The sequence below is a fragment of the Chanodichthys erythropterus genome, chromosome 15 (assembly GCF_024489055.1).
Source record: "Chanodichthys erythropterus isolate Z2021 chromosome 15, ASM2448905v1, whole genome shotgun sequence".
Taxonomy (NCBI): domain Eukaryota; kingdom Metazoa; phylum Chordata; class Actinopteri; order Cypriniformes; family Xenocyprididae; genus Chanodichthys; species Chanodichthys erythropterus.
In genome coordinates this window covers 8,147,501-8,381,266 of record NC_090235.1, presented here as the reverse complement: position 1 = coordinate 8,381,266, position 233,766 = coordinate 8,147,501, and the positions used below count along the sequence as shown (strand labels likewise).

General features: G+C 36.9%; 10 protein-coding genes across 22 annotated transcripts in view; 7 read left to right on the top strand and 3 right to left on the bottom strand.

The window, feature by feature from the left end:
* The first annotated feature begins 13,530 nt into the window (after positions 1 to 13,530).
* On the top strand, positions 13,531 to 29,920 carry LOC137037653 (CMP-N-acetylneuraminate-beta-galactosamide-alpha-2,3-sialyltransferase 1-like). 3 transcript variants are annotated; one of them, XR_010897305.1, is made up of 8 exons: positions 13,531 to 13,620; positions 15,604 to 15,914; positions 23,221 to 23,414; positions 24,857 to 25,036; positions 26,680 to 26,725; positions 26,897 to 27,016; positions 28,379 to 29,169; positions 29,252 to 29,920. XR_010897305.1 is itself a non-coding variant. In XM_067411837.1 (7 exons), the coding sequence occupies exons 2-7, from the start codon at positions 15,645 to 15,647 to the stop codon at positions 28,544 to 28,546; spliced, it is 978 nt and encodes a 325-aa protein (XP_067267938.1). In that variant the 5' UTR covers positions 13,531 to 13,620; positions 15,604 to 15,644; the 3' UTR covers positions 28,547 to 29,920. The 3 variants fall into 3 exon arrangements, 2 of the variants coding, with proteins under 2 accessions (XP_067267938.1, XP_067267939.1); XM_067411837.1 differs by having other exon boundaries at positions 28,379 to 29,920; XM_067411838.1 differs by having other exon boundaries at positions 13,537 to 13,624; positions 28,379 to 29,920.
* A 5,711-nt stretch (positions 29,921 to 35,631) lies between these two features.
* LOC137037725 (CMP-N-acetylneuraminate-beta-galactosamide-alpha-2,3-sialyltransferase 1-like) lies at positions 35,632 to 45,832 on the top strand. Its single transcript, XM_067411948.1, has 7 exons — positions 35,632 to 35,708; positions 40,191 to 40,501; positions 40,791 to 40,984; positions 42,095 to 42,274; positions 43,656 to 43,701; positions 43,873 to 43,992; positions 44,681 to 45,832. Exons 2-7 carry the CDS (start codon positions 40,232 to 40,234, stop codon positions 44,846 to 44,848), a joined length of 978 nt encoding a protein of 325 aa, XP_067268049.1. The 5' UTR covers positions 35,632 to 35,708; positions 40,191 to 40,231; the 3' UTR covers positions 44,849 to 45,832.
* A 19,625-nt stretch (positions 45,833 to 65,457) lies between these two features.
* fbxl20 (F-box and leucine-rich repeat protein 20) lies at positions 65,458 to 85,299 on the bottom strand. The gene is made up of 15 exons (XM_067411510.1): positions 85,077 to 85,299; positions 77,013 to 77,074; positions 76,731 to 76,785; positions 75,672 to 75,746; positions 75,449 to 75,543; positions 74,742 to 74,810; positions 74,571 to 74,666; positions 74,361 to 74,487; positions 73,150 to 73,224; positions 72,915 to 73,045; positions 72,094 to 72,154; positions 71,953 to 71,997; positions 69,224 to 69,280; positions 68,709 to 68,921; positions 65,458 to 66,544 (listed from the first exon to the last, which is right to left on the bottom strand). The coding sequence occupies exons 1-15, from the start codon at positions 85,116 to 85,118 to the stop codon at positions 66,437 to 66,439; spliced, it is 1,311 nt and encodes a 436-aa protein (XP_067267611.1). The 5' UTR covers positions 85,119 to 85,299; the 3' UTR covers positions 65,458 to 66,436.
* Positions 85,300 to 87,526: 2,227 nt separating this feature from the next.
* cdk12 (cyclin dependent kinase 12) lies at positions 87,527 to 125,841 on the top strand. Of its 3 annotated transcripts, XR_010897284.1 has the most exons (15): positions 87,528 to 89,383; positions 95,561 to 96,229; positions 106,040 to 106,240; positions 107,189 to 107,328; positions 107,579 to 107,749; positions 107,982 to 108,171; positions 109,534 to 109,590; positions 111,127 to 111,228; positions 111,327 to 111,404; positions 111,495 to 111,611; positions 112,283 to 112,414; positions 112,647 to 112,867; positions 115,272 to 115,694; positions 124,796 to 125,292; positions 125,382 to 125,840. XR_010897284.1 is itself a non-coding variant. In XM_067411508.1 (14 exons), exons 1-14 carry the CDS (start codon positions 88,338 to 88,340, stop codon positions 125,062 to 125,064), a joined length of 3,816 nt encoding a protein of 1,271 aa, XP_067267609.1. In that variant the 5' UTR covers positions 87,528 to 88,337; the 3' UTR covers positions 125,065 to 125,840. The 3 variants fall into 3 exon arrangements, 2 of the variants coding, with proteins under 2 accessions (XP_067267610.1, XP_067267609.1); XM_067411508.1 differs by having other exon boundaries at positions 124,796 to 125,840; XM_067411509.1 differs by lacking the exon at positions 115,272 to 115,694 and having other exon boundaries at positions 87,527 to 89,383; positions 124,796 to 125,841.
* Positions 125,842 to 129,489: 3,648 nt separating this feature from the next.
* ppp1r1b (protein phosphatase 1, regulatory (inhibitor) subunit 1B) lies at positions 129,490 to 155,147 on the top strand. 3 transcript variants are annotated; one of them, XM_067411513.1, is made up of 7 exons: positions 129,490 to 129,524; positions 130,028 to 130,149; positions 135,132 to 135,543; positions 151,703 to 151,786; positions 152,507 to 152,582; positions 153,491 to 153,529; positions 154,961 to 155,147. In XM_067411513.1, the coding sequence occupies exons 3-7, from the start codon at positions 135,430 to 135,432 to the stop codon at positions 155,110 to 155,112; spliced, it is 465 nt and encodes a 154-aa protein (XP_067267614.1). In that variant the 5' UTR covers positions 129,490 to 129,524; positions 130,028 to 130,149; positions 135,132 to 135,429; the 3' UTR covers positions 155,113 to 155,147. The 3 variants fall into 3 exon arrangements, with proteins under 3 accessions (XP_067267614.1, XP_067267613.1, XP_067267615.1); XM_067411512.1 differs by having other exon boundaries at positions 129,493 to 129,524; positions 153,491 to 153,610; XM_067411514.1 differs by lacking the exon at positions 153,491 to 153,529 and having other exon boundaries at positions 129,494 to 129,524.
* Positions 155,148 to 158,291: 3,144 nt separating this feature from the next.
* Positions 158,292 to 166,917, top strand: stard3 (StAR related lipid transfer domain containing 3). 2 transcript variants are annotated; one of them, XM_067411171.1, is made up of 15 exons: positions 158,292 to 158,855; positions 159,952 to 160,199; positions 160,620 to 160,697; positions 161,044 to 161,121; positions 161,441 to 161,494; positions 161,682 to 161,799; positions 162,552 to 162,653; positions 162,730 to 162,785; positions 164,157 to 164,249; positions 164,330 to 164,392; positions 164,477 to 164,572; positions 164,781 to 164,860; positions 165,099 to 165,203; positions 165,285 to 165,378; positions 165,857 to 166,917. In XM_067411171.1, the coding sequence occupies exons 1-15, from the start codon at positions 158,663 to 158,665 to the stop codon at positions 165,962 to 165,964; spliced, it is 1,566 nt and encodes a 521-aa protein (XP_067267272.1). In that variant the 5' UTR covers positions 158,292 to 158,662; the 3' UTR covers positions 165,965 to 166,917. The 2 variants fall into 2 exon arrangements, with proteins under 2 accessions (XP_067267272.1, XP_067267273.1); XM_067411172.1 differs by lacking the exon at positions 158,292 to 158,855 and adding an exon at positions 158,864 to 158,978.
* A 4,491-nt stretch (positions 166,918 to 171,408) lies between these two features.
* On the top strand, positions 171,409 to 175,885 carry mreg (melanoregulin). The gene is made up of 5 exons (XM_067361702.1): positions 171,409 to 171,500; positions 172,043 to 172,205; positions 174,102 to 174,192; positions 174,282 to 174,445; positions 175,685 to 175,885. Exons 1-5 carry the CDS (start codon positions 171,409 to 171,411, stop codon positions 175,883 to 175,885), a joined length of 711 nt encoding a protein of 236 aa, XP_067217803.1.
* Positions 175,886 to 180,683: 4,798 nt separating this feature from the next.
* chd4a (chromodomain helicase DNA binding protein 4a) lies at positions 180,684 to 206,690 on the bottom strand. 2 transcript variants are annotated; one of them, XM_067411128.1, is made up of 41 exons: positions 206,462 to 206,690; positions 205,944 to 206,069; positions 203,824 to 203,945; positions 202,371 to 202,598; positions 202,164 to 202,282; positions 199,494 to 199,750; positions 198,120 to 198,244; positions 197,746 to 197,881; positions 196,958 to 197,127; positions 196,603 to 196,836; positions 196,251 to 196,454; positions 195,725 to 195,936; positions 195,508 to 195,639; positions 193,547 to 193,646; positions 193,244 to 193,435; positions 192,852 to 193,052; positions 192,621 to 192,758; positions 192,394 to 192,515; positions 190,811 to 190,984; positions 190,584 to 190,725; positions 190,335 to 190,466; positions 189,277 to 189,394; positions 189,031 to 189,155; positions 188,790 to 188,882; positions 188,533 to 188,671; positions 188,271 to 188,440; positions 187,072 to 187,258; positions 186,841 to 186,927; positions 186,653 to 186,744; positions 186,438 to 186,571; positions 185,267 to 185,411; positions 184,961 to 185,123; positions 184,437 to 184,534; positions 184,081 to 184,318; positions 183,922 to 183,984; positions 183,682 to 183,837; positions 182,783 to 182,891; positions 182,541 to 182,673; positions 182,053 to 182,248; positions 181,791 to 181,954; positions 180,684 to 180,906 (listed from the first exon to the last, which is right to left on the bottom strand). In XM_067411128.1, exons 2-41 carry the CDS (start codon positions 205,996 to 205,998, stop codon positions 180,895 to 180,897), a joined length of 5,817 nt encoding a protein of 1,938 aa, XP_067267229.1. In that variant the 5' UTR covers positions 205,999 to 206,069; positions 206,462 to 206,690; the 3' UTR covers positions 180,684 to 180,894. The 2 variants fall into 2 exon arrangements, with proteins under 2 accessions (XP_067267229.1, XP_067267230.1); XM_067411129.1 differs by having other exon boundaries at positions 187,081 to 187,258.
* Positions 206,691 to 217,329: 10,639 nt separating this feature from the next.
* Positions 217,330 to 230,841, top strand: eno2 (enolase 2). Of its 2 annotated transcripts, XM_067361619.1 has the most exons (12): positions 217,330 to 217,402; positions 220,332 to 220,417; positions 220,732 to 220,827; positions 222,686 to 222,744; positions 223,591 to 223,660; positions 224,645 to 224,778; positions 224,908 to 225,130; positions 225,238 to 225,435; positions 226,423 to 226,624; positions 226,705 to 226,813; positions 226,936 to 226,994; positions 229,232 to 230,841. In XM_067361619.1, exons 2-12 carry the CDS (start codon positions 220,333 to 220,335, stop codon positions 229,299 to 229,301), a joined length of 1,305 nt encoding a protein of 434 aa, XP_067217720.1. In that variant the 5' UTR covers positions 217,330 to 217,402; position 220,332; the 3' UTR covers positions 229,302 to 230,841. The 2 variants fall into 2 exon arrangements, with proteins under 2 accessions (XP_067217720.1, XP_067217719.1); XM_067361618.1 differs by lacking the exon at positions 229,232 to 230,841 and having other exon boundaries at positions 226,936 to 227,123.
* A 577-nt stretch (positions 230,842 to 231,418) lies between these two features.
* tpi1a (triosephosphate isomerase 1a) overlaps positions 231,419 to 233,766 on the bottom strand; it is a 7,531-nt gene continuing 5,183 nt past the window's right edge. The window contains exons 7-9 of one of the 4 annotated variants that reach the window (XR_010891772.1): positions 232,803 to 233,001; positions 231,784 to 232,022; positions 231,420 to 231,688 (exon numbers count right to left, since the gene is read on the bottom strand). Coding sequence is in view for 1 of the 4 variants with exons in the window: in XM_067361624.1 (XP_067217725.1) it covers positions 232,883 to 233,001 (119 nt within the window). In the remaining 3 variants the exon portion in view is untranslated. Of the gene's footprint in view, positions 232,023 to 232,512; positions 233,002 to 233,766 lie in introns of those variants that run through there. The other 3 variants (XR_010891773.1, XR_010891771.1, XM_067361624.1) reach the window with 3 other exon arrangements.

Here is a 233,766-nt window from a genome sequence, read left to right as displayed (position 1 = left end):
CTCCCCTCAAAGCTCCGACAGTCCTCAGACAACCTGTCAATCAACTTCGAATCATGACGACACGCCCCGTTTTTATAGCATCAAATTGCTAGCTAAAATCTAAATCATCAAAAAAACGAACAATTGAATATATATCAGTGTGATAACAACTACCTTAAATGACCAAAACCATCTTTCAGAAAGTTTTATTTGAAGCAGAATTTATTTTTAAGTTTTCACTGAAGTCTCATTCGACTGCATTGAGAGGGCGGTGTTTATGACCTGTACTGCATCCAGCCTCCAGGGGGCGATCAAAGAGCCCGTGGCTTCACTTTTCAGAACGTATGAGACACACCCGGGGGCTTCAAAATGACCTTGAATGGGGTCCTAATTAAAGTTGTCTGTGGAATTGCCCGATTTAATATCAGGATTATGGTGTCACACCGGAGGACATATTTTTCAGAATATGTATCAAAATTTATCAACATCCTTGCTTTTAGAAATATATTTATGAAAAAAGACTGCCATTTACTAAAAAAGACACTTGTAAAATTATACTTGAGATATTTATCAACATTTTTATGCTTTTCTTTTTAATTTATAAAAGTTGTAATTTATTGAACCATGCTTGAGACAGTCACTCCATAGGACTATTTTGAGATTTGGCTCAAAAAATGTTTTTTAAAATCTAATAATAAAGCAGTTTTTATAACAGGTCCATGTAAGACAAAGAAATGTTTAAGCATTTACTACATTTTAAATGATGACAATAGTATATTAGTTATATTCATTTTTGTCTTGTGTGATAGTGAAAAGATGATGATATATATAAAAAAATGATGACGTCATTAACTGCACAGGAGTCCTATTCTTTGATTCAGACGGCTCTCTACAAAGAGTCAGTTGGCACAATGTTCTGTTGTTTGAGCAATCTTGAGCTCAGACTGACGTCATCATCATGACAAAGTTTATCTGATAGCATCTATGGAAACATACTGTTGTGACACACAGTCAGAGGCGAATGTCCCAGGTTTCAGCAATCTTACATGTCATTGCACCTGTCAGCTTTTATTTATTTTATTTCCAGGTAGGATCTGTAAAATAATTCAAGACATTTGTGCATGAGCACAATTTTGTGAGGGGAAAAATCGTCTGTCACAAATTCCTCTGTGTGTTTTGTGTTCAAGGACTTTTATGTTGTATTTCTAGTTCCTATTTCTAGTTCTGTGCTGTGTTCGAAATCGCCCCCTGTACCCTCATTCACTATTCCCTACATTAGTCCTCTTGAAGGACTCTTACATCAGTTGTACACTCGTTATTGCGGTGCATTGTGGGATTGAATGAGTTCACCCGGTAACATCCACTATGGTTTCGGACACCACTACAAAAGGCCGTTTAGTAGTGCCCTATGGCGCAATTTCGGGCACAGCCCTGGTTTCCATTGCTGCCTTGTTTTGTTACACTCGTTAATTTTTTATAGTTATCATTGTTATTTACCATGAAAATTCTTTACCCACATACCTGTTCTTTGTTGGCCTCGTTACCCTGTGTATAAATACCCCTGTGTTTCAGGGGTTGTTTTCAACTATTTATCTTAGTTTTGTGTGTTTTATTAATAATGCTTGCGTTTAGATCCACGCTTTTCCTCTTCTCTGTATCCACAGTGACATCTGCAAGAAAGAATATTATTTATTTCCATTAAACTCCCCCTGAAATCAAAATGTAAGTTTTTTTTAGCTTTTAGTATGAATATGTTAGCCTTAAGGTTATGAATAAGCTGGTGTGAACAAAAAGCAATGACAAAATTCGCATTTAGGAGATATGTGCATTCAAAACTTACAGTCTCTCACTTCCGCTAAAATGGATCATGGATTTTCATGACATCACACTTCAGTTTCTCATCACATCTTCAGTCCAATCAATTGCTGTCTAGAATCTGAAGTCCCGCCTCCTCTTCTCTTAGGCTCTGAAGCTGCGGCTAACATCGGTCATTTGCTCACACATTTACTAGTTTCTACATGGTGAATGGCACATAGTGCACTATATAGAGAAAAAGGGGCCCGGACTGTTCGATCAATCACCCTGTCTTCCTGTTTCAGTTGAAATACACCTAATAATGCTGCGTGTTCCAACGCTCTTCAGTGGGCCTTTAAACGGGACATTTCATGTGCTTACCAGTATTCAATACTTACTTCATTGAACATTATTTTTGATAGGCTTTGAGAGTTGAGAGTTTTAAAAGTTAATATTAGTGCATGAAATTATGCATCTACACATACAAATGATCTGCTGCCTCTCTACAAACGGCTCTTTGTAAGGGGTTACAAAACCGGTTTTGTCTCTACAGTTCTCCCGTATTACCTGTACCTGTGTACATGGTTGATGCTGATTAATGCACGTGATATTTACATGGTTATTTCAGTTTGATATGAGACTCTTCATAAAGTTTAAACAGATTTGATTGAGAAAATAGATAATGATACTTAATGAAATGGCATGTGTTAATTAGGCAAAGGCCGTTAGATTATTAAATCAACTTCAAAACTGGTGAAGATGTTTTAGTGGTGAATAGCATATAACAAACCAGAATTAAAAAAACTGGACTAGTATGGAAATTCAAACTTCAATGGAAAACTGTGTTCATAAAACAACCTAAAGCAAAGTTTTGTGTATTTCATCTGTTGATGATTAATTTGATTTCACTAAAGAATGCTCTCTGAAACTGTGACTCAGTTTAATCATTCCATGTCATCAGATAAACTTCTAGATAAATCATCAGATAAATCTGCCACTTAATCTGCACTGTGAAAACATGCACTCCACCAAAACATGAGAAACATCTGTTTATATCAATATACTACATTAGGGTAGGTTTTTTTTTTTTTTTTTTTTTTTTTTTTTTTTTTTTGCAACTGAATGCAAATTAAAGTCATTTGTTCTCTTCCACTGGGCAACATAAAACCAAACTATTCAACCACAAGATTAAGTGCAAGATTCCACTCAAAGTTAAACTGAAACATGAGACCCTGGATTCTCTTCCTTGTTTCACAATGTTTTACAATGTTCACACAAGTGACATGACTTTTGAAAAGAGTGATATAATTTAATCAGAGCCTGTTCTTATGACAAAAGCTAGTTTTTAGTTTGTTTCAGGTAATCAGCAACGTTTTATTAGGAGTGACAGACATTTGCACTGATTTACAAAGAAAAAAAACTACAATAAACTCATGTTTCCATTTGGTATTTTACTGGAAATCCCAGGTTTAAAAAAAAAAAGAAAGAAAAAAAAAGTTCCATAATGTACTTAAAGTGCTCCATTTTCACCATAATTTTGTACTTAATATACAAAATAATCTTAAGAACATCTATTTTGAGACACCATGAATATGAACTAAAATGGGCTTTTAACATATCATCTCTGTATTTAAAAAAAAAACCAGTTATAGTACACTTGAACCATCTTTTATACACTTAAATATACTCATCAGAAAATACACTTATGAATTATTTAAAATATAATAATAATAATAATAATTATAAATATATACAAAATTAATTTATAATGGATTGCCCTCATATTGTTATACATTTGTAACAAAGTAGGACTCAAGCAGAGATCCATGTGCAAGCTTTTATTAAAGTAGAGTGGTCGTACAGGCAGGGTCAAAACAGGAACAGTGAGGAACAGGCAGAGTCGTAGTCAGGGTACAGGCAAGGATCGAGGCAGGCAGCAATGGGTCGTAAAACAGGAATCCGGCAGGAACAGTAACAAACGGGTAAACAGGGATATAACGCTCGGAAATGTCACACTGGGTAAACAAGACTTCACGGTGAGGTGGTGTGTGTATGAGTCCTTTATAGTCCAGGTAATGTGTGGCAGCTGGGTGTGGTGATTAGTGTGGAGTGATTGTGAAGTGAATGCAGGTGATGAGCAATGGAGGATCATGGGAAATGTAGTCCGGAGTGAACAGGAACGGGCAATGATCGTGACAACATTAAAGAATTAATTTCAAATGTATTGTAACTATGTAAAAGGATTAGTTCAATTTCAAATGGAAATTAGCCCAAGCTTTACTCACCCTCAAGCCATCATAGGTGTATATGACTTTCTTATTTCTAATGAACACAATCAGAGAAATATTAATAAATATCCTGACGCAGCTGAGCTTTATAATTTCATTATGAATTACCAATTGAGTAGGAGCTGAAGAAAGTGTCTCCATCCACATCCATCTATCATAAACGGCTCCGGGGGGTTAAAAAAGACCTGAAGCGAAACAATACATTTCTGTAAAATAAAAATATATATATATACATATTTAACAAGTTATGAAGTAAAATATTACCTTCTGCCAGACCAGAGCGTCAATTACACTTTATCTGTAAGCTGAATAGGGAAGGCATAGGACGTAGTGTAAGCTTTCTGAACTGCAAGAGTTTTACACTTTCTTAGTAAGTAGAATACAGAAAGTCTGGTGTAAGCTAGATATTTTACTTCATAACTTGTTAAATATGGATATATTTTTTACACAAACGCATCAGCTGACACTGATCAGCTCATCAGCAGCAACACACACTCACAGAGAGACACCAGAGTAAACCAGTGAACCCGCCAACTTAGTGACAGTATATATAAAAATCCACTAAAATGTTATGTAAAGTGTTCATAGCACACTTTTAAGTAATGCAGTTATAAAACACTTCTGTATATTTGGTTTTATCTGACTACACTTAAAATCCATTTAATTATAAGTGCTAATTAGTGCATTTATATTGTACTTATAACTAGTATATTATTATATTTTTATAAAATCAATATTTAAACTAAGGGTTGCTATATAAAAGTCTAGTTAGGCTGAACTAATTGTTAAAGCATTCAAAGCACACTTTTAAGAAATAAACTAATAAAACTGCATATCTTTGTGGTAGTATACAGTACTTTATTTTCGATTCACAAAAAAATCTATTTAACTATTAGTGGTTTTAGTATACTCCTTTAAATGCACTGAAGTAGAAATAGACTTTTAATTAGTGTATTTATAGTGTATAACTTTTACAATTTTATTTAGCACAAAAAATAAGAATGTTCTACAAATGAACTTGCTTGTATTTAAGTTTTTTTTTGTGCATTCAAGTATACTTTTTTTCACCTGGGTATCTCAGTAACTAAAAGGTTTTCAGTCAAAAGCACAAGTGGATTGTATCTTGGAGTAGTTTTGTATGTTGTTAAAAAAAATAATAATGATTTTTACCCCCAAAGTAAAACTTTTGCAAAATCTGTTTGGAAAACAAGTGAACACAATAGAACCACACTAATATTGTGTTAAGAGAAGAGTAAAGTATTGAAGATTACAAGAAATATTTCATTAATGTGAAGTATTTTTAACACAATTTAATAAATATTTGTTGGTCAAAACCATGCAGGTTCCCATGGTGACATTTAGAATATATTTGACATGAGAAGAGCCTCCAGGCTAACATATGAGCTCATGCAACTTGTACAGTCAGTGTGATTTTGCCAAGTAAGACATGTTCCTGGGTCAACAGATTTTGTTGATCCTGGAACAACATTCTTGTCTGAAAATTGAGTCCTATTTCTACTCATAAACCTAACTCTACTCTCTCTTTCCTTAAATTAGAGGGAAATGATAAGTGAATAACACTGATGTAGAAGCACCTAACCCTAGTTGTAAGCCTAAACTTGACATAAACTAAACTTGTCTCTCAAACCTGAGAGGCTGACTGAAAAGTTGATCCAAGAATAACAAAGATGTTATTCTAGGAATAATCACGTGAAATCACGTTCACCCAGCATCTGATAGTGTCAACAGATGCTCTAAATCATAGGTGTCAAACTCAGTTCCTGGAGGGCCACAGCCCTGCTGAGTTTAGCCAGAGATTGTATATTATAGGGAGATAAGAGGGTCTGTATCTCTTACCATTGGAGAAACCATAACGGCTAATGGCACCTCTCAGCCTATCGTGTAATGGCAGTGACATCAGTGCCCGCCGTTCAAAACTCCTTCCCTGCTACCCCTTTTCCACCAAGGCAGTTCGAAGCCAGAGCCTAGTTTCAAATCAGTTCTTTGTCTTTCGACACACAAAGCACCAGCTCCGAACCAGAAAAAGTGGTTCGTAAGTACAACCAAAACATTGCTGGGCTAGAAGTAAGAACCGTTTGCGTCAGGGGCTGGGGGCGGGGTTACCGTGACCAACAAGAAACTTATGACCGCCATTTTTGAAATAGCAGCTAATCGAGCTAATAGCAGCTCGATCGTAATCTCCGTTTATATACAAATTACGGTGAGCCGTGTTTGGATGCCAATGTAGGTTCGCAAAGCCATGAGCATCAACAGTAGTGAAACATCCGCAATTGTTGATAGAAGGCTTGTTCGAGATGCATCAGAGCAGTGCGAACCGATTCGTCCGCGGGCCCGCAGGAGCGTTTGTAGAGCATATAACTCCTTGTACTTTTGGATCGTTCTCGCGGAGCTTTGATGTCATGCGCCGATCGCTTTGCGAGAAGCCGATGCATCTCAAACGAGCCTGGTGTATTTGTGTTTGGCGCTAGCTTTGCTGTGAAGTATGAGACGTATACAGTGATGCAAGACCTGGCTCTGTAGTGGCTCTCTAGACTTGGGTAAAGTTGGTTTTATATTCGCACATTCGGACACCCGTATTCAATAGCCTTGTTAATCACACTACATTGGACATTCAGTGGACATTCACAAGTAAATATGCCATTAAAACAATACTTGCCTATTTTGATCGACTGTGAAAAATGTTGTAAGTTGACAATCGTTGGTTGTCAATATCATATCGCTGCTTAAAATTCGCAAACATTAATTTATTGCACATTTACTGGAAAGTCTGAATTCCTGAAAGTCCTGTGGAAAGGCAAACTGGTTCTTAGAAGGCTCGTCAGTTGAACCAACTCCGAACTGGCACTAGCACTAGCTCTGAACTAGCACCTGGTTCGTGCTGGTGGAAAGGAGGCCGGTACCGCCAGAGCCGGAACGTTAGCATTAGCCGTTATGCCTTTTTGACTAAAGGTTGCAGGCTTGCCTTCCAGTGGCTTTGGTTTAGCTTCAACCCTAATTAAACGCACCTGATTCAGCTAATCAAGTCCTTCAGGCCTATTAGAAAACCCCTGTAATGTGTGTTTGGAGCAGGGTTGGAACTAAACTCTGCAGGACTGTGGCCCTCAGGGATTGAGTTTTACCCCCTCTCCACCACTTGGGTAAAGTTGGTTTTATATTCGCAGATTCTGACATCAGTATTCAATAGCCTTGTTAATTACACTACATTGGACATTCAGTGGACATTCACAAGTAAATATGCCATTAAAACAATACTTGCTTATTTTGATCGACTGTGAAAAATGTTGTAAGTTGACAATCATTGGTGGTCAATACAATGCCGAAATGGTCCGCGCTGCTCTGATGCATCTCGAACAAGCCTTCTATCAACAATCGTGGATGTTTCACTACTGTTGATGCTCATGGCTTTGCGAACCTACATCAGCATCCAAACACGGCTCGCTGTAATTTGTATATAGACGGAGATTACAATCGAGCTGCTATTTCAAAAATGGCGGTCACAAGTTTCTTGTTGGTCAACGTAACATAGCCCAGCAATGTTTTGGTGCTACTTACGAACCACTTTTCTTGGTTCTGGTGCTTTGTTTGACGAAAGACAAAGAACTGATTTGAAACTAGGCTCTGGCTCCGAACCAGCACTCAGGCTGCCTTGGTGGAAAAGGGGTGTTTGTCACCCGTGCTCTAGATTGTGATCTGGGACAATGTAAATGGTTCAACAGAAACAAACCCCTAACCCTACCCCATGATGATCAAGACCTTTCTCCACTTTTTGTCATGCCCATTACTCCAACCTGCAGATACCCACACTTGCAGACTTTAGGCTTTCTGTGTTTTCACTGTTAACTAAAGATTGTCTTATTACTTGGAGATGTGAAGGTCTGTGGCTCATACCATTGGTGAAAGCGGCTAACTTTGATCACGTGAGGCACCTCAGCTCAGCCTATCATATATTGGCAGTGACGTCAGTGGCCAGCATTCAGTTTTATGACAGTCAGTTACAGTTTATGTAACACACAGTTTCTTTTGTATTTTAGAGTGTTGACACCAGACGCAACTTTTGTCATGTCGCATCGCGCCGTGCTGCAATAGCTAAAAGCTGTTTACACTGAACGCGACAAACCGACCATTGCAAAGCACTTGGACTGCGTCAGAAATAGAACGAGGAATCCGTTTACTGTCGGGAATTTGTTGTGTCGCGTTGCGCCGCATCCAGACAATAAAGGGGGTCGCACACCGGCGGCGAAATTCGGCGCCTGTCCGCGGCGCCCAGCAACGACTCAGGAAGTTGTTTAAAATCCTGCCGCGCCACAGAGCGCCATGTACATTGTTTTACATTAAATGTAATATCAATCAAACTGTAGTTGGGCTGTTTTGATTAAGTAATAATAACTCTAATTAAAGCTGCAAGCAGCGATGAAAGGGCCCTCGCACCCGGACTCACGGCCACCCGTTGGCCTCAGGAAAACAGCTAACAGTGGGCAACATGCATGTAAGCGAGTAAATACAGGAGAATTATGGCAAAATCATGTAAAAGTGCCACACTTCCTGCTGCCAACAGGTGGTGCTATAGCTAACTGAATATTGTCATATAGATGTCTTTAGGCCAGGACTTTTATCACTCATGTGAAGTTTGGGGCAGATCAGACATAGTACAACAGCTTCCTCTTTCATGGCGAAACATCATACTTTGTCAGTCCGCCATGGACACGCCCTTCAACGAAAATTCATGATCTTTGATATTTAACATTTCAAAGGCCTTAAGATTAGACTGGCTATATATGATGTGCTTCTGGTTTAATCTCTCTGAGGAGTTAATCACAGTGTAAAACATGTCATTTCCTGTTGCCCCCAGGTGGCGCTATTGTAACGCGCGCGTCACGGCGCAAGTGCAACCCTCCCTCTAAACAGTAAATAACGGAAATGAGCGGAAAAGGAATACACCAGTTCTAAATTTGGACCAGCGACCAGAAGATCAGACTCGCTCAAGAGACGGTGTTAGCAACAAGGGTAGAAAGAAATGATGACAACACTGGCTGCATCAAAAACAGGTAAGATGTATTAAAGGATATGTCAATAATGCAATAAAAAAAGGGGAAAATCAATAAATAATAATAATAATGTCAGAGATTCAATACATCAAAACCAATAAACAGACAAAAAAACAAAACAAAACAAAACAAATGGATATAGTGACCAAAAAGGGTAAATGAATGAAAAGAAGAAAATAATTAAATGTATTCTTCTTATAACCCTTATATATTTAAATTGTCTATTTTTCTATTTATTTATTTTTCTATTTTATTAATTGTTTGTCTATATCTTTTTTTTTTTTTTGACCTATTTAGATTCAATCTAATAAAATTAATTGACTCTTATCCTGCTAATATGGAATATATATAATAATATAGAATATATATTTCAACTATTTATCAAATTTGTTTCTAATTGGCCTATTTAATATAGATAACTTTGAATACAATTCTTCCAAATGACACTTGGAAATACCTTTTTCCCTCTTGTTCTTCAGAAATACAACAACAACAAAAATAAAATAAAATAAAACCAAATAAATTGACAGTGGAATTTGAGAGTAGAAAATCAGAAGAAAAAAAAAAAAAAAGAGAGAAAAATTACAATAGATAACCCTTGATGCTCACAATAAGAGTCCCAGTGTGGATTAGGGTTTCACCAAACTTTAACCCAGTTCAGTGCTGCATACACGAGATCCGTCTTCCGCAATTTAGTTCTGAGCAACACAGTTCAGTCAGGAAAACCGAAGGAAAAGCGTGTGCACAATCCTACCACTTTCTTGATTCACGTAGCTCGATCCTTATATGGGCATGGCTCGCCAGTTCCTGCTCGCAGGCTCTTTCTAGTGCAATGCAGGGACAGTTCAAGTTCAAAGTCTTCTTCGACGATCGTCCGATTCCAGAAAATATGCTGCACCCGACTCAAGAGATGATGGAAAGCAGAAGATAGGCAAAAGACAGACAGAGATGGGAAAGGAAAAAAAAAACAAAAAACAAAAAAAACCCAACCAAGAGAATTCGAATTTTCTAGTTATGAAGTTTTCAGACAGGCAAAACTCCAACCTCTGGAAGTTTCTCTCTCCTTTAACAGTTTACACCAGCATCAACAGTGATAAACGATTGACGATGTTCAATTCACGTTTCTTCTCTCAAAATCTGTTATTTTTCTTAACAAAAGTGCTGATTTATGTGTTCTAATTCTGTTTTTCGTCTTCTTTTTCAGGACTGTGTCGTAACTGCTGTTTCTCTCTCTCGCATTTGCGCGTTCTCGCTTCGTCCTCTCTCTCGCACAGCTCCGATCATAGGGCGGGGCTAACTCTTCGCTCTCCTAATTGGACCAATCTCAAATTTGTTTTATTTGAATATTTTTCAAATTAGTTTATTTCTTTTTGAATTTATGCATTTTCCTATTTTCTATTTCACAAATGTTATTAAAATAAATTACTGATTTACATATTCATGAGTGTTATAGTTTTTATTCCCTTTTCTGTTTTTCATTAAAAAGGCTCTTAGTAACCTGGGTTACACCATGACTGTAACTGAATATTGTCATATAGATGTCTTCAGGTCAGGACTCTAACAAAACATGTGAAGTTTGGGGCAGATCAGACATTGTATGCCCGAGTTACAACAACTTCCTGTTTCATGGCGAAACATCGAACTTTGCCAGGCCGCCACGGACACGCCCTTCAGTGAAAACTCTAGATCTTCGCAATTTAACGTCTCAAAGGCCTTTAGATTACACTGAACAAATATGATGTTGATCTGATTAAAGCTCTAGGAGGAGTTCGTTAAAGTACAACATCTGGAAATGGCAAAAACTGACAAAATTTTGTAGAGAAAATTCAAAATATCTCACTTCCTGTTGGGTTTACAAACTTTGCACCCAGGGGCTTTTTTGTAGGTATTGGGCTGTTACATCTGTCTACTGAATTTCATAGCTGTACGTGAAACGTACAAAAGGGCGCTTAATTGAAATTTTGTAGGTGGCGCTATCGAGCCATTTTGCCACACCTAATTCTGAAACCCATATCAGATGTAAATTTTCACCACTTCTGATGCGTGTGCAAAGTTTCATGAGTTTTTGAGAACGTTTAGGCCCTCAAAAATGCGATTCATTTTGGAGAAGAAGAATAATTGGCTGAGCAATTACAATAGGGTCCTCACACCATCAGTGCTCGGGCCCTAAAAATACAGGTAAATTAAAAAATTAAAGTTCATTGAAAGTATGTTTTTTTATGTATATTAAAAGTTTGTTTTTCAGCAAAAGCAGATAACTCTACATTTCATGTTTCAGAGTTAAACAAAACCCAAGCAATAGGTTGTTTGCAATCACGTGGTTCTGGTGACGCGCGAAATATCAGTGGAGGGCAAGCAGTGAAAATTAGAATGGAAGAGATAAGAAAAGTCCTTTATGTTCTGGTTTAGAAAGGTATAAACAGAAAATCACAACATATGTTGAAAGTGATCTTTATGTTATGAAGATGAGCAACTTTTCCACTGAATTGAAAGACTTTACTGCCATTGAGGAGGCAGATAGAGGATGTAAAGCTGCCATCAAGCTGTGTTCAGTTCTAGTCTGGGTTTGTTTATATCGCGCTGCCTTTCTGCTAGTGAAGTTAGGGCAGTATTTTGAGTTTCTGTCGCGATTGTGAAAAATGTCGCCATTGTAAGTCATTTATGCTGAATGGAGAATTGCAACAGGAGCTCACATCATCGTTCAGGGAAAAAAACTGGACGGTGTAATACAATTGTTGCCTTTTATACGTGTAAAAACACATTAAAATGTCACTGATTTAACCCACTCCCTATCACTTAATAAAATAATCACATAGTCGAGTGTTTTTTAAAGTGTTGTCTTTGTTGTTGAATCGACTTCTGTCAACTTTTTAAACATTTATTTATTTGGACATTTTCTACCATATGATGGCTGAAGCAGCAGCGCGTGACATTGTTCTCATGGTAACCAGATCAACATTGTGAACGGAATACTACAAAACTGAAGTGAAAACACCAACCATTCAATGGGATAAAATAGCTCTTCCCTGCAAAAGATACCATGAAGAATGTGGATATTTAACCAAGTCAAAAACAAATAAGGTAACTTAAGCCGGTATCCATATTCATTTCAGTATGCAGACGCAAAACGCTATTAAAGGCGATCAACTTTTAAAGTTAAAAAACTATATAAGTTATTAAAAACGGTATAAGTTATGTAAACGATATAAACACCTTCTGGGTTCCAGATTTTATCGATTTGAGCAACCATAAACGACGCAAAACATACGAAATTTGATTTTTTTGACCTATATAGAAAACTGATCACTACCTGCCCTCCAGACTCATTCGCGCTACTGCTGTGACGTCATGTGCAAACAACCTATTGCTTTGTTATTGCATTTAAAACAAAAATACTGACCTGAATAGCGCTGATTCGCTAAAACGGACTTATCGGTTTCTGTACAGAAACAACAAGGGCGCTTGTCGGCTTCTGCTGTAAAATGTGAACTTGCGATGGCTGACAGTGGACAATAACGGCTTTTCTGACAAAATGGATTTAGGGTACAGAACGTGCTATATATGGAGAATAATGCACAGCACTTAGTTCATTTTTTTTTTTTTTTTTTTTATGGCGTTTATCGGCAAATTAACTCTTCATTTAATTAAAAATGTAATCTAATTTCTTCCCAACATCCATTTTCAAATGAAGTCATTGGGTGACAGAGTTGTTGTCAGCTCCTGTGGTGTGTAACCCCCTGTTGCGGATCATTTACATAGTGTCACGTAGTGTAAATACCACAACAACTTCAAGACTCCACAGCAAGTCGTGTAGTCTGAACAGGACTGTGATCTACTGACATTTAAATTCCTGTAGTGTAAACTTAGCATTAGTCTTTGGAAGAAAAAAAAAAATTCATAGCTTTTTCTTCAAAATGTTGCTTTTTTTATTAAACTTACCCAGATTCAAGTGTTGATATAAAAAAGAATGCATGAATAAAGAACGAAACATTGTTTAAAAAAATAAATAAAAGTAGAGGATCTGTTCTTTCCTTTGATGTATTATAAAATATTCTTTTGATAGTGATCAAAAATGCTCATAGAACAAATTCCTGTTTTTTTCCTCATTGATGCTTTTAAAAATAGGCCTATCTGATCTGATGAAGCTGCTCTGATCTGGCACCCAGTTTCTGTCTTGGCAGTCTCCTGGCCGTCACTGCAACAATAACTCATTTCTGAGAAGGAAGTTTCCTCTATATTTTCACAAAATTGAGTCATGTCATGTGCCGTAATCAAAACCCATGAGAGCAGTGGGTGGATTAACTGGTGTTACCGGGGGGATGGAGTCACTCACAAGCTCCACCCATCCAGTGACAGCTAAATAAAACATAGTTTCCATTAGGTGTACTTCACACACCCCATCAGCAGAGTCTTACCATGCGCATGACTATCTAATAAACCAAGATTTGACAAAGCACCACGTTGAGGAATCTGTGGAATACATTACCAAAAAAGTAGGTAAGGCAGTTTTATTCTGGCGAAAAGTTTGAGTCAATTCTGCATGAGTGAGTTTCAAAGATAATGAGGATTATGTGGCGGACTTTTGTGAATATGTCATGTGGGCTTTGATGATGCTGCTCTCAAAGGTGACTTTTTAAGTTACCTGATGCCTGAGAGCAATTTTCCTGGGACTTTATCTATGTACATTGATTATGCACTTTTGCAGACCCGTTCATCTTTTACTGTGGGTTTTGCGGACAAGGTCTTTGTCTAGTATTGTCCCTGTAACCACTGTAAGACTGATGCCTAGAAACTAGAAAGTAATAAAAGTTTTATGAGTTTAGAGGTGCTCTGCATGGTGGGTTGGTTCCCTTTCATGGGGTCTTTCACGCAAATGGCTTTCTGCCCCCAAAAATGTGTAAACTAATCAGTCTAGATTTTGAACTAATGTTTCCATTTGAAAGAAGTTTCTGTCTTGGCATTTAAAGTATTTCAAGAAATGTAGTAAAAGGCTCAGGGCTCGATTCTGTAGTCAGATCAGCCCATATTCACTGTAAAAAATGAAAAGTTGAGAAAACATAATATTTTAAGAAAACTTCATACAACATTTTTGTTGTATGAACTGAATACAACAAGTTGAGAAAACACAAAAATCTGCTGAAGTTTGTTGCCTTAAACTTTAAAGTTTTCTCAACTTTTCATTTTTTACAGTGTTGCTGAGTGTCTAGGATTTTTCTAATGTCAGGTATGCTTCTTTTACTCTATTTCTGAGCATTTGATGTTTTGTATTGATCATCTTTGAATTGATTATGTAATTGGCATAATACATTTACCTGACTAATAAATTGACCAAGACTGACGAGTTTGTGATCGTGGGCCCGCATAATTAATGAACGGCCGGTGCGAGGACCCTGTGTGACTCTGAGAACCGAATGAACGAGTACAGTAAGAGTAAAGAGTTAAATAGAACATTCAAATGTCTAGAATAAATATAAATATAAATGGTCAATAATCAATTGGCATTCTAACCTAAATTCGAGGTCATAATAAAATTGAGTCAGATAAGAGTTTCATTAGAATTAAATTACTTTGCCACACTGAAAAGATCGAACGTGCAAGAAATCTTCCCAATCCTATGGGAAAACCGCAGTTGGGTTCTTCAAGCTCTCTTCTAGTACTCAATCTTTTGATATATACTTAGTACTATACTTAAAGTGCAAAAATATATAAATAGTAAACTATTACCCAGTTTCACAGACAAGGCTTAAACCTAGTCCCAGACTAAAATGCATGTTTGAGCTGTTTTAACTGAAAGCAAATTTTAAAAAATGTCAGTGCCATTGTTTTGTCTCAAGGTGCACAGCAGTAATGTTTTTTCTAAGACATCTTTACAGAAGCTTCTTAAATATCCTAATTTAACTAAGGCCTAATCCTGGCTTAATCTAAGCCCTGTCTGTGAAACCAGGCCTATAAATATGATGTTAAATTCACTTAAAACGTACAAGTATACTTGCAGTATCTACTAGACTAGTTTACTGATAGTATACTTCAAAGTGTACTTTCATAAACTAAAAAATGTGTTACAAAACTATCAGTAGTAAATTATCATTATACCTATAAGCTCACTTGTAGTATAGTTGCAGTTACAACGAAAAATTTCGTTGTAAACTAGTTGTGTACTCAAAGTTTACTTCTGTTAAAGTACAATTTAGTCCCAAGTAGTATTGAGATTTGTATGCTACTAGTATATTGATATTATTATATCATATGATATTAAATTAAGTATACTTAATAAAATGTACTTGAAATAGGCTTATATCTATTTATTATTTTCCTTTTTGGGTGAACTAACCCTTTAAGAAAAGTGCTGCTGAGGTGAATTTTCGTGCCATCTAGTTGTTTAAAGGAGAAGTCAAACGCGCCTTTTACGCAGTAGTATCCAGCTTGTATGCGTCTCTTTTATTACTCAATATAACCCGCTCTCTTTCCCTCTGTAGGTCTATTTCTGTTTGAAGTGACAAAACCTCAAACATCACTGATGGCTGTGCGACTGAAACATCTCCGCTACATGACCGCGCTCCTGAGCTCCTCGACCATCCTCTCATTCCTGTATTTTCAAAACTCAGCATTGGTTTTGATGGACAGTTCTCACGGTTTTGTCTCAGAGCGAGCTCCGTGCATATGCGGGAACTGTGTGACAGACCAAGGAAATAGTAGCTGGTTCAGTGAACGCTACAAACCCACCGTTCCATTTCTGCTCAACAGTAACAACAGTGTTTTACATGCAAACGTCTCCAGGTGGTGGGAGGTAAGAGCGTTTGCTTCAACATAATATGCAACATTTTCTTAGTAGTATTACCCCAAGTGTTTGACACCAACATATAGAATCACTGCTAGAGCAAACGTGCTCATGAAACAAGCATATCGTTAGCCTCATAGCATATTGCCTAAGTCATTTTTTGGCCAAATTGTGATATCTGCCTTTGAAATATGATCTGGGCAATTATGCTATGAGGCTAACGATATGTGTAATGGACCCTTCGCTAAGCCACGCCAGAAAACCGCCACAGGCCAATCGTGGTTTAGCAACCGTTACTAGGCGCGGGAGGTCTGTCAAGCTTTCGAGCGAGGGAACATGCCGAAGCGTTGTGCTTATGAATTGCGTTAACCTGATACCAGGTATCCTAAAATTTCCCTTCCCGACACCTAAAACCCAAGTGGAGGAATGCCGGTGTTCTGAAAATGTGTGCTACCCTGTCAGATTTTGCTACCTCCCATTGAAACAGTAGATAACGTTAGCAAAATCTGTCAAAATCCGAAAACTGCAAACGTTACCAATCAGATTGTGCTTCCAGCGTGATATTAACGTGGTCTATGGCTTTATTTACATCTACACTTACCCCAACCCTGAACTTATCCTTATAATAGTGCATATACAGTAATTTTGTGTTATTTATCATGACAACAATGATGTAATATTGATGTATGCATATGGTGCGTTCAAGTCTTCCTGGGAAGTTCGTATTTACGAGGTGGGAAATCGTGTGTACGACGGTAGGTGCGTTCAAGTCACTTTCGTCGGAGTATGATGGCGGTGTGCCTTCTCTAAATTAATTACACAAAATTACAACACTTCTGCTTCTAGAAAATGTAGAGCAAATAATGTACATTAGTTGTATGTTGCTTTTTTATGTTTTTTAATTAATTTATGAAGCTGTTGTAAACTTTATTGTTGCATATTACATTTTTATACTGTGATGCTATTGTATTTTTTTGCTGGGAATCAGCTTACTTTGTTGTAAATAGAAAAGCAATTCACTGCTAAATACCTGTAATATTGTGGTATTTCGCCATGTTTCTGACTGACACGCCCCCAACTCGTACAGATCGGAGCTTAAAGAAAATTACGAGCTTCCCACTGGTATTTACGACATTGTGGTGGCATTCATGTCAGTTCTGCTCGTAAATACGATCTTTCCGACATGACTTGAACGCACCAATATGCAGTAAGCCCGGGTAGGACAATCTGACGGGTAGGTTAGCTAGCTAGCTAACTCAGCACATCATTGCTCGGAAATAATGACGGTTCTTTGTTCATAATGCATATATTTGAACGTGAAATAAAATGATTAAAGGCAAGACAGAGTTACGTTAGCCTGGCGTGCTAAAAATATAAGCGGGAGAATGTTATCATTGCAAAATGGTCAGGCTAACGTCTTGTTTATTCCACAAGTCTTAAGCTGTTTGATTTATATTTTCACTAATTTCACTTAACCTGCTGTGGATGAACAAAGCTTTTCCTCAGTAAATTGACTGCGGTCAAGCCAGCCGCCACCCAGAAATGAGCGGTCAATCTAGCCGCCCCTATATTTCGCGGTCCGCGCATACACTTGGTATTACGGTAAGACTGTCTGTGAACCGATCTGAACGTGATTTCACATTTATTCAGTCAGTCAGTCAGTCAATAAAAATAACTATAAAAAAATATTTCACAGCTCAATTTCACCTGAAAATGATAGTGAACCTCAAAGCCTGACATTGTATGCTGCTGAATTCCAAAATTAAAGCCCTCCAACACTCATACGCTGTTTTGTCCATACATTGTGAAACTGAATACATTTCACAGACCTATTTTACCTCGTGTGGAGAGGACACCTTATCACAGTGTTAACGGCACAGTTTCAGCAGGATATTCTGATGTTGGATTCCAAAATAAGAGCCCCTCAAAACTCATGTTTCTGCTGTTTTGCTCATATTTTCAGAAATTCATAAAAAATAAAATCCTAGTTTCCACAGACCAATTGCACCTCAGCTGGAGAGGACACCTTGTCACAGTGTCACCTGCACCGTTTCAAGACATTCTGATGTTGCATTCCAAAATAAGAGCCCCTCAAAACTCATGTTTCTGCTGTTTTGCTCATATTTTCAGAAATTCATAAAAAATAAAATCCTAGTTTCCACAGACCAATTTCACCTCAGCTGAAGAGGACACATTCTCATAGTGTCAACTGCACCGTTTCAAGACATTCTGATGTTGCATTCCAAAATAAGAGCCCCTCAAAACTCATGTTTCTGCTGTTTTGCTCAAATTTTCATATTTTCAGAAATTCATAAAAAATAAAATCCTAGTTTCCACAGACCAATTTCACCTCAGCTGGAGAGGACACCTTGTCACAGTGTCACCTGCACCGTTTCAAGACACTCTGATGTTGCATTCCAAAATAAGAGCCCCTCAAAACTCATGTTTCTGCTGTAAAAAATAAAATCCTAGTTTCCACAGACCAATTTCACCTCAGCTGGAGAGGACACCTTGTCACAGTGTCACCTGCACCGTTTCAAGACATTCTGATGTTGCATTCCAAAATAAGAGCCCCCCCCAAATCTCATGTTTCTGCTGTTTTGCTCAAATTTTCAGAAATTCATAAAAATAAAATCCTAGTTTCCACAGACTAATTTCACCTCAGCTGGAGAGGACACCTTGTCACAGTGTCAACTGCACCATTTCAGGACATTCTGATGTTGCATTCCAAAATAAGAGCCCCTCAAAACTCATGTTTCTGCTGTTTTGCTCATATTTTCAGAAATTCATAAAAAATAAAATCCTAGTTTCCACAGACTAATTTCACCTCAGCTGGAGAGGACACATTCTCACAGGGTCAACTGCACCGTTTCAAGACATTCTGATGTTGCATTCCAAAATAAGAGCCCCCCAAAACTCATGTTTCTGCTGTTTTGCTCATATTTTCAGAAATTCATAAAAATTAAAATTCTAGTTTCCACAGACCAATTTCACCTCAGGTGGAGAGGACACATTCTCACAGTGTCAACTGCACCGTTTCAGGACATTCTGGTGTTGAATTCCAAAATAAGAGCCCCTCAAAACTCATGTTTCTGCTGTTTTGCTCATATTTTCAGAAATTCATAAAAATAAAATCCTAGTTTCCACAGACTAATTTCACCTCAGCTGGAGAGGACACATTCTCACAGTGTCAACTACACCGTTTCAGGACATTCTGATGTTGTATTCCAAAATAAGAGCCCCCCAAATCTCAAGTTTCGGCTGTTTTGTCTATACATTCAGAAAATCATAAAAATAAAAGTTCTAGTTTCCACAAATCAATTGCACCTCAGCTGGAGAGTACACCTTCTCACAGTTTCAGCTACACTGTTTCAGGACATTCTGATGTTGTATTCCAAAATAGGAGCCCCCCAAAATCTCATATATACACTTTGTCTATACATTCAGAAAATCATTTAAAAGAAAAGTCCTAGTTTCCACAGAACAATTTAATGTCAGATGGGGTGTACACCTTATCACAGTGTCAAATACACCGTTACAGTACATTCTGACGTTGTATTCCAAACTGTGTATGAAGTTTGGGGGGCTCTAATTTTGGAATACAACATCAGAATGCCCTGAAACAGTGTAGTTGACACTATGAGAAGGTGTACTGTCTATCTGAGGTGAAATTAGTCTGTGGAAACTAAGACTTTTCTTTTTATGATTTTCTGAATGTATAGACAAAATAGCACATAGATATGAAGTTTGGGGGGCTTTTATTTTAGAATACAACATCAGAATGTCCTAAAACGGTGTAGTTGACACTATGAGCAGGTGTACTGTGCATCTGAGGTGAATTTGGTTTGTGGAAACTAGAACTTTTATTTTTATGATTTTCTAAATGTATAGTCAAAACAGCTGACATGAGTTTTGGGGGGGCTCTTATTTTGGAATACAACATCAGAATGTCCTGAAACAGTGTAGTTGACACTATGAGAAGGTGTACTGTCTATCTGAGGTGAAATTAGTCTGTGGAAACTAAGACTTTTATTTTTATGATTTTCTGAATGTATAGACAAATCAGCGCATGGATATGAAGTTTGGGGGGGCTCTTATTTTAGAATACAACATCAGAATGTCTTGAAACTGTGTAGTTGACACCGTGACAAGGTGTACTGTCCATCTGAGGTGAAATTGGTTTGTGGAAACTAGGATTTTTATTTGTATGATTTTCTGAATGTATAGACAAAACATGGCATATATATGAAGTTTGGGGGGGCTCTTATTTTGGAATATAACATCAAAATGTCCTGAAACTGTGTAGTTGACACCGTGACAAGGTGTACTATCCACCTGAGGTGAATTTGGTTTGTGGAAACTAGGACTTCTATTTTTATGATTTTCTGAACGTGTAGTCAAAACAGCGCATAGATATGAAGTTTGGGGGGCTCTTATTTTGGAATGCAACATCAGAATGTCTTGAAACGGTGCAGTTGACACTGTGAGAAGGTGTCCTCTCCAGCTGAGTTGAAATTGGTCCGTGGAAACTAGGATTTTATTTTTTATGAATTTCTGAAAATATGAGCAAAACTGCAGAAACATGAGTTTTGGGGGGCTCTTATTTTGGAATGCAACATCAGAATGTCTTGAAACGGTGCAGTTGACACTGTGAGAAGGTGTCCTCTCCAGCTGAGTTGAAATAGGTCTGTGGAAACTAGGATTTTATTTTTTATGAATTTCTGAAAATATGAGCAAAACTGCAGAAACATGAGATTTGGAGGGCTCTTATTTTGGAATGCCACATCAGAATGTCATGAAACGGTGCAGTTGACACTGTGAGAATGTGTCCTCTCCAGCTGAGGTGAAATTAGTCTGTGGAAACTAGGATTTTATTTTTTATGAATTTCTGAAAATATGAGCAAAACAGCAGAAACATGAGTTTTGGGGGGCTCTTATTTTGGAATGCCACATCAGAATGTCCTGAAACGGTGCAGTTGACACTGTGAGAAAATGTCCTCTCCACCTGAGTTGAAATTAGTCTGTGGAAACTAGGATTTTATTTTTTATGAATTTCTGAAAATATGAAAATATGAGCAAAACTGCAGAAACATGAGTTTTGGGGGGCTCTTATTTTGGAATGCAACATCAGAATGTCCTGAAACGGTGCAGTTGACACTGTGAGAATGTGTCCTCTCCAGCTGAGGTGAAATTAGTCTGTGGAAACTAGGATTTTATTTTTTATGAATTTCTGAAAATATCAGCAAAACTGCAGAAACGTGAGTTTTGGGGGGCTCTTATTTTGGAATGCAACATCAGAATGTCCTGAAACGGTGCAGTTGACACTGTGACAAGGTGTCCTCTCCAGCTGAGGTGAAATTAGTCTGTGGAAACTAGGATTTTATTTTTTATGAATTTCTGAAAATATGAGCAAAACAGCAGAAACGTGAGTTTTGAGGGGCTCTTATTTTGGAATGCAACATCAGAATGTCCTGAAACGATGCAGTTGACACTGTGAGAATGTGTCCTCTCCAGCTGAGGTGAAATTAGTCTGTGGAAACTAGGATTTTATTTTTTATGAATTTCTGAAAATATGAGCAAAACAGCAGAAACGTGAGTTTTGGGGGGCTCTTATTTTGGAATGCAACATCAGAATGTCCTGAAACGGTGCAGTTGACACTGTGAGAATGTGTCCTCTCCAGCTGAGGTGAAATTAGTCTGTGGAAACTAGGATTTTATTTTTTATGAATTTCTGAAAATATCAGCAAAACTGCAGAAACATGAGTTTTGGGGGGGCTCTTATTTTGGAATGGCACATCAGAATGTCCTGAAACGGTGCAGTTGACACTGTGAGAATGTGTCCTCTCCAGCTGAGGTGAAATTAGTCTGTGGAAACTAGGATTTTATTTTTTATGAATTTCTGAAAATATGAGCAAAACAGCAGAAACATGAGTTTTGGGGGGCTCTTATTTTGGAATGCAACATCAGAATGTCTTGAAACGGTGCAGTTGACACTGTGAGAATGTGTCCTCTCCACCTGAGGTGAAATTGGTCCGTGGAAACTAGGATTTTATTTTTTATGAATTTCTGAAAATATGAGCAAAACAGCAGAAACATGAGTTTTGAGGGGCTCTTATTTTGGAATGCAACATCAGAATGTCTTGAAACGGTGCAGTTGACACTGTGACAAGGTGTCCTCTCCAGCTGAGGTGAAATTAGTCTGTGGAAACTAGGATTTTATTTTTTATGAATTTCTGAAAATATGAGCAAAACAGCAGAAACATGAGTTTTGGGGGGCTCTTATTTTGGAATGCAACATCAGAATGTCTTGAAACGGTGCAGTTGACACTGTGAGAATGTGTCCTCTTCAGCTGAGGTGAAATTGGTCTGTGGAAACTAGGATTTTATTTTTTATGAATTTCTGAAAATATGAACAAAACAGCACAAACATGAGTTTTTTTTTTGGGGGGGGGGGGGGGGGTGCTCTTATTTTGGAATCCAACATCAGAATATCCTGCTGAAACTGTGCCGTTAACACTGTGATAAGGTGTCCTCTCCACACGAGGTAAAATAGGTCTGTGAAATGTATTCAGTTTCACAATGTATGGACAAAACAGCGTATGAGTGTTGGAGGGCTTTAATTTTGGAATTCAGCAGCATACAATGTCAGGCTTTGAGGTTCACTATCATTTTCAGGTGAAATTGAGCTGTGAAATATTTATTGACTGACTGACTGACTGAATAAATGAATGAATGTGAAATCACGTTCAGATCGGTTCACAGACAGTCTTACCGTAATACCAAGTGTATGCGCGGACCGCGAAATATAGGGGCGGCTAGATTGACCGCTCATTTCTGGGTGGCGGCTGGCTTGACCGCAGTGTAAATTGTGTGTTTCGCATTTGAATGGTCAGCATATGAGGCGGCTGCTGCTCGCGCTGGGAGCTTTAGCTTCAATTTTGATCAAAATTATTTTCTAATCGGTTGCATATTTTGTCATGGATATATCCATTGAATGCATACTGCAGTCCCTTTTGTCTTGCTCTCTCAGATATTTCACCTGTTCGCCAAAAATGACTAATTATCTCCTTGAAAATGTCTGACACCGCTGCATACTGCATGACTTGCCAGACGCGAAAGCTTGACAGGCGTAGCAACAGTAACTAAGGAGGGCGGGGCTCAGCGAAGGGTCCATTGGACCAAGCCCCGATCTATATTCTTCATTCATAAAGCCTCTTAAACATAAGGCATGGAAACCTCGTAAAATACAGACTCTTTTACAAGTGTGAATAAAGTTCATTCACAAGGTCCTAACTAATAAAATAATGTCATACAGGAGCTTCAAGATGTACCAAATGTCAGCAACTACACAGCTGTGGTGGACCAGCTGTTTTCTCTCTTCCCCGATGAAGAACACTACTCAGATGCTGGTCCAGATCGCTGCAGAACCTGTGCTGTGGTGGGAAACTCTGGGAACCTCCTGGGATCCCACTATGGGCCTCTCATAGATTTCAATGACTTTGTCATAAGGTAGTACATTAGATTGTCAGACTGAAGTTTCTTTATTGGCATTGATGGTTCCATAAAGAACCTTTACCAACCATGGAACCTTTCCATAACACAAAAGGCTCATTATAATAGGAAAAGGTTTATTATTAAATTGTTTTTTTGTTTTTTTCTTTAAAAAAAAACCCTGATAATTGAAAGTTTCTTAAAACATTTCTTTTATTATTGTGAAGGACAGTTTAATTATCTAAATAACCCTTTTCAACTAAGAACCTTTAGTCCAATGAAAATGTTCTATGGATGTTAACAGCTACCCTTAAAGGTTTAGCTCACCCAAAAATGAAAATTCTGTCATTTTTGTCCTTTTTGTACTCGCCTTGATGTCATTCCAAACCCGTAAGACTTTTGTTCATCTTCAGAACGTAAATGAAGATCTTTTTGAAGGAATCTGAGAGTTTTCTGTCCCTCCATAGACAGCCTACTGAAGTTCATAAAGAGGTTGTAAAAGGAATCTATGTGAAGTCCAAATTTTCAGCAAAGACTCGATCTCTTTATACAATGATTTAATTTAGGCTTCTATTTACACATAAACATTGATCAACAAACATAAACAGAAGCTCAACCGAACCTGATTGATGTGCGAGAACAAACCTCTTGCGGAAGCTCAAACGTGCTGCGTAACGCACAAGAATGAACCTCATTGGTTCTTGCATCCGTCAAGCAAACATGCTTGAGCTTCCATTTACCACAACTTTATATGTGAATATAAGCCTAAATTCAATCTGTTCATCATATAAAGCAACCGCGCCAAAAATGTATGCATATGCAGTAAGCCCGGGTAGGACAATCTGACGGGTAGGTTAGCTAGCTAGCTAACTCAGCACATCATTCAGAAAATTTGGAATAAACGTCAAAATTTGGAATAAGCGTCTCTTCAGAAAATTTGGAATAAACCACTCAATTTATTTACGATCTCTTTAGGAACTTTTTGGAACATCAAAGTTTCAATCATGTAGCTATGGAGGGACAGAAAGCTCTCAGATCGAAAAGATCTTCATTTGTGTTCTGAAGATGAACAAAAGTCTTACGGGTTTGAAAAGACATAAGGGTGAGTAATTAAAGGTGCTAAAGAGGATGTTTTGTTTTATACATTTTTGCAGTATTACTTGAAACTGTCTTTACTAACTGATAAAAGACTATTTATTAGGTGCACTGAAAGGAATAATATTAATATACATCATCTGTGCACGAGGTAGGGCCTTAAAAACATCAGCCAATCGTTTACACGATCATCGCGTAAACTATTGGCACTCAGAATCGATAGAACAGATGTGCATTTAATGACAGAGGCTGTAGCCATATGTCTGAGATCAGATTAGATCAGGTGATTCCAGAGATGAATAAGATGTTATTTAAAGGCTTTTCATTAGAATATCACCTCAATCTCCTGTGTGTTTTTCTCTCAGAATAAATAGAGGCCCGACAGAAGATTATGAGAAGGATGTGGGGTCCAAGACCACTCACCGGATTATGTATCCTGAGAGCGCCATGGACTTGGACAAGTCCACCCATCTGGTGCTTTTTCCCTTTAAGATTCTGGACATGCAGTGGCTTTTCAGTGCTTTCACCACTAAGAACATCACACAGTAAGAATTAAACCATAGACTGTCTTATGTTTAAGAGATACCAGGGTCCGTAACGGCCAGCTTGAATCACATGGGCCTTGATAACCAATAACATTACAGCTTTGACGTCATTGAATTTCTTTCAGATCTGTGCAACAGTCACAGATTTTGTACCATTGAAGGGCACTTCAGGAAGGCACGTACGCTCATAGCCAAAGAATGGCTTCGAAATGAACAAATCTAACCTACAAGCAGAGTTGAAGGTCAGCTGAATTTTACTACTTGTACTACTTTTACCATATCTTTCTATGGCAGAAATAGTAGGAGTAGTATTCTAGTATGCTCTTCCGAATTCAGCAAACCTTTTGGTCACGTCCGTATTTGGTCAAAAAGAACCAAATGAGCCGATTCTGTCAAAATTTTCCACGGTTATCCTCGGCTCATTCGGTTCTTTTTGATTTGTTCATTTTGAATCTGGTTCTTTGGCTCAATAACACATCTGGACATGCTTATTGGCTCATTCGGTGTGTCTTGACATGTAGACCACACTAAACTGACCTATATTTGTATTTATTGAAGGGTGAGAGATGGCAAAATGTCAGTATAGTACCACTCCTTTCCTGATTTTGGTCTGCTCTAATTTTAGAGACATGGGGTCTCATTCATGAAACATTCGTAAATATACGAGTAAATATGTGAGTGATTTACGCGTAAAGAGACCTTCCCGAAAACTCTTCTCCTGATTCACAAATACTTCGTAAACGTCAGAAGAGATAGTGAAATGTGTGTGTGTGTTAATGAATTCCAATCAGTCGTAAATGGGACGCGCGTGCACGCTCATTCTCAATTACCATAAATCCCGCCCATTAAATCCGACTGACAACTACATGGGCATCATATTATGACACCAAACGAAGGATTTTGGACATTTTTTAGGAAACAATTTCCATAACAAATAAGGGGCCATTAGTTTGTCCAACCGTATTGAAATCTATCCATTATTTGATTAAAGTGCTCCGTTTGCAGATACTATTCATCTTATACCTCATCTTAAAAAAAAAAAAAAACCTTCTTATTCCTATCCTTTCACTTCCCCTAATCCCTCTCTATTGTAGCTTAGGATAATCTGAGCACTGCCTATAACTTGTATTATGAGCACTTCTTGTCTATTTGCCTCGTCATGACGACTCGCTTGTTGTATTGAGCAGGTGTAGATTTATTTCGTACCAACTAACATTTGGAAAATACGAACATTTTAATGAATCCGAAAATTTACGCCAGAACCACTTTACACACGATTTACACAAAAATTCGTTCTGCTCGTGTTTCATGAATGAGACCCATTGCCTTTGCTCAGGACACTTTGAAATACCCCCCCCAAATGAAACTTATTTTAAGTTTTAAGAATCTTTTAGAGTTATCATGTTATATTGAACTATCTGACCTTTGTATAAGCTAACAGTACAATCAAATACAAACAATTCAGCAATAGTTCCTTTAATTAAAGCAATGTTTTCTTTACCTAAAAAGCAATACTTAAATACTTTTTGTACAGTAATTTCAGTCCTTAGCATTTATTAAAACTAACAACACTGATATTTCAGTTTTAAATGATTTTTTAAAATCTGAATTGAATTCTGACCTAAATGTATTTGTTTACTCAGAACATACACAGAAGTTCCATCAACAATCAAAGCAAATAAGGACAAGGTGAATAACACAGACCTTCTCATGAAATCAACCGATCAATCAAATGACAAATGTTTGATTTATATGGATTTTATTAGCATTACCTGAATGAAATCTATCGCAGATTCAAAACATCATATCATAAATGCATATTTCATAAGTGTCCTGTTTTATTTCTGTCATTGTTTTTAGGTGATGATCCTCCACCCTGAATTCATGAGATACGTGTATGATAACTGGGCAGAAGGTCATGGCAGATATCCATCTACTGGATTCTTAACGCTGATATTCGCTCTTCACATCTGTGATGAGGTAAAACTGCCATTCTGTCTCAAGCGGTGTGTGGTGCGGCACCAGCGTGGCATTACTGTTGCTTTTGAGGGAGTGTCAGTTTATACGGATTATATAGTTTATAAGGATTTAAAGGTATCAGAATAGATCACTAAGATTATAGCAAATATTTGATTGTGGGTGTTGTCATGAAAGAGTGTCCAGTGCAGGCTATTCATACCAAAGCTTTCCAAATACTTCCAAATACTAAAAGTATACCACATACTTTCAGGGAAGTGTTAGCATTAAAACATGAAGCACTGAACCATAGTATAGAGGGTATGCACGCAACGTCACCGTCAACCGTTATGACGGCAGTCACGCCCACTGAGTGGCAAAAGACTGTGTGGCAGCATTGGTTTTCAGCATGAATGCCGCAAAAAACACACAAAACACATCCAAAATGGGAAAGAGCTTTGCGACTGTCTGTACAAATAGCTTTGACACAAAATCTAAGGTATATTTTTACAGACTGCTGAAAGCTACACTAACTTATTAATTAAATATTTACCATCATTTTCTGCATAACTGGGTGTTTTTAAATAAACACTGACAAAAACTATACAAGTTTGTAGGGCTGGACGATATGACGAAATATATAACATTGATATAAGTGATCACTCCAATTTAGACCTACTTATATTGTAGTTAGCAGATAAAGCAGATTTGCTTTATTTGTTTTCCCGGCTTCGAAATCAGGCACATATAAATGTAAGGAAACACGATTCCTGGCTGCATGTCAATATCCATGGATAAGGTTTCTTTGACATGTCATAAGGAACACTTTCGAGCCCAACCTTTAGTATAATTGTTTCTTTTACTCATTTTCGCAGTTTCCCCTATTAAATCCAGTCATGCAGCAGGTTCTTTTGCCACTCAGTCCAGCTGAGGGAGCGCATTCCGGCGGGAAAGTGACGTATATGTATACCCTCTATAGTGGTTAGCATTGTATGTGCACCGATGGGTAATCTGTATCTGCCTGAAAGTAAAACGGTGATATAAAGTTTTAAAATAAATTCACATTTTTATAATTTTGAGATTTAAAATTGCATTTTGCGATTTAAAAAGAAAAGTATAAGTAATAGAGTTGCTATTATGTGAACATTGTCACACTGTAAGATATTTAAAATTACATTTACTTTTTAAAGTAAACAATAAAACTAACTTCCATATTATTGCGCAATAAAAATAGAAAAAAGGACAATAAATTTAATACTAAAATTAGAAAAAAAAGAGGGACTTTAATTTTTACATTTTATTGACTTAAAATATTTTTTTATTAATAAGCTTTTCTTTACAATGAAAGAGAAACTATTAACGCACTGATAACTGTTTCTCTTACAGGTGAATGTTTTTGGGTTTGGAGCTACGAGTGATGGAAACTGGCATCATTATTTTGATGAAACTTTGACTCCATTTGAAAATGATTCTCATGCTGGAGACTTTGAAAATAAAACAATCATTCGGCTCCAACAGGAAAACAAGATTTTGTTGTACAGGGGTTGGACATGAAGCAGGTTCTTGGAGAAACTCTACCGTTGTACTGCACAATATTGCATTGCAATAGCGATTATTGAATTTTGCCGATTTGTGCGGCAGAGACTTTAAGGTCATATTCATCTCGAGAGGTGCGAGAGATCAACTTTTCTGAAGCTGAGCTCCACTATCAGCATCAACTGAAACTGTGGTATTAGCGGATTCATTTTCCGTTCCCGCATCATATTGGGTGCCTTTACTACGTACTAACATTTAAATTAATTATCGTGTACATACATGTTTTTTCATTGTAGATATATTTAAAAAAATATATAATGCATTAATTATATTTATTTTTTATTTGTGTGTGTGTGTGTGTGTGTGTGTGTGTGTGTGTGTGTGTGTGTGTGTGTGTGTGTGTGTGTGTGTGTGTGTAAGTACATAGTAGTTAAACACAATAAATGTAAAGTGATATTCTTTTGTTGTGCCAGTCAGGATGTTGAACACCACAGACTTTTCTGGGAAACTGATTCACAAATGTGTTGTTTTTTTTCCTGAATATTAACCTGGAGTAGCAGGGCTCCAGACTAACATTCGAGGGCAGTAGCCCTGGTACCACTAAGTTCTACAGATGGAGGCACCAGCACCTGATATATATGGTATATTATCATCATACTGAACTGACTGACACCTTGAGTGATTATAAAAGGAGTGTTCTTTACTAGGGGTGACCCTGAATAGTCGACGATTCGAATCTTCGATAGGAGGAGCCTGATTCGACTTCCATGATCCGTGACCGGCAGATGAGCATCTTTACGGCAGGGATTAAATCTTCAACAATGCCTGGGATAAAGTGTACAATTGGATGCACTGTGTAATGGTAAAAGATGATCAAAAAAAAAAAAAAAAGTATGATCCAAGTTGTGCCAACAGCTCATGTCCTAGAACTCAACAATGACAAACACTGCGGCGCGCTTGTGCCGGCCAACGAGCTGACTCTTAATGTTTAGCTAAAAAGACTGCCACTCCAGTTTAGCGTTTATTGTCTCTGCAGTTAAAAAGACAAGTTGACAATTCTAGCTATACTTTCGTTATTTTAATAAGTTCTTTAATTCTAATGTATTTATTGATCACTCTGGGTTACCTAATTTAACTATTTGTGGCTTGTGTTTTGAATGCTGCACTTCAGGCATTTTGCAGTTTGACTTGATCATATTTCATTTTTTTAAATAGGCTATTTTCATTTATTAGAACTGTATATTCTGTTCTAATTCAATTCTGTAAATTAATGTTTGATAATAAAATATATAATTTTTTAATTAATTTTTTTTTTTTTTTTTTTTTGGTGCATTAATGTTCTGCTGTTAAAGCTTGCTCGCACAAACAATTTAGCCGATGTAATTTGATTTGCCGACATATGAAATGTATCTATCTGCAGTGTGGCCTTTCTGCAGTTATTAATATATATATATATTAAAGTTTATTTATCCAAAATGTTTTTAATCATTTTCTTCTATATCCTCGAGAGTGTTCTGTACATCGTGGCTGTGAATGTTTATCCACATTGCTTTCATTTGTTTAAAAAAGATAAAATCATTGGCAGTTTGGTCGGTTTATTAGAAAGATGTGCTGTGTGTGTGAAAGAAAATAAAAGTTGTCTTAAGCCGCGGGTAGACTATAGCCAGGTTTTACTTCATTTTCCGTGTCCCGCTCCATCTCGTGCACAATTCAGCGCTCGAACCTTGCGCCGTGCGCTGAACTTTCCTTTCAAAAGTACAAAGTTATTACGCTGGAGGTCACACTCACAGCCATAAAACCCAGCTGTACCTGACATTGACAGATGGAAATCTCCTGCCCTAACCTCAGACTGCCTACCATGGTAAGAATGAAATTCACCAGAGCTGTGGACAGTTGTGCCTGCATCATGGTGGAATCCCAAACTACCGAGAAATGTAGTTCTCTGACTTTCAATGGGCTTTCAATGACTTTAGGCATCTTTACACGGACGATTTATGGCTGTTCTGAAGCGGCCGCAGCAGATCACCAGACAGACCGTCGTGTGTGGGTGAAATATCGTCCTCAAGGAGATGATTTTTGGAATATAATATAACAGTACACAATCAAAGTGACGCCGATTGTGTTAAGCATTTACCTTATCTGAGAGAAATGTAGCAGCGCGTTGACCCGACAGTCTCTTAATAGGACTCTGCCGGGTCTGTACCTGCTCAGAATTCAGTGTAAAGACGCAATGCCGTGTTAAAGAAGACCTAAAATACGCCGGGTCTGACCCACCTCAGCCCCTAGTATCAAAGGCGAGTCTGATTCTGCTCTGGTTCAGTGTAAATGAACGCGAAATATAGCCGCTCTAAACTACGTCATTGTCAGTACAACCAAAAGCATTCCAGTCAGCTCAGGCGGCGCGATATTCAAGAAGCAGGAAACGAAACATATTACTTAGGGCAAATAATTAAAAATAATGTCTTCCAACAAGGGGCATTAAAGTAATAGAGTCCTGTACTCACATCGTGAAGCAAACCACCAAAATAACAGCAGAGAATCGTCGTGTGTCATCAATTGGCTTTCGCCGTTTGTAGCTTCCTATTAAGAGACTGTCGGGTCAACGCGCTGCTACATTTCTCTCAGATAAGGTAAATGCTTAACACAATCGGCGTCACTTTGATTGTGTACTGTTATATTATATTCCAAAAATCATCTCCTTGAGGACGATATTTCACCCACACACGACGGTCTGTCTGGTGATCTGCTGCCTGATACACGCAAATGCTAGCATGATTTGTTGTTTCTGTCTCTTCTCTTTTAATCCTGTTGTGAACCGGTGTAATAATGAATAATTTTGTTGCATCCTTCAATTTTATTTTATGACAAACATCAAAGCGTGAGATATAGCACGCAGTTTACTAACTTGTTACTTTAAATTTTCTTATTTTTTTTATTTCGAGTTATATTTAATTGTTTATTATTTAATTATTTTTAAATTAATTTTGTTAAAACTCTTAGTTTTGATATACTTATGTTCAAAGCATTGTTTCCCGCGATTTTAATTCCTGTGTAAATGCGTTTATGCCGCTTCAGAACAGCATTAAACGTTCTGTGTAAATGCGCATTTTTGTGGTATTATGCCGCTTCAGAGTTGGTTTCTGTGCCGCTTTTTCTGTGTAAAGATGCCTTTTGAGATCTCCTTATGAAGATCTTACAAATCCAAAGCGGGACCCTCGGAGTGAGAGAAAGGGCGGGGCCTGTCTCAAGCTCATCTAACTGCTCCAGCTACAAACCCCATGACCTAAGTCAGCCCGCCGCCTAAAGCCGAGTTCAGACTGCACGATTTTCAAAGCAGTGGGGTCACAGATTTTTTTGATCCTGGAACAACATTCTCGTCTGAAAATTTAGTCCTATTTTTATACCCTTAAACCTAGCCCTACCCATAATTTTTTTTCCTAAAATCAGTGGCGGTTCTAGACCATTTCAACTGGGGGGGCCAAGCTGGGGCCAGTTGTACTGTTAGAGGGGCCAGTTATATTTAAACCTTATTGTTGTCATATCATTTTCTTCACTGCACTGCAGGCATTAACATTAAAATCAGAGGGAAATAATAGGTGAATAACACTGATGTAGAAGCACCTAACCCTGGTTGTAAGCCTAAACTTGAAATTAAACTAAAATTATCTCTCAAATCTGAGAGGTTGACTGGAAAGTTGATTCAAGATAAACAAAGTTGTTTAAGAAGAACAAGTTGTACTAGGTGAAATCACGTTCATCCAACATCTGATAGTATCAACAGATGCTTTAAATCACAGGTGTCAAACTCAGATCTCAAACTCAAACCTAAATAAACGCACCTGATTCAGCTAATCAAGTCCATCAGGCCTATTAGAAAACTACGGGTATGTGTGTTTGGAGCAGGGTTGGAACTAAACTCTGCAGGGCTGCGGCCCTCCAGGAACTGAGTTTGACACCCCTGCTCTAGATGGTGATCTGGGACCATTTAAATGGTTCAACAGAAAGAAACCCCGTAACCCAGTATTTCTCAAACTTTTTCTGCCATTCCCCACTTTGGAGGTGGGGAAGGGTTCCGAGCCCCACCTGTCCCCAATCGCCCCAACAAAATGATAATAAACTAGGCTTTAAGTTTAACTGTTGAAATATATGAACATATTAACATAACACCAAATAACAGCATTAAAAACGTTCAAATAGAGAAAATAAAAGTGCAATTAGATTATCACTTTGCATTATAATTTATTATATATAAATTATAAATTAATAATCTAGCTGAGTTTTTTTACACGACTGTTATTTTAGAACATTTCCCCTTACTGTTTCCATGGCGACACGTCATGCTTTTATTTAGTTTATCCTTTTTTTATTCAAAATATTCACAAACTTGCCTACCCTGTCATCAACTATCTGATATTCCGATTCTCAAATATGTATAAGTGAGTGTGTTACAGCATCCGTGTCCAAAGTTGTCCTGACACACGCTCAACACCCGACGGCCAAGTAGCACGTCTGTTCTGCGCCTGTGTAAGAAGAAATAGGCTTGTTCGAGATGCATCGGCGCTGCGCAGACCGATCGGCGTATGACATCAAAGTACCATAAGAGCGATTCAAAAGCACAGGGAGATGAATACTCTCCAATCACTCTCGCGGTACTTTGATGTCTTACGCCGAACGATCTGCGCAGCGCCGATGCATCTTGAACAAGCCTAATGTCTTTCCGTACCAGCAGGTGGCAGTAGCTGAACAGCCAATAAGAATGATCAGATGACCTGACTGACCAACGAGCTCTAACGCCGATTCAGTTGAATCGGCTGAAAAAAGCTGACGAGGACCAACTTCAGCCAACGGTGCAGAACACAATGAGAAAAGTCAGTCGGCCGACAAACAAAAACTGCCCGACTTGGTGTGTTCCGGGATTTAAGATTTTATTGGTCATGTCAATCACAGTACTAACTGCCTACATAAAACACTGATCCCTAGACCTATATGTCACTGTAATCTTAACCAATTAAATTAACTGCAGGGTGGGATTTCTGGTAAAGTGGTTTGAGGAAAAAAAAAAAATCAAGCTTCCATTTAATTAACTTTGAGCATTGAAAAGACTTAACCCTAATTCTTTATCATTTACTTCTTATATTTGTCTTTTTATGAGAGACCTCACTGAAGCCCACCTAAAACCTACCCTTACACCTGAAACATAGAATAACACAAGATGCGTCACTCCTTTTGTTTTGAATGGGAGAAAGTGCAACGCGCAATATGGCGGAATAAGTCCCGCCTCCTAAATAAGAGCCAATCGCAGATTGGTAAAGTCATTGTGTCACTGCAGCGGCTGTTATAAGCTCCGGATCCTATAGAAACAGATGCGCTTCTGCAAAATTAAACAAAAGAGACGTGCGCTTAAGATCGCACATGCACATTGGCTTGATCCAGCCTGAAAAAAATACAGTTTTTGTTGTTGTTGTTGTTGTTGTTGTTGTTGTCATGATTCAAGCATTTAGAAACAAAATTTATGAGACAGTTGTTAGATTTCATTGGTGATTTCAAATATGAAATTTAATCGAAAGCTTGGTGAGCAGCTTTGGAGAATTTTGTTTCCCCATTCAAAGAGAGAGGAGCTGCGGCGTTTCAAAGATGGCCACAGAGTGAAATAACTTGTCTTAAAGAGACCTACCCTTATTCCTAAAAACAATTCAATCAGAAACCTACATGCAACAAATCGGGTTTCCAGGGGCGACACAGGGATGAGAAGTCACAAGGTGATGTATTGGGCATGGGCATGGCTTCTGGACACTTGGATTTGGGTGGGGTTGGATGTCAACTGCAGGATGCAGCAAGCTCTACATGGTATTTTGGCTAAAGGTCTGGGCTTGCCAAAAGGTGAATTGCTACAACAGAAACTAACCCCTAACCCTACCTCACACCCTGACAGACAGTTTTCACGACCAATGATAAAGACCTTTATCCACTCTCCTACCTTTCAGTACGCCCATTAATCCAATCTGTAGATATCCACTGCAGGCTTGGTTATACGGTAGGGGGAGCTATTACGCATCTTCTGAAAAACACAGCGAAAAAGGAGCAGAAACAAGCAATAAAAGCATTGATTATGCATGTTAGTCTTTAGAAAAAAAAACACGATTTTCTCAGCTTTTTGTTCAAAATGTTGCTTTTTTTATTAAACTTATCCAATTCAAGTGTTGATATTAAACAGAATGCATGAATCTAGAACAAAACGTTGTAAAAAAAAAAAAAAAAGTAAAAGCAGAGGCTCTGTTCTTTCCTTTGATATATTGCATGTTCAGATATTCATACAACAAAATATTCAGTAACACTTTACAATTTACAAGGTTTATTAGTTAAAATTAGTTAATTACATTAGTTAACATGAACTAATAATGAACTGCACTTCTACAGCATTTATTAATATTTGTTAATGTTAATTTTAACATTTACTTATACATTATTAAAATCTTATTATCATTAGTTAATGCACTGTGAACTAACATGAACAAACAACAAAACAACTTTAGTTTCATGAACTAATGTTAACAAAGATTAGTAAATACAGTAACAAATGTATTGCTCATGGTTAGTTCATGTTAGTTAATACATTAACTAATGTTTAACTAATGAACCTTATTGTAAAATGTTACCAAAATCTTTTGATAATTTACAAAAATGCTGGTGGTGGCTGGCCTTTTAACTTGTGCATTCATAGTACAAATTCCTGTTTTTTTTTACCATTGATGCCTTTAAAAATAGGCCTATCTGATCTGATGACGCTGCTCTGATCTGGCAGTCTGACTGGCCATCAATGCAACAGTAACTAATTTCTGACAAGGAAGTTTCTTCTATATTTCTTCTATATTCTATATTTCTTCTTTCTTCTATATTTATCTATTACTTCTATATTTCTTCTATATAAAAAATGAGCCATGTTATATGCCGTAATCAAAACCCATGAGAGCAGTGGGTGGATTAACTGGTGTTACCGGGGGGATGGAGTCACTCACAAGCTCCACCCATCCAGCAACACCTAAATAAAACACAGTTTCCATTAGGTGTACTTCACACACCCCATCAGCAGAGTCTTACCATGCGCATGACTATCTAATAAACCAAGATTTGACAAAGCACCACGTTGAGGAATCTGTGGAATACATTACCAAAAAAGTAGGTAAGTCAGTTTTATTCTGGCGAAAAGTTTATCAGTAAATTATGCATGAGTGAGTTTCAATGATAATGAAGATTATGTGGCGGACTTTTGTGAATATGTCATGTGGGCTTTGATGATGTTGCTCTCAAAGGTATCGTTCAAAATGGACTTAATGACTTTTTAAGTTATCTGATGTCTGATCTACTAAACTAGTTTACTGATAGTATACTTCAAAGTGTACTTTCATAAACTAAAAAATGCTACAATTATTTAACTATCAGTAGTATATTATGAGTATACCTATAAGCTCACTTGTAGTATAGTTGCAGTTGCAACGAAAAACATAGTTGTAAACTAGTTGTCAAGGTTTACCACTGTTTCACTTAAAGTATACTTTACAATTTAGTCCCAAGTAGTATTGTGTTAGTACACTTACAAGTATGCTACTAGTACATTGATATTATTATATCATGTGATATTTAATTAAGTATATTTATTAAAATGAACTTGAAATACGCCTATATTTATTTTTTTTGTAAGGGAATTGCGAGATATAACTTCACAATTCAGAGAAAAAATATTCCAAATTGTGGGATAAAAAGTCACAGTATTTATTTTTTTATTCTGTTATTTAATTTATTGCTGCGATTTATTTGTAGAATCTGAAGAATACATCACATCCTTCTTGGATTTAGCAATACGGTATGAGAGGCAGTGAATATTTACAATATTATATTTGCTATTAGGGCTGGGCAATATGGCAAAGAAATAAAATCTCATTTTTTTATTTTTTTTATTTAACTAGTCAACTTAAAAACATAACTACAATATGAATTCAGGTGTACCAATCACTTCCATTGCTAAAGGTGTATAAAATCAAGCACCTAGGCATGTAGACTGCTTCTGCAAACATTTGTGAAAGAATGGGTCGCTCTCAGGAGCTCAGTGAATTCAAGCGTGGTACAATGATAGGTTGCCACCTGTACAATAAGTCCATTCGTGAAATTTCCTCACTACTAAATATTCCACGGTGAACTGTTAGTGGTATCATAACAAAGTGGAAGCAATTGGGAACAACAGCAACTCAGCCACAAAGCGGTAGACCACGTAAAATCACAGAGCGGGGTCAGTGCATGCTGAGGAAGTCAGACAGTGTGCAGAAGTCACCAACTTTCTGTAGAGTCAATAGCTACAGACCTCCAAACTTTGCGTGGCCTTCAGATTAGCTCAAGAACAGTGCGTAGAGAGCTTCATGGAATTGGTTTCCATGGCCGAGCAGCTGCATCCAAGCCTTTCATCACCAAGTGCAATGCAAAGCGTTGGATGCAGTGGTGTAAAGCATGCCACCACTGGACTCTAGAGCAGTGGAGACGTGCTCTCTGGAGTGACGAATCACGCTTCTCTGTCTGGCCATCTAATGGACGAGTCTGTGTTTGGTGGTTGCCAGGAGAACGGTACTTGCCTGACTGCATTGTGCCAAGTGTAAAGTTTGGTGGAGGGAGGATTATGGTGTGGGGTTTGTCAGGGGTTGGTCTTGGCCCCTTAGTTCCAGTGAAAGGAACTTTTAATGCTTCAGCATACCAAGACATTTTGGACAATTTCATGCTCCCAACTATGTGGGAACAGTTTGGGAATGGCCCCTTCCTGTTCCAACATGACTGCGTACCATTGCACAATGCAAGGTCCATAAAGACATGGATGAGTGAGTTTGGTGTGGAGGAAGTTGACTGGCCTGCACAGAGTCCTGACCTCAACCCAATAGAACACCTTTGGGATGAATAAGAGCAGAGACTGCGAGCCAGTCCTTCACATCCAACATCAGTGCCTGACCTCACAAATGCGCTTCTAGAAGAATGGTCAAAAATTCCCATAATCACACTCTTAAACCTTGTGGAAAGCTTTCCCAGAAGAGTTGAGGCTGTTATAGCTGCAAAGGGTGGGCCAACTCAATATTAAGGATTAAGAATGGGATGTCATTAAAGTTCATGTGCATGTAAAGGCAGGCATCCCAAAACTTTTGGCAATATAGTGTATCCTATATACTCAGAAATAATATAAAATAAGAAAAATGCTAAATATTTTGTAGCCAAAAATAGCAATAAATATCACCAGTAATAGGCTTTTATTAACAGCAAATGGTTTGTAAAAACAGAAAAGAACAGCACGTTTCAGCTTGTCACCATCATGCAAACATGAAATATCAAACATACAGTAGTAGTTCTTTACAGGTTTTTGCATTCCATTGCTCTATTTTTTCTATTGTTTTGGCGGATGTGTTTGGCTGTTGCACTCATGTCTTGCGTCTTTTGCCACGTCTAAACCCATAAAACGGCATTCTGAAAATGTGGCGGTCAAGTTAAATAAAAGTTAAACTCACATTTAATAACTTAGTTTGTTTTTTCCTATTCCACTGGCCGCGTCTCGTTTTTTCATCACAATAACGCATTTCTGAGTGAAAAGGCTAGCGATGTGTTCTACATTCATAGAGCGTCACACAAGAGCGGTTAATCAGGCGCACCATCATGTGGTCGGATAATTTTCTTCTCTCAATGTGTAATTGTAACGTTTGCTAACATTTTTATTCAAAATCACAATTTCTCAATTTAAAAATCTGAAAATTGTCTTTGTCTCAAAAAATACAGTCAGTAATTTAATTGATTCTCACTTGCTACATAAACCTGCAAAACATTAAATATTATCAAATTAGCACAGAATCAACTTTGCGTTGCTGTCTGCATTCGCATCAAGGATCAGCCAAATTTCAAACGTGGTTGTTAAAGGATTAGTTCACTTTCAAATTAAAATTTCCTGATAATTTACTCACCCCCATGTCAATCAAGATGTTTATATCTTTCTTTCTTCAGTCGAAAAGAAATTAAGTTTATTGATGAAAACATTCCAGGATGATTCAGTGCAGCTTCAAAGGGCTCTACGCGATCGCAGACGAGGAATAAGGGTCTTATCTAGCGAAACGATGGGTAATTTTCTTAAAGCTGCAGTCCGCCATTTTTCCTCTTTGTCGCCATCTCTGTAACCTGCAATTGCAGTCATATGCGGAATAGTTATCGTTACGTGGGTTGTGCATTGGCACAGCTCTTCAGCGCGGATTAATCTAATGTTTGTACTTCAGAATCACAGATTCTACGTCTTGAAAGTATGACCATTATAAGAATTTTCACTGGAAAATATCATCTGAACAAGTAAGTAACATATCTGCCACTTTTGTTCTGACCAACTGAGGAAAAAAACATTACAATAAATCACGCTGCCAATAGTGATTATATCTAACGATCATGTCAAACCATGCAAAATATTATTACTGTTATACTTTGTTCTCAAATTGTTAATGTTAACAACATCAGCATTGCGTGACTGTGTATTTAGTGTATATTAGCGTTACCTGTAGATTTCAATTTCTGTATCCACTCCACAGTCCAAAGTCTTTTGCTTTTTGACTACGGCTGAATCTCCAGTTGTCACTGATGATTGTCATTTGGATCTTTCTGGATTACAATCCGCCATCAAAATGATAAGTTTAATTATTCCAGCTGCTGTGAGAACAGACTATAAATGTGCCGCTACCAGCTGCGTCCTCACATGATAAAACCTCCTAGCCTGGGCGGGACTCCTACCTTTCTGTTTACGGACGTGATGTAATGATTCAAAGACGAACTGCTGCATGCTCGAAATTCCCTGAATTCCCGAACTGCTGAATTAGCTCTCTTCTTCTTCTTCTCTATTAGAATTCCGGCAGTGTAGATGCTGCTAAGTGTATTACTGCCCTCCACAGGTCAAAGTTTGAACTAAAATGTCATATACAATATGCTAGTGCAAGTATTTAACAGTTACTTCAAACTTTGACCGGTGAAGGTCAGTACACTTAGCATAGACATAAACATAAACATCTTGGATGACATGGGGGTGAGTAAATTATCAGGAAATTTTAATTTGAAAGTGAACTAATCCTTTAAGAAGTGTTGCTGAGGTGAATTTGTGCCATCTAGTGGTTTAAAGAAGAATAAAGTCAAGGGCGCCTGTTACACATAGAATATTGTATTACACCGTCCAGGTTTTTTTCGCTGAACGATGATGTGAGCTCCTGTTACAATTCTTGATTCAGCATAAATGACCTACAATGGTGACATTTTTCACAATCACAACAGAAAATCAAAAATACTGCCCTAACTTCACTAGCAGAAGGCAGCACGATATAAACAAACCGGACTAGAACTGAATGCGGTGTGACGGCAGCTTCATATTCTCTTTATCTACCTCCTCGTCAAGTCTATCAAATCAGTAAGGTTCACGTCCAAAATTTGTTGTGATTTTCTGTTTATACCTTTCTAAACCAGCACATTACGGACTTTTCTCCATCTCTTCCATTCTAATTTTCACTGCTTGCCCTCCACATTGCCCTCCACGTGATTGCAAACAACCTATAGTATCCAGCTTGTATGCGTCTCTTTTATTACTCAATATAGCCTACTCTCTTTCCCTCTGTAGGTCTATTTCTGTTTGAAGTGACAAAACCTCAAACATCACTGATGGCTGTGCGACTGAAACATCTCCGCTACATGACCGCGCTCCTGGGCTCCTCGACCATCCTCTCATTCCTGTATTTTCAAAACTCAGCATTGGTTTTGATGGACAGTTCTCACTGTTTTTTCTCAGAGCAAGCTCCGTGCGCATGCGGGAACTGTGTGACAGACCAAGGAAATAGTAGCTGGTTCAGTGAACGCTACAAACCCACCGTTCCATTTCTGCTCAACAGTAACAACAGTGTTTTACATGCAAACGTCTCCAGGTGGTGGAAGGTAAGAACATTTGCTTCAACATAATATGCAACATTTTCTTAGTAGTATTACCCCCAGTGTTTGACACCAACATATAGAATCACTGCTAGAGGAAACAAGCACATGAAACAAGCATATGTGTAATTGGACCGGAGACACAGACCTTGTGACAACAAGCCCCAATCTATATTCTTCATTCATAAAGCATCTTAAACATAAGGCATGCAAACCTCTTAAAACAGTACACTCATTTACAAGTGTGAATAATATAGTTCATTCTGGTTCTGTCTAATCAAATAATGTCATACAGGAGCTTCAAGATGTACCAAATGTCAGCAACTACACAGCTGTGGTGGACCAGCTGTTTTCTCTCTTCCCCGATGAAGAACACTACTCAGATGCTGGTCCAGATCGCTGCAGAACCTGTGCTGTGGTGGGAAACTCTGGGAACCTCCTGGGATCCCACTATGGGCCTCTCATAGATTTCAATGACTTTGTCATAAGGTAGTACATTAGATTGTCAGACTGAAGTTTCTTTATTGGCATTGATGGTTCCATAAAGAACCTTTAACATCCTTATTGTAGAAAAAGGGTTTTCAGATTATCAAAATGTTCTTCAGAAAAAAAAAAAAATGTTTAAGAACTGATAAATTAAAGGTTTTTTTTTTACTTTATTTTTTTATTATTATTGTGAAGGACATTTTAATAATCTAAACAACCCTTTTCAACTATAAAAAACCTTTAGTCCAATGAAAATGTTCTATGGATGTTAAGGTTCTTACCATAGATGGCAATTAAAAACCTTAAAGGGTTAGTTCACCCAACAATGAAAATTCTGTCATTAATTACTCACGCTCTATATTAAGTCCAAATTTTCGGCAGTCACTATCACTTTATACAGTGATCAGATTTAATTTACGTTTTTATTCACATTTAAACATTGATCAACAAACATAAACAGAAGCTCAACCAAACCTGATTGATGTGCGAGAACAAACCTCTTGCGGAAGCTCAAACGTGCTGCGTAACGCACAAGAATGAACCTCATTGGTTCTTGCATCCGTCAAGCAAACATGCTTGAGCTTCCATTTACCACAACTTTATATGTGAATATAAGCCTAAATTCAATCTGTTCATCATATAAAGGGACCGCGTCTCTTCAGAAAATTTGGAATAAACCACTCAATTTATTTGGATTAGTTTTACGATCTCTTTATGAACTTTTCTGAGTGTCAAAGTTTCAATCATGTAGCTATGGAGGGACAGAAAGCTCTCAGATCAAAAAGATTTTGTGTTCTGAAGATGAACAAAAGTCTTACGGGTGTGGAATGACATGAAGATGAGTAATTAATGACATAATTTTCATTTTTGGGTGAACTAACCCTTTATTTTTTAAGAGTGTACAAAAACCCCTTTTGAAACCTTTATTGCCAAGAGTGAATAATGACGCTTTCAACCACCAGAATCGATAGAACAGATGTGCATTTAATGACAGAGGCTGTAGTCATATGTCTGAGATCAGATTAGTTCAGGTGATTCCAGAGACGAATAAGGTGTTATTTAAAGGCTTTTCATTACAATATCACCTCAATCTCCTGTGTGTTTTTCTCTCAGAATAAATAAAGGCCCGACAGAAGATTATGAGAAGGATGTAGGATCTAAAACCACTCACCGGATTATGTATCCTGAGAGCGCCATGGACTTGGACAACTCCACCCATCTGGTGCTTTTTCCCTTTAAGATTCTGGACTTGCAGTGGCTTTTCAGTGCTTTCACCACTAAGAACATCACACAGTAAGAATTAAACTAGAGACTTTCTGGTTTAATTAAACTAGAGACTTAAACATAGACTTTCTTATGTTTAAGAGATACCAGGGTCCGTAACGGCCAGCTTGAATCACATGGGCCTTGATAACCAATAACATTACAGCTTTGACGTCATTGAATTTCTTTCAGATCTGTGCAACAGTCACAGATTTTGCACCTTTGAAGGGCACTTGGGGAAGGGCACTTTATTTTTTTTAAGTTAGTAGAACTTAATTTTTTTGTGACAAGTGGGGCGGGGCCGAGAGCCATGGAAGTGGAGCAATGCTAGTGTGGTGCACAGGTGTCTCTCATTAACAATCACATCACTGGCATTCCTTCGCTCCCACAGTTCTCAGCCTCGCCCTACTCAAGTACATATAGTTAATTTACATAATCATCACATTCAAATCTTGGTTAAATGTTAGTTAGCAAAAAACACATGCTATTATAATTATCAAAGAGACTGTCAATATATACTTGCATGTACATAATCAAACAACATACAGTATATGTGGTCTTAAAAGTTTTGCAGCCCATCCTCAACCTAACCACACGGTCTACTCTTCACCAGAATGGTAACCCTACAAAACTAACATAACAGAACCCCCTGTCAATCCCAACATAACACAACATTAAACACTAACTTATGTCTCCCTATGTTAATCTTATGCAAAATCACACAAAATAACACTTTATTTCAACATTTAGACAGTCTGATGCAAAGCATGCTGGGAATTAGAAATCTGCTGCAACTAAAACAGTTTAGTTTACTTGAAATATGTCAGTGCTGTGAACTCAAAAGTAATTTGGTCAACGTCCGTATTTGGTCAAAAAGAACCAAATGAGCCGATTCTGTCAAAATGTTCCATGGTTATCCTCGGCTCATTCGGTTCTTTTTGATTTGTTCATTTTGAATCTGGTTCTTTGGCTCAATAACACATCTGGACATGCTTATTGGCTCATTCGGTGTGTCTTGACATGTAGACCACACTAAACTGACCTATATTTGTATTTATTGAAGGGTGAGAGATGGCAAAATGTCAGTATAGTACCACTCCTTTCCTGATTTTGGTCTGCTCTAATTTTAATGTCATAAGACATTGCCTTTGCTCAGTACACTTTGAAATTTTAGTCGTCATGTTGTATTGAACTATCTGACCTTTTTATAAGCTAACAATCAAATACAAACAATTCAGCAATAGATCCTTTAATTAAAACAATGTTTTCTTTACCTAAAAAGCAATACTTAAATACATTTTGTACAGTAATTTCAGTCCTTAGCATTTATTAAAACTAACAACACTGATATTTCAGTTTTAAATGATTTTTTAAAATCTGAATTCTGACCTAAATGTATTTGTTTACTCAGAACATACACAGAAGTTCCATCAACAATCAAAGCAAATAAGGACAAGGTGAATAACACAGACCTTCTCATGAAATCAACCGATCAATCAAATGACAAATGTTTGATTTATATGGATTTTATTAGCATTACCTGAATGAAATCTATTGCAGATTCAAAACATCATATCATAAATGCATGTTTCATAAGTTTCCTGTTTTGTTTCTGTCATTGTTTTTAGGTGATGATCCTCCACCCTGAATTCATGAGATACGTGTATGATAACTGGGCAGAAGGTCATGGCAGATATCCATCTACTGGATTTTTAACGCTGATATTCGCTCTTCACATCTGTGATGAGGTAAAACTGCCATTCTGTCTCAAGCGGTGTGTGGTGCGGCACCAGCGTGGCATTGCTGTTGCTTTTGAGGGAGTGTCAGTTTATGCAAGGATCTAAAAGAATCAGGTTAGATCACCAGGATTATAGCAAATATTTGGTTGTGGATATTCTCATGAAAAGAGTCTGGTGCAGGCTATTCATACCAAAGCAATGAGCCATTCAGGGAAGTGTTAGCATTAAAACATGAAGCACTGAACCATAGTATAGTGGTTAGCATTGTATGTGCACCGATGGGTAATCTGTATCTGCCTGAAAGTAAAACAGTGATATAAAGTTTTAAAATAAATTCACATTTTTATAATTTTGAGATTTAAAATTGCATTTTGCGATTTAAAAAGAAAAGTATAAGTAATAGAGTTGCTATTATGTGAACATTGTCACATTGTAAGATATTTAAAAATACAATTACTTTTTAAAGTAAACAATAAAACTGACTTCCATTTTATTGGTATAAAAATAGAAAAAAATCAATAAAAAAATCTATTCAATAAAACAGAAAAAAAGGACAATGAATTTAATACTAAAATTAGAAAAAAAAGAGGGAGTTTTATTTTTACATTTTATTGACTTAAAATATATTTTTATGAATAAGCTTTTCTTTACAATGAAAGAAAAACTATTAACGCACTGATAACTGTTTCTCTTACAGGTGAATGTTTTTGGGTTTGGAGCTACGAGTGATGGAAACTGGCATCATTATTTTGATGAAACTTTGACTCCATTTGAAAATGATTCTCATGCTGGAGACTTTGAAAATAAAACAATCATTCGGCTCCAACAGGAAAACAAGATTTTGTTGTACAGGGGTTGGACATGAAGCAGGTTCTTGGAGAAACTCTACCGTTGTACTGCACAATATTGCATTGCAATAGCGATTATTGAATTTTGCCGATTTGTGCGGCAGAGACTTTAAGGTCATATTCATCTCGAGAGGTGCGAGAGATCAACTTTTCTGAAGCTGAGCTCCACTATCAGCATCAACTGAAACTGTGGTATTAGCGGATTCATTTTCCGTTCCCGCTTTGGGTGCCTTTACTATGTACTAACATTTAAATTAATAATGGTGTACATACATGTTTTTTCATTGTAGCTATATTTAAAAAAAAATAATGCATTAATTATTTATTTATTATTTGTGTGTGTGTGTGTTTGTGTCTGTAAGTACATAGTAGTTAAAGACACTAAATATAAAGTGTGACCCATTTTCTTTTGTTGTGCCAGTCAGGATGTTCGAACACCACAGATTTTCTGGGAAACTGACTCACAAATGTGTTGTGGGTTTTTTTTCTGAATATTAACCTGGAGTAGCAGGGCTCCAGACTAACATTTGAGGGCAGTAGCCCTGGTACCACTAAGTTCTACAGATGGAGGCACCAGCACCTGATATATATGGTATATTATCATACTGAACTGACTGACACCTTGAGTGATTATAAAAGGAGTATTCTTTACTTACTTTTGTGTAATTCACTTGCAATTTTAAATAAAAATATTTGTTTTTCTTGAGATGATGTGCTTTTCCTACTTCAATCTGGTTATGGCAAGCTGAAATAGCGGCCACATACCTTAAGGGTAGCGGGCATTGGTCCAGCTGAAAGGCAATCTTGTAGAACGTCAGCTGGGTTAAGATGGTGTTGCTCTCACCTCAATGAGAAAATATGGCAAGTAAGAGCATACAGCTTTCTAGTAGAAGGAGTCCTAGCATTGAGAATGGTATCGACAACATCAGAATCTATGAGATGGTACACCTCAGGGTCCAGACCCACAGTTTCCAAATCTCCGGTCAGGAGTGAAAGACTGTCGCAATATCCCAAGGAGAGCTTTCCAGGAGAGAAACCAGGTCCACAAACCACACTCGGGCCAGCCAGAATGGGGTCACTAATATTAGCCACAACCCCTCCTGATGGACCCTTGCCAGGACTCCCGGGAGCAGAGTAATAGGGGGAAAGGTGTACAGATGCAGTCTCTGTTACGTCTGTACCATGGCATCCAGCTTCAGATGAGCTGGAGGATTGAGAGAAAAACAAAGCTGACAAGCTTCTTTCATATGGACTCCGCTATTTGAGCGTAGAGTCACCAATCCCTGGGCCTCAGCCCCTGCCTCAACAGGATGCCTGCTCCAGTAATAAGATGTCCCAGGATGTAAATTGCCCTCAGGGACAGCATCTTGCCATCTGCCCAGAGCGAGATTTGCTACACCAGCCTGAACAGGGAGCATAAACTCAACCCACATGTTGGTGATTTACATAGGCAACTACCGATGGAAACATGAAAGGGCACGAAGCACTTGGTGCATGACCCTTACCATAACATGGGCTTTAGTAAGGGAAACCCTTTGATTTTGAGCCACCACTGGAAGGGCCTCATGTGCAAAAAGTCCAAAGTTATTACACTGGAGGTCACAGCCATAAGACCCAGCTGTACCTGACATTGACAGATGGAAATCTCCTGCCCTAACCTCAGACTGCCTACCATGGTAAGAATGAAATTCACCAGAGCCATGGACAGTTGTGCCTGCATCATGGTGTAAACCCAAACTACCCCGAGAAATGTAGTTCTCTGACTTTCCATGGGCTTTCCATGACTTTGAGATCTCCTTATGAAGATCTTCCAAATCCAAAGCGGGACCCTCGGAGTCTGTAGACAAAGAGAGAGAAAGGGCGGGGCCTGTCTCAAGCTCATCTTACAGTTCCAACTACAAACCCCATCAACTAAGTCAGCCCGCCGCCTAAGTGGATGCAGGACCCCAACCACGGGGTGCAGAAATTAAATTCCCTTTGTCATTAAAGAGGGCGAGGTGAAAGAGGAGCCTCCTCACATTGAGGGCAGTCAGCTCCCTCGAGATCTGATCGAGCGTGCTCTGCTCTGAGAGAAAGAACACAAAGCTCCTGTCCACCCTCCCCAGGAATAGATCAGGGGCACGGCGAAACACATCTCCTAAACTTCTTTGACATTTTTTAATCATTCCTGCTCTTATTCCTCGTGTTATGTTGCAGGTCAATTTGACCCGTTGACTGAATTTTGAGTTGACTGAAATGCCAGTTAACCTATGTTTTTCTTCTTGACATTTTTTCCCCACTTATTTCAATGCTGAAAAATATTTTGTCAGCCAAAGATGGTAAAAATTAGCTATCTTTTCTTTTTTCAAGCTATCTGAAATACTAACCTATGTTGTTTTTCTTGAAATTTTGTGACTTTTTCTCATTTAGGGTCATGAACATGCATGCAAAGTTTCAACATGCTGATGTATTGTGAAATGTTATACGATCTTAGTGTTTGTTGGTCAATTTGACCCATATAGGCAGCTATTCAAAAACTGACAGACCCAAAATACAAAACACTTCTGTGTTGTATGTCAGAGCTCATCAACTCTAGTTCTGAAGTGCCAGTGTCTTGCTGAGTTTAACAACTTTGTATTTTCAGTTTGTGAAAATATAAAGTTGTTTTACCTGTTAAATGTCTCTCCCACTTTTTGAGTATAGACATGAAAATAACTTTTTTCCAACTTAAATTGTTAAAAATCTTGAACACTTCAGAGCACAGACTTAAGTTTGGTCACCAAATATGATACCTAGAGTCTGAAAGCTGTTTGTCAAGATTACTTTAGGTTTAGACTTAGATATCATAATTATTATAAATGTGTAATCGCAAATGTTCCACGAGATGGGGAAGGGGTAGTCTTAGTGGTTAAAAAGATTTTTTTAAATCATAAATTCAGAAATTGATTCTTTGTAATGTGTGAAAAGTATTGATATTAAAAGTTAATTATTTGTACCTGCTTGTATGCTTTTTTTCATAGTGTGATTTTGTATTGAATCTAATTAGGGTCAGTTTGACCCGGACCATATTGAGTGTACCCAGAAATCAAACAGTGCACAAGGGTTACATGCAGAGAGAGACAGAAGCGGCTTCTGAAGACAAGAAGCTGGTGATGCTCTGGCGCAAGTGTTGTTACTTATAGTTGATCACGCATGATGTTATGCCGCCTTCCAGGCAACCCCTAACCTGTGTTTTTCCAACCTTCTACCCGTGAAAGTGCACTGGAACAGCAGTCAAAGCCGTGACTTCCCACCCGTGAACTCGTACTAGATCAATGTACCCCCAGTTACGAGTTCTGACGTCACATAGCCCGTGAAACAACAATGGAAGCCCCTACGGATGCCGTGTTTATGCAAGTGCACGGTAAAATAAAAGGTATAACAGCTTATCTTGCCTTATGAGCCGTTTTTCTCCTCTGTTTCCCTCAAATAAGCAAGGAGTAAGCACCTTTGGCGACAGAAATAATTAATGAGCATAAGCCCCGTACAGTCCGCCATGTTGGTTTGTTTACACTTTTACGCAGTTTGGCGTGACTTTCCTGGAATGGTACAAAGTCGTGAGTCATGATTTGAAATCGTGACTTAGGGGCTCAAAAACCAGCCTGGAACGCAGCATTAAATCCCCTTACTTCGCCCTTGGCCAATGGCTTGGCGTTTACTACATGTGACTCAGACAAAAGCTCAGCGTCGATGTTCCATTGAAAGGGAACTGATTAAATGCATTGCCTCAAATTAAGGCCACATTCACACAGCAGCAGAATACGTAAGTAATCAAATATCCTGTATTTGATTCCTTAATACGGTTGCGTTAACAAGCAGTACGGTTATTTACGGGCATGACAACCGCATTCTCGGAATATTCGCGGTGTGTGAACGGAACCGGACTGGACATCTATATTGTCTGTCACGTCTACAGTGCAAGAGTGCCGGTGTTTTGTGTGTGGTTTCGCTTTTGGTAACTTACTGTGACAGATATTTGAGCTGTGCATCATCTTAGGTGTTAGATCTAGTCAACGGAGCGGCTCATGTCAGTTTTGTGTTTCTTTTCAAATGCCATGTATGCGCAAGATGTCGCAAAGGACGTGACAAGCGCGTGCATCGGTTAAAGACTCCGGCTAGCGCATGTTTACATGCTCTGTTGGTTAATGAAGTTTTGATGGATGAACTCACGGTTCAGTTAGTCTCTTGTCATGTGAAAAGTGATAATACTTTTCAGTTTTATGGACGTCGCCATCTTTAATATTTCGTTGATTACTGTCGTCATGGTTACTAGTAAGAGAATACGGGCTTGACACTCGCTGCACATTCATACAGACAGTGTTCCAAACGCTACTGAAAGTTGCTGTGTGAACGAGACATTTCGAGACTCACACCTGTAAGTAAATGCGGTTGTCAGACCCAAAAAATTACTGTGTGAACGTGGCCTATGTCATCTCTGATGAGACTAAGTTTAGGTCTGAAACATATTAAAGTTATGTGATTGTTAAGTGAGAGAATAATTATTGGTTATGTTTACTAGGCTATTAAAACAATTTAGACAAACTGCCCTTATCATAATGACTCATATCATGTGTTACTGCCATATAACAAATAAATGTTGTGATGAAATCTGTATTTTTAGGAATGAATCAGTCGAGACTATGAAGGACGTCAATGTAAACTGCGTGGGTAGTTAGACATTTGAACAGGATGCCCCGTTTCTTCTCATTTCTGCGGCCTACTTTAACAGTTTATGGACCGAAAAAATCCATTCCTGTTGAATAGAAGGCGGGCTTGAATAAACGTAATCTGGCTGGAGGGAGATCTGCCATTTTTGGTACCTCAGGGTTTCTTCTCCACTTCTGGCAGTCCACACAAGCACTCTGACACCGTTTGATGGCCTCTCTGCCTCGAAGAATCCAATATTTCCAATTATTCAGGATCTAGAAAAGGGCTATGGTGTAGGCGACCTCCCACTCTGATTAGTTGAGTCTCGCTGTCCAGTTCAGGGGCCAGTGTCTTTAGCCGACTGTTTCTGGGAAGTGATTTACCCGCCTTCAACTGCTCCAGTTCCAAAGGGAAGCACTCCTCCTGAGCATACTGTAGAACACTGATTTCAGCTGTTTTGTAGTCATCAACTGTCAGACTATTACCTGCCGCCCCATGACAGACCCTGGACTCCAGTAGCTCTTCGAAAGTCTTATACTGGCTGATGTCAGGGAATGACAAACTGACTGTGAAGCAGGTAAGGAGGCAGGGAACTGTTTTTCGAAGCTCATCTTCATCTGCAGCCACAGGATGTGGGATTTCCGGCCACAAATTTGGAGGATCTTTGAGGAAGTATGGCCCTTGGTACCAATGGCTGTCTGGTCCCAGCCTACATAGGATTTTCCCCCGGGTTATATCGTCTGCTGGGTTTTGAGTTGATGGAACATAGCGCCATGTGTGCTGGTCTGTAATGTCCTGGATCTCAGCAACTCTGGTTCCGACAAACACTTTAAATCGGCAAGAGTCTGAATGCAGCCAAGTGAGGACTGCAGGGTGAGTTGATGTATGGGAAGGTTCAGTTCTGTTCTGACTACTTTAGCAAGCTGTGCCCCAGTCAATGCAGCAGAGAGTTCAAGACGAGGGATCGATTGCTGTTTTTTGGGTGCCACTCGCGATCTGGCTGTGAGGAAGGCCACCTCTACCTCTCCACTTTGACCTTCTGTGCGGAGGTAAGCGACTGAGCCATAAGCACGCTCAGAGGCATCACAGAAGATGTGCACCTCACGCTGGCTCATATCTGTGTCTCTGATTGGACTGGTGTAACACCTTGGAAAGACAATGTGTTGTAGGGCAGGCAGCTCCTACACCCACTCTGTCCAGGTCTGTAAAAGATCTGCAGGTAAGTGCGGGTCATCCCAATCTCTTTTCTTATCCCAAAGGCGCTGCACTATCAGCTTGGCCCTGTTAGTGAAGGGAATGAGATAGCCCAGTGGGTCATACTGGCTTGCCACAGTTTTGTAAATGCTGCGCATGGTAGTCTCAGTGTTTTGTATGGGACCGTGTCCGTTTGGTGATTCCAGAGGAGCCCCAGGGTAGATTCTTGGGTGTTGCTTTGCCCTTGTGAAATCCAAAGTTCAGTGCCATCTGATCTGGCCTCAGGAGGTAAATGGCTTATGGTGGAGAGCTGGTTGCTGGACCACTGCCTCAGGTCGAAACCTCCTTCTGCCAATAAGCTCCGGAGTTTGTCAACAAGACTCTTGGCTGCTTCCACTGTGGTGAAGCTCTGCAGACAGTTATCTACGTAAAAAGAATTCAGGACACAATGGCGGACGTCTTCCCCAAGTTGGCTATGGTCCAGGACATGTTTTTGCAATGCAAAGATTGCACAGCAAGGGCTGCATGTGGTGCCGAAGGGGAGAACCTGCCATTCATAAACATTGGGCGGATCCTGTGTCTTTAGATCCCTCCAGAGGAAACGCAGAACCGCCTGTCTTCGGGAAGCAATCTGATCTGGTGGAACATCCCCCGGACATCACTGCTGACAGCAACAGAATGCTCTCTGAACCTGAGTAGCACTGCAAGAAGAGATGGGCCTAACACTGGACCAGGGAGCAAGAGCTCATTCAAGTTTTGACCCTGATATTGAAACGAGCAATTAAACACAACCCTGTTCTTCCCGTTGTGTTGGACCAGATGATGGGGAATGTACCAGGAGTTAGTTGGGCATGTTTCAGCATTTAGTTCCACCTTGACTGCATAACCTGCCCGTTCTAGTTTCTGGATCTCTGCAGTGTAAGCAGCTGCTTGCTCTGGATCTTTGATCAACCTTCTCTCTATGGCTCGCAGATGAGGGAGAACAGCATTTTGGGGGGCCTTGAGGTCTGGCATGTTCTTAACGCGCAAAAGTGGGGTTGCATATCCACCTCTACTCTCACTGTCTTGTTCTCCAGAATTTTCACTGCTTCCTGGTCTTGTCTGGATCTTGTGCTCATCTTTTCACTTTGCCAGGGAAGCACGTCCATCTGCCAAAGTCTCTCAACTTGTCTAAGTAGATCAGTTTCTGGTGCTACTGAGGTGAAAAGACACTGTTGTTCAGTGATCTCATGTTGCAGGTGTTGCACAGGGCCCTACAAAGTCCAGCCAAGACGAGTCTTGATGGCTGCTGGTCCCCCTGGGGGGCCTAGGCGGATTGGCTCCACTGCCAGAATGAGATGGGGGTAGTCTGATGCGATGAGCAGGACAGGGCGAACTGCCCCTAAATGGCTCAAAGGAAGCCCTCTGAGGTGGTGGTATTTCTCCCTCAAAGTCTTAACTAAGTGTGTGTGTGTTCAGAAAGACTTAGCTGCTGGGCTGTGAATGCACCCTTTATGTGATACAGTTTGCTGGGCTGAGACAGGGGGGAGATGTGAAATGACACTGCTGCACCCGTCAGCATTTGTAATTCCTGCCTAAATGTGCGAAGTGGAAGATCTTCTGGTTGACCTTTTAGTCCCAGCTGTTGGGCAGCATTGTGCAGAAGGATGGTCCTCTCCGATCCATCATCCAGGATGGCATAAGCTTTCATCTTATGTGCCCCGTTTCGGAGAATGACCTTGACGATTTTCAGAAGAACCTTTCGGCTGGCAGGAGGCTTACGAATGAGAAGTATCTCGTTCATCGTGTAGCGGAGGCAGGCATGAGCTGAAGTACCTTCATTTGGGGTAATCTTTGGGATGTCTGCACTCTTGAGATTGATATCATGAAGGACCAGAAGGTGACGGCTATTACACTGTTTGCAGCGCATTCTCAGATTGCACTCTGAAACTTGATGATTCTTCCCACAGCGGCAACATCTGTTGCATTCTTTGATCCAGTTTCGTTTCTGGTCAACGGTGAGCTTCTTGAAGTTGTTGCAATTGTTGAGGGAGTGTTTGTGGTGGTCACAGTAAGGGCAGTAAGGGGTTAAAGCAGGTTTGCTGGCCGTAGGTGTCATCTTTGTAGGTGGAGGTGCTTTCTCTGTGCCAAGCAGAATGGTGGCACTTCTAGTCGATGGCTTAGAGTCTCTGTTTACCTCTCGTATTTGTGCTGGATATCCACGACGACTGGCTCCTACAAACCTTGAGGTGTCCTCCTGCACTTGAATTTCATACTCTAGCCACTCTGACAAATCAAGAAGGGTAGGGATTGGCACTTGGTGAGGATGTGCAAAACGCCTGAAACTTGACCTGAGGTCGTGCAGCAGCTTCCCTTGGATCCGGGAGACATGGGAGCCACACTGCAGCTCATATGTGCCATTTCTTCCTAGTTGCTCTAGCATGCCAACGAGTGAACAAACCTTGAGGGCGAAGAGTCGGAAAGCTTTAATGTCCCCACTGGCTATGTTTGGACCTTCCATGAGCTCTGCTATGCGTTGCAACGCAAGCTGATGAGGCTGTCCGTATTGCTGATCCAGTGCTGCAATAGTCTTTGTGAAAGGTTGTTGTGAATGACTGTATGAATCAGCAATGAGCAGGGCCTCCTCTAGTTTGAGGTGATCAGTGAGTATTTGAAATTTGAATCTCTCTGTGGCTGTAGCTGGCAGAAAGTTCTCCAGAGCTATCTTGAGTCGTGAGAATTCCCTAGGGTTTGGATTTAAGAAGTCTAGAATTGTGGGAGTCGGACCTCTGTACATTTGCTCTAGCTCAGGAGGAACTGGGCTGGATGCGTGAGAGCGTCAGGCGGATTCAAATGGTGGAGGGCCTGTGGTTTCTGGTTCGCATAATGCATAACGACTCTGTCTGTAAGGCGTCTCAGTTCTAGAGTAATAGGTTCTTTCCTCCCTTGACTGTTCGGAGTGTGACGCTTGGTAGGGGGAGTGCGGCTTTGTTCTGGGGACAGCTACTGGAGCTATGACAGCCTCAGAACTGTGCTCAAGCTGATCGACCTGAATCGTGGGGCTGACACTGGTACAAAGCTCTTATCACTGTGTCGTGTTTTCAGAAAACTCCTGACAGTTCTTCCTCCTGACACGCACGACCGGCTCATCCTCTTCATGCTGTGACATCTTTCCGTAGTAAATTTGAGGCTCCTGCTCGAAGGAACATATAAAACTGAGTGGCTACTGGTAGCTTTTCTTGGTTTATGTGAATTTGCCGGTTGATAACAAATCCACTACGGAACATCCGGTAAGAGACTTTCTGACAGATGTTCATGTATGCGGGAATAACCCATTTATTGTCACCACATTTATTGGCTGGTTTGCATGTATGTGTGTGTGGTTTTCTACAAGATAAAGATATAAGGAAAATATATAAGTACAAATAACAATAACAAATAACAGTGGTCACAATAAATATAATAACAGTACAATTTCTGCACAAAGAATACACTAAATACAGTAATTAAACAATCAAATAAGAAAACAAATGTGCCATTATATTGAAAGTTGCGCTACTAGAAATGACTAATATTGAGCAGTTGAAATTCGACACCTCAGCGCCAGGACAAAGATGGAGCCGCTCTGTTTAAATTATTACTGCGCACCAAAAGAGTGCTCTAACTCTCAGAATTGAGCGATATATATTAATATATATATAAAATAAACCATATAATGATCAAATGGCACATAGAATTTGTCTTATAAACATAATAGTGATATATGTGAGGAAACTAGTATGCAAATATACATATGAACATCTTTACACGCTAGTTCGTCTTTGTCACTCACATTCATAAACACTCGGGGCAGTTCAACATGCACAAACAATGTAGAAACAAAATATAAACAGACTGTTACTCACTTTACAGGTACGCACACAACTTTATCAAAGATATAAATTGCTACAGTACAGCTAGCATCTGTATCTGCTTTCCCGATCGGTATGACTCAGCTCAGTGGGCGGGACCGCTGATCTGCACGTCCTGTGCACAGCGCTGATTGGCTTGCTGAATGGATGCTGCGTGTGAGTCAACTAGTGTATTACAAGGGGAACTAAGGCACATAAATATAACCTGAGTGTGACCTTTTTTTACAATTTCCCTCACCTAAAAATAAAGATTACAGTAGGAATGTCATGTAGTTTTTGAAAAGAATAATAAGCCATCAGTGTTTTGGCTGAGAAGCCAAATGGTATTTCGTCACAAAAGTAATGTGATTCTTTTCACTAGAACAAATGCCAATAACGGCTAGTTTCTTGCCTCCAGCACAACTATTTCACAAGCTTAATAAGTTTGTGAAATAGTTGTGCTGGAGGCAAGAAACTTGCTGTTATTGGCATTTGCTCTAGTGAAGATAATCACATTACTTTTGTTTCGAAATGCTACTAGAGCAACATTTCTTTCTTTACCTGCTTGTCTCATTTAGGATCAGAAAAGTATTTGACCATTGTGTACATTAAGCTGTAATATGATGTGTGTGCTTTTGTTATTGGGTCTAAAATTTTCAAAAAGAATACGTAAACGATTGTTTTATTAGGTGAACAATGTTCTGTTCAAGGTTACTCGGTTACGGGTAAACCACATTTACAGCCAAGGAAATGCAATGACATGCAAAACATGTAAAGTGCAAATCAATGTTGTTGTTGTTTTTTCACGAAATGTTGATAAAAAAAGAATGTATAAAGCTAGAATAAAACTGTTTTTTGTTTGTTTGTTTAAAAGCAGTGGCTCTGTTCTTTCTTTTGATTTATTCTACGGGGTTGCTGAATGCTCAAATCTGATTGGTTGACGAACGTTCATGGCTTAAGTAGTTCTAGCAGGTCTTGACCGCATTACAGTTCCATATCACTTCGCCAAATTATTTCAGATATTTCAATAGGTCCTTACAGCCTACAACCACAAAAGAAACATAACCCACAATGACACCGATCAAGCAAATAAATATAGTAACGATAGGATAAAAACGACAAATTATTATCATGGTTTTTGTCACAAAATATTTTTTATTGTGTCCTGAAAACACATACTCTCCCTTGCTCTCTCTCCCTCTCTCTCTTTCAAACGTACACACGTACTGTATAGTGTGGACACACACTTGCACAGAAATGTGTTTTCCGTGCTGCTCTGACGAATTAGTAAAATAGTTTAGCAACTTAAAAGCTATGACATTTCTCACCAGTGAGGTAATAACTGTATGGTTCTTGAGCTAAATAAACTTATAGTTTTGCTATTAGTAGAGACACTGCTGCTGTGAGAGACACACAAACTAGGTTGATTCACATTATTCTCTCTCTTTCAAATGCGTTAATATCTGTATTAGTTTGCTATCGAGGCTCAAGCCTTCTTTGAAATGACGTTTTTGAATTGGCAACGAAGGCTTACACAAGAGTGTTTTAAGGACAAAAACCCGACAAATGTCTTAAATTACAACATCTGAATAATGTCTCGAGGTGTGGTAACTGTAGTATGAGCAGAACAATTGACTCTGGGCTGTTGAATTATTAGAAAATAATGCATATTACCACCTTAGGTGTGCATTATTTTCTAATAATTCAACAGTCCGTCGTCAGTTATGCCTTACATATTGCGTAGATATTCATACAACAAAATATTTTGGGGGCTATGAAATGTTTGTGAAAATTATCAAAATGCTGGTGGTGGCTGGCAATTTAAAACAAACAAACAAAAAATGCTGGACAAACAAAATATAGCTAACGTTTAGAAATTTCCCTGACAGCAACATAGTGTCGGCACAGATCCGCCCACATCTGTTCCGCATGTAATCCACATGAACCAGATGTGGGCCTGATCTGGTCCACACTATGTTGCTGTCTGGGTTGTTCTCACCAGGGGGCATTAATTTAGAAAAATTCAAAATACAGTAAAAGCAGTAATAGCCTATATTGTGAAATATTACAATTTCAAGTAACTGTCTATTTCAGTGTATTTTAAAATATCTTTTTTTTTGTCCTGTGATGCAAAGCTGAATTTTCAGCATCATTACACCAGTCTTCAGTATCACATGATCCTTCAGAAATCATTCTAATATGCTGATTTGCTGCTCGAGAAATATTTACCATCATATAGGGATACAATGATGCCCAGATCAGAAAAAGTACTCTATTTTCATGCTCTAATTCTGTAATTAATATACTAAAAATTCTTCTTTAATACATCTTAAAGGTACAATTTGTGATATTTTTTTCCGCTAGAGTTCGCTAGAAGCCTATTCAAAACAAAGGCGTAGTTTGATGACGTAAAGTTTTAGAGTGGAAACTTGGGACATGTGGTCTCCATATCAACGGACGGTGCAAAAGAATAGGGATTGGAGTCTGGAAGAACTCATGTTCGTGGATGCGATTATCAACGTTACCGTAGTATGAAGTAGCGCAGGACCGAGTGTTGCGGGAGCTGAACGAGGAGCTGGAGCCTGGGATTGGAGTCTGGAAGAACTCATGTTCGTGGATGCGATTATCAACGTTACCGTAGTATGAAGTAGCGCAGGACCGAGTGTTGCGGGAGCTGAACGAGGAGCTGGAGCGATTGATCAACACACGCCTCACGAGCAGCGGGACTTTTATTATGACACAGTCGCCGGCGCCGCTTCCGCTTTTCCGGTCATGAGTTTACAGGAGCTGTCCTTGTCGACAGAACCAGCGGCAGATGGTAAACAGTAATTATGTTCCATAAATAATTAAAACAATCCACCATAAAACGTGCAAGAAGTAAATATTGAACTGCTTGAAGCAAGCTAGTGGTTTGCTGGACGCTAGACACTACTTCCGCATTTGTCCACGGCACTGTTGTCATGTGGTTTCTACGTCAGTAAAGGCGGTAACAAAGGTAACTGACGTCATTGACAGGCGACTGCACTGCCCCGTGTCACTGTTTAGAATGGGAATTTTCTCATGATTTACAAGTAGTTGAAAACATTAGAGATATTGTTAGTAATCAGCTGAACAAAATATATAACACTAGCCTAGTGGTTTTTGGATATTTTACTGCAAAAATTTTACAAACTGTACCTTTAAGAACATCTAAGTGTACTCAACTGTACTCAACACTTTAGTAAAGTGAACACATATCCACACATATTAACTACGACTTTACCCTTAATAAACTCCTAATTACTGCTTATTAATAGTTAGTAAGGTAGTTGTTAAGTTTAAGTATAGGGAGGATTCCTATGACACTGAGTTTGTTCCTAACAAAATGGATAGTAGGTTTAGAAGTTGGACAACTAAAGGCTTGACTGCCTATTGGACATTTATGAATAAAGGGAAACTTCAGAGCTTTCATATGCTTAAAGGAAATCATGGGCTAGAGAACCAAGACTTTTATAGGTATCTCCAGTTGCGGCACTATGCAGAGCATGCTATAGGAGATATATCAAGGAAAGTAAAACATAGGTTATTAAAAGTTTTTCTTCTAGCTTATCAATTAGATGTCTGTAAAAATGTGATCTCAAAGTTGTATAGTGGGCTACAAGAAGCTAAGATGGTAGACACATTATACATAAAGGAGAGATGGGAGCAGGAAGGCAACCTGAGCCTTTCAGTGGAGGAGTGGGAAAGAGTATGCGTGTCACAATGGAAAACTACATATTCTCTGTTCTGGAGAGAGTTTGCGTGGAAGGGTGTTGCTAGGTTTTTTTTCCACTCCTGCTCAGATCAAGCATCAATCGTATAGATCCAATTGTTGGCGAAAGTGTGGGGTAGACAAGGCAAACCATTTCCACATTTTCTGGGGCTGTACTTCTATTAAACAATATTGGTATGAGATACACAAATGTCTAGAAATTACTCTTAAGATTCACATTCCATTTAGTTTTGAAGTGATGTACCTGGGATTGATTTCCAGTGATTTTCCAAACAAATACCTGTTCAGAATCCTAACTATAGCAAGTAAGAAAGCAATTACAAGAAAGTGGCTGCAACCAACTTTGCCTACTCTAGATGACTGGGTGGACATAGTACATGATATTTTTACCATGGAGAAGCTAACCTATGCTTTAAGACTTAAGTCCCAGTTATTTTCAGTACTATGGAAAGATTGGATTGAGTATATATCCCCTATATGATCAGATTTTGTTTTATAGCAGAATAACTTAAAAAAGTTTTTCTTTTTCTTTCTCAGTGGCTATGGTTTTTGAAACAGATTAACCAATTCATTTATAAAAAATAGATAAACATTTAAGTATACAAGCTTTATATGGGAATTGTTCTTTGGCTATGGAATGTCATTGTTTGTTTCTATATCCATCAGCTTCAGCTGTGTCTTTGGTTTCCTCTGTTAAATCCCTGTTTGTATTGTTAACAAAGACTGTTTGTTTTTGGAAAAAAATAAAATATAAATAAGTTTAGGGAGGATTATGTAGAATAAGGTCATGTCGAATAAGGCATTAATATGTGCTGAATAATACAAATAAACAGCCAATATTCTAGTAATATGCAAGCTAATAAGCAATAGTTAAAAGACCCTAATAAAGTGTTAACAAATGGGCTTTAACAAACTATCTGTTTTAAAAAATATATTTAGTACACTATGTGTTCAAGTGTACTACAAGTGGTAACTAAATTTTTTTAATACAGAGATAGTATGTTAAAAGCACATTTTAGTTCATATTCATGGTGTCTCAAAATAGCACAGTTAAGTACACTTAGATGTTCTTAAGATTATAGAGCACTTTAAGTAGATTATGGAAGTGTACTTTTTCTACCTCATTTCAATACATTACATTTCCTTCTTTTTCTCTTATTGCATGTCATAACACACACACACACACACGTCATTTTACCCATGATCTCAGTTTCATATTACCAGCACAAGAGCTGACGCACGTCAGTTCTCTCACCTATTCAGCTATGAATCAGGTCAAACTAGTTCATTGTATTAAGTGTATCTTATAAACTCCCGTGGCACCACAACATTGCTATGAGTCAGCACATTTTTAATCAGTTGAAAAGATTTGGCCTCCAAGTCTCTTTCAATAACTGTTTTTACTGCCCTCATCTGGAGAAGAAAGACAGTCATCACTAGAGTAACCATTAAGATTTCCATCCATCCACCACCCTCCTGTTATTTGTTTGGAGGATGTTTACTATAGTAATTCATTTTCATAGTGGAATAATACATTAATTAGTAAGTATTAGATATATTTGCAGTATCAATTACCAACTCTGTAGATCAAATTCAAAAAAATTTTATTGTCTCTGAACCTCCACGTCACTGACAACAGCTCACTGGTTAAATGTTTTGAGGGACAAACATAAGTACAAACAGTAACAAAAAAGATCACACAGCTCTTAATAATATATAGTTATATATTTATTCATAATGCCATATCCATTTATATTGGTTAATTGTAAAAAAAAAAAAAAAAAAAAAAAAAAAAAAAATGAAGTACTGTCTTTGTGACTGTTTTTAATCCCCAAAGACCAAAATCGAATGTCCATGTCAGAATGAATGTCACTCATTTTACGGTCTCAAACCGTGACCCCCAGATTGTAAATGTGTCTGTGTATCCCAAGACCAGAGCCCAAAAACTCCACAGGATATACACTCTCATCAATAACAAGGTTGATTGAGAGGGTGTGTGTGTGTGTGTCTGTGCATGTGTTTATGAGAGAATGACAGACAGAAAGACAGAGAAACAGACAGAAATCCAATAAAACGGGAACAGGGGGCAGAATGTTTTTGAACATAACATGAAACCTGCATGTGACTTAACGGCAGTACTATATAGGGTATTGTTGACTATAAATAAATGACGTCAACGCTTCGTGGTCTTTCTAGTATTATAACATATTTTGTAGTTTATCAACTCGATGTCTGCAATACTACTAATTAAAAATGACAATACTTGTATTATGGAGTTAGATACAAGCACATCAGTTATAATGTGTCATAGTGCGGTTCATGATTCATGTGAACTCCAACCTCAATAAAAGACAAATGTAAAGAAGGGGCACAAACATTAAACACAGAGACAGAATATTCCTTGTCAACATGTCTGTTTATGCGAGAAAATCTATAATCAGAAAAAGTGACTAAAAATTTATCGTCCACATAATGCCGACAAGTTTCAGAAAAGAAGAATAAAACAACTTGACACAGTGCGAAACTCTGTAATAAGATCCTGTTTTAGTATTGTACTGAACAATTGCGTTGACCCGCAAGCTTACCTAACGGCATTCCTGAAAACAAAACACAACAACACTTCATGTGAAAGGAATATGTATGAAAGAACAGGTCAAATTTCAGCCCAAAACCAAGAGAACAAATAAATTTGTGTTTGTTTTTTACAAGAAAAGAAAGCCATTCTAGTACCATTTAGATATTTTGTATTGTGACATTTTCATATTAATGAACCAGTTAATTAAAAAAAATATACATTTTAAAAGAAAGTGTAAAGTATTTATTGAATACTTTACTTGATTTGATGTCCAACAGTGGGCAGACATATATATATATATACATATACACACACACACACACACACACACACACACACACACACACATACAGTTGCAAGAAAAAGTATGTGAACCACTTCAAATCAATGTTATTTTTTTATTTAGTACTGTCCTGAGAAAGATATTTTCCATAAAAGATGTTCACATATAATCCAGAAAACAAAAAAAAAAAAAAGAGCTGAATTTATTAAAATAACCCCATTCATAAGTATGTGAACCATTGATTCTCAATACTGTGTGTGGTTTTCTGATGATCCACGACTGTTTTTATGTTTTGTGATGGTTGTTCATGAGTCTCTTGTTTGTTCTGAGCAGTTAAACTGAGCTCTGTTCTTCAGAAAAATCCTCCAGCTCCTGCAGATTCATCAGTTTTCCATAATCTTTTGCATATTTGAACCCTTTCCAGCAGTGACTGTAGGATTTTGAGATCCGTCTTTTCACACTGAGGACAACTGAGTATTAAGGACAACACACAGTATTAAGAATCAGGGGTTCACATACTTATGAATGGGGTTATTTTTCAGCTAAATTCAGCTATTTTTTTGTCTTGTGGATTTTACGTAAACATCTTTTATGTAAAATATCTTACTCAGGAGAGTACTAAATAAAAAATAACATGCATTTTGTATTATCTCCTTTATTTTGTTAAAATTATTCACATTTTCACAGATTCTGCAAGTGGTTCACATACTTTTTCTTGCAACTGTATATGTGTGTGTGTGTGTGTGTGTGTGTGTGTGTGTGTGTGTGTGTGTGTGTGTGTGTGTGTGTGTGTGTGTGTGTGTGTGAGCAATAAGGTAAGAGAGGCTGTGCTGTATCGTAAATAAGTGCCTACAACCCAGTTCACGATACAGCACTAGCCTCCAGTACCTTATTGCTTTTATATAACAGTTACCACACAATACAAATATTAAAGCCTAAAATATCTATCAATGCAACTTTCATGAAGTAAACTTTCACTAAAAGCCTTCCTTCTGCCGGAAAAAATAGTCCCCAACCATGAACAGCAACAGAAGTTACATTATTACACCATTAGATGGCAGCGAAGACTGTCTTTATGAGTATGTCAGTCAGTAGCAAAGACTTTTATATTAAAAAGACTGAATTGTTGTGAACACGGACCAAGACGCAACTGACAAATGCATTTGAGTAGCGCTGTCAGTCACGGGAAAACCCCTTAAATGTTAAAAGGACAAGATAATACATCGGACATTTAAACAGATTTTTTATTATGAACATAGGCCTGACCTGAAGGATAATGTTTCAATGAACAATATCAACTGAGACCAAAGTTTACGTTGCTGAGGGTGGTTGCTAAGGGTGTTGTGTAGTGATACACAAAACCGTTGGGTGAAGAGGTCATAGCCGTGTTTTATCGTGAATAAAACACAGTTACTGACCAATCAGAATCAAGGACAAGTAATAACCTTTATATATATAAAACGTGTGTGTATCTTCCTTAATTATATGGAAATAAAGAAATGATGTCACAAGGCAAAAATCTTAATTGTCTTAAAATAAGCTTCATTTCTTTATAAAAACATATCTCATATAGTCAATTTAACACTGACATAATACTTTTCACAGACTTCTAAATGCTTCACCTAGAATCACTGGATTTCTCCTAATTTCTCCAGGATGGCTGAGATGTAGTTTCATGTAAATACTTTCAGTTGTAGCTCTACAAGTTCTAGCATGCCTGAAGAAAGCACAGGGGAATCTGTTCAGGAGCTGTATATAACAAACAACTGCTGCGGTCAATTAGTATCTGTCTCTAGAAAGATTGTTGTATAATGTGAGTCACATGTCAACATTGTTGTTTTGCTCTGAGAGTATCTTGTTGGCCAGTGATTGTCTGTTGAGAATGCTCTCAAATGATCAGACATACTGTGAACTACACTGAAAATAGTTATGATAACTTACATATGCATAAAATGCAAAGAATCCCAAGTATTACAAAAGAGATCACAGAATGGTTAGTGACTCCTTAAAACCCAAAACTCACAATGGTCTCATACACGGCGGAATATGATCGTGTCAGGGTCCAAAAACACTGGGCTGGACAAACATATCTCTGATTGCAAACGGAGTATTCGTTTTAAAGTCAAAAGTGAGAACAAAAACTGGAAAATTAAACAGATTAAAAAGAAAAGAATCAAAACAGGCCTGCAACAAACCTGACAGAACTGATGACAGCTATGAGTCTCATACTATCACAAAGAAAACCTACTTCAAAAGAGCTATGTTAATCCCAGCCGCGTTCCTCTCTGTCTAAAGTGTAAAAGTGTGAGTACTTGAGTACTTTCTAAAGCAACTTAATAGAAATTAAATTAAAAGTGGCTTATTGTGATTGCAATTTTCATCAAGTAACATTATCTAAAGTTTTTATGCCACAAAAATGGCATAAATAGGCCACCTCATTGCCTCCAGCTCATCCATATTCTTTCATAAAGCCCTATCAAAATATTCTACATATATAGCAACTCATTTCAATAAGGTCATTATCTAATGCTTACCTACAAAAATTTGCAAAAAGAAAAACAAACACTAACATTTTCACAAGTGGCCTCACGTGACTCAAAACAGAGGCTAAACTGACCACAATCATGATGAAAACAAGTACAAACAAACAAAACATTCTAAAACAAACACTTTTGATTGTTTTCGTAAACGGAAATCAGTATGTTTGTGTACTTTATAAGCCAGCGGATGATTGTTTGTAAAGTACATGTTGATGGTTGATTCACTTGCTCGCTTTGTGTTCAAGATGCAGAACAATCAGTGGAGACGTGAAAACAAACACAGCTAAAACACATCAGGCCTCATTCATGAAACGCATCAACTACTTAACCACTGTGTCGATTGCTTGCTTGTAAAGCATTCCTTTGAAAGTTAATCTTGGTGTTTCTTCAGCTGTGAGGACTTTTATGTCTCAGTGGTAGGTTTAAAACGGTCATGCCTTCACTATCGATTTTATTTTTCAAATGTCTTATGTATATATTCTGTTTTTCCTTGGTCCAAGACCCAGACTTTCAATCTTCAAACTGTGAAAATACATCATAAAAATATAGTTGCATTTTGAAAAATATGATCCAAACAAACCACTTCAATATTTCACATTTATCTGAGCGTCAGTGATGATGCTTGAGAGAACATAGGATAATATATGATAAAATGTTAGTAAGTGTATATATATATTTGATATTTTTGGTATATTTTTACTAGTGATTGCAGGACACTATAGTTCATTTATGTAAGTGAGGATAGCAAAATAAAGTAAACTGTGACATATTATACCCAAAAATTCTTCATACAGTGGACTACAAGTAAAATTGATAAAAATTTGGAACTAAAAATTATTCAGACACTTTGACCTGAACATGTTTTGCTTAAGTGTTATCTGACATAATTAAGATTAATTTTTCATATCTTTTATATTTTTGATCTTGTCATATTTTATAATTTTTTTTTAAACTATAGTGAATAAACTGTATTAATGAATGAAATATTCAAGGTGTCTGAATAAATTTTGGTTTGACTAATATATATATATATATAAATATATAAACAGCCCTCAAAAAGTTTGGAAACACCCCTGGCAAAGTGTGGTTTTGGATTATATCAGTATAAATCCTTATTTTTTGGTGCAAATACATTAAAGTAACTTGACATTATCATTGAAGACCAGCAATAATAATTTTCATTTTCATTACATAATAATGGCAATATATACATGTCAAAGTCAGATACGCCCCTTTGCCAGCTGTGATGCCTGGTTACTGGTTTAAACTTGGCCCAGGTTAGTATAAGATCTTTGGGTCAGCACACCTTAATAACTTCAACAATGATTGCCAATTAAGTTTAGAATACAATCAACCAATTACAACCCAGTTTAGGTCAGATAGCTGCTAATGGTGGATATTTTCATGAATCGAAAATTTACGTTTTTTCTATGTATAAACTGTTTATGTAATAAAATATGTTTTCGTAGTTTGTGTTGTCCCTTATCAGTGCAAAATTATCACAAATTAAAAAGGATTCATGCCAATATTGTCCAAAACCCCACTTTTCTAGGCGTTTCCAAACTTTTGGAGGGCAGTGTGTATATATATATATATATATATATATATATATATATATATATATATATATATATATATATATATATATATATATATATATATATATATATATATATATATATATATATATATATATATATATATATATATATATATATAATATATATATATATATTATATATATTAGCATTTTATCAGTTTAAAAATATAAATTATATGCGTGTATAATTATATATACACACAATATATCTGTGTGTGTTTACACATTGTTTGAACTGTAATTTTTCTGAATGATTTTTCTCAAAGTATGCATTTGGTATTATTCATTTTATTTAATTTTTTGTTTAACTTTATTTAAATAAATTAACAAGAAAGTGAAAAGTGCATTTATTTTCTTAAGAACCACAGGCCAAGATGAAGTAATAGATTTATGAGAGCTTGTTTCATGAATGAAGCCCACTGCCGTTCTCTCCATCATCACGAATGACAGATTTTCACACGCACACACTTCGGCGCAGCATGCGAGACACTCGCTCGTCAGCTGAACACAGTTTCCCACTTGCCTAAATCTGCCCCTGTATCTTAACTGTAACTCAGATGCCTTCTGCTGAATAGATCTCCAGGTAAAGACAGATAAAAAAAGCAAGACTTGGAAGATAATCATGCTTTAAAAATATTCAGTCTCAGAGCAACACAAACAGAGAGAAAGAGAGAGTCCATTTGTATGTATATGTGAGAGATGTGTTTGAATGCGTGTCATGAGGGGCTCACAGGTTGAAGACCACCATTACTGTGTGTTTAGGGGCAAGAAAGATGAGCTGGTTACCTTGTGATCGTCTCCTGTTTCTACCATGATCTCGAATCAAATCGAGGTGGTCCATCCAATAACAAGTGGCCAAATGTTTTTCATAAAGGCCCCATTGTTCTCTTCTCCAAATAGTTTGCAATGAACAAAGTAGCACATTCCCCCAATTCGTCCACTTTAATTACCCTATAAGAGTCTTGTATAAAGCCACTGAATGGACTGTAGTGTTGATTAAAGCTCATGACTGGGTGTGGAGTACTGCATGTCTCTCAGTCACTCCCGTCTGCTCTGACCGGGGACCCACCAGCACGTGCTCTAGGTGGATCAGGGGGTGAGAGGTCAAGATGCACAGTCCGCTTTACATCATAGAAGGATACAGCAGCGACAGAACCTCTGGCGGCTCCCGCCCACCGATGGAGGCGGAGTCACGGGTGCAAAGTAGGCGTGAACTTTAATGTTGGGCAAGTGAGTCTAAAGAGGGAGATGGAAAAAAGGAACAATGTTAGGGGAAAAAGAAGCTCACTGGCATATGATAAAGCTTCTGCCCTATCATACTGATTACTCAAAAAAAAAAAATATTGTAAATAAACATGTACACAACCTAAAGTTTAAAGGGTTAATTCACCCAAAAATTAAGATTCTGTCATTAATTATAATAATTCCTTACATTTATATAGCGCTTTTCTAGGCACTCAAAGCGCTTTACATATTGAAGTGGGAATCTCCTCAACCACCACCAATTACTCACAGTCATGTCGTTCCACACCCGTAAGACCTTCGTTCATCTTCGGAACACAAATTAAGATATTTTTGATGAAAACCGAGAGCTTTCTGACCTCCGATAGACTGTTAGTTATTACCACTTTCAAGGTAAAGACACTGTTAAAATAGTCCATGTGACAATGTTATGAAGCGACAAGAAGAGAATATTTTTTTGTGCGCAAAAACAAACAAAAATAATAAAAGTGCGTTAAAAAAGTATTCTGTTTGCTTCATAAAATTAAGGTTGAACCACTATAGTCACATGAACTATTTTAATGATGTCTTTACTACTTTTCTGGGCCTTGAAAGTGATAATGTTGCAGTCTATTGGAGGCCAGAAAGCTCTTTGATTTCATCAAATATATCTTAATTTGTGTTCTGAAGATGAACGAAGGTCTTATGGGTGTGGAACGACATGAGGGTGAGTAAGTAATTTTCATTTCTGGGTGAACTAACTCTTAAACCGATACATATCAGCATACATCAATCCATTTTGAGATGATCAGCACAGGCTGATGTGTTGTGTGAGCGCCCTCTTGTGTTCATTCTAAAGACTTGTCAATAATGTTATTCTGTTGTCTATTATTTTTCATTGATTTTAATACAATAACTGTATATTGTATAAAACACAACTGTATAAAATAAATTATCATTTTAAGTCATAAAATGTGTCCTATTGTTTAATCCTACAATTTACAATAACCCAAAAACGAATGTTATTTCTTTTAAATATCCATTTTCTATATCTATTGTACATATCTCCAATGTTTAGGGATGTTAATAATTTTTTGGAAAGAAATTAAAACTTTTATTCAGCAAGGCTGCATTAAATTGATGAAAAGTGACACTAATGGCATTTATAATTTAAAATAATTGCTTTTTTTTTTAAACTTTCTATTCAAAGAATCTACATTCAAATATTCCAAATATTAAAATCCAAAATATTAAGAAGCACAATTGTTTTTAACATTTATAATAATAATAATAATATATATATATATTTTTTACAATTACATTAATGAATTTGGCAGATCGTTTAAATTCTTTCAGAAAGATTTTTCTTTTTTAAAGAAGAAATAAATACTTTTATTCAGTAAAGACGCATTCAATTGATCAAATGTGACAGTAAAGACATTTATAACAAAAAACAAAATTTCAAATAACTGCTGTTCTTTTGATCATAATATTCAAAGAATCCCGTAAAATCATGGTTTCCACAAAAACATTAAGCAGCAAAAGTTTTGACTGATAATAAGAAATGTGACACTGAAGACTGGAGAAATGATGCTAAAAAATGCAGCTTTAATCACAGGAATAAATTACATTTTAAAATATATTCAACTAGAAAACTATTATTTTAAATTGGAATAATATTTCACAATATAACAATTTTTACTGTGTTTTTCATCTAATAAATGCAGCCTCGGTGAGCAGAAGAGTCTTTCAAAACCACAGAACCTAATAACTTCAGATTTCATGATGCATCACATAATCAACGAAAAATCAAATCAGAGCAACTATTTACACTTATAATATCTATTTAAATTCAATTCATAAATGTCTGTGGACCATCCTAAATCTATCTATCCATCCATCCATCCATCCATCCATCCATCCATCCATCCATCCATCCATCCATCCATCCATCCATCCATCCATCCATCCATCCATCCATCCATCCATCTATCTATCTATCTATCTATCTATCTATCTATCTATCTATCTATCTATCTATCTATCTATCTATCTATCTATCTATCTATCTATCTATCTATATATACACACACCAAAAATGTTTTATTTTAAGTATCTAATTAACTCTAAGTATCTATTTAACTATGTTTTGCCTCTCTGTGCATAAAAAAGGTCTTACCCTCAAGCGCTTGATGCCGGCGCGGGTGATTTGTTGACAGTCATACAGCTCGATGCGGTCCAGGCTGTGACAAGTTTTCAGATGCTCTAATGAAGCGTCTGTAATGAGCGGGCAGTTGTCGAGCTCGATCACCTCCAGTCGGTCATGAGCACAGGGTCCGCTGCCCAACTGCCTGATGCCGTCATCAGTGATCAGCTCACAGTGGGACAAACTCTGAAACATGAATGAGAACAAGATGCTTTTCTGATAGAAATACATAAGCCAATAACACCCAAGAAAAGTTGCAGAAATTATTAGTATTAATTACATATACTTATTAGTTGTTCAAATTAATTGCAATTAATCACATATATAAAAATTAGCTGAGAAAAGCCTTCAAATGAAAATAAGACATTGGGACATTATTGTGGCAGATTTTTTTATTATTAATCACACCAGATTTACACATTAAATTGACCTCTAAAATACAAAATAAGTTTTTTTAATTGTACGTTTTGTTTTTTTTAAACCCTTACCAGAACCTGGAGTCGAGGGCAGTGTATAGATAGCTGGATGAGCGTTCCATCTGTAATCTATAGAGAAAGAGGTAACATTATAACAGGGCTTTTATATACATTTATAAATTTAGAAAAGCAACGAACATTGTGTGAAAACTAAATGGAGATTATCATACTATCATAAGATTTGTGAGTAATTTACAACATGAGAGAAATTTTGAAATTAAAAAATTAAAAGGTACCCTAAAACTTTTTTTTAAAAAAAGATGTAATATAAGTCTAAGGTGTCCTCTGAATGTGTCTGTGAAGTTTCAGATCAAAATACCCCATAGATTTTTTTTTATTCATTTTTTTAACTGCCTATTTTGGGGCATCATTATAAATGAGCCGATTCAGGGCTACTGGCCCTTTAATTCTCGTGCTCCACGCCCACGGAGCTCACGCCTGCCTTGAACAGTGCATAAACAAAGTTTACACAGTTAATATAACCTTCAAATGGATCTTTACAAAGTGTTCATCATGTATACTGCATGCATGCGTTGGATCATGTGAGTATTGTATACTGTTTTATTGTTTACATTTGATTCTGAATGAATTTGAGGCTGTGCTCCGTGGCTAACGGCTAATGCTACACTGTTGGAGAGATTTATAAAGAATGAAGTTGTGTTTATGCATTATACAGACTTCAAGTGTTTAAAAATGAAAATAGCGACGGCTCTTCTCTCCGTGAATACAGTAATAAACGATGGTAACTTTAACCACATTTAACAGTACATTAGCAACATGCTAACGAAACATTTAGTAACACAATTTACAAATATCACTAAAAATATCATGATATCATGGATCATGTCAGTTATTATTGCTCCATCTGCCATTTTTCGCTGTTGTTATTGCTTGCTTACCTAGTCTGTTGATTCACCTGTGCAGATCCAGACGTTACTGGCTGCCCTTGTCTAATGCCTTTCATAATGTTGGGAACATGGGCTGGCATATGCAAATATTGGGGCGTACATATTAATGATCCTGACTGTTACATAACAGTCGGTGTTATGTTGAGATTCGCCTGTTCTTCGGAGGTCTTTTAAACAAATGAGATTTATATAAGAAGGAGGAAACAATGGGGTTTGAAACTCACTGTATGTCATTTCCATGTACTGAAATCTTTTTATTTGACTATGCCGAGATAAATTAAATTTTTAATTCGAGGGCACCTTTAAAGGGTTAGTTCACCCAAAAATGAAAATTCTGTCATTAATTACTCACCCTCATGTTGTTCCAAACCCGCAAGACCTTCGTTCATCTTCAGTACACAAATTAAGATATTTTTGATGAAATCCGAGAGCTCTCTGACTCCATACACGGCAATATAAATCAACACTTTCAAGGCCCAGAAAGGCAGTAAAGACATTGTTAAAAAGTCGATGAGAATACTTTTTGTGCTCAAAAAACAAACAAAAATAGCAAATTTATTCAACAATTTCTTCTCTTCCCTGCCATTCTCCTACACTGTTGATGTAGCAAACACAGTGCAATGCTTCCAGGTTCTTCATCAGAACGCCAGCTCAGTATTGGCTGATGCTGTTCACATGAGCAGCATGACACATGCGTGTGATACTGACGCAGGAGCCAGCGTTTTTTCCAATAATGAGCCGGAATATTTTAATGATGTCTTTACTACCTTTCTGGGCCTTGAAAGTGTAATTAAACTGTTGTCTATGGAGGGGTCAGAGAGCTCTTGGATCAAAATGATCTTAATGTGTGTTCCGAAGATGAACGAAGGTTTCATTTTTGGGTGAACTAACCCTTTAATTGTATTGAAAGAAGAGCTAGAAGCAGCCACTGTTGAGCAGCAAACAGGTATTCGAAGCTGTGGGTGTTTCTGGAATCTCAAGAACCTCTCCAAGCAGGCTGGAAATTGTGCTACAACTACAGTGTTTGAGGACAGGTCAATGGTGACGTTGCCCAAGGGCAAAAAGACAATAAAACCATAGGCTTGCATTATGCAAATGTGTTACTAAAGAAGTAAAAAGTATAATGTGGCACTTTAATGGCTAATTTCCACCAAGCGGTATGGTTCAGTTCAGTTCAGTTCAGTTCAATACAGTACAGTACAGTACAGTACGATTCAGGATAGTCAACCCTGATCCGGCTTGTGTTTCCACCGCCAACAGTACCCTTACATTATAGGCCTGGTGTATGCTAAAAAGTAGCGATTGACAGTAAACAACAATGGAGGACATACAGCAGCTTTGTTTGAGCAAAGGCTGAAGGCTGCAAGGAAAAACAGCTGAAAAGTACACATTGTGTTGTTATTCCCCTTCCCCAGTATTGTGTTGTTATTCCCCTTGTAGCACGCAATGTGATGATTCTCTGTCAACCAATCAACATTCTGCAGTGAGTGTAGCTCCACCCTTTTGGTAGCGGTACTATTGTGCTAGGTACCTCAACAGAAGGCTCCCAAAAAGTGGTACAGTTCAGTATTTGGTACCATTCACAACTTCTGACAATGGAAATAGAAATAATTGTGTACTGTACAGTACTGAACCATACCACTCGGTGGAAACTAGCCATAAGAGTCTCCAGAATTATCATCAGCAAAAGTGATGGACAACAAAAAAATGTATTTATTATTATATATTTTATGAAATGTAATGTTCTTAATGTAGTATGTAACAATATTTTAACATTTTGTAGTGTTGTATTTTCATGCGTTACTCCCTTAATGCCAACCCATTCTGACTTACCTGTACACATTCTTCTAAATCCATCTTTTCTAGTTCATGACAATTCTGTAAAATAGGAAATGATGCATTTGATTTGTGTTGTTAGAAACTCTGGAGGTTCAGCACAGATGGAGGTTTGTGTTTGTCGGATTGTTTACTCACCCGTGCAAGTGAGGTGAAGCCTACATCTGTAAGCTGAGAGCAGCGAGCCACCTCTAATATTCTACAGAAACAAAAAGATCAATGGTTCCAAGTTTAACCCTCTGGTGCCGTTTGCATGTCGGTCAAATTTGTTTGTTTGTTTTTTCAATGAAATTATCGTACTGTATTTTAGTTTGATAATGTTTTTTTATTTAATTCTTTGTATTTTTAGGGGATTTTTATGGTTTTAAATTATGTTTATGCAGTAGTTATAATCCATTTATTCACTTTTTGAGCATAGATCTTAAATGTATAGATGTATAGATTGCTTTGGAACACAGACTTAAGTTTGGTCTCTTTTTAAAGATTACACTTGGCAGATTATTGCTGAAAAAAAGTTTAAAAAAGTGAGAAAAAAAAAGTTATAAAATTGTAATGAATCTAAACAAGCTGTGTTCCAAATTTGAGGTTGACATCTCAAAAAATTAGCTTTCGGTAAGATTTTGTTTGGGCGCAGTACCAAACATTTCCACAAGATGAGATTCGTCTCCCATTCTTTTCCAATGTGGTCATTTTTGACTACGAACAATACAAGTGTGACTATTTTTTTCAGGACCATTTAACTTTTTCGAATCATGTTCATGACTTGTGTGTGTTCACACAGCCAAAACCGTTACTGAATTTCGTTCCATTCAGATGAAGTAAAAAATTCTAAAAAACAAAACGTAAAGTTTTTTTGGTCAAAAATGACCCAACAGCACCAGAGGTTAAAAGAGGATAAACATTGGGTAACGTCTAATTGCATGCAAATGCATTAGCGGATATGAGTGCGTGTTATGTACCTGAGACGGGGGCAGTTTTGGCCCAAGGCATTGAGAATAGCATCTGTGATGTTTGCACAGCCAGACACACACAAAGACTGCAGCCGATGGCACCCGCGACAGATGGTTATAAGACCTTCATCTGTGATCTGCTGCTCGATTCACACACAGAGACATACCTAGATGAGGAACCCATCCGCTTGGACATATTCGCACCCATCCGATGTATGAGAGAATGTAAATGTGTGTGTCTTACTGAACATGTCTGCAAATTGAGTGTGACCAGCTCTGGACAATGTGCTCCAATATGCTTAAGTGCTTCATCTTCCAACTATAAAGAGAGAAAACATAAAAGAGAGACCGATAATGTGTTACTAAATGATTGGTTGGATTTAAAGAGACAGTACACCAAAAAATTGAACTTCTGTCATCATTTACTCACCATCATGTTGTTTCAAACCCATAGAATACAAAATGAGGAGATTCAGTGACATCAAATCAATGACAATGAAGAATCAATGACAACAATTACCATAAAAGTATATATATTTTTACATATACATATATTTTTTCTTTTTGTCTCTTGTTTTTTTTACCTTATCAAGTTATTATTGCATGAAAAAGCAGGTTTCAATGTAGATAACCATGGTTAATCTAGATGTTAAAACATGAACCATATTTTCAGGTTATTTGATGGATCATTTTTTAGTTTTTGGGCCGCTTGCATCAACCAATGCCCTGAGATTGGGTCGGGACTATAGTATTTAGTAATATTTTTAAGCTTTTGTTTTTATAATTTGACTTTCATTTTAATTTTAGTCATTTTGTTATGTGCTTTTCATTTTTATTAGTTTTTTTTATTATTAAATATGTCTACATTGCTTTATTTAAAGGGGATCTATAATGCCCCTTTTCACAAGATGTAATATAAGTCTCTGGTGTCCCCAGAATGTGTGTGTGAAGTTTCAGCTCAAAATACCCCACAAATCATTTATTGTAGCTTGTAAAATTTTTGCCCATATTTGAATGTGAGCAAAAACACGCCATTTTTGTGTGTGTCCCTTTAAATGCAAATGAGCTGCTGCTTCCAGCCGCTTTTCAAAAGAGGGTGGAGCTTTAACAGATCGTGCTTCTGTTGCTCAACAACAACAAAGCTGGAGAATCTCACGCAGCCAAAACTAATTCTTAGTTCATGTTTACTAAAGTAGTTAACTAACAAAACCTAACATTGTAAAGTGTTACCACAAAGGTGAATAAATAAAAAATAAATTTCTCATCATTAAGTCATGTTAAGTCAGCTAATGCATTAACTAATGTTAATAAAAGAGACCTTATTGTAAAGTCTCACCGTTATACTTTATTTTAGCTTTATATCAATTCAAAAAGCTATAAGTGGGTTTAAATAATGTAGCAAAAGGGGAAGAACAGGGAAAAGGGCTGTAAGATTAAGTTAAAGTTCAGAATCACCTGTGTGCAGCCCTTGAGGAACAGGCCTTTGAGTCCCGGACAACATCTCACAAGCGCTTGTATGCCGTCTTTGGTCACCTGATCACACCACGAGATGTTCAACTGCTCTAGCAAAGGACAGCCCTCGCTAAAATGACACAGAGAGAAGTCATTTAGCCCTAGAGAAGCATTTTGCATAATCAGCAAGTATGTGCATCTGTGGCCTCTGACCTCAGAGCTTTGAGGGACAGGTTCGTGATTGAGGTGCAGGAGGCGAGATCCAAGTGCTTCAGTTTGGGACAAAATTTACTCAAGCTGTTACAGGTACTGCAAAAAGAAAGACAGAAGTTCAACAGAGATCAAAAACATTTCTCTCTCTCTCACACACACACCTTCACCCACCTGTCAGTGATCTTGGTGCAGCCATTAAGGCTGAGCAGCTCAATATTTCTGCAGTTCTGGGCAAATGTTCTACAAGAGACAAACACATTTTAAAACATGATTAAACTTTAAACAATTCTTGAATTTTCCAAGTCACAATAATGTCTTTAGTCTAAATGTAATGCCCTTCAGAATGGAAAGCATTACTAAACTCATGTATGAATATTAAAGAGGCAATCTACTTTCTTGACAGGACTCAAAGTCAGCATAAAATGGCCTGAAAGTTGCAACAGCCTTTTCTTCCTTATTGCGATGTATTTCTGAGTGAAATGGCTTTTCAAACAAGACAACATGTAGGGTGGGACTTGATTTTGCCCATGGGGTATTGATTGCAATCTCATGTGAGTGACAGGTTGTCCCGCCCTCACGCCAGTAAAAACGTCATCAGAGAAGAGATGTTGGTGCAAGAGGGAGAGGAAGTTATTTTGAATAAAGATTACAAGGGTACATGAATTTAAAAAAAATAATGATGTAGACGGAAAAATCATTTAAAATAAATACTACAATACTCCATCAAAAATAAGAATTCATTCATTTCACGGTGACTTTAGGCTAATTCACCTAAAGAGCAAAATGACAAAGTATTTTGGGTGTTCAAGATTTAATAGTTTCATCTTTTTGCAATGAAAATGTGCTCATAAAGCATTCATCTGCTCCCTCATTCTTACCTGAGTGCACTATCTCCGACTCCGAGACATCCTCTAAGACTCAGCTTCCTTAGGAAGCCTCCACACCGCTTTGAGATGTTCTCCACCACACGACCCTGTTCATGAAGAGATTTGTAAGATGTATTAGCTACCTTCATATTTGAAATTCTGTGTATTTTAATAGTTAAAGCAAAATGTTGACTTCAACTGTCTTGTTTGGAAAAGAAAAAGTCTCAAAAATGACCTCAATGTCTCTCTGGAAGTCAAAGAGGTCAATGCGCTGCCAGTTACTGCCATCCAGGGCTAACAGGTTCCATGACTAAGAAAATGAGAGCAAGTGAGAAACAGAAAGTCAATAATCCCCTATTGATAGATATATACTAAAAAAATATTATTAATATGTAAGATATAAAAATATTATTATACAAGAACTTCTTCCTGCGGAGCCCCATAAATGACATATGGGCAAAAATCTACAGTAGTGGCCAAAAGTGGTCTCTGGAGGAGATATTTGTTATTGTTGAATTTGACACAACAAGTTTGATTAAACCATCAAAAGAATGAGGAAAATATTTGACATTTTTATAATATTTTAAATATGATGGAAGAACAAAAAACTAAACTTGGATAAGTTATTTATCTGACAAAAATATTTTTCAAATATGAAAACTACAGCTACAGGTTTTTATTATACTATGCAAAAAAAAAAAATTATTTATATTTTGTTGGTTTCTTGTTTTGCATGTCTTCATAATTTCTTTGTATCACAGCCTGGACAAAAATTAATATGCAATTTGGCATTTTTCAGACCTGCCAACCTTGGAAAATGTTTTCAATTACCAGTGTGACGGGACGAGACAAAGTTTTTTATAATTTTTTACATTTCAGAGAATACAATGCACAAAGCACACACACCCATCTTCGTTAATCTAATTTTGACTGTTAACGTTTTTTTTTTATTTGACCATTCAAAATTTCACTACACCTGTTCAAAAGCATTTTTTTAATTCATGATTAATATTGCATTGCATAATGTGTTCTTATACAAACTGACAACCAAAAGTGAATCGCAATCATATATTTAATATGGACTAACATGATGGTAGTAGTTGCTTGTAATGCTCCACACTTGACATGGGGGAAAAAAAATAAAAAATTTATATATGTGGAGCATTACAAGCAACATATAATCCACAATCCACAAAATATTGTTTCTGGAGGGCTCTTAAAAGCATGAAATAAACTTAATGTGGCACAAAACACCAGTCTACTCTATGAAGTCCCTTGACTAAATTACACTTACTCGTGAGACTTGTGCGCAGCGGCAAAGTGTGACTACATCCAGAAATGAAAAGATTCTGTGGAGAAAAAAAAAGACAAAATCAAAACCATTATCAAACATCATTAACAAATAGTTGTGATAGAGCGTGTTATTAAAGTCAGTCATTATTTCTATGCTATAAAAACAGCAAGGATAAGGAAAGATGAAGAAGACAGATGATTAATACTATTAACAAGAAGAGATTATTAAAATAAGGAAATGAAGCAGGAAGAAAGAGAAGTGCTGAATGGGTTTCACACCAACCGTAACAGCAGTTCCTTCGGCAGCTTCTTGTTGATAACAGCCTCATCGTTATTGGAGAACATCTGAGGAGAGAGAAAGACATTCATTTATAAAACTGTGTGTCTTGAGAGTTCAAAGGTCAATAGCGTTTACAGTGTCTTAAAGCAAATCACGCACTTTAAACAATAAAAAAAGACGACAACACTTCAGTTCGAACCGCAGAATGACAGGACAAACGGTGGCTGATTTCTGTCTGTGTGTTTTGTTGAAAAGTGTATTTTGTATTCTTATACGAGAGAATACAGAGGCTTTGGTTTTATAACAAAGTTCTTTAAAGGGGTGGTCTGAAATATCCAGTTTCATTCTAAAATTTGTAACTTCTTCCTGAGTCTTTCCATCATTGTCGACTCCGGTTTGAACAATGTAAGGATGAACACCGTTACTGACAATCCTCATTTTGGCTGCGTGAGATTCTCCAGCTTTGTTGTTGTTGAGCAACCGAAGCGCGAGCTGTTAAAGCTCCGCCCTCTTTTGGAAAGGGAGCCGAGAGCAGCTATGGAAGTCAATGGCTACCGTCAACAGGCGAAAGAAACTTTTTCTTTTTTGGGTGAACTATCCATTTAAGCCTATTCTCACACTAAAATGCATGTTTGAGCTGTTTACACTGAAAGAAACTTGCACTGACACATCTTAAAATATATCAGATGCACACAAGTACTCCTTTTAAAAGCTACTTAAATGTTCTAATTGAACTAAGGCCTAATCCTGGCTTTATCTAATCTCTGTTTGTGAAACCAGGCCAACAATTCATAACTTCATAAATTCATAATTTTAGTACATCACTTAAACTTGAACTTATTTCAGTTAATTGCCAAAGCAACACTGGAAATTTTATTTGAGGTTTTCAATTACTGAAAATAATTTTTAATAGTTTTAGTGTGAGATGCCCAAAAATTTATCACACTCTAGCCTCAAAATGGACTATATTTGGAAGTGCCAGTTGGAAACGGGTATTACAGTGGCTAGCAGGATTATTCTGAGACACTGGAAGATAGTGAAAGCCCCAGAACTGAAAGACTGGGCTAGTGCAATGATAGAAATTGCTTCTTATGAATCTATGCTAGAGTAAATGGTGTCAAAGAGGATGGGTTGTCTCCTTGGGAAGAGTTCTAGACATATATTACAGTAACGAATAAATTGACACTGTCTTGTATTGTTCTTTCTGTTCCAACTGTGCCTATAGAAATCTGTAACATTGTATTATTATTATTATTATTATTATTATGATGTTGTACTGTAGTTACCCTTTCACCTTCCAAAAACAAAAAAAAGGGACTATATTTGACCATATATTTCCCATTGAAGCTGCCTTATAAGGTTAGTCAAGGTTTCTTGCTCTCTCTCTGACCTTTAGAATTGTAACAATCTCTTGCAAAGTTTGTTTGCGCTTCCTCAATCCCACACAGTGTGTTTTCACACATTCTGTTTTCTAGCTAATGGTAATGCTAACAGCAGGAGGAATGTCTAAGACTAGTCCCTGTTTATCTAGACATAATATTTTCACTGCACTCTAAGAAAAGTTTGTAAAAATAGGATCCGTGTTAACAGGAATTTTCCATATTGATTTTTCACAGGGGTTTTTCCCATATTTTACGGATTGCATTGTGTTGTGTTGTAGGGTTAAAGGAAACGTTCGTAAACTTGACAGATAATGGCAGAAAATTATCCAGAAATTAGGCAATTCACAGCACTTGTCTTCCTTCATCCTGTCACTTAATCTGCATAGTGCAGAATGTATTATAACTAGATTCATCTGAAAAAAGAAATTTAATCCCAAGTTCTGTTTTTTTGCAGCTGAAATATAGCCCTATATGCTTGACTTTGTGCCAAACATACTACATGAAATTAACACCAGAGGTCTTATCCTGGTTTCATCACACCACAAAACCTTTTTTCCCAGTGGTAACAAGAGATACAGATTGTCTTGCTGAATAATTCAGACCGGACCGGATGTTCAAGAGAAGTAACGACCTCACATCCAAAAATAGTGGAGCGCACATAAACTGTTCTGTGTGCATTGGACGGTCCGTTGTAAAAACACAGAAACACATTTTCCTTTTGTAACCCTGTCTTGATCTGAAGAAGAATCCCAACAGTCTGGGATCAAATTGATTCACTAATCAACAAAGAAAATTGCCAAGAAAACCAGTGTCCAATCCCATAAGAATCACCTCAGTTAATCACAGGTGATGGCAAATATTGAATTCAAAGTTTTAGTTCACCCAAAGTCATTATTTACTTGGCCTTTTTCCTTTAAAAGAATGTTTCAAATGTTTTTCAATACAATGAAAAATGAGTACGATTGCAGATATGACCAATAAACAAAATAAAAGTATACAGTATGACTTGTGCATCATATTTCAACTCTTCTGAAGCCATATGATAACTTTGTGTCAGGGAAAGGACATCATTTCACTTGTTATTCTCTGAAAACACTGTGTCAATGGTTCAGAATAAATAGTGCATAAGAAACCATTCACATCAAGGGTTATAATGATAACTGTAAAGTTTTAATAAGCATCCTAATTCTATGAAGATAGGAAAGTCTTCACTACAGATAACAACACAGATGAACAATATCATAGGAATCACAATTTTTCCAGCTGAAGGTTGATAAAAACATTCATAGCCAATCAGAGTCCATCTGACATTAAAGAGATCAAGCGTTTAAAATGACAGACGACAACAACTGCATGTGCATATAATAAACTGTTTATTATAAGCATATTAGTGTGGAAACCAATATAGTTATATTTACAGTTATCATTCTTGGTGTGAACATGCTTGAAGTCTTTTTCTGAGCTTCACAACCCCAAAGCCTGTTTACTTTCATTATGAAAGCGGAAACACACATTCTTCTAAACATCTCCTATTGTGTTTGCACCACTGAATAAAAAATAAAAGAGGTAATTGTGACTTTTTTCATGCAATTGTGAGTTTACATCTCGAAATTAAAACTCTCAACTGCGAGTTTCAGAAAGTCAGAATTGCGTGATATAAAGTTGCAATTGTGAGTTATAAAGTCTTTTTTTCCTCTGAATTGGACTTTATAACTCCCAATATAACTCCAGTTTATATCTCACAATTCTGAGAAAAGAAGTCAGAATGGCAAGATATAAACTCACAATTGCAAGAGAAAAGTCAGAATTGTGAGTTATAAACTCGCAATTGCGAGAAGTCAAAATTGCAAGATATAAACTTGTTATTGTGAGAAAAAAAGTCAGAATTGCAAGTCATAAATTCACAATTGCAAGAAAAAAAAGTCAGAATTGTGAGTAATAAACTTGCAATTGCTAAAGAAAGTCAAAATTGCAAGAGAGAAAAGTCAGAATTGCGAGACAAACTTGCAACTACAGGAGAAAAAGTCTGAATTTTGACTTATAAACTCAAAATTGCGAGAGAAAAAATCAGAATTTTGATTTATAAACTCTAAATTGTGAGAGGAAAAGTCAGAATTGCAAGAGAAAAGTCAGAATTGTGAGGTATAAACTTGTAATTGTGAGAAAATAAGTCAGAATTGCAAGTTATAAACTCACAATTACAAGAAAAAAAGGCAGAATTGTGAGATATAAACTCGAAATTGAGAGAAAAAGTCAGAATTGCAAGAGAAAAGTCAGAATTGTGAGGTATAAACTTGCAATTCTGATTGGTTTTCTCACAATTACAAGTTATAAACTCACAATTACAAGAAAAAAAGTCAGAAATGCAAGTTATAAACTCACAATTGCAAGAAAAAAAGTCAGAATTGTGAGTAATAAACTTGCAATTGCTAAAGAAAGTCAAAATTGCAAGAGAGAAAAGTCAGAATTGCGAGACAAACTTGCAACTACAGGAGAAAAAGTCAGAATTTTGACTTATAAACTCAAAGTTGTGAGAGAAAAAGTCAGAATTTCAAGAGAAAAGTCAGAATTGTGAGGTATAAACTTGTAATTGTGAGAAAACAAGTCAGAATTGCAAGTTATAAACTCACAATTACAAGAAAAAAAGTCAGAAATGCGAGTTATAAACTCACAATTGCAAGAAAAAAAGTCAGAATTGTGAGTAATAAACTTGCAATTGCGAAAGAAAGTCAAAATTGCAAGAGAAAAAGTCAGAATTACAGGAGAAAAAAATCAGAATTGCAAGAGAAAAGTCAGAATTTTGAGTTATAAACTTGCAATTGCGAAAGAAAGTCAAAATTGCGAGAGAAAAGTCAGAATTGCAAGACAAACTTGCAACTACAGGAGAAAAAGTCAGAATTTTGAGTTATAAACTCAAAATTTCGAGAGAAAAAGTCAGAATTTTGAGTTATAAACTCGAAATTGTGAGAAAAAAAAGTCAGAATTGCAAAAGAAAAGTCAGAATTGTGAGGTATAAACTTGTAATTGTGAGAAAACAAGTCAGAATTGCAAGTTATAAACTCACAATTACAAGAAAAAAAGTCAGAATTGGGAGTTATAAACTCGCAATTGCGAAAGAAAAAGTCAAAATTGTGAGAGAAAAAGTCAGAATTGTAAGAGAAAAGTCAGAATTGCGAGATAAATTTCAGAACTGTGAAGTATAAATTCGCAAATACAAGAGAAAAGTCAGAATTTTGAGTTATAAACTCAAACATGCAAGAGAAAAAGTCAAAATTGCAAGATATAAACTTGCAATTGTGAGAAAAAAGTCAGAATTACGAGATATAAACCAAAGTCCATATTTGCAACGCCTCCGGGCAGCTATTTCGGGCATCCAAGACCAAGTCCTTTCTTTTTAATTGGGGGAATCTCAAAAACGGCTTGGAGAATTCACAATTAAATAGCATATTTCAAATCAACAACAAAATCAGACATGACCTCAGCTAAGAAAAACAAACAAACAATATGCGAGATAGCTTACAGCTATTCATTATTATGAGCTGTCCCATTTGTGTTTCCTTTTCACCTATCCATTCTCTATGGGGCGACTTTCCATTTGATTGTTTGTTTAAGAATGAGCCATGTGGTGCCTGACTGCAGACTGTAACAAACCAGGAATGACTGATCACTTGTTTCCAGAAACACTCTATATCACCAGATGACTTTTCTCATGACCAGTTCCCTTTCATATCTAAATGTCTCCTGTAATTGTTTTTACATGGGTGAATCTCACAAAGACGTGTACAGGTCATACTTCAATACCACTAATAAAATAAAATAAAATAAAATAAAATAAAATAAAATAATAAAATAAAATAAAATAAAATAAAATAAAATAAAATAAAATAAAATAAAATAAAATAATAAAATAAAATAAAATAATGATTTAGTTTATTACTGAGAATTAGGGATGTGCAACAATTAATTGTGATAAAGCGTTTGCAAAATAACAGTCTGCATTTACGTAATATATGTGTGTTCTGTGTATAATAATTATGTATATATAAATATTTTATATATAAATTTAACATTTTTCTTAAATATATAAATGTATGTGTCTGTATTTATATATTGATAATTATTATACACAGAATACACACATATATTACGTAAACACAGACTTTTATTTTGCAAACGATAAATCGTGATTACTCGTTGCACATCCCTACTGAGAATATTTTTCTCATTAGAATAATAAGCATTGAGAATACATGAACTACAAACAAATTTAAGGTCTAAAACATATGTAAATGTATAGAGAGCATATATTTCATCCCAATATCAAAAAAGAGAAAAGAAAAAAAAAGTTTACTATTTCTCTCTCCATATATATATTTATATATATATATATATATATATATATATATAATACATTTTATTTATATAGCACTTTTAAAGCTAAAACAAAAAGTTCACAGGAAAAAGCATTCAATGACTATAACATAATCAGTTATTAATATTTAATTGGTTCTCTCTTGTTTCTTGCTTTACTAATATTTGAGTAAAGAGTGAAGGTGTCAATTTTCCTAGTCCGGACAATCATTTTTGCCTTTTGACATTTGATTGATTGATTGATTGATTGATTGATTGATATACTTTTATTCAAAGCGTAGTAAGATCCTTCCTTCTTTTGTTGTATTGTTGAGTTGGTAAAGCAGCAACTCTTTATTTTGTTTCCAGGTCTAGTGACCTGTGACCTGCAGGCTTTCTGAATATCAATATGACTTTGCACTCATTTCAATATACAGTAAACCGCTACTGACTACAGTTACTACATTTTCATGACAAAATAGTGACTTTCAGGTTTACACGTAATGCAACACAGTTTCCTGCTCTCTGATTACTGACTATACATTCTGTTGACACACAAACAAACCCATTTCCATGGTAACATTTAGGTCAGTGCTGACTGAGTAGCCAAGATACAACTGAAGAAAAAGCAGGAAATCTACAACATACAATCTACAAATTTTCAGTGTGGCACAATAATGAAATTGTAGCATGGCTGTGCTCTTTTTGCCACTGCAATAGCCAAATGCAACTAATTATGTAAGGCAACATGGCAAAACCATACACACAAACAAAATAAGTCCACCAGCTGATGCTATATCCCAGTTTTCTGACAATATCGATACAATCAAGCAGCCAAGCATATTATGAGCTGTCAGTTATTTGTAAAGATAACTCTCATGCTGCTGTCTCCAAAACAATGTCCAGATAATCACTCCGATCCTAAAAAAAGAAACAGGCCTAAGCTGGCAACAATGCATTGCTTCTTAAATACTGATTACATCCATGCCTTTGCAATAGAAATACTGAGATTAGGCCTCGTACCTTTACATAGTTATCACAGTTTCCACTTAAATGGTTATTGTAGTAAAGTCATAATGAAGTATTATGGGTCTTTCAAAACATTATAAGAACCTTTTCAGAATGCATGTCATTTTATGGCATTTGCAGCTAGAATACTAAGTAATGTATGCATCACAAAGGAATACTTAATGTTTATTGATCGTTTTGCTATAGAAGACGATAGCAAATTTTAGAGATACTTGTTTACAAAAATAAAAATTAAAATGACATACAAAAAGGACATTATAGGTGATTTGGATGTAATGTCACACCCTAGATGGTTAATATGGTTTCGAAAGCTGTTCACTGTTTATAGATAGTTAAGTAACAGTGGTAATGTGGTAGAAACTGGATACCATCATAAAGTTTGGTTTGGATAGTCTTTTTATCAGAGGGTAGAGCAAAATAACAAATTAATCTTTAGTAACTGGCCTACAATGTTTCACTCTGAATGCATGTGCATTGCAACTACAGACAAAAACAAACTAACAAACACATCAATGCCATGTGTCTCAACATCACGGCTATTTTTCAAACCTAGTGAGCTCCCTATCTAGACAGCATCACAGGCGCCCGAAACTGCAACACGCTCCTATGAAACCACGAAAATGCAGTCTAGCTAGTCAACTCACTAAGTTTTGAGACACACCCGATGTAAACATAGTTATAACTTGTTTAAACAAGGCTGATATTCCGTCTTCAAGGGGAACAACAAACTAAATGTTGTCGTAAACCGGCCCAACTGTTTTCTGTGGTGATGCATTTAGGTGCGATGTGTTTTAACGCGTAAAGGCCCGTGTATATATCCAGCTTTTGTTTTGGCCGGCTGTTTTTCCCCCACTTCAGCCTGTGGGCCTAGCACCATTATCCGTCTCCTATAATCTCAGCTAACCAGTTTAATTTATAAAAAACCATCGAAGCGTACATCGCAACCTACTGTTGCTTCGCGTAAATAAACGAGAAATATTAAAGCACCTTTTGTGGCACACTAAGCTTTGAACAATGGTTGTGTTTATACTACAATCCGACACAAAGTAGACTTCACAAGAAATAATATATAGCGACTTGAAAGGGATATAATGATGGATTTGACGCTGCCTTTGGTCAACATACATTAATGAATGTGTTTTACAGACTGACAAGTGATTAGAAGAGCTGAACTTATATGATTGCGGAAGCTCGGCCTCTTCTGCAACAACACTTATAATCCTCCATTATTTAAGCCGTTTAGGAGTAAAAACGTAAGATTATTTACATCGACATGTCAATCTGGAAATAAACAGTGGCTACTCGCCTCAAAGCGACTCCGAGAGACGCCGTTCACCTCCTTACCCATCCCGAACACTATAAAGTCGGTAAACCGGAGAGGAAAAGCGCGTCCGGTTATTAAAAGGACGTAGATGTGTCGGTGCCGCTGGTTTCCGTCGAGCTCATGCCGTGTTTTCACTTAATTTCATCGCGTTTGTATATGGCGAAGATGCAGAAGAGCCCCAGTGGTTGAAGTATGAACAAATGAAGCTTATCTCCTGTTGTGTTGCGGATCACCCCCTCCCCTTTACCATGACTAGATCTCAGACTGTTTCCCTGTCTGTAAACTACAATTAACTCAGTGTTGTTCATAAATATTGCTGTCCATAAGAATCTGTCAGACTGAATTCATATTTAATAGCCTACTTTAAAGCTATGTGTGTAGCCTAATGATATGGTAGGCTAACTGTAGTAAAAGTAACAAGTGGACAGTGTTCATGGTCTTTAAGGTCGAATATAACTATTTTATGATATAGTATTACCAGTTTTATAGTTGTCATGTTACCAAACTGGTAAAATATTATATATATATATATATACACAAAAACAAAACAAATGAGCTACATTTCTGATTAATTGAATGTATTATTTGTAGTTCTACAGAGAAAGTTAGTTGTTTGTCATTCTGAGGAAATTAAAACATTTAGTGTTTGCAAACTACTTGGGAAAAGTGCAATAGTTTGTTGTAATGTAGTATGGAAAGTGTACAGACTGTAAATCATTTGTTTTCATGTATTGTTATGCTCGTTTCCGGGTTTGGTGCGTCAGCTCTTCTTTCAGCGGTCTTAGCCAATAGAAACTCAAAGATGGTCTTCGTCATTTGACGTAATCGTGGTGGTAACACGAGGCAGCGTTTTCCCAAACATTGAAACAGCACATATCAGCTTAAGGTAAATAGATACATATATAATATATATATATGTATTTATATTCATAATTATCTTTCCCTACTCTTAAAAGGTTAGTTATTTTGCAGAACTGAAAACAACTAAATTGTAAAATGAACAGTTACTGCACTTCTGTTCTAGGAATAAACAATCATAAAGTGCTTTCATACCATAATTTACAAAATTATCAATATACAACATTATTAATATAGAATAAATATCAAAATTCTTTGACTATTAGATGTTCACAGTTTAAGATTTAAACCTCTTCAAGTAACAAACAAGCATTATTGTTAAACACAGTAAGTCCAAGCAGCTTACACTGAAAGAGAAACACACACACACACTTTGGGTTTTATGTTGTTTTATGGGGACTTTCCATAGACATAATGATTTTTTATGTTGTAGGCCTACAAGTATTTTCTTTCCCCCACCTCTAAACCTAAATTCACCCATCACAGAAAGCTTTCTGCATTCTTACTTTTTCACAAAAAAACAAAACATAATTATGATAAGCTGTTTTTTTCTCATGGAGACCACAAGGTCAACGATTTTCCTGCCATGTTTGAACACACACATGCATAATAGGCAATGTATATGAAATATGTATGATCTGTGTCAAATCAGATTCTGCTTTATAAATGTTACAGCCTTTATAACTTGTAATCAATAAATACATTTCTCAACCCAGGTTGGAGACGTGGACGCGAACTCTGACGTCATCTACGCGCGACATCAACATTTTAAAAATACAGAGCTTTTTGGAAAATATACGGATATCTGCAGAAAATTAATTCAACTACAAAACCGCAACTGCAAACTCGGCACACATTCGCCGTTGACGAATGCTTACGAAGGTGAAATTATACTGCACTTAATTTATTTGTTACACAAGGCTAATATAACCATAGTCGTTGCAAAATTACATTTATTAAACAACAGATTATGTAAATAATGTAGTTATTTATATTGTTGTGGTATTATGAAAATGTAATATACTGTTGTTATCATTTAAATGACAAAATAAAATCTGTATACGTGGCGAATATTGGCATAAACATTAAAAGGCTTCCTGCTTATAGCCTATGGTTGGTTCGGAAATTATTTAACAGGTTTGTTTGTAAATTATGCTTAACATGCTTGTTTACGAAGGGAGAGTCTGTAACTTTACACCACGCACTACAATAAAATAATAGCGTCGGTAATTAATGTTTTGTTATTTTTGTCTTAAATATTATTAAATACAATTATTATTACACAATAAACTGAAAACAAGTATATATAATATACATTTAAATCAAAAGGTGAGGAAAATCCGCTCAAACAAGCGCGATTGAAGGCGGGATTCAGTTGTCTCTTTTCATTGGCTGTCGCCTAGTTACCAAGAAGATTGACAACGGTCTCGTTCTACATAAACAGGTTAAACTGACAATTTTATAAGTTTCTTCTTCATTTTTACTTTTTACTAACGAAATAAACCATTTATGTGAATGTGCGTCAAGGACGACTTTACAAAATACATTTTATTCCAAATTATGAAGCGGTCAATGGTATTTCCTTTTCCGTGGGATGGGCTTAACCCGCGCATGCGCAGAAGATGCTGAGCATAATTTTGGCTGTAATGGATGAAGTGAATTCTCTCTGAATTCAGGGCCGTGGAGGGTTTTATATCCACGAACATCGCCCAATTTCTAGGTCTGGTTACTTTCCAGAACCGCTTAAGTGAACTGGAATCAATTTTAACACATAAATATGTGATCATTTGCGATGAATATGAAACTACAGAGAGTTTACACTGAACATTAAAGCGAATATGTGAACAAGAAGCAAGCGGGTCAAGTTTTATTTTCAGTTATGTGGGACAATATCCCTTCACAGCGAGCTTTACTGCTTCAAAGCTCAGAAAACGTGTGCAAGGAGAGCTAAACATCTGTTTAGGCTTTGATATCGAACAAGGATAAACAATCTAAAACAAGGACATCCTGTATTTTTCTTCTTTCTTTTTGTCTTTTCGAGGGACGCTAGCTTAGCTAAAGCTAGCCGAGAGGCGCGAGCGCAATGCGCTGCTTGAGGCGACCAGTGATGCCATCGTGAAAGACATATCGTTTAAAAAAAATCTTTTTTGTTGTTCTTGTTGGATTTATACTCTTGGATTGGATATATTTCGACGCGATTCAAAGACGCCACGGGACCGGGGATGAGTTGTGGATAACATATGCGCATTAAATCGCGTGCGCATCTTTGTTTTGCTCCGACTCTTTCCTCTGGCAAGATTTCACACTTTTACCCAATACTGAGCAATTTCTGCTGTTCATGTGCTGTCTTGACCACATAGGTCCGCGTCTCCGGAGGACAGAGGTATGCCTGGATCAGACCGCCTGCATGGGACCAAGAGGAAGGCTGAATCGCTGTATCATAATCAGTTGCAGGCGGCCACCGGGGACGGTCAGCCTTTGCACGCAGGCTCCGGTCGACTTCCCACCAAGACGACGAGCTCGTCCACTTCTTCCAAGCACAAGCGAAACAAGTCCAAACACGAGGCCGAAACCGGCTCCGTGCGCGCTGCCGCCGCGCCTCCAGCAGTGGGCGCCATCAAGCCTCTGGTGGAGTACGACGACATCAGCTCCGACTCGGACACGTTCCTGGACTCCCCCGCCACCGGGAAACCGGCGGAGAGCGGAGACGCCGACCGCCTAGAGCTGTCGGACTACGGTGAGGCGGGGGTTGCGAAAGAGAACAGGGCTCATAAACACAAGCGCTCCCGGAAGAAGTCCAAAGACCCGAATCGGGCCAGGGAGTCTTCGGAGAGGGCAGAGAGCGGAAAGAAAAGCAGTAAGGACCGGGAGAGAACGAGCAAAGACAGCCGAAAGAAGGCCAAGGAGAAGTCCAGCTCAGCCGCGTGCCTTGCTTCTACATCCAGACGCTCAGGTGAGTCCAGCAGTAAAAAGTCCGGCGACTCTCTCTCATCCACCGCGGTGCAGTCCACGGTCAGCCTAGGGAGCAGCGCCTCCTCCGCATCCTCCTCCGTCAGCAAGGAAAGTGGCCGTTCATCAAAGTCTCGCAAAGACAAGCGGAGGAGCGAGGAGTATGAGGAGGACCGCAGCCATCGGAAAGCCGCCAAGAGCCACAAGTCGAGCCCTAAAGGAAAGGGCCAGTCCAGGAGGAGTGGAGCGGACAGTCCTTCCACTGCGGAACACGACAACAGCTATTCCTCCAGGCGCAGGGCCGCAAGCCCGAGTCCGTACAGGGAGCCGCCCAGGCGGAGTAGACAGAGGTCTGAGAGCCCCTATGGAAGAAGGAGGTCTTCAAGCGCTGAGAAGGATGGAAGTCCGTATGTAAGCAGAAAACACTCACCTGGAAGTCCCTACGGCAACCGACGCTCATCCAGCACCAGTCCAGTGTCCAGGTGAGTGACCACACACACAGATCTGACATGATGTGCACCATGTACACAGTGACTCCAGACGTTTGTTAGTGCATTGGAAATGTCAAACTGAGGTTTATTTTAAAGAAAGGATGCACCTGACTAGATTTGATGCATGTGCTAAAATGACTTGAGAGAAGGTCTAGCAAATGTAACCTCAGTGTCCAAGAAAGAAAATTATTCACACCATACTATTTAAGGTTGACAGGTAAGTTACTTGAAATTCATTAGTCTGTTACTTTGTGTTGAAATATTCACATTTTACTTAAAGGGATAGTTCATCCAAAAAATACAAATTCTGCCCTGATTTAATCACCCTCAAGTAAAGTTCTAAACCTTATGAGTTTCTTCTGTTGGACACAAAAGAAGTTATTTTGAAGAATGTGTGTAAACCAAACAATTGCTGATCCCCTTTGACTTCCATAGTATAAAAAAAATGTTAAATAGGACTAGAAAATGTTTGGTTGCAGACATTCTTCAAAATGTCGTCTTTTTGTGTTTAACTGAAGAAAGAAACTCGTACAGATTTAGGGTGAGTAAATGAGGACAGAATTTGTATTTTTGGGTCAACTAGCCCTTTAAAGCTTATTGAGGTATGATTATCTGTGTTCGAGGGAAGTCATGGTTAGTACTCTTGATCAGGGTTTATTATACAAATTCTCTTTATAAGCACCCTACAAATTTATATGCTTTATTTAAATGACTTGTTTTTGTCATAATTTAACATTTAAATATTTAAAGATAAATGTATTTTACTTATGTAAAAATGTCTGCACCTGATTATCAGAATACTAATCATTCATAGATTATATCTTAAAGGGTTAGTTCATCCAAAAATGAAAATAATGTCATTTATTACTCATCCTCATGTCGTTTCACACCCGTTAGACCTTCGTTAATCTTCAGAACACAAATTAAGATATTTTAGTTGAAATCCGATGGCTCCGTGAGGCTTCCATAGGAAGCAATGACATTTCCTCTCTCAAGATCCATAAACGTACTAAAAACATATTTAAATCGGTTCATGTGAGTTCAGTGGTTCAATATTAATATTATAAAGCGACGAGAATATTTTTGGAGCGCCAAAAAAAACTAAATAACGACTTATTTAGTGATGGCCGATTTCAAAACACTGCTTCAGGAAGCTTCGGACCACAAATGAATCAGTGTATCGAATCATGATTCAGATCGCGTGTCAAACCACCAACGGCTGAAATCACGTGACTTTGGCGCTCCGAACAGCAGATTCGATACACTGATTCATTTGTGGTCCGAAGCTTCCTGAAGCAGTGTTTTGAAATCGGCATCACTAAATTAGTCGTTATTTTGTTTTTTGGTGCACCAAAAATATTCTCGTCGTTTTATAATATTAATATTGAACCACTGTACTCACATGAACCGATTTAAATATGTTTTTAGTAAGTACCTTTATGGATCTTGAGAGAGAAAGTGTCATATCTCCCTATGAAGGCCTCACAGAGCCATTGGATTTCAACTAAAATATCTTAATTTGTGTTCTGAAGATGAACTAAGGTCTTACGGGCGTGGAACGGCATGAGGGTAAGTAATAAATGACAGAATTTTCATGGGTGAACTAACCCTTTAAACTGCAGTAATAAAGGGTTTCAGTCAAACCAAAAAATATTCAGATTTTATGTATTTTTACTAGTGGGAGCAGAATAAAGCAAAATAAATGGTGACATATTATACCCAAAAATTCTTCATACAGTGGACTACCAGTAAAATTGATGATAAATTTGGAACCAGTAATTATTCAGACACTTTGACCTGACCATGTTTTGCTTAAGCGTTATCTAAGATAAATTTTTTTCTGACACCGTTTAACTCTTGAGTTCTTGTCATATTTTACTACCATTTTTTTTAAATAATAGTGAATAATCTGTATTAATGAATGAAATGTACAAGGTGTCTGAATACATTTTGGTTTGACTGTAGTTCACCCAAAAATGAAATTTGTCATTAATTACTCAGCCTCATTTTATTCCAAACCCATAAGAGCTTTGTTTATCTTCAGAACATAAATTAAGATATTTTTGATGAAATCTGAATGGGTTTTTAATCACTCATAGAAACCAACGAAATTACCACTTTCAAGGTCCAGAGAAGTAGTAAAGACATTGTTAAAATAGTCCATGTGACTGCAGTGGTTCAGCCTTAATGTTATGAAGTGACGAGAATACTTTTTGTGTGTTAAAACAAAAACGACGACTTTATTCAACAATTTCTTCTGCACCCTGTTGGTCTCCTACGCAGTTGACGTAGTGAACGCAGTGCAGTGCTTCCGTGTTCTAAACACCGGCTCAGTATTGGCCGTGCAGCATGACGCACACGTGTAATTCTGACACGAGCCGGCCAATACTGAGCCGGCGTTCTGACGTAGTTCACGGAAGCTCCACAATGTGTCTTCAACATAAACGGTGTAGGAGAGTGACAGGGTAGAGAGGAAAGTGTTGAATAAAGTCGTTATTTTTGTTTTGTTTTTGCGCTCAAAAAGTTTTCTCGTCGCTTCGTAACATTAAGGTTGAACCACTGTAGTCACATTGACTATTTAAACAATGTCTTTACTACTTTTCTGGACCTTGAATATGGTACTACTTATGTTGCTTTCTATGGGGGATAAAAAAAAAAAAACTCAGATTTCATCAAAAATATCTTAATTTGTGTTCCGAAGATGTGGGTGTGGAATGACATGAGTAATTGACAGAAATTTCATTTTTGGGTGAACTAACCCTTTGTTATCAGCACATTTCACATAATAATTGTGAATTTATAGCAGCAGGTCATGTTATTACTTTGATATCAGTTGTAAGTAGAGTTTTTTTTTTTTTTTAATTTATAGTATGAAATTCAGCCCTAATGGTTTTTATTTAAAAACATGTCTTCACATGAAAACTCCAGTGCATCGTACAGTCAACTTAACAGTGTTTAAAGTTGCATAGTGGAGTATGAAAAATGCTGTAGCCCACCATTGAGATCTCGCTCTGTCTACATGCCATAATTCCTGTATTACAGGTCTATATTTAGCTTCCCCTTGCAGGCTTTAATTTACTGATTACCACTATCTGTGAAGCACAGAACTGCACCTACTGTTTGTCAGGTCAGGTTCTGTGTATTGTGGAAAATATGGGGTTTTCAATTTAAAGTGTAAATAAGAGAAAAGGGGTTTTTGATGTACATTTGATTGCCCACATATGAACAGCTAAAGCTTGTGTAGATACTCAAACATTGCTTGGTTCTTATTGGTTTTTCTGTTACAGAATTAAAATGTTCACAGCTCGTCTTATGAGTTAGGGTTAAGTTACTGTAATTATGAAGGTTTTATTATGGCAACTTATTGCCAGCAGTTAAAGTGGTGAGCTTAAAAAGCATATTTTTCAAAAGGGCAACATTTGTAGCACCACATCAATAGCATCACAAGAAACACCAAAAGTGACAGCATATTTCATTAACTAAAAGCTGTTATTATGTGTGGACTGTTTCTTTGTTCAAAAAGGGTGCTGTTTACTGGGGATGTGCAAAACGCCTTTGTCTGAATGGCTAGTCAATCAATATAAAAGTCAGCATGAAATGAAAATTTACCCTGTTTATTTTCTAAATGTGTGTTATAGATTATATTTTGAACAATTCATCTGTGCATGTTCCATTAAAAAAATCCAATCATCAAACCCATGCATAGAACCAAGTCCCCCAAGTTCTCTCTCGATAATCCATTACTAGGGATGCACGAAATTAAAATTCTGGGTTGATACTGAAAACTCAGGATGCATTTGGCTGAAACCAAAATAAATAATTTATAATTAATGAATCAAACATATTTAATAATAAACACTCAAATAACTAAAACTGAGTTCTACAAACATTTAAATTGCACAGTTTTTATATCAATTTTAATAACAGAATTGTTTCTACTACAGTTTGTTGGTGAAATATAAACAATATAAACAAACTGAAATAACTTGTTTTCATGACATATTTATTCAAACATTTTAAATAATGAAGACCTCACGAACAGGTTAAAGGGTTAGTTCACCCAAAAATGAAAAAAAAAAAGTCATTTCTATACTCCAAGCATACGAGTTATAACAAGAGGAAAGTGTACTTGCATTGCTGTCGATATTTGAAATTTGCTTGAAGTTACGGGATGTGTAATTGTGCAGTGCTGTCGTTGATTCGTTGTATAATTGACGTGTGATTGAATCCAATGTAGGGCTGTCGCGGTTAAGGAATTTCCCTTGCGGTATTTTTGAGTGGCTCAATAGCGCAATATGTGGTATTACCGCCATATATATATATATATATATATATATATATATATATATATGAGAGAGAGAGAGAGAGAGAGAGAGAGAGAGATCATATTCAATAACGAAACTAAAAAGAGCATTGAAGTAAAGAGAATGTCAAAATAAGGGTCTACAAAACAGAACATAAACCTGACAATAAGATGGTAGAGCTGTTGTATGTATAATAGTTAGTTCCGATCATCGAATCTGACTAAACAAGACTTTCTGCTGATATTTCACGAGTATAAGCAGAACTAACGTTACTCATCTCTGCGCGTTCTAGACGGGCTGTCGGTCAGTGCAGTTACATTGTTATGACACAAGGTGGCTGCAAGGGACTGTTTTTGAGTCTTTAAACCGTTCATTCAACTGCACGTTCAAAAACGCAGATTCATTCCAAGAGAGATGAAATGAAACAAGCTGTTGAAATCATTTTAACGTTAAGCGCCACTTTATAAGGCTCAGCTGACCAGTAATGCTTCGATGCTAAGGCAGAGATTTCGCTGTCCTTGGACACGACAACTTTTTTTCACGAATATATCTCGGCCTGAAGGACAGACGCAGGTAATCGCACGCGCTCAGTCGATCTCTCTCACATTCACTGTCTGTTTAGGCTTGTTTAGTGCAAATCTACGGAGCCTCTGTACAAATCACCATGGTACACATTATGCTATCATTATTACCTTATTTAATATTTAGTACACGTGTATGAAGTGTAAAACGAGAAGGACATAGCCTTTCAAAAAATAGAAAACATGCAAATATCGCTGTTGCTGCGGTTTTTGCAGTGTTCTGCGGTTGGCTCGTAAAAAGCGCGGTATTACGAAATTGCGGTTATCGCGACAGCCCTAATCCAATGCGCAGATTCAAACAAATATAAGGACATACCATGGCATTCCAAACAAATCAAATAAAGTGCGTTGCTTTAGTAACTTTCCACCGTTGAAAAACTGTATCGGCTTGGCGTCTTTGATTGCGTCTATCTACCATCAGCATAGACCACGATGCAATCAACAGGTGTCACTAACATTCACTTCCGCTGGCTGTAATTAAAGGGCCATACTCCTAATTTTGCTCCTACAATATCTTCTCTTCTGTGTCATTCTCTTACACTTTTTACATCCAGCACTTCCAGGTTTTATGTCCGAATGGCGGCTCAGTATTGGCAGACACTGTTCACGTGAGCAGCACGATGCAGGCATGTAATGCTGACACAGGAGCCGGCCAATAATGACTCAGCGTTCTGACGTAGAACCTGGAAGTGCTGGATGTAAAAAGTGTAGGAGAATGACACAGAAGAGAAGATATTATTGAAAAAAAGTAGTTATTTTTGTTCTGTTTTTGTGCACAATTTTAACAATGTCTTTAGTACCTTTCTGGACCTTCAAAGTGGTGGTTAAATTGCTGTCTGTTGAGGAGAGATATACCCCTCAGGTTCCATCAAAAATCTTAATTTGTGTTCTGAAGATGAACGAATGTCTTACGGGTGTGGAACGACATGACATTATTGACTGAATTTTCATTTATGGGTGAGCTACCCCTTTAATAAAACGTCTGTTTGTGTAACTGATTTTGGCCTGAAACCGACCCATTTCACTGGAAATTTTTGGTAGTGAAAATTTCAGTGCATCCCTATCCATTACACTTGGATGTACATCAAAATATGGAAGGAGATCCATTGCTGCTTCCATTTTAATCCTGTGCAATTAGACTGTTTGAGGGTCATGATTAAAAGATGAATTTTGAGATTTTGCATTCTGACTGTGCAATATTTCCTTTTTGGACAAAGGTTGCATTTATTGTCTGTCCTGATGAAGTCTGATTTTAATACATTTCTCTTGTTTCCCCTCCCCAGGCCTTCTCTGCGTTCCCGGAGCCGTTCTCCTCACTACTCCTCCTCACGCCGCTCCTCTTCCCATTCTCGCACTAAGAAACATTCTTTATATTCCGGAGGAGCTAGCGGAGGCTCCTCCCACAGCAATCACCCAGGCAGCCGCTCCCCTTCGTCTTCACGTTTGCCGATCACGTCCAGCCTTGGAGCCGAGTTGACGCGAAGAAAGAAAGAGCGTCAGGCGGCTGCCGCCAAGAACTCTCCCTCCCTCCGCCTGAACACGTCCAATGTGGCAAATGCACCGGTGAAAAACACTGAGCCGCCACTAGAGACGGCCCCACCCACTGAGCCTCAAAGACCGCCTTCCCCACCTCCGAACATTGTTACGGCGGAGGAGCCTGCTGTGGTTCCTCCACCACCTCTCCCGTTATCCAGTCCTCCTCCGCTCCCTCTCTCATCTCCTCCGCCTCTCCCGGCGAACTCTCCCCCTCCTCTTCCTCTCTCGTCCCCTCCGCCTCTTCCTCTAAACAGCCCTCCACCAGCTCCTCCACCTTCAGCACCTGTGACACCTGTTTCTTCTCGCTCGAAAAGCCCCACACAGAAATCTACCCAAAGTCCTGCACACCTGATGAAGACATCCACACTTCCACCTCTTCCCCTGCCGCCGGTTCTTCTGGGAGACTGCAGGGACAGGTGAGTTCTGCAAATGCTGGCATATATAATTGGCCAACGCATTGCAAGTGTACACTGGGTTTTTCCTGGGTCAGAATTGGTTTTCAGTGGTGGCATACGAGGACGGTCATCGACGCACAGTACAAAGTATGTACTTATGTACTCTCTCATAATAAATTTGTAAATTCTGAGCAAAAAAAAGTTACGTAGTTAACTTATCCTATTTATTCATGAAATAAAATTAATCAGTCAGGATTATTAAACAAAGTGCTTATAAATTTACAACGTGTAACATACCATAGAAAAGGTGGCAGGTCTATTATTTTGCATTTACACTCCAAGACTTAATGCACAGGTCATTTGACATATTATATTTTGTTCCATCCATTGCTATGGTTATTAGTGTCAATCGGATTCAGTTGCGCATTTAAATACAGTTAAAACTCCCATTATAATCGAAGTCGTTTACGCTGTGCAGTGTACTTTGTTGGTTATAATGAAAGGATTTGCGAGCATGCAGAACTCACAACGTTTTAGGTGGTGTTGAGTGAATTCTGACTAACTCAATCACATCTGAGTGGCCATTGCGTTCAATCGTTCAACAGATATAATGCTGCAAAAACACCTTGTAAATAAATCTATACAGGGTCGCCTGCAAGTCGAAGTATCAGAATGGTAATGTGTTTTCTGCATCACTCTCTACATTGTCAGAAACATAACGGTAATTGATATTAGCAGTTGGCTTGACTATGTTGTCAAACAGCAAATAATGTGTTGCTAATGTTACACAAACCATGTTCCCGTTCACCATCTCAGTCAGACAGCTGCCTTCTAACAATTACCATTAGAAACGCTTTGAACATCATAGAAAGTCAGTGGAGAAAAGCCCCACTCCGCACGTTGACGGGTTTGGTTACATGTTTGTTGAAGATGGGCAGTACACCAGTTTTAAAGGGAAAATACTCAGCAGTGATGTTGACTGAGGAATTTGCACATGGTTTGTCTTAGGGTTGTAGCGGTATACCTGTTTGACATTGCACACGACATGAACATATTATCATATAGTGCACATTTGCTTAACTACACTATTGGGCTAAAAAACAGACAGGGAATCTCACTTGCGCATACACTTCTTTCCACTCGACTGCTACGCTCATTGGGTCTCATTCATGGAACATTCGTAAATATATGAGTAAATATGTGAGTGATTTGCGCGTAAAGAGACCTTCCCGAAAACTCTTCTCCTGATTCACAAATACTTCGTAAATGAAAGAAATGATAGTGAAATGTGTGTGGTAATGAATTCCAATCAGTCGTAAATGGGACGCGCGTGCACGCTCATTCTCAATTACCATTAAATCCGACTGACAACTATATATGGGCATCATATTATTAGGGCTGCAACTAACGATTATTTCAATAATCGGTTAATCTGTCGATTATTTTTACGATTAATCGATGAATCGGAGGGAAAAAACATTAATTTCCAACCTTTTATTCAAAAACAGAAATGACAGTGCAAATTCACAGTGCAAAAAAATCCTCAGAGCGTGCAAAAACAGGTTGCTCTTTTAACATCCCTGAGCTGTTAAAGTAGGCTAATAAAAAACAAATGGACTAACACAAAAAACATACACATGTATGCTTTACATCTGCCAAATATGTAGGGCTTTTTTTATATATATAAATTGCACAAAAAGATGTATAATTTTGTTTAGCTTAAGATGACCAAGTGCTATAAAAAAACTTTAAAATGAAATTTAAAAAGTACAACAAACAAATATATTTGTCAACAATAACCGATATGGGACAAAGCACAGAATAAATAAATGACAACAGATCAGTGTTAATTTTGACAGCAAATTTTGATTTAGTTTTAGTCATAGTCTTTTGGATTTTCACATTCGCAATCGAAATGTATGCCACTGATAAGCATTGTAAATGCAGTATCACAGTACACATACCAATTAAACGCGCAGGTCTCCTCTCGTGCGTCCTCCTCACTGGACGAGGCAATATCACTTTTGTTTCGCCTTCAGATATCTATTTTATAGATGCCATCAATGCTTTTATCTTTCTAGATGTAATTACCAAAATCAAAGCAGTCCATAAACCTTAAATCCTCACGAAAACTTCGGTCAAGCCAGCTCGCGCGTCAACCTGAGAGATCAGCCTCCTTACCTTGTCAAGTGGTCAAATTCTCGGTTTCTGAATGGACAGTTTGGCTTGATTGACATTCGGGCATGATTTTATATACCATCGACCTGTCCTAAAACGTTAGCACGCTTTGATCGATTGTTTGGAGATCGCGTGTTTCTCTGTTCGAAGCGCATTTCCTGTTCTTTACATTCGCGACAAAACAGTTGATTATTTATGAACGAAAGCGTGAAAAAAAATGGTCTCATTTGAAAGAAAATATCTAAAGCTAAAAGATGATATAGTGTGACTGATTGAAGCAGCCCGTATCAAAAGTGCGGGGGTCGATTTCTGTCTTTTCAAAACTGCGGGGGTCCTGACAACGGCACGCCTGTTCAGAACAACGTCACGGGTCTCTCCGATGGTCTTTCCTCTACCTCCTCTCCGCTCTGCTATTTATTTATTTATTTTTGCTCCGCTCTGCTATTTATTTATTTATTTTTGCTCCGCTCTGCTTCTCGCTCAACCACGCGTTTTTATACTCAAACATCTCCGCTTCTCATTGACAGGCGTAATAGTCGCGCGACACAACGAATCGATAATGAAATTCGTTGCCAACTCTTTTAATAATCGAATTTTATCGATTTTATCGATTCGTTGTTGCCGCCCTACATATTTTGACACCAAACAAAGTATTTTGGACATTTTATAGGAAACAATTTCCATAACAATTAAGGGCCCATTAGTTTGCCCAACCGTATTGAAATCAATTCATTATTTGATTAAAGTGCTATTACTGGCTCTCACAATAAAAGTAAAAAGAAAAAACGTATGTAATTACTATATATAATATTTTTTTCAAAATGCTGTGTAAATATGTACCTTATTAAGGTGAATTAAAATGTAACCTTATTAATGAGCAAAACGTTCGGATGTTGAACGCACTATTTATGCTAGGGCTGTGTATCACCAACAATGTCACGATACGATACGCATCACGATACTAAAGCCACAATACCATACGTATCACGATATGGTTCAATTTAGAATTTAAATTTCTTTTGAGCAGAGTTTAGTAACAGTAATATGTGTCTATTGAATAACCAGTGTTATAACAGTCATGATAACTGAAAAAAACTTTTGTTTTTGTCATTAAAAAAAACAATGATTTAAATTAAATATAAAAAAGTCACAAAAAAGCTTCTTTTAAAAGCTTGCTTTTAAAGTCACTCCCTCAGTAACGTAACTGAATTGACAATTATAGTGACACTGAAGCATATCAACAAAGCTCAATGACTAATTTCACTTGCAACAGTAAGTTGACTTGTAAGAAAACTAAGTTAGTTAATTATATCGGCTATAATATTATAATAATGTCTATACTGCCTGTTTTGTTTTTTTGTTTTTTCATCTGTAAAAATGATTTTTTTTGGATATCAACTAAAAATATGTTCAAGAACAACATACGTTTTTATTAACGTGGTCTACAAAATATGCGCTACATGAGTTTACAAAACACACTTAACAATAAGGTTAATTAAACATCAGATAACATGAACCAACCATGAGCAATACATTTGTTACTGTATTAGTATAATTTACACATACTAATTAAATGCACAGGTCTCCTCTCGTGCGTCCTCCCCACTGGACGAGGCCAATATCACTTTCGTTTCGCTTTCAGATATCTTTATTATATATGTCATCGCTGCTTTTATCTTTCTAGATGTAATTACCGAAATCAAAACAGTCCATAAACTATATCCTCACGAAAACGTCAGTCAATTCTGAATGGACGGTTTGGCTTGATTGATAAACGCTAACGTTCATGATTTATATAACATCGACCTGTCCTAAAACGTTAGCACGCTTTGATCGATGATTTGGAGATTGCGTGTTTCTCCGTTCGAGAGCATCACATGACGTCACGTGATTGGCTAGATATAAAAGCAAGACAGACACGATACGGCAGCTGCTGTATCGATACGCGCATCGTCAGGAGTTCATGACGATGTATCGTTGTATCGATATTCTGAGCACAGCGCTAATTTACGCGTGGCTGGGAGCAGGTGTAGATTTCTTTCGTACCAACTAACATTTGGAAAATAAGAACATTTTAATGAATCCGAAAATTTACGCCAGAGCACTTTAGACACGATTTACACAAAATTTCATTCTGCTCGTGTTTCATGAATGAGACCCATGGTGTTTTCAGCGTCTACCGTCTCACTATATGTGGACATGAACAAATGAACATCTCCAGAGCTGCTTTGAGAGAAAGCTTAATGAGCATTTTCTTTTTTTTTTCTTTTTTTTTTTTTTTTTTTTTAGAACTAGTCAAATACGCAAACTCAAAGGTCTTCACTACAAACCATCAAAATAAAAGTTTGGTTTAACTTTAAAAATTATGACAAATATATTACTTTTGTATTATAAAATGTACTTCTCAATATTATAGCAAGAACAATAGAAGTAATAGTACAATTTATTTAAACGTTAAAGTAATATCATATTTTTGTCCATGTTTTAATTTAGTAAACTTTTGCTGTTCAGCTCTTTGCCAGAAAGTAAGGATAAAAGGTCTTAAATTTTAATTTGATTACATTTTAAAACATTTATTAAATTAATAGTGCATTCATTTGATTACCACATTTTTTGCAATAAGCAAACTGAATTCGACATGTTTGAGAGTGGCAGCTTTCTGTGCGCGTGTCTCGTGTGTGTGTGTACGCTCTTTATACATGGCTTATTGTGCTTAAAGGGTTAGTTCACCCTAAAATTCTGTCATTAATTACTCACCCTCATGTTGTTCCAAACCCATAAGACCTTCGTTCATCTTCGGAACACAAATTAAGATCTTTTTGATGACAGAATGCTGTCAGATTTCTTTTCATTGACTGTCTTTGCAACTGACACTTTGACACTTTTTCTGAAGAGAATCGATCGCTTATGATGAATGGATTTAATTCTTTTAATTTAACCTCTTCCGGAAACTCAAACATGCTGCGTAACCAATGTGTGTTAGGGAAAACATTTGAGTTTCTGGAAGAGGTTTGTTCTTGTATTCAGTTTCGGCTGAGCTTCTGCTTATGTTCACTGATCAATGTTTACATGCGAGTAAAAGCCTAAATTAAATCTATTCATCACAACAAGTGATTAATTCTCTTCAGAAAATGTGGACTAAACCCCTCAATTCATATGGATTAGTTTTCCGATCTCTTTCTGAACTTTTTGAAGCATTAAAGTGTCAGTTGTAAAGGCAGCTTCGTATCAAAATATATCGTCACACCACTCAGACCTTATTTAGTCTGCTCACCTGCCTCTTATTAGAAAACCTAAACTAAATAAAAATGAGAAATTTTATCTTTGCAACTAACTGAAATAAGGTTACATTGAAGCATTAAAATGAACTGTAAATAAATAAATAATAATAATAAAAAACCACTAATTGAAATAAAAATAAATTAAACTTAATACTAATATTTTAAAAAATCGTGACTAATAAAATTCAAAATGAATGATGCAGAAAATCTACCTTGATCAACCTTGATCTAAACAAGGCCTTAGGCCTTGTTTAGATCACACATGAGGTGCTGTTTTGGCCTGTTCCTCAGGTATTATGTCACTCAGAATATTAATAGTACTGTCATCAGACTTGATTTTTTTCTATACATTTTAGGCTACTTAAAGTGTGTTTGTGCTACCTTTTAAAATGAATGACATTTGCTTTGATATTTTAACTAATGCAACAACATTTATTCATTTACACACTCCCAAAATAAGTATTTGGACACTTTAGCTATAGTAATCTTGTTTGTCGTCTCAATTTGTACATGTATGCTCTCATTCACATGATCAAAGCATATATGCTTGGCCATTTACATCTTTATCCCAGATGCATGTGGGCATGTTTGGGCTATAGAGTGTGTAAGCTGAGAATAAACTGTTACTTCCTGGCGGTGTCTGTTTACACTAAATGCAAATAGCTTTGCTAACAAAGGCTGTTGTCGGTAACTACACCCACCATTGCACAGACAATTCACTGTTAGCTTATTACTTCTATTTACATGTTGTGAATACCCTGTAGCAGAATTTGCCCTTAGTGCACAAGGTGCTAGTCATTGCTATTTATATCTACAAACTGCAAACTATGCAAACTGTATCTACCATTATTATTATTATTATTATAGGAAGGACAAATGGATTTGCAACAGTTGCTTTGTCATGTCTAAATATATTGGAATTGTTTTTGTTTTTCCCCTTAGAAGTGAATGGTAACTATTAGGGTGGGCGATATGACCAAAATCTTATAACATGATATTAGTAGGGCCGGATGATTAATTGAAAAGTAATCGAATCCGAAATTCAGAACCTCTAACCGACATAATTTTCCCATGTTGGTTATGTTTTATTTTTTTTAATCATGTTAATACTTCCCCCTTAAAAACTTACTACCACGTGTGTAGCCACATGACTCCGCCCCATCCAGTCAGTGGCATAAAAGCAACACGGAGGTTTCAACACATAGTGATGGCATGCGAGCGGTGAGCCATGCATCTTCAAAAACTGTCAGTTGTATTTGGTTTAAGGTTTACAAGTTTGGGTATTAAAGCAATTTTAGACGATTGGATGTATACTATTTCGAGCTACCATGCTCGTGTAGCTACATTGTGGCACGAACACTCATACAAACAGTAGCTGCGCAAAACGTGAAGATAAAGAGAGGACGCACACACAGAGAGGAATGCAAAAACAAGTTGTCAGAGCTGTCCTGTGATTTATCACTAAAGTAGCTTAGAAACTCAACTTATTATAGCATATATTTTGCTACTTTTGAAGGAACTATTTACAACCCACAGCTTCACAATTAATAGAGAGACAGTATGACTAATTCACACACGCAATCACTCATACTGGTACTGTACTAATTTATCTTTATCTGATTTACAACAAGCAGAAATCTGTGTAAAAAAAAAAAATAAATAACTGCTGATAGTGAGCTATGTCATGTCAGATCAGATTTTCAGTTGGAAAAAATATCCCACCTTTAATAGTCAAGCATATTTACAGTACAAACCTTGTCAGTAAAGTGAGGGCCAAAAAATAAAAACAAAATAATCGTTCATTAATCGTAATTGAGGTAAAATGTTCAATTAATCAAGGTTTTGATTTTAGACCATAATTGTCCAGCCCTACGATATAGTTATTTTTGCTTTAAATAAATTTTTATAGCATAATTTTTATTACCATTGAAATTTCATAATTCTTGTCACCAATTTCAGTATCACAAACTAATACTAGCCTACTTAGAAAAACTCAAGCATACTGAAGACAAGTAAACAGTCAGTGATAAAATAAGAATAGACCTACCTGAAAAACTTCAAGCACTAGAAATAAGAAATACTAGCCTTAATTGCATATCTTCACTGTGTAAATTAAATATACATTTATTCTAATTAAAGTGAGACTAAAGTGATTCAGTCGAGCATTAAGAGATTTTCTCTCTTTTGTTGTGTGATTAACATTGACCCAGATGACAGCAGGTATATTAGGGTGCTGTCACTTTAAGACCGAACGCACAGATTCAATATACTATTGCACATGCGTTGTCTTTCTCAACTTTTTCATTCACTTAAGACTGTGTTTACAAGGATACTAGCAAAGAATGGCAATTTGTTTTAACTATGTCTATTTACTGCGGGGTGTAACCGTACATGTATTCATCCCGAACTAAATGGTATGGACGCTCACGGTTCGGTGCATTCAGTCATACGACAAATAGTCAGGCACAGAAGGGGCTGTGCACGGTAATGCAATGCAGTTTGCTATACATTTATACATCTATACATTTATATCTAAGCTCTCAACCAGTGTTTCAACTGCGGAAAGATGTCAATAAAACAGCTTGAGAATAATATCTGATGTAGCATTACATTTACCTCAGGCAAGTCATTTAGTGTCCACAGCATATTAGTTCACTAGAGAAAGGAACTCTTAAGAGGGGAGCATTTCGTATATGCACAATATTAGCCTATTCATTATATATATTTAACCTGTTACTAATGTCTTGATTTAATGTGTTTAAATAAATTTTCATGAAAGCAAGTTCAACTAGAGTAGAAAATTCACGCAAGTTATAGTTAATGCAAAACCTGCCTTGCAAATGTGCAACTTACATGTTTTTTTGCTTTTTTGTGTTGATTATTATATCTTAAAATAATTAGCAACTGAATGTAATAGTTTGGACTTTTATTAATTTTAAACTTTAATATTATAGTAATGTGTAAATAAGGGCTTCCGACATAGTTTACAGCATTAGCTGAGATAGATTTTTTTATCCTTAAATTTGAATTTATTTATACACAGAAGCACATTTGTTACAAAAAAAAGTTTAATTTAAAAAAAAATAAAATAATAATTTTATGTATAGTTTTCCCCCCAAAATCTAACTTTTTGCCACACCTGCCAATGGCCAGTGACTTAAGAAAATTTTCCGGCCAAAAGCTCTGACACAAAAACAGGCAGTTATGACACCAAAATTTTAGATGCTAATGAATATTGACAATCCTCAATCTAAAACTATGAGCTTAACTAATATCAGTTTAATAGCCTACATTAAATACAAGTAAACAGTCAGTAATAAAATAAGAACAATCATATTACAAGCAATAGCACCAATAAATACAATACAACAAAGATACAAATAAAGTAAACAGTGCTCTTCAGGCAGGTCTAATAGTTATCAGGTATCAAAATTGAATAAAGTAGGCTAATCAAATAAATAACACTGCATTGTCTTCATATCTTTTTTAAAGGTCAAGAGCAGTGAGTGATTTTTTTTTTCTTTGTCCTTTAATGTTTGATTAACATTAAAAATGCAGACAGTAGCAGGATTATTAGGATGCTGTCACTTTAAAATCATGCGTTTTGTGTTTGCGTTCAATTAAGACATAACCGACCGTGTACGGGCGTTTTTAATTTTGAGTGAATTGGTCCATTAGAGCGCAGGAAGGCATGAAAGAGAACTCAACTTTGCGCGCTGTCCAAGACGCGGCTTTTAGGGCGTGCGCTTCGGATGTTTAAACTTCCCACACACCGTGTGAGTAATGAATTCCCTTTTGCATGTTCCAGCTCTTGAATATTTATTTTTTATAAAGGCTGAAACTTTAGTGGTGATGCGGCACTGACCTGTCAACTACAGATCGTCGTTCATGTTGTAACAAAATAGAATTCAAAAAATTGTTACCAGCCAACTGGCAAGTGATGCAGTTTCATATACTCACCAGCAACGATTTTTAATCACATTTGTCTCTTGGAAAGTGTTAATTGTAGGCCCTGACCAAACCTGTACCGAACCGTAACTGAGGTATATACTGAACCGTCAAGTTTGTGTACCGTTACACCCCTAGTATTCACTTACAATATGAGCAGCAGCTTCAGACAGTGCTCTGAAACCATCTCTCTGACAGCGCCCGCAAATATCAAAATTTGTTCTCTTTTGCTGCTTGCACTTGGTTTTAAACCACAATGCTTAAAAACACATGTAAATAAGCTTTTGTGACCACACAGTACAGCAATGTCACGTGAGCATAACCGCGATAGAGGTGATAGTCCAAAATCTCAAATCTGTATACCCCCCAAAATGTGATTGTTTAGCATTTTAAGTTTTTTTTTTTTTCTTTTTTTTTCTTTCAGTCCAAAGAAGAGCAGTCTTTCCCATAGGTCATCACGAAAGGACAGGGAGAAGGAGAAAGAAAAGGAAAAAGAAGTCAGGACACGCCTTCTCAGTGAGTTGCCCCTCCCACCTGTACTTTCTGGAGGAGACCCCTCTCCTCCGCAGTCCCCTGCTCGAGTTTCCCCACCGCTTCTGCAGCCAACCTTCAAGAAGAGACCAAAGTAAGTGTCCCTATATTCATCATTCTTTCAGGGCATTTCTCAGGACGATTAGGTGAAATTCATATTCAGCTACTCTCTTCAAAAGTTTGGGTCTGTAAGATTTTGTTTTTGAAAGAACTCTTATGCTCACCAAAGCAGCATTTATTTGATCACAAAGGAATATTACTACAATTTAAAATGCCTGTTTTCTATTAGAATATTTTTTAAAATGTAACTTATTCCTGTGATCAAAGCTGTATTTTCAGCATCATTACTCCATTCTTCAGTGTCCATGATCCTTCAGAAATCATTCTAATATGCTGATTTGCTGCTCAAGAAACATTTCAGATTATCATCAATGTGGAAAACCATTGTGCTGGTTCATATTTTTAGTGTTACAGTTAAATAGACCTACTGTAGCCTATCTGAAAATTTTAAAGCACTGTTTGTTTAATTTGTATCTTTCTTATAATATTTTATTTTTATATTGATTTGTAATTTGCACCTTTGCTTATTTTAAAGATAAGAGAAAATTATTTGAAATACATTTTAAGATAAAATAAACATAAATAACTATATAGTGAAATAACATTACATTATAAATCATTAAATTACTTGTATTGTAAAATAAGATTTTGGTCTTATCACCCACCCTTATCCCAACCTTTTTTATATATATATATATATATATATATATATATAACACATTTAATTTATTTATGTTCAGTTACTGTTACTGTTATTGTAGTTTCGATTCAGTATTGGTACTGAGATATTTTAGTCCGTTATTGTGTTGAAGTCATAATTTAGGTATCATGACGACACTAAATGGTAATGTGGTTGTAAAGAACCATAAAAGTTATTACTGTAGTTATAGATGCTTGAATTCTTCATTAGGTTTTGTTAAATAGCAGAAGGAGAGAAAGTAATAAGGGAAGGTTTTCTCAAGTGTATGTCAAATGTGTGCAGGATTTGCTGTCCGAGATATGGAGAGAGGAAGCAGACTCAAACTGACTGGGGAAAGCGCTGTGTGGATAAGTTTGACATCATCGGCATCATTGGAGAAGGAACCTACGGTCAGGTGTACAAAGCAAAAGACAAAGACACAGGTGTGGTGTTTATCTGCAGGCAGCTTAATAGCTGTCTTCACTGTAAATTCAGAATTATTTACTGTTAATTATTGAAGCTCTGCTTTTCTTGGCCCTCACAATTACACAAGTACATCTGCCATGGCAAAAACACAACTCTGTGGGGCCTCTTTTAAATGGCAATGCCTAAATCAACTCTCACTTCCTGTCACGGTGTTTGAAAAAAGAAAAGACATGCTGACAGCCTGCTGTTATGTTTTGGTCTTTAAAGGAGAGCTGGTGGCATTGAAGAAGGTGCGATTAGATAATGAAAAGGAGGGTTTCCCCATCACTGCCATCAGAGAGATCAAGATCCTGAGACAGCTGAACCATCGCAGCGTCGTCAACATGAAAGAGATCGTCACTGATAAACAAGATGCACTTGACTTCAAAAAGGACAAAGGTCTGTTTATATGCATTTGCATGTTTGCATGCAGGCTTTCAGTTTTAGTAGTGAACATGGGACGTGTTTCATAATAAGCCATTTTTCTCATATTACAATTTGTGGCACAAAGAGTTTTATTCGATATATGGGCGATAGGAAACATCTGTTCAGACTTCCCTGAAACATCTTCATTTTCTGCCTGCATATCATTTTCTAAGCCTTTAAACCTGTATTTATTTTTGTGCATTAGGTGCGTTTTACCTGGTGTTTGAGTACATGGACCATGACCTGATGGGGCTGCTGGAATCAGGACTGGTGTCTTTCTCCCATGAGCATGTGCAGAGTTTCATGCGTCAGCTGATGGAGGGATTAGATTACTGTCACAAGAAGAACTTTCTACACCGAGACATCAAGTGTTCCAATATCCTGCTAAACAACAGGTACTAGCCTGTGTTTTTAAACATGGCATGAAGACGGTCTGTGTTGTAGTGATTTAGATGTTTTTTGTTCAGTTACACTACTGTTTAAAAGTTTGGGGTCAGTAAAATTTTCTTTTTTGAAAGAAATTAATACTTTTATTTAGTAAGAATGCATTAAATTGATCAAAAGTGACAGGAACAACATTTTTTTTTTATATCACAAAAGATTTATATTTCAAATAAATGCTGTTCTTTTGAATAATCTTGAAAAAATGGTTTCCACAAAAACATTTAGCAGCACAGCTGTTTTCAACACAAACAATAGTTTTTTGAGCAGCAGATCAGCATATTAGAATGATTTTTGAAGGATCATGTGACACTGAAGACTGGAGTAATGATGCTGAAAATTCAGCTTATCACAGGAATAAATTATATTTTAAAATATATTCAAATAGAAATAAAATTTCACAATATTACTGTTTTTGGTGTATTTTTGATCAAATAAATGCAACCTTGGTGAGCATGAGACTTTTTAAAAACAGAACAAAATCTTACCGAACCCAAAAGTTTGAACAGTAACATGCATATGATTTTTGCATAAAATTTGCATTCTTACTTAACCTTGCACTCTCTGAAATAAACTAAAGTACTGAATCTCCTTCAATTAACTCTATCGTGTTTTTTTTGTTTGTTTGTTTTTTTTTGCAATAAATCAGTAATGTTATGTACTGGCATTGAAGCAATACTTGCAAATACCTGCATCTTGCATTAAAATTATAAAATGTGCACGATTAATCAATCATGAAAAGATCGCAATCTCGATTCAAGTACCCACGCGATCCTACTTTATTAATGACAAATCTCCCGCGTCTATTAAACCTTTGACAAAATCATACCGGAACGTTCAAATCTGTTCACGCTGCTAGAGCCAGAGAGAGCCGTTCTGAATCTCACATTAGTTATTTCTGTTAGAGATATTCACATTATCACAGAAGTACTGAAATAAAAGTTTTAAGTTAGTATTTAAACACCCATGTCTACCATAGCGATCAAAATAGAGCAAACTACCTTAAGAAACGAACCTGGCACGTCAAATAACGGATGTATCGATTACATCTAATTCCACTAGGTGGCAACAACTGACTGTTTAAAAAATGTATTTGTTATCGAATCGTTCATTCAAAAGATTTGTTCAAAAACACTGATTCATCCAGCAGTGAAACAAGTATTTATTAATGATAAAAATATTTGTTATTATGATATTATAATATTCGTAATTTTCTGTTTACAAAATAAAAAAGTTTTTTAAAGTTATTTGTTTTAGGGCTTTTGGAAATTACAATCCATTCATCTTACACTTTTTTTTTGGTTTGTTTTTTACAGTGGTCAGATCAAACTTGCAGATTTTGGTTTGGCTCGTCTCTATAACTCTGAGGAAAGGTAAGTACATGTTAGGGTTTTCATTTCTCAGTCTTACAGCAGGTTGTGCTAAACATCTTTTAAAGGATTAGTTCACCCAAAAATGAAAATTGTCATTTATTATTCACCCTCATGTCGTTCCACATCCATAAGACCTTCATTCATCTTCAGAACACAAATTAAGATCTTTTTGATGAAGTCTGAGAGGTTTCTGTCTCTCCTTAGAGATCAAACGCAACTACAACTCCAAGGTCCAGAAAGGTAGGAAAAAGACATCATTAAAGTACTCCATGTGACTCCAGTGGCTTAAACTCAATATTATGAAGAGACATCACTGCTTTGTTTGCTCAAAAAAACATAATTTACCACTTTATTTACAAAAATAACGATCTGCAACATGCATTCATGATGCATGCGTGTTGTATTCAGACTCAACAACACACATGCGCAAGAGCTTCGAGAGCTTCACATGCGTGTTGTGTTCAGACTTGCACGTCAACTAAGGGTGCTTTCACACTTGGTTCGATTGCCTGGACCGAACCAGAGTTCGATTGCTCCCCCTGCCCCCTGCCCCCACTGGACTGTGTTCACATTATATTATTTGGGTCCGACCCGCGGTTCGTTTGCGTCATCAAACCAGCAGCTGTTTACTACGTTGCTTAGTAACGACGGCGCAGGAGAAGGCGGCAAAATGAATAACGTTGCTCTCCTCACTTTTATATTTTTGTTTTTGAACCGTTGGTTTTGTTCATAACGACACTTGCCTCTATCTGCCGCGACTGTAAAGGTGAGCAGAAATAAGAAAGGCTACACTACAGCTCTCTGCTTGCAGCACGTCAGTCACGCTCATCAGGAAAGTGAGTGAAACACACACACAAACAAACATTTACGGCATTAATAGCAGTTCACTTCCGCAATTTGGTACGTTTGCATTCATATCAGAAGCGAACCGTACCAGAGTTCACTTGAACCGCACCCCAGACCACCCTTTTTAAGTGGACTTGGGTACGGTTCGCGGGTGCGCACCCGAGTTCAGAAGACCGTGTTCACATCATCCAAACGTACCGAACTCTGACGTCAATCGAACCCGGGTGCGCACCAAAGTTGCTAATGTGAAAGCACCCTAAATGAGTGTTCGTGAAAGCATCACGACGCATGCATTTTGTTCACGGAGAACTGGTATTGTTGCGTGAACATGATTTGGATAATATTATTTTGTAAATAAAGTGGTAATTTGAGTTTTTTGCACAAAGCAGTCACGTCACTTCATAAAATTGAGGTTAAACCACTGGAATCACATGGAGTACTTTAATGATGTCTTTTTTCTACCTTTCTGGACCTTGGAGTGGTCGTTGCTTTGGATCTCTATGGAGAGACCTTTCAGACTTCATCAAAAAGATCTTAATTTGTGTTCTGGAGATGAACGAAGGTCTTACGGATGTGGAACGACACGAGGGTGAGTAAGTAATGACAGAATTTTTGTGTAAACTAACCCTTTAATTTAATTTCATACTGAAAATCTCTGGTGAATAATTCTAACTTCATGGTCATTCCTAGTCGGCCATACACTAATAAGGTGATCACTCTGTGGTACCGCCCACCTGAGCTGCTACTGGGGGAGGAGAGATACTCTCCTGCTATTGATGTCTGGAGTTGCGGGTAAGATGTTCTGTCTGTTTCCTGTCTCACTACATTTACACACCAACTGCTATTAGTGTAATAATGTTGTTTTGGTTTGTCTTTGTCATTGTGTAAAGGTGTATTTTGGGAGAACTCTTCACTAAGAAACCAATTTTCCAGGCTAACCAAGAGCTTCTGCAGCTTGAGCTGATCAGGTATGCTGCTCACGATTTCTGAATGTACGTGTAGTGTAGCTTGAATGCTGAAATGCTGTTACACTCCACTGGTGTCTTTGTTTTGGTCAGTCGTTTGTGTGGTAGTCCTTGTCCTGCTGCTTGGCCAGACGTAATTAAGCTGCCGTACTTCAATACCATGAGACCCAAGAAACAGTACAGACGACGCTTACGAGAGGAATTCGCCTTGTAAGTTCGACATGATTCCTAAAACATTTCCATTATTCAGTTTTTTTTATGTTTTTGAAAGAAGTCTCTTATGCTCTCCAAAGCTGCATTTATTTGATTGAAAAAATACAGTAAAATTGTGAAATATGATTAGCAATTAAAAAAATATATATATTTTAAATATAATTTATTTCTGTGATCAAAGCTGAATTTTCAGCATCATTACTCCAGTCTTCATTGTCACATGATCCTTCAGAAATAATTCTAATATGCCGATTTGCTGTTCAAGAAACATTTCTTATCAATGTTGAAAACAGTTGTGCTGCCTAGTAATTTATATTTAATGAAAAATATTTAGGATTTTTAGTGAAAGCATTCATTTTACAAAAAAGACTTTTGATCAATTGAATGAGTCTTTTAGGAATAAAAGTTTTAATTTCTTTAAAAAATTTAAAAAGGACCCGAAACTTTTGAACTGAAGTATTTGTGTATATATGTATAAATCATTTTGATTGTTCCTGATTTTTTTTTATTTTTTTTTTAATGCCATTGTTATGCTCCTGAGTATTAAAAATGTATACCTCTAAGTCTCTTTAGATAAAAACATCTGCCAAATGCATGTGTATTTTTTTATTTTTTAAGTAGCAAGTTTTACACAGTACTTCATTTATAATTCAAATGTCTGTTTACAGTCTGCCCACCTCTGCTCTTGAACTGCTGGACCACATGTTAACGCTGGACCCCTCAAGACGCTGCACGGCTGAACAGGCCCTGGCCAGCCAGTTTCTGTGTGATGTGGAGCCCAACAAGATGCCACCACCAGAGTCAGTGCACACATAAACACACATCTTATGTGATTTAAATCTTATTATGTTAATGACACTACATTTGTGGAATGAGTAGTAAGGTCACACAGAGCTTTTTGTTTATTGCTACTGCAATTAAGTGTTCTTAGGCCGTTTAATATAATGAGTTTTAAATCTGTGTAATAATGACCAGCAGTTTGTACTTAGACATTTGTAACAGTGTTTTGTAATTCTGTGGCCTTTCTTTTAGTTTGCCTCATTGGCAAGACTGTCATGAGCTTTGGAGCAAGAAGCGGCGGAGGCAGAGGCAAAGCGGAGTGTCTGAGGATTTACCCGTTGCCAAAGTTCCCCGAAAGGAACCCGCAGTAGCTTCAGGAGGGGAGAACAGCCGCCCGCCACCGAGCCCACCCCCACCACCACCCTCATCTGCCCATCCTGCGCCGGCAAACATCACAGCCAGTGAGCTGGAAGGTGGGCCATGAGCTGACAGGAACTTTTGGGTTCTCTTCACCTCAAAATTACAGGCAGGTAGTTAGAGGAGCTAAACTACTCAGGTAGGTAGATATCTAGGAGTGAGCCAGAGTGACGTGGTTTAAAATTAAATCAGACATGGTCATACAACAAAATCAGGAGTTTTCTAAGGTGAATACAGCTTAATAGAGGAGCTTGACCTCATCTGCATGTTTCAGTAGTTTTTAATCTTGGTCCTGGGGATTCACTGCTCTGCACATTTTGTATGTCTCTTATCTGACACAATCAGTTGAGTTCATGGAGCTCTCTCCTAATGATCTGAATCAGATGTGTTAAATAAAGAGCGGGGGGTTCCTGGGACCAGGATGGAAGACCACTGGTGTATTTATTGTATAAACTGGCAGGATGAATAATGAAGCACTAATAAATGTAACTTTTCAGCTTACGGATTCAGAAACCCTACTTAGCAATTCTAAATCAGTACAAGTTTCTTTTCATTCATATTATCCCCATAACAACAAGTCCAACCATCAGTATTTATCATTTAAAGTCGGCATGAAATCAAAATCAGCCCTGTTTACTGAACAATTCATCCGTGCAAGTTGATTTGCAAAAATAATATTTGTAATCTTTGGTCAAAATATGAAAATGTTCTTCCTGTCTTGAATGGCCTTCCTTCTCTGATGACGTCAGTTTGATGGCTTGAGCAGAACATCCCCTCATGCCAGTCTGCTGCCAGCTTTGACAGTGAGCTGAATGGAATGCCTACTTTTCTAGATCTAATCAATTACTAGCGGGAAAAACAAGTCACGCCCTCTATTTTTCTCATTCAATGTTCCGTTAAATACGTCACAATACTGAAGTCGGTCGCAACTTTCAGTTCGCGGTGACTTTAAATTATTTTTCATTTGAGGGCTGCTGAATATTAATACAATTTTCTTTAGTTCTTCTATACTGTTGGACACTAAACACATTCTACACATTTTTTTATTTTTTTATTTTATTTTAAAGGGTTAGTTTACCCAAACATGGAAAATTGTCATTAATTGCTCACCCTCATCTGTAAGATATTTTTAATGAAATCTGAGTGATTTCTCTTTCTTCATGGACAGCTACGCAGCTACCACTTCAAAAGTTCATAAAGAGATTGAAAAACGAATCCATATGAATTGAGTGGTTTAGTCCAAATTTTCCTGAAGAGACTCGATCACTTTATTTAGGCTTTTATTAACATAAATATTCATCAATTCACACATGTGGTAAACAGAAGTGAGAACCAATGAGGTTCATTCTTGTGTTACACAGCACGTTTAAGCTTCTGCAAGAGGTTTGTTCTGTGTGTCAAGCAGGTTTGGTTGAGCTTCTTTTTATGTTCACTGATCAAGGTTTATATGTGAATAAAAGCATAAATTCAATCTGTTCATCATATAAAGTGATCGAGTCTCTTCAGAAAATTTGGACTAAACCACTCAATTCATATGGATTAGTTTTACGATCTCGTACTTTTTGAAGCATCAAAGTATTAGGTGCTTAGACATTTAGATTTAATTTAAAATGTCTTAATTTGTGTTCAGAAGAAGAACGAAAGCATTACTTTTTTGTTTGTGAACTATCCCTTTATTATATTTTTTATAATGTTGACTTATGTCAATTAAGATTTCTAGAACCAGAGCAGTAATGAACCATTTTACACCCTTTTACTAACCCTTTTTGTTAATTACCATTACAATTATGCAAATAAGCTCAGTAATAATTTGGCTCCCAGGCAATCCCTCGCTTCTGAAAGATGATTTTTGCTTGTAGGTCGCGGTTTTATTGTTGAAGTCAGTATTGTAACTTCTTTTTTTTTTTTTTTTTTTTTATAAAATCCTTTTTGCAAAGCCTGCAGTAGATGGACCCTTTTCACAGACTGTGATGACTCATCTCCACAGTTATTAACCTGGTAAATTTTGCAAAGTTTTTCATAATTGCATTTATTTTTTTATTTTATTTTTTTTTTCTCAAATTTAACATTAAACTTTGTGTTTTATTACCTTGACTGATTACTGAGAACTGGTTAGCACTGCTGCATGAATATTTACAAATCACAAGCCTTTCCTTTGCCATTGTGGCAAATGGGAACACAAAAAAATGTTTTTTTTTTTTTTTATAGTTTATCCTTAACAACTATAGAAGTTAACCCAACTATGATGACTTCTGAGAACCCGGAAGTGTGAAAAGGGTCCATAGTGATAGGTTCGATATCCTTTTCTGGTGTTTTTGGAATAATACTCTCTCTCCAGCTTCCTCATTGCTTCAGAACTGTGCAGGCCAAGTTGCTGAATACTGCGATATGTAAATGGAAAGGCGAAGAACATCCTGTTTTCCATAAATGGCAATCAAATGTAACCGTTTCTATGCACAGGTTTGGGAGCCGCAGCGGAGCAGTTGAACCAGACTGAGCTGGCGGTGCTGCTGAACCTGCTCCAGGGCCAAACAGACAATCTAACCATCCCGCAGATGGCGGAGTATCTCCGCAGCACCTCCTCTGAAGCCTCGACGTCAGTGCTCTCCAGCACGCCCGCCGCCCCCTCCACCCCTGAACCAGACGCCGCGCAGCAGCTCGAACTGCTCAGCCAGCTCTCCACCCTAATCCAGTCCTCTAGTGTCCCGCAGCCATCAGAAGTCCCGCAGGAAGACCAGACTGGCCTGCTCGCGCTCCTGTTGGAGCAGTTGATAAAGGCTCCGGCGCCAGGGGCGGAGCGGGCAGACGAAAGCAACGGAGTCCGGTCGGATGAGGGCGCGTCACGAAGCGGCTCCGCTTCTGTCATGGGCAGCGATCGCGAGGGCAAGTGTTAGTTAAGTCTATGGGGGCGGGGCCTGAGTAGTCGAATGCTGTGATTGGCCACAGCTAAAACGACGTGGCGTGGAATGTCTCAATAGCGTGCTGGTTATGTGGGACCCACCCGCATCAAAGAAACGATACGCTTTCCTTTCAGAGATGTCTCTTTTTTTTTTGTTGTTGTTGTTTTCTTCCTAAAATCTTACAAAGGGGGGAAACATTTAATTAGTTGGAAGACTGCAAGCTAACGAATAGAGAAATAAATTGTCATGTTTTTTTTTTTTTTGAAAATCCAGATGTTTATTTTCTGTTTTCGTGAACTTTCACTGAGTTTTTACAGTCTTGCAGTATTTAGTTTTATTTTCATAGAACCAAAATCTCCAGAGCACCGTCTGCGTGTCATTCATTCACACTGCGTCGGTGCCCAGCAGACATTTTGTGTGTGAAAATATGCTCACAGACAGAATGTGGGAGCTCTTCATCTATTGGCACACACCGCAAGTCCCTGAGAGATGGTTACAGTGTTTGCGTTAAATTCTGTCACTCTTTTAAATCCAGATTAAACAGTCCTGAAATAAAGAGCCATTTTGGACACATCTCTACTTATGTGTCTCTGTTCTAGTACACTCAGAAAACATCACTTAACTGGAGTAAGTTTAGAAAGTTTTTCGACCGCTGACTTGCACGCATCATTATGCCTCTCATACTGAATTGGTTTAGCACAGCTGGGTGAATCTTAAAATCCTGTCAAGAATGTGCCTGTCATATTTTACCCTAAAATTGAACATTTATATTTTGCATAAAGAAAATACTTTAATTAGGACCGTGAAGTGTTTTTTTGTTTCTTTGTTTTTGCATTGTGACATTATTTTCATGACAAGAGCATATCCCCTTCATTTTAATTACTGTAAGAGAAAAAAAACATTCTCATTACTGTAATACGAATATATAATAAAAAGATAATAAAACATTTAATTAGTAATAAAAAGATAAATAATAAAAACAATCTACAATAAAATTATATAATAAAATTAAATTCTATTTTATAATTTATAATATAAAAATATAATAAGTATAGAAATTATATAATTATTTTTTATATTTTACAAAAAAATAAAATATAAAAAATACTTTATGTTGATATATATATATATATATATTAGACTTCAGATGCAAAAGCCTCCAAGTGCCATCTGAAATTTTCTTATAAAATGAGCATTTTTATCAAGCTTGTATGTTTATGTTCAGTTATTTCACTTTAATGGCAATGAAAATGACCTATTAATTGACATCAAAGTGAAATTACTAAACCTAAACATACAATCTTGATAAAAATGCTTATTTTAGAAGACAATTTCAGATGGTACTTAGAGGCTTTTGCATCTGAAGTCTTCATATATGTATAATTGACTGCAGTATTTTAAAACATCTAGATGCTTTATGGTAATGAGAGGTGGAAAATGTGCTTAATTGAAATTTATATTAAATTCAATTTATTTGAATTTATTATGATGTCATCACATTCAATAAATCTTCATGCAAAATATAATGATTTTCTTTGTTGATTTTTGGGGTAAAATATGAAGCGAACAAATTCTTGCCACATTTTATGAGATGAATCCATTTAATGAAATGTAGCTTTTGCCAGTGTAATCCGGCTTAATAAAGTTTAATTAAGATCGTCTGACCTTGACCTGCCAAATGAAACCCTCCAGCTCATTTTTGTTCCAGCTCACACGCTTTTGTCTTCACTTTCAGTTCCTCATTGGTCGTTTTCTTTTCTCTCTGCCCTCTTCCTCTATCACATGGTCTTTGGGTTTTAATCTGTGAATACACACGAATACACACTGTAATAAAAGCCTTATTGTGAGATGAGTGTCAAATAAATTATAGCTATACTGCATATTTTGTCCTCACCCTTATCAATCCTGTTTTCTTTTATGGAGAAAGAGCATTGTTTTGGGAGTTTATTTATTTTTTATTTTTATCATCAGCTCAGACCTCTTCAGGAAACTGGTACATTGTAGCAATTGTGTATGATTGTGAACTTGATGCTCACTGGTGCAGAGGGAACACACATGCATAACATAACTAAAATCTAGACAAACTACAGCTACAATATAAAATGCGCAATCTGTTTTAATAAATTACATTTAAGCATTCTCACCGTGTAAAAGGGCATTTAACGTAAGCTAATTCACTTCCACAAACCCTAAATATCTTCTCACATATCCGTCTAGAGAGCCTGTCCTGCATCTATAGATTTAAACTCTCCTATCGTGATTTTTATAGACTCTTTCTCCTCTCGCCTCGACCGAACATATTGATTTCAGGTGGCTGGGATTTGGTTAATTCAGTGTCGTATTGGAGCACAGAAGTCTCAAGGACTGGGCATAAACAATTGCCTTATGGTTTAGTTTATGAATAAAGTTTGATTGGATTAACTACAGTCAGATTTACAGTGAACTATACTGCAGTTGCATGTTTTTGTGTGTGTGTGTGTTTGTGTTTGTGTAAGTTTGGATGACACTATCAAATTGTTTTTAATCGTAATATTAATTTAATATTTTTGTCATAGCCTTATAAAAAAAATCACAATTATATAGTGATAGCCCCTTTCTTTTAGATTAACAATTTGGATGTTTAAAAACTAAAAAGCTTCACCGCCATCTACAGTCAGTCAGCTCTAAATACTCAAGTCAAAGAAAACTAAATTATATATAATTACACTCCTAAATGGTAAAAGCAAAGTCTAAAATTAGAGCTGATTATTAGAATTAAAACTATAAGAGACATTTGTTAGAACAGAATCCTATTTAACATTTAAAATATATATAGATTATAAGACTATGAATACAATATTCAACAATGGTTTTGTAACCTAAATAATAATGAATTTTGAAAATTCATGAATAAAATGCGCAGATGTCCCATAAACAAATCCACAAGGAGAAACAACAGAAAAATACAGTTCTTCTAATGAAGTTCCTCCAATTCTTTACATCATCATCATCATCATTAGAGATGTTTAAATATGATTATTCAACAAAATTACCCAAAATTTGCAGTGTATTTTCTAAAATTTGTTTTTAAAAAACATCTTCAGTGGCTGCAACCAGTTCCTGTAGGTCACTAAGTTCATTTAAAAGCAGTGTGGAGGAGGTTTAGCCCAGACCTCCTGCAGAACTGCCTCAATGCTGAGTAACCTGTCGAGCATCAGGCATGGATTCATTTTAGTCCAACTGCTTCAAAGCATTTTAGGCATACAGACGTGGGTGTTTGCTCATCGTATTAGTGCATGTCTTTACTGTGATTCAGCTGGAGGTCATTGAAAGAGGACTAATTTCTGATGCAGATCAAAACTTGACTTTACTCTAGGAATGATAAATCATGAATGCCTTACTGACTAATAGAATCAAATTAGATCCATTTATTAACTGATTTATAAACATAAATTGAGACGGACATCACTCCCCCTGTATGCATGTATTAGGTTTGGCTTTGCAATAAATAAAAAGCAACTGAAGAATTAGAATTTTCGTCCGGTGAAGAGTCGTGTTGTATAAATCTTGAAATTCTGCATTCATCTTTGAATAGCAATCCAGCTAAAATGGTAGTAATTATATCATGAATTTATTGATCAGTATAGTGATTTGTGTCTGACTCTTTTGTCTTTTCTTGTCAGAAACTTGCAGCATTAGCAAAATCTAAACTAGCCATCAATACCAAACTATCTGAGAGCATCATTTGACCATTATTACAGCTAAATTACTATGCTAATTTTACTATTAATATTACCATTACTAATTATATACCTTTTTAAAATAGTATTTTTAATTAAATAAAAATTTTTATATTTGTATACTGTACAAATTTGACCATGAGGATTTGAAGTATTTTAAAAAATACTTTCAAATGCTGCACATATTTAAGAATAAAATAAAATGTGCTAAGAGGAAGCTGTTATTTGCTTAATTTTAATACTGCTCCAGAATTTGAATATAGATAAATGTCAAAATCATTTTTAAGTATAGCCATGGCCAAAAGTATTGTCAGTGACATAAATTTTGTCCGGCGATGTTTGCTGCTTCAATATCTTTAGAATATATTTTTCACATTTCAATGGTATGCTGGAAAGCAAGTATTTTATAAGTTATAAATTGGCAAAAACATTGCATATATGCGAAGTGTCAGTATTTACTGTGTTGACCCTTCCTCATAACCTCTGCAATTTGCTCAGGCATGCTGGATATTAGTTTCTGGGCCAAATCCTGACTGATCATTAGTGATCGGAGTTGATCACCATTTGTGGACTTCCGCTTGTCCTCTGGCCTTTTGAGCACTGACCACAGGTTCTTAATGGGATTGAGATCTGGGGAGTTGCCTGGCCACAGATCCAAATTTTCAATATAATGGTCTCTGAGCCACTTCATTATCTCTCTTGCCTTGTGACATGGTGATCCATCATGCTGGAAAATGCATACAGATCATCACCAAATTGCTCCTGGGCTGTTTCTTCTGTTTTGATACCATTATTTATTCATGGCAGTGTTTTTTTTTGACAGAATTGTAAGAGAGCCCACACAAGGATGGTCCCAGGATGCTTCACTGATGGGATGACACAGGACTCATGGTAGCGTTCACCTTTTCTTCTCCAGAAAATCAATTTTCCAGATGTCCCAAACAGTCGAAAGCGGGCTTCATCAGAGAAAATAATTTTCATCAGTATTCAGCTGTCCAATCCTTGTACTTCATGCAGAATTTCAGTCTGTCCTTGTTTTTCTTGGAGAGAAGTGGTTTCTTTGCTTCCCTTCTTGACACCAGGCCACTGTCCAAAAGTCTTCAGATCCATCACACCCACCTGCTGCCGATATTGAGCAGCTCTGCTCTTGTGTATGATTCTGTAGCTGACTCCTCGTGAGGAGACGGTTCTGGCGCTTGCTGGACACTCTTGGAAACGCTCCTGAAGCCTCCTTCTCTGCAGTTGAACCTCTCTCCTTGAAGTTCTTGATGATCCAGTAAATGATTCTTCAGCTTCAATATTCTTTGCAGCAATTTCCTTGCATGTGAGGACATTTTGATGAAAAGCGATGCACATCTTTCTTTGGCAGCAACGTTGCTAACACTAGAACACAATCATAGGAAGTGCTTCTTCCCTCCTTTTATAGCAATCAGTCTGCTTTTATAATCCAATCAAAATAATAGTGACGTCACCTGACTAGTACTTATTCGCACTTTCCCATGTGCTGATGATGTGATTAGTGAAATGATGTTAATGGGCCATTTTGTGCCAGGGCCAAAAAACAGTGAAATTTGTGTTGTTGCGATTTAAAATTCATTTTTAGGCCAATGACGTTTTTTGCAATTATTTAAAATTAGGGCTGTCAAAATTAATTGAGTTCTCTTTCACGCTTTAACGGACAAAAACACAAAATTGTGAAAATGCCCATTTCCCCCCCCAAGTATCCTCACAAGCACAGTCTTAAATGAGTTAGTCTTAAATGAACATAAAGAGTAATGAAATGGGATGCGTGTCAGGTCCGTGTCATGTGTGTCGGGTCTTAAAGTGACGGCAGCCTAATAAACCTGCTGCTGTCTCTGTCATTAATGTTAATCAAAGAACAAAAGAAAAAGAGAAAATCAAATCTCTCACTGCTCTTGACTGAATAACTCTTTGTAGCTTGAGTAAAAATTAATCTATATTTCATTTATAATTTATTCAATTTCTGTATAACCTAATCAAATATTTTAAACATTGTCTTCATAGTGTTTCTACATTAATTTGGAGAGTGAATGTGAAATTATTACAATATAAAAATATATTAAAGACTAAAAAATATATTAAACTTTACTGTTGGGTGTGATTAGTTGCAATTAATTACAGAAAAAATGTATGATTAATTAGTTATTATTTTTAATCAATTGACAGCACTTTTTATTGCACTATACTGTCTAGGAACGATATGGATCAACACCACAACAACTGAAGCAGCAAACTTTGTGAAACAAAATTAGTCTTTGTCAATACTTTTGGCCATGGCAGTACATTTTATTCCTTTTAAAAATGAATAGTTTAATAGTAGTAATCTTTAATTATCACTTAATCAAATTGCATGATTTGGTTTACTCAATATTTTAGTGTAATAAACAATCGAGTTTAACTTAAAGGATTAGTTGACTTTCAAATTAAAATTGACTCACCCCCATGTCATACAAGATATTCATGCCTGATGTCTGTCTGTCTTCAGTCGAAAAGAAATGAATGTTTTTGATGAAAACATTCCAGGATTATTCTCCATATAGTGGACTTCAATGGAGCCCAAACGGTTGAAGGTCAAAATTATAGTTTCAGTGCAGCTTCAAAGTGTTCTAAATGATCCCAGATGAGAAATAAGGGTCTTAAGCCGCGCACACACTTAACGATTGTAAAAGGCTGATTATGAATGTAAATTGATACTTATGACTGATCGCGCTCAAACGCGTCCAGTCAGAGCCAGTTGCGTTCAGTCTGCGATTACAGTCGGTGTTCAAACTCCATGTGTGAGTATATAAATCGGCTCCAGTAGAAGAAAACAATCGGTATGTGTGTTCAGTTCAGTCTTAGAATGTTTCAGCTAATCGTTAGGTGTGTCCCTGGTTTTATCTAGAGAAACCATCACTCATTTAAAAAATAAATAAATAAAAATTCTATGTATTGTTTTAACCATAAATTCTCATGTTGAACTAGCTCTCTTTTTCTTCTCTATTAGAATTCCAGCAGTGTAGACACTGTGTATTTCTGCCCTCCACAGGTCAAAGTTTGAACTAAATTGTCATATACAATATGCTAGTGCAAGTATATAACAATTAGTTCAAACTTTGACCTGTGGAGGGCAGTAATACACTTAGCAGTGTCTACACTGCTGGAATTCTAATAGAGAAGAAGAAGAAAAAGAGAGCTAGTTCAAGATGAGAATTTCTGGTTAAAATGTATATAATTTTTAAATTCTTTTTAGAAAATGAGTTTCTCTAGATAAGACCCTTATTCCTCATCTGGGATTGTGTAGGACGCTTTGAAGCTGCACTGAAACTGTAATTTTGACCTTCAACCGTTTGGGCTCCATTGAAGTCCACTATATGGAGAAAAATCCTGGAATGTTTTCATCAAAAACCATAGTTTCTTTTTGACTGAAGAAAGAAGGACATGGACATCTTGGATGACATGGGGGTGAGTAAGTTACCAGGAAATTTTAATTTGAAACTGAACTAATCCTTTAAAGCTGCAGTCTGTAACTTTTTTGCTTAAAAATGATCCAAAATCAATTTTTGAGCAAGTACATAACCAGCCAGTGTTCAAAACTGCCTCCTTACCTTAGCCCGATTCACAACGGTAAGCTTGTAATAATGTTTTCTAATTGGAGTGGTACTGGTAGATTTCTCTGGGAAATTTGAGCATGTCGCCATTCGTCTTCACGTCAATCAGTCCCTCCAGAAAAACGTGATTATGCGATCGCCTGATTTCATGCATAATCAGCCAAAGTCCGCATGTTTATGCATTTCAGCAAGCAAAATATATGCGGGGCTAGCATGATTTCATAATCCCTGCATTTTCGTTGCAAAAAAGTCACATATATCTTAGCAGAAAGTTGAAAAATGTTTACTTCACACTAGTAAAACGCCATTATTTCCCCCTATTGCCATGGGAACCTTGTGAAGTGACGTAATTACGCGACGTGAACATCATCTGTAAACCATGAAACCATGATGAAGCACACAAATCATTCTCATTTGCCAATAAAAATAAGCGCAAAAGACCACGCGAAGCAGTTTCTCAGTGTGTTACATGACAGTGAGGGCAAAATATTTTGCACTACGTGCAACTGCGTGTTGCCGCTGGAAAACCACTTTCAATTTGCCACCGCCAAGGATGGTTAAAGCAGCAGCGGAAGCAGGCAGGAAGAAGTACACATTTTAAAAAAATATTTTATTCACTTTTATAGAAGTTGTTGGATATTAATAATAATAGGTTTATTTTATATAGCGCCTTTCTACAAACTCGTATTCCTTTTGTAAAGCTACAGAACTTGTTTGACTCAATGTTTTGTAAGTTTGATAATTATGTCAATTAATTTGATATTATGTCATATGTTAATTAAGGTCTGAAATAACACAGAATGAGAACTTAAATATTCTGTGATTTAGTATGCTTGCTTATCATAGGACATAATAGGAAATGACTCTTTACATTAAAGAGTAGCCTAGTGAGAACAGGGTGTTGGGGGAATCACCTTTTATTTTTTTCTGTTTTTCATCAAACTGCAGTTTTTGTAAGTTTTTTTGTAAGCATAAAATTGCAAAAATATCCCGCATATTCCATCGCTTTTTTTAAGAAAACGTGCCGCAAAATCAAGGATTTTAGCCCGCAACAATCGCAAAAAAATGCGCATTTTTCTGGAGGGACTGGTCAATAGATCACGTCTGTTTACATAAAGAATGAGTCCCAGCTATGGGCTATATGTGAGGATGCTACAGGTGGCGGATCATTTACAGCCTTTTCTCACTGCAGCTGGAATAATTAAACATCATTTTGATGGCAGATTTTATGGTATGACAAATGGGCAATTAGAGATTAGACTGTACAGAAATTGAAATCTACAGGTAACTCTAATACACACTAAATACACATAGTCACGCAATGCTGATGTTAACATTAACAATTTGAGAACAAAGTATAACAATAATAATAATTTGCATGGTTTGATGTGATTTAATCACCATTGGCAGCGCGATTTATTGTAATGCTTTTTTTTTTCTCAGTTGGTCAGAACAAAAGTGACTGGTGAAAATTTTTTATTTTGGTCATACTTCCGAAACAAGCAATCAACTGCAATTGCAGGTTTCAAACAGAGATGGCGACAAAGAGGCAAAACTTACGGACTGCAGCTTTAAAAATGGCTTACCTCAAATTTCAGTCATGTTAACTTATTAGTGTTTACAGTGTAGTAATATTATTTATGTATTGCTTAATAGAAGTAATATATATATGTTGCAGTAGCTTGTGTGTCTGAGCTTGAAATGCTGGGAATTAATTGATTGGCCGTAATAGTGTAATTCTTTGTCCTGCACAGATGCTGCAAAACACGCTCAAGGAGTTACTTCAGACGTAGCGGCCACCCTTCTCCAGCTCATCTCCCAGCAGGCCTCGGACAGCAGACGTCCTCCTGCAGACCTGCATCCCAGTCGGGGTCCCTCCTCTCCCCTGAGTGCGACCCCACCGCCAGCTTCCTCTTACGCCCCCTCGCCCGCCGCAGGCCTGGCATCCGCTGCTACGGAAACTCAGTTCACCCAGGACCAAGACTTGCGGTACACCCTGGGAGGAGCCGCTGGCCCTTCCTGAACCGTTGCTGTGAACTTTATCTTTTGGTTGTTTTCATTTTTACTTAATGTGCTTTACCTGTTAAACTTCCGTTTACTGCTCATTAATGTATTTCTTTCTTCCGTTAAAGGAAAAAGTGAATGTTAAAGGAACTATTCTTGAATGCGAATGGATGATGTTCATCCCTCCCAGCAATGTACAGCATTATTTGAGGGCCGTCTTTTCCCGTGTTTCTGACTGCAACAGTCTGTGAGTTTTAGCCACGTGTGATTTCTTTTAGGGCTGCGTAAGTGTATCTAAATCAAGCTACTTTCCCTGAAAGACATTTCTTCCTTTAGTTCTGATATGAAGCAAGGGACTTGTTCTGGCTTGAGCTACTTCGTCCTTTCTGATTCAGTACAAAGGCAGAAGGAGAACTTGAAGTCATTTGCAGTACTTGAGTGAGGCCTTCTTTTTCAAATATTCATATAAGCTTGTGCAAAAGACGTGTTTTTATTTTGATTTTTGGTGGGGGGGAACATGTGTCCTTATCCAAATATTGGTGTCAGGATCACATGGTTGAGCAAAGTTCATTTAGTTTGAAGGGGCATCTTCAGAAAGACACTGAACTGAATTAAATTTTAGCAACAGAATTGCCATTTTGATTTGACACCGCCAAATGTACATGTTGTAAAATGATAATAAATGTAAAATGTGGCTGAGTAAAATGTGCCTGCTACATTTTATGTAAATGTGTTTTACATATGCTCAGTGTAAATGAGTACACCTCCTATGAAATGTAACATTTTAAACAATATCTCAATGAACAAAAACAATTTCCAAAATGTTGACAAGACTAAGTTTTATATGGCTTCTGTTTAATTTATAACATGAAAGTAAGGTTAATAATATAACTTGGAGAACAAAATTTTCAGTTTTACTCAAATTAGGGTGATGCAAAAATGAGTACACCCCACTGAAAGTCTCTGGAGCAAAGCTACATTTTAGACTACAAATGTTTCATTTAACAAGAAAATTCAACCACAGGTGAGTCTAATTATTAGTTGTCCAGAAGACAGTTGACTATAAAAGGGTGTTAAAACCCCTTCCCATTTCATGCTGTCAGCAATGGCACCACATGGAAAAGAAATGTCACAAAATAATTTCTTTACACCAGAAAGGTGAAGTCTACAAGATGATCAGCAAAGCTTTACTTGTCAGTCAGAATACTGTAGCAAAAGTGGTACAAAAATTGTAAAAAGTTGGAACTGCAACCATCTCGCAGAGACGTCCAGGTCATCCACGGAAGTTAACACCTCGACAGGAGCGTCTTCTGATGAGAAGGGATGAAGAAAGTCGGCATGCAAGTTCACTGCACTTATCTAAAGAAGTAGAAAGCCAAACTAAGGTGACTATTTCCCGTGACACAATACGGCATACACTGCAGAGGAATGGCATGCATGGGTGCCGTCCACGAAAAAAGCCTCTCTTAAAGCTCAGGCACAAAAAAGCCCATCTAGAGTTTGCCAGGGCCCATGCTGACAGAGATGAAGACTACTGGGACTCTATACTCTGGAGTGATGAGACCAAGATAAATGTTTCTGGAACTGATGGCTTCAAAACTGTATGGTGTCGCAAAGGTGAGGAATACAAAGAAAAATGCATGGTGCCTACAGTGAAACATGGTGGTGTCAGTGTCCTTATGTGGGGCTGCATGAGTGCTGCTGGTGCATTTCATTGATGGCATCATGAATTCACAGATGTACTGCTCTATACTGAAAGAGAAGATGCTACCACTCCGTGCCCCTGGTAGTTGTGCACTTTTCCAACATGACAAAGATCCTAAACACACATCTAAGGCCACTGTTGGATTTCTGAAGAAGAACAGGGTGAAAGTGATTCAGTGGCTCCTGATCTGAACGCAATCAAACACCGATGGGGAATTCTGAAGAGACAAGTTGAGCATCACTCTCCATCCAGCATCAAGTCTCTAAAAGAGGTCATTCTTGAAGAATGGAAAAAGATAGATGTTTCAAAATGTTGCCAACTTGTTCATTCCATGCCTAGAAGACTTGGTGCTGTCATTAAAAATCATGGAGGCCATACAAAGAACTAGATGTAGTAGTTTTGTTGTGGGGTGTACTCATTTTTGCATAACCCTAATTTGAGTAAAACTGAAAAATGTGTAATCTAAGTTATATTATTAACCTTACTTTCATGTTATAAGTAAACAGATGTTATATTAAATTTAGTCTTGTCAACATTTTGGAAATTGTTTTTGTTCACTGAGATATTGTTTAAAATGTTACTTTTCAAAGGGGGTGTACTCATTTACACCGAGCACTGTAAATATATGAGTGCCAGTTTTGTTGTTCACATTCATATATGCACACTTTGAATACTATTACATTACATACATTTCTGAAGTACATGTGAGTGGTGTTTGCCATAAGACGGGGTTTGAAGCACAGCGAAAAGAAAATTTAAGGTAAGTTTTTGTTTGTAGTTAATCAACAGCTATAAAGGTAAATAAAAAAATACTTTAATCAAAGTTAGAAGTAAAATCACCTGTTTACTGTTGTGTGTTTTATAATAAAGTAACATTTTTTACTTTGATCTAATGTATTGATGCTTTTACTAAACAAGTAAAGCCATTTATGTTAAATCTAAGGAGTTTGTTTTAATCAAAAAGATTAAAAGTTCTTTCAGGCTATTTCCCCTGAATGACAAATGGGGATTTAGGACACTGGCATTGAGTGCATGGCTCAAATCGGGGGATTTGGGAAGGTCGAGACGTGCACTTGTCAGATTTCATCTGTGAGCAAATGCTGCATAAATATGTGAGAAAATATGAGTGTTAAACCATCTGCAGAATGCGGCATTTAAAAAAACAAGCTCAGTCTGAGTGATACACAGCTGCTGACATGGTCATTAGATGCTGAATTTTTGGTTTTGTTCCCACTGAAATTCAGGAATTGGTGAAATAAATAAGTATGAGAGCAAGGTACATATCATGTAGTTTTTAGTTTTTAATTATTTTGTTGGAAAATGTTGAAATTCTTAGAAATTTATTTTGTCAATTAAAATTGTACCTCAATTAAGCCAGGTCCAGTTACACTCATTCAAAATCTTTTCTTTTTCTTTTTTCAAAAAAAAGTTTTTGAAGTCTCTTATGCTCACCAAGGCTGCATTTTATTCCTGTTTAATTAATTTCTGTGATGCAAAGCTGTATTTTCAGCATCATTACTCTTCAGTGTCACACGATCCTTCAGAAATCATTCTAATATGATGATTTGCTGCTCAAGAAACATTTCTTATTAATATAAATGCTGAAAACAGTTAATAGTTGCCTAATAGTTTTGTGTACACCATGATAGATTGTTACTTGCTATGTGAACACAATGAAGAGGAAAAAAATCATGGAATCATGATTTGAAAAGGTTAAATAGTCCTGAAAAAGTCTCACTTGTATTCCTAGTGTTCAAAAATGACTACAGTGAAAAAGAATGAGAAACAAATCTCATCTAGTGGAAACATTTGGTACTACACCCAAACAAAATCTTACTGAAAGCTCATTTTTTTGAGATGTCAACCTCAAATTTGGAACACAACTTAATGGCTTTGATTTTCTCACAATTTTAGAGTAAAATGTGTTTTAGAAAATATATATTATATAAAATTTTAAAATAGCATTTTTGTGCAATTATCGTAACAACAAATGTAAAATTCTATAACTTTTGGCAGATTATTGCTGATGTTAAAAGTTTAAAAAGTGAACTTTAAAAAGTGTCTTCTTTAAAACAAAACCAAACTCAAGTCTGTGCTTCAAAGCTTTCAAGAATTATGAATATATTAGTTGGAAATTTAATTTTCAGGTCCATGCTCAAAAAGTGAATAAATGGATTATAACTACTTATAAATATACAATTAAGCACCATTAAATCCCCATAAAAATACAAAATATTAAATAAAACACATTATTGAACTTAAATATAATAATTTATTTCATTGAAGTAAAAAAAAATAGAAATCTTTTGTGACATCATAAATGCCTTTAGTGTCGCTTTTGACCAATTTAGTGTATCCTTGCTGAATATAAGATTTTTTTTATTATTTTTAAATCATACTGAGCCTACAATAATACAGTACCAACAGTAGTGTGTTATTTATTATAAGGTATCATTGATTGTAGTATTTACATAATTGTATAACTATGGTATGTTTTTATCATGACACCATCACTGTACTATAGAAACATTATTTTATAGTAACAATATTTACAACTTTCGAAAGTACTTCCAAGCCCATGTTTTTGGTCAGTGTTTTATGGTGATTGGTGAAGAAGACTAAACTCTGCGTGTGTTGCGTGTTTTTATTGAGTGTTACTGTTCTCCTGCTCTCTCTGCTCTGATCTATTTATGAATATTTTAGATGTTCCAGGAGGAGGTTCTTTGCAGAAGGAGAACATCATCAATTGTGATCATATTAAACAGCTTCAAAAGGTGAATAGAAACTCTTTTCCTTTATTAATTAATAAATCTTGTACATATAAATTGTATATTATATTTAAAAAATGATTTTATTCAGAAATCCCAAACCGAATCCATTTGAAGCGTCTGTTAATGTTGAAGTGTTTAATGTATAGACACTTCATATCCAGTTACTGAGACTCTCTGATAAAGCCTTGGCTGAAATGTTGTAGCAGTTTGACTCATATCCTTTAGATCCGCTTCTAATCTCTCTTTTCTGAGACCAAAGTTGCGATGACAGTTTGATTAAAGCCATTTTTAGTCACTATTTTTGTTGCTCCAGGTAAATTCTCTCAAATGAACAGTCATGCAGAGATAAACCAGATGAGCAGATGGGAGGAAATACAATGATTTTTTTCAGTGCAATTTACCCACATCTTTCTATATGTCAGGAAAAATGTCATATGCTTTCTAATGTTTCACTATTTATTCCGTCTGTAGTTGTACTCTAAAGTGAACCATTTTTTATCCACTAGGTGTCGCTAGTGAGTCTTCTGTGTGCTCTACCTGTTTGTCATTGCAGTGTTGGGAGAAGATCTTCTCCAGGGGAGTTTGTGTAACTTTTGGAGATATGATTTGCCAAAAACTAGTCTTACAAGTTAGTCATCTGTTGTTGTGTTGTTTTTTGTTTTCTTTAAGACTGTTTATAACTTCAAGTCAGTTACATACAAATTTAGACATTACTTTTTGTTATCAAATTTTGCTTTTTATTAAGACTGGCTAACTGACAACAGCGGTTTGGTGGCCTTTTGAAAATGGGTTTCAAAGTGCAAGTTTTTGAAAACAGTAAAACCGTTTTGTAAACAACAAAAACGCAAATCTGTGAAAACGGTGACGTCACATGCTTATTACATGTTCAGGCTATAGTGTTTCATCGCCATCTAATGGCCTGCCAGCAGACTACAGCGTTTTTAGTCGTTTTCACTGATTCGTATGAATGGGGATCGTTTTGACAATGGTGTCGTCTGTACGCAGAAAACTCAAAGAAAAAACTTCTCCATTTTAAGCATATCGTTGTCATGTAAACGTACCCTCAAGTCCCTCCAGACTTTTATTGTGATTGTTGCGGGCAAAAATCCTTGTGGCACGTTTTCTTAAAAAATGCGATGGAATATGCAGGATATTTTTGCAATTTTATGCGATGAAATTGCGGGAACTTGCAAAAACTGCGGTTTGATGAAAAAGAGGGAAAAAAAGGTGATTCCCCCAACACCCTGTTCTCACTAGGCTACTACCTTAATGTAAAGAGTCATTTCTTATTACTCCGTCTGTGGTCCATCACGCAGTTGCACGGAGTATATAAAATAATTTGCCCCCACTGTCAACTTTCTGCTAAGATATATGTGACTTTTTTGCAACGAAAATACAGGGATTATAAAATCATGCTAGCCCCGCATATTTTGCTTGCTGAAATCGGCAATTTATGCAGTGAAAGTGCGGCGTATTTGACCATAAATATGCAGACTTTGGCTGATTATGCATGAAATCAGGCGATCGCATAATCACGTTTTCCTGGAGGGACTGAGCAACCCCATCAAACAATGACACTCTCTCTCCTCTCCCATTGTGAGTGGACACACCGCTACTGCTGATTGGCTCACTCTCTCTCCTCCCCCATCATGAGTGGACACGCCCCTACTGCTGATTGGCTCTCTCTCTCCTCTCCCATCATGAGTGGACACGCCCCTACTGCTGATTGGCTCGCGCTCTCTCCTCTCCCATCATGAGTGGACACGCCCCTACTGCTGATTGGCTCTCTCTCTCCTCCCCCATCATGAGTGGACACGCCCCTACTGCTGATTGGCTCGCGCTCTCTCCTCTCCCATCATGAGTGGACACGCCCCTACTGCTGATTGGCTCAATCTCTCTCCTCTCCCATCATGAGTGGACACGCCCTTACTGCTGATTGGCTCACTCTCTCTCCTCTCCCATCATGAGTGGACACGCCCCTACTGCTGATTGGCTCACTCTCCCCTCTCCCATCATGAGTGGACACGCCCCTACTGCTGATTGGCTCACTCTCTCCTCTCCCATCATGAGTGGACACGCCCCTACTGCTGATTGGCTCACTCTCTCCTCTCCCATCATGAGTGGACACGCCCCTACTGCTGATTGGCTCACTCTCTCCTCTCCCATCATGAGTCGACACACCCCTACTGCTGATTGGCTCACTCTCTCTCCCATCATGAGTGGACACGCCCCTACTGCTGATTGGCTCACTCTCTCTCCTCCCCCATCATGAGTGGACACGCCCCTACTGCTGATTGGCTCACTCTCTCTCCTCTCCCATCATGAGTGGACACGCCCCTACTGCTGATTGGCTCACTCCCTCTCCTCTCCCATCATGAGTGGACACGCCCCTACTGCTGATTGGCTCACTCTCTCTCCTCCCCCATCATGAGTGGACACGCCCCTACTGCTGATTGGCTCACTCCCTCTCCCATCATGAGTGGACACGCCCCTACTGCTGATTGGCTCACTCCCTCTCCTCTCCCATCATGAGTGGACACGCCCCTACTGCTGATTGGCTCACTCTCTCTCCTCTCCCATTGTGAGTGGACACACCGCTACTGCTGATTGGCTCACTCTCTCTCCTCCCCCATCATGAGTGGACACGCCCCTACTGCTGATTGGCTCACTCCCTCTCCTCTCCCATCATGAGTCGACACACCCCTACTGCTGATTGGCTCACTCTCTCCTCTCCCATCATGAGTGGACACGCCCCTACTGCTGATTGGCTCACTCTCTCTCCTCTCCCATTGTGAGTGGACACACCGCTACTGCTGATTGGCTCACTCTCTCTCCTCCCCCATCATGAGTGGACACGCCCCTACTGCTGATTGGCTCACTCTCTCTCCTCTCCCATTGTGAGTGGACACACCGCTACTGCTGATTGGCTCACTCTCTCTCCTCCCCCATCATGAGTGGACACGCCCCTACTGCTGATTGGCTCACTCCCTCTCTCCCATCATGAGTGGACACGCCCCTACTGCTGATTGGCTCACTCTCTCTCCTCTCCCATTGTGAGTGGACACACCGCTACTGCTGATTGGCTCACTCTCTCTCCTCTCCCGTCATGAGTTGACACGCCCCTACTGCTGATTGGCTCACTCTCTCTCCTCTCCCATTGTGAGTGGACACACCCCTACTGCTGATTGGCTCACTCTCTCTCCTCTCCCATTGTGAGTGGACACACCCCTACTGCTGATTGGCTCACTCTCTCTCCTCTCCCATTGTGAGTGGACACACCGCTACTGCTGATTGGCTCACTCTCTCTCCTCCCCCATCATGAGTGGACACGCCCCTACTGCCGATTGGCTCACTCCCTCTCTCCCATCATGAGTGGACACGCCCCTACTGCTGATTGGCTCACTCTCTCTCCTCTCCCATTGTGAGTGGACACACCGCTACTGCTGATTGGCTCACTCCCTCTCCTCTCCCATCATGAGTGGACACGCCCCTACTGCTGATTGGCTCACTCTCTCCTCTCCCATCATGAGTCGACACACCCCTACTGCTGATTGGCTCACTCTCTCCTCTCCCATCATGAGTGGACACGCCCCTACTGCTGATTGGCTCACTCTCTCTCCTCTCCCATTGTGAGTGGACACACCGCTACTGCTGATTGGCTCACTCTCTCTCCTCCCCCATCATGAGTGGACACGCCCCTACTGCTGATTGGCTCACTCTCTCTCCTCTCCCATTGTGAGTGGACACACCGCTACTGCTGATTGGCTCACTCTCTCTCCTCCCCCATCATGAGTGGACACGCCCCTACTGCTGATTGGCTCACTCCCTCTCCTCTCCCATCATGAGTGGACACGCCCCTACTGCTGATTGGCTCACTCTCTCTCCTCTCCCATTGTGAGTGGACACACCGCTACTGCTGATTGGCTCACTCTCTCTCCTCTCCCATCATGAGTGGACACGCCCCTACTGCTGATTGGCTCACTCTCTCTCCTCTCCCATTGTGAGTGGACACACCGCTACTGCTGATTGGCTCACTCTCTCTCCTCCCCCATCATGAGTGGACACGCCCCTACTGCCGATTGGCTCACTCCCTCTCTCCCATCATGAGTGGACACGCCCCTACTGCTGATTGGCTCACTCTCTCTCCTCTCCCATTGTGAGTGGACACACCGCTACTGCTGATTGGCTCACTCTCCTCTCCTGTCATGAGTTGACATGCCCCTACTGCTGATTGGCTCACTCTCTGTCCTCTCCCATTGTGAGTGGACACACCGCTACTGCTGATTGGCTCACTCTCTCTCCTCTCCCATTGTGAGTGGACACACCCCTACTGCTGATTGGCTCACTCTCTCTCCTCTCCCATTGTGAGTGGACACACCGCTACTGCTGATTGGCTCACTCTCTCTCCTCCCCCATCATGAGTGGACACGCCCCTACTGCCGATTGGCTCACTCCCTCTCTCCCATCATGAGTGGACACGCCCCTACTGCTGATTGGCTCACTCTCTCTCCTCTCCCATTGTGAGTGGACACACCGCTACTGCTGATTGGCTCACTCTCTCTCCTCCCCCATCATGACACCTACTGCCGATTGGCTCACTCCCTCTCTCCCATCATGAGTGGACACGCCCCTACTGCTGATTAGCTTCAAGTGTGTTGTGCTGTCCGATCCACGTTCAACAGTGTTTCTCTGAAATTACTTACAGCACCTTTAATGTGTGTATTTATGCAGCTGGCTATGTAGTGTATAATATATATATATATATATATATATATATATATATATATATATATATATATATATATATATATATATATATATATATTCAGTTAATTTAAAAAAATTTTGCTTTTTGAATTTTTTTTATTCGCTTTTTTATTATCAGTTTTATTATCAGTTTTTTAGCATAAGAATTCCATCAAATATTTATATTTAATTTCAGTTAGCAATATCGATTTTTAATCATTTGTTTTAGTTAACAATAACAACACTGAATGTCCCCTGATCTTTGACTTAAAACTGCTATTAATGTGCCATTGTATGTTTTACATTTTTACAGCAGTATTTGAGAACAGGCCAAGCATTATTTATATTGTTTGATATATTTTATACACACCATGGCCCCAAAAAGCATTTAGACACATAAGCCAATATTAAAATATCTGATTGACATCATATTAGATACAAACGGTCTCCTTGAAGAAAGAAATGAGGATGAGAAATGACATGGGAGTGAGTAAATAATGACAGGATTTTTATTTTTGGGAGAACTATCCCTTTAAGGCAACTGTAGTTGTTGTATTTGATGCTTTACTAAGCTTCAAATCATTGTCACTCCTGATTATTTTCGACATCAACACAGCTATTTAGATGTGTAAAACTGAAGTATACATTGAAATTGGTTGCTGACATGAATTATTGCCCTCTCTCTATATTTCTCTCGCTCTCTATTAATCTCTTATTCACAAATAGAGGCCAAAAGAGGCTCAGCCAGCTGGATGAGATTATCTTTTTTTTTCTGATTAGAAATCAACGTCAGCACACCCCCCTAAAACACACAAGTGTACCATCCTCTCTCTGAGCTCCGCCCCTCTCTCTCCCTCCCTACAGCTGATATAAGGACACCCACACTGACTCCAAACACTGTGAGAGGGAGAAAACCAGAGGTCACACTGATAAGAGAAGGCAAAAAAGCGGCCACCGTCATATCTGAGAGGCTCAACAGAGAGACAAATCAGAGAAGACGACTATCAGAGTCAAGGAGAGAGGAGACTACACCACGAGCATTGAAGAAAGCTGTCTGGAGGACGCCACGTGTGTGTGTGTGTGTGCGTGCATATGTATGTTGAGACAGGCATAGGTAGATTCCAGGGATATTTGTGAGACTGACAGAGGACGAAAGTAGATCATGGATCCCTCGAGTCCCTCAGAGGGCCCTGTGGAACCCAAAGAAAGAAGGAAAATCCACTTCGCTGTCCCAGCAACAGAACCGACCCAGTTGGACCCTCGGCAGGTTGAGATGGTATGACTTTAACACACACACACACAGATGCTGACTGGTAGCAAAGACCCTTATGAGTTGAGTTTATCCTGCTGAAGCTCTTTAAAGTGACTTTTGAAGTGTTAGTTTGTGTGATGGAGACTTGTGAAAATTATTATTGAATGATGTGTGGTCGTATTTCAAGCCAAAATCAGATAACAATAAGAAGTTATGTTTTATTTAAAAAAAAAAATTAAGCTTATTTTTAGTCTATTTAATTTTTTTATGCATTGTGACATTAGTTTTATTACTCTTGTTGAATTTACATATTTCAAGCTTATTTTTAGTCTTAAGGTTTTTATATATATATATATATATATATATATATATATATATATATATATATATATATATATATATATATATATATATATATATATATATATATACATTGACGTACGTTTCATTACTCTCACAACTTTTATTGTAATATATTAATATATTATTTAATTATCATTTTAAATAGATTTAGTTTTTGCAGTGTTTGTTGTACTGCTTTTTATTCATGCTATAAATAAAAAATGTAAAAAAAAAAAAAGAAAAAAAAAACATATTTAAAAAAAAAACTAAATTCAAATTAAAAAAATCTTTATTAAAGGAATGAAATCTTATGAGAATAATGGAAATCATAAAAAGTAGCAAATACAGAACATGTGTAACTAGTATTTTAATTTTTTTTAAAAAGTAAATAAAAAAAGTGAACTACAGAAAAAGAAAAAAGAATAAATTGAAAATGAAAAAAAAATCTATGTTACAGGAATGAGAATCTAATGTGAATAACAGAAATGACAAAAAAAAAGTAACACGAAGAATTCTGGAGGAAATGTGCTTATTAAAATAATGTCCAAATGCAAAACAATCTTAATGGTCCAAAAAATGGGCTTCATTTTCATGATGTAAAATAATTTCTCATTTTTTCTTTTAATTTTGTGGTCAAATGTGACCTGGAGACATGTTTGCCCTACACACTCACTGAGCACACTCATAAAATGTGAAGTTTTAAGGCTATAAATCTGTCCTGGAAATGGTAAACGGTGTGTGACCTGGTCTGGGGTGAGTTGATGTTCTGGATACCAGGACGTGGTTTTATTGCTTCTGCATGCAGTGGGTAACTTGCACCGTGCTCATGAGCATGTTTCTAAGTCCGCTATTGATTTTAGCCTTCAGTTGCACATACATTTGAGATAAAGAGGCGCACCGACGGCTGTGTTTATATTTTTTTCTGCATCTCTAAGAGTGCAGATGCAAGACTGTGTGTACGTGTGTCATCCAGTTCCCCGTCCTGTTGGTGTTGTAATTTTAGTCTTAACAAAGTGGGTCGGGGAGCTGTTCTGTACTGCGCTGCTGCAGAGATAGGCCAGTGATTCATCCTCAGGAGACACAAGTTAAAAAAGGTGAGAGGAAGAGAAAGGCAGATGCTTCTGTGCTTCATAGTGGTTCACAAACATTTATGAACATGTTTAGATGGCAAAGTCAGCGTTTGTACAAAAAGGAAGTTTCTGTCATCATTTACTCATTCTCATGTTATTCCAAACACAGACTTTGTCTTCTGTGCAACATAAAAGGAGAAGTTTAGAAAAATGTCCTGGCCACTTCAATCTCTTATCCACAAAATGTCAAAAAAGAATCAATAAAAGCATTAGAAAAGTAGTAGAAACAACTCTTGTTCTATTTTTCTAGATATTCTTCAGCAAAACTTCAAAATCAAGTAGATGATCAACAGATTCGACAAATTTGGGATGTTCACACAAGTTTGAAACCGATAAGTAAATGATGACAGGCTGTTCAGACCTTTTACATTCACAAACAGCTATGTTACACACTGCATGAAAGGCAATATTCAAAAAAGCATAATGGGGCACTTTAACTGGATAAGCATGTGTTGTGCTTGTTGGTGTCAGATTGAATGGATGGGTTGCATTTGGTTCTAGTCCTGGAAGGATATAAAGCTACATGAACATAACCTGATGATCGTTTTCTCCAGCATGATTTTAAAATGATCTAAAGCACACCTTGAGCTTCAATGGAAGCAAGAACATCTGGCAATTTTATTTTCTCCTTTTTTTTTTAATCATATTTTGTAGTGCATGGAAACAGTCCAGTAGAGTCTGTGGAACAGCTTGAGCTGAATGAGGTTTTTTTTTTTTTTTCTTCTAACTGAATGTTCTAGCAATGTTTCAAAATTGTGCATGTAGATAAGTAGTGAATTCATGGAAGCTTGTTTCCACCACTAAATAAAAAATAAAAAAAGGTGATTGAGACTTTTTATATCACAATTTTGACTATTTTCTCGCAATTGCAAGTTTACATCTCGCAATTCTTACTTTTTTTCTCCGAATTATAAAGGCGAGTTATAAACTCAGAATTGCGAGTTGTAAAGTCAGAATTGCGAGTTGTAAAGTCAGAATTGCGAGTTGTAAAGTCAGAATTGTGAGATGTAAAGTCAGAATTGTGAGATGTAAAGTCAGAATTGTGAGATGTAAAGTCAGAATTGAGAGTTATAAAGTCAGAGTTGCGAGTTGTAAAGTCAGAATTGTGAGTTATAAAGTCAGAATTGTGAGTTATAAAGTCAGAATTGTGCGTTGTAAAGTCAGAATTGTGAGATGTAAAGTCAGAATTGTGCGTTGTAAAGTCAGAATTGTGAGATGTAAAGTCAGAATTGTGCGTTGTAAAGTCAGAATTGTGCGTTGTAAAGTCAGAATTGTGAGATGTAAAGTCAGAATTGTGAGATGTAAAGTCAGAATTGTGAGATATAAAGTCAGAATTGAGAGTTATAAAGTCAGAGTTGCGAGTTGTAAAGTCAGAATTGTGAGTTATAAAGTCAGAATTGTGAGTTATAAAGTCAGAATTGTGCGTTGTAAAGTTAGAATTGTGAGATGTAAAGTCAGAATTGTGCGTTGTAAAGTCAGAATTGTGAGATGTAAAGTCAGAATTGTGCGTTGTAAAGTCAGAATTGTGCGTTGTAAAGTCAGAATTGTGCGTTGTAAAGTCAGAATTGTGAGATATAAAGTCAGAGTTGCGAGTTGTAAAGTCAGAATTGTGAGTTATAAAGTCAGAATTGTGAGTTATAAAGTCAGAGTTGCGAGTTGTAAAGTCAGAATTGTGAGTTATAAAGTCAGAATTGCGAGATATAAAGTCAGAATTGTGAGTTATAAAGTCAGAATTGTGCGTTGTAAAGTCAGAATTGTGAGATGTAAAGTCAGAATTGTGCGTTGTAAAGTCAGAATTGTGAGTTATAAAGTCAGAATTGTGCGTTGTAAAGTCAGAATTGTGAGATGTAAAGTCAGAATTGTGAGATGTAAAGTCAGAATTGTGAGATGTAAAGTCAGAATTGTGCGTTGTAAAGTCAGAATTGTGAGATATAAAGTCAGAATTGTGAGATGTAAAGTCAGAATTGTGAGATGTAAAGTCAGAATTGTGAGATGTAAAGTCAGAATTGTGAGATGTAAAGTCAGAATTGTGCGTTGTAAAGTCAGAATTGTGAGATGTAAAGTCAGAATTGTGAGATGTAAAGTCAGAATTGTGAGATGTAAAGTCAGAATTGTGAGATATAAAGTCAGAATTGTGAGATGTAAAGTCAGAATTGTGAGATATAAAGTCAGAATTGTGAGATGTAAAGTCAGAATTGTGAGATATAAAGTCAGAATTGTGCGTTGTAAAGTCAGAATTGTGAGTTATAAAGTCAGAATTGTGAGATGTAAAGTCAGAATTGTGAGTTATAAAGTCAGAATTGTGAGATATAAAGTCAGAATTGTGAGATGTAAAGTCAGAATTGTGAGTTATAAAGTCAGAATTGTGAGATATAAAGTCAGAATTGTGAGATGTAAAGTCAGAATTGTGCGTTGTAAAGTCAGAATTGTGCGTTGTAAAGTCAGAATTGTGCGTTGTAAAGTCAGAATTGTGAGATGTAAAGTCAGAATTGTGAGATGTAAAGTCAGAATTGTGAGATATAAAGTCAGAATTGTGCGTTGTAAAGTCAGAATTGTGCGTTGTAAAGTCAGAATTGTGCGTTGTAAAGTCAGAATTGTGAGATGTAAAGTCAGAATTGTGAGATGTAAAGTCAGAATTGTGAGATATAAAGTCAGAATTGTGAGATATAAAGTCAGAATTGTGAGTTATAAAGTCAGAATTGTGAGATATAAAGTCAGAATTGTGAGATGTAAAGTCAGAATTGTGCGTTGTAAAGTCAGAATTGTGCGTTGTAAAGTCAGAATTGTGCGTTGTAAAGTCAGAGTTGCGAGTTGTAAAGTCAGAATTGTGAGTTATAAAGTCAGAATTGTGAGTTATAAAGTCAGAATTGTGCGTTGTAAAGTTAGAATTGTGAGATGTAAAGTCAGAATTGTGAGTTGTAAAGTCAGAATTGTGCGTTGTAAAGTCAGAATTGTGAGATATAAAGTCAGAATTGTGAGATGTAAAGTCAGAATTGTGAGATATAAAGTCAGAATTGTGAGATGTAAAGTCAGAATTGTGAGATATAAAGTCAGAATTGTGAGATGTAAAGTCAGAATTGTGAGATATAAAGTCAGAATTGTGAGATATAAAGTCAGAATTGTGAGATGTAAAGTCAGAATTGTGAGATATAAAGTCAGAATTGTGAGATGTAAAGTCAGAATTGTGAGATATAAAGTCAGAATTGTGAGATATAAAGTCAGAATTGTGAGATGTAAAGTCAGAATTGTGAGATATAAAGTCAGAATTGTGAGATATAAAGTCAGAATTGTGAGATGTAAAGTCAGAATTGTGAGTTATAAAGTCAGAATTGTGAGATGTAAAGTCAGATCTGTGAGCTATGAAGTCGGAATTGTGAGTTATACAACTCACAATTCTGACTTTTTTCTCAGAATTCAGTTTATATCCTGCAATTCTGACTTTATCGGATATGGGTCACCTTTTTGTTAAAGAAAATGTAAGTCGTCAAAAAAAAATAAAAAAAAATGGATATAGTCAAAAAATCAGAACTGGGCATCATAACCTGCAGTGTAAATGCAGCCATTCTGACTTTTTTCTTGGAATTGCGAGATATAAATTCACAATTGCGAGTTATAATGTCAGAATTGCTTGATATAAACACAATTGTGAGTAATAAAGTCAGAACTGCGAGTTATAAAGTCAGAATTGCATGATATATACTTGCAATTGCGTATTATAAAGTCAGAATTGCGAATTTATATCTCGAAATTCCAAGAAAAAAGTCAGAATGGTTTTGATGCCCAGTTCCGATTTTTTTATTTATTTTTTTTTTTTCGTTTTTTTTTTGTTATGACCGTCTACATTTTTCTTTAACAAAAAGGTGACCCATATCCGATATATGCATTTGCACTATACACTTGGCGAAACAACCCATGGTAGATGTACTGACCCGGAAAACCTTAGGCCGAAAAGGAAGTAAAAACTGTGAAATTTGCAATGGACACAGACAAAATGATAATACAAGCTTTTGATTTCTGCACCATCTTAGCCTTCATCCTTCATTGTGCAGATGAAAAGAGTCGTGATCGCGGTCAGAGTTGACGTCATTCGCCACCATCACTTTTTCAATGACATACAACTGTTCGCTTACGCGGCAGACACAAATGAACACATCCGATTCAGATTTATTTCACCCTATGAATAATGCCTGAAGCTGATTTAAGAATATCCATGTGCTTTTTTTCTGCTTACACATTCGTGGGTCATATCCGATCTGTGCCACATGAGAGGAAAACAATCAGAATTGGGTCACTTGAACCATATAATGTAAATGTGGCCTATGTGGACACCACAAAGGACTTGGGCAGGGTTGTGTGCCACTTCTTAACTTCGTATATTAACAGAAATCAGGGTTGCTACTTCTCCGTCCTAGTTTTTATAATTGCCTTCGAATCTTCGGCTACTTTTGTAATAAGGACCTCTAAAGAACAGAGATCATTGAAGACATCAGGAGGTGAACTAGTGACCCGCTTCGGTACTTTTAAACACCTGCAGTTACATTTATCTTTACCAAGATGCACACTAATGAAGTAGACCTGATGCTGATCCAGACTATGGCCTCTATACATACGGCAGCACAGTTTAACTTTAGACGTCCCATAGGGGATAAAACACCCAGGGATCTTCATCAGCCTAGATCTGAATTTCATTATGAGGCTGAGATGAACCTCTGTTGCACAAAATGAAAAACATGTGGATAAATGGAAACATTAACACCTAGTTTAGAGTAAAATTAGAGTAAAAATGGATATTAAATCCTAGTTTAACACCAATTCAATGATGCCATGACGACCACCACCCTTTTGTTCCCCTTTTTTTTTTGCAATGGGGAGACCAGTGCTAGTTGTCATATGGGGAATTGTCATAAACTGCCATATATATATATATATATATATATATATATATATATATATATATATATATATATATATATATATATATATATATATATATATATATATATATATATATATATATATATATATATATATATATAGTGACAACGTGCCCCGCTATTGGGTTAATCTGTACTTGTCAGTAATGGTGGAAATGTTTAATTGTTTCTATATAGAAACTGACTATAATAAACAATGTGAAATAAATTAATATTCATAAATGAGTTTAATCATGTCTCAGGTTACAGTCACGTGGGCCAAAATACACATAACACTTTATGTACGTCACGCAATAAAAAATAGGCTAGACAATGTACTTCATTATGGCAACTAGATAAGATTAAGTAAACAGGAAAAACCAGTTGGTGTAACAGACAAAACATGAAGAGTGAAGCTCTTAAGTGATTTATGTAAGAGAGTGATTTAGTGTAGATACAATCTGCATGACAAATACTGCTCTAGGCAACATCTATTATTACACATAGAAGAATATATGTGTGTGTGTATATATGTGTATATATATATTGATATATATAATATATCAATATTTTACTTTGGTCATTTAAACTACAGTATATACCATTATGTTTTGAAATGTCTACTCACCAAGGCTGCATTTATTTGATTAAAAATACAGTAAAATCTGTAATAATGTGAAAAATTATTATAATTTAAAATAACTATATAAATTATAAAGAAATATACATCAAAATGTAATTTATTCCTGTGGTCAAAGCTTACTTTTCAGCATTACTCCAGTCTTCAGTGTCACATGATCCTTCAGATATCATTCTAATTTGCTGTTCTTATTATCAATGTTGAAGCAGTTGTGCTGTTTCTCATTGTTTTGAGCATTTTTTCGGTATCAAGGGTACGGCCTTACAGTGGTTTAGTTCATATCTTAAAGACAGCTCTTTTTCTGGAGAGTTGGGTAAGTTCTCTTCATCTTCTGCTCCTATTATTAGTGGAGTACCTCAGGGCTCTATTTTGGGTCCGCTTCTTTTTAACTTTTACATGCAACCACTGTGTGATATTAAGAAGCATAATGTTTCATTTAATTTTTATGCTGATGATACACAGCTGTGCCTGCCATTGGAATTTGGCGATTCCATTCAACCTTTGTTGGAATGTATCCGGGACATTAGTACATGGTTATCAAATAACTTTCTCCTTAAAGAGGACAAAACAGAAATAATTGTTTTCGGTCACCCAAAACTAAAGAGTAGTCTCATTAAAGAGCTGGGTAATCATTTCCCCTCAGTTTCCTCTCAGGTTAGGAACCTCAGTGTCATCCTGGACTCCAAACAAATTAATTCCGTTGTTAAGAATATTTTTTATTATTTGCGGATTATTTCCAAACTTAAATCGTTTTTGTGATTCCAAGACTTGGAGAATGTTATTCATGCTTTTATTACCTCACGCTTAGATTACTGTAACTCATTGTATCTGGGTGTTCCTCAGTCTGCACTTGCATGCCTCCAGATGGTACAAAATGCAGCTGGAAGGTTGTTGACCGGGACAATGAAATATGATCATGTCACCCCACATTTAGCTTCGCTTCATTGGCTCCTGATCCATTTTAGAATTTAGTTTAAAATTCTGTTGTTTGTTTTTAAAGCTCTTAATGATCAAGCTCCATTTTATCTTAAAGATTTTCTTACTACTTTGTCATCTTCTGGACTTTTAAGATATTCAGACTGGGCTCTATTATTTATTCCTCTTTTTTCCATTGCCGCCCAGTCTATGGAACCAATTGCCTCTGACATCCGCCTCGCACCTTCCATTACCTTTTTTAAACCAAAATTGAAAACACTACTCCCTGGCATTTTAATATTATCATACTCCTGTTTTTTTGGTTTTACTCATTTACTCATGTTTCTTTACTCTGTTCAACACTTTGGATAGCTCTGCTATGTTTAAATGTGCTTTATAAATAAAATGTACTTACTGTTTAATATTTTAGTGGAATACCGTGATGTGATATAATAATAATAATAATAATAATATATAAGCCAAGGATTCTAGAAAGAATGACCACAAGATTATAGTTTCTCTTGTGATTAATCTCTCTAAAGGTAAATGTCACTATACCATTGTGTGATAAAGACAGGCTGCTCTCTAATCCTGTGCTTCAAAATAAAGAGATGTAGTGTACAGTAGACACTTGCATCATGGGATACATCTGTGATGGATTTAGTGTGATGCACTATTGTCATTTCTCTCAGTAGAGGTACTATAGATTGCTATCGGAGCTGTCAGACAAGATTGTGAATTGTTTTGTTCACAGTATTTAGAATGACCTAATCTGATTATGTGAACAATAAGGGACACTTTGGGATTTATTGATCGCTGGCTCTTTACCTATGACCTGACATCACCAGAGCCACTAGACTAGAGGTACTGAGGTATTGATCGAGGAATGTTCTGGATTCAGTACAACTTAAGCGCAATTGACAGAATCTGTGATGTTTTGGGTTGCATTTCATTTTTAGACAGTTGCACGCATGTTGATGCATTTAAATTTTTTATTTATTTTGAGTTTGTTGGTTGATCTCTGCAAGAACAAACCCTTGACCTCAGGTCGCTCCAGGGGGATATTATAAGTGGAATGCAAGTCGCTTTGGTTAAAAGCATCTGCAAATTGAGTAAACATCTCAGAGAAAACAGCTGGTTCCCCACAAAATACACAAGACTTGCAGATTGTTTGTAGATACTTTTTTTTTTTTTTTTTTTTTTTAATAATAATAGACTGAATGTAGATTTACTTTTATTTGATTATAGACTGAATGTAGATTTAATTTATTTTGGATTGTATAATTATATTATATTATTATCTTAATTTATGATAGAACGGATGAAGATTTTAATGTAGTTTTGACAATGTATATTTTATTTTTTATTTTATAAATGATTGTATAATGTATTATTGTCTCAATTTATAGTAGAATGGAAGTATATTTTAATGTAGCTTTATAATGTATATTTTATATTTTATTTTATAATATTGGATGTAGATTTGATTTTATTTGAGAATAGACTGAATGTAGATTTTATCTTTAGATTGTATAATAGATTATTTTCTTCTTAAAGTAGAATTGATGTAGATTTTGTTTTATAATAGACTGAATATATATTGTATAATAGATTATAATAGATTATTCCCTTAATTTATAGTAGAATGAGTGTAGATTTTAATGTAGGTTTGACAATGTAAATTTTATTTTATTTTATATTAGATTGTATAATAGATTATCTTAATTTATTGTAGAATGAATGTAGATTTGATTTGGTTTTGTTTTATAATAGACTGGGTGTATTTTTATCATTTATTTTGTTTTTGTTTTTTGTTTTCATAATAGAGTGGGTGTAGGTTTTATTTAATAATAGAATGCAGATTTTGCTGGATATACTATATTTTTATACAAGGTTTTAATGGGGTCATATAATGCCACTTTTACAAGATGTAAAATAAATCTCTGATGTCCCCAGAGTGTGTATGTGAAGTTTTAGCTCAAAATACCCAACAGATCATTTTTTTATAGCGTATTAAATTTGCCACTTTTTCTAAGGGTGAGCAAAAACGCTCCGCCATTGTGTGTCCCTTTAAATGCAAATAAGCTGCTGCTCTCAAGAAGAGGGCGGAGTTTCAAGAGCTCGTGTTAGCAGTGCCGGTTACCTCGCGCAGACGCATTGAAATTGTCTGAAACTGTTCAGCCTTTTATATTCAAACCGGAGTCGGACAATAATAGATAGATTCAAGAAGAAGTGACAACATGTAGAATGCAACAGGACGTTTCTGAATGGTTAGTTGATGAATTTATGTTGTTGATGTGGAGTTAACTATCCTAAAGTCATTGATTAGCATATTCTGTCATGATAAATCGCTCATATGGGAACTGTAGTAAGATCCTACAGAGCCAGAGAATATATGCTGCATGAAGATAGAACAGGTATAGTTTAGTTTAATTATGGTTATAACTTATGTTGTCATCTTGCTTTTATGACATACTATTGCATTTGTGTTACGTACTGTATTGCAATAACATGGCCTTGCCCCCTTTTTTGCATGTTCTCGGGTTGGGGTTTATGTACATTTTAGAAACTTTCCAGGAAGAAACTTGTTCTAGTCCCTATCAGCCGTTTGTTGTGGTCCTTAAAAAGCGATTTCTCTAAAAGAAAATATCTCCCTTTGCTTTGAACTTTGAGCATCGTAACTTTGCGGATGTTGTTTATGCTCAAACAGCAACATAACAAACCAACTAAAGTTAAAAAAGTGAAATCATAATCAACCACCCCTTTAAATCATAACATCACAACCATAAAATCATAATGTATACTATCAGCATAACAATATGAATGAAAAGTTGACATGAAAATACAACTTTGAATTTGAAAAATATGAATTTGTCTTAGTATTTGGTGTGTCTTATTTTGCATCAACAAAAGGATTTGAAAATGCCATATTAGTGACCGTAAATAGTGCAGACATATAATTTTTTCATTTTATAACATTTTTAACATTTTATAACTCCAGCAACCTTCAGTTACTTCCGGATTTAAATGTAATTTTAAATCTCAGATTTCCAACATGGTCTCAGACCCTAAATACAGTCTGAAACTAAAAGAGAAAGGGCACATAATATATTACATAAGAAGACATGGTGACCGCTTGTATTATAAAGAGGTGATGACAGCGCCAGAGATTGAGATTATGTAATTTGAGTCGTGCGAAACTGTCATTGAGCTCTCACAATGGTCAAGCTACGCTACAGAGCCACTGACTGGAAATCTGCTGAAGTATTCCAGAAAAATATGGCCTTCTGGGATATGGGTGTAAAATGCTGTGGAAAAAAGTTGCAGGACTCTGTATTTTACAGTTAATCCGCTATCTACACACACAGAGACTCATTGACGTCGAAAGGTGACCTTTGGTGCGGTGCATGTTTGTGGGTAAACAGAAATGAACAAAGACTGTGATTTTTATACTCACAGTTACACACACCATCAGATTCACTGCTGAATTCATGCTAAAGTGCATCTTGTTAGATACAATTGGATGTACATGTCCATGTTCATTCAGCAGACCCCTACAAAAACATACGATGGTGCTATCTTGGTACTTTGCTATATATACTTAATGCAATGGTAATCAATTATTACTATGTTTTGTTGGTGAAGAGCTAAATGGGAACCTTAAGAGAGTAATTTAATAAAACCTAGCTGCTCTGTTATACTTTATAATTATGGTATGTTGAGCCACACATTTTTTGGAGTTGTATGACACAACTTGCATATATTTTAATAAATGTGTGACTTAATTTACTGTATTCATACATTTCATACATGTACAGCTAGGTTGTTGCTTGCTTTTGGTTCCTTAAAATGTGCCTATAAACAATCAGCGTTTCTAGTCTGCAATTCAAAAAATGCTGGAACTGTTTGTGTAAAACATAAAACACAAATATTTAACAGAACCTGAGGGAAAGAGGGATTCGTAATATCATAACAGCAAGTACATCTGGGAAACGGGACTTTCTGTTTGCCTAGAAAATGCTGTTAACTTGTCATTATCACAACTGTTTTAATAAAAATGTAATGTGTCTGCACCTCTTGTAAAAACAGTTACCAAAAATAGGAAGGTTTTGTAGTGCTTCAGTTCTTACATGTGTACAAAGATGTGGCCGATATTGTCTTGTGACTTGCTTTTCAAGATTAAATGACTGCATCAACCCCAAAACAGCAATTGGGTTACAGACAAAACATCAACTGTCAGCCATCAAACTGCCAGACTAAACATCAGGAGTTCAAAGAATGATCTGAACTAGATGTTTGTATTTCTTTAAGTAAATGTGAGTGGCATTTGCCTGTGCAAAACGTGCTGCCATGATGCTTAAAGGTGTTGTGAATGGTTGCCACAGTGTTACTATGCTGTCACTAAGGTGCTCAGAGTAGTTTTAGCATGTTGCTATGTTGTTCCTAGGTTGTTCTGGCTGATTTTTAGCATGTTGCTGTATGGTTCCTATGGTGTTCGGGATGGTTTTAGCATGTTGCAATGTGTTGCTAGGGCATTGCTTACTGACCTTATTCTGCTAGTAGTAGTAGTAGTAGTTGTATTTTTCTAAGGACACATGAAAATAGCTGATGCACATTAGTTGTTACAAAAAAAATATATATAACTTTGGCAAATCCAGTGATTAATTCCTCCTCCAAAATGTTTGTTTTATCAACCTAGGACCTTATAAATATGACCTTGCCTCCAGGCAAACTGATACTCTCTTGGAATTTGTGTAAAGTCACCCGGCCTGATTAGAGTTTAGTCTGTAATATGCAATAGACAGTCAATAAACAGATGGACTGTGTCATCCGAGGCAGGAACTATTGAATAGTGAAGCAGAGATGCATGCATGCCAGTTTTGTTTCAAGAGCATAATACCGACACAGCCAATTAGGTCAAATGCTAATGCACATCCATGAGTGAAAAAGGCTGGAGATGGAAAAGTTTGCAAATTGCACAACCTGTTTTTCAGTGTGAGATGGGAGATAATGTTTTTTGCTGGTTAACAACAGTGTTGGGTAAAGTTACTTTTAAAAGTAATGCGTTACAATATTGTGTTACTTTCTAAAAAAAAAAAAAAGTTACTTGGTTACTTTTTTATGGAAAGTAATGTTACATTACTTTGGCATTGCTTTTTCTCATCTGGGCTGGGCTTATTTGTTTCTTTTTTGATAAAAATCTATTTTTGGAAAATGTAAAGGCCCTTTCACACCAAAAGTTAATGCAAAATGCAAATTCACACCTGTACAGTTACACCTGTTTTTATTCATTTTGAGGAATACTGCAAGTGAGATGAGTAAATGCATGCTTACATGTAGTCTAGAACTACAATAACCATCATGTTCACACAGCACACACAACGCCTCTGCACTTAGTCCTGATTTATCTCAACATGCGGACAGATTTCAGTCAATAAATGGGTACACAATGTAACTTGTGTTACTTATTTGAAAAAGTAACTCGGATATTTTTGTGTAAATGCATTACTTTATTGGTTACTTGAAAAAGTAATCTGATTACATAACTCACATTACTTTTAAAGCAATACCCCCAACATTTGTTGGCAATTACATATGTACATAGGATATAGCAGGGTAAAAAAGTGCTGTGATTGAAAATATTCATGAAACTTTATTTAGACTGCATACATAGTTCTGAGGAAAAAAAAACTTAAATAAGATGATATGTGGATTTCTGCATGATTGGCTCCAAAAATGTGCTTTTCATCAAAGTTAGTTGTAGCAGCAACACAAAAGCAACAACACAAAAGACATTTGATAGTGTTTCTTTTTCACCCTCGCAGTGCCACACCTCACTGAACAAATGTTAATTTTTGTGAAGGCCGTCAAGTGTCACGTTGCAGAGGAAGATTTGCCACAGAACACTTTGTTTTCTCCAGAGCACTGTGAAATACGCTCCAGCGCTACTGAAGAACATCCAGGTGGTCTTGTGGAAAGTTCAAATGGATGGCAATTGTTTCTTGTCCTTTATTTGGAGAGCTTGTTGGTAACATTCAAAACTTTACTCTTATTCAGAGTTTTTCCATTATGTAGAATCATTAACATATATGTAGTGCAAAATAAGCCAGTAGAACACTAGATGTTTCTACACTTAAAAAAAGAAAGGTTCCAAATAGAACCAAGGGAAGAAAAAAAAAAGCCAAATTCTACTGGAGAATCTTTTTAAGGTCTACAAAGAACATTTTATTCTTTAGATCTTCAGAAACCATTTATGTCATGCAAATTCTAAAAAATAAAGGTTCCTTACTGATATTGGTGGTTCCAAGAACCTTTAACATCCATGGAACCTTTATATTGCACAAAAGATTCTTTATAGTGGAAAAGGGTTCTTTAGATTTCTTTACACATTAAGAAAAAGGGTTGTTCTAAATGCTGTTCACTGAAAGTTTTTTGATGGAATCCAGAATGGTTCTCTTCTATGGCACTGCGCGTAAACCCCCAAGAAATTGTCAAGAATTTCCTTTGATCGCCATAGAACCATTTACATTTAAGAAAATTTGGTTCTTGATGAAAAGAGCCTAAGGTGTTGAAATGAACCACTGAATAATCTCTACTCATCTCAGAGTTTAGCTCGAATCTTGATCAAATTGAGGGTGTTTACATGACGATGTACTAAAAACGGAAAAGTTTTCTCTTTGCTTTTTTCGCATACAGACGAAAATGATCCCTGTTCACAAGAATCTGCAAAAACAACAAAAAAGGCTGCATTACGCTGCTAGACCAGTAGTTCGCAATGTCATTTTGTAAAGATACATTGTGCACCCATAGACTGAACACGTAATAAGCATGCGCATGACGTCACGGTTTTCACAAATTCACATTTTCGTTTACATGGACACGGTAACGGTATCATTTTCAAAAACCTGCACTTTGAAACCTGATTTCAAAAGCTTGCGTTTTCAGGCCGCCAAAACACCATTGTTGTGTAAATGAACGGCCAAAACGAATGACGTAAATGATTAAAGTTGGAGCTAAACTTTAGCTGTGTCTCATTTCGAAGGCTGCACCCTCCGGAGGTCGAATTTGTCGGCCGCATGTGTTATCAAGGATGTTTCGGTCAATTTTATAATGGTTACTTTTTTTTTCAAATGAGACATCCTTGATGACACATGCAGCCGACAAATGCGACCTCCGGAGGGTGCAGCCTTTGAAATGAGAGACAGCTTCTGAGGGAAAGTGCACCTTGAGGACCAGAGTTGAGAGCCCTGGGTTAAAGGAAGCCCTTGTGTAATCCTTTAAAGCTTCTGTTCTCCTTTTGAAGGTTCCTCTGAAATCTAATCAGGTGTTCTTTAGTGAAAGACGTTCACCTTTGAAGTGCTTTTCTCATGGGTTTTGTTTGTTTGAGGTCAAACGCACAGAGTCCATTTTGACTATTTCAATGGCACAATTGGTTTGTGAAATTTCATTTATCTATTGTTAAATTTAAAATTAAAGATACTTTATTGTCCATAAAGGAAATTTTTATTGGACTGCATAAACTAAACTACTCTCCTGTTCTCTTTTAGTGAACTCTTGCTTTTAATTTAAGTTAGGAATTGGAAAGTTTCAGTCAAGATTTTGCCATGATGTGGGTTGTTAACCTGGCGGAGTTCCTAGAAGACTAGGAGATTAGTTGAGGAAGATTTCTTTTCTTGAGATCATTAGTCTGTCAGTTCTTGTGTACTTTTGAGCTTTGTTGTACTGTAGAGTCACTTTTTCCATTTCTGTCCTGGTGTATTTGGCAGATTTGTATGATTGTTCTTCATTCAGAGAGTTTTGTGTAGAGAAAATCAAAAGGGTTTGAGTGGAAAGAGGCAGTTCTGATTCTCTTTTTTTTTTTTTTTGTCACACGTGCGATGACATGTATTCAAATGTCCTGATTAAAATCGATATCTAGAACAGGGTTTCCCAAATGGGGATTTTGCAGGGAATTGGTGATAGATTGTGATGGAAATTAATCACATCTGCATTACAAATTAATGCAAAAAAGGTTAATTTAACTAACAAGTTTAGATGAATAGCAAAAAATATATTACAAGGTAATATGAATTGATGTTGTGAAAGGAATTATAATGTTTTAGTGGGGCTGTTATAATTACTCTTAATCACTGGATAAAACTGTCCACTGCATGACTACTCAATCATACTTATGCGAAATGTGATGATGATTTTGTTCCATTTCGCGAATTTTCTTTAACAATTCTCTTCTGCTCGTCTTTCAGATTCGCCGACGAAGACCCACACCTGCCACGTTGTTCAAAGTAGCAGACCAAACATCTCCTGAGGATGACATCACCAGCCATCAGGTACCACAGTGCCACCTCAGTTCTGGAGGTTAAACTGCGTTCATAATTCATTTGCATGGACAGGGCAATACATTGAATGAACATTGTTGAGTATATATAAATAATACCATTGTAAAAATATGGAGCCCCTAGAAAGACAAAAGAAAGAAAAAAGATATTTCATTGCTGACACAACTTTGTGTTCCCTTGTGCGCAAATGCAAAAGGTTTGCTAGGGAACACAAAGTTTCTCAGGGGAAGGCAAACATTTTGCAATCAAACACTACATTTCTCCAGGGAACGCAAATCATTTGTGAGAGAACGCAAGCGTTGAGATGTAAATTTTTCCACCCCTGTCAAATTTTTCGATTACCATATCCCTTTAGGGGCTCCGTATGAAAAACATTTTGTTATTAAGAAACAAAAGAATTGTTTAGAAGGAGATTTATTCCTGCTGTTGGTTGTACATTTACAATGTTCACAATAAATAATGGAAATGTTCCTCTTCAGCTTAATAATAATTAGCAATAATTTTTTTAAATGATTATTAAAGCAAATATTAATTAATTATTTAATTATAGATAGATAGATAGATAGATAGATAGATAGATAGATAGATAGATAGATAGATAGATAGATAGATAGATATAGATATATAGATTTTTTTCTATTATATATAAATGTAACATCATACATATATTTAACGTGTTCTGTAATTTACTGACATTGAAACTGTCTTCAGTGGGTTGTAGGAGAAAATGGTGTCCTCAAGCCAAAACGAATCAACCCAAATATCTACCAGCCACCATCATTAAAAGGTAAAAGCCTATAGTTTTGCCTGTGATATGTCCCTACTGTATTATGTACATTCCGTTGGTATATACATATAAATTGTTTCCGAAGACTTTCTTGCACTGTGCCGGCCCTGAGCTTAAAAACTCTCCCAAGCTTCAAGTCTGTTTTTCCCATTTTACCGTGTGTGTGTGTGTAAGATTAGAGATGGTGACAGCTGTGATGGGTGTGAGTCTGTGCTGCTCTGGATCATCCTGGATTACAGCAGATAGCATACAGCTGCAAACACACACACACAGTTTTAGAGGACAGACGCACTACAAAGATTGTGACCCACTGAGGACAATCTCGATTACTAGATTATGTCAACATAACGGTGCTGCTGTTTTCGTCTTCGGCTTAGTTTCATTGACAGAGCAAAAACAAAATAACTGCGTATTTTGTCTAAATTGTCAGTTAGCGATATGAACTTATTGTTTACGGCAAAATCCATTTGAAATCAAAGGTGATATTAAATTTGACAGCACTCCGTCTTGTCTAATATTGCTTAATTGTCTCATTTGATCCTAGATTTATTTATGTTTGGAATTCTATGAAAAACCTCAAAATATTCAAAATGTAACATGTAAAAAATCTGATGATGAAATTGTGAAGATAGCTATGCATTACTGTAATATTGTCTCTAAATGTGCGTGTGAATCATCTAATTGCAGAAAGACAGGCAGGTGGGTTATCCCTGTCCTTACATGTCCTGTCATTGCAGCATAAATAAAACCTGTTCCTGTCGGCACAGTGCAGAAGTCTTGTTAAAATAATAAACGGACCCTTCCCTCTTTACCTGTGTGTGTTTGTGTATGTTCCCGTGTGTTCCCCTTGTGATTTGGTGATACCTGATTTGTGTGTATCCCCTATGTGTGTGGTCATGTGTTTATAGCCGTGCAGCAGATGGCTGAAGCTCAAATGCAGAAATTAGGTGTGTATCCTCATGTAGAGGAGGAAGGGGAGGAGCCTATTCAGAGAGGGGGGGAGGAGCTATCCTCATCCTGCACACCTGGTAATCTTAATATCACATCACAGAGGATCACATCGCCCTTTACATATATATGTGGTCTGTACTAAGGTCATTATCATCAGGCCATCTTCACTGAATGGTGACATTTGTGATCAATTTCTTTTTTCAAATCACATCAGCCAATAGTAGGAGAAATTTATGTTGTCTTGACTATTACTATATACTTACTATTACTAATACTATAACTGGGGGAAATGTAAGTACCAGTCAAAAGTTTGGACACATTGGTATTTTTAATGAAAGTCTCTTATATGCTCATCAAGCCTGCATTTATTTGATCAAAAATACAGAAAAAAATAACTAATATTGTGAAACATTACAATTTAAAATAATGGTTTTCTATTTTAATATACTTTAAAATTGTAATTTATTTCTGTGATGCAAATCTGAATTTTCAGCATCATTACTCCAGTCTTCAGTGTCACATGATCCTTCAGAAATCATTCTAATATGCTGCTTAATAATTTTTTTTTGGAAACTTTTAAAAAGTTAAAAAGAACAACATTAATTCAAAATGGAAATCTTTTCTAACAATATAAGTCTGTAATATCCCTTTTTTTAATCAATTGAGCACATCACTGCTGAATAAAAGTATTAATTTAAGAAAATTCTGACCCCAAACTTTTGAACGGTAGTGTATATTGTTACAAAAGATTTCCATTTTAAATAAATGCTGTTCTTTTTTCACTTTTTATTCATCAAAGAATTGGATCATGTGACACTGAAGACTGGAGTAATGGCTGATGAAAATTAAGCTTTGCATCAGAAATAAATTATATTTTAAAGTATATTATTATAGAAAACCATTATTTTAAATTGTAATAATATTTCACGATATTGCTTTTTTTCCCTGTATTTTTGATCAAATTCAGCCTTGATGAGCATAAGAGACTTCTTTCAAAAACAAAAATAGTAATGTGTCCAAACTTTTGACCTGTGTGTGTATTATTATTATTATTATTATACAGTTGTCGGTGGACTTTGGCTTATTGGGTTTTTGTCTGTCATTGTGCATTCTGCTTTCTCTACTACTTTTTCTTTTTTTTTCTTTTTTTTACAAACCCCCCCCTAAAACAATCAATCTTAGTCTTATATGTATGCATTGAAGTATATTTGGTCTTTGTGTCATTAAAACATCATTGTTGTTTCCTTACGTTGCACTACTCTCTCATATCACTTCTAAAATATTCCAGAAAAACATCCAGATTAGAAATTCAGCATTTGTATCTCACCTCTATCATTCAACCAGATGATTAGCCAATCAGAGATGAGATTATCTGTTGAATGTTTTTTTTTTACTTTCATCTTTTAAAATAAAATCTCCTTTTTAAGATTCACAGGAGCAAAGGGACGTGGCAGAACAGCAGCCTGGCATAAGAAAGGCAGGAGCCACAGCACCTACTGATGAAGAGGAGGAGGAGGAAGAGGAGGATGTAGAAGCAGCAGACAATATGGCAGTGGAGGAGAGTAGAAATGTGGACTGATAGTTTTAGAGTTGTTGTTTTTTTTTTTTCATAATGCAGAATTTTATTTGGAAATCAGAATTATTGTTTATTGATTGTCAACGATTCCATTATTTGATAACAGCTATCTGTTTGTATTCTGAGAGAAAAAGAGACTTAAAAAACTCTGAAAGACTGAAATTTTGGAGCGGTCAAACAACCTCAAAAGATTTATTCACCCCGACATTGCCATGAAATAGAGATTTATATATAAGGTAAAATCATTCAGCAATCACATATTATATCATCCTTGTATAAGCGTTTCATACATTCAAACAAACAGGTACAAATGTTTAGATCTATGAGCAGTGTGGTATGAAAGTAAAGTGTCCAGATATGTGTTCATTTCATATGTCACGTTTTATGGTTTGTTCATTATGTGTATGTTTTGCGATTGGTGCATTTCTGTGAACCTACACTGCCATCTAGTGTACAGACAATTGTTATACCGAATCCCATAAAGTCATTTGCCAAGAACAATAATCCTGGAGCACATGGAAAGGCTCACTAAGTATTTAGCAGCATTATTGTTTAGCGTTATTTGTTAAACCACTACCACCATCCTGGCAGTTGGTCTGCATATGCAGTAAATTTAGCAGTAACAAAACAGCCGAATACGATAGTTTGCTTCATCTCGGTAACTGAATCGTGGCTGACTGTGAATAATGCATTCCTACAATGTTGTCTTTGTGATTAATTTGTGGTTTGTTAATGACATTGTGATCAAAGCTGCTATAAACATCATATTTGCGTACTGAATAGAATTTGCATCTCTTGATATGACTGTATTTGGTTACAGATAATAAAATCTCCAAATTCAGTGCCTCGGGGCGACAGCTCATGTGCATCAGAAATATCAGAAACTTATGCAAATCATTACATTTGTTTAGTTAGTTAACAACTTGCATTAATATTAGCTGGGTAACTTATAACTTAGCCAGGTCTTTTAAGGGAACACTGTTGAACTATTTTTAAAAATGATTAATGATGATTTAAAATGATGAAATAACGGCCACATATTGCTTTTTTTAAGAAATGACACTGCTTTATATTGAATATAATCGTATTTGTATGCATATATATTCCTCCAAAGCTCATGCAGGTACATGTTGTTGATTTTGATTAATGTAGTGAATCTGAGAAAATGTACCAAATAAGTAAATACATCCATAGGAACTATGGACATGTTTTAGGTTAAAGTCAATGCATCAATAAATATATTTGCACTGAATTAGTGTTAATCTTTTCTTTATCCTATTTTGGGTTCGTAACTGTATCTCACAGTCTTTAATACGGCTGCCATTTGGACAAAATTTGACCTCTTTCAAAGTGCTGTTACTTTATATTTGGAAATAAAGTAAGATTTTTGTTTCTCTAACCAATAAAAATGTTCATCAACCAGGCATATTTTCAGTTTGATGCCGCCAAGGCAAGCAAGCATTAGCGGTTTTGGCAAAAACATTCAGATTCTGTTGTAAACAGATGGTGGCACAGTGGTCTCGCATCTTGAATGTCTCTGCCTCTGATGCTTTCAAAATCTGGGCCAAAACTGATCTGGTTTGGATTCCCATAAGAGGTGCTCCATATTTGAGAGGAACATTTGTGTGATTTCTCAGCTTCTGCTTTAAAGGATTAGTTCACTTTCAAATAAAAACGTCCTGATAATTTACTCACCGCCATGTCATCCAAGATGTTCATGTCCTCCTTTCTTCAGTTGAAAAGAAATTAAGGTTTTTGATGAAAACACTCCAGGATTTTTCTCCATATAGTGGAATTCAATGGACCCCAAACAGTTGGTCTTCAAAATTACAGTTTACAGTGATCCCAGGTGAAAAAAAGGGTCTTATCTAGAGAAACCATTGCTCATTTTCTAAAAAAACAAAACTTTTTTATACGTTTTAACCGTAAATTCTCATCTTGAACTAGCTCTCGTCTTCTCTATTAGAATTCTGGCAGTGTAGACACTGCTAAGAGTATTACTGCCCTCCACAGGTCAAAGTTTGAACTAATTGTTATATACTTGCACTAGCATATTGTATATGACAATTTAGTTCAAACTTGATTTAGTTCAAACTTTTTTTTTTTTTAGAAAATGAGCGATGGTTCTAGATTAGACCCTTAATACTTGTCTGGGATTGCTGTAAACTGTAATTTTGACCTTCAACCATTTGGAGGCCATTGAAGTCCACTATATGGAGAAAAATCCTGGAATGTTTTCATCAAAAACCTACGGAAGAGGATTAGGGCCAACCAATAATAAAAAAAAATAAAACCATCTTGAGATTAAAGTTGTTAAATTTCGAGAAAATTATTTAGTTAAATTTTGTTATAATTTGTTATATTGAGAAAAAAGTCAATGTTGAGAATAAACTCGTTAAATTACAAGAAAAAACTTGTTAAATTATGAGAACAAATTCATTAAATTATGAGAAAAAAGTTGTTAAATTTCGAGAAAAAAGTCTAAATAAGATGTTGAGAATAAACTCATTAAATTATGAGAAAAAAAGTCTAAATAAAATGTTGAGAATAAACTCATTAAATTTTGAGAAAAAAGTAGAGATAAAATGTTGAGAATAAACTTGTTAAATTACAAGAAAAAACTCGTTAAATATCGAGGAAAAAGTTGAGATAAAATGTTGAGAATAAAGTCATTAAATTACGAGAAAAAAGTCGTTAAATTACAAGAACAAATTAAATTATGAGAAAAATGTTAAATTTCGAGAAAAAAGTTGAGATAAAATGTTGAGAATAAAGTAATTAAATTACGAGAAAAAAGTCGTTATGAGTAAAAAATGCTGTTAAATTTCGAGAAAAAAGTCCAGATAAAATGTTGAGAATAAACTAACGTTAAATTACAAATTTGTTCTCATAATTTAATGACTTTTTTTCTCATAATTTAATGAGTTTATTCTCAACATTTTATCTCAACTTTTTTCTCGAAATTTAAAGAGTTTTTTCTCGAAATTTAACAACTAATCTCGAGATGGTTTTATTTTTTTATTATTGCTTGGCCCTAATCCTCTTCCGTAAAAACCTTAATTTCTTTTCGACTGAAGAAAGAAAGACATGAACATCTTGGATGACATGGGGGTGAGTAAATTAACAGGACATTTTTTTATTAGAAAGTGGACTAATCCTTTAACTATCACAGCAGCACTAAGAAGATGCAGCATTATGAAACTTCTCTGTTTGCATTAGAAACCTGTGTGTGGCATTGTGGCTAACAGATAGGTGGGGCTGCACACGAGATGTGACACTGTGACCTACTTCACACGATACAGGGATCTGCGTTTTATGGCGAGTTATGGAGCATATGTGGCAGACGGAGGAAATGAAACTCTGCAGTTGCTGTAGTATCTCTAACAGTGGGGAATTCTCAGACCAATAGCATGTTTATGACAAAACTACAGACATCACCTCGTGTTGTTGTGGTGGGAGAGAGAATTGAAACTGAAAGTACAAGTCAAGTGTCATTCATTTTTTGAACTTATACAAAATAAAAAATCTTATTCATTATCATTTATTTAAATGTATGTGTATTATATCTCATATATTATATAATAAATGTACATTTACAAAACACTGCTTGACCATCTCTCTCACACTTCAACCACGAGCGCGTCAGAGTACCGAACTATCAGCTGGCGGATGTGACGTTCTCTCACATCCGGTTATTATCGCGGAAGAGCAGCAGGCTGATAATGAGAGTGATGCGCTGATTTTTGGTGAGTTTCGGCTTTACTTTGTGTGTCATCGGATGATTTTTGATTAACAGCGGTTTTGGTTTTTATGAAAAACTTATAAACAAGCTTTTTCAACTGTTAGCTAAACGCTGAGTTGCTTTAGAGGTCAGTAAGTGTTTAAGTTTAGAGATACAAGCTTGTTTATGTTACGAGCTGTGTACACTATAAGTGTGAAAATACTCATGAATATTAATTACGTCTTTTCTGAATATCGAGTATTTGTTAACGAATGATTGTTTATTGGGACTTTTACAGTGAAATATGTTTTAAGCTTGTTTGTTATCCCGGTGGAACTAACGTACATTCATGTCGACAGTGCAGAATCAATAACTGCATGCTTATATGATGCCTTTGCTGGCCACATATCAGTTATCTAGCCTGTTTATGTCATATGATTTAGTTATTTATTCATTCATTCATTCATTCGTTAGACAAACAGGGGAGATCGTGCTATTAAGTACTGAAAGTTAAAAGGTCTGTTTAATCACCATACCTGCTGTCATAATGTAAATTTCATAAATATGGTAGAGAGATCATCAGGTTAAATTTTAATGATTTATAATTATCTTTAGAGTTGCCATGCCAACATTTTCAATTACTTTACAACAAATATTATATTTTTAGTATTGCTGAAGTAGCAATTTTATGTTAAAATGTTTAACAAAATTTGATTGAAGCAGAAATGCAAAAAAATAAGCATAAATGTTGTTTAGCATAAGCTATTATTATGCTGTTGTCGAATCCTAGGCAAAGTGTGATCCGATACCAGTCATCTATGAGAAAATATTAATATAATTGTCTTTTTTAAATTGTTTGTATGTTGTATGTTTCTTTTCTAATGTACCTTGAGTCCGGAAATAAAGTTGAATGAATGAAATATAGTATATTTACAATTTAAATATGCAATCAGATACACTACAAAAGACCATCTCTAAAAGTAGTCAAAGGCTGCTTGATTAGATCATGTATTTCTGCATGTTGCTTTGATCACAGTTTGTCTATAATGGCAGTTTGTTGTTGCATGAAAGCCAGATAAAGCATGTCTCTCTGTTTAATCATCTTTTCTTCTCTGGTTCAGGTGATGCGCTCCAACTGCATGTAGGTATGCCGAGTGGCGTAGACTACAGAGAGTTGGAGGGAAGTCTTCCAGCCATTGCTTCTTTAAACGCCTCGTATTCCCAGGCGTCCCTCTCCATTCCCTCCCCTTACTACCCCCCGCTGCCCCCGGGAGAGAGGAGAGCCTTCTCAGACGTCCGCCGAACGTTCTGCCTCTTTGTTACGTTCGACCTCCTCTTCATCACGTTGCTCTGGATCATTGAATTAAATGTAAGTTTTTATTGTGTGTTTCCAAATTGTCTTCTTGCACAGTGCTAATCGTTTTTCTCTCTCTTGTGCAGTTTGTACTTCCTTTTTTTTTGCTTTGGCTATTGTAATTTGGGTTCATATTTCCAGTTGATTGTACGTGCCCGTTTCACTTCCTCTGATGAAAAGAGTCATGCAAAATGTGTTTGTTGTAATTTGCATATTAATTTTTAACAGTATTTTTAGCATTGCTAAAATATTTGTTATTTTTAACCATATTTATTATGAAGTAAACAGAAATGTGTATTCATTTTTATAAAATATATGAAAATATCTTGTGAATTATATGTATTAAAACTATATAACTATAGATAGATAAAATAGTACATGTATGTGCATTTTAAATTTTGGTAAGTTTGATCTGTATTTCTCTCTGTCTCTCAGATCAGTAAGAGTATATGGATCAGTCTTGAGAATGAGGTTGTTAAATACAACTTCGAGTCATCTTTCTTTGATATATTTGTAAGTATCAAAAAGCACATGCCTTGTTACTTTGTGAACCATAATAAAAGATTATCATTGATCATTTTGTAATGGCTTTAAACTTGTTTTCACTCTTGATTTGATGTGATAAACAAACGCAACCCTATATAATGTTAATCATTAAACTGTTCCAGTTTGTTTTGTTTTTTTCTTATTTTTTTGGTAAAGCATTAGTCTATAAAATCTGCAAAACATTGATGGCATCCTAGAAACATGTCAAAACTCTGATATTTACTTCCTTTCTCAAGGATCAGCACTGGCCTGGTTTCACAGACAATAATAGCAATAATCTCTCTCTTTTTCTCCTTTGCTTGTTCCCGCTCAGCTTTTAGCTGTGTTTAGATTTCTGTGTTTGCAGATTGGTTATGCTGCATTTCGACTGAGACACTGGTGGGTCATTGCGGTAAGAAAGACCAACCCCAGCCTATAAACATATCAATATTTGTATTTTTAGTTAATATAATATTTATTTATTATATTTGATATGTATATAATTACTCATTTATATATATTTTTTTTCTTTTATATATATATATATATATATATATATTTTTTTTTAAATATGACCTTTAAAGTCTTAGATATGGTGATTAATAAAAAATAATTGTAATTAATAAATTTCAAAAATAGTTTTTCTCAAAATACACACATTCATATATATCAGGCTTTTAAACTTTTAAAGGTTTGGATGTGATCATTGTCTTTTTGTTCTCTTATCTCAGATCACTACTCTGGTGACCAGCGCCTTCCTCATCGCCAAAGTCATCATATCGGATGTAAGATAGTTAATGTTTTATCTTCCTAATCTATTTCAATGTTTTAATTTATATGAGGGGAAGTCACATAGTCTTTGTTCCTCAGATGAACCAGTAACAGCTAACTGAATTCTTTACATGTTTTATTACATTACTGTGATAATAGAAATGGGTGTATGAAGTCATAGTTGTCTCTTTGTTGTCTCAGTTGTTTAGTCAGAATGCTTTTGGCTATGTTCTTCCCATCACCTCGTTTGTGGTGGCATGGTTGGAAACCTGGTTCCTGGATTTCAAAGTGCTCACACAGGAAGCAGAGGATGAGAGAGGTGAGAAAATCAGGGCTGTATTGAATCGACACAAATAGTCAAAATAAAAGCCTTTGATTATTCATGTTTTATAGAAGTTCTTTATAAACAAGTTGGTCATAAAAGCATCTTTTTAAGCTAAAATATTACATATTTGTTTATGTTGGGTTTATTGAAACTTGAAAATAGCAGACAGTTGATGACAGGTTTCCCTGATCCTACATTTATTTTATTTCAGGGCAATCCCGTTAAGGCTTCAGTTTTTTCATTACCATTTTCCATTCTCTCTTAGGCCATTAGAATTAAGCTGTTTGAAGTTGAAGCTTTTTGTGTCTTTACCTTTTTAAAACTTGTGAATTGCATAATATTGGCTGACCTCTTCCAGATGAAATCAGTAAAAACGTCTAAGACGTCTAATAATACTGAACTAGTGTTATGTAAATGTAGATAATCATATTTTAGTTAGCTCATGGTTGGGATGACATAGTGGACTGGGGAAGTTTGCATTGTGAGAATTTGAGTGCCTACCTAGTGCAAGGCCTTTCAAAAGAGGAAGAAAAAGCCATTTTCCTGTGATATGTCATTTTAATAGTCTTGTGGTCAGGTAGTCGCATTACTTCGTCACAAATAGTCACATTACTTTAAGATTTGGGAAGGGAAACATGTTTCTACTTGGCTCTAGAGATGCACATTAAGACTGTCACTGATGTTTGGGAAAGTCCATGTAGGAAGACCACTACATTGATAATCTGTCATTTCCTCATCTCCTGCAGTGTATCTGGCAGCAGTTAATGCGGCATGTGAGCCGGCCCCTCTGATAAGTCCTAGAGCCGTGTCTGACGGACAGTTTTACTCTCCGCCGGAGTCCCTGGCAGGTAACGCCATTCGCTTTCATTCTAATGCAACTTTTTTTGCTTTATTTCCTGCCTTATCTTTGTGTTTGCCCTGTAGGTTCTGAGGAAGATCTTGATGAAGAGGGTATTGGCAGGAGAGCAGTAACAGAACAAGTACACACATTCTTGTTTTCTTTCTTTTCATTATGTTTGCGTGGAAGAAATATCTGAAAATGACCAAATTTCCCATCTTTCCAAAAGTAATAAGAATCACTTATTTCATAAAAAGCAAAATTGAGGTGCATTTCCCGAAAGTATCATTAGCCAACTATGGTTGAAAGTTCAGTCGTTACCAACATATTTCAACAATTCTGCATTTCCTGAAACCATAGTTCCAACAAACATTGCACATGCGCGTAAAATGCACAAGGGAACTCTGGAGTATGATGTATGGTGCAGAAAAATTTGATAAACAATTCAACAGCAGCAGGGCTGTGCAATGAATCAAATTTTGGTTTCGGTTTCGATTTTGGCTTCCAACGCTTATAAAAACATGATTATCAAGATAAAATGATTATTGTGCCGCATGCTGTTTCTTAACATACCGTTAAAAGCCTAAACTTAACGTCCAAATCATGTAACGTGACTGTCATAAAATGCAATCTACTGCGGGATGTTTTATTTTAAAAATAGTTATTAAAAGCTCATTAAACTGTGAAAGGGACTGATTCCCATGCGTTTTCAGTGTGAGCGCTGCGAGACGGAGTGGAACACGGACTAGCAAAGTATACTTGGGGTTTTAGGTGTATATGACTTTCTTCGAACACAGTCGGAATTATATTAATAATCACCCTGATGCTCCCAAGCTTTATAATGGCAGTGCACAGAAACCACCTGTTTGAAGCTCAAAAAAGTGCATCCATCCATCATAAACATACTCTGCATGGTTCCGGGGGATTAATAAAGGCCTTTTGAAGTGAAGTGATGTGTTTTTGTAAGAACCATATTTAACACGTTATAAAGTAAAATAACTAGTTTCCGCCAGACCGCTTTTCATATTCAACGAAAAGCTTAACTGCATCAGTTTTTCGTAAGTTACGTAAAGGCTTAAGAATACAGAAGGCGATCTTGCGGAAGCTAGTTATTGTTCTTTATAACGTGTTAAATATGGATATTTTTCTTACACAAACACTTCGCTTCAGAATCGCTTATTAATATAACTCTGATTGTATTCATCTGAAAGAAGAAAGCCAGCTAGTATGGCTTGAGGGTGAGAAAAATCATGGGTAATTTTCATTTTTCAGTTTTCAAGTGAACTAATCCTTTAACTCAGGATTTAATTTGACAACTGATTGTTTAATGCAATACTGTTTTAAATTGTACCAATAGCAAGCCTGGATATTCTCGATAGTACAGCTCAAAATTAGGAAGATCTCATTTCAGATCGTGATTGTTTTTTATAAGATTGTGATATGAGATTTTGGGAAGATCGCCCACCCCTACGTCGTTGTACGGGAAGATCATTCTGTAATCGCTTGTTTTTAGGAAAAGGAGTTTGTACGACAGGGACGGGAGGCCATGGCAGTGGTGGAACAGATACTGACACAAGAGGAAAACTGGAAGTTTGAGAAGACTAGTGTATGTACACGTCCATGCTTGCAGTAGTTATGTGTTTATGGTTTTGTGATTGGTTTAATATGAAAATATTTCATTCTTAGGAGCTCGGAGATGCAGTATATACACTTGAAATCCCATTCCATGGGAAAACGTTTATTTTAAAGGTATGTTCCAAATGTATTATGATGCCTTCTTACTCCATGTTTTTACACAGAATCAGTTACCTACTTGTGTTTTCCGTGTTTTAGGCACTCTTGCAGTGTTCTGCAGAGCTGGTGTATCAGGAGGTCATTTTGCAGCCGGAGAAGATGGTGCAGTGGAACAGAACGGTGTCTGTTTGTCAGGTACACATTCTCTCACAGACACCTCCGTTAAAGACCGCTGAAACACATGTGGGTGTGAGGTGTGTGTTAGTGAAAAGGGATTATAAAGACAAAAAGGCCTTAAACAAAATCTTAAGTAGCTACAAAAATAAAAATAAAATGTTCACGTCGAATGGATTTGAGATTACAGTTAACATTTTCTCGGTTCCCTCCTCTGATCTGCCCATAGATTTTACAGAGAGTGGATGACAACACAATGGTGTCATATGATGTATCTGCAGGAGCTGCTGGAGGTGTCGTGTCTCCCAGGTGAGAGGACGCTTGCGACAGTTTTGTGCTTCTCAATGTGTGTCGAATTGAAGCTTAGGCCTGTTTTACATGGAAACAGTGTATATTTATATTGCTCTCTATATTAATAGGCTGCAGTATTCACAATGCAATGTAGAGTTTCCTTTTAGAACGTATATATTTTCCATACGTAGCTATGTGATAATTTAAACTAGTTATGGAGAATTCAAAGAGTCTCTTTCTCGTTTTTGACCTTCAGGGACTTTGTGAATGTTCGTCGGGTGGAGCGCAGGCGAGACTGCTACATTTCTGCAGGAATGGCGACCAACTACATCAGCAAACCCCCTCATAATCGCTACGTCAGGTCTGTCGCGTCCTCAGCCAATCAAAATGCAGAACATATTTAAGCTGTAAACTAAACTCTCTCTCTCTCTTTCTCTTTCAGAGGGGAAAATGGTCCTGGTGGATTTGTGGTGTTGAAATCCAACAGTAATCCTTCAGTTTGCACCTTCATCTGGGTTCTCAATACAGACCTAAAGGTAAGAGCTTCATTTTCAGTTTGTACATTTAAGCCATTTAAACGTATTCAGATAATGAGCATTTGATGTCATTGTGCACCTCATCCTGCACCATTTGTGTTACGGACATGAATTATGCCTCAAATCATGCAATGTTGAGGAGATGTGCATTATAACATTTTGAAGTGTTCAGATTTATCAGATTTTAAAATGGATGGGAAAAAATCCAACAGACAAATCAAACAAAATGCTAAAAAAACTATTCAGAATACCTTAGCAACCGTAGCAGTGAACTGTGCACAGGCAAACACCACTCATTTATTTCTATTTATTTATAAAATAATAATTCTCATTTTAAAATTTAATAAAATAAATGTATTATTAATAATAGTATTAAATGTATTGTTTTATATAATATATATATATTAATTTATTTGACCACTAAAAATATAAATATTTTATTTAATACATTTATTATAAATGTATTTTCTTCTTACAGGGTCGTCTCCCACGTTACCTCATTCACCAGTCACTGGCCGCCACCATGTTTGAGTTCATGTCTCATCTCAGGCAGCGTATAAACGAAGTCCACGTCCCCTACCGGTGATCTCTGGCTTTGACTCTTTATCCAGCCACAGTTTACATCGTGGTAACTTCAAATTACACTGCGCCATATTCATTCTCCTCTAAACTACAGTTGTCATGAGGAGATACAGCACTGCTTTTGACTGGCAGGAGGTTGTTACGGGCTGTCTCAATGTTTGGCTGCACTTTATACTGAAGTTAAAGCTGATATAGATGTACTACTGCAGCACATGGACATGAGGTCAGAAATCATTCTGTCAAATCACACAAGAGCTGGAAATATGCACAGGAAGTTATCAGAGAGCAGCTTGTGGTGTGTAAGGAGAAATGGATGTTATTCAGCTGTGCCTAAAACCACTGGTGTCCCCAAGTGAACATGACTGAAGGCTAGAATGGTTTCTGTGTAATATTCTGAGCCAAATACGCTGCGATTTCTCATTCTGCTTTACTTGTGCCTTAATCGAACATGCATACACATTCATAATAATATTAATTATTGTTTGAGTTCTTATTATGGTTTGTAATTGGCTCCTGTGGCCAAACTTTGCTGCATTAGATTATGTATTCATCTGTAGTGTATCATTTTGTCTAATAATACATATGGTTAAGAGTTTGATTATGCAGTTATGTCTTAAATCAACATAATCGGTTAACTAGTACCAAAACACTTGTTGTAGCATGTGTAAAACCTGCTGCAGCAGCAACAAAAAAATACTGAAGCAAACATTTGTGCTTGGTTTTAATCAATCTGATGAAAATATAATGGGCCTTTTATTGAAATGTGCATTTATTACATTTATTTCTGTATTGCATGTCAGTTTGTTTTCACACAGAGCATTACTGTCAGCCTTTTATTGGGTATACACTCATGTTTACCACATTTTTACAGGGCATAGCATTTTATATAATAATAAAAAAAAGAAAAGAAATGAAACCAGAAACTAAGGCATGGTCACCAGTCGTTTGATTATTATTGCCACTAATAGAAATGCCACTAGTAAAATGTGAATGTATCCTTCATGAATAGTTGCCTTGAAGCAAGCAAAATACGTTTGCTTTTAATGGAGAGAAAAGACACTCTTACAGGGTTTTGTAAGGGATGGCACGTTTAGGTCGCTATATCAGTGATGGATGTGAATGATGTTGATCTTGTTCTTGTTTTGCGGTTGTGTTGGTTTGTACTTGTGTGCCTTTTTTACAGTTTCCCTCACTGAAATCACATGTTCAGGATTGCTTACGTTATTTCGATTTATTTTGTATCTGTACACTTTTTTTCTTTTCTTTTTTTTTTTGGCCTCTACGGACTGTAACCACATTTCTTTGTGCAGAGCCTTTTGAAGTTCACTTGAATTCACTTCTGATTCAGGTTTTGTGTGAATTGTTATTTTTATACTGATTTACAGTAATAGTATACAGAATTTTGTCATGTCATTCAAAAATCTGAATTTCTGCTGAATGAAAGAATCATTTAATAAAACTAACAAACAGTTTATACATAATGTCTGTTATTTTTTATTTATTTATTTTTTTTTATTTATAGTATATTAAACCCCAAAATAGTATGAATGTTTAACACTTTAAAAAGTCTGAATATCATTGAATTAGATATTACAGGGCTTGTTATGTAAGGATTTTTGTTTGGTTGGTTGTTTGATTTCGTTTTTGATGCCCCATTTTGGCAAGTCGTTCAGGGTTCCACTAATTATATTTTCCCTTCTCTTTCTTTAAAAACACCCTAACATAATCACAAGGATGATTATTAGTATTATGTCTCTTTAGTTAACAGCCTCTGGCTGAGTAAGTTGTGCTCTGTCCACCATGTGATAGGACACAGCCTATGAGCCTCTCACATGAGCATCACACATCAAACACTTCTTTATTTCCCTCTTCCTCTCAAATTAAGAGGTTTGGAATTTTGTTGTTGCATGTGATCCATATAAACATTTGCAGGTTTGTGTCAAAATTGCTACACTGATCAAACCAAAAAAGATGAAATGGGGGATGTGAAGTTTTTGTTTGTCCTTAAGGACTGTAAACTTAAATTACACATCTTGAACATGCATAGTAAAACTGCATAAGTGTCTATTTAGTTCTGGATTTTTGTGACTACAAACAAACTGCCACTGAAATTCCCAGCCTTTTTATGATGCATGACCGCTGACAAAACAAACATGTGCATTTAGTATTTGTATTGTATTTCTAAAGAGACATCATGTCAAACCTTGATGCTGACAACTATACCTCTACATTTCACCTGTTGAAAATATATGTAAATAATAGGGCTGTCTGTTCATTTTTTAACGCATTAAAAAATATTTAATGCAATTAACACAGCGTCCATTTTTTCCTGTCATCCTTTAGCTGCATTACAGTAGGCCTATATGATCATGCTATCATTCATTCAAGTGCTATTAAACCATTCAAGCGCGATAAGACACAAAAAGATATTAAATCTGTACTGGTGCGTGTCTGTGAAGCGGCTCTCTGTGAACAAACACCCGCACAGAATGCCGCTTCAGACCGCATTCCAGCGCTGCACTGAGTTCTCTTTCGCGCTTAAATGGACAAAAACACAAAATTATGTCAAAGTTCCTGTTTTGTTGAGTATCCTCGTAAGCACAGTCTTAAATGAGTTGAAAAGTGTTAAATAAACATAAAGATTTGTGAAAATGTGCGTCAGATCTAAAAGGGATAGTTCACCCAAAAATTAAAATTCTGTCATTAATTACTCACCCTCATGTCGTTCCACATCCGTAAGACCTTCGTTCATCTTCAGAACACAAATCAAGATATTTTTGATAAAATCTGATGGCTCAGTGAGGCCTCCATTGCCAGCAAGATAATTAACACTTTCAATGCCCAGAAAGCTACTAGACATCATGTGACTACACTGGTTCACTTAACACTTGTGCAGTCTTCGGGGTCTTTTTGACCCGCAAATGATGTTTGCTTAAATAAGAAATGTTCTCTTTGTCCAAATGGCATGAGACTTTGTACGGTGGTTAACACTTTTAAGACCTACAAATAAAAAAAAAAAAATTAAAGTGATATCTTGTTTTTATGTTAGTGTAAAAAAAATAGTTACGTTCATGGTCTTTGGGGTCTCTGGAGACCCCAGGCAACAAAATGTAATTTTGTAACAATATAATATATTTTTTAAAATCCAATGTAATTTTACTCTGTTTATTAATGTTTTTTCTCAACATTTGTGCAGTTTTTGGAGGATTCGTAATATCTTTTAAATTTATATAAATAAATTAAAAAATATTTTTTTTAAATAGGTTTTTATGAATAAACAGCTTTTTATGTAAATTTCACTTTATAAAAGGCCCAGATTTCTAACGTGATAACATTAAAATAATTGTGGGCCAAAGTCACACCCCCCAGTGGTGAACCATTGAAATTTTGAAACACTTATGACGTAACAAAGCCTCGTTTACTGAAATCACGTGACTTTGGCAGTTTGATACACGCTTCGAACCATTGATTCGAAACAAAAGATTTGTAAAGCTTCGAAGCTTCATGAAACTGCCCATCACTAGATATTGTTGAATAAAGTCATTATTTTGTTTTTTTTGGTGCACAAAAAGTATTCTCATCGCTTCATAACATTAAGGTTGAACCACTGTAGTCACATGAACTGTTTTAAATATGTCTTTAGTAGCTTTCTGGGCATCTGAAAGTGTTAATTATCTTGCTGGCAATGGAGGCCTCACTGTGCCATCGGACTTTATCAAAAATATCTTAACTTGTGTTCTGAAGATGAACAAAGGTCTTACGGGTGTAGAACGACATGAGGGTGAGTAATTAATGACAGAATTTTTCATTTTTGGGTGAACTAACCCTTTAAAGTGACAGCAGTCTAATAAACCTGCTGCTGTCTGTGTCATTAAAGTTAATCAAAGAACAAAAGACAAAGAGTTAATCACTCACTGCTCTTGACTGAAGAACTTTTGTAGCTTTAATAAGTATTAATCTATATTTAATTTATAATTTATGCAACAAAAACTGTGCAGTATTTGATTATTCAATTTCTATATATTTACCAGACCTACCTGAAAATAAAAGTTTACATGGGTCAAAAACAATAACTTTTTTGTGCATTTTAGCAGGGTAAGGAAAAATATAAATGGCCCTTTGGGGCAAATTTAAAAAAAAAAAAACCTTAGCATTGAGCCCTGATATATTAAAGGCACAGCTAAATTGTGACATTTGACAATGGGTTTATGTGAAACCTATTATATGTTAAAATTGATAGCTTTCAGTATTCAACATTGAATGGCTATAATTAGCTAAAATTGAGAGAGAAAAAATCCATGTAATAGAGACATCAGTATCAGTGCTGGTATTAGTGATACTGGCCTTCATTCATAGTGCTTTGTAAAAAGATGCCATTAAACAATTTAAAATATTAAATTGTCTTTATGTCTTTATGTTGTTTCTACATTATCTTGGAGATTCAATGTGAAAGTATTTCAATATAATAATATATTAAAAACTTTAATGTTAGGTGTGCAATTAATTAGTTAATCAATTGACAGCATTAATATCAAAAATATATATAAGATGAAAAAATGTAACTAGACAAGTATGAAAAATGTTGCCTTGGCAAATAACTGTAATAAGTTTAAGTTAAAGCACTAAAATTGCTTTCTGAAAATAATTAAAAACTTAAAAGCTTTGTTCAAAATAGTAACAAAAACAGTAATAGTTTATAAAATAACACCGACCTGCTTTTATGTGTTTCTCAAATCTGGTATTTACTGGTTTGATTATTTTGCCATGAGCACATGAGTTTTTCCATGAAATTTGAGCAGGAGGTTTAGGATTATTGGTTTTCATAATAATATGGAGCAACTGTGTTATGTAATCACTATTATTCCTCCAAACCTGCTTCATTTTTACTAAAAATCTTATAAAGTGCTGGATATGCAATCCCAAAATGAACTGTTGAAAACGTTCCCAGAGGTAAAAGCACATTTGTGTTTTGGGGCTGTAGGATGAGTGGCTTTATTTAGAGGTCTGTGATGGCCTCAGGTTACACGGCTCAGACTCATGACTAAACTGTGATGCTATTCATTCTAGAGAGACGCTGAAATGTTTTAGTTGCTCTCTGGGCCCCAAAAGATGCTTCGCTTCTGAATAAGAGAAAACTGCGTTTAGACTTGAATTGATGGATTCAGCATTTTGCCAGCAGTTTCTTGGGTAAGTTTCATCAAAACAACACATAACGCAGTTTTATCTGAAATCACTCGACAAATGATACTCTGAGGGACGAGGTTCACCCTGAAGAACCTGGAGAACTACAAATGATGCTGACAGCTTGAACAAAGGCAAAAACACTTATGTTTTATATTCGTCTTCTTCAGTAAGCTCACCTTTATTCTCTTGGAGGGGCAGACGCTGTTTTACATCTCTTGAACTTGAACTTTTTCTTCCACCATCTTCTAGTTTTGTATTTTGAGGATGGGTGCCGCCTTTAAGAGGTTCTGTGTGCGATTCTGCTGTTGCTGCTGCTGTGAGGATAATGATGAGGAAGAAAAGACACCTTTACTTAGGTATTCAGGGGATGTGTGGGGTCGGTTTGTTTTTAAATCTTGCCTGACCATTGATAGTTTGAGTTCAGAAAAGCTTTCTGTCTAAAAATGTTTATATTTATATATATATATATATATATATATATATATATATATATATATATATATATATATATATATATATATATATTTTTTTTTTTTTTTTTTTTTTTTAATTACTACTAGGCTAATACTATCTACTCATCTTTGTAAATTACTTTGGTTCAAACTGTGCTATTATAACTATAAACATATGTACAAGTTTTCTCATTAAAATTAAAACAGCAAATGCTACTAACTCTTCAACTTTATAACATGTGGAAATAGTTTTTCATAAATGTTTAATTCATAACTCACGGTCCAACGTTCATCTGCTTTTCCTTTGTTGTTTTGCCTGACAGAATGAACCGGTTTCATTGCTAATTACAATATAATATCAAACACTGATATTCACACTAAAATGTCTTCATATGGTGAAAGTATTTGTAGGCTACATTTTGTTTATGTGTGTGTGTTTGTGTTAGTCACGACACTTTAGAATATTTCGACCGCGAGGCAAAAAGAAGGCGGGACCAAGAGACAAACCTGTGGAGTGAACCAGGAGACCCCTCCCACTCTGAGAGAGATGACGACCGCACGCTCTACAACCTGCTGCAGACCAGAGCCCAAACCCAACGAGGCTCTCATGTATGGTGTTCAAAATTAATTTGCATTTAAATAGGAGACATGACTACCGCTGGATTCACGCCATGTCGTAATTACCGTTAATAAAGCTCCGTAATGCTTCCGAATCGCTCTCGCGGTACTTTGATGTCATACACCGATCGGTCTGCGCAGTGCAGCTTCAAGTCGAACACACCTAAAATTTATGCAGCACATTTTTTGATGCAAAGGTAATATAATCAGGGTTGCCAGATTTTCACCTCAAAACCCTTTTCAAAAATGCTACTCAAAACTAGCCCAATCATGTTTCAGGGGGGCTCTCCCTGTAATAATCATGTTCCGGAGAGTAAAAACCGATTTTTTGGAGGGATCCCCCTGGTAAAATTCACATTCCATGGGGCTAAATATCATGTTATTTGTGGTCTCTTCAACCTGCGGACATGAAAAATAACCCACGGCAACAGTGTTAAAGTAACCCAATTCTGTGGGAAAAGATTTGGCAACACTGAATATACAAAGTATAGTGCTATAAATATAAACTCATTGTTAAAATTAAAACATAAAAAACTTTGCTGATGACTAGCATCATTAAAGTCTGTGAAAAGGGTCCATTATGTCATGGCGTGAACACATCTTAAACTCAGTGATAGTCTTTTTAAGGTTACATGTCTCCGAAATTAATCGCCACATGCTTTAATTACACATTATGATCAACATGCTAAATAATATAACACTTGTAGAGAAGATGTCTGAAATTACCATATCTATAATTTAAACAAAAAAAAGACAGAAAAGTAAATCCCAATATGGTTACATTTGGCCAGTTTTAGAAACATCAAAGTGTTTTTTTTTTTTTAAAGGTGCCCTAAAACTTCTTTTTAAAAGATGTAATATAAGTCTAAGGGGTCCCCTGAATGTGTCTGTGAAGTTTCAGCTCAAAATACCCCATAGATTTTTTTTAATTCATTTTTTTAACTGCCTATTTTGGGGCATCATTAACTATGCACCGATACATAGGTTGCAGCCCCTTTAATTCTCGTGCTCCCCCTCCTCCGGAGCTTGCGTTTGCCTTGAATAGCATAAACACAGTTTACACAGCTAATATAACCCTCAAAATGGATCTTTACAAGATGTTCGTCATGCATGCTGCTTGCATATGTAAGTATATGTATTTATTTGGATGTTTACATTTGATTCTGAATGAGTTTGAGGCTATGCTGCGTGGCTAAAGCTAACATTACACACTGTTGGAGAGATTTATAAAGAATGAAGTTGTGTTTATGAATTATACAGACTGCAAGTGTATAAAAGTGAAAATAGCGACGGCTCTTATCTCCGTGAATACAGTAATAAACCATGGTAACTTTAACCACATTTAACAGTACATTAGCAACATGCTAACGACACATTTAGAAAGAAAATTCACAAATATCACTAAAAATATCATGATATCATGGATCATGTCAGTTATTATTGCTCCATCTGCCATTTTTCGCTATTGTTCTTGCTTGCTTACCTAGTCTGATGATTCAGCTGTGCACATCCAGACGTTCTGCCCTTGTCTAATGGCTTGATCATGGACTGGCATATGCAAATATCGGGGGCGTACACCCCGACTGTTACGTAACAATCTGTGTTATGTTGAGATTCGCCTGTTCTTCTGAGGTCTTTTAAACAAATGAGATTTATATAAGAAGGAGGAAACAATGGAGTTTGAAACTCACTGTATGTCATTTCCAAGTACTGAACTCTTGTTATTCAACTATGCCAATATAAATTCAGTATTTAATTCTAGGGCACCTTTAATATTAAAATATTTTCTTCTGTCCCAACTAGTATGTAGGGAAAACTAAAGTAAAATTTTTATTGGTGTCATTCTTGATGGTTGAGTTCAGTACTGTCATGTCTTCTGTCCTGTAGGGTTACCGGCGTTTGAGCATCGACATCGAGGCCATGAGAGACATGAGAAGAGAGGTGCGAGATAAATGGAAGATGATCTTAGAGAATCTGGGTAAGAGTTTGTGTGAGAATTCTGTTCAAATGTTTTTTGACATTTGACAGGGACAGTCTGTCACTGAGATGTTTGGTTTATTCTCTCAGGGTTCATGGCCGAAGCGGAGTCTCTGTTGACTGTGTCTGCCACCGCCTCATATGACCGCATGAGAAACGCAGCGACCGCCCGCACCCTTCTACACACCCTCCACACCGAAACATCCATATTCAACAGCAAAGAGCCTCCACCCGAGAGATACCTCTTCATCCTGGTGAGCATGTCACTGAAACTCACCTCAAGTATGAACAATCATTTGCACAACTTTCAACTGCACAACTTTCAGAAAACAAAAAGTTAAATAACCATGGGTTAGAATCTTTCAATGGCCACTGGATTTTAAAATTATAATGCTGGTATTTGTCTGAGGGTCTTTTGAAAAATCATTACACTTTTTATAGAGCATTTTATGTTAAAATGGGGCTTAAACTATACTAATTTACATGCACAAAATGTTTTCATCTTTTTTTTTTTTTTATCATAAATTACCCTTCCACTAAAGGTTCTGACATTTATCTGTTCAATAAAATACCTTATTCACCTGTAGAGCAATAAAAACACCATCTCTACGTCACTTTCACAACATTTCAAATCCCCTAGTTCTCAGAAAAGCCAAGCTAATGTTGATTCTTGTTTTATTACAAGCTCTGTTGCATTTCTATTTTTGCCAGCAAACTCTCCTCTGTGCAGTTTTTTTTAATTATTATTATTTAGCAATAACATGCTCCATGTTAAACTTTCTCCTTCCTTGTGATAACTAACCTATGCCACTCCCACACCATACACATATTAAAGGAGCCGGAGCAATTTTTCTCTATTTATGGATTTAGGAAATTTCCCATGAGAACCATCCTGACATGTCTAAAATATAAACACTTATAAAAGGCTTACCATAGTGAATCGGAACTGTTCGCTGATGACATTGACCCGCCTTCAGATTGAGTTTCCACGCATTCAGAATGTTTTTAAATTTTTATTTGCATTTTGGTGTGTTTAATAATTCTGAATGGATTAATATAGTAGCTATATGAAGTCATTTGGCGTCTCCGTAAAGAATGTCTGCAAAGTAGGCTATTTTTGCAAAAAAAAAAAAAAAAAAAAAAAAGAACATCATCTTGAATTTCTTTTGTTTAAAAAATAATAACATGTTATTATTTAGTTAAAAAAAAGAAATAACACTCAAATTGCAGTATTGATTCAGAGAGAAGGGGGCATTGGAGTAAAAAAGGTTGGGTAATAAACCACTTGCATAATTTAAATGTAAATTTCAGAAAGTGTTTAGTAAATATTATGTACATTTTTAGTACACCCCAACACCCCCCCCCAAAAAAAAAAAATTATATCTAGTTAGACAGCATGTCACTAGGTTTTGAGACAACCATGAACATCTATCAAATGAACATGAGACAGATGACCCTCTTCATCCTCACTTATATATTCATGTTTCACTCAGGACCGGCTCATTTATCTGGACGCTGCTGAGGATTTTGTGGCCAAGGCTCGTCGCTTCTACCCTCCTAAAGATGATGATGATGAAGAAGAGAACCCCCTTGCAATAAATCTGCCTCTGTTGCTGTCTCGTATGAATCAGAACATCTCTGGAGGAGAGGATGAGGATGATGATGAGGACGACGCCACTGGACCAGAGGACTGACACCGAGATGATTTCATAATCAGGTTTTGGAGGTAGAACCCCATTTCCAGAAAAGTTGGGACAATTGTGTAAAATGCAAAAAAAAAAAAAAAAAAAAACCTTAAATAAACTAAATAACTGACTAAAAGATTTCCAATGTTTTCACTGACTTTTTTTTTTTTTTTGATGGCTGTCAAAAGTGAAAAGATTATGGAATATCCAAGTTAAACTGTTTTGAAACAGTCCACAGTTGAATTGGTAATAGGCGAGGGTATCGTGATTGGGTATAAAAGGAGCATCCACCAAAGACTCAAACATGGGTCATGAGAGAATTTCATGAGAGAAACAATTGTCAAACAATTCAAAAATCACATTTCTCTATGCAAGATTGCAACGAATTTAGGTCTTTCACCATTTACCATACATAATATTGTGAAAAGATTCCGGGAATCCAGAGAAATCTCAGTCCATGTAGGGCAAGGCAGGAGACCTCCGTTTAATGTGCGTGACCTTTGACCCCTCAGACGATTTTACAGGAGAAACTATCATGCTGCTGTTAAATATAGCCACATAGGTACTTTGGTAAACACTCAACAGTCTGCCACGGCATCAAGAAATTCAACTTGAATCGCTGTTATGAAAGGAGAAAGCAATACATCTGTTCTCTGGACCTGGTCCTGAAGACAGTGGAAATGTGTGCTGTGGACAGATAAGTCCACATTTCAGCTTGTTTTTGGGACGAAAGGGACTATATTAAAGGGACCAGACTTTCATCAGCGAGGGGTGCAAAAGCAAATATCTGTCATGGTATGGAGGTGCATCACTGCAAATGGCATATGTGTGTAAAGATACCATTGATGTGGAGAGACATATACTGCCATCAAGAAGACATCTTTCCCGGGAAGTTCATGGTTATTAGGGCAAGACAATGCCAGGCCTTATACATGTAATCCAGAGCTGTCTCATATTAATAATTTATGGCCCATCATGAAAAGGAGAATCAGACAACGATGAGCACAGACTGTTGAGCAGCTGTCTCGCATCAGATGAGATTTGGCAAAAATTCCACTTGCAAAAGTGCAGCAATTAGTATCCTCAATTCCAATTAAAAGTTGATGTGGCACAGTGGTAAACATGCCTCTATCCCAACTTTTTTGGAGTCTTGCAGCCATCAAATATATTTACAAAATACAACTAAGTTGGTCAGTGAAAACATTGGAAATCTTTTCTTTGTACTTTCTTCAGTTAAATAAAGTTTAAAGTGAATTAACGAATCACAGATTCTATGTCATTTTGCAAAATGTCCAAATTTTCTAGAAATGGGTTTGTAAATGGATTTGGATTGATATCAGCTCGGCTCAAAGTGAATGGGAATGTAGAAGATTAAATGGCACAGGCTAATCTTTAAACACATTAGACAAATGTTTTTGTGAGAAAGGGGAGACTATTGTCAGAATCATCAAAATAGCTGAAGAACTCACATCTGTAACTATGAATTATAAGACCAGTGGCAGATTCTGGATTACTGAGGCATGTTTATATTGTAAGTGTATGATGGTGAAGTGAATTTGAATAAATAGAAAAAAAATGTTTTCTCTTGAAATGTGTATCTGTGTTCTTTACATTAAATGCGGATATATGAACTGAGTTCATCAAACTCTTGATAGAGTATTATATGGAGTATCCTTCATTAACACTTTTAGGGTTAGTTCACCCAAAAATGAAAATTCTGTCATTTATTACTCACCCTTATGTCGTTCCACACCCGTAAGACCTTCGTTCATCTTCGGAACACAAATTAAGATCTTTTTGATAAAATCCGATGGCCAGCAATATCATTTCCTTTTTCGGTGCCCAGAAAGCTACTAAAAACATTTAAAACAGTTCATGTGACTACAGTGGTTCAACCGCAATATCATAAAGTGACGAGAATACTTTTTGTGCGCCAAAAAAACTAAATAACGACTTTATTCAACAATATCTAGTGATGGGCGATTCATGGGCTTCATGAAGCTTTCAAAGTTTTACGAATCTTTTGTTTCGAATCAGTGGTTCAGAGCGCCAAAATCACGTGATGTCGAAATTTCAATAGTTCATGTGACTTTGGCAGTTTGATACACGCTCCGAAGCACTGATTCGAAACAAAAGATTCGTAAAGCTTTGAAGCTTCATGAAGCAGTGGTTTGAAATCACCCATCACTAGATATTGTTGAATAAAGTTGCTATTTTGGGTTATTTTTTGGCACACAGAAAGTATTCTCGTCGCTTTATAATATTAAAGTGGTTGAACCACTGTAGTCACATGAACTGTTTTAAATATGTTTTTAGTACCATTCTGGGCATTAAAAAAAAGGAAATGATCTTGCTGGCAATGCAGGTCTCAATGAGCCTTCGGATTTCATCAAAAATATCTTAATTTGTGTTCCGAAGATGAACGAAGGTCTTACAGGTGTAGAACGACATGAGGGTGAGTAATTAATGACAGAATTTTCATTTTTGGGTGAACTAACCCTTTAATATAGCAAAAAAAGAATGCTGTTACTGAACATAAAATGTTGTTTTCAAATATAAATGAAAGTGCAGACTGTCTGGTGTAAGAGCACCATAAAAAAAAGCATCAAAAACCTATTAAAATACATCTGTTCATTGCTCTGCCTCATAAATCTTGCTCACAGGACATGTGTGTACTGAACAGCACATTCCAGGGCCCAGCTTTATGGAGTGGCCTTCTCTGACTGCAACAGTGGAGAATGTTTTGCTACATTTCGATCGGAACTTGGTGGACTAGCACAAACATCCTACACCATCAGATAAGGATGCTAGGCTGCCTCTTAGAGGGCAAGAAGACTTCTCATTGGTCCACATGTGGTTTCTGCCTTTCGCCCATCTTGAGACTAATCCCTGGCCATAAAAATTCCTTTGAACCTTCTGGTGGTGGATAAATAATATATATATAGCAATGGTGTCTGAAACGAGAGGCCACAATAATCCATCCAAGTCCATTCATACATGCTTTGAACCCTTAAAACTGATGTAAACTAAAACACATCTATTTCATACTTATTCAGAGAAAGTATTCTCAGCGACAGCTATTTGTAGTGCAACATCTTACACAAATTCAGCTGTTGATGTATAAATGAATGCATGAATTCCACGTGCGTAGAACATTGCCAAATATATTCTGATGGTTTAGAAAGTGAGAAATGCATTAGTAAAACTTTAACGACAGCTTTCTAACTGTGTGCTTTAGATTATGTAAATGAGTTCAACAAGGGGAAAGAAGGGTGGGCCACACTGCCAGGAGCCAATCACAGCACTGGACAATAGCTGATACATTGTTCCGAGTCTCGGGTCTGTCCAGAGAGACTAACAGATACAAACAATTTCTGAGTCTCCAGCCCATGAGGAAAGACATTAATAGATACAATGTTCTGAGTCTCTGGCCTGTGAAGGATGAGACAACAGATTCCATGCTGAGTTAACAGATTGTGAGGCTGCAACAGATACAAGCATGTTCTAAACCTCCAGACTGTGAGGAAAGAGACATTAAAAGGGATAGTTCACCCAAAAATGGAAATTATCCCATGATTTACTCACCCTCAAGCTATCCTAAAGTATATATGACTACCTTCCTTTAGACAAGTACAATTAGAGTTATTAAAGGTGCCATTGAATGAAAAACTTAATTTATCTCGGCATAGATGAATAACAAGAGTTCAGTACATGGAAAAGACATACAGTGAGTCTCAAACTCCATTGTTTCCTCCTTCTTATATAAATCTCATTTGTTTAAAAGACCTCCGAAAAACAGGCGAATCTCAACATAACACTGACTGTTACATAACAGTTGGGATCATTAATATGTACGCCCCCAATATTTGCATATGCCAGCCCATGTTCAAGGCATTACACAAGGACATTAGCGTTAATTGTCTTTCTAAATGTTTCGTTAGCATGTTGCTAATGTACTGTTAAATGTGGTTTAAGTTACCATCGTTTCTTACTGTATTAACGGAGACGAGAGAGCCGTCACTATTTTCATTATTAAACACTTGCAGACTGTATAATTCATAAACATCTTCATTCTTTATAAATCTCTCCAACAGTGAGGCTGTGCTCCATGGCTAACAGGCTAAAGCTAACATTACACAAACTCATTCAGAATCAAATGTAAACATCCAAATAAATACTCTACTCACAGGAATCGATGCATGCATGCAGCATGAATAACGAACACTTTGTAAAGATCCATTTTGAGGGTTATATTAGCTGTGTGAACTTTATTTTTGCTGGTTAAGGCAGTCGAGACCTCGCGGGGGAGTGCGAGATTTAAAGGGGCCACGCACTGAATCGGTGCATATATAATTATAGCTCAAAATAGGCAGTTAAAAAAATTTATAAAAAAAATATCTATGGGGTATTTTGAGCTGAAACTTCAGACACATTAAGGGGACACGTTAGACTTATATTACATCTTATTAAAACTGGTTCTAGGGCACCTTTAAAGGTAGTGAATGGGGGGCGTGATTTTGCAGCCCGAAAAAGTGCATCCATCCATCCAAAAAAAGATATCCACAAAACTCCAGGGGTTAATAATGGCCTTCTGAAGCGAAGCTTTGGGTTTTTCAATGAAAAACATTCATATTTAAAACTTTATAATAACTGGCTGTTATCAAGTTTCTGCGGAAGTGTGACCTGTAGATTTAACGACCGCCTTAATTTGATTTTACCATAAAGACCCTGCTTCAGTGGCTGGCAAAGCAGAAAAATACACAACTACAAAATGATTAAAAGAAACAGAAACCTTTTTATTGAACATTTTTATTGAGGTCCCAAAAACCATCATCAACAATATTATGTAAACAATATTAATTAGGAAAATAATAAAAAAACAACAGCTCAAATATCCACAGCCCTCAGGGTTGAGCGGACAGTACGAGGGTGTGGATTCAAGCTAAGACGAGATATCATGTGCAATCAGGAATGTAGACATGGTGTGCGGAGCTCTGAGGACTGGAGTCTGCTGAGGGCTACTGCTGGACCTGCCAACAACATCACAGAAAAATCAGTTAACAAGAGCACACAACAACGTCTGCAGCTCTGCATGTTGTCTATTTAAATGCACAGGCTTTTGGTGACTAAAATTCAAGTGCCTAAAATACTGTGTGAAAGTCATTTTGTCCTGGAGCTGGTATATTTTTTCTGTACTTTGTCTATCATTTATGTATAAGGTAGATGTGGCACAGCGACACTGAGCTAGATTTAGACATAGCACAATATATGTCAATGGCTTCAAGGAAAAAAAGACAAGCTCCTGTGGTTTCACGGTGGATAAAAGGCATGAACTCATGTTTTACTTTGAAAACATAACCTAATTCACAAAATGTCAAGTTTGTTTTTCCATGGTCAATTTAGAAAGTGAATAATTTCTTGGAAAACCTTAGAGGTTTCTCTTTTGCAGACTTAATATGTAACCCAGTGTATAGCTAACTGAATAGGGTAATACTAGCCTTGTATAGATCTATACTGGATCTACCATTTTATTTAGTTATTTTTTCTAGATTTATTTATTTTATATATAATATACACTTCCCGCCCCCCGGTCGCTGTTTGGATTTAAATAGGCAAATGCTGAAGAATCTATGAATGGATCATTATTACAGTGATTATTATGTTTCTAGCATGTTATGTTTGGCAACAGTTCTTCTAACACTAAGAAATGAAAAGCTACACACTCCATCAATTAAACAACCATGTAGAACAACATCATGGCCATATTCCAGGATGACAAAGCCAAGATTCATAAGGCTCAAACTGTGAAAGAATGGTTTTCACACATTAATTGGCACCTCTGAGTCAAAATACTACTGTACACTACAACAATATTCAGCATAACTCATACCAGTGCAGGTATGCATTCACATACCTGCTGAGACTGTGTGTCTGGTCCTCTGCTGGCCAAACGGCTGAGAATGTTTCTTTCAGACATTTGCAGCCTCACGGCGACAGGTGGTATCCTTGCGATGGTCGCCGGGAGACGGGTGACATCTGCTTTCATGTCACTTAGCAACTCCTCTAGCTGTTTCAGTACTGTCAGAAACAAATACAAAAAAGGTAGGGAGTGTCATCTTCTGTAACGTATCACACGATGGAATTAAAAATGAAAAGAACTGGAGCTCATTATGTACCTTTATGTAGGACGGCATTGGCAGGTTTGTTTCCGGACATGGATTCCTTGCTCAGGTGCTGGTGGGACTCGGCCAGACACTCCACTTCACTGAAGCGTGTGTTGAGAGCCATGGAGGGGTGAGAGGGGTCTTCGGTCATGTTCAGATACGCAGCTCTGCGCAGCTGCTCTTCAATCACCAGAGCCTGCTCAAGCAACTACAGGACACATCGAAAAACTGTTACTAAACTGTAATTATGAGATTCCGATTGTAAAAAGCATTCTCATCCTCATAGAACTCTTAATTACACCTTGTAAATTCAGAATTTTCTGAGAGTTCTGATTTGTACCACGTGACCGCTGCAGATTCATTTAGGTTTTGATAGTGCTGGCATAGAAACGCATAATTTCGAGCATTTGAACAGAGTTGTCAGCACGTAATTAGCGGCATTGCGTCGTATTTCTTGAATTGTATGCAACAACAAAAAAGATTGATTCTTTTTATAATACCTTGAATCTCCTGGCCAAGAACTTGTTCTTGATCTCCAGAAAGTTCCCTCTGTTGATCTCTCCCTTGAAGGGTTCGTTAAGAATGGCAAATCTGACGTCATTCTGAATATCTTGCCAACGAGCGTATCCATGTCTGGGACGGTGAGTCAAGGTAGATTTCATTTTCAGCGTTTCATTGAACACACCTAAATCACACTGACATGTGTACATGTACACTGAAAGAAGAATTTTTTAAAGGATACTGTATTATGCCAGCGAGTAGCCAGTAGTCATGGCGACGATGCCAGATCTCATTGGTCTTCTTGGTGACAGTAGCGGCTCGCTCTTCATTCTGCCATAGGGAGTGTAATTCTGAGAAAAAAGAAAAAAAAGAATTTAGTACAAATGCACAAAATTAGGATATTTTAGCAAAAACTGAAAATTATGACCAATTCAGCATTTTTTAGCACTTTATGAAAACTTTCATGCTTCAAGAAACAAAGCAACAAAACATTCTTAAAAAATATAGAAATTAAAACATTTTTTAAATGAAATTCAGATCAAAATATTTCTGTAACAACAAAAAAGCTGATATTGTCCATTAGAGATATATTATCCATCTTTAAAATAATATATACAAATAAAATAAAGCATAATTGTTAAGTGAATGACTAGTAAAAATAAAATTAAAATAAATGTTAGAGATGAAATAAACTTCGCACTGCATCTTTCAATATTCTCCATTACAGACATTATTATCCTGAAAATGATTTTTTTTTTTAAATATTAATAAAATATGAATATTAATAGTGTATAGTAAAAATAAATTACAATAAGCAAATAAATAAAATAAATAGAGTTAAACCATATTTAAAATAAATAGACAGATTAAAAATCTATAGCACACAAAAAAAAGCAACTCAAAAATGCTGGTCACAGCAGAAAAACTATAAGATGATAAAAGCATAAAGGTATTTTAAAAAGAATTGAAAATGAAGGAGAAAAATAGTGGCTTAAAATGTATTACCCCCCCCAAAAAACTTAATTCTTCAGAACTTGTCCAGGTTCCACATTTTTTGGGTCATTAATGGCTTATGGTTTAAAACCAGTACAAAACCTGAGGAGAATTTCGGAAATAAACACTCTTAACAGGAGATCTTACCGGTAAACCCTCCATCTGCAATGTTGAACATGAACCGTGTTTTGGTTTTCTTCCTCTCTTCAGCTAGTGCTGCCGCTGCGCTGTCTTTGGCACTTTCTCCATTCGGCAGTTTCCCTGCTTCCTCCGTCTTACCAGATTCCTTCTCATCCTTCTGACCTGGAGCGAAATGAACGATACAAGTTAGTAAAGTGAGATCCAGAAACTATGTAATCATGTCACATCTAGTCAGGTGGTATAGACCTTTCTTCTCATCTGTAACAGGGGTAGTGTCCATCTTCTCAGGTTCATCATCCTTCTTTTCTCCTGAAAGGATGTATGAACAGAAATTAGCCACTGTATGTTTTATACAAATCGATTTTAGATCCAGTTCAATGGTTTGTAAATGCCATTATTGTTCACCTTTGTTGTCTGAAGTTTCCTTCTCAGCCTCAGATCCTTTGGGCTTGGTGTCTTCGGTCTTCTCATCAGCATCTCCAGACTTCACTTTCTCCTCTTCTTTCTCAACTTGATTCCCATCAGTCTTATCTGCCTCTGAAGAGGATTCAGACGTCTTGTCCTTCTCCTTGTCCTCTTTGTCTTTTCCTTTCTCTTCAGAAGCAGAGGAAGCTTCATCATCTTCATCCGGAATAGCAATGACCTTTAGATGAAGAAATAGAGTTACCTCATTAATAATCACAATCATCTAAACTCACATGGTTAAAGCACTGAAAATTAGGCAGAGATGCAGACAGTTTGTTTTATACGCGGAGACTCACTTCATTGTCTTTTTCACTGGCCTCTTTCTCTCCCTCTCCATTTTTCACCTTTTCTTTATCAGCGTCTTTTCCACAATCTTCTGCTTTGGAAACACCATCTGTAGAACACATATATAAAAAGATTTATTATTTGGACTGCAATATCAGCAGCAATCAACTCACAAAAAGGTAGGAGAAATTTGAATGCCATGTCAGCAGCTGAGGCTATGCCAAGAGCTGTTGTACATTTTCTACCAGTTACCTAGTAGATGTATAAATACAATACAATAAAATAAAACCAAACAATAAAAAAAAAAATCCTAAATCCTTTTCTGGAAGGATTTTATTGAACAAGTCCTTAAAGTCAGCTTAAAACAGCAGTTACGATAGTCATAACCCTTTCCTATTGTGACGTATATCCGATTGAAATTGCCTCTCAAACAAGAAAAAACGTTGGGTGGGGCTTATTTTATCCATGGGGAATTTTAATGGATGGTCAATCTCTTGTGAGTGACAATAGATGTGTGAGCTGAGGCATGTAATACCTGGAGCAGGAGTGTTCGGCTGAGTGTCTGCTGGAGTGCCAGTAGAGGGCGTTTTGCTGGGGGAGTCGGGCTGGCTGCCAGCGGTGGACGCGGATTTATTCTCATTCAACTCCATCATCCAGGGCATGGACCACTGTCCGTTTACATGCTCGAACTCTTGCACCTGAAATCCAAATGCCCACAATTAGACGACTGCAAAAAAATGGATTTTACCATTCAAGAATCTTGGAATATTTCATATAATCTGTATGTAAACTCACTGGCTTTTGTAGTGCATTTTAACTACGATAACACATTACTAATTACCTTCTTTCGGATTAACGACATCACACCAATACGAGTAAGGACATGTTGCCGTGATAGTCCCTCCCGAGGAACGCCATCAGCAAAGCTTTCAGCACCATCAGCACCAGGCTCACACAAGTGCCGCATAAAGAGTGAGACGTAAGCCCTGAGAAACAGCAGAAACAGAAGATTAGATCCAGTTTATAGATCCTAACACACCAAAAGGTATGAAATCTTTTTCAGGAGTTTATGGAGTTCATGGTGAGCCTTTCGCTTGCAGATAAATGTTTCAAAAGTCACACAAATCTAAAGTTCCTGTGATGTCTGTTACATAAAATACATCATTTTCTCCATTCATTCATTTTAAATGTAATAATTTAGCAAATATATATTCATATACACTATTGTTCGAAAAGACTAATGAATTTTTTTTTAAATGTTTTCTCTTCTGCATTTATTTGATCAAAAAGTTTGGAAAAACAGTAATAATGTAAATTAAAATAACTTTTCTATTTTAATATACTTTAAAATGTAATTTACTCCTGTGATGCACAGCTGAATTATCACCATTACCCCAGTCTTCAGTGTCACATCATGCTTCAAAAATCATATGTTGATTTGAAACTCAATTTATTATTTTTATAAATCAGCAAGGTTCAAAACAGTTGTGCTGCTTAATATTTTTGTGGAAACCGTGATACATTTCTTTTTTTTGAAGGACCTGATGAACAAAGTTTGAAAGACCAGCATTTATATTTGAAATCTAAAAAAAAAAGTAACATGATAATTGTCACTTTTGATCAATTTTAATACATTCTTGCTGAATAAAAGTATTAATTTTCTACATAAATTAAACATACTGACCCCAAACATCTGAATGGCAGTGTATAATTGTAGCCTAATTGTAACCTATTTCTTCTTTTAAAAGAACCCAAAACCCAGTTTCAGCCTGTAACTTTGACTTCTTGCATTATTTGTAGCCAAAAATTCATATTCAGTTTTTCATCTGATAAGTATTTGCAATAACTGGTCAAAACCTAAAATAATAAAAGTTACACCCATAACTTAAACTGATGACACAGATGCATGGTATTTTAACTTTAAAAAATAAATAAATAAATAAATAAATAAATAAAATATTTGTAACCCAGTTGTTAATTAAATTAAAACCACTAAATGAGCTAAAACTCACTTGAACTCCTTCTCTGATTTGCCTCGCAAGTCTCTGACCAGCCACTGGGTTGTGAAGGCGTCCTGAGGCGGCATCCCATAACGCATCACTGCATTCAGGAAGGCCTTCCTCTGACGAGCATTGAAACCCAACACCTGTCAAATCAAAAGTGTTTTAGTAAGTTCAACTCAGAAAACGTGCGTTTAAGAAAACAAAAAATTTCATCCTTCACTCACCTCAATGTTGCCGCTCACTCTGGCCAGCAGGGGGGGCAGGGGTTTGTCTTTGTCGTTTCTGAGGCCTTTCCTGTTGGGTCGCCGTGAATTGGCTGCAAGCAGATGGTGAAATTGTGCTCAGAAAAAAGGTGTAAACATTTTACGCATTTCTAGATTCCTATCTTTGATTTTCGTCACGCTCGTCTCACCTTCTGTTCGTTCGTCAAAGTCCTCGTCTCCTTCCTCTGAAGCAACGGAATAATCTGATTGGCCATCGGATTGATCATCCTGCCAGTCTGTAACAGAGCATGAGATGATTAACACAAACTTAAAATAACATTTTCAGTCACAATTGTTTATATTCATTTGATCAAAATGCCTCAAGTATGGTTTATATTTTAGTTTTGATTGAGAAGAGTAGTAGTTTTGCCAAGCCTTACGTCGCTTACCTCGATCCTCCTGAGAGCCGTCGTTGTAGTTGACCTGTTTGCGGATTCGTTTGCCCTTGCCCAGATTACGAGCCAAATCCTCCTGCTGCTGCTCGTAATGGTGTCGGAGCAGCTTCTCCCAGTAATCTGGATCCACACTTTCCTCCTGCTTAATGATCTCCCTCTGAACTTCCTCTTCCTGTGGGAGAAGACAGGAAGCACAGTGAATAAGAGCAAGATATGGGATACATAAACATGAGATAAATGAGATATATAAACATATTATTGAAGATATGCCAATGAGTCCGTATGGGACATGACTAAACCACAGCTTGATGCGTCATATCACTTGTGTCAACAAGGGCTGAATGATTCAGCGAAAAAATAAAATGGAACCTTTTCTGGTAAAAATTGTAAACATTTAAAATGGAGATTAAAACAATAATTTTAATTATTATTATTACTAAATTAAAAAAATTAGTAATACCTAACTAGTTTAATATTACTATTGTAAAAAAAGTTTTTTTTTTTATATTGTAATATGCAATAGTAAATTTAGAATAAGAAAAATATTTTTAACAGTATAACTAAAATTTCAAAACAATTTAAGGCTGTTTTCAAACATTAAACCAAGTTATATTACTATTGTAATATTTCACTGTAATGTAAAATGTATTGTATTTAAATATCACTTTAAATAATAGAGCATTTAAAATACAACAACTATTATTATTATTATTATTATATACTACTACAAAATAAAGTATACTATGCAATACCTTACTAATGTAATAATATATATATATATATTTTTTTTAATATTGTAATATGTAAAAATAAAATAAGTATTTAAGATTTTTTTTTTACAACATTAACTTGGTTTTATAAAAAGTACAAAACTAATATTTATGGCTGTTTTCATAAGTTAAATCAAGTTATATTACTACTGTAATATTAAACTATAATAAAAAGTATTTTTAATATAATTTTAAGAATGTTTGTTTTTTACAGTATAGCTGTAAAATGACAATACAAATACTAATAACTGTTGTTGTTTTTATTTTGGCATAAAACAGCAGGAGACCTTTAGCTTCTCTTTTGTTGATGGACTGTTTATAATCATTTTTCATCAAGTTTGCAACTGAAAAGTCCTAGTGTCAATTGCTTGCCCACAGGTCCAACAGCCCACAGTGCTCTTTATCAGCACTCACCGCTTCCTCCTCGTCCTTAACCACATACTGAGCAACTTTGAAGGAGCTGAGATACTCGTTCATGCTCTGGATCTCTGTGTCATCTGTGGCATCCTGGTTCCGATCCAGCAGCCGATCGATGGCTTTGTCATCATAGTGAATCACGCTGCTATCTTCTTCTTTGTTCTCTCCTGAAACAAACAACCAGTTTCACACATCTCAGTTTCTTAGGTTAGAAGCTGTACAAGTATAAAAGTAAAGAGGTTTGTAATTCCAGCCACACCTTCTCCATCGTCCTTGAAGAGCTCCTCTGTACCAAATTTGAGAATGTCATCCAGCTCCTGTTTGGACATCGAACCGGTCTTTGAGCCCAATCCAGGACGCACAACCAAGTGAGTCAGCATCATCTTCTTCTTGGCCACCTTGAGATTAAAAACAAAAAGACCAATCAGTTTAGACTCAAAAGACAGTGTTGGCAAAAAAAGAAAAGAGAAAAAAAAAAAAAAAAAAAAGTAATTTCCAAGAAAGATATAGGTATACCTGAGTAATTCTCTCTTCTACAGAGGCTTTGGTTACAAAGCGGTAGATCATCACCTTCTTGTTTTGACCAATCCGGTGAGCTCTGCTAAAGGCCTACAAAGAGAAAACAACAAGATTGTTAAAATTAAGTGAAAAAAAAAAAAAAAAAAAAAAGGTTAAAATGAGGATAACAAACCCAACAAAATCTAAATAAAACACACTCAAGTTTCAGATAGAGTCTGTTGCGGATACATGATCTCACCTGAATGTCATTGTGAGGGTTCCAGTCCGAGTCGTAGATGATGACGGTGTCTGCGGTCGCCAGGTTGATACCCAGACCACCGGCTCTGGTTGACAGCAGGAAAGCAAACTGAGGAGCACCGGGAGCTAGAGTGAAAAAAAACCCCAATTCATTATGACACTTGTTAATTCATTTCAGAAATGGAGTTGAGAAACAGAGAACAAATGTATGGACCATATTAGTTACACATCAAGCTTCTGGTCTTACCATTAAAGCGATCAATGGCTTCCTGTCTCATGCCTCCTGTGATGCTTCCATCAATACGCTCATATTTGTAGCCCTCATTCTCCAGGAAGTCTTCCAGCAGGTCCAACATTTTGGTCATCTAGAGAAGAGGGACAAAACATCTCAAACTTCTGCTGTTTATCATGTGTTTTTGTCATTTTACACTTTTGTTTACATATTTATACCATTCAAAAGTTGGGTCGGTATGATTTTTTAAAAAAAATGTTTTTGCAAGAAGTTTCTTATGCTCACTAAGGCTTAATTTATTTGATCAAAAATACAGTAATATTGTGAAGTATTATACCTGTTTTCTTTTAGAATATATTTTAAAATGAAATGTATTAAAATTTACAATTACTCCAGTCGTCAGTGTCACATTATCCTTCAGAAATAATTCTAAGATGTTGATTTGCTGCTCAAAAAAATTATCTTATTATAATCAGTTGTAAACAGTTGATTAATATTTTTATAGAAACAGTGATTATTATTTTTTTTTTCAGAATTTTTGATGAATATAAAGTTTGTTCGTTCGTCAAGGTTGCAAAAGAAGCAACCTTTTTATTTGAAATATAAATCTTCTGTATCTATTTAAATCTTTACTGTCACTTTTAAGGGTTAGTTCACCCAAAAATGAAAATGTCATTAAAAGGATTAGTTCACTTTCAAATAATAATAAAAAAAAAAAAAAAATTATATTTTCAAAACACTGCTTCATGAAGCTTCGGACCTTTATGAATCTAATCAGTGGTTCGGAGCGCCAAAGTCACGTGATTTCAGCAGTTTGATAAGTGATCTGAATCACTGATTTGACACAAACGTAATGGTCCGAAGCAGTGTTTTGAAATAGGCCATCACTAGATATTGTTAAAAAGTCATTTGGTTTTTTTGGGTGAACTAACCCTTTAAGGACAGTAGTGCAAATAGTTAATACTTATTAGCAATATTTATTATTATTGATGATAAATTTCTAGAAGAAAATTTTTTGCCTCGGAGATATAAGGTATACGATTATTAAATAAATATATAAATTGCCTGTTTACCTGAGAGAAGATGAGCACTCTGTGTCCACCATCCTTGAGTTTCCGCATCATCTTCTGCAGTAGCAGCAGTTTGCCAGCAGCTTTAGTCAGGGCACTGCCTTCGTACATGCCATTGGGCAACTTGGCAGCTTCCTGTTTCATACGGCCAATCAGAGAACAGTGTCTTTTCAATTCTCAACTATCACATAATAGAACATATGCTATCGGTCTATATTAAAAGGTATAGAAAGAGCAAAAAGTGAAGCGTACCATAGCAGCAACAGGGAAGAGATAAGGATGATTACAGCACTTCTTGAGGTCCATGACGACATTTAGCAGAGAAACCTGGTTTCCTCCGCCACGAGTGTTTAGAGCCTCAAAATTGCGGGTCAGGATGAACTTGTAATATTTCCTGGATTAACACATTAGATTTGAAAAACCCTGTCTCTACCAATCCTGTAACCTAGTTCTCAGTCCATACCTCATCACATACTCACTTTTGCATGGGGCTGAGCTCGACTCGGACGATGAGCTCTGTTTTGGAAGGCATGTGCTTGAACACGTCTGCTTTGAGTCTCCTGAGCATGTGAGGTCCGAGCATGTCGTGAAGCTTTTTGATCTGGTCCTCCTTGGCGATATCAGCAAACTCCTCCAAGAAACCCTCAAGATTACTGCAAAATGGGAGAAAAAGAGGGTCATTTACGTCCTCAAATGCTCAGGGGACCACCAGAGGGAGCTAAAGGGGTAATAATAAAAACGCACAACTATATGCAGATTTTTAAGCATTCAATTATACTTGTTTACATCATGTCCTAAATCAGATGAGTTGTGGTAAGATTCCAGTGACTAGCAATTTATCTGTCCACACCAGGCGTGACGCGACTATGAGATGCGACAAAAACAATCAAAAACCACAGCCAATCAGAAAAGCGCTTGGGCGGGATCTCATGGCAAGTTCACAGCACCAGAGATTGATCTTGATGGAAGGAAATTGATAAGTAGATAATGTTTAAATGGTGTAATATTTTTGAGTTTGATTACTAAGGGTGTGTTCACACTCGTCATGTTTGGTTCGATTAAAACGAACCCTGGTGCGATTTCTCGGTTTGGTGCGGTTCATTTGAACATATGTGAACGCTGCCATCTGAACCCTGGTGCACACCAAACAAGCGGACCGAGACCGCTGAAAAGATGGGTCTCGGTCCGCTTCCCAACAAACTCTGGTGCGGTTCGAATGATATATGAACACTGACCAAAGACATGTAACCGAACCAAAAACAGGAAGTAGAGACCCTAAAAAGGACAGAATCCTCACGCATGTCGGTTTTTCTTGTCATAGTTGCGAGTTTGCCCATGACAGGCATCAGACGTGCGTCTCCATGCAGCAGATCATTTGTGTGTGTGACGGATGGATTCCCGCCGGTGTTTTGACTACTTTACACATTTTATAAGCTCTTCACGAGTTCCCAGCTGGCAAAAATACCATCACATGCAGGCTACGCCCCGCTACGCACACACAACGAGCGCATTTACCTCAGCAAACAGCACTGTTTTGGATGTTCGGTAAGTTCAGTCTCAAAATAGGCATAAAATCCGACCAATAACATTGTGAATGAATCCCTGTGCCTTAAGGTTCAGTATCTTTTGGTTCGGTGATAAAATTGCCAATCTGAACGCTAACCGGACCAGGACTAAAATGTTTTTCTTCTTCTTTGGTCCGGACCAAATGAACCAAACGCACCAAACAACAAGTGTGAACGCACCCTAAAAATACATACCGAGTTAGTAAAACAATCTTTGTCATAGAATACACTTGTTTGTCCACAGTTTGAACGTTCTTGTTTCCTTTTGTTTAATTTCAAGATCTGAGGTGAATTATCCATTGTTGCTTTTAGTACGGCTACAAAGCTGGGAGCACTAAATGATATTCAAAAGTTACGTTACATGCTTTTAACATTAAATAAAGCACATTAACGTGTAAATGTGTTTCAGCCGTGACGTCGCAGAAAAATAGAAATTATTTCTAAAATAGAATTGTTGCATCACCGTTGCGGCTAGTTAGGAAATTAAATAAACATACCTGAATCTCTCAGGTGTGAGGAAGTTGAGCAGATGGAAAAGCTCTTCCAAGTTGTTCTGTAGTGGAGTTCCAGTCAACAACAACTTATGCTGTAGTGGGTAATTGTTCAGCACCCTGAAAAACTGTACAATAAATACCACAGCTCAGCATTAAAACATCAAAACATCATTAACCACAAAATTTGTGTCAAATTAATGCCTAAAAATAAATATCCATGTTGGTCTCACCTTTGACTGGTTATTCTTCAGTCTGTGGGCCTCGTCAACAACCAAACAAGCCCAGTCGATGGAGCCCAGAACGGCCGTGTCAATAGTGATCAACTCATAGGAGGTCAACAGTACATGGAACTTTACAGAGGCTTCTTTCTGCACAATCACGGGGAAACAACCATTGATATATATATGGATTCAAGAGTCTTAAGATTCTTTAATGAAAAGCAGAGTTCTCCAGTCACTAACCTTCATCTTAGAGGGTTTCTTGCCACCACGGATGGCATTGTTCTCAAACGAGAACTCGTTTTCCCTGATGACAGCCCTGCTGTCCTTGTCACCGACGTATGTGACGACGTACATGTCCGGGGCCCACATCTCAAACTCTCGCTCCCAGTTAATGATGGTGGACAGGGGGGCACTCACCAGGAATGGACCTTTAGAATGACCCTGGAGAACGAGCACACTAGCGTTTAAGAGGATACGCTGTACAAAGGTAGTAACATTCAATGCTTCAGTGACCTTACATTTTTCTATGCTTATAAAACATAAAATATACTACTTGGGAACAGCATTCTAAAAAAATGTATGCTACCGTTTAAAAGTTTGGGGCCAGTAAGTTTTTTAAAAAAACAGGACACCTCTTTATACAGTGAATAGAGGAAAACAGCAGTCTGCACAGTCTTTCCCAGACCCATCTCGTCTGCCAGGATGGTGTCGGTTCCCTGAGCCCAGGAGAAGCGGAGCCAGTTGAGCCCCTCCAGCTGGTACGGATGCAACGTTCCGCCTGTAGAGTCCAGATACTCGGGCTGACGCTCAAACTTAATAGTGGGCTACAGGAGAGTAAAAAAAAAAAAAAAGGTTTTAGCCATCAATAAATGGTAGAGCTGGGTCTATAGGTGCTGCTATTAGTGTGTTGGACCAACACAATGAAGCTCACTTACATCCACGACAGGGTTCTCTGGAGGCCGGTCCAGTTTTCGCACCTTCCCTTTGATCTTCAACTTCTTTCCTGGTTTACCTTCATCACCCATCATCAGCTCCCTTTATAAAAGAAAAACCGAGAATATGATGAACATGTGCATCAGTATTCTTGCACTTTCGGGTTTATGAACCTGCAGATTTATACTTAAATATTAGGGGTGTGACAAGATCTCACGAGACTAATATGTGACGAGATTTCTCGTCGAGGCGAAAACTAGTCTCATGATGTTGCCATGACAGAGTGTTAGGATGATTAGGAAAGAATATGCCACCGCTTCATTTACATTACGCCTCCACTGTTGTTTTGCTTTGTATTTAAATAAAAAACATTTAATTCAGTTGGATAACGGTTGCCACCGCTCCATATTTACAGAGTACGCGTGATCGCGAAAAGTGAAAGTAAACGCGAGCGCGCATTCAAACGCGATGTCAATACCCCGCATTTTGAAAGCGGCTCCCTGATGAATGCAAATATCTCTCAATATGAAAGCTATTTTAGGCTGGGCAGTGTAGTTGTAACCATCTCTTAGCTCTGTATCAAAGAAAAAATTGGTCTTATTTGCACTTATTGTAAAGTGTTACCATAAAAAAAATGAATAACAGTTTTCTCTTAATCTTATTAAGCACACACATAAGGTTTCATTTGTTAACATTAGTTAATGCACTATGAACTATCATGAACTAACAATGAATGACTATTAACTAGCATAAACAAAGATTAATAAATACTGTAGCACATATATTGCTCATTGTTAGTTGATGTTGGTTAATTAATGTTAATAAATGAGACCTTATTGTAAAGTGTTACCATTTTTATTTATACTGTTTTTATGATCAGTTTGGGGAAAGGAGTTCAGTTAGGGGGTCAAAAGTTGTAGAAGCTCATAAATCATGTACAGTAAGATCTGAATGGATTGAAATCATACAGAAGAGAAGTCAAGTCAGTTGAGTTTGTGGCAAAACCTTTTACAGTACTTGAGTATTGTTGTCTTTTACTGCATATGATAATTCATACTAAAGAAAGTAGAACTGAAATGACATTCACTAAGAGATGATTAGTTAAAACATTTTAAAGACACCTGCAGAATATGTTTTCTAGTCATATATTTCGCCATTGAGGATTTCTTAAAAATAGTGTGTAAAAATCTCGTCTCGTGAGATACCCGTCTCATCAAACCCCCTATATGGTCACAGTTTAGTTTAGGGTCCAATTCTCACTATTAACTTTGACTTTTCCCTCGATAAACTCCTAATTACTACTTATTAATAGTTAGTAAGGTAGTTATTAAGTTGAGGTACTGGGTAGAATATGATCATGCAGAATAAGGCAATAATGTGTGCTTTTTAAGTACTAATAAACAATATCATAGCTTACATATTACTAGGATATTGGCTAATAAGCAACTGGTTAATAGTGAGAATTGGACCATAAACTAAAAATGTTCTTAATAAAAAAACAAAACAAAAACGTTTTCATAGACTTTTGTATAAATTACACAGCCTTTAAAATCACTTTTCATTCATACTGATGTAACCAAGACAAGGAACCAGGGTCATTGTTTAAAAATATTTCTGTTACTTTGTAAATCTTTGTATTTGAAATCTGTAAAAATACAAAAATACAAATTTTTGTATTTAATAAATACAAATTTACAAACTTAAACTTATTTCAGTTAGCTGCCATTTTCAATACGTTTAGTTTAATTTGAAGCACTAAAATTAACTATAAATAAATAAAAGCTAAAACATTAATAAAAAGTGTATAAATAATACTAAAAATATTAACCAACAATATCATAGACATCATGACCTTGATGAATATGAGTCTTGCCTGTGTTTTTTCTCATTATTGTGGAAATTAAATGCCTTGCTAATTCTGTTCCCTCTGGTCATTAACAGTATTTTCCGTTCATATGTATACCTGTGGTTCCAGTACTGCAGTTTGTAGGCGTCAAACTCTGGTATATCCATATCCTCTGACTCCCAGGTAGACTGATCATACGTTACATCCCTCCACTTGATAAGGTAGTGACAGTTATTCTTCTTATCCACACTAAAAGCAATAAAGCAACAGGTACGGCATGAGCCATGAAATTGATCCAAAGTGATTCAATCAAAAGTTCTTGAGCTCATCTCACCTATGGTTGAGGATCCGGTGAATCATCATCCACTCCATCTTGATGCCGAAGCGGTAGTATTTCTCCTCCATCCGAGCGTAGGTGGGGTCTTTCTTCTTTCTCTTTTCACTTTTGTCCTCTTCTCCCTCAACACCAAAGTCTATGGGTGGGGGCTCGTCCATGTCGTTCTTGCGCTGGTAGTTTCTGAACATCACCTGACAGTGCATCTCCAGCTAGAGAGAGCAAGATGTTGTGAGCCAAGGTTAGGGCCAAGCAAACTAATCGAGTGTGAATTCAGCCTAAATCTGGATTCAAAATGACACATTATGATAATCCATTGTCTGGATTCACAGATAGTAGATTAAACCCTAAAAGTCATAATTCAATCAATTAAAATAAATTAATAATAAATTCAAATAAATAATGTGCTCTATATTGTGGATTTTGCTCTTAAATGATACATAAAATATTTATTAAAAAAAATGTAAAATATTAAGATGACAATGTAAAGTTATTTTATGCACTTTAAGACCAAAATAGCTCATACCTGTAGCTCAGAAACCCAGGAGCAGTGCCAATAAGACATATTCTGCCATTTAACAAAGAACTCTCTCTCAGGGCGACCAGCCAATGGTGTGGGGTCAGGTGCATCAGCTGGGAGGTCAGTAGGCCGGGCCACAGGAGTCGGGGGAGGAGGTTCACTCCAACGCCAGGTCAGAATCTTCTGCACCTTACCTTTCATAGTAGGACACTGGAGAGAAAAAAAGACGTATACAATATTTAATTATACAAGTAGGTTATTTGTATGTTAACAACTAATTGATCAGCCGATTGAGACATTTCCAGGTGAGACCCCTGACCTTTAAGCTCATTTACAAATTCTAACGTGGTTGACTCACAGTGCAGCGAGGGCAGATCCATTCTCCGTTGGGAATCTCGGGCAGGGGTGGGTTAAGGCAGTGGATGTGGTACGACGAGGGGCAGGAGTCACAGCACAACAACTCTCCGCCATCCTTACACACTCTGCAGAACTCCATGTGATGGTCGTCCTCCTCCGCCTCACCTCCCGCCTCGTTATCGTCCTCGCCATCTGACGCGTCCTCACGAGCCTCCCACTGGATGCCCATCTTCTCCTGAAAGAAGAGATGGTTTAATTAAGCAGAGGCTTGACAATGCTCTTTGGACATCTTACAGGGGGCAGACGCTGCAGTTTTAGACTAAACTCATGTAGAGCTGTACAATTGTTTCACTCACACAATGTGGGCAGCTCCAGGTGCCCTCCGGTGCTTTCTCCATATCAGGGTCCAAGCAGACCATGTGATAGGCTCGTGGACAGGTGTCACAAAGAATGATCTCTCCTCCCTGCTGACAGACCTCACAGTAATCCTGATGATCCGTCTCATAGCCATCACCATCATCATCTCCTAGCAGAGAAAGAGAGAGAATGGATGAACGACTAATAGTATAGCTCTATGATTTTCTGAGAAAAAAAGAACAGAATTGTGGGATCCAGTTATAAAAATGGAATTTACAGTATAATGTGTGATGGCAGAGAATTTGGGATGAATAAAACAAAAGTAGGGCAGTTCACTTAATCAAATCGTGATACGAACTAGTTTCTGTGAAAATTAAAGTGGAAAAAGACTTATTTACATATCAAGTCTGCAGGTTCTGCATTTCTCTATGTGAATGAGCAGTGCAGTTTAACCATTAAAATTGAATCCAGAAAGAAAGAAAGAAAAAAAAAGAAAATTCATAGGGCCCCATGATAGTAATGTCCCACAAATGCATTTTCATATCTAGGGGAGGATCTCATGCTAATTTCACTCTGGGCTTATCCAAATATTCCTGATGGTTTTAAATTATACATAAGACATTTACCAAATCGGTTGTCTCATGAATGCAGCAAAAACTAGAAAAATCTCCGGTCCCTTAAGTTGTTCTCAAAAGGGACAGAGAAAATGTGTTTTAATGGGCCTGATTAAGCCTAGAAGTTTGCATAAAATGTTCACAAGCACCAAGACAGAGAATAAGACCCTCACCCTTTTTCGTCTTCTTTTTGGGCTTCTTCTTCGCACTGCTACGACTACTGCGGCTATTTGATCCATTTGAAACGGACACACTGTTCATACTGCCATCATCAAAGTCACTATCCACGTCAACATCATCCTCTTCACTCTATTTAAAAAAAAAGAAAAAAAAAAAAGGAGGGGGTTGAAATATAAAGAAATAGAAGCAGAGAAAAATATTCCGTTCTTCAGTTCATAAGTGACCAGACAATTATTTGGATGTCATTAGCGAGGCGCTATGTCTAAAATTAGAGCCAGGAAGAAAGAAAAAAAAAAAGTGTTGCTTATGAAAAGAGGTTAAAGGATGCTAAAGAAACGAGAACAAAAAGTAGAACTGAGGGTCTTACAGATGAGCGTTTCCTCTTGCTGTTGAAGCCTCCTAGTTTGATCTTCAGAGGAGCAACCTTTTTGGTCTTCACCTTCTTCTCCTGAGGTTTGGGAGCAGGTTTGGACTTCTTGCGTGCATTGGGACCTAAAATGTGCAGGAATTAGCATAATTTTTCCATGATGCAAGCAAAACATTAGCAGCTAGGAACTCACAAATCACAAATAAACCCTAATAGCATGTGGAAATCATCTGAAATGCATTTAGTTTAATTAGAAGCACAATAATTGTGTTTAAGCAGTAGTGTTGTCAAAAATATTGATATTTTGAAATGTATCGATAATGAAATATCTGAAACAATATCCAATACTAGTGCCAAAATTAGCTCTCTTGCGCAGCTTATTTTGGATCTCTGCGTGCGTCAGGTCTTAAAAGGACAGCAGCCTGATAAACGTGCCGCTCTCTTCTTGACATCAATAAGCAAGCAGCATTCAATACACACTACTATTCAAAGGTTTGGGGTCAGTAAGAATTTAAGGAAATTAATAGACTTAAATGTAATGAATTTAATTGTTCAAAAGTGATAGAAATCTTTTTTCACATTGTAGAAGTCTTAACTATTTCAAGCAAATGCCATTCTTTTGAACCTTACATTCATGAAAACTCCTGATGTAAAGAGAAAAAAAAAAAGAGTATCATGGTTTCCATGAAAATATTAAGCAGCCCAATTGTTTTCAACATTGATAAGAAAAAATGTTTCTTGAGCAGCAAATCAACATATTAGAATGATTTCCAAAGTGTCATGTGACACAATTAAGACTGGAGAATGCATTTTTCCTGTATTTCTGATCAAATAAATGCAACATTGGTAAGCATATGGAGACTATTTAAAGTCTCTCTTGAACATCTTAAATTTGCATTCACATATTCAAATTTATTTCATACATTTATCTTTTTATTTTTTCCCTGAAGTTCAGGTTTTCTGTACCAAAGGCAAAATACGCAGCTCATATTTGACACTCTGCCCCCTTTTGCAAGTGAAATGAGCAACAGCATTTTGCGGTCGGGTCGAATAAGTTTTAACTGAACCATTCTTCAAGAACAGCTTCTCAGAAACCATTAAAATGTGACGATCACAATTTAAAAACAATCTATGGTGAAACAAGCTTCATAGAACAATGAACTTAATGGAAAAATCAAGGAAGCCATTATTCCTCAACACCGCAAAAAACAACTGCTGAATGTTTATAGTAATAACACTGTCCAGATGAAAATGCACTGATCAAATAAACATCTCAGCTGGGAAAAACAGCTGTAGCAGGCAGTCACTCACATGGTAGAAGAATAATCATAATTACACAAACAACAACAAAAAAATAAACAACCTTGCACTCACCCTTGCCCTCTTTTGTCTTGGCCTTGCGTAAGGGAGCTGCTGGTGTGGACTCGGCACTGACTTGGGCTGCAGGTGCAGCGGCTGGAGTTTCTGCCGCCGTTTCAACAGTTGCTGCGGCACTAGCGGCCGCCAGGGCCGTGGTGGCAGCAGCTGAGCCCCGCAGAGGATTGTTAGTGCTGAACTCCCGCCACTTTGCTCCCAGAACCATCATCATCTTGGAAACTGCGATTTTAGGGTTCTTTGCAGCAATCAGAGGCCTGTGAGATTGCAAAATTGGGGGAAATCTCTTTATATACGGATGATTTTGCTGCCGTCATTACTTTGCTAGTGTAAAGCGAACATGTTCCCGACCTGCAGCTATTAACATCACGCAGTGCTCCAAACAGTTAAAGGTGCTCTAAGCGATGTCACGTGTTTTTAGGCCAAAACATTTTTTGTCACATACAGCAAACTGCCTGTCCCCTGAACACACTGTAAAAAAACGTGGTCTCTGTAGTCGCCACAAGCTCCAAAAACGGCAACAACAAACTGGTCTGGACGACAAAACATAATAAACATGCTCCAGCCAATAACTGATAAGAATGATTTGGGGGTGGAGTTTTGGGGTTATGTTTGATGTTTTAATTTGAAGTCTTGATGAATTATGCAATAGTTTGTTGATAGTAATGCATTCTTTAATGATGAATCATTTAGTAATGGAAAAAAACTGTTAGTTTATTCTCCATTACTAAAGGATTCACATTCATTGTAGAATGCGTTATGCGTAATGGAGAATAAACTAACACCTTTTTTTTTCCATTATTAAATGATTTACATTAAAGAATGTGTTACTATCAAACTATTTTATCATTTATCTAGACTTCTAATTAAAACACTTTTTTATTTAAAAGTACATAAATTTACTCACAATGAGCGTGAAGTAGTTGGTTGAGCCATCGTTACCACAGCAGCGTCAATACGCAAGCTACTTCCATTTTAAATGCGCGTTCATGACTGTCTCAGGAAGCATGGAGGGGAGGGGGAGGAGGAGGAGGAGGGAGGGTCTAGCTAGCCTCTGTTTTGTTTGACAACACTTCGAACGTCAACAGGAAGTTACTCCACCAAGGATCGCTTAGAGCGCCTCTAAGCTGCGGTCACATTTACCGTTGTTCAGCAAATTTTCGAAGGCGAAATCTGTAATTTCACTAGGAATCCATGAAATCTGCAATTTCTAGTGAGGACGAAAGATTCATCATATTGACCAACAGTTGTTGACCATAGAGACTTATATGCGATCTGTGCTTCATTCATTGCTACACTAGTAACAGATGATGGACCTTTTTTGCCGTCTGATATTTCGATATTGTGACTGCATACAACTTTTTTCAGAGTAGATACCACGTTTATTATGATGATCATATGTTCTAAGTCAGGACATAACCCTTCTAATTTGTTAGCAAATTAAAAAGCAGCAGTTAAAGTCAGCATGAAAAAAGAAAAGAAGTTGCAATTGTCTTTTTCTTCCCTATCATTACATATTTCTGATTGAAATGGCTTCTCAAATGTGAAAAAAAATTTGCTCAGATAAATCATTTATAATAAATATTCATATTCCATTAAAAATAAAAATTGCTTTTTTAAATTCATGTGGCTCATAATCCAAATAATTTCGGCTCTCTCTTGCAGTGACATGTTACTGGTGTGAGGGCAGGACAAACTGTCACACACGTAGGGAAACTTCAATCAGGAGCCGACTACTCTCCTTAATCATCATGAGAAAAACCATTCATAATGGTAAAAATCTACTCACTCTTTTTTATAATTCCCATAAATCAAAAGCAGTCTCTTCAAACGAGCAGATTCACCCCTACAATGACATCAAAGTCCTGCCCACAGCTGAGTCACTGAGGACTTCATTTTCGAAGGAAATGTCCCGAAGAAAATCAATGAAGTATTATACATTTGCACTGGCCTGTTTCACCTACGAGGGTCTTTTCAACTCAAATGTTGATTCTGAAAGATGGGTCAATACCAACGCTTTGTGCGCAAACTTCAGATCCAGACAAAATAAGCATCACACGTCATGAGTCCTTCCGATTTGTCTTTCTGAAAGAGCTTGTTGCCACTCTGTATGTCTAATGTTGCTGAAGCTACCATTGTCTCTGCCCGTTTTCACTGATGCTGCCCTCACATGCTTTCAGAATTATCGTAAATATGACTTTCCTAGTTAAACAACTAATGCTGAATACCACTACTGACAGTTTCTGACATTTTCAGACAGTGCGTGAGATTGTACTGTTTTGTTGTTGCCGGTATGTCAACTGTCACCAGTTTACCGTTCACATGCACATCAGCGGCAACTTTTCACCTCATCAAATTGCGATCGGTTCATGAGATCGGCCAAATTCAGTGACTCCTGATCAAATCGTAGAATGTGATTATCGACCGATCTATCTGAGCATCCTTACTCACATGACATCACAGCGATAGCAAACCAAAACGACCCAAAAATCCAAATAGTTCCTGGTGGACAAAATCAAATCCTCCCCTAGATTTGTTCTTGTTTGAGAAGCCGTTTCACTGGGTTATGTCACAAAAAAAAGACTAATGTAACTTCTGTTTCATGCCAACTTTAAGATAAAGATTCACGTACAATTTCACATATTTGTATTCTGGTTAATGCACTCATACCTGACGAACTGGCTGAAGGCTTTATAGTTGGTCAGAGTTCTATAGTCTTCCTCAGAGAAGACATGATCAATGTCCTCCATACCCCAGGTATCCAAAAGCTGAGAGGAACTTTTTGGCTCCTTAAAATCAGTTAAAAACTTATGAGCGATTTGATTTATATTTACTTTATCATAGTTAATTTAGCTCTCAAATCTCATATGAACTCACAGAATCATCATCATCCTCATCTTCCTCTTCCTCGGGTTCCCTCCGTTTGGAGGCTCCTGAGTTTCTGTCAGCACCAGAACTGCTTCTTTTCTTGTCCTTTGCGGTGCTGGCTCTTTTCTTCTTTTTCCTGCCTGGTGTGTAGTCACTACCCTCACTTTCTGAGCGGTCTTCTTCACCATCATCCAGATCTGGCCCTTCCCCTGGCTCCGGAGAACTGATGCCGATATCCTGGAGGACATACAGGACATATTTTAGTCACTTCTGTAGGCTGATAAAATGATCTATAGTATACCAAACCAAAATTTTAGGATACATTTTATATGAATGTAAAATAATGTTCAAAGGTTTGGGGCCAGTAAACATTTAATTGATGAAAAATGACAATGGAAGACATTTATAATAATATTACAAAAGTTTATATTTTAAATAAATGCTGTTCTTTACTTTGTTTGTGGCATTTACACATGCAAGTAGTTCTTATGTTCAATAAAACACTCAAATCAGTTTTTGGACTTTTGATAAAAAGCCTATCCGGTTTTGTTCCGAATGCCATAACTTTTGATTGCTTTGAAATATCAACACAAAATTTGGCCCAGATGCAGTTGACATGACTGAACATGTCAAGCATGAATTGCATCACTTTTTCTGGGGTTGTAACATAACTTCCAAACATGATTATAAATGAGCCATATACTTGATATTATTTTTTTGTAACATCACTAAAAGTAAACCATTACTTTTGCCACTTGAAATCACATGAAATCATTAAAAATGTTTTCATAGTGTTAAGGGGTGACCGTCAACAGAGAGCTTACATAAAGCTTGAATGATCAAGATCGGCTGCTGATAATGATGGAAAAAACTGATGGGAGCATCCCTACTTCCCAGTTCTCAAGAAAACAAAGGTATCATCTAAGTCATGCATGAGCTCGCTTTCTTTTAACAATCAGTTACAACGTTGCAAAAATCGGTTTGCGATCTTTAAATTTAATGATACAGCTTGTCTTACAAGATAAATCCAGTTACTTTATATTGTGTTCAGCATTTTAAACAAAATAAAAAGAACACTTCACCAGTTAGACTAGAATCAGATTTTGCAGCACAAATTAAATTTTGTCAATTGGATGTTAGACGACATGGCTGTGTTCCTACAGAGAGTCTTTTGAACACAACAGGTGTAGTTATCATTAATGAAGCAGTCGGATCGGGATTCGGTAGCTAAAAAAAAAAAAAAAAAAAAAAAAAAAGGAATTATGGAATTATGTACCTTTGATATTACTAGTCATTAGGACATGTTATCCCATTTGCGATGGCAGCTAAATTGCTCTGTTTCTCATTAAGACACTGTGGGGGAGGTTTCTAATCCATAACATAAGGAAAGTGAATACTGCAATCTCCAAGTATTTTGCACACAAACAATATCTACACACACACTCACAAAAAAGGTCATTACCTCTCTGCGTGAGCGATTTCTCTTGCTGCCTTTGCTCTCACGGCTACTTTTTTTGGCTTTCTTCTTCTTTTTCACCTTTGGGGCATCATTCTCTGACAACTCTTCATCCAGGTCATCCTCGTCTGTGGAACAAGCACACATCAAATCAACTTGCTATTTTTAATAAATGAATCTGCATGATTTTTACCTGGACTTTTCCAGTCATTCAGATAATTATTATTGAATGAATATTAATAAAAAATCATTTTTATAGAGATTGCACTGAGTGCAATATCTACTCAATTTAATATTTTGGATTTCATTATTTAGTCTGTATATTAAGTTGAACATTTTGGCCTGGTTTCACAGACAGGGCTTAGCCTAAGCCAGGATTAGGCCTCAGTTTAATTAGGGCATTTAAGTTGCTTTTATAATGTACACTATAAGAAAACATTACTGGTGTGCATCTTGAGACAAAACATATTTTAAGATCTGTCAGTGCAAACAGCTTTCAGTTAAAACAGCTCAAACGTGCATTTTAGAATAGGACTAGCTAAAGCCTTATCTGTGAAACCAGGGGTTAGTCTGCATATTTAATATGTATATTCGCAATAAAAATTCACAACTTTCCGATTTTCCTCATTTTCAGGCCTGGAAAATAAAATCCATGAGCTTGTGAATCCTGTAGTCAAAGAGCTGCTCAGGTTAATCTATTGAATCATCAATGCCGTTCGTTGACATTTACATTTAATCTAATAATAGGACAGCAATAGATCAGTCATCTACAAATCTATTTTAAGTCATTTTAACTAGGCTGGATGAAAATCATCTGGGGCACTATATGCTGTCGATTAAAGCTCATTACAATTTCAATAACACTGATACAGGAAGTATTAAATGCCAGAAAAATCACTGATATAAGTGAGCTGAACATTTAATCAGATACAATATATAGGTTATTTTTGGTAACAATTGCAAATAATGAATCTGAGGAAATGTAATTTCTGTTTAGGGAAGTCACACAACACTTGCTATTATTATTATTCTGTCAAGTTTTTCCATGGACGTCAGTAATCTAAGATCTTAATGGACTTGCCTCGTATTTCATTATGAAAAACAATATACTTGCTTTTCTCCAGATACCATAGTATATTATTAATACAAGTCTCTTTAACTAAGAGCACGAAACATGCTAAATTATGCACACACAAAACATTTGAAATTATAATTCCCTTCCTGAAATGGTAAAGTTAATCTTAGAATCTGTATTATATGGTTAATAAGGCAAAAAAAACAATAAAAATAAAAAATACGCCGAGTATTTTTCTCCATTCAAAACATTGAACGCCCGGGCAAAGCCCCCCTTCAACCATTTCCCTGAAAAACTAGCGTCACATCCGATTCCTGCACACGCTGATGTGCAAAATCAAAATACCAAACTGAAAATCGATGTTTATAGTTATTTCACAAGCAGAAAAAGCACATTTTTGAACTTGAAGACTACAGGCCGATGGCGCGCGAACAGTGAGAGCGCGAGGACACTGAAAATCCTCACGCGTCAAACTCGCACGCGACTGTTACCGGTAGGCCTCGAAGCACCGACGCCGGTACAGTAACAACATAATACTTAAAATGTTATTATAAGCCCATCACTACTGCTCAATAAGCACTCCAAGATGCTCAAAAGAACGTAACGTGCCATGTTTGACTAATATGAAGACATATTATTTAAGTGTGAAGGCAAAAATAACAGGTAACGTTAAGTCGACGGCTAGCCGCGTAAAAAAAAACCGGCAACACAAAGCGCTGACTAAAAAAATGCAAAGGGGTGATAAAATGTAATAGTATCCAAATACATAAAGTGATTTACCCATTAAAATTATATTTATATAGTGTAATGTTTTATAAGAAATGAAATATCAACAGTCAGTTCCCGCTAGTAGTTTCGTTAGCCGACTAGCTACTGGTTCATCGAATAAATGAAGTTTCACACCAATAAACTCCAACTGAGAACATAAAATACGTCACAAATAATCCGTTTAAACATTTAATGCATCGACCTTTCATCCACACATGCAATAAACAAAACCAACACCGACCAAACCAAAGTTGACCCGCATCAGTAAATGTACATATTTTACCTTGCATCATAGACCGAGGTTCAAAATCGTCTCTATCGTCTTCACTGCCGGACATATTGTTGACTACACCAACTAGAGAGGATTGTGAACACTTGTATGCCGATTTTCGCCTCCTCTGGTGCCTTCCTGAAGCCGGGGGAGGCAGAAAATAAAAGAACAATACAAACGGAAGTTAATACTCACGGTAGCATGGTGATCATAGTGGTCACTCCATGCCTAAAAAATCAGAAAAGCATGCAAATATATATAATAATGGTGGACAAATGCCCTTTTGGTTTCATGCAAGTGAAAAAAAGCGTCAATAAACTTTTAAAATACGCGGTTAAAACAAGTTATGGACATTTAATAGGCAAATGGGGCATGATGTGAGTGAGGCATTAGCTAAGCAGGCTAGGGATGCTAACCTGCAAAGTCTCCATAACTTTTAAGGTTCCTTTAATTTTACATGCATTAAAATATGTCATAATTAGTACCCATTATTAGAATTAATGTAATGCAATTTTAGAAAGTATACTCACACAACTTGACCTATTTCCTTTTTCAAACAAACAGCTAATGCAATTTAAGATGTCCCCACGTTGTATTGGCTCCTTTTCATCAACACTTAAATACAATTTGTAATATCCCTAAAGATTAAGTAGTGAAAGTGTGTCCAGATTAATATTTTTTTCTCAGCTGTAGGATGCACACAACGTCGCAGTTTCTCCTTCTGCCACTTACACCCTTTGCATAGACACAAAGAGATCAGGGGCCAGACATCCCATAATAATCTCCCTCCCCATATTCACACATACACATACATACAGACATTCACCCTTCCCCCCACCGCATAGTTACCTTGCAACATACAGACCATAATAACCCCCCCCCCCCCAACAACTAAAGACAGACCCTCTCTTCCCCATTCCACAGTGCCCTTAGCAACAGTTGCCATGGAAACAACCACCCCTCCCACCCCAGTTAACATCCCATAATAATAAACATAGTCACTGACATCCCACAATAACCATAACTCCGAAAAAAGAATGAACGGGAACTGAACCGGAAGAGAGAGAGAGACAGAGAAAAAGTCGATTAGAAACTGCTCAGCCTGCTTCCTTATTATAGTTCTGTACATACAGTATACTTACAGTAGCCATTTGTGAGTATATAAAATCCCATATATAATCAAAACTTAAAGTTAGTGCTCCTCCGGCCAATGGCATTTTAGAACACAACAATTCACCTCCACATGTCTAACTTTAGTTTGGGGTCCATGTCACTAACTTTAGTTGGGGTATTTGAGCCCAAATAGCAGATAATAGTTCTGGTATTGGATTTTCAGGTTCAAGGCCACATTCACATATGGTCTACCTCTCAAGTTCAAATATCACATTGATAAAGCAGCTATAAAAGGGCTTAAAATAAAATTTACACTATGTGATTAAGGCCTTCAGGAGTCCTAGTGACGGGACATTGGGTTGTTTTTTAGTTTGTCCTTCTCTTAGCTTCAGCACATCTTTTGCCATTTTCACCCTGTTAAAATCCACCTGGATTTCTCTGCACACAGAGAAGTAAAATGCCAAGCATTGCCAGCTCTTGCCGCACACTAGTCCATTACAATGCAACACATATGTATGTACGCATGTACATATATAGAATCAAATGTCATTTCTTAGGGGGGGATGGGGAGTGGTAGGCACCATATAGCATAATTACATATCAAAGAAATATAGAGGTGGTCGTCATGACAACCCACTCAGGCGCACCCCTCCTCCACACTCCAAAAGCACCAAATATCCAGTAATAATGTCTCAGTCAAAAGAAAACACAGACCATAATATTCTTCCTGTGCTGGCAGTTGTCATGGCGATGTGCAAGAAAGAGGTGTTTCTATGCATGTCTGTCTTTTTTTTGGGGGGGGGGGGTATAAGGGAGGGGTTTCAGATTACCATGCATGCTAAAATGAATGCCATAATACTCTTTTTATGCTTTCTGCTAGTTCCCTCCTCCCCCCACACTCTCACAGTACCGAAAGTGACTCCATAACTGGGTGAAAGAGCCACATATGGACACCATCAGAGATGTCTACTGATAAACTCTTAAGACATAAGCGACGTTGGATGTGGCCAAAAAATTTCAATGACTGTGCTGGATCGTTTTTTTGAATCACATAATTTGCTTGTTCAACTATAGTCGCCTTCAAATGCACAGATTTACTGTTGGCTTTGTTGCTCATACAATAAATGTGTTTGGAAATAGTGATATTTATATTAGTGCTACATTTCCTTTAAGGATATTTTTAGGGGTTTTAGGGCTAGACCAAATTAAGAACGTTTGCTAATATACAATGAGAATAGCAGTCTCTTACAGGCGCATCTTCTACCGTACAGCCAAATAAAAGCCCAAAAAATTACGAGACAAAAATGAACAGTCCCGACTGTGATTTTCACTCTCTTTCCTCCCCCCTTCATACCCGGCCCCCACCCCTCCCCCTCACTAATGGCCCAGACATCCCATAATATGCCCGACGACTAGCGCCCCCCACACCTTTAATCTCAGTCTGAACCCCATACTAAATCATGCAAAACTGTTCATAAACTGATTTCCCCTTGTGTTAGCTACCAAAGCTTTGCAGGTTCATATTTGTGACATTGGCTAGACGTTATCCTTCAGTTTGCTGTTTAATTGTTTTTGTACACCGTACAGCCATTTATGCACAATGTTTATTGTAAACATTAAGAAAAGGGAAGTAATCGGTTCAAAGGCACCCAGTATGGCGATCATGAGTGTATACATTATCATATAAAGGCCGTACCTTTTCCATGACCTCATATTCCCCACCCCCATCATATTCCGGAGCATTGTGATTGATTAATTTTATCACATGAACCTATTGCACTTCATTAAGTAAACAAAGGATGTTAGTAATAATGCATTAAATTTAGGGCCCCCATTGCAACATATGAAATACAACACACAATACGTCATGTCGTTTAGTTGTGTAAATCTTTCATTTTAAAAAAATGTTACATGAGATAGTGAAATGCAAGAGATCCTGTGTAATATTCCCCAACACCTACCGTTTCCAATGGAAACATTTGAAATCAGGTCAAATGCACGCTCTTTAATAATTAATAATGCGTATAGGCACACTGGGTTTGTCTTTATTTGTAGATCACATGGAAATACATATTTCTAAATACATCTTTAGCAATATAAAGATATATATTCTTTTATGAAACTAAATTAAAATCATAAATCTGAATGATTAAAAGATAAAATGATTAAAAGATAAAAAAAAATAAAAAAAAATCAGAGAATATCATGTTATTCCATTTGTACTTGATTGGCACTATCTGCCACTGGCCGCATAAGTTAGTGTGTGTAGACATCTTTGCTCTCAAAGCTTTCAGATCTAATCAAATAGAGTGTTTGGAGTATGCATGTTCAATACAGTCTTTACCCTGAAAGTATAAGATCACTTAATAGCCGTGACTCTCTTCCAGATGTGTTTAAGAACTATGCGCCATTTTCCACCAACCAACATAAGGTCATCAGTTATGACTGCAACTACTAACATCGCAGAGAATGGTTAGAATCTATGCAGGGTGTTTATTCAGATAGAAACTCAATCCATAATTCAACTACAGTAAATCTGCCTGGAGAACTAAACATCATAAATCCTGTAAACTGCAAGAAAATAAATACACTAGGACATGACTACTTTTGTAAAATTGTTAACAAATAGTATATTAACTGAAGTGTGTATTTACTAGTTGAGTGGTAACTAGAATAATGATTTGGGATAAAAGTATAGTCATTTTGACAGACAATGTGTTGATGGTGACCTCTAGTGATTGACTAGAAAATCCTTGATAGGAATATGATATAGCTCCTCCTAGTGACCAGGAGCAATATATCCACAACCTGCAGAGAGACATGATCAAAAAGACTTGATTATTATATAGTTTTAATATCTTAATTTGTATTGTTTGTAATGTCTGGATTAATTCTCAACAGAACTTGAAATATACCCTAGAATGAGCAAGACACCAGAAAACAGTGATCTTTGAAAAGGGTGAGTTAAGTTAAATAAAGTAATACTTTTATTCAGCGAGGTTGCATTAAATTGATTAAAAGTGATAGCAAAGACTAAAGGTTTCTATTTCAAATAAATGCTGTTCATCTGAACTTTTTTTTCATAAAATAATCCTGAAAAAAATTATCACGGTTTCACAAAGATAACTGTTTTAAACATTGATAATAATAAGAAATGTTTCTTGATTTTTGAAGGATCATTTGACACTGAAGACTGGAGTAATGGCTGCTGAAAATTAGGTTTGCCATTACAAAGTATATTCATATAACTTCCATACAGCTGAATAGCTTGTATAGATAAAGGTACTTTAGGTAGAATGCAGTTGCGAGTATTAAATAGAAATACACATTCATTTATTATATAACTGTGCTGATTGCAATAACTATTATTGATTTAAATGTGATTCCACAGAATGTTAGAATCGAGCAGTTTTATGGGGTGTAATGTCGAGACGTCCTAAGATGCACACTGCTGTATTTATGAAGAATGAATAGAGAATTCTGCTAAAGAAATGCAAAACAATCTATGACAGTCTCTACTGTGACCTGTTTGCTTAAGTGAATTTGACACATGCTGGGAAGCCATGACTCAACAGAATACATTATTCAGCCAGGCTCTAATGTCAACACAATGAAAAGATATTTCTTTAAGATTGGCATTTCAAAAGGGACAGTGAGACACTGCTGTTCTTATTTATCCTTGAATCCTGTTGGCAGATACTGTGTCTGCGTTTATTCAACACAACAAAAATCAAGTATCAGTTCAGGGTTTTCTCATTTTGTTCAAGGCTTCAACTTGTGCCTAATAAAATGCAATTTTTGTCACTATTTTATCCACTTGAGCTTTCGATTATTGATCTTTGTTGGCACCTTAATTTGGTATTGGAATTTATGTTCTGTATGATGTAGCCCATTTAAATTATTATCTTAAAATGAATTTCAGATTGTAGGACACGGAAATAAGGTTCACTTAAAGACACAATATGTAAGATTTTTGGATTAAAATATAAAAAGTGATGTGTCGCGCTCATCTCTCATTAGCAATCGCTCCAGCGGCCTCGTTTCTTCTCCCATGGCACTCGGCCCTGCTCTGCTTCATACTACAGTAATGTTAATAATCTCATCCATGAACATCTACATCTTTTCTACCAGATGTAGACGTGAAGACGACAACTCCCATGATTGTGCAAAATCAAGGCGTCATCACTTTTGTTTTGAATAAGCGACCTCTAGTCTACGTAAATGTACGTAGTGTGGCTTTAAGGAATTGCTAATATCTAAACCACTTAATTGCAGTTTAGTGTTTAAAAAAATTGACATGTGAAGGCCAAGTGTGGTGGCCCATACTCTGTCCTCTGCATTTAACCCATCTAAGTTAGTGCACACACATTTGTAGTGGTAACCACACACACAGTAAAACACGGACACACACACCTGTAGTAGTGGGTAGCCATTTTGCTTATGTGCCAAGGGAGCGATTGGGGGTTTGGTGCCTTGCTCAAGGGCACCTCAGTCATTTCCTGCCAGGATTGAGAATTGAACCTGCAACCTTTGAGTCTGACTCTCTAACCATAGGTTTTACTATTGCTTTGTCTGTAATGCAAATGTTAATGTCCTGATAGTGTTTCCACTTTTTCTTTTGTGAATTTAAAGGGATAGTTCACCCAAAAATGAAAATTTGATGTTTATCTGCTTACCCCCAGTGCATCCAAGATGTAGGTGACTTTTTTTCTTCAGTCGAACGCAAATTATGATTTTTAACTGCAACCGCTGCCGTCTGTCAGTCAAATAATAGCAGTAGATGGGAACTTCAACTATAACAGTAAATAAAACTTACTTAGACAAATCAAAATTAAACCCTGCGGCTCGTGACGACACATTAATGTCCTAAGACACAAAACGATCGGTTTGTGCAAGAAACCGAACATTATTTATATAATTTTTACCTCTAATACACCACTATGTCCAACTTCATTCAGCTTCCTGTTAGTGAGGTCAAAAAACGCGTTCTGTTGACGGAAGTGATGTCTCGCCCATATACTTCAATGAGCGCGAGACATCACTTCCGTTGTCAGAGCGCGATCCGACCTCACTAGCCGGAAGCTGAACGAAGTTGGACATAGTGGTGTATTAGAGTTAAAAAATTATATAAATACTGTTCGGTTTCTCGCATAAACCGATCGTTTCGTGTCTTAGGACATTAATGTGCCGTCACGAGCCGCAGGGTTTAATTTGGATTTGTCTATGGAAGTTTTTTCGACTGTTATTGTTCAAGTTCCCAATCACTGCTATTATTTGACTGACAGACGGCAGCAGTTGCAGTTAAAAATCATAATTTGTGTTCGACTGAAGAAAAAAAGTCATCTACATCTTGGATGCCCTGGGGGTAAGCAGATAAACATCAAATTTTCATTTTTGGGTGAACTATCCCTTTAAGAACAAACAAGTCAGGTTAGAGAGACTGGCCCAAATAAACATATTCACACACCAGTTCTTTAGAGATCAGACACATGATGGTGTGACACTTTTAGTTTAAAATCTATTTCTTGTTAGTCTCTGCTACAGGCTTTGTTAACCAAGGAATTATTCTCTAATAACATTAATAAAAAACATGAAATATTAAACATTAATCACACTCAGAACACAGAAGCACCAAAAAATAATGTCATTGTGACTGGCCAAGAGTTTGTATAGCCTGTTATTCTCAAAATAATGCCCTCTTTATCTCAGTATGAATGTATGTAGTGTCAAGATAAGTGTGACCCAATTCCCTGAAAAAAAAAAATCTCATTAAAATAAACAGTGTAATCACAGATTATCTTTCACTCACTCATGTGCCGATCTCATAAACAGATACTTTTCACACTAGCACTCATACAAACACAAAATATATAAATAATCTATTTTCTACATTTTGTATTCATACAATAATGCCATTCAGCAGACACTTGTTTTTGTACTGCAAATGCATACAACGCATAGAGAGTTTTGACCAGTTGTCTTCATAAATGCATTGTTAATTAAAAGTCAACTGCAATGCATTTTACTTCTGTAATTAAGGAGCCCCTAAAGGGACATGGGGGTAGAAAAAAAAAATGGGAAGGAAGGACATTTTACGTGGTGGTGAAAAAAAAATTGGGATGGGAGGATTTTATTTTATTTTTTTTATCTTTTTCGTTCCCTCGCAAAGATGTTTGCGTTCCCACGCAAAGTTATAATCATTCCCTTGCTGTGAGCTTGGACAAACACTTCCTCTTTAATGTCCCGCTGGCTGGCAGTAGTGTTTCAGTTAGTAACATACGTTAATAATGCACACAAATAATGCGCAGCTCTTAGAGTTTGAACTTGTTGGACTCAAAAATTAAGAAATGCAATCAGTGCTTATGTCAAGCAGTTCAGTTGGCAATATATTTACAGATTCAAGCTTCTCGGATTAATAACTTGTGAGCTAAATGTTGTTAAAACACAAATGCAGCTACTTCCAATCATAGTAACCTAGACAACAAGCTACAACAACCCAATTTTCCTCAAATGTGCTTTATAATAAATTGGTCTCTATGAGCAGGCAGTTTGGTAGGGTCCCTTGAAGGGTCCGTCTGAATAGTGCAAAACCCAACACTTAGTTTGATTAAAAAAAAATAAAAATGCATAACGTTTATGATGAATAATTATTAAATAAAATAATATAATAATAACTTCACTGTTATTATTAAAAATATTAAATAAATTGTAATGCCATTAAATCCAGTAAGCAATTATCATGCAAAAGCTGTTGTAAGTATGTAAGCTGTGTACCAACATCATTTGTGTAAAAAAGGCTTTATGTGCTACTTGCCAAACTAAATGTTGTAGTACCTATAACCAGCAGGAGAGCAGTGATGTATGAACTGAATTTGGTGACAGTCAGTGTGTTACAATGATGTTAATGAGTATTTTTCGTAATATAAAATGAGCAAAAGGGTTTCGGGTTTTGCACTTTTCAGACAGTCCCTTCAGACATGTCTCTCCGCCGCCTGCTCATAGAAACCAATTTATTATAAAGCACATTTGAGGAAAATTGGGTTGTTGTAGCTCGTTGTCTAGGTTATTATGATTGGAAGTAGCTGCATTTGTGTTTTAACAACATTTAGCTCACGAGTTATTAATCCAGGAAGCTCGAATCTGTGAATATATTGCCAACTGAACTGCTTGACATAAGCACTGACTGCATTTCTTCATTTTTGAGTCCAACAAGTTCAAACTGTAAGAGCTGCGCATTATTTGTGTGCATTATTAACGTATGTTACTAACTGAAACACTACTGCCAGCCAGCGGGACATTAAAGAGGAAGTGTTTGTCCGAGCTCACAGCAAGGGAACGATTATAACTTTGCATGGGAACGCAAACATCTTTGCGAGGGAACGCAATCTTTCCGAGATAATGCAAAACATCTTTGCGAGGGAATGCAATCTTTCCGAGATAATGCAAAACATCTTTGCGAGGGAAAGCAAAACATCTTTGCGAGGGAACGCAAAACATCTTTGCGAGGGAACGCAATCTTTCCGAGATAATGCAAAACATCTTTGCGAGGGAACGCAATCTTTCCGAGATAATGCAAAACATCTTTGCGAGGGAAAGCAAAACATCTTTGCGTGGGAACGCAAAACATCTTTGCGAGGGAACGCAATCTTTCCGAGATAATGCAAAACATCTTTGCGAGGGAACGCAATCTTTCCAAGATAATGCAAAATATCTTTGCGAGGGAACGCAATCTTTCCGAGATAATACAAAACATCTTTCCGAGGGAACGCAAAACATCTTTGCGAGGGAACGCAATCTTTCCGAGATAATGCAAAACATCTTTGCGAGGGAAAGCAAAACATCTTTGCGAGGGAACGCAAAACATCCTTGCGTGGGAACGCAATCTTTCCGAGATAATGCAAAACATCTTTGCGAGGGAATGCAATCTTTCCGAGATAATGCAAAACATCTTTGCGAGGGAATGCAATCTTTCCGAGGGAACGCAAAACATCTTTGCGAGGGAACGCAATCTTTCCGAGATAATGCAAAACATCTTTGCGAGGGAAAGCAAAACATCTTTGCGTGGGAACGCAATCTTTCCGAGATAATGCAAAACATCTTTGCGAGGGAACGCAATCTTTCCAAGATAATGCAAAATATCTTTGCGAGGGAACGCAATCTTTCCGAGATAATACAAAACATCTTTCCGAGGGAACGCAAAACATCTTTGCGAGGGAACGCAATCTTTCAGAGATAATGCAAAACATCTTTCCGAGGGAACGCAAAACATCTTTGCGAGGGAACGCAATCTTTCAGAGATAATGCAAAACATCTTTGCGAGGGAAAGCAAAACATCTTTGCGAGGGAACGCAAAACATCCTTGCGTGGGAACGCAAAACATCTTTGCGAGGGAACGCAATCTTTCGGAGATAATGCAAAACATCTTTGCGTGGGAACGCAATCTTTCCGAGATAATGCAAAACATCTTTGCGAGGGAACGCAATCTTTCCAAGATAATGCAAAACATCTTTGCGAGGGAATGCAATCTTTCCGAGATAATGCAAAACATCTTTGCGAGGGAAAGCAAAACATCTTTGCGTGGGAACGCAATCTTTCCGAGATAATGCAAAACATCTTTGCGAGGGAACGCAATCTTTCCAAGATAATGCAAAATATCTTTGCGAGGGAACGCAATCTTTCCGAGATAATACAAAACATCTTTCCGAGGGAACGCAAAACATCTTTGCGAGGGAACGCAATCTTTCAGAGATAATGCAAAACATCTTTCCGAGGGAACGCAAAACATCTTTGCGAGGGAACGCAATCTTTCCGAGATAATGCAAAACATCTTTGCGAGGGAACGCAAAACATCCTTGCGTGGGAACGCAAAACATCTTTGCGTGGGAACGCAAAACATCTTTGCGAGGGAACGCAATCTTTCCGAGATAATGCAAAACATCTTTGCGAGGGAAAGCAAAAGATTTAAAAAAAAAAAAAATAAATCCTCCCATTCCAATTTTTTTCCACCACCACGTAAAATTTCCTTCCTTCCCATTTTTTTTTCTACCACCATGTCCCTTTAGGGGCTCCGTATGTAATGAGTCTGTTTCTGTGTAAAACTCAATAACTAGGTTGTAAAAAAGTGTCGTCTTAAATTGACCTACATGTTATTTTAATGAAATTTAGCTCTTTGTTAACAAAAATGCAACAGCCAAAGTGAACTTGGTGACGTTAGCAAAAAAGAAGCAACTTGTATTTCAAAGAAAGATTATCCCGACAAGCATTTTTTATCATTACTTTTTTGAAAAGTGTGCACTGATGAGTAATACAAAATAAAAAAGATTTCTATATTATATAGTCTAATAATATATTAAAAAAGTAAAACATTTCAATTTTGATGTTATGTTGTGTAAGGTTATTGTTTTGAAACTTTTGTATGCAAGTCATTTTCATCAACAAGCCTATTTGTAAGCCACAATAATTTAGTTAAAATTCACGTGAATTCAAAAACAATTTCTGAAATATGTCTTAATAATTTTACATAATCTTTATGTTTTACATTTTCTAAACACTATTTATAAAAAAAAAAAGCCTATATAAGCCTATATATACCTATATAAGATGAATGTGTAATGTGCTGTATCGACATGATGAAGCATTTTTCCCCTTCTGTGATGTAAAGTGAAACAGCTTCTTGAACAAGAAAAAAATTATGGCGGGACTTGATTTTGCACGTGTGGAATTGATTCGATCATTGCAGTTTGCTGTTGCTGTGATGTCATGTGAGTGACAGGTTGTCCCGCCCTCATGCCAGTAAACACGTCATCAGAGATGTCCCTTCAAGTGGGTCGGGACGTTATTTTGATGAAACATTACAAGGGCACATGAATTAAATAATAATAATAATAATAGCTACGAATAAATATCATTTATAATAAATAGGCCTATACTTCAATATTCCATAAAAATATTTGATTTCATGGTGACTTTAACGTTCATCCTATGCTTTGCGTTCCCTGCTAACACTGGAAGATTTGAGTCTCGCTTCTTTCTACCCAATTCCTCCATCTATTTTTACCAGCACTCACAGAGGAACATTGCAGCACCCTTGTTTGTTGTTTCCCCTCCTCTTTCCGGGTCCCTCGTTCCCGCTTATTAATCAGTCGCCTTGACCTACTCATCCTCCTCTTTCTCTCCTCCTCTCCTCTCTAATTCTCAGCATCTTCCTCTGACTCATCCTTTCATCCCCTCCCCCTTCTGTTTCTCCTCTCATCTCGCTCTCATTCTGTTTTCCGCCCACCCTCGCTCTGTTTTGCCTCTCTTCCGCAGTTCGACACTTCCAGGCTTGCCTCTCGCAAGGCTACGCGCACTGACGGCAGGTAATCATCGCATGAAAGATTTTTTTTTTTTTTTTCAGTTTTGCACCTTCGCTGCTCCTTTGCATCATTAATGCATTAGTTGCGGGGTCATTAAGATGGTTTGGCTTGACCATAAATAATGCTATTGAATAGGTTAACATAGGTTTGTTTGGGCATGGCTTTGTGAATGTTGCATTAATTAACCAGGAATTAATGATGTCAAAACATCGCTGCTGTTTAGGGCATGACAGTCTTGGGGAGTCACTTCTTATGCTGGGAATGTGAATTTGGGTGGCAGTGTTTTCTGGTGCCCGCTGCTCAGGGGTCGGGCAGATGGATCCCGCAATATGTGTCTGCTTTACTGTTTCTACATACGTGTGTTATCAGCCTGTTCATATTGTTGACAGGCAATATTACTGAATTGATCTTCGCATCTTGTTGAGTAAAAGTCATTTCGTTCATTTTCTTTTCGTTTTCTTTTGAGTCGAACACGCATTTTTTTTTTTTTTTTTTAATTATTAAAACGATGCAATGAATGCAGCCTAATAAAGTATGAGAAACAGAAATAATTAGTTCACATCGCGAGTTCCGAGTCGTATATTTGTCACGTGACAAACGGGAAAAGAACGAATCGCTAGTGAACGACCCATCGCCCGTCCGTCTACGCTACTCGCTTCGATGCTCCAGAAAGCTCTTCTTTTCGCCAAAGGGATGTTAAATTATTTATCTTTTTCTTGCCCCATCACGCCACTTTCTGCGCTATCCACCCCACCCCTCCGTTGATCGCCCCCTCCCCCCTGTATATGTGCTGACAGCACGGTTGCTGCAGTACCACACTGGCACGGCGTAAATTAGCAGCGTCCGGATTTAGATGCACGATCATGAGCTGGTCGCACCTGCGGGTATACATGCCCGTCTTGTCATTACAAATAAAGCCTCTCCTTCTTCCACAGCCTAAATTCTGGTGGTCGGTGCTACGAGACGCGCATTCCATTAGCAAGGTGACACGTGTGCCCATGTCTGTCGAGGCACATTTAGAATGCAATTAGCATGTTCTGGCTTTTTATTGGCTGACAGCATGGCATGGCACGTCGCTGCCGATGCTTGAGTCGTATCTCTCATTGGTAAGAAGGCCAGAACTGAATGTTCCAGAAAAAAAGTCCCATTTTCAAAGCAATCAGATTGATTGGCACTCCTGATGTATTTGCATATTGAGGGTTAAAGTCAAAATGGATGCTGTTTACTTTTAAGCATGTTCCTGGTCTTATTTTGAATGATTATTCTAAATGTGCAATCAAAACTGCTAAATAAATGCTTTTACATGTAAATGTGGCTTAGGATGTTATCTTAAAGCCAAATAGCTATTTAGGTAGTGTTTTGCCAGACTCATATTCTTGTATGGAACGCTCACTATTCATAATCCAATCTGTTCCCACACTACTTTTGTTTTCTAATAGAATATTCAGTTTTACTCATTATGGATGGAAGTAAAATTGATTGTCAGTGTAAACTCATGTTGAATTTACTTTTGAGATGTTGGGTGTGTGGAGTTGGGTAAACAAAAAAACAAACAAACAAAGAAAATCCTGATTTTGACCCCTCGGACGTGATCAGGCAGTGATCGTGTTCATTTAGACATCTCCTCTCCAGGTACTAAATGTAACCTGAGTAATTTTGTGGACATGCCTAAATGAATTACGTAAAAATGCAGTTTTTCACGACAAAATGCAGTTAAGCTTTAATGCATTTCATACACAGGAAGACAAAAGCCAGCTGCATTTCGACAACAGAATTCTAAACCCAAAGCTGATTCTGTGTACATGAATGTACTTTTCCAAAGACCTTCGGTGAACGAAATGCACCAAGCATTTAATGAAATGCATTTTGTTCACATACGTTTTGTTGTCTGGTTCTTGAAATACTTCAAAACCCCTAGTTCATCTCTTAAATTTATGTATTTTGCATATGAGCAGGATTTTTAATATGTAAAAGGAGATTAATGGCAGATGCAGGTGGAACAAAACAGTGTTTGTCCTACTGGAAGACGTGTTCACTGTTATCCTTCTCATGCAAAGTCAATTAAAGGGTTAGTTCACCCAAAAGAACGGAAATTCTGTCATTAATTACTCACCCTCATATCGTTCCAAACCCGTAGGACCTTCGTTCATCTTCGGAACACAAATGAAGATATTTTTGATGAAATTCAAGAGATACGTGACTCGTCCATAGACGAGTTGGCATCATTAAAACAGTTGACGTGACTGCAGTGGTTCAACCTTAATTTTATGAAGCAACGAGAATATTTTTTGTGCAGGCAAAAAAAACCAAAAGAACAAATTTATTCAACAATCTCTTCTCTGTCATTATCCTTACGCAGCTGACACAGGTTTCCGTGGTTACGCCCGAATGCCGGCTCAGTATTGGCCAAAGCTGATCACGTGATCTGCAGATGCATGCGTGTGATGCTGACGCAGGAGCCGGCCAATAATGAGTCTCCATTCTGCCTGGAACCTGGAAGCACTGGACATAAACAACATATGAAAATGACACAGAAGTGAAGATGTTGTTGAATAAAGTCATTATTTTGTTTTATTTTTGCACACAAAAAATATTCTCGTCGCTTCATAAAATTAAGGCTGAACCACTGCAGTCACGTCAACTGTTTTAATGAAGTCTTTAGTACCTTTCTGGACCTTAAAAGTGATGATTATATTGCTGTCTATGGATGAGTCATATACCTCTCGGATTTCATCAAAAATATCTTAATTTGAGATGAAAGAAGGCCTTACGGGTTTGGAACGACATGAGGGTGAGTAATTAATGACAGAATTTTCATTTTTGCGTGAACTAACCCTTTAAATTGATGCCATGCACACAGAGTTTCTAAACATCATGAGCAACAATGGCAGAGGTTCAGCTCTCATGCTCTCGTTTAATCTCTTTCTTTAAGGATGTCCATCGTGAGCATCATTGCCAGGGAAATCCTGGACTCTCGGGGAAACCCTACAGTGGAGGTGGACCTGAGAACTGATAAAGGTGAATCAATAGAGCCTGACTACAAAAGGAATATGTGGAATATGTTATCTACAATGTAAATTGAGTTTCTGGATGAATGAAGGTGTATTTTCAGCATCTTTCAAAATGCATACGTGTAAAATACAATTAATAATAAAAACTAAATATTATCAAAATGTGTTATGTCCGCATCCAAGTTCCTATCAAGAGACAAATATAAATGTATGAAAATTAACTTATGTTGATGCAGATCTATCAAAAAGATATGGATGCACTGTATATTAATCACCTATATTTAAATGAATGACAGATTTGAAGTGTCGGTGTGTTTTCAGGTCTGTTCAGGGCTGCGGTGCCCAGCGGAGCATCGACAGGCATCTATGAGGCTCTGGAACTCAGAGATGGAGATAAGAGCCGTTACAAGGGCAAAGGTGAGCGATCAGAGATGGTCCATCGTAACATTGGCACTATTAACCATCATTATATACAACATTAAATTGTTTAAAGTGCCTCTATTATGCTTTTTCAAATATTGCCTTTCATGCAGTGTGTAAAATAGCTGTTTGTGAATGTAAAGTGTCAACAATGTAACACATTTGCACAATGCCTGCCTATGATCTTCATTGGCTGCCTGTGAATGACATCTACTTTGACCTGCCCTCAAACACTGCAGTTGTAACTGAGGCCTTGAAGAGTGTGGTTTGTGTTGTTCATGTCAAGAAGATACTGTTTTCAGTGCTGCATATTCAATTGTGTGCATTTCAAAAGGATGAGGACTCAAGCTCGAATTGATGAGGTAAAACTGATGCCATTATTACTGTTCGTATCACTGTGTATGAGGAAGATCCGGAGCTGAAATTCAGATATGGTAATGGGCGTTTCGTTTCCGACACGCGCTGTAAAGCCTAAAGTATACTCCGCTTTTTACGCGTTCGCAAGGGTCAGTGTACAGACAGTGCCTGTGATGCGAATTTCGTCATCAGAAGATTACACGCATAGTCCAGTCGCGCACTGCCGGATTTTGTATGCACAGGTCGCACATGTGCATTTAATTTTTTTTTGCAGTAATTACTTCATCCACAAGGTGGCAACAGTGCCCTGGGGGTGTCGATTCACAAGGTAGTCACAGAAAACGTGCATAAACAGAACAGAGCGGAACGCATGCAAGCTACAGCGACAGTGGAGGCCTGTATAGACGACAGATTGTGCGAAGAGGTTAGAAAGTACCCTCATTTGTACAACTCTAGCATGAAAAAATACAAATATATTTACATGGGTTGTAACTCGTGGCGAGAGATTGCTCAAAACTTTGCGTTCGACTAGCGTATGTGATGCATAAAAAAGCAAAGTATACCCAGGGCTTAAGTGGTAGACCAGTCACAACAGACTGGGAGGTCTGACCAATCAGAGCAGAGTAGTTCTAAGGAAGGAGGAGTTTCGAGAGACTGAATCTTCGACCAAAAGATTTTCAGATTCTTTGAGAAATGAGGTGATGTGAAATGTGTATATTTAGAGAAAATTAAAAAGTGTTTTGACCTTAGAGCTTATAAACAAAATTAGGAACTTTTAAAATAGCATAATACTAGCCTGACTACGTCAGACTTCCTGCTTCCGCTCAATTTAATTTCGCTTCTGTACTCAGTCTGATACAGCGTCAGAGCTTTCTGTTTACCACCGGTCTGGAAACAGCCGGGCCAATCAACGAACAGAGGGCGGGCTGAGAGCCGTGACGTAGATGCTAAGCGCCGAGTTTTACATTGTAGGTTAGAGAAATCGAAAAACCGAAACGACCGCGGAAATGGGAAACGAGACACGGGATGCAATTCGCTCTGTTATGGAGAACATTCAACTCTTTTCCAAACTGAAGCCAGAACAAGAAGAGTGTTTGATAAACATTTGTTTTATCATGTGTTTAGAACAGGTTTACAGTGGAAGTTCAATCTTAGATTTGAGTTCGATGCATGATGTCTGTGCTTCGATGCGGCTGTACAGGCACATAACGTACGTCATAACTAAACGTATCTGATTGGCTTACGGGTAACCAATGATTTTAAACTTCAGACAAGCGCCCCCTAGCGAGAGAGAAAACACTTCTCTATTATGCCATTCCAGACTCTGTCTACGAAGCAAAGTGAAGTAGCAGAGTCTGGTATTACCAGGCTAGCATAATAAGGCACTTTAGATGACAATTATGATTATATTTAGATCAGTCTTATTGAAGCCTTCTGCTATAGTTTTGTTATTTTATCTGTCTTGAGCTGTATTCTTGTGAACCACTTGTGTTTTAAGGTGTACTGAAGGCTGTTGGTCACATTAATGACACTCTTGGACCAGCCATCATTGCGTCTGTAAGTGAAAAAATGGTTTTGTTTAATAAACCTTCTTTTTTATAACAAATAACCAAACTAGCATGGGAGGGATTATAAACTGCAATCTGTGCATATTTGCTTACTGCTGGAAAAGATTATCTAAATTAAGCTGAGACTAATTTCTGCAAGAAGAAAAATTACAAATCATTTGCAGCTTATATTCAAAATATACTTGGTTTTAATAGGCCAGCTTGTCTTTAAACCTACAATATTCCTTTTCCCACTATGGTTTTCATTATTTTACAGCCTCCTATGTTTTTTCATTCCATACATGTTTTACTTCGGATGTTTGTCACCACTTTCCCGATAAATTACAATAAGATTTTTTTCACAATTTAATTCTAAGCAATGGTTAATTTAATTATTTGTTATTTGTTTGCTTGTTTGTTTGTTTGTTTTACAGATCAGATTCCGATCAGATGGGATCAGAATCAGATCCCACCCCTGCACATTTTAATCATTTTTCTTTTCATATTTTATACCCGTTTACTTGTAACAGGAGATTTTAAAACAGGTCCAACTGCTACAAATCTACCAAAGGCAGAGACACAAAATCTCCTATTATCCAGGTCTTGATTTTCATTCTGATCTACACATTCCATTCTTTCGTTTTCATGTCCTTTTTTACTTCCATGTCTACATTGTGAAAGCTAAAGACAAAGACTCAAATACAGATATGCTCAAATGCTGCAAGAGTAGACTGACTTTGATGATGATTTTTAATTTCTCAGCAGCAGGGCTAGGGTTTAGACAACATTTTCATAAAGCATCAAATCAAGCGCTGTATTTTATTAATCTGGAGAGTTTTATCTTCATGAACTTTAGGAGGTCAGTGTGGTGGAGCAGGAGAAACTGGACAACTTGATGATTGAAATGGACGGTACAGAGAATAAATGTGAGTTATAAACTTGAATGATAACATAATCATATTTTAAAGATGGAAATTCTGGCATCATTTTCTCGCCTTTGTGTTGTTCCAAACCTGTATGATTGACTTTCTTTCTTCTGTGGAACATGTATATGTTTATGTATATGATTATATATATATATATATATATATATATATATATATATATATATATATATATATATATATATATATATATATATATATATATATATATATATATATGATTTAATAGGATATAAGATTTATAAAAAACTCAAAATACATTTATAAAATACATTACTGTTCAAAAGTTTGGGGTTGGTAAGATTTTTTAATGTTTTTGGGAAAAAAAAGTGCTCACTAAGGCTGCATTTATTTAATCAAAAATACAGTAATATTGTGAAATAATATTACAATTTAAAAGAACTGTTTTCTATTCGAATATATTTTAAAATGTCATTTATTCCTGTAATGATAAGGTGAATTTTCAGCATCATTACTCCAGTCTTCAGTGTCACATGATCCTTCAAAAATCATTTTAATATGCTGAGCTGCTGCTCAAGAAACATTTCTTATTATTATCCATGTTAAAAACAGTTGTGCTGCTTAATGTTTTTGTGGAAGCCATGAATACAATTTTCTGTATTCTTTGATTAATAAAAAAGTTCAAAAGAACAGCATTTACTTGAAATAGAAATCTTTTGGAACATTAAAAATGTTTTTACTGTCACTTTTGATGAAATGAATGCATCCTTTTTTTTTTTTTTTTAAATAAAATCTTACTGACCCCAAATTACTGAATGATAATGTAGTTTAAAATACAACTAATATTTTAAAAAAAAGAAATTTTAATAATTTCAGCACTTGTTTCAATACTGTTACAATTTTTATATATATAAATTTTTTTCTCACACTATTAGACTATCATATAAATCACAAAAAAAGAGTTAATAATAAAAAATAATGATAATCTGTTCATCACGTCTACAGCCCAGTTTGGTGCTAACGCCATCCTGGGAGTGTCTCTGGCCATCTGCAAGGCCGGTGCGGCAGAGAAAGGCGTCCCTCTGTATCGTCATATTGCTGATCTGGCAGGAAACACAGAGCTAGTGCTGCCAGTTCCTGTAAGAAAACTCATTACTCAATTGCATGACTTTAGTACGCAACATCATAAATCACATCTGTTGGTATTTTCTCTTAATTATCTAGGGAAATAGACTGACTAAGCACAATTTTCTCTGTCCATTTGTCAGGCCTTTAATGTAATCAACGGAGGCTCCCATGCTGGAAACAAGCTCGCCATGCAGGAATTCATGGTACTTCCTGTGGGGGCGGAGTCATTCCGTGATGCGCTGCGTGTCGGAGCCGAGCTCTACCAGACGCTGAAGGGTGTCATCAAGGAGAAGTACGGCCAAGACGCCACCAATGTCGGTGACGAGGGAGGTTTTGCTCCAAACATCCTGGAGAACAGCGAAGGTGTGTTTATGAGTTTGCGCATCACCTTGTCTCAGTGTGTCATCCAATTTAATCATAATGAATTTATCCACTTATGTTCTGTTGGCTTCTCTGGCACGTCTCCACAGCACTTGAGTTGATAAAGACAGCCATAGACAAGGCCGGGTTCACAGATAAAGTGGTGATCGGGATGGATGTAGCCGCTTCCGAGTTCTACCGCGACGGGAAGTACGACCTTGACTTCAAGTCCCCTCCAAACCCAGACAGACACATCACCGGCGATGAGCTGTTAGAGATCTACCAGACGTTTGTCAATGATTATCCAGGTAAACTGTGAATAATAAAAGATGTAAAGGAGATTTTAAAGTTCAAATGTTTATTATTAAGTCACCTTGAGGTCCATTTAAATTATTCTGCCTTAAAACCTATAATAAATATGCTTAAAAGAGTTATTTTTTTTCTCGAAAAAAATATTTTCGAAAGTCAGAATTGAGATATATAACTCGCAACTGTGAGTTATAAAGTCACAATTGCAAATTATAAAGTTCATATCTCGCAATTATGAGGGAAAAAAAGGCAGAATTGTGAAATAAAAAGTCGCAATTATCTTTTAAATTGTTTTATTCCTTGGCGAAACAAGCTTCCATAAGCACCTAACCCTGGTTGTAGCCTAAACCTGACATAAACTGTAAAGTTGTCCCTCAAATCTGATTGGTTGATTGAAATGTTGGTTCAGGATCAACAAAGATGTTGATCCAGGAACGTCAAATGATTGAGTTCAGTTAGATGTTTTTTTAAATGCATTTATTTTATAAAAAAGTACAGTAAACAGATATTGTGAAATATTATTGTAATTTAAAATAAATGTTTTCTATTTGAATATATTTTCAAATGTAATTTATTCCTGTGATGCAAAGCTGAATTTTCAGAATCATTACTCCAATCTTCAGCATCTCACGATCCTTCAGAAATCATTCTAATGCGCTGATTTGATGCTGAAGTGCTGCTTAATATTTTTGCTTAATGTTTTTGTGGAAACCTTGATACATTTTTTTGGTAAATATCTAGCAAAAAAACATTAACACAGCATTTAATTGAATTAGAAATCTTTTGTAACATTGTAAATGTCACTTTTGATCCACTTTTGGTCACTTTTAATGCATCCTTGCTGAATAAATATATTGTTTTCCAAAGAAAATCATAGTGACCCCAAACATGTATTGTACTTTTCCTACCTGTATATACGAGCGGATCTTAAGATGCATTTAAACCAAAATATTCTATCCTTTTTTTGTTCCCGTCATCTTTGACAGTGGTGTCCATTGAGGACCCGTTTGATCAGGATGACTGGGCCGCTTGGACTAACATGACGGGTTCAGTGGGGATCCAGATTGTGGGTGACGACCTGACCGTGACAAACCCAAAGAGGATAGAGAAGGCTGCGGAAGACCGCGCTTGCAACTGTCTGCTCCTGAAGGTCAACCAGATCGGCACGGTCACAGAGGCCATCCAGGCGTGAGTAACTCTAAATGATGTCCAATAAACCAGCATTTTCAAGCTCTTTACCTTCCCATTTTGAACTGTGTATTCCTCAGATGTAAGCTCGCTCAGGCCAACGGATGGGGCGTGATGGTCAGCCATCGCTCAGGAGAGACAGAAGACACTTTCATCGCTGATCTAGTGGTGGGGCTCTGCACTGGACAGGTACGCACACAAATGTAACCGTTATGTACAGAGATTATATGGTTTATATGTTTATGGTGTGTTTTACATAATCATAATCAAGTTTGATTAATTTGACAATCTTTCTCTCTCTTATCTTTCAGATAAAGACAGGAGCTCCATGTAGATCTGAGCGTCTCGCCAAATACAACCAACTTATGAGGCAAGAGAGCTTTCAGGCACACTATTTTGTCAATGTCCAAAAAATAGTCACATGCTTTTTACCTCTATTCACCCAAAAATGAAAATGTGATGTTTATCTGTTTATCTGATCCAGAGCATCCAAGATGTAGGTGACTTTGTTCCTTCAGTAGAACACAAATGATGATTTTTAACTCCAACCGTTGTGGTCTGTCAGTCGTATAATGCATGTCAATGGGAACTCTATAAAAGTCTATAAAAGTTAAAAAAACACGCACAGACAAATACAAATTAAACCCTGCGGCTCGTGACGACACATTGGTGTCCTAACACGTGAAACGATTGGTTTGTGTGAGAAACCAAACAGTATTTATATAATTTTTTACCTTTAAAACACCACAATGTCCAACTGCCTTGAGCATCTGGTTGGTAAGGTCAGAAAACAATGGTGACGGAAGTGATCTGTCGTGCTTTGCTTCAATGAGTCCGAGACATCACTTCCGCTGTCAGAGCGCGATCAGACCTCACTAACCAAGTGCTGAACGCAGTTGGACATTGTGGTGTTTTAGAGGTAAAAAATGATATAAATACTGTTCGGTTTCTCGCACAAACCGATGGTTTCGTGTCTTAGGACATCAGTGTGTCGTCACGAGCCGCAGGGTTTAATTTGGATTTGTCTGTGCATGTTTTTTTGACTCTTATAGATGGAGTTCACATTGACATGCATTATTTGACTGACAGGCGGCAACGATTGGAGTTAAAAATCATCATTTGTGTTCTACTGAAGAAACAAAGTCACCTACATCTTGGATGCCCTGGGGGTAAGAGGATAAACATCAAATTTTCATTTTTGGGTGAACTATCCCTTTAAACAGGCTGTTGCCAAAATCATAGCAATCTCCAAAGTAGTACTTATTTTGCTTGCTTGATTTGTAAAGCCATAACTGTTGACTTTAAAAAAAAAGATTTAACATTTTACCATTATATTTAGTGATAATGTTATACTTGAAGGGATAGTTCACCACTTTGACGCTTCAAAAAGTTCATAAAGAGATCGTAAATCTAATCCAAATGAATCAAGCGGTTTAGTCCAAATTTTCTGAAGAGACTCGATCACTTTATACGATGAACAGATTGAATTTAGGCTTTTGTTCATATATAAACATTGATCAGCGAACATAAACAGAAGGTTAACCAAACCTGATTGACGCGCGAGACCAAACCCTATTCCAGAAGCTCAAATGTGCTGCGTTACACTAAAATGAATCCCATTGGTTCTCGCATGTCAAGCGAACATGCTTGAGCTTCCGTTTACCACAACTGATGTGCGAGTTGATGAATGTGAATATAAGCCTAAATTCAATCTGTTCATCATATAAAGCGATCGAGTCTCTTCAGCAAATTTGAACTAAATCGCTTTTTGAAGCGTCAAAGTGGTAGTTGCGTAGCAGTCAATGGAGGGACAGAAAACTCTCAGATTTCATCGAAACAATCTTCATTTTGGTTCTGAAGATGAGCGAAAGTCTTACAGGTTTGGAACAACACGAGGGTGAGTAATTAATGACAGAATTTTCATTTTTGGGTGAACTATCCCTTTAAGATTAAGCTCACAATTCTGGCATTTCCTTGCAATTGCGAGTTATATAAATTCTGAGAAAATAAGTCGGAATTGTGAGATGTAAAAAGTCCAAATTGTGAGATAAAAAAATGTGCAGTTGCTTTTTTTTATTTTGTATTCTTTGGTGTAAACAAGCTTCCATAGTAAAAATCACATAGACTTCCATTGAATGAAAGACATATTTTCGGTGCGTTTGGAATTTTATTATTATTATTTAATTAATTTTACTTTTTAGTACATTGCTAGGTGGTTGCCCACTGGCCAATGAGCAGCCACCTAGCAACTAAAAAAACACTCAAAGCACCATAGCAACTACATAGCAACACCCTGGCAACCATCCTTACAATGTAGTGCCACTATTTCATGGACACATCATTCATATTTTCTTCAGAAAATGTAAAAATCTTTCATTTCAGTTGTGGATCAGCACATACAAGTGCTTCAAAAATGAAAATGACTCAACTTGCAGAATAACTGTTGTGCTGAAAAAGCCCCTGTCTCAGAAATAAACGTGGCCGCAAAAAGAACCAATAATTACCATTGCTGATTACAGGCTTCTAGCTCTTTCTCCGTCACCTCCTGTTCCCATATAATTAATCCATGTCCATCTCTGCAAATCTGTCTCTTTTTCTACCTCACAGGATTGAAGAAGAACTGGGTGATCAGGCTCGTTTCGCCGGGCACAATTTCAGAAACCCTAGCGCTCTGTGATACTGACATCACCGCACCGAAATCACACGAAAAAACTACTGACAAACAGAGTATGTACTGCACTGAACCGACTGACTACCCCTGACATCCCCTAAAACCATTCAAAATGCATCAAAACAGCACTATTTGCACTGATATACTAAAAATGACTTACTCAGACACTCAAAATATATATTTAAACTAACCTGGACTGAGGACAGGCTTTGATAGACCAAATATTATGCACAGCGGATCCTGGACAAACCAACATTATGCACAAGTGATACTGAAGTACTTGACAGGAAAAACATGTGCACAGGGTGGACATGCATGCGTATGATATAAAATGGACCTTGAATTTAACAAGGCAAAGACTTTGTTGTCTAAAAAAGAAGGATTTAACTCAGATGGAATAAAAGTAGAGATTTATTTTAATCAGGTGTAATCTTTAAATTTAAGCTTCAATTTAGATGTGAAATATATGTAAATATATTTAAAAACAAATACTAAAGCCACACTAAAGAAATCAAATGTAATTTTTATGGTTCATTGCATGAGAACTAGGCAAAAATAATGAAATAGTTACATGAATATTTATGCAGCAGTGGGATTTTCAGTGGGAAGACGCCGACAGTGAAGTATTCAGATATATAAGGGACCAGCATTTACTCTAAAAGACAGTTTACTAAGTAGTTTGCCCAGGGCATTAGATGCTTTTTATCAAACAATACTCTCTCTCTCAGATGCTGTTTTTTATGTCCATCTCTGACCCAAAAGCATGCTGAAGAAAATCAAAAGAAAAGACCAAATCAGCAAATATAATATAATAAAATAAAATATGGTGCTTGAACCTCTGACTTAAAAAAAAGATAAGAGTTGTACTCATTTACAGTAGTATATTAAAAATTCAAAATAATGTGTGTAGAATATATTTCTTTTCATAACGATGCTTCATTATTTAAAACAACATAAGGTACATTAAAGTTCATAAGTTTCTGTATATTGTCATTGAGTTGGGAGGTCTAAAATATGTCCTCGTGTGATTGTTGTTATAGTCCGATGGCATAGATCAACACAGCCAAACACACACACACACACACAGACAATGAAATCTAAAAGTACTGAACATAAACGTTACTTCTAATAACAATAATTATATCCAAGTGGCCCCAAATCTTCATACGCCTGCCTGATTTTCTCATGCAATGACTCTTAAAATGTACTTTCGCATTTTCTTTTAACCTGGATTTTAAAGGGGAAGTGAATTTTCTTTAAAAGGATAGTTTAAATCATTTTTTTGTCATCATTTAGGTTGTTCCAAACCTGTAAGAAAAAAAAATACTATGGAAGTCAATGGCTACCGTCAACTGTCTGGCTACCCACATTCTTTAACTTCTTTTGTGTTCAGCAAAAGAAAGAAAATCATACAGGCTTGGAACAACTTAAAGGTGACTAATGGATGACAAAATTTTCATTTTTGGGTGAACTTTCCCTTTAAATGGGTAAAACACTTTCTCCTCTCCCTTCTTAAAGGGTTAGTTCACCCAAAAATAAAAATTCTGTCATTAATTACTCACCCGTAAGACCTTCATTCATCTTTGGAACACAAATTAAGATATTTTTGATAAAATCCGATGGCACAGTGAGGCCTGCATTGCTAGCAAGATAATAAAACACTTTCAATGCCCAGAAAGCTACTAAAGACATATTTAAAACAGTTCATGTGACTACAGTGGTTCAACCTTAATGTTATGAAGCGATGGGAATACTTTTTGTGCACCAAAAAACAACTTTATTCAACAATATCTAGTGATGGGTGATTTCAAAACACTGATTCATGAAGCTTCGAAGCTTTACGAATCTTTTGTTTTGAATCAGTGGTTCAGAGCGCGTATCAAACTGCCAAAGTCACGAAATAAAAGATTCGTAAAGCTTTAAAGCTTCATGAAGCAGTTATTCTCATTGCTTTATAATTTTAAGGTTGAACCACTGTAGTCACATGGACTGTTTTAAATACGTCTTTAGTAGCTTTCTGGGCATTGAAAGTGTTAATTATCTTGCTGTCAATGCAGGCCTCACTGAGCCATTGGATTTTATCAAAAATATCTTAATTTGTGTTCCAAAGATGAATGAAGGTCTTACGAGTGTAGAACGTCATGAGGGTGAGTAATTAATGACAGAATTTTCATTTTTGGGTGAACTAACCTTAAATGTGGATAGTAAGTGAGCCATTCATAGGTAGATTTTCTTGAAGATTGTAAATACTGTTGGTCTGTGGAACACTGATTTCTGGCTCAGCCAATGGCGTGTGTTGCTACCTTTGTCAAAATCATAAGAGACGGGGCGGAGAGAGCAGTAGAAATTACACACTTCTCCTTCAAGATGATCGATCTCAATCCAGCAGTGAACTAAAGAGAGACATAACAATCACAATGACAGATCTGATTCAAGAACTCGACCGACAGACACGCTTACACGAATAGAGACAGACACATTCACTCACTCATATTTGTGTAGCAAAGTCTCACCCCCAACCACACGACTCCTTATTCTCTGCCACCTTGGACTTGCAGTCTGTGTTTCTTCCTTTCTCGTTGTTTCATCTGTATCCTCCACCCCTTTCCCTTCTTGTGGTATGGCTTGGCTTGTTCCCCCGTACATGAAATCTTTTTTCTCCTTAATGACTTGTCTTTTCAGTTTTTTTGTGGGATCATTGTGGTGAAAGAAGGAAAAGAAAGCAAGCTGGAGAGATAAAAAAATATAACTGACAAGCCTGTCAAAGAATAATGTTGTGAAATATTAAAGCTGTCATTACTTTCGTCACCCTCGAGTCTCTAAGTGTGTTTTCTTCTCTTCTTTAAAAGCAGAGGATGTTTAAATGGCTTTTCACCATTTAGATGTACAATTATGAAACATTAAAACATAAAATGTGGATGTTGTAATGGGTCTTAAAAATTGCACTTCTTGTCGCCTATATTTGAAAAGTTATTTCAGCTTAGTTATATAAAAAAAAAAAATGACACTACTGTTTAAAAGTTTGGGGTCAGTACGTTTTTTGTTGAAAGAAATTAATACTTTTATTCAACAAGGATGTGTTAAATTGATCAACTTAAATGTACAAACATGGAAATGATGCAAAAAACAAACAAACATGCAGTCTTTAGTTTCAGTATGTGGTGATAAAAGCAGAAAAACAATCTTTAGTCCAAGTGAAAACACCATGAGAAGATGAGACAAGTATTTTTTTTATTTTCTACCGAGGTAGTCATTTCTACAGAGGATAAAGTGCTTTTAAAGTCACTACTGGTCTTGTAAGTTAATCAGTGTGTTATACTTCAAATAGTGTGCTCTGCTTAGACAACACACAGAAGTTTACTCAAGCGCAGCAGCAAATAAGAAACTAATGTGCTCACATTTTTAGTAGGAAGGGAGTTAATATTACTATTCCAGTCCAATAACCCAACTCAACCATTTAACAAGCAGGTGAGTTAAAGCAATGCAACCACAAATACGCTTTCAGACCTGCTGGAGTGACAACAAGAAGCTGGTATATACTGATTGGGCAGTGCAGCAGTCTGGACCCTCAAAATGGTTGAGCATCTCTATGAGCGGGCATTTATGATGTCAACAAACTCTGGCTTAAGGGAAGCACCTCCAACCAGGAAGCCATCAACGTCAGCCTGAGCCGCAAGCTCTTTGCAGTTTCCCCCAGTGACAGAGCCTGTGAAATGAGAGAACATGAAAAAAATCCAAGTGTAACAAATCAATTCATTTTTCTATTAAATATATTATAATTTAAATACAATACAGATGAGTGATCATTAAATTATACATTACAGGTTCATAAAAAAAAAATAAAAAAAAATTCTACAATTTCTTCAGCACTTAGCATGGTTAAAGGGTTAGTTCACCCAAAAATGGAAATTCTGTCAAAAAAATTTTTTTGGTGTGCCAAAAAAACTAAATAATGACTTATAAAGTGATGGCCGATTTCAAAACACTGCTTCAGGAAGCAGCGGATCATAATGAATCAGTGTATCGAATCTGCTGTTCCGAGCACCAGAGTCACGTGATTTCAGCCGTTGGCAGTTTGACACGCGATCTGAATCATGATTCGATACACTGATTCATTATGCTCTGATGCTTCCTGAAGCAGTGTTTTGAAATCGGCCATCACTAAATAAGTCGTTTTGTTTTTTTGGCGCTCCAAAAATATTCTCGTTGTTTTATAATATTAATATTGAACCACTGTACTCACATGAACCGATTTAAATATGTTTTTAGTACCTTTATGGATCTTGAGAGAGGAAATGTCATTGCTCCCTATGGAGGCCTCACGGAGCCATCAGATTTCAACTAAAATATCTTAATTTGTGTTCTGAAGATGAATGAAGAGTTGTAATAGTAAAAACATGCTAAAGGTTTTGAGATAGTAATACTTTATTTCATATCCAAAGATGCAAGTCAGTTTGGGAGTTTCCACTGA

Excerpts from the sequence above, each read along its gene's own strand:
- LOC137037653 (XM_067411837.1), top strand. The coding sequence starts at position 15,645 with ATGGCTGTGCGACTGAAACATCTCCGCTACATGACCGCGCTCCTGAGC. Across the intron at positions 23,415-24,856 it reads TTCAATGACTTTGTCATAAG|AATAAATAGAGGCCCGACAG; the intron begins GTAGTACATTAG and ends TTTTTCTCTCAG. Across the intron at positions 25,037-26,679 it reads ACCACTAAGAACATCACACA|AACATACACAGAAGTTCCAT; the intron begins GTAAGAATTAAA and ends TTGTTTACTCAG.
- LOC137037725 (XM_067411948.1), top strand. The coding sequence starts at position 40,232 with ATGGCTGTGCGACTGAAACATCTCCGCTACATGACCGCGCTCCTGGGC. Across the intron at positions 40,502-40,790 it reads ACGTCTCCAGGTGGTGGAAG|GAGCTTCAAGATGTACCAAA; the intron begins GTAAGAACATTT and ends AATGTCATACAG. Across the intron at positions 42,275-43,655 it reads ACCACTAAGAACATCACACA|AACATACACAGAAGTTCCAT; the intron begins GTAAGAATTAAA and ends TTGTTTACTCAG.
- fbxl20 (XM_067411510.1), bottom strand. The coding sequence starts at position 85,118 with ATGGGTAAGGAGGTGAACGGCGTCTCTCGGAGTCGCTTTGAG. Across the intron at positions 73,046-73,149 it reads TCAATTTGCAGACATGTTCA|CAGATCACAGATGAAGGTCT; the intron begins GTAAGACACACA and ends TGAATCGAGCAG. Across the intron at positions 72,155-72,914 it reads CAAAACTGCCCCCGTCTCAG|AATATTAGAGGTGGCTCGCT; the intron begins GTACATAACACG and ends TTGTTTCTGTAG.
- cdk12 (XM_067411508.1), top strand. The coding sequence starts at position 88,338 with ATGCCTGGATCAGACCGCCTGCATGGGACCAAGAGGAAGGCTGAATCG. Across the intron at positions 108,172-109,533 it reads AATATCCTGCTAAACAACAG|TGGTCAGATCAAACTTGCAG; the intron begins GTACTAGCCTGT and ends TGTTTTTTACAG. Across the intron at positions 109,591-111,126 it reads CTCTATAACTCTGAGGAAAG|TCGGCCATACACTAATAAGG; the intron begins GTAAGTACATGT and ends GGTCATTCCTAG.
- ppp1r1b (XM_067411512.1), top strand. The coding sequence starts at position 135,430 with ATGGATCCCTCGAGTCCCTCAGAGGGCCCTGTGGAACCCAAAGAAAGA. Across the intron at positions 151,787-152,506 it reads ATGACATCACCAGCCATCAG|TGGGTTGTAGGAGAAAATGG; the intron begins GTACCACAGTGC and ends AACTGTCTTCAG. Across the intron at positions 153,611-154,960 it reads ATCCTCATCCTGCACACCTG|ATTCACAGGAGCAAAGGGAC; the intron begins GTAATCTTAATA and ends CTCCTTTTTAAG.
- stard3 (XM_067411171.1), top strand. The coding sequence starts at position 158,663 with ATGTGTATTATATCTCATATATTATATAATAAATGTACATTTACAAAA. Across the intron at positions 160,200-160,619 it reads TCTGGATCATTGAATTAAAT|ATCAGTAAGAGTATATGGAT; the intron begins GTAAGTTTTTAT and ends TCTGTCTCTCAG. Across the intron at positions 161,122-161,440 it reads GACACTGGTGGGTCATTGCG|ATCACTACTCTGGTGACCAG; the intron begins GTAAGAAAGACC and ends CTCTTATCTCAG.
- mreg (XM_067361702.1), top strand. The coding sequence starts at position 171,409 with ATGGGTGCCGCCTTTAAGAGGTTCTGTGTGCGATTCTGCTGTTGCTGC. Across the intron at positions 171,501-172,042 it reads GAAAAGACACCTTTACTTAG|TCACGACACTTTAGAATATT; the intron begins GTATTCAGGGGA and ends TGTTTGTGTTAG. Across the intron at positions 172,206-174,101 it reads AAACCCAACGAGGCTCTCAT|GGTTACCGGCGTTTGAGCAT; the intron begins GTATGGTGTTCA and ends TCTGTCCTGTAG.
- chd4a (XM_067411128.1), bottom strand. The coding sequence starts at position 205,998 with ATGTCCGGCAGTGAAGACGATAGAGACGATTTTGAACCTCGGTCTATG. Across the intron at positions 199,751-202,163 it reads GCCTTCAGCCAGTTCGTCAG|GCCTCTGATTGCTGCAAAGA; the intron begins GTATGAGTGCAT and ends GCAATCTCACAG. Across the intron at positions 196,837-196,957 it reads CCTGGAGCTGCCCACATTGT|GAGAAGATGGGCATCCAGTG; the intron begins GTGAGTGAAACA and ends CTCTTCTTTCAG.
- eno2 (XM_067361618.1), top strand. The coding sequence starts at position 220,333 with ATGTCCATCGTGAGCATCATTGCCAGGGAAATCCTGGACTCTCGGGGA. Across the intron at positions 224,779-224,907 it reads AGCTAGTGCTGCCAGTTCCT|GCCTTTAATGTAATCAACGG; the intron begins GTAAGAAAACTC and ends TCCATTTGTCAG. Across the intron at positions 226,625-226,704 it reads GTCACAGAGGCCATCCAGGC|ATGTAAGCTCGCTCAGGCCA; the intron begins GTGAGTAACTCT and ends TGTATTCCTCAG.